The 212,316-nt window shown below is 48.6% G+C and overlaps 1 protein-coding gene across 2 annotated transcripts; it reads right to left on the reverse strand.

Moving 5' to 3' along the window:
- Positions 1–37,475: 37,475 nt before the first annotated feature.
- zgc:123010 (uncharacterized protein LOC641500 homolog) lies at positions 37,476–202,789 on the reverse strand. Of its 2 annotated transcripts, XM_038822346.1 has the most exons (16): positions 202,644–202,789; positions 168,061–168,155; positions 152,767–152,850; positions 146,926–146,982; positions 145,602–145,754; positions 131,833–131,958; positions 129,208–129,253; positions 126,901–126,991; positions 93,397–93,538; positions 88,134–88,238; positions 84,281–84,371; positions 78,915–79,005; positions 62,849–62,926; positions 46,986–47,088; positions 42,303–42,439; positions 37,476–39,133 (listed from the first exon to the last, which is right to left on the reverse strand). In XM_038822346.1, the coding sequence occupies exons 1-16, from the start codon at positions 202,699–202,701 to the stop codon at positions 38,998–39,000; spliced, it is 1,593 nt and encodes a 530-aa protein (XP_038678274.1). In that variant the 5' UTR covers positions 202,702–202,789; the 3' UTR covers positions 37,476–38,997. The 2 variants fall into 2 exon arrangements, with proteins under 2 accessions (XP_038678274.1, XP_038678275.1); XM_038822347.1 differs by lacking the exon at positions 42,303–42,439.
- Between the last annotated feature and the right edge of the window lie 9,527 nt (positions 202,790–212,316).

Below are 212,316 nucleotides of genomic sequence, written 5' to 3' on the forward strand. Positions count from 1 at the left end.
AGTTACTGTGAAAAGCCGCTAGTCACCACATTCCGGCGCCTGTTCAGGGAGGCTGGTACCGGAATTGAACAGTGCTGCTGGCCTGCCTTTGTCTGCTTTAAAAGCCAGCTATCTAGCCCTGTGCTAAACCAGCCCCTCTATGTGAAATAAAAAAACACGGGGAGATCCACACAGGCAGTGACCCAGAGCCGGGATCGATGCTGGGACCTCGGTGCCGTGAGTCAACAGAGCTAATGCACTGCACCACCATGCTGCCCTAGATTGTAAGCATATGGTAGGGCAGCACGGTGGCGCAGTGGTTAGCACTGCTATCTCACGGCGCCAAGATCCCAGGTTCGATCCCAGCTCTGGGTCACTGTCCGTGTGGAGTTTGCACATTCCCCACGTGTTTGCGTGGGTTTTTCCCCACAACCCAAAGATGTGCAGGGTAGGAGGATTGAACACACTAAATTGCCCCTTAATTGGAAAAAATGAATCGGGTACTCTAAATATTTTTTAAAAACATATATAACCTATAAGAAAGTTAATCGTCATCAATCAGGCCCGCAAACTGTCAGAACAATCACCTTAGGTAATTTGGACATTCTGAATTCTCCCTCTGTGTACCCGAACAGGTGCCGGAATGTGGCGACTAGGGGCTTTCCACAGTAACTTCATTGCAGTGTGAATGTAAGCCTACTCGTGACAATAATAAAGATTATTATTCTGCTTCTCCTTGCCTGGGATCACGTTCACAGTTAAAAAGAAACAGCCGTTTGATGTCTTCAGACCAATCCTCGACCCTTGGTCAAATAGGTCCAGTTTCCCAATGATATGTATTTCCAATGACGTTTTAAATAATTCCGACTCTTGCTGGAACTTCTGTACTTCCTCAACTGTTCCGTCCTCCCCCGCAACCCCCCCTCCCCAATTCACGATGACTGCCAGCTGCGATTGAAAACTTTTACCTCATCCCCAACGTGATGGTTTGAGACATAAACTGGAGGCTTCCATTACTTAGCAAAGGGGTTATTGCTGAAAGGCAAAGACAATTAAGTAGCAGGCGCAGAACGCAGTCCAACAGGTCCGACCGGCCTGTGATGTAAATTGTTAATGCGGATGCATTAAGTTGCCTGCCAGGGTACTCTGCCACCACCGGTAACCCAGGAGATCATCCCAGGCTTAAACTTCCTCGACACCCTGCGCGGGATTCTCCCATCCCGGGGCCGGGCCGGAGAATCCCTGCAACCGGGCCACACTGCCCCAACGCTGGCACGCGATTCTCTGTTTTGCGGAGAATCGGCGCCATTGGCGCAGCGCCAGTCGCGGGCTGCTGTACGCGGCCTGGCCGCGCGATTCTCCGGCCCGGATGGGCCGAGCGGCCGCTCTAAAAAGGCAGAGTCCCGCCGGCTCCGTCCACACCTGGTCACAGCCGGCGGGAACTCTGCGTGCAGGGTCAGGGCGGGTGGCCTATAGGTGGGGGAGGGGTGCTCCGATAGGGCCTGGCCCGCAATCGGGGCCCACCGATCGGCGGACCGGCCTCTCTCTCCCCGGGCCTATTTTCTCCCTCGCCGGCCCCTGAACTCCCGCGCCATGTTGCTTCAGGGCCGGCACGTTGAGGGAGGCCGCCGCGCATGAGCGGGTTGCCGCCGGCGCCACTGCGCATGTGCGATCCCGCGGCACACAGTTCGTGCCGGGATCGGAGGCTGGAGCAGCGTGAACCGCTCAAGCGCCGTGCTGGCCCCTGTAGAATCGGTACTCCCAGCAGCCTGTACGATGGCGTTTCTGACGCCGTGGACACTCTGCTGCCGAATGGGAGAATCACGGCCCCTATCTGCATCTGTGGGGCACATCCGCTGCTGGATCTAAACAAATGATGCTGTCCGGCTGGCATTTCGAGAAGCCTGAACAGCTGAAGGCCCAACATCACTTGTCAAGGTGAGTTGACATGTGAAAACGATGTGATTCCGTGGGGATCACGGGTGGTCGTCCCGCCTCAGGCTGGTGGGCCCCTCCCTCAAGAGTTACACAGGGGCCACCCAGGGTAGACAAAGATGAAGACACTGGCTACGTCTGGGGGAAAGGCATAGATAAAGCCCTTGAAGAACTAGTAACAGCCTTGCCAAATGCAGAAATCTTTGCCGCCTTCCACCACCCTTAACCTTTAGGAATGGCCATGTCCAAGCTCCATGTTGATTAAACGGGCCTGTTTATTGGCAAGGTATTTTTGCTGCCTGTGAATGCCTCCTCTAAGAGGCTATTGGTTCAAGAGATGGGGACCACTACCTTTATGGCCGCGGTAGATGTCTTGCCTTGGGAGCTCAGTTGGTAGAGCATCAGACTCTTAATCTGAGGGTCCAGGGTTCGTGGCCATGTCAGGGCTCTTATTTAAGGGTAGCACAGTAGTTAGCACTGTGGCTTCACAGCGCCTATGGTCCCAGGTTCAATTCCCCGTCGGGTCACTGTCTGTGTGGAGTCTGCACGTTCTCCTCGTGTGTGCGTGGGTTTCCTCCGGGTGCTCCAGTTTCCTCCCACAGTCCAAAGACGTGCAGGTTAGGTGGATTGGACATGCTAAAATTGTCCTTTGGTTAGGAGGGTGTGATAGTCGGTATTAGAGGTATTACGATACCCAGGATGAGGCTGTAAGTCCATTGGTGTGGGAGGTACCTGAGACAGCAAGATCATTGGTGAACCCTGCCTGCTGGTTCCGCCCAGTAAGGTGGAGTATAAGAGTCTGTGCCTCCCTAGCAGCTGCATTCTGTACCTGCGCTGCTGGGGGGAAACATCTAGTCCAATAAAGCCTTCAATTGTCATCCAATCTCACTTCTGGAGTCATTGCTCGAGCATCAGAGGGGTTATTAGGTTACGGAGATAAGGTGGAAGTGAGGGCTTAAGTGGGTCGGTGCAGACTCGATGGGTCGAATGGCGTCCTTCTGCATTGTATCTTCTATGTCCATGCATCAAGTGTCTGCCATTTATGGGCTTCCCGAGTCAATTCTTTCGGACAATGCAATCCCCTTCACTGGTGATAATTTCCATTATTTTGTGAGAGCAAACAGCACATGGCACACGAGAACAAGGCCTATGACCCAACGTTGAATGGTCGGGCTGAGAGCGCCAGCCAAACTTTCAAGAATGCCTTGATGAAACAGTCTGGTAAACCTCTTTCAGCCACGGGGGTCGCACCGGCTCAGCTCCTCATGAGCCTTCGGTTGAGAACCTGATTGGACCTTGTGTTCCCAAACTTGGCAGGGAGGGTGGAAGCACGTCAGGCGTCCCAGAGAGGAGGGGGGGGGGGGGGCAGCGACAAGTCGTTCCAGGTAGGAGAACAGGTTTTGGTCCGCCATTTTGCTTCACATCTGCCTTGGTTAGCGGAACAGTTGTGGCACAGTCACGGCCGGTGTCTTGTGTGACCACCATAATCGGGAAGTCCGTCAGGAAACACGTCGACCACCTGAGGAGTCGAGGGTTGGCAATGCTCAACTAGGAGTCCACAAGTCCAGCTGGCATTGTAAACACTCCTGTTGCCCTGTTCGGCCAAGGACTCCTGTTTCTGTTGAACCAGCTGTGCTCGTAGAGGCCGGTGACCTGTCATTGAAGGCGGTGCCTCCTGAGGTGGCACCGACTGTTGACCACTCGATTGCCCAAAAGAGTGCCGAGCCTGTGGCTGGGCTACGGAGGACAGGGAAAACCCAGAGGCTTCCAGACCGATTGATGTTTTGATGGCTTCTCTTTCCCTTGCTGTGTCTGTCAACATCTGTTCTTCTGACGATAGTTTTTGGGATAGTTTTAATAAAGAACTTAAGGGTGGGGTGTAGCACAGCCCCTTTAAGGAGGGGGCACGCTCCATGGACCACATGACCAACTCAGAGCCAAACATGAAGGTGAGTTCAAACCCCAGCCAATAGGAAGTTTGCGTGGGGCTTTGGGAGCAAGACCCGTGTACTGCAATTATATTGAGTTCTGTGCCTGTTACTAAACTGCATTTGCCGTTCATCAATAAACCCCTTTGTTGACTGTTGGAAGACTTCAGTGTCTGTCTCTAGCTGTCACAAGAGTCTACCTGCCGTCTGATCGGAGCAACTTTCAGCTCGCTGGTCAAAGTTCAACTTTAAACCTTAACAGTTGGGAAAATTAAAAAAGTCAGGGGGGCGGGATTCTCCGAAATGGAGGCAGAGTGTCTGCGTTTCATGATGGCGCAAAACGGGCACGGGCACTACCGATTCTGGCCCCCACAGGAGGCCAGCACAGCGCTGAAGCGGTTCACGCCTCTCCAGCCTCCCTTCCCGGCGACAACTGGGCACCGTGCCAACCTGCGCACGTGCAGTGGCATCGCGCCAACCCGCGCATACGCAGGGGTTCAGGAGCCACCGTGTAACAAAATAGGGCCGGGGCTGGAGAGGCCGGCCTGCCAGACCCCCCATTGGAGGTCCCCCCTCCCGGTGAAGGAGCCCCCCCTCCCCTGCCCCCCCCCCCCCCCCCAACAGGCCATCCCCCGACCCTGCGCGCAGAGTACCCGCCGGCTGCGAGCAGGTGTGGACGGCGCCGGCAGGACGTTTCAACGTGGCCCCTCGGCCCATCAAGAATCGGCGGCCCGGCCGTGGAGTGCGGCCCGTGACCGCTGCCGCGCCAACATGCCGCCGCAAATGGCGCCAATTCTCCGCTCCTCGGAGAATCGCGTGCCGGCATCGGGACGGAGTGGCGCGGTTGCGGCAATTCCCAGCCCGGCGCAGGGCTTGTGAATCCCGCCCAGGGAGTAGTTATTGTTTAGTCACTTGGATGCTTCAGTCAGTGGCCCACGTTGGCCTATCCACAATAGTCTTGCCATGATTCATGGTCTTCGTGGGTCTGGAATGCGAGTGGAAACAAATGATCAAATATTTCTTTCCATTCTCATCATTAGTTTGAACGCCTCAGTCAGATGGCGTCTCAACCACCACAAAATAACCCACCCAAAAGGCAGGTAGAGAGTCTCAAAAACCAGCACCCTCAAGACTGAGTCAGTGACGGATTTCGGATCTAGTCGATCGTCAGAGAAAAAAAATCAGAACCTTAATTAAAAAGAGACACGTGAAATCAAATGAATAAGTTTCTTTTCATTGAAACCTGGAAAGGAAGAATCTATACTAGTGAGGAGATAACCTTCGGGGAAAAATATTGGGCGGAATTCTCCGTTCCTGAGGCTAAGTGCTGGCGCCAATGGAGAATCCGCGGGTGATTCATGACGGGGAAATTGGCGGGAACCCCTCACCAATTCACCGATTCTGGTACAAGTGAGGGGGCGAGCACTGGCGCTGCGTGGAACACCCGCGGATCGCACGGAAAACGGCCAGCATGCGCCAATCACGCCGCAGAAAATAACGCCGGCCGTGCTGGAACCCTGACCTGCCCACCCCCGACCCCACCGCCTACCCCCTGGTCACCCCCCCCCCCCCCCCCCCCCCCCCCCCCCCCCCCACCATTCCCCCCAGCTCTGGCAGCAGCTCCCCCGGCCAGCAGCGTGGATCTCGGTCCAGTGTGACGGCGCTGGACACTGTCCTCAGCCGGCACACCAGGTCCCCGACCACTGGGGCCACATCATCAGGAACTCGGCCCATCGGGGGGGGGCGGAGCATCGAGGGTGGGCCGGCTGATGACACGGCAACTGCGCGCACCACGAGGCCCGATGACGCCAATTTGGAGGGGGCGGAGCATCGCGCACCGGGGCCAAACCGCCGCCTGCCTCGAACCTGGCGTCAGAAGCCATTCCCCGCCCGATCTCCAATCCCGATTTCAGTCCCGGTTTACGGAGAATTCCGCCCTGTATATTATAAAGTACAGTTAACTTGCAACTTGGGATTGCTCAGGCTAGTCGGCACACATGGAAAGTCCACGGAGAAGACGGGTATGTGAAGTTTTTGACTCGTTCAGCTCACTAATGAAGCACCTCTTTAATCATTTAACAGCAATTAAAATTGATGCAAGGCAACTTATAAAAATGCCTGATGTTCGGACAACTCTGGTTTTGATAGCCGTATTTCATACAGTGTAAAGTCAGTTCACCATAGCCCCAAATGGGGATAGGCTGGAGGTGGGGATTTAATCTGAGGACCACCAGGCCTCAGGTAAATTAGAAAGCTACATGAATAACATCAGCTGGTACAGGGATTGAACCCACACTGTTGGCCTCCCCCTGCATTGCACCTGTTCCAGCCGACTGTACCTGTAAGAGCAACAAACTCCAAATAACACCAGCAATCAAAGCAAATGCAAAACATGCAGACCAGGAATTCCAGGCCCTCGTTTGCAGAGAATTTATTGACAAATTGGAACACCCTTTCTTGGTTTAATCACTTGCATCTAGAAATGCTCCTTATTTTAGGGCAGGTTGACAGTCAGTTAGAATACTGTGTGCTCTCACCTCTTCATGCTTCATTCAACCCAGAGTCATGGCAAATTGTCATCGCCTCAATCCAGTTCCTACTGGAACTAACAGCACCGTGCGGGAAAGAGATCCAGAGTTCAACATGAATTGATATCACTTCGTGGAGCCAGAGAATGTTAACATATTCAACGGTTCAATACACAATTACTTTGCAGTCGGACGAAAGGAGCTTTATTCCGCTTATAACCTGTGCTCCAATTATTTCTGGGATAACCTTAAGTAGGTAGGGAGCAAGCTATAACTGTTTCAAATTTGTTCTGTTTAAACTGTGTTTTAAAATATGTGTAGAACTTTACTTCCTATTCAGGAGGTACTAATTCATGAGGCGTGATTGCCCAAGTGATGCTAACCCTACGGCCTACGCTGTACCGCACACAATCCTTTAGAAGGGATCCCAAAAACAGCCACCTGCTTCCCTGGCGCACACAGGGTGACCACTAGAGAGCAGTAATGGGTGGGGAGCCTGCAGGCTGTCCGCTTTTCCTCGCCCCCCCCCCCCCCCCCCCCCACCCCCCACCCCCTGCACCCCCACTCTGAGAATATGGAAGCTGGTTGCGAAGTCCTTGTTGAAATGCAGGGCTGACATCAGCCGACAGGGCAGGGATTGACCCTAGGACCTGTGCGGTCTCCCTTGGCTCAGTCCCACACTGCACATTTTTCCTCCCACAGCGTAAACATACATTTCAACGGGAGAACCGCAGGAACCCTCCAAGCCTGGGAAAGATGTCATGTTCAGGCCCAGCAGTAAAAGCACGACATGATGAATTCCAATCAACAATCCCAGAAAGGAAAGCGGCAAAAATAAAAATTGCGTGGCTTGCACGTTGTCGAGGGTTGTTTCCTGGTCTGCGCGCTTGGCTGAGCTGCGGGCGACTGAGATATGGGCCACTGTTCCATAAGGTTGGCAAATTCCTGCCAGGGAGACGATGAGATCTTGTGACTTTGGGAGCTTACCTGGAACTGCCCAAGCGTCAACTCAGAAGCAAACTGGGAGCTAAAAAGAAAGACTGGCATTTATGAAACATCCTTCACGACCTCAGGACACCCAAAGTGGTTTACAGCCAGTGAACCACTTTGCTAAAGGGTAGTTGCTGTTGTAACGTAGGAAAATCTAGAAGCCACCTTAGCCATAGCTGACACTGTTTACATGGCGATACATTCCTGACTGGTCCATTTGTCTATATATGTAACTCCTTGTGAGTATCATCTGGAAAAAGCAACCATTCATTTCAGAGTCTGTCTGGGAACTATAAGTGTCCAAGTATAAATAAGGAGGGAAGATTGACGGTGGCTGGAAAAGTAAGACTGGGCGACTGACGCAGAGCTTATGGGACTGGGGGGGGGGGGGGGGGGGGGGGGGGGGGGGGGAGTAAAAGGGGAATGTGAATGATGGAAAAATTGCCTGACAGGAAACGGCATCAGGAGGAGCAGGATGAGAACTCATTTTTTCTTCCCCAGAGAAGGGACAGTGCAAATGTCAATAGCAAACCAACTGGGAGTCAAGTATACAGTGTGGTGTATACTATTGTGTTGTATATTGTATACAATATTAACGTATTGTATTAACCATTCACCATGTATCCCACTGTATCACGCTGTTGCCCATGTGGGCTCCACCTATGGACCATTGTACGATATTACATAGAATGTATCATGTCGATGCCCTTGTGGGCTCCACCCCTGGCTCCGCCCCCTTGAGGGGTGGTATAAAGAGCAGCTGCCCTGTAGGCGGCTCTCAGTAGCAGAACAGTCGCAGGCAGTCACTGTTCTAGTCGATTAAAGTCACAGTTTACACCTACACTCTGTTTCGCGTGAATTGATGGACGCATCAATTTAATCGACTACAACACCACAATGGAATCGGCCCTCAAACCTGACCGACTGGAACTCGACCCACAGGGCACGGAGGCCAAAGGGATTTTTTCGCACTGGCTCTGCTGTTTCGAGGACTACCTCACCTCCTCCTCGCCTTCCGTCTCCAACGATCAGAAGCTGAGCCTCCTCCACGCCCGGGTGAGCCATCGAATCTCTGTGCAACTCGAGGAAGCGACCACATACGCAGACGCCCTCGCGATGCTGAAGCGTCATACGTAAGGCCAGTGAACGAGGTGTATGCACGGCACCTTCTCACCACTCGCCGCCAACGCCCGGGGAATCGCTGGAGGAGTACCTACATGACCTCAAAGTCCTCGCGCACAGTTGCAACTACCAGGCTGTTACGGCCTCTCAACATATGGACCACACCGTCCGGGACGCCTACGTGGCTGGAGTCAGGTCCAACTACATGAGACAGCGCCTACTCGGGAAACGTGCCCTCGACCTGGGAGAGAGCTAACCACCTGGTAAAGCTAGCCACCTCCCTAGAAGTTGCGTTCCAAAGCCTCAACGCGTTCCCGTCTGATCACGCGACCCCCTCGTGGACCCCCGACCAGAGAGTACCCCAGGCCTGTGCCGCGCGGTTTCCCGCCCAACCCGGGGGGGCTACCCTGCTATTTCTGCAGCCAGCACCAGCACCCCAGGCAGTGATGCCCAGCCCGGAACGCGAACTGCAGCGACTGCGGCACAAAGGGACTCTTCCCCAAACTGTGCCTGGCCAGGTCCAAATCCTCAAAGTCACAGGCCCGACTCTCAGACTCACAGGCCCGCAGACCCCGCAGTGTGGCTGCGTGCCTGCCAGCTCAACCCTCTCCGGATGCGTCATCTGCCTCGCCACCCTTAACCAGGCAGGCAGGCCAGTAGCATTTTTTTCTCGTACCCTCAACGCTTCTGAAATTCGACACTCCTCGGTCGAAAAAGAAGCCCAAGCCATCGTGGAAGCTGTGCGGCACTGGAGGCACGACCTCGCTGGTAGGAGGTTTACCCTAGTCACCAACCAACGGTCGGTAGCTTGCATGTTTAATAATGCACAGCGGGGCAAGATCAAGAATGATAAGATCTTGAGGTGGAGGATCGAACTCTCCACCTATAATTACGATATAGTGTATCGAACTGGGAAGCTCAACGAGCCCCCAGATGCCGTGTCCCGCGGCACGTACGCCAGCGCGCAAGATGACCGACTCCGAGCCATCCACGACGACCTCTGCCACCCGGGGGTCACCCGGCTTCTGCACCAAATCAAGGCCCGCAACCTGCCCTACTCCACCAAGGAGGTCAGGGCCATGACCAGGGACTGCCAAATCTGCGCGGAGTGCAAGCCGCACTTTTATCGACCGGAAAAGGCCCACCTGGTAAAGGCATCCCGGCCCTTTGAGCGCCTCAGTATCGACTTCAAAGGGCCCCTCTCCTCCAACAACCGCAACACATATTTCCTCAACGTCATTGACGAGTTCTCCCGCTTCCCCTTTGCAATCACCTGCCCCGACATGACAGCGGCCACCGTCATTAAGGCCCTGCATAGTGTCTTCACCTTGTTCAGTTTCCCCAGTTACGTCCACAGTGACCGGGGCTCCTCGTTTATGAGCGACGAACTGCTTCAGTACCTGCTCGGTCAGGGCATCGCCTCGAGCAGTACTACCAGTTATAACCCCCGGGGAAACGGGCAGGTGGAGAGGGAGAACGCGACGGTCTGGAAGGCCGTCCTCCTGGCCCTACGGTCTAGGAATCTCCCAGTTTCCCACTGGCAGGAAGTCCTCCCCGACGGGCTCCATTCCATTAGATCCCCCCTTTGCATGGCCACGAACGAGACCCCTCATGACCGCCTGTTTGTTTTCCCCAGGAAATCCAACTCCAGGGCCTCGCTTCCCTCCTGGCTGAAGACACCGGGGCCCGTCCTACTCTGCAAACACGTCAGGAGCTATAAGTCCGACCTCCTGGTTGAGAGGGTCCAGCTCCTTCACACCAACCTCCAGTACGCATACATAGAGCACCCCGACGGCCGACAGGATATGGTTTCCCTCCGGGACCTGGCACCCGCAGGTTCCACTACCACCGCCACCCCAACTTACCCCACCCCCAACCTACGCCACCCAGCATCCCCACCCCTACATGGCACCTGCACCTCCTCCTGCCCCTCCTCCCCCCTTCACCGACCCACAGAAATGAAGCTCCAGAAGACACACTTCCAGAGTCCGCGTCTGTGCCCTCACCAGCGACTTCACTACCCAGGCCCGCACGGATGAGTTCAACACCAGGCCAGCTGTGATACCAGAGCTTTGGCGATCACAGCGCATGATAAGGGGGCAGGCAGGCTGAATCTGTGAATCCTTCACCCGCGCCGGACTTCAATTTTTTAACAGGGGGCGAATGTGATGAACGTATTGTACCAACCATTCACGATGTATCCCACTGTATCACGCTGTTGCCCATGTGGGCTGCACCTATGTACGATATTACATAGAATGTATTATGTTGGTGCCCTTGTGGGCTCCGCCCCTGGCTCCGCCCCTTGAGGGGAGGTATAAAGAGCAGCAGCCCTGTAGGCGGCTCTCAGTAGCAGAGCAGTCGCAGGCAGGCGCTGTTCTAGTCGATTAAAACCACAGTTTACATCTACTCTCTGTTTCACGTGAATTGATGGTCGCATCACACAGGTTGCTTTGCGATCGAACGTGACCATTCACTCGAAGGTGCCGACACCAACACTGTCTCGAACACTCGTTTCATGCCCATGATGTCTGTCCGAGTGACAACAGAGAAATGTAGAGCCAAGAATGGTGTTGGAGTCAGAATCATAAAGTGAGGCGCAGACCCCAGAGTAAAAGAGGAATCTGAGCAAAAACAGTGAAAGAACAAGAAGGTAAAGGGTATTTATGTGAGCGACAAAAGTGGGAAGCTGGATGACAATAAAATAGAGGGCGCTAAAGACAAGAGAGAAAGCAGTGCGTGTGTGCGTGCGAGAAAATGAGTGATTGGGAAAGCTGAATGGGAAGAGGTGAAGAGGCTAGAGAACAAGAGAGATTAATCATCAAATCCCTACAGTGCAGAAGGAGGCCATTCGGTCCATCGAGTCTACACCGATGCTCCGAAAGAGCACCCCACCCAGGCTCATTCCCCTGCCCTATCCCCGTAACCCCATCTAACCTTTTGGACACTAAGGGGCAATTTAGCATGGCCAATCCATCTAAACATGCACATCTTTGGGAGGAAACCGGAGCAGACAGGGGGAGAAAGTGCAAACTCCACACCGACAGTCACCTGAGGTCAGAATCGAGCGTGGGTCCCTGGCTGCTGAGAGGCAGCAGTGCTAACCACTGTGCCACCGTGCCGCCCAATAGAACACAGAGAAAATCAGAGGAAAACCAAGAGAGGAGGAATGCCCAAACACTGCCCATGATTCATGGCAGAAGAGAGAAGGTAGTAAGTAAGCCAGCAGCCCTCCCTTTCACATGGGCAGCTTTTACAACAGAGTGTCTGCTCCCGCCCTATATTAAAGGCGGTGTACAAATGCAAACTGTTGATGTTATCCCTAGTGTTGCTATGGTAACACCAATCTTTACTCACCAATCTCAGTGGGAATGGGAGAGAGAGTCAGAGCTCCAGACAGTGAACGTGGGTTAAAGCAGAGTTCAAAGAGTAACCAAAAACCTGGAGAACAAAACAAACACAATCCCAGACGGAATAGCTCATGATTCACTTTGGCCTTTCCCCCATTTTAAAACTGTGTGTAGCTAATTCCATCTGATGAATGAGTCAACCAGACAGCACATACCAATTGGAAGATAGAGAAAACATCTGTTCCCATTGTTGATTCATGGGCGAATTCACCTTTTTTTTTTAATAAACATTTTATTGAGGTATTTCTTTGGCGTTGTAACAGCAACAAATAAACAATGTACATAACAAGGAAAATAGTAACATAGTGCAAATACCACCTCCCTCTCCCACAGGTCCCACCATTACTTACCCCCCCTAATCTACGCTAGCTTAACCCCATCCTCCCCCCCCTTCTGCTGATGATGAATTCTCTGCGAAGAAGTCGAGGAATGGTTGCCACCTCTGGATGAACCCTAACAGTGACCCTCTCAAGGCGAAATTTCTCCAGGCCGAGGAAGCCAGCCATGTCCGATAGCCAGGTCTCTGATCTCGGGGGCCGCCTTTCCCTCCATGCCAGTAATATCCACCTCCGGGCTACCAGGGAAGCAAAGGCCAGAACATTTGCCTCTTCCTCCTCCTGGATTCCCGGATCCTGCGACACCCCGAAAATCGCCACCTCTGGACTCATTGTAACCTTCGTATTTAATACCTTGGACATGACGTCGGCAAACCCCTGCCAGAATCCCCTCAGCCTTGGACATGGCCAGAACATGCGGACATGGTTCACTGGTCCTCCCGCACATTTTGCACACCTGTCTTCCACCCCAAAGAATCTGCTGATCCGGACCACTGTCATGTGAGCCCGGTGAACGACCTTAAATTGTATCAGGCTGAGCCTGGCACATGTTGGGGTGGCAAATTCACCTTTAACCTGCACACCGCCCTTCACAATAATGGAAACAGGGGAGGCCGTTCTGCCCCTCACGCCTATTCTGCCACTGTCATGTCTGTACCTCAACTCCCTTTACTTGCCTTTTCTCCACATTGTTTGATGCCCTTGCCTCAAATTAAAAGTATCAATCTCGGTCTTAAAGACATTAATTGCCCCCCCCCCCCCCCCCCCCCCCCCCCCCCCCCCCCCCCCCCCCCCCCCCCCCCCCCCCCCCTCAGCATCTACGGCCAGCGTAGGGCAGAGGGTTGCAGAGTTCCAATAAACTTTGTGGAAGGAAGTGGTGCTTTTTTAAATGGTCCCCAGCTCCGAATTTTGAGCGTTTTCTCTGAGCCCGTGCCAACTCTTGTGAAATTATTTCCACACCTGTCTGCTCATCCACCCCAGCCCCACAAACATTTCCTTCTGCGGCGCAGATCAAATTCTCTTTCGAAAGTTACGACTGAACGTGCTTCCACCACCCCTTCAGGCAGCACATCCCAGACCATCACAAGACCTCTCTCTCGCCTTCAATACTTCTTTAGGAGCGCAACGACAAATGTGGCACAGGTTTGGCAAACGCAGTTTGGGCAGGGAGACAGGGTATTCCCTGTGGCATTGCCCACAGCGTATCTGAGACTATGTGTTTCTGTTATCACAATAGCGACGTGACAAGAGTAAGGACGATGCTTATAATTGTGTGCCTTCTCAAAGAATTTTGAGATACAAACAAATTAATTACAAGGTCGCAGAATTCATCAGATCAAATCGCTAAAATTAGTAAGATGGAAGTTTTGCTGAAGCTGCCAAACATTTGTTAAATTACAAGGTTTAACTTGGTCGACTAAACCCTCGTATTAGTGATGACCACAGTTGTGTAATGGAAAGTACAGCAGACTCAGGCTGTTCTGGAGTAGCATGATTTAATGTTTCCCTTTAAGCTCTCACGCTTGCATTAATTTAACTTGACTATTGCTGCTCTGGTCCATGTGTGCAATGCAGTCACTCACTGGCACTGCACAAAGCACCAACCACCTGACGGCAAAGGTTCAATGGAGGACACATTGCAACTCTCCCTGCACGATTTCAGCAGCCCACACAGAGCTGAATTCAGGTCCGAGCTGGATGTGCCCCTGATTCCATATTATTATTTACATAGGGAATCATAGACTTCCTACAGTGCAGAAGGAGGCCATTCGGCCCATCGGGTCTGCACCCTACCCAAGTCCACCAGGAATGTCATTTCCTAAGCTTGTTGGACGGCAACAAGCAGGAATGGGTTTAAAGGGTTAAAAATAGAAAACGTTGAGGTCAGCTGCTTCTGTGGCGAGAAATAGAGTTAACATTTCAGGTCACTGACCCTTTCGAGGACGGTAAGTCAGCGGTTAGTTGTTCTGGATTCCAAGGTACTTTCAGGCAACGTTATCAAGTGCCTCGTTGCTGAGATACTTGTGCAGAATGCGCTTGCTGAGGGCATGAATGAACCCTTTTGCAGATCTGCATGTTCCGAATTGCTGCATAAGTGCTCTCCAATCAGGGAAATCAGCAGCAGCTGCGAGAGAGAATGCGGAAGCTGCAAAGAGGAGTTTGCAGAGAAGGGAGGGCACAGGAGGAATGACAGAATACCAGCCTTCACAAACCCATCATCAGAACCAACCACGGTGGCTGCATTTCAACAGGGAGGTAGTCCGGTACCCATGCCACCTACTGGAGCAGGGATTGGCGTCCAACACTGCCTGTATTTATAAATCACATGGGCTGGATTTTCCATTCCTGCGTCTAAGTGCCAATGCCGATGGAGGATCCGTGGTGTTCAACGACAGGAAAATCGGTGCCCCCCCCCCCCCCACCGTCCCGATTCTGGTACCGGTGAGGGGCTAGCACCGGCACCGCATGAAATACCCACGGAATGTGTGGAAAACGGTGGGAGAATCGGCAGGTCCATGTTGGACATGCGCAGGGCTGACAAGCCTACACACACACACACACACACACACACCGATCGCACCGGTTGTGCTGGACCACGTACACGTCCACCCCGACCCCATAGCCCACCTCCTGTTCCTCCCCCCCCCCCCCCCCCCCCCCCCCCCCCCCCCCCCCCCACTACTTCCCCAGCCCTGGCAGAATCCCCTTCCCGGCCAGCGGCTCGGCTCTTGGCGGAGTATGGCGGTGCTGGACATTGTCCGTACGCCCTCTCTCTCTCTCCGCAGCCGCAGCCGCCTCGCCAGGCTCAAAACCGCTGAGACCACACGTGGCCCGTGCCATGGGGAACTTGGCTGATCGGAGGCGGAGCATTGTGGGTGCGTCTGATAATTATATGTGAACAGGATTGCGACTGCGCACGGCGCGCACCTCGATGACGCCGATTTGGAGGTGGTGGAGCAACGTGACCCGCCGTCACGATTTCGGCAGCGGGAGCCATTCTCTTCCCGATCGCCGTTCCCGATTTCAGCATCAGGCAACGGAGAATCCCGCCCCATGCCTCTGGGCGCCTTTCAGCCCGGGGACACGGGCTGCGTCAGTCGGTGTTCTATGTGGCCTGGCAGTGAGCTGCCCCGTTGGTCAGGTGCCAGTTGTTGCCCCCTCTTCCCTTGGTCTCGGCCGACGTTAGGTTTCAACCTGGGAAATGTCTCGGTCTGTTCAGCTCATTTCCAGATCAGGTGGTGCTGTTGCTTACTCGGACACAGGGAGTGTCGGGAGATGAAGAGTGGGGTGTTTTAGAACTAACCACTGTGCCACCCTACCATGGCCAATATTTGACTCCTCAAACAACATCAAAAGATCAGATTGCTTAGTCATAATGGCACTGCTGTTTATGGGAGCTTGCCAGGTACAAATGAACCACTCTGTTTCCTCCATTGCAACAGTGACTACACTTAATAACCATCTGGGCGTGTCTCCAATTGCTGCCTACCCAATTTGATTTCCAGATTTGAAATGAATGTTTAAGATTTTGCTGCAAAGATCAACCAAATCTTTGAAACTGTCTGAGGGGATTTGTTGAAGTATTACTGTCAGAAGCAGGCTGACATTAACACTGCAATGAAGTTACTCTGAAAAGCCCCTAGTCGCCACACTCCGGCGCCTGTTCGGGTACACTGAGGGAGAATTCAGAATGTCCAAATTACCTAACAAGCACGTCTTTCGGGACTTGTGGGAGGAAACCAGAGCACCCGGAGGAAACTCAAGAAGACACGGGGAGAACGTGCAGACTCCGCACAGACAGTGACCCAAGCTGGGAATCGAACCCAGGTCCCTAGCACAGTGAAGCAACAGTGCTAACGACTTAATTGGCCATAAAGTGCCTGGAGATGTCCGGTGGTTGCGAAAAGTGCTATATAAACGCAAACCTTTCCTGTTTCCCAAATTTGTAGGTCCACAGAACCCAAACAGGAGGAACTGCGTGAGAAATACAAACCTGCATTAGAACGGAGATTCTCTGTGGGCCGCAGTTGGGGCGCTCTTAGCCAAGGTGACACCCTCAAGTCCTTTGGCGGGGCTCAAACCTGCTACTGTTTGACCGAAAAGGAGAGTTTAACTAACTGAGTTAATCTGTCAGCAGCCTCCAAGGGTCACGGATCATTCAGAGTGTTCACCAAAAAAAAAAGCATTGACAGGGAGCTTCAAAATCGTGTTGAACTTTTATTTTAAAAGTGACTTTGAAGGTCCTCTGTCTACAAAGGACATCTTCTCCCTCCCTCCCTCCCTCCCTCCCTCCCTCCCTCCCTCCCCACCCCCATGCCCTGATCGCTGGTGCAATCCCCAGGAGGGGGTGAGAGTAATTCGAGAAAACGAGTAACTGTTTCATTGGAAGGATTCAAATCGCTCCCAGGAGATGCGAACTGTGTGTCTGGTTTCTGTTTGCAAGAACATTGCTGCTTCCAGGAATTAGCACATTCTGAGAAATGGCACAAGCTGCACGATGGGATGCTGCTGGAATTTATATCCTCAACCCAGGCCAAGTCCTCATGGAGTGCCCGAAGATCCCCTAATTTAGCCTCAGAGATGGTTGCAAAATTGATGGTGTTTAGCTTCAGAACATGACCCCGTTCATAAGGGGCGGCCCACATTTTTACACAGAAAGAAAATACAAATTTCTATTCATTCGTGGAATGTGGGTAATTGTCGACGCCTAGTTAAACGGCCAAGTGGCTTAATTGCTGGGCCATTTCAGAGGACAGTGAGTCACCCGCATTGCTGTGGGTCTGGAGTCACATGCAGGCCAGACCACAATAAGGACGGCAGATTTCATTCCCGACAGGGCATTGTGAGCCTGACGGGTGTTTAACGACGATCCAGTCATTTCACAATCGCAATTGCCCGCTCGCCGCTTTTCCTATTTTATTGAGCAATTTCTCCAGCAAATTTACCTTGAAGTTCATTAAAAACATACAGCAGGATCCTTCGCTGGCAGCAGATTTCCCGACGGCATGAGGGCGCCCAAATTGGGACACCCCATTGGCCGGCTGCCGGGACGGAGAATCCCGCTGCCGTTGGGGGGGGGGGGGCGCACCGCCCCAGGAAACAGGTGCGGCTGGACGGAGAACCTTGCCCATAGTTTTCATTGCCTTTGATCCATTTTGCAGGTAACATTTCAGGATGGATGGAACCTAACTAATTGACTCCCGTTGCAAAGTACCTTCGTCATTCACGATCTCGCCATTTGTGAGGTTTCGCAGGAATGTAACCTGGGCGAACAGCAGAATTTTACTATAATCCCTTAAAGGCATATTACAACCCCTCTGTGGCGTTGCCGTGACTTCTCCATAGTTCCTACACTGTTGCGGGAGCTTGCTGTGCACAAGTAGGCAATGCGCATTTCTGAGAGTGCAACATTTCAGAAGTTTCTGATTGGCTAGAAAGTACTTTGAGATGCCCTGAGGGACAATGGTGAATAGCGCTGTATAAATTACATTTCTTTGAGGCTCCCAAGATGGGTCTCTCGTTTCCGTTATCAGCCATTCCATGTCAAAGCAAATGTCACAAAGCACTTTCAGATGTTCTGGATGAAATTGATGAAACAGGGGGCAGCACGGTAGCACAAGTGGATAGCACTGTTGCTTCACAGCACCAGGGTCCTGGGTTCGATTCCCGGCTGGGTCACTGTCTGTGTGGAGTCTGCACGTTCTCCCCGTGTCTGCGTGGGTTTCCTCCGGGTGCTCCGGTTTCCTCCCACAGTCAAAAGACGTGCAAGTTAGTTGGATTGGTCATGATAAAGTGGCCTTAATGACCAAAAAAAAAAGGTTAGGAGGGGTCATTGCGTTACAAGGATAAGAAGAAAAAGAAGAAGAAAGAAAATCGCTTACTGTCACAAGTAGGCTTCAACTGAAGTTACTGTGAAAAGCCCCTAGTCGCCACATTCCGGCGCCTGTTCGGGGAGGCTGGTACGGGAATAGAACCCTGCTGCTGGCCTGCCTTGGTCTGCTTTCAAAGTCCGCGATTTAGCCCTGTGCTAAACAGCCCCTGATAGGGTGGAAGTGAGGCCTTAAGTGGGTCGGTGCAGACTCAATGGGCCGAATGGTCTCCTTCTGCACTGTATGTTCTATGTTCTATATGTTCTAAACGCGATGTAAACATGAGTCTTTTTCTAATGTGTCACGGGAAGTTCTTCATATTTCTTGAGGCTAGGTCCGGCTGTTGATTCGAACGATAACCCTTTACTGGTGCTCAGCATGGCTCCACTTAACACTCCATTTATTAGGAAAGAAAATCCTCCCACAGTCATGCTCCCTTGCACAGCGATCTCAAAGGAGCAGCGGGGGAATTGTACTTTTTGAGGCTTGCGAAATGTTTTGTTGACTTCCCAGAACCTTTGAACGGTCCCAGCTGGTCCTCAAGGCTTGGCCGGATTGGAGTCTCTGCCGCGCACTGTTGTCGGGATTTCCTTTCACCAAAGTCCACTGTTATGGGAGAGGTGTTTTCGGAACCCCAAAATGTATCATGGAGTTCAACCAACCCCCACCTTTAATGGATTGTTGCTTTTGAAGCACGCAGCTTGTTCCCCAGGTGTAGTATTACAATTATGGACACATGGTTTTTAAAACAAAACAATGTTTATTCCATGAACTCAAATTAACCTTTTAAATAAACATTGGATCTCTTAACACCCCTTACTTCAAAGATAACCCTGAAAATAACACAACACTACCCAATCCTGCAAACTGTTCCTTTGCACGTCCAAAAGACTTAACAAATCCTTCAAACAGAAGCACATTAGATTTATATTCAAATGATAATATTTGGGGCAGCACGGTAGCATTGTGGATAGCACAATCGCTTCACAGCTCCAGGGTCCCAGTTTCGATTCCGGCTTGGGTCACTGTCTGTGCGGAGTCTGCACTTCCTCCCCGTGTGTGCGTGGGTTTCCTCCGGGTGCTCCGGTTTCCTCCCACAGTCCAAAGATGTGCAAGTTAGGTGTATTGGACATGATAAATTGCCCTTAGTGTCCAAAATTGCCCTTGGTGTTGGGTGGGGTTACTGGGTTATGGGGATAGGGTGGAGGTGTTGACCTTGGGTAGGGTGCTCTTTCCAGGAGCCGGTGCAGACTCGATGGGCCGAATGGCCTCTTTCTGCACTGTAAATTCTATGATTTATGATATTTGATACTGAGACCTTTTTACAATTCCGATTTCACCAAAGAATTAAGAGATAGTCCTTCATGGTAGAGATCACCAGCAATGCAGCTCACAACCACACCCAAGCTTTCTTCAAACTGAAACTAAAACTCCCAAAAGCAGAAGTGAGCTCCCAAAAGCAGAAGGAGGTCTTGTGGCACAATGGGTAGTGTGCCTGCCTCTGAGCCGGGAGCTCCAGGTTCAAGTCCCACTCCGGAGCTCGATGACCAAGGAAGAGGAGCTCATAATGTGGCCAAACTGGTCGAGCACCAACGTGGCAATCCTTCCGGCACGTCAACAGCAAGTCCAACGAGCTGAGAGAGATTGCTCAGCCATGCTTCATGAAGAGTGGCACCCATCAGGCCTATTCCCCAGCTGGCAACCTGTTTCAAGAAAAAAACAAGCTTTGGGAAATGGACATAAGCATGTGTTTAATTCGCCTCATCCATCTCTGGATGCTAGCTCTAGTCTCAAGATGGACATTTTCGATTGCTGCTTGTGCGGGAGACAAGGGGAAACACCCAGGCCCATCCTTCTCAGGGGAGTTCGTTTGGTGTCTCACAAGGAAACCTGGAGGTTGTGTAGTTGAACACAAACTTTTCATTGGTAACCCATGCCAATATATATATATCTCCAAGTCATAGCCTTCGCTATCATCTTGCTGACTTCTCTCTGACTCTCTGTCCACAACTCTGTCCCCATCTACTGTCATGTGACCCTCCACATTATACTGTGGGTCTTACTGTTCCCCAGCATCACATTAACCCTTGCTATGCTGAACACTCTATAGTACAGCCCATACAATGCGTCTTTTTGTTTTTACTTTTGTCAATTTTCTCTTCCCAACCTATAAACATTGATTCGTCTCTCTGCTACTTGACCCAAATTGTAATTTGTCAGAGGTGAGTTTTGACAAGTCATTCAATCCATAAGACCATAAGGGCAGCACGGTAGCATGGTGGTTAGCATAAATGCTTCACAGCTCCAGGGTCCCAGGTTCGATTCCCGGCTGGGTCACTGTCTGTGTGGAGTCTGCACGTCCTCCCGGTGTGTGCGTGGGTTTCCTCTGGGTGCTCCGGTTTCCTCCCACAGTCCAAAGATGTGCGGGGTAGGTGGATTGGCCATGCTAAATTGCCCGTAGTGTCCTAAAAAGTAAGGTTAAGGGGGGGTTGTTGGGTTACGGGCATAGGGTGGATACGTGGGTTTGAGTAGGGTGATCATTGCTCGGCACAACATTGAGGGCCGAAGGGCCTGTTCTGTGCTGTACTGTTCTATGTTCTATGTTCTATGAATAGGAACAGGATTAGGCCATTCAGCCCGTCGAGCCTGCTCCACCATTTAATAAGATCATGGCTGATTTAGACACTCGTCAAGTCCACTTTCCTGCCTTCTCTCCATAAACCTCGATTCCCCAACTGATTAAAAACCTATCGATCTCAGACCATAAGACCATAAGACATAGGAGCAGAATTAGGCCACTCGGCCCATCGAGTCTACTCCACCATTCAATCATGGCTGAAATGTTCAAGCACTCAGCCTCCACAGCTCCCTATGCTGGAAAACGGAGCTGGTGGGACAGGAATCCTGCCCCTTATATGTTTCAATCATTTCATCGCTCATCCTTCTGAACTCCAGGGAGTGCAGACTCGACCTGACCAACATGTCCTCATGTGGCAGGCCCGCCATACCCAGGATCATCCTAATAAGCCTCCGCTGTACTGCCACCAATGATAATATATCGTTACTTAAATAAGGGGAGCAAAACTGTACACAGTATTCGAAACGTGGCCTCTCTAGTACCTTGTTCAGTTGAGGCAACGTCTCTCTACTCTTATACTCCAGCCCCACTTGAAATAAAAGCCAGCATTCCATTTGGAGACTGGTTTCAATCCTCACAGTTTAGGCCTATACTCTCTCGAGTTTAGAAGAGTGAGAGGAGGCCGAAATGAGGTCTATAAGATAATAAAAGGTACCGGCAAAGTAGACATAGAGCAGTTGCTTCATCTTGTGGAACAATCGAGAACGAGAGGGCATAGTATTAGGATAAGGGGGAGCAGATTTAAAACAGAGATGAGGAGAAATTGCTTCTCCCAAAGAGTTGTGAAACTGTGGAATTCGCTACTCCAGAGTGCGGTGGATGCCGGGACTTTGAGTAAATTTAAGGAGGAGTTAGACAGATTTTTAATTAGTAATGGGTCGAAGGGTTACGGAGAACAGGCAGGAAGGTGGAGTCGACGTCAGGATGAGATCAGCCATGATCGTCTCGAACGGTGGAGCAGGATCGAGGGGCTGAATTGCCTAATCCTGCTCCTAGTTCTTATGTTCTAATAACTGAGATACATAACGTTCATAGCCAAAAATGACCATGAGAGTAACTAAAATGCATTGATTTACGTTTCAGCTGCAGTGTGTTCAGAGGTGACTAAGCTGTCCAGTTTAGGCACTGTTGCATGTTGGATGCATGACTGGTGCAGACTGTATCTTTGCAGCTCTGGACCAGGGAGGCCCATGTCACCTGTTGGCCGGTGTGAGCCTGTTCTGTACCTTGGCAGTGACATGTTTGCTGATGGGACACACCATATGGAGCAATCCTGTGTGAGGCTCCCCCATATCTCAGGGGCGATAGCTGAAGGTCTGTAGTGACATTCACCTTGTACTTCCACCACCTTTTCTGGGCTCCGTGTAAACGGTTTCCATTCAGTTCGTTGACTGTAGAAGAAGGTTTTTGGCAAGTGCTCGTCGGGCCTGCCCATGTGAGCAGCACGGTAGCGCAGTGGTTAGCACAGTTGCTTCACAGCTCCGGGGTCCCAAGTTCGATTCCCGGCTTGGGTCACTGTCTGTGCGGAGTTTGCACGTCCTACCCGTGTCTGCGTGGGTTTCCTCCGGGTGCTCCGGCTTCCTCCCACAGTCCAAAGATGTGCAGGTCAGGTGGATTGGCCAGGCTAAATTGCCCCTTAGTGTCCAAAAAAAATGGTTGGGTGGGGTTACTGGTCTACGGGGGAGGCGTGGGCTTGGGAAGGGTGCTCTTTCCAAGGGCCGGTGCAGACTCGATGGGCCGATTGGCCTCCTTCAGCAGTGTAAATTCTATGAAATCTTATCTCAGCTCTCCTCAGCAGGGTGCGGCTGTTCTGAATGTTAATCAGAGAGAAAATCTCAGTGTGTGGAACCTCAGTGTGAGTTGTCTTGCCATCTGATCTTTAGTCTTTTTCACAAGCAGGTTATATAAGTGTGCTGTGGCTTGTTTGAATGCCTGGAGTAAACTGCCCACATCTCACAAAGGTGCCAAAGAATTGGAAGCGCCAACCCTCCGTATGCGTGTTAAGAGACTTATTCCTCATAGTTCTTGGATAGTTTATCCTAGCGCTCGGGTCAGTTACATCATTAAAAACAGACAATCTGGTCATTACGTTGTGTGGGATCTTGCTGTAGGCAGATTAGTTTCCTGTAGTACAACACTTCAAACAGTGCTTTATTGGCTGGAATGCAATTTGAGACCCCCTAAGGTCACAAAAGGTGCTATATGAAAGCAAACTCCTCCTTTTCCTGGTGAATCTGAACTTTTACTCACCTGATGCTCCTGCCTCTCCAACCCATTCTTTGCTCCCCTACTGAAGCCCAAAGATACAGTAGCATGGCCCCTGACAGAGACTCAAGGTGTGTTCGGCGCTTTCCCAATAAACCTTCTCCATTTCAGTCTGTCACAAGCAAAGCGTCTCCCATGAGTCGGTGGACTTGTTTGACCTCCTCAGGCATGTTTGAGGACATCCCTGAAGTGCTTCCACTATCCTCCTGGGAGACTCCTGCCGTGAGCGAGTTTCCATCAACGCAGTTGCTTTGGTTGTCTTGTGTCAGGCATATGGATGGCCTGTCCCGCCCAGCAGAACTGGGATTCTACGCCGGCAGGAATATTTGGGAGGGCGGAAAAGATTGAGAGAGGGGAAGATCTTCACCAGAAAAAAAACAGCTAAAAATCAGCGGCAGCGTAACCAACAGCTGAATTTCATCGAAAACAAGTCAATCTAGCCTCAGGGCTTTAACACTCCAAACTTCTCCCTGTGGTAGATCTATTCATTATCTTTACAGGGATTCACAAAGGACATTCTTTGCAGAATGAAATCTCAAACGCTGGGTACGTGGTGCATCTTTCATCAAGGTTAAAACTCACAATCTGGCATCACCAGTTTAAAGGTACACAGCAAAGGTGCTGTGTTGCATTTTATATGATGTAAAAAAAATGCAATAGGGGGCAACGATTCGCCGCGTTAAATTGTTACTAATCTAATTAAACGTACCAGGTATCCCTGTCTTTGAAATGTAATATTTAATGCATTCTGATGCATGGCCCAATGAAGGGTTTCAGTGTCAACAGTGCCCTCTGTTGGACGCTGATGCCATTGCGTGTTACTGATTCAAATTCTTCTTTGCACCTTTTTAGGAATAGGCCATTGAGCCTGACAGGCCCCTGATGGTGTTCATGGTCCATGTGATTCTCCTCGCACCTAATTTCATCGTACAGGATCCTTCTATTCCTTTCTGTCTCCTGTGTCCACCTACCTTCCCCTTGAACGCATCGATTAATGAACACTTTGGCCTTGCCCTGGAGTAACGGACTCCACATTCCCACCACTCTTTGGGTTTCGAGGTTACTCCCGAATCCTATATTGGATTTATTAACGGCCCCTTATATTCGTGGCCCCTAATCCTGGACTCTCCCACAAGTGGGAACATCTGCTCCTCAACTACCTTATCAAACATCTTCCTCATTTTTAAAGGCTCCTCCCAGGTCGACTCTAACATCCACCCCCCCCTCCCTTTTTTAGGGAAAAGGTGGCCCAGCCCCTCTAACCTTCCGTGATAATGGTAGCTCTATTCTGATTTGGATGGGTTTAATTTTAATTCTCTGAATGCTGCTCTTTCCATGATTTCTACTGCTTGCCGATTTGCTACAAGGCAGCAGGATTGGACGTGTAAAATGGAAGTTGGATGAATTATCTGTCTGCGGCAGGTAAAGATTCATTAGGATATTGAATACATGACCACAATGACTGAAATGGAATCCATTTAAAGACCAAATTAGACCGACGCAAAGAAAAATAAGAAAACGTGGGGGGAACCCAAGGTTATCGGGGGTAGGTGGAATGTGGAGTTGAGCCCACAATCCGATCAGCTTTGATCTTATTGAATGGCACAGCAGGCTCGAGGGGCCGAATGGCCTACTCCCGCTCCTAATCTGCTTGCCCATGTGTATGTTTGTGTGGAAGGAACAGCGTACAACATTGTGCCAACACAAAGCTTGTACTGGCTGAATACTCACCTACTTTGCTGCCATTTCTACGAAACTGTTGCGCAGTCGAAGTCAATATAGAAATTGTCTCTTTAAGACATTTAATGCCATGTACGTCACATTTTCCTTTTGCTCATTCACAGGATGTGGGTGACACTGGAAGGAGGTGGTGCATAGGAGTTTAAGAGTTAGCCACATTGCTGTGGGTCTGCAGTCACATGCACGGTAAGGATGGCAGTTCCCTTCCCTAGACGTTGGGTCTTTATGATGTGGGGGGGGCTGAGACCTCACCCTGTATATTTTTTAAATGAAAATTATTTCTAAAAAATTTAAAACTCGACAAAGGCCTTTTAAAAATGGCTAAATCTGTGTCTGCCTGTGACCCCTGTCCGGCAAAAAATATATACCTCGTTACCTCTGCAGAGATATTAATGCCAAATTGTGGGCTGCACAAACCAAATTCAAAGATAGTCGTAACAAGGTCATCTACATTTCATAACCCAGCTTGACCAACAGTCTAACGTTCTGCTTAACCATCTCAGGGACCCAGGCAGGGGGATACATAAATACGGTTGACTCTTAAATGTCATCGGGGATGGGCAATAAATGTTTGGCCCGGCCACAACACCCACGTCCCATGGACAAATTAAAACAAAAAGTACCCACACAGGCCCAATCGCCACCACACAAAAAATGTCAGTCTGGCACCTCAACAGTGCCAACACCACCTGGGCACCTTGGTGGTACTGCCATGGCCCAAGGCAGGCAGTGCCAGGGTGCTTGTGTGGCACCAGCAGTGCCAGAGCACCGTCCTGCCCAAGGGACATGCACCTGAGGGCCTCCAATGCCCTGGGAGATTCCCACAGGTGCCATTCTTCTGGTCCCCATTTGCGGAGGCCAGTACTGAATGGTGCTCACCTGCGGTCTCTGAGGCAAAGGGAGTAGATCCCAAAGTCTCAGGTGTGCTGGGAAGCTGCACATTAGAGTGGGACTAGCTGTCTCGCTGTAATATGCAGATTTTCCAAAAAGTGATCCCGCCCACAATGGGCAAGATTTACATTACAACCTCCCGCGTTAGATCTCATGGGGCGTTGCGAGCCGGGTAGATCCCGGGAGCGGGGTCTCCCGGTTTCTATCGGCCACACTGAGCTGAGGCGAGCTGCCTTTTGGGCGCAGCGTGGCCGTAAAATCAGGCTCGGGAGGTGAGAGGAGAAATCAGGGCAGTTTAATTTTACCCCCACCCTTGTTTTCTGTCTGTGACAATGATCATCCAATAATCTCACGCTCACCATTACTGCTACTAGTTTCTCAACCCAAGTTTATTTCATTAATTGAAGATGCTGAGGTGCGATTTGAACCCATGTCTCTGAAAGGTTCAGTGCGATAACTGTCTTGTTGCCGTACCTGGTCATCTGATTTCCCTGTTGTATATGACAATGGGGCCTTAAATTTTTACATTTAAGCCTAATGAAACAACATCAAAGCACCAATTACAAAAATCAGTACAAACTCTGTCAGGGTTGGTCAACCAACTTTGAGCTGAGTGCATATAGGCGTTAACAATGGAAAAGAATAAGTATCACAGGGGGGAAATTTATTAGCCTCTCTCCTCTTTGCTGCACCTATTACTGCCTGGACCAACCATTATTCACTCAGCATTAACCTTCAGCTTTCCCCCGAGGCAGCCATTAACAATTCAAAACAATGGCTGTTATCTGAACCTCACTCAACCCCACCAGTAAACTTCAAATTTGCACCAATTTCAGTTGCTGAACTTGAAATTGTCTGGTTCCCCGGGTCCCGGATTTCCTGGGGTATTAGTGGGAGGAAAGAGGAGCCGTGAAAAACGAACGTATAAAGCAGACAGTGGGTCAAGAAAAGACACAACTTATCACATTGTTGTCCAAAGTGCAGGAATCCAATTGGGCCAGCTATACATTTGCACTGTATTCATTCCCAATGGGCCAATGCATTAACGCACTTTTCATTTATAGAAGACAAACCAGACCTTATTGTAAATATTACCGGTGGGACCAACTATTTTGCATTGAATAAACTTTCAAGTATTGACATCCTATCAATCAAACCTTATGCACTCCTACTGTACAGAATTCTCCATACAAGCATGCCGCTAGGATTACTGAAGAGTGTTAAGTATTCAGAGTATTAAGATGGACCAAGTAAAGGCAGAAGGTGTTTTTTTTCCAGTTGGGGCAGCATGGTCGGCAGTGGCTTGGAAGGCCGAAGGGCCTGTTCCTGTGCTGTATCTTTCTGTTCTTTGTAATCTGAACACTTGATGCCTCACAATTACGCAAGCTCTTAAACACCCAGCACACAATATGTAGAAGCATAAAGCACAGCGGGAGACCATTCAGCCCATCAGGTCTAAACTAGCTCGTTGAAGAAGCTATCCAATTAATCCCACTGCCCCAGCTCTTTGCCCATAGCTATGCAAATACTCTATCGAGTATTACCCAAATCACTTTTGAAAGTTACTCGTCAATTGGCTGCACCATCCCTTCATGACAGTGCGTTCCAGATTAAAGCAACTTTGTGTCAAATAAGCTCTTCTCAGGAGTGGGCCGAGCCTGCTCCGCCTCTCAACAGGATCATGGCTGATCCGACATTCCTCACATCCTCTTTCCTGCCCTTTCCCCGTAACCCTGGATTCCCTTGCTGATCAATAATCCATCTATCACAGCCTTAAATATACACAGGGACTCTGACCCCGCAGCTGTGGCAAGGAGTTCCAAAGACTCTCAACCCTCTGGGAGAAGAAATTCCTCCTCATCTCAGTCTTAAATGGACACTCCATTATTCTGAGACTATGCCCTATGTTCCAAGACTATTCCATGGTGGGAAACATCCTCTCAGCATTTATTCTGGCACACCCCCCCCCCCTTCAGAATCCTGCATGCTTCAATTAGATCACCTCTCATTCTTCTAAATGCCAATGAGTAGAGTCCCAACCTGTTTAACTTTAGTTCATAAGACAATCTCTCCATACCTGGGATCATCCCAACGGGCCTTCTCTGAATCGCTTTAAATAAGGGGACCAAAACTGTTCACAGTGCTCCAGCTGTGGTCCCTCCAGTACCTTGTACAGTTGCAGCAAGACTTCCAGACACTTGTCCTCCAACTCCCTTGAAATAAGGGCCGACATTCCATTAGCCTTCGTTAATACCTGCTGCACCTCTGCGCTAGCTTTCTGGGTCTTGTGTACAAGTACCCCCAAGTCCCTTTGCGTTGCAGCTTTCTGCAGATTTTCTCCATTTAAATAATACTCTGTTCTTTCGTTCTCCCTTCCAAAATGAAAAGCTTCACATTTTGTCACAGTGCGCTCCCATTTGCCAACTTTCTCCCCACTTACTTAACCAGACAGCTCTTTGCAAACTGTCTGTATCCCTCTCACAACTTGTCTTTTAATCTATTTCTGTGTAATCTGCCAATTTAGCTACAATGCTTTCGCTTCCTTCCTCCAAGTCATTCAGAAAATTTGTAAACAGTTGCGGTCCCAGCACTGCTCCCTGTAGAACCCCTCTGGTTAGAGGCCTGAAAAACAATTCCTTATCCCCACTCGCTGCTTCCTGACCATTAACCAATTCTTTATCCACGTCGATATACTACCTCCAACACCGTGGGCTCTCATTTTAGGACAACCTTTTATGAGGTACCTTGACAAACGCCTTCTGGAAGTCCAAATACATCACATCTACTGGTTCCCCTCTATCCACTCTGATTGAGACTTCCTCGAAAAACTCTAATAAATTAGTCAGACACGATTTCACTTTAATCAAGCCATGTTGATTCTGCTTGATTAGATCGTGATTTTCCAAATATGCTGCTATTACCTCCTTAATAATTGATTCCATCATTTTTCCAACAATAGCTGTTAAGCTAATCGACCTATAATTCCCTGATTTTTGCCTCCCTACCTTTTTGAATAGGGGTGCCTCATTGACATGATCCATTATCTCTGTAGCTACTTCTTTTAGAATCCCCGGATGCAAACCATCAGGGGCAGGGGACGTGTCTGCCTTTAATCCCATTAGTTTGTCTAATGCTACTTTTCTAGTGATGATACTTAATTGCTCCCCCGTATTCTTTAGTATTAATAGGATATTTGCAGTATCTTCCACCATAAAGACTGATGCAAAGTATCTATTTAACTCATCTGCCATTTCCTTGTTCCCCATCAGGCAGCACGGTAACATAGTGGTTAGCACAATTGCTTCACAGCTCCAGGGTCCCAGGTTCGATTCCCGGCTTGGGTCACTTTCTGTGCGGTGTCTGCACGTTCTCCCCATGCGTGCGTGGGTTTCCTCCGGGTGCTCCGGTTTCCTCCCACAGTCCAAAGATGTGCAGGTTAGGTGGATTGGCCATACTAAATTGCCCTTGGTGTCCAAAATTGCCCTTAGTGTTGGGTGGGGTTACTGGGTTATGGGGATAGGGTGGAGGTGTGCGGTTGGGAAAGGTGCTCTTTCCAAGAGCCGGTGCAGACTCGATGGGCCGAATGGCCTCCTTCTGCACTGCAAATTCTATGAAAAAATAACTATCTCCCCAGGTACATTTTCTAAGGGGCCTATGTTCACTTTGACCTCTCTTTTCCTTTTTACATATGTAAATAAACGCGTATTGTCAGTTTCGTTTGCTCGCTAGTTAGCCCTCATAGTTTATTTTCTCTCTCTTTATTATCATTTTCGTCCCCCTCTGCTAGATTCTGAATTTATCCTAGTCTTCGGGGCTATCACTGACTTTTGCCTCCTATTCTTTTTCTTTCAACTTAATATTGTCCTCAACTTCCTTGGTTAGCCATGGTTGGTTTAACCTTCTCTTAGAACTTAGTGAATTTTCTTGTATGGTTGGCAAGCTGAGTCACCTTACTGCAGTAAATGTAGAAGATTTAGATTTATATCAGTTGAAGAACTTTTTTTGTAAGCCTCCAGAGATACCAAAGGGCAAAGTTGGTCAAGCGATTGTTCTTTTTTCAGAAGTGAGTATCTGACGCAAACACATAGGAGATATATTATTACTTCTAAAGGATTTTAACCCAAGCTTCTGAGAACTATACACAGGGGAGAACATTCCTCCGACTCATAAGCAATGTTCTGTACTCTTCTGTTAGAAACACGCTCCACGCACTTACCAAGGTCAGCAAGCTTCAGAACAAACTGAAGGAAGACAAAAGCAAGGGACCCCACGACTCTTGGCGTCAGGGGTGTAAGCAGTTAATCGTGTACACCTCTCTCAGCCTCACCAAATCCATCCATCAAGCAGCCAGCAAAATACATTCAGCCCACTCAGTGAGAGCTGGTGATTTAACCTGAGGATCACCACACCTCAGGCGAGTGGCGAGGTTGAGAAGGTGGAGCCTTTCTGAATAACTTCAGCTCATTCGGGAATTGAACCCACGCTGTTGGCCTCACTCTGCATCATGAACCAACCGTTGCTTCACAGCGCCAGGGTCCCGGGTTCGATGCCCGGCTTGGGTCACTGTCTGTGCGGAGTCTGCACGTTCTCCCCGTGCCTGCGTGGGTTTCCTCCGGATGCTCCGGTTTCCTCCCACAGTCCAAAGATGTGCAGGTTAGGTGGATTGGCCATGCTAAAATTGTTCTTAGTGTCCAAAAAGATTAGGTGGTGTTACTGGGTTATGGGATGGGGTGGAGACGTGGGGCTTAAGTAGGGTGCTCTTTCCAAGAGCCGGTGCAGATTCGATGGGCCGAATGGCCTCCTTCTTCACTGTAAATTCTATGATTCTATGACAGCACTGTTACCTACACCAGGGGGACTGTGGAGGTTTCAAGAAGGCAGCTCACTACCACCTTGTCAAGGGCCAACAGGGATGCCGACGCATCCCATGAATGAATTACTAAACCAGCAAAAGCAGGATTAGTACTATTTATTTTCACCCGTGACCCATTTCCACCCCTCACCTCACTGGGAAGCATTGACTCAGTGTGGTCATGATCCGATTAGACAGAATTGCCTTGTGCGAATTGTTCTCGAAACTGTGGTTTAGCAACAGCAGCAACATGAGTAATAGCGAGTTAAATTATTATGGGTCTCCAGGTTACACAGCTAATTTTTGCCAGCCTCTATTCGAGAAACAGAGTTAGCAAGCCTCGTGCTCCCAAACCATAAGTACAGCACAAACAAATGACATGGGTTGAATGAAAGGTGCTGCCTGGAGCAATAATTATATTTCAATAGCCAAAGTTCTTGGGAAACTCCTTTACCCACAGAGTGATGAAAAGATGGAACTTGCTCCCACGGGGAGTGGTTAAGATAAATAGCAAAGGTACATTTAAGGGAAAGCTAAATAATCACACGGTGGAGAAAACAAAGAAGGATTTACTGATAGTGCGAGGTGAAGTATTGTGCAGAGGCTTTTATGGAACATAAACACCACCAGTTGGGTGATGCCTTGTTTCTGTGCTGTAAATTCTATATCATTTCAATGCTCTCATCAGTTCCAGTTTGAGTGTTTCCCATGAATCAGCTTTTAGTTCAAGAGCATGTAACAACTTTCTTTTTCAAAATCTGTACACCTTTACAACAACCCAATGGCTGTTGATTTGATACACAAATAAAACACTTCCTGCGAGCAGAACTGATCAACCATTGCCCAAACAGGTCATATAAAGGTTGGGACTGTACCAAGACAGACTATTGTGGTCCATCTGATCGGCCCTGGGAATGTAGCCAATTCCAGATCCAGCAGCTCCATGCTCCAATAACTGGGCCGTGGGGAGTTGAGGCCATAGCTCCATCCATGACTGAGTCTACGGAGAGGTTTCCCGTACAGCCAGATGGCATCACCAGTTGCCATTCTCTTCAATTTATCACTTCTGTGTCGGCAGCCTAATGCACCTCCATATGGAGGAGAAAAACAGCTGAGGCGGACACTCCAGTGCAGCACTGAAATAGTCCGGCAATGTTGGAGGTTCTGCCTTTCAAACGAGAAATTAAAGTTGGGGGGGGGCATCTTCCACATCAGAAGGACGTCAAAGATCCCATGGCACTGTTTTACAGAACAGTGAGGTCCCCTGGATGTCCTGGTCAACATTTATCCCTCAATGACTCAATGAATAGCACAAAAATAAAACATATTATCTAGTCATTCTCACATTGCTGTTGGTGGGATCTTGCTGAGCACCATTTAGCTGCTGCATTTCATGCATTACAGCAATGACTACACTTTAAATCATTTCATTGACTGGGATGTTTTGGAATGTCCCGAGGTTGTGGCAGACTCCACGGAATGATTTTGAACGCTTGAATCAAATATCCTTTCAATCTTCTTTAGTCTTAGGAGAGCGGGCGAAGCGGGACTGGAGGCAGTCACCTAGAGGCACATGGCAGTACGTCTTGATTTACGGAGGCAACGTCAATACCATTGCACCATGTGACGTTCTTTGGCCTCCCGGAGACCTGCTGATCTACAGCGCAAAGAATTGTCCCCAATTGAGTGTTGCCGACTGGCACATTCCACGTGCTGAGGGACGCACCTGAGCTTGGGGCAGCCACCAAGGCGCAATGGGAGAAGGCGTTTTAGCCAATGTACACAGTGGGGCCTGTAACCCCTTGGGATTGGAAACTTAATGTAACTGTGTTGAAGTACCACAGAGTGCCATACGTCCGATGTATATAATTTGAACAGCATTGTAGTCTGTAATATTGGGCTGTTTGTAATGTTCTCCTCATTATCATAGAATCCTATAGTGCAGCAGGAGGCCATTCAGCCCATCTAGTCAACACCGACCTCCAAAAGAACACCATACCTCAGCCCACGGCCCCATCCAATCCCCATAACTCCGTCTAATCATTTGGACACTGAGGGGTAATTTTTTTTGCATGGAGTTATAACCTGCCTGCTGACCATTGGCTGGGGACTAATGGCAATCCCACAATCCTTAGGGAGTATGAGCTTCCCCAATGAGGGAGGCGGAGAAATCATTAGCAGAGTCCTTGCATCAATAAAGCTGGCCTGTTTGGGACCAGCTAGAGAGGATTGCTGCTGCTGTATATATATATATATATATATATGTTATTGTAAATAAATGTTATTTCTTTCTATTCTACAACTCGTGCTGGATTCTTCGTAGACTTCACAAAACATGGCCAATCTCACTCAACCTTTATGGAAGAGACTAGACTAGGTGCCACAGTTTAAAAATAAGGGGGTCTGTCTCCCATTTAAGACAGAGTTGAGAAGAATCCCCCCCCCCAGGGCTGTGAATCTTTGGAACTCTCTTCACCGCGAGAGCTCCAGGAAGGATTATTGAATATTTTTAAGGCATAGTTGGCTAGATTATGGATTAACAAGGGGTTCAAAGGTTTTTGGGGTAGGCAGAAGGTGGATTTGAGGCCATAATTGATCAGCCATGATTTGATTGAATGGTGGAGCAGGCTCGAAGGGCTGAATGGCCTCCTCCTAATCCATAAGTACATATGTACGTTCATATGAGATCCACCCTCTGGGGAAACACAATTGGTTCAAAATATGCATACAAGGGGCACATTCATCAGCTTGCTGAAGATCAATAGATTATGATTGGAAATATACTTGATCCTCTTCAAGTTCTAATGGCATACTCTCATCACGCCACCATAGATTGGTTCTGGTGGGCCCCTATACTGGTTTTTCAATACTGTCGTGACACTGCAGAGAATGCTGCAAGCTATCTCCCACCTGCACAGGAGACGGAATATCTCATTCAATTATTCACCCCCTTCCAAATGCTTACAGAATGTCTGGGGATGACTGTTTGGGACAATGGACAGTGCACCTTATTTGAAGAACAAAGATAATCCTAACAGATAGGTTCTTGATTCTACATCTTCCACGTACAAAAGTAGCACATAATTAGGAGACTTGAGCCCACACAGGATTGACACAGAACCAGGAGCTCCATTTCATCTTCTGTTGAGGACTTGTGGAGATTTTTCCATCTGGCAGCCTTGCAAAGTGTGGAAGAGCTGGGTTCCAATGACTGGCCCCCATGAACCTATAACAAACAATAGTTCAGTCACTAGTTTGAGAAGTACTATATGCTTGTGCTCTGCCTGTGCTCTGGGGAGAACTCGCGTGCTCCCATCTCATGACCTTTTAAGTAGCTGCATCATCACATGACCACTTGGTCCGCATCTTCCCCGTTCAAACTGGAACCGGTGGTACTGAGATGTAACGGTGTTCGTGAACAGGAACTGTGTACAAATCATTTCGTAGCATGCAGATCGAACAGACTGATAATACATAACTGTTTACATCGTAGGAAACACAAATTAAGCTGTTGCAGTTGGTGCATAGCCCATCGTGTCCCGCACACTTTTTGTTGTTGTCTAAAGGTGAAAGATGAAGACCGTTTGTGGACTAGTTCATTACATAATCCTGGAGCCTTGTGTTTGATTTGGTCACACATCCTGAGCAGGTGATTGTGTCACTTGGTCGTGCTCTAGATGCTCTCAGAGGTGTCCGCAGTGTGGACAACCTGGGGCGCTCCATTGGTGAGTGCAGGGCTCGCTGCCGAAGCCTCTGGTGTAGCCTCCATTTGCACTGATGCAGGGGACCTGTATTGTACTTTGGATGGCTCGGGCACTGTGGCATCTGGCGGTGATAGTTCCCATACCCGTTGTAGGTGACAACAGTTTTGCACACATTGGGACCATCTGAGGCTACCATAAAACTATTTGACTGCGGGGATTGACCATATACCACCTCCACCTTGTCATGACCATGTGTGGTCTGGATCCTGATTGTTTGACCAGGTGTTAAGAGGGCCAAGTCTGTGGGCATTTTGATCATAGTGCGTTTTGCTTCCTAATCGTTGCTCCATGAGGGCACCACTCACATTGGGCTGTTTGGGCTGCAAAAGAGCCTGGACAGTAGGAATCGTGACCCCGGTGAATAGTCGTTGTGTTGACAAGGGCAGACCCTGTTGTGGAATGTTTCTCAGGTTGAGGAGTGCAGCATAGTATCAGTGCGATCCCGCGCACATTGCTCTAGAAGGTGCATGGCTGAGCAAACCGGCCACACCATCGAACCGTTTTGACAGTGGGTAGCGGGAGCTGCTGGTGCTGAATTGGAACCTTTCACATTGTCCTCGACAGCGACACCCCTCACCGTAACAAGCACAGATTCACAAGGAACCAAAAATAAAATAAATCGGATTGCATCGTTCAATAGACTAAATTCATCATGTTCTCCCAGGTAACAACATGTAGTAGCCATAAAAACGTATGCTTTATTATCATATCGTGAAAATGAGTGATTCTAGAGAGTACGGTTCATAAAACAGTTGGTGCAAGAGGACAGATGTCCAAATCTTCCCCATAGTTGAAACTAGTAGTCAATGTCCAACAATCAGCAGACAGTACAAAGTAACTCTGGAGTCCATGCTTACAGCATTTTCACACAGGCTAAAAACAACCTGCTCAGAGATGAACAATGGTTCAGAGACCCTATATACATATTGCAATACTTTACTGCTTGGCAGCTGTGCATAGTTAAGAGTACGTACATTTTATATATTAATAAAAAGAGCAAGTCAGCAACATTAATAAATATTTGGCATTTCAACTTCCTTGACCTTCAGTTTAAAATCTCGGAGTTTGTTCCAAGACCAGCAATGTTTAAGTCTCAAGAGATACAAAAACAAATGATAGGCTATATCTCTGTCATGGAGCATTTTGGAAACATAGCGCTCTTTTGAATTCCTAAGATTGGCACCATTGTGTATTCTGACTTAGCAGGTTTGAACAGGTCCAATCGTTTGATCCTTCACTTTGTGTGTGTCTAACCCAACAGCAACGATTGCAAATAAAACAAAAACTGAAAATGTTGGAAAAGCTCTGCCGATCTGGCAGCGTCTGTGGAGCAGGAAAAACAAGAGTTACCGCTTCGGGTCGACCCGTCAGTTCCAATGAGAGGTTAACCCTCTGTTTCTCCCTCCACCGACCGCTGAGTGTTTCCAGCATTTTCTGTTTCTATTTCGGAGAATCCGGGGGATTTTGCTTTTATATCGGGGAAAATTATTGACCAAGTGAAAAGAAAACTGACTGCCCAATATTCCAGTCAGTTGGACAAGTCAATCCAATTTTGGATGAGGCGTTTTGAAAACTGGATTTGTTAAATTGCCAGTGCTTTTATATCTTTTGGAAGCCTAAGTATGAGTACTGATCTGTTTCACGAATTGAACGTTTCAAGTTGGTATATTCGGTTGGGTCCACTCAATGCCGATGCACAATGCGTTTTCCTAAATACCCAGAGTTTTGGACTGGGCAAGATGTGCTCAATCCTAGTGGTGCCTGAACAAGCAGAATAATTTGTTGGCGATGGCACATTTGCAAATTCAAAAAGGTTTCCCTTCCTCCCTTCAATCACCATTCCAATGGTAAGAGAGTTGGGCAGATCGACTTAATCCAAGGTGCTGCCTCCATCCCTCACCACTCTGAAAGCCTGGAAACAGTCTCCACGCTCCCTGTCTGCAACTTGCTCAAGGTTCCTCCGCCCATTCATTCGGAAGGAAACGAAAAACAAATTCTGCCCAGCCTCCCAAGTCACCCAACTCTAAAATAGCATTGGAACCATTCTCACGTCCTTTTAGTGAGTGTTGCGTTATGCCCGTCCCTTTGAACTAATTAAATGCATACTTTTGATATTCTTCATTCGTTCACAGTCCACTCCACATTGTGGGTAGGCTGCAGAACGCAGCAACTAATAAAATCCGGCATGATGGACTAATACTTGGGTTAAGAAGGTGTCTTGAATCTTTTGGTGGTGGGAGTCATCTTTCTTTCTATTGTGTAAAGGGATACCTCAAAATGTTAACGTCGATTAGAGCCATTATTATCCAAATAATTTTGTTGAACATTCTGCCAACTTTCACAGATAGTTGACTCTCCTTCAGTGAGGTCCTGGGTTATCTCCAAAAGTATTTAATTGGCTGTGAAATGCTGAAAGTGATCGTGAAGGATGCTAGGGGAGCGCAATTTCTAATCTTACTCTTAGTTGAGTATGCTGCGTCAGTAATGCCATCAGATCAGGAATTCTAATAAAATCAGGAAGAAGGATAGAAGAAAATATAACAAAGAAAATAAATCATCCCAATTTCAAATTCACACCTCGTGTCATATAATTTCAGGGCAAACGCAATGAAACTCAAAGCCCTGACATCCTGAAGCAACAGGCCCGTTGTGATGTAAAATGATTGGTCGGGGAGGGAATACAAAGAGAGGAAAATATATTGCACATGTTTTCTGATGGAAGTTTGGAATAAATAGCTTATTCAATATTCAGTACTTCATTCCCGGTAGAACTCTCTTCCGCGATATCAGATTATACTTCTTCACCAACTTCTCATGGACAATAAATGTTGGCCTCGTCAGTGACGCTGACAGCCAAGAAAAGAACAGAACCTCAAACTGTTAGCAAGTGAAAGTATTGAACTGTTACTGGACAAGGCACCAGGTAAATGGTCCCAATGGCCAATGAGCAATTAAGACTAATCAATATTTGCATCGTCTCCAACCACAAATTCTTACTTTACTCATCAGGCTGAAAATGGGCGAAGCTGTAATAAATTAATAGTTGTTCCTGCATGAAGATTTTCACCCTTCTTACTTCACTGTCAACACATGTGAGAAAATTCAGCAAACCTGCCTTCCACTGGCAAAACAAAATACGTACCGGAATGCGGGCAGTTCTCCCACAGAGTGTTGGGGATTGAGAGGAGAAAGAGCTCATATCGCATCCCCCCCGCCCCTCCCCCTCTTCTCAGCACCACCACCCAATTCATGTCAAGCAGAGGCTGTGACACCTCCCAGTAGAGGAGAAAGGTGTGCAGGAATTGGTGTACTGGGACTGTACCGCAAGCTTTCCAGCAGCTGCTGAAAGATTACAGGGTTCTGACAGAAGGTCACTGCCCTAAAAAACTAACCCCACTTTCCCCCTTCTCCATAGGGGCGGCCTGACCCATGTGAGGGTTTTCCAGCATTTTACCTCAGAAGTGTCAGCGCCTGTAGGACTTTGTTTCTTGTTTTGAGATATATTATATCCAGATGTGCAAATTCCTGGTGGGAGCACACGTGGGTGCACTGTGTTCAGTGATGGGCACCATATCTTAGGAAGGATATATTGGTCTTGGAGGGAGTGCAGCCTAGATTTACTAAAATAATACCAGAATGTCATGGGTTAACTTATAAGGTTAGATTTAACAAATTAGGATTGTACTTCCTGGAATTTAGTAGGTGAAGGGACATGTTGATCAAAACTTTCAAGACATTAAGCGTAACAGAGAGGGGAGATAGAGAGAAGCTATTTCTGCTTGTTGGGAGTCTAGAAATAGGGAGTCTAGAAATAGGGGGCATGGTTGAAAACTTCGATCCAGACCCTTTTAGGGGTGAATTTAAGAAACACGTCTAGACACACAAAGGCTGCTAGAAGTTTGTAACCCTCTTCAGAGAGCAACCATTGATGCTAGGTCAATCGTCAATTTTAAATCTGAGATCAATCACTTCTTATTAATCAAAGGGATTGAGGGACATGGGACAAAGGTGGGCATATGGAGTTAGGTCGCAGGTCAGCCATACCACTGAATGGTGGAACAGACTCTGAAAGATAAACATGATGTGGAGATGCCGGCGTTGGACTGGGGTGAGCACAGTAAGAAGTCTTACAACACCAGAGGAAAGAGCAGTGCTCCGAAAGCTCGTGTTTGAAACAAACCTGTTGGACTTTAACCTGGTGTTGTAAGACTTCTTACTGAAAGATAAAGGCTTCCTCCAACAAGCCTATGATTCAAATTCAGCACCTAAGGGAGGCACGAGGTAAGGAGTCATGACACCCTGGAAATATTTAAACAAAATCACTGAACATATTTGAAAATGGATGAAGCTAAGAGTTCGAAAAGGGCATGAGGTAAGGGTGAAGGAGATTCATAGCCGCTCCCCAGACCCCTGTTTTCAGCTGCAACATTCCACACAAAATGGAGTTTTGAAATACCACACAAATATAGGCAGCACACTTTAGAGTATACGATAGATATGTCCCAAAAGACTGGAATTAAGAGTGTCAAAAATCAAGCCTTCCTCAAGCCTACAAGTGCTGGCAATTGATCCAACAGGTTAGATTTGGAGTGCAAATGTCCGATTCCAACCATTTTCAAAGAGAGAACGATGGGTCTAGTGAGTCGACTGAGGGCCATCAGAACAGCTCTGAGATTTGGAAAGTCATGCTGGGGTTAGCGCATCCTTAATACTTGGCTTTATTGGGTCTCCGGTGTGGAGCGGGTCTCTTTCAGCGCTGCCAGGGCTTTTTGTCAACTCCTCTGTGGTCGGGAATGTGCTTGTAGCGGCACTTGTCTCCAAAATGACAGCCGGTTGTTCGCCAAAAATAGCATTCATCATCGTCGACAGGTCCTCGACGCTTCAACCTGGGCAAAGTGGAAAGTTTTTGAAAGTCAAAAAAAAGAGTCCCTTGCTTCTCTTTGTCCAATTCTAAACTCCAAACCAATCACCCAAACTAAACCAAAATGGACATTTAATTCAGAGATTTTTTTTTTTTAAATGAAGCACCTCAAATGTCAGAGAGTAGTAATGACATTTTAATTCAAGAATCAGCCCAAAGGCGGAACTGCAGTATGCCTTAAATTCAAATAGCGATCAAGTTGAAAATATGGAAAGGTGTGACAATCGCAAAGTAACAAAAATACACAAAATAATTCAGCAGGGAACAGGGAAGTGGTGTGTGGGATAAAAGAAAGAATATTGAATTAAAATTACATTCAGATTGCAAACTAATAGACTATTCCCACATTACAAGATCTACAGAGATGTAATCATTCAAGTACTTCATTGAGGACCTGAATCATATAAGGAAAAGCGCTTGTACATCTCACAGTGTTGAATTCAGTCAAATCTCTGTGTTGACTTGGTTGCTCTAGGCTTGGTGTGGGTAAACAGTTCTGAAAATGGGTAGATTGCACAAGCGTTCTTCCAAACTTCGAACAAATACGAACTCTTCGTTCATATGAGCTTGATGCTTTGCAACATGACCACTGTTATAGGCCTGATACCCAGGGCCTATCATTATTCTCAGTGCGCACTTCTCTATTCTTCCGAGCTGAGCGGTTTACGTGTGTGTGTGTATGTGGCGACAGGATGATTCGCAGACACAGTGTACCCGACCAAGGGATGGATGTAGCCAGTGAGGTTCAGGAGGGTCAGGGAAGGACAGGGATTCTGAAGAAGGATTTTGACATCGTCCTGAAGTACAATTCCCCATGCACCCGGCACCCTCTTTATCTTGTCCAAGCAGGTACTCATCATGTGATCTGACACCTCAACTGTCATTGGGCTAGTCAATATTTAGTGTATGGGGAGGAGGGCATGGGGGGGGAGGGGGGGGGGCAGGTCAAGGCAGGGTGGGTGTGGATGAGGGGTCATCATTGACAAATCTGATCCCTCCGTTGTTGACCAAAGTTCAAAGTTCCTTCAGCAGCTACTGGGTCTAATCTCCTCTCTCCAGCCCAATTGGGGAACTGAGGTACACTTCTCCCAGAGGTCAATGCAAACGCAGGGCGGAATTCTCCGCTCCCCGCCATGAAGGTCATGCAGAGAATTCTGTATCGGTGGGATCGGCGCCAGGCGCCGGACCTGTCCCCAGTCTTCGGTCCCACCCCACAGGCCAAAGTGGACTTCCTGCCCTGTGCTGGCAAGAACTTGCAAACAGCTGAAATGATTTCATTTGAATGTGTTTAATTGGCTGAAAGTCTGAATCCCCCCCCCCCCCCCACTCTTTACAATCTCCCAGCCCAACAGGAACACCAGGTGGGCTTTGGTGTAAGTATTTCCAAGCGCTTTACTGGCCCTGGGGGGTGGGGGTCAAGGACAATAGCCCATTTCTCATGTGCCTTCTGCAGAATGGGGAGGGAGGGTGTCCCCCAAGAGCCCTGGGTGTTGGGAGTGCCAAGTGTGATCTTCAGGTTGCTCAGGGCTGGGTGGGGCAGTCCAGACATAGGACCCCCATCCCGGGGAAGGTCCCGGCGTCAACTCCTTAACCACAATCCAGGCCCACCCAACCCCAGAACCTTTGCCGGGATCCTCCCTCTGCAGCTTGGCAGCGACACAAGGGATTAGCAATGGGCTAACCTCGCTGACCCTCCTCAGGGTTGTGTGCAGCAGGCTAGGGGGTGACTGAAAAGGTGTCAGTGCCATGGGGGCAGTGCACCATTGAGAATGCCAGGGAACGGGGCCTGATAGGGAGCGCCTGGGTCACCCTAATGCATGTGTGGGGGGTGACCCATTATTCCTGTAGTGGGCGGGACGATGCCCCACCTTGATGCGGGGTTGGGGGTGCTCCCCTCATCAGCAGAGTGGGGGGTGGGGCGTCCGAGACCAGTAAGCCCAGGGAAACCAGCGTGTTGACCACTTTGCATAATTTGCTACAGTAAAGATATGAGAATACCCCCTCAACGACACTCCTAGCTCCAACGGGACTCACTCTGGATTATCTGCTGGTGGGAGCACTTAGTCCCTCCTTGCTACAACATAGTATGCTCAAGAGGTAGCACGGTAGCATTGTGGATAGCACAATTGCTTCACAGCTCCAGGGTCCTAGGTTTGATTCCGGCTTGGGTCACTGTCTGTGCGGAGTCTGCACATCCTCCCCGTGTGTGCATGGGTTTCCTCCGGGTGCTCCAGTTTCCTCCCACAGTCCAAAGATGTGCAGGTTAGGTGGATTGGCCATGATAAATTGCCCTTAGTGTCCAAAATTGCCCTTAGTATTGGGTGGGGTTACTGGGTTATGGGGATAGGGTGGAGGTGTTGACCTTGGGTAGGGTGCTCTTTCCAAGAGCCGGTGCAGATTCAATGGGCCGAATGGCCTCCTTCTGCACTGTAAATTCTATGATAATAGTTCAGCAGGCAAATCCTTCACATGGTAAAAGTTTCCATGTGCGTTCGGTACCAATAGTACATGGGTGCCCAGGAGATGCTCAGCCCCAGTGTGCCAGGTAACAACACATCAAACGTCAAAGCAAGGCCATCTCGGGTATCTCTAAGCTTCGAGTCTGCATTTCTTCTATCTAAATGATCAGAACTTCTTCCAGGAGACTGGCACAGATCCAGAGCTTTGCCCTTCCTGATTAGATTTGAGGAAACTTTCCCTCCCTTTATAACTTCAAGGTAAGGAAACTGGGGCAATATCAACAATAACTTCCTTCACTTAACGCCTTTGACGTAGTCCCAAGGTGCCTCAGAGGGGTGATTATTAAATAAAATTCCACACCAAGCCACATAAGGAAATGTTAGGACAGGTGACCAAAAACCTGGCCAATGAAATAGGGTTTAAGGAGGTTGAGAGACTGATGGATGGAACTTAGGCGCCGAGGACCCAGCCATCAATGCAGGGAGCAAGGAAAATAGAGGATGCATAAGAGGCCAAAATTAGAGGAGTGTAGAGATCTCGGAGGGTCATAGGGCTCAAGGAGGTTTAGAGATAGGGAGGGGCAATGCGGTAAAGTCAAATGACACTGAGCCCTCACGGACAAAGATCGTGTGACTATAAATGTCCATCTAAGTCCCCGCACCTCCTGAACTCACCCGCACTCGGCCGTCACGATTTCCGGCTGGACCGACACTCCCATCGGGACAGGGGGTTTCTGCAGTGGGGAACTCCGTTTAGTCAGATGTCTGTCAGGGTACCTAATTAGCAGCTTTGTGTTTTCTATTTCTTTACCCTGTGAATGAGAGGGAGAGAATTACTGGCCCAATGTCACAATGTGATACTGGGGGGCCCTAAGGTATAAAAGATCAGGAGGATTCAGCCCTTCAGTTAGTCAACCTCGTCGGGAGCAGCCAGTGGCGTTATAGAACATAGAACGATACAGCGCAGTACAGGCCCTTCGGCCCTCGATGTTGCACCGACATGGAAAAAAACTAAAGGCCATCTAACCTACACTATGCCCTTATCATCCATATGCTTATCCAATAAATTTTTTAATGCCCTCAATGTTGGCGAGTTCACTACTGTTGCAGGTAGGGCATTCCACGGCCTCACCACTCTTTGCGTAAAAAACCCACCTCTACCTCTGTCCTATATCTATTACCCCTCAATTTAAGGCTATGTCCCCTCGTGCTAGCCACCTCCATCCGCGGGAGAAGGCTCTCGCTGTCCACCCTATCTAACCCTCTGATCATTTTGTATGCCTCTATTAAGTCACCTCTTAACCTTCTTCTCTCTAACGAAAACAACCTCAAGTCCATCAGCCTTTCCTCATAAGATTTTCCCTCCATACCAGGCAACATCCTGGTAAATCTCCTCTGCACCCGTTCCAAGGCTTCCACTTCCTTCCTATAATGAGGCGACCAGAACTGTACGCAATACTCCAAATGCGGCCGTACTAGAGTTTTGTACAACTGCAACATGACCTCATGGCTCCGGAACTCAATCCCTCTACCAATAAAGGCCAACACACCATAGGCCTTCTTCACAACCCTATCAACCTGGGTGGCAACTTTCAGGGATCTATGTACATGGACACCGAGATCCCTCTGCTCATCCACACTACCAAGAATTTTACCATTAGCCAAATATTCCGCATTCCTGTCATTCTTTCAAAAGTGAATCACCTCACACTTCTCCACATTAAACTACATTTGCCACCTCTCAGCCCAGCTTTGCAGCTTATCTATGTCCCTCTGTAACCTGCAACATCCTTCCGCACTGTCTACAACTCCACCGACTTTAGTGTCGTCTGCAAATTTACTCACCCATCCTTCTGCGCCCTCCTCTAGGTCATTTATAAAAATGACAAACAGCAACGGCCCCAGAACAGATCCTTGTGGTACGCCACTCGTAACTGAACTCCATTCTGAACATTTCCCATCAACTACCACTCTCTGTCTTCTTTCAACTAGCCAATTTCTGATCCACATCTCTAAATCACCCTCAATCCCCAGCCTTCGTATTTTCTGCAATAGCCGACCGTGGGGAACCTTATCAAACGCTTATTAAACTTACAACACAGAAACGGAATGTTCCCTGCACCCTGTGGGTGCCCGTGCCCCACGGGAACTCAGAATGCACTGTGCCACCCATTCACTGTGCCACCCATTCACCCTGCCACCCATTCACCCTGCCACCCATTCACCCTGCCAATCATTCCCTGCGCCACCCATTTGCCCTGCCACCCATTCGCCCTGCCACCCATTCGCCCTGCCACCCATTCGCCCTGCCACCCATTCACCCTGCCACCCATTCACCCTGCCACCCATTCACCCTGCCACCCATTCACCCTGCCACCCATTCACCCTGCCACCCATTCACCCTGCCACCCATTCACCGTGCCACCCATTCACCCTGCCACCCATTCACCCTGCCACCCATTCACCCTGCCACCCATTCACCCTGCCACCCATCACCCATTCACCCTGCCACCTATTCGCCGTGCCACCCATTCACTCTGCCACCCATTCACCGTGCACCCATTCACCGTGCCACCCATTCACCGTGCCACCCATTCACCGTGCCACCCATTCACCCTGCCACCCATTCACCCTGCCACCCATTCGCCGTGCCACCCATTCACCCTGCCACCCATTCACCCTGCCACCCATTCACCCTGCCACTCATCACCCATTCGCCGTGCCACCCATTCACCCTGCCACCCATTCACCCTGCCACCCATTCGCCCTGCCACCCATTCACCGTGCCATCCATTCGCCCTGCCACCCATTCGCCCTGCCACCCATTCGCCCTGCCACCCATTCGCCCTGCCACCCATCACCCATTTGCCCTGCCACCCATTTGCCCTGCCACCCATTCACCGTGCCATCCATTCGCCCTGCCACCCATTCGCCCTGCCACCAATTCGCCGTGCCACCCATTCACCCTGCCACCCATTCACCGTGCCACCCATTCACCGTGCCACCCATTCTCCGTGCCACCCATTCACCGTGCCACCCATTCACCCTGACACCCATTCACCGTGCCACCCATTCACCCTGACACCCATTCACCGTGCCACCCATTCACCGTGCCACCCATTCGCCGTGCCACCCATTCACCGTGCCATCCATTCACCCTGCCACCAATTCGCCGTGCCACCCATTCACCCTGCCACCCATTCACCGTGCCACCCATTCACCGTGCCACCCATTCGCCGTGCCACCCATTCACCCTGCCACCCATTCGCCGTGCCACCCATTCACCCTGCCACCCATTCACCGTGCCATCCATTCACCCTGCCACCCATTCACCCTGCCACCCATTCACCCTGCCACCCATTCACCGTGCCACCCATTCACCGTGCCACCCATTCACCATGCCACCCATTCACCGTGCCACCCATTCACCATGCCACCCATTCACCGTGCCACCCATTCACCGTGCCACCCATTCACCCTGCCACCCATTCACCATGCCACCCATTCACCCTGCCACCCATTCACCGTGCCACCCATTCACCCTGCCACCCATTCACCGTGCCACCCATTCACCCTGCCACCCATTCTCCGTGCCACCCATTCACCCTGCCACCCATTCACCCTGCCACCCATTCACCCTGCCACCCATTCACCCTGCCATCCATTCACCCTGCCACCCATTCGCCGTGCCACCCATTCGCCGTGCCACCCATTCACTCTGCCACCCATCCACCGTGCCACCCATTCGCCCTGCCACCCATTCACCGTGCCACCCATTCACCGTGCCACCCATTCACCCTGCCACCCATTTGCCCTGCCACCCATCACCCATTCACCGTGCCACCCATTCACCCTGCCACCCATCACCCATTCGCCCTGCCACCCATTCACCCTGCCACCCATTCACCCTGCCACCCATTCACCGTCCCATCCATTCACCGTGCCACCCATTCACCCTGCCACCCATTCACCGTGCCACCCATTCACCCTGCCACCCATTCACCGTGCCACCCATTCACTGTGCCACCCATTCGCTGTGCCACCCATTCACCCTGCCACCCATTCACCCTGACACCCATTCACCCTGCCACCCATTCACCGTGCCACCCACTCACCCTGCCACTCATCACCCATTCACCATGCCACCCATTCACCCTGCCACCCATTCACCCTGCCACCCATTCGCCGTGCCACCCATTTGCTGTGCCATCCATTCACCATGCCACCCATCACCCATTCGCCCTGCCACCCATTCGCCGTGCCACCCATTCACCGTGCCACCCATTCACTCTGCCACCCATTCACCGTGCCATCCATTCGCTGTGCCATCCATTCACCGTGCCAGCATTCACCCTGACACCCATTCACTATGCCACCCATTCACTATGCCACCCATTCACTATGCCACCCATTCACCCTGCCACCCATTCGCCGTGCCAGCATTCACCCTGACACCCATTCACCGTGCCAGCATTCGCCCTACCATCCATTCGCCCTGCCACCCATTCACCGTGCCACCCATTCACCCTGTCACCCATTCACCCTGCCACCCATTCGCCGTGCCAGCATTCACCCTGACACCCATTCACCCTGTCACCCATTCACCCTGCCACCCATTCACCCTGTCACCCATTCACCCTGCCACCCATTCGCCGTGCCACCCATTCACCCTGACACCCATTCACCCTGCCACCCATTCGCCGTGCCATCCATTCACCGTGCCACCCATTCGCCGTGCCACCCATTCACCCTGCCACCCATTCGCCCTGCCACCCATTCACCCTGCCACCCATTCGCCCTGCCACCCATTCTCCGTGCCACCCATTCGCCCTGCCACCCATTCGCCCTGCCACCCATTCACAAATGGTCTCTTTCAAGGTTACGCTCATGTACGACTGTGCACAACAATTTTATAGGTCCTGCAAATTTAAATAAACTGGTTGCGCACAGCAATGTAATATTAGAGGGCAAATTTCAATTCCCCAACTGTTGTGTGTCGATGCATATGATGCAGCCGAACCTTCTCCCAGTCTAGCCAGTGATGATTACATAGCAAGAGTGATTTTTTTAAAATCCTATTCCCCACCTTAGTTTTAATATCCTTACCAAATAACAGCCCACTTTGAAATATTCTCTTGAACCCCAGCCTTGACCACTTTTTGTTTAGAAAAAAAAGTCGATATTACACTATTATAGAAAACCGTGAGGAGCCATTTATAAATGCTGTTTCAGAGCAGGTTGCCCCATTTACTAGCAAAGCCTCCGATGCTTCCCGCATTGATAAATCGGGGGACTTTGATTTGCAAACAGGGTAGATGACAACGTCATGCTCAAACGGTGAAATCTTTCTGAACTCACCTGTAACGCTTCCAATGCTTTAGCAGCTGCCATGTGGCACTTAAAGTTGACAAATGCACAGAAGCGTTCATGTAGTACCCGGATACTTTCGATCTCCCCATAACTGGAAGGAAGCAGTGAGAAATAATTAAAATATGAATTAGCTGCGCCCCATCAGTTCTGTCCAACGTATGTTTTCATCAAGCAGGAATGATATTGGCAGAACAGAGTTACCTCATCCACAGGAGAGTATTTTAAGACATCAGGGCTCAAGTCAACAACTTATATTTGCACTTGGTGCCACTTAAAAATAATGGTTGGGGGAGGAAGGGGTTGGGGGGTTGCGGGGAGTATGTTTGATAACTTTCCCGGAAAGAATTTGGAGGCAGCCAGATGTGGGCTGTGAGAAAGTCTCTAGCCCACACCTCCTTAACACCCCCCCCCCCCCCACCCACTTTCCATTGCTCCTCACACCATCCAGGCTAACTCATCCAGAATTGGCTATGGGCAAATCTCAGGAGCCATGCTGAGATGAAATAAAATGAAGTTCCTTAGCGTCTATTGATGAATTCATTATTAAAAAAGACACTCTCATCGATAAGAACACATTTACTAGGTTTAATTTGCTTCAATTGCTCAATCCATTATGAAAAAAAAATTTGTATTCAACTTTATAAGTCTGTGCTGTCAATCAAACGGTGAACCGACAGGTATCCCACTGTGATAATGATAGGTTGTGAAATCAGTCACTCAGCGCAAGTCCTACAATGATAACCCTAAGGTTTATGTCAACAGACAGATTGAAATAGCAAGCATGATTTTTGTTTTGTTAAATTCCAGGTCATTTTTCCAAAACAAATTATAAGCCCGGGGATTATAAACCTTGACAGTTCCCATGAATTTATCCACTTTTTACACAACATTTTGCCTAATTTTAGCAATCTCAAAAGGTACTTGACCTCTTTCAAAGGTTGCCCTGGTCCTATCCAAATGAGTACCTGATCTCTTTGAAGGGGTGCAATATGTCTCCAAAATGGTACCCTACCACTCCAAAGAACTCAAGAAACTTTAAACCTTTTTCCTGCAAGCTCCAAAGCCCACAACCCATGTTTTGTACATCTTAGTTACAAGAATTGGATCGGTTTGAAGGCAGCTGCACTTTGCAGCTTCTGTGAGGGTCCCTCCGGTTTGTTTCCTATTGATTCCCTTATTTCCCCTTTGTTTTATTTTTGCTATTACAATTTTGATCCACAGATGAGTAATGGACCTGTGACTTTAATGCAGCCTGTCTCTTTAAGGCAAAGCATCTTACACACAGCCGTTGCCTTTAACTCAGGCAGGAGAGATCAATGATGACTCAGTTTAACTGACTTGGCTGGCAGTCAATGAACTGGCTGGAAATGCTGGGCTTTGCCAGTAACCAGTGGCAACTGGTTCTGATTTCTCTGGAATGTTTCTCAAGTGCCGTAAGGCTGGGTGGTTTTTAGTTTTGCTTTCTGTTCTGAAGCCGGAAGAGGCACCTCTGATTTTCTCTCCCCGACACGATGGGATCTCTCTCCAAATCCAGCGTAAGGACTCTTCTCTCACCCCCAGTAAGGGTGGATGTCATTTCATTGAAACTAAAAAGGACTGAGATTAAAAGTCGGGCTGGAAACTGGGTTTGATGCGAGTCAAAGAATCTTGAGCAAAGAAGATTCAAAACTGGACCTTTTGAGTTGAAGGCCCTGTTTAGTAAAGGCTAAGGCGCCTCTCCAGAAGAAACCCTACTGCCTGTGAATACTGAATGAATGTTTGTGTGAGAAGAATATCACACCGGTGCCGTTGATCAATCAATGTGCTGGCATGAAAGCATGTTGCAAAGAATTACCATCAAAAGCAAGGACCTCTTTATGTTAATCCTTCTTATTTTTACCCCTTTCCAACCTTCTGTGTTTGTTTGTCTTGTGTGTGTGTGGGATAATTAAGGGGATAGTAGGTTCGCTTGCCGTTATTCCATTGTAATTACCCCATATTTTCTGTTATAAATAAACAGTAACTGTGTTTCAACTGACCAGCCTGGTGACTGTAAATTATTGGGCAGCAAAGGGCCAACGATTTCAGGATTTTTCTGCAAATTATTGGTTAATTCACGGGTGTTGGGATTCCGGGGTCTGTGGGGCTGGAATTGACCGCGCATTGGCCCAGGGTATCGTAACATTACCTCCATGTACCATGGATGTGCAAAATACAACTGCCCCTGTGCCCCCACCCCCCCTGGGAACTTAGCTCAGGGGCGACACTTCCAAATCCGGGCCTCCAGCACCATTGTGGATAAGTCGGAGGCCCTCTCTGTCACGCCGTAAATTCAGGCCCTGGAATCGATATGTTTCCTGATCAAGATCTCCTAATCATCACCAAGTTCTTCCCGCGTATCTGATTTATTTTGAACTCTCATCGCTGTTGCGAAGTGGGCATATTGAAACGGAGAGAAAACCGGTACTGCAGACCATGAAATGTGTTGCGAGGTACGGCACAGCCTTTGACAAAGTGCAGAGATGCATCAAAGCAAAATGTTTTGGATAGTGGCTACCACACAGAGTGGCTGAAGGAATTACATCGGATTCCTCCAGCAAAGGAGGCCCTTCTGCTCACCATGCCTGTGTGAACACTTTGAAAGATCAATCCAATTAGTCCCACTCCTTGCTTTTTTTCTTTTTAAATATGATACATTTTTGAAAGTTACTATTAAATCTGCTCACACAAGCCTTTCAAATCATAGCAACGCGCTGCTTGAAGAGAAAAATCTTACCTGTGTGACATTATGATAAATGTACAGAACTGTAAGGGTTAATGGTATGGACAAATCAACCACTAGAGGGAGCTAGATGTAGAATTATATAAGGCACCGATGCAAAGCCTGGTGGGTGAGAGGTTGAGGAGAAAGCTAGAAGCCAGACTGTAGGAAAGATAGTGTGAGTGAGAGCAAATCATAGTTATTGTATTAGTGTAGAGATTAGGAGTAGGTTAGTGTAGATTGTATATTTATTATCAACTGTTTGTTATCTAGGAGTAAGTGTCGTATCCAATTTAGTGTAAATAAATCTTTAGCTTTGTTCAATATAAAACCTATTTGTGGTTTTTGTGAACACTATGCAATCTATCCTTGGATTAGAACCACAAAGGACACCACAACCTTTTTTTTGACCAATTAAATCCGTTTCCCTAATCACTTGACCACCCGACGGTGGAACCAGTTTCTCCAGATTGCACCTAAACCCTTCATGAATTTGAACACATCAGTCGAGTTTCACCTTAACCTTCACTGCTCTAATGACAATGATCCCAAAGTCCCTACTTTCTCCACATAAAATTGCAACATGTAAACGAGGCGTCCAACTCATACACTCTGCCCTGGTGCTTATTCTCTACATTAACAATAGTCCCAATACCATGTTCCCGTATCCCTTTCATCTCTTTTCCTGCAAACACCTACCTCAACTATTCTTAAATGTTGATGCGGTTTCTGCCTCCATCACTCCTTCCCCATATGTCATCAATAAATAATGCGATGGTGATGGTGATAGGCGGGGTGGAGGTCACTCAGTTCAATAGCTCACACAGTTGTCCAAATACCGAACACTGAACATTTATTTATTTAAAGGTCTTCACATACTCAGCAGAACAGAAAAGAAAGAAATGAACACCTCGCTCTCCTTTGAGACTAACGTCACACACAGTGTATCCCTATTTATACAGGGCTGGTTTAGCTCAGTGGGCTAGACAGCTGGTTTGTGATGCAGACAAGGCCAGCAGCGCGGGTTCAATTCCCGTACCTGCTGCGAATTCTGAATTCTCCCTCGGGTACCCGGAAAGGTGCCGGAATGTGGCGACTATCACAGTAACTTCATTCCAGTAAGCCTACTTGTGACACTAAAAGATTATTTATTATTTATTTAAACATGGGCGGCAAATCTGTTTCCCAGCGGAAAAAAGACTGAACACGATCTATAATAGCAAACCAGATTAACAGTACGGGTCCTCATACAGGCCATGTTCAATCCAAATCAGGGTTTTGGTCAATATTGAGATCAGCCAGAAACACCCAGTATGCACACAAGTTCTTCACTCTCCAAGGCGCTTCCTTGCGTTCACCAAGTTGGTTTCCCTCCCTAGCAGGAGTCAGTGCCCAGCTTATATAGTCTAGCAAGGCTACACAGCCGATTCTCGTCACACTCGTTCCTGATAGGGGTTTCCCGTCAATCTGCCATGTGACATCCGGGTTGACCTCCTGTGGCCATCTTGGTTAAGAGTAACTCAGTCAAGAAACTGGAGAATCTTCTGAGAAAAGTATCGTCCTTCCAGCACGCAGCCTCTGGTGATACCACACTAAGAACACGATAAATATCAGGAGTAGACCACTCGGCCCTTCAAACCTTCTATACATTCCTGGCTGATCTTCAGCCTCAAGCAAGCATTCCCACCCACTCCCCATGTACCTCAGTCTCTGGGAGCACCAAAACCAAGTACGTTCCATATCCTCACAGCCCTGTGCATAAAACAATCTCTTCTGCTCATTGCCCGAAATCTTTTAGCATTTAATCTCAGATCTCCTTTTGCTCGGTCCCTCGGCCACAGGAAACAGTTTCTCTCTGCTCTCTCTCATCCTTCGTAATTCTTTTTTTTTAAAATTAAATTTAGAGTACTCAATTATTTTTTTCCAATTAAGGGGCAATTTTAGCATGGCTAATCCACCAAATTACGCCCCCCAAATGTGGGGGCGAAACCCACGCAAACACAGGGAGAATGTACAAATTCCACATGGACAGTGACCCAGAGCCAGGATTGAACCTGGGACCTCGGCGCCATGAGGCTGCAGGGCTAACCCACTGCGCCACCGTGCTGCCCATCCTTTGTAATTCTAACCACATCCATCAAATCAACAACAGTCTGATATTTATACACTGCAAATATTTCTTTTAATCGCCTCTTTTCCGACAAAAGCAGCTTGAATTTTTCATGTTTTCCATTATATTTGCAATTCCTCTGCATGGCAATAATCTAGTGAATCTGTGCTGAATGCACCCTATTGAGAGGCCATTCGGCCCATCTAGTATGTACCGATGCTCCGGAAAGAGCACTCTACCTCGGCCCACTCCCCCACCCTATCCCCGTGACCCCGCATTGATCATGGCCAATCCGCCTAACCTGCACACCGTTGGGCTGTGGGAGGAAACCGGAGCACCCGGAGGAAACCCACGCACACACGGGGAGAAGACGCAAACTCCACACGAACAGTCACCTGAGGCTGGAATTGAACCCGGGCCCTTGGCACTGCGCGGCAGCACTGTGCCACCATGCCGCCCAAACGCTTCATGTGATACAGCTGTGGTCCTATTCGCCAGATTCGCTATTTAATCCTGAGTTGTGCATTCTATTCTGAAATCCTGTATTCTGTTAATTGTTACAGCATTATCCACTTGATGCCGTTACAACGGCCTTTAATGTCAAATCTGGGAATGACCTTTAATCCAGAGGTTATACGATCAAAGGGTGCCGACTGGGAACAAGGAAATGCAACTGATACAAATCTGACACATCTGGATCAATAATTTTGACGCACATCGAAGAACATTCGAGACATCTGCATGTTTGTAACTGGACCTGTCAGAGAGGGTAGAGCTTGCTGCTGTAATCGCAGATACCTGAGCAGTAATTAGCAGGCATTAATCTACCGCATTAGTTCAGCTAGTGCTAAACTATGAAAGCCCAGCTGGAACCATTTAGTGAACTCCACGGTGAGATCACTTGCTTGACATCACTGAACTTTCCCTCTTTGTTCATATTGCTAAACAATGTCATTTTATACTAAAGGATAGTCATTACAGCAAAAGAAACAATCATTACTGGGAATGCTATGTAAACACTAGAATTAGCCTATCTCTCATTACAAAGTCATCATTTTACTTTACTCATATAGGGTTGCAAGTCGCTTGAACTTGCTCTGCCTATTAGATCACAGCTACTGTACACCTCAACTTCATTTACTTGCTTTTGCTCTATGTCACTTGATACCCTCATACTATTGGCCAAAGTTTAAATCACCCTCTTTAATGCTTTAACACTTGGTGTTCTAGGAGTGACGTATTGAATCAGAAACCTGGCTAATTGTTCCCATCCCCTATATTTGTGTCACTTATAAACTCCCCCCCACGTTCCCCCAACCCCCCCCTCCCCCCCTCCTCCTTCATTATATTCACAGTCACATTCAGACCAGTGCCTCAATTCAGGAATTAAACCTGGGGACTTTCCATTACAGGTTGGAATGAAGCTGACTGGTCAGTGGGAAGCTGGAATCAAGCCTTCTGCCAGCTCTTTGAAGGTGGCGCTGGGTTTACAAGGCACAACCCAGAGGTTTTGCACATGGTTAATTGTAAATTAATCGAGTGTTTAATTGAACTCAGGTGGTGGGCAGTATCTGGGGATTCACTCGAGTTCCTATATAGAGGTGCACACTGAAACTAGGCTTTTTGGGTTTTGGAGGTGCATGTTTGTAATATGTCTCCCTGCAAATGAAATCTTCTAAATAAGTAGATTCCAGTTCTCCCCTTCAGCCGGTCTACTGAGCTGGATCTAAAAGCTAAATGACGTTCCAGATCCTGACTTGCATCATTGTTATTATTTACCACGAGCCACACCCTTTCTATTTCTAGACAGAAGTCTGCATTTTGACTAGACAAAATAGAAGGTACTGTTATCTGGTGTTTACGTGGATCTTCCCAACAGACAGTCCATGTACCACTGAGACATTAAGGGTGCTTACTCATGCAGAGGCACTTCTGGAGGACGTTACTGCCAGGAGCACAGTTCTGTTCAAGTTGAATCGCCGAGAGATGAAAACGGTTTGCAAAAAGAAAACTGGCTGTTTGTTGGCAGCCAATTGAATCCTAATCCGGACAGAACGCTTCTCAGCAAACACCGTGCATTTTCAGCTGTGTAATGTATTCGGCACTGTGCCCTTCAAAGAGAGTAGGGTAGAGTACAAGAACAAACAATTGAACTTTGGCAAACGTAGCAGACTGTGACTGTAGGGAGAACTCTGAAAATTCTTTAGGCATGAAATTCCCTCGCTTCGCGCCGCATTTGTGCGGCGTGCTGGGCCGCCTGTCACTTCCCGCACGGTGCTGTGGGAAGGACACACACGTAGCCTGTGCCAGAAGAGCTTGAATTGACACTTTCCTGATGTCACACCACCCAATGGATGATATGGTGCCAAGGTACCAAATATGGACCCCACACAGCTTCGTAGATTGCTCTGTGTTCCACTGCAAGTTGGGCCCTACATTAGTGCAGGATTAGATTTTACATTTAGATTTATTGTCACGCGTATCGAGGTACAGTGAAAATTATTGTTCTGCGTGCAGTCCAGGCCCATCAGTCCATACATGAAACATAGAACATATGATAAATACATGAGGATACATAATAAAAATACGTAAATATTGACAGCGGGCAAGTATATAGTATATAATGTTACAACTGTAGAGAAGATAGAACATAGAACATAGAACAGTACAGCACAGAACAGGCCCTTCGGCCCTCGATGTTGTGCCGAGCAATGATCACCCTACTTAAACCCACGTAACCCGTATACCCATAACCCAACAACCCCCCCATTAACCTTACACTACGGGCAATTTAGCATGGCCAATCCACCTAACCCGCACATCTTTGGACTGTGGGAGGAAACCGGAGCACCCGGAGGAAACCCACGCACACACGGGGAGGACGTGCAGACTCCACACAGACAGTGACCCAGCCGGGAATCGAACCTGGGACCCTGGAGCTGTGAAGCATTGATGCTAACCACCATGCTACCGTGAAAAGATCAGTTCTGTCCATAAGATCAGTTCTGTCCATAAGAGGGTCATTCAGGAGTCTGGTAACAGGGGGAAGAAGCTGGTTTTGAATCTATTAGTGCGTGCTCTCAGTTTTTCGTATCTCCTGCCTGATGGGAGAGGTTGGAAGAGAGAATAACCCGGGTGGGAGGAGTCTTTGGTTATGTTTCCCAAGGCAGCGGGAGTTGTAAGCAGAGTCAATGGATGGGAGGCGGGTTTGTGTGATGGACCGCGCTGTGTTCACGACTCTCTGTAGTTTCTTACGGTCTTGGGCCGAGCAGTTGCCATACCAGGCTGTGATGCAGCCAAATAAGATGCTTTCTATGGTACATCTATAGAATTTTCTTGAAGGGCCAGAAGCCTAAATTACAGGTGAGATCATTTTAGAGAATTTATTTTCTGTTGCAAGTGTCTGAATGTCTGAAGTCTATTTGGAGCGTGCTGTGGTGGGCTGCTGCATCCTACTGGGATGGCAGACAGTCAGTCACTGCAACAAGCTGCAATGGGTCTGAACCAATCGTGGCAGTGCCTCTGGATCTGCTGGATAACAGGGAGATGAGGCAAAGGTTGCAGAGAGGTTCAGCATCTTGTTAACTATTCTGCCACATCAAATGTTTAGATACATGCAGTTTCGAGATTTTGCCAGAAAGGAGATACAGAGCTTCCACATTGCTGGAGCAGGTGCTGATGACAGGGGGACTGGAGAAGGGGGTAGTATCGGCGGTTTGCGGGGCTATTTTGGAGGAGGAGAAGGCGCCGCTGGAAGGGATCGAGGCAAAGTGGGAGGAAGAGTTGGGAGAGGATATGGAGGAGGGGTTCTGGGTGTGAGGTGCTCCGGAGATTGAACGCCTCCACCTTGTGTGTGAGGTTGGGGCTGATACAGCTGAAGGTGGTATACAGAGCACATCTCACAAGGGCGAGGATGAACCGGCTCTTTGAGGGGGTAGAAGATGTGTGTGAACATTGCGGGGCGGGGCCCACAAATCACGTTCATACTTTTTGGTCTTGTCCAAAGCTAGGGGAGTACTGGAAGGAGGTTTTTAGGGTAATCTCTAAAGTGGTGCATGTGAAACTGAACCCGGGCCCTCAGGAGGCCATATTCGGGGTGTCGGACCAGCCGGGGTTGGAAACGGGTGCGGAGGCAGATGTTGTAGCCTTCGATTCATTGATTGCCTGAAGGAGAAAGTTAAGTTTGAACTGAGGGGAAGGATGGAGGGGTTCTACAATTCATGGGCATTACTCATTATGCACTTTTGAGAACTGGATAACATCGAACATTAGTTGGGGGGGATGGGTGGGCGGATTGGGGGGAGGGGGGCTGTGTGTGTTAATGGGGACTATGGGAGATTCCTGATTCCTTTTTGTCATTTGTTTATGTGAACATGCGGGCTAATGTTTAGGGTTTGGTGGGGGGATGGGATCGTTGTTATTGATATGGGGATTGACATATTCATTACTGATTATTGTTTGTTGTTGGTGGGTGGAAATTTGGCAGAAAATGTGAAAAAGGAGGAGAATAAAAATATATATATTTTTTTAACTATTCTGCCAAGTCAGAGCTGGACTCCTGCAAGTGAGGGGTCCCCTCTAGTCGATCTCCTTGGTTGATCCCAACGAAGGGTTAAGCAGAGGATTGAGTTACTTTTTAAAGTACACGCCTTTTCCAAATCAGAACGCATTTAACTATTTCAGTTCTGAGCATTTAAAATGCCATCAAACAAGGTTTTGCTGAGCTAAAGAAAAGAGCAAATGTATTAACTACTAAATGAAAGAAAAATAATGAAACACAGCATCAAGCATTCGGTCCTCGTGCAGTCCTTCATGCGGTGCGCGCACACACCGAGGGGAGTTAGAGTCCAATAAAAGGGTGGAAAGAAAAAACAATGAAGTGTGTAATTGTCCTTGAGGCTTAGATTTCAAATGCTGTGACCAATTTGGGTTAGCTGGTTTTATGGAAGCAGTCAGATGTAGAAGATATTGCAACTATTGCGAGGTGTCGGCTTGCTGGTAGATATCTGGTGGAGTTGGCTTCTCAAACTGGGCAGCAGTCCTATTCCAAGAGAGGGAGAGAGAGAAGCCCTCAAGCTTGTTTCCTCTACTGAAGATTTTTTGACACCGTTATCTAATGAATAAAACCTTGCCTTGCAATACTTCACCCATTGTGTATTTGCTTGACATTTTCTCGGTGGCAGCCATTGTTTCAATATCCAGTGCCTTTCACTTTTCGTGTCTCTTCCTTAAGACAGTTACGAGTTTCAATAGGTGTCTGGATTGTCTCTCTCTCCACTTTCGCCGGAGGGCGATTTGTTTATTTCTCACCTTCAACTTGGAACGTGGCCGTCTGTTTTTAAGGAGCTTTCTCTGTCTCAGTTCAAATTCCAAAATTTCCAGTTGGTTGGAAGTTGAAAAGTCGCATTTTCAGGAATAAAGGCGTATAGCCTGGTAAGGCTTGTTTCCTGGCAGTGTTAGTATATAGCGGTGTTGGATGTTTCAGATTGAATATGGTTCACACAACTTGCCTTCATAGGGCACCTTTAACAGAGTAAAACATTCACTCCCTCCTTGCGAGAACGGAGTTGTGGTTTGTACTATGCGTTACTTGCTTTTCCTTTTGTACAGTACTATACAATGTCATTGTTTTATTTGTTAAAAATATCTCAATAAAATTGTCTTTAAGAAAAACATTCACTCCCTCCACCACTGATGCACAGTAGCTGCCGCGTGTACTGCCTACAAGATGCACTGCAGCAATTCGCCAAGGCTCCTTAGGTAGCACCTTCCAAGTCCAGCGATCTCGATCACCTGGAGCAGACACGTGGGAACGTCATCACCAAGCAACAGACCATCCTGACTTGGAAATATATCCTTGTTCCTTTACTGTCACTGGGTCAAAATCCAGGAATTCCCTCCCTATCAGCATCTACACCGCACGGACTGCTGCTGTTCAAGAAAGCAGCTCACAATCCCCTCCTCAATTGGGCAATTGGGGATGGACAATAAATGCTGGCCTAGCCAATGTTGCTCAAAATCATGAAAGGATTAGGATAGAAACTAATCGCAAAGACTTCACTGAAACATTAATAAAACGTTTAACACTGAAACACATAAAGAGGTGATTCAAAGCTTGGGAGCCAGATTCTTCCTTTCTGAGGCTAAGTGCGGGGGATCTGTGGCGACGTTGACAAAAAACAGTGGTGCCCCCTCACCGATCCTGTGAACGGTGAGGGGTGAGAAGCCACGGCGCGTAAAACCTCCGGCCTCCACGAAATAAACGGCCGGAGAATGGCCGGATCCGTGGACCCGCATGCGCACGCCGACGACCTGCAGCGGCCGCGCTGTAAAACACGGACTCGACCCCTGGCCACCCCCACCAGTCCTCCCAGCCCCCGCGGAAACCCACCTCCCCCCGCCGCCAACCAGCAGCCCGGCTTCCGCCCGACTGTGGACACAGTCTTCATAAAAGAGGACAAGAGCGGCAGCTAATGGCATGACTGCCTTTGATGGAGTGAAGGAGATGCGGGATGCTCAAGAGGCCAGCATCGAAGGAGCACCGAGTTGTGGAACCGGAGGTAGCTGTAGAGTTAGGGAGGGGTGGCTGACTCCATGGAGTGATTTGAAAACAAGCATGTGCATGCAACCTAAATCTCAACACCGAAGCTAAGCACTCCAGCCAATAGCTATTCACAAGTGTAAACGAGCTGACACTACGCAACCAACCGTGAACACACTTTAAATGGAGAACCTTTCACTCATCATAATATGGAACGTCGCTGTTTTTATGTTGGGTTCTGTGCTACCACTAATGCAGCTGCTTCCCAGGCAGTGAGCATCAGGCTGCCAATAGCAAATCTTGGATTTAACGTGACTGTCAAGTGAGACAACATTTTGCTTGTTAATCTTTTGGGTGCAGGCAGCATTAACACAGGCACTGAGCAACTTTAAAAGCAGTTTTTGTTCCCGAGACATGGCATACATCTATCACGTCCCCTTTAACTAAATAGCAGCATATGATTTAAATTACTATTTCAAAGACTCCGTGAGCAAAGCGTCTCGACAGAACCAGTCTGACTCTCATACCCCTTAAAACATTAAATTATACAATGTCAATATTTAATTTACCTTACCCTATTTCAGGCAGCATATTTCCGTGCTGGTATCATTATCCAGAGAACTGACATAGGCGAGTTTCTGAAGCACAATGAGAAAGTCTCTCGATGTGTGGTGACTGTCTTGTAAATGCCTTTTATAAAGGACAGTTTTATAATACCGGTGTAGCGAGTGCGCAGAGGGAATAGTTTTGCTGTCGCTGTACAGATTGCATTTTTAAGGGGAAGGATACGACAATGCATTGTTAGTGGTAAGGATAGCAAAAGTGCAAATACAACAAAATAAGACCAGGGTTTGCTAATCGTGGCGAAAATTATTCGGCAAGACATTTCCCCGCCCCAGAAATCTTTATAGTGCTGCTGCTTTTTGAAATCAGATTCAAGGCATTCTCTGAGTGAAAGAAGAAAAAGCTTTGCATTCATATAGCACCTTCCCCACTCAGTACGTCACAAAGGACCTTACAGCCAATTAAGTCATTTTTATTTTGAAGTGTAGTCACTGGGTGTAATGCAGGAAGCCCAGCAGCCAGTCTGCGCACAGCAAGATCCCATAAACAGCAATGGGCAGATCATCTGGTTTTTTTTTTTGGGTGATGCCGATTGAGGATTAAATAATTGCCAGGACGCTGGTGATGTTATCCTTGCCGTTCTTCAAAATACTGCCACGGGAGATCTTTTACGTCCAGCTGAGAGAGAGCAGACTCTGTAATCGTCAAGGCAGCCCTTCCGACAGTGTGGCGCTTCCTCGCGGCTACACTGGAGTGCCAACCCTGATTTGTGTGCTGGAATCCCTGGAGTGGGACTTGAACCGTCTGACTCAGAGGCGAGAGCGTGGCCCACTGAACCACAGCTATTTGGCCTCGCTGTGAATTAGGCGAGCGAACTATCACCCCGGACCAGTAGAAAGGCTCTTCTGAAGTCAGAAGTATTGTTTGAGCAGAGAAGAAAGGCAGGTCCCCTGACCAGAGAGATGAACACCAATGCCCAAGGTGAGAAATTAATCGCATCCAACATCACTAATGAGAAAGAAAAACTGCAGAGTGTGACAGTCCTGTAACTTTTTAAAAATCAATCTGCGGAAAAGTTTATTCATAATTAATAAATATTGATTTCTGCTTATTCTGCTGTTTGGCCTGTGACATCTCACACACAGGATATGACCACTCCCTTACACTGACACGGTGTTGTTTTTCTCTCTGCTTCTCCTCTGTCGTCATGTTCCGTGTCTGAGTTTTGCCCGTGTGAACTTCTCTTTTTGCATCTCTCTGTCCTTTCTACTTTGCTCTCATGAATCTTGGTAGAGAAAGTTTGGCACTCAACTCCTTTCTCACCTACTCCTCTCCTAATGACTCTTAGTTTGCCTTATGTCCCCTCGTTACCATGGCCTTGTAAACCCCTGGAACCGTTCCACCATTCCGCCGCTTCCCACCACCTCCACACAGAAACTATCAGCTGGATTCTCCGTTCCCGACACTGAAATTGTGATCGGCGATCGGGGGGGGGGGGGGAGAATCAATTCCGACAGCGGATTGGGGGCTGGCGCCGGTTTGATGCCGGTCCGCCATGGTCCGGCCCCTCCCAACCGGCATCATCGTGATGCGCTCCGCGCGCAGTTGCAAGGCCGTTGGCGCCTCATCGGCCGGCTAACCCATGATGTTCTGCCCCCAATGGGTCGGGTTCCCGACGGCACAGTGTGGTCCCAGCGGTCGGGAACCTGGCGTGCCGGCTGTGGACAGTGTCTAGCACCGCCACACTCATCCGGGATCTGTGCCGCTGGCCGGGGGGGGGGGGGGGGGGCTTCAGCTATCGCTGGGGGGGGGGGGGGACTGGTGGGGGATGGCCAGGGCGTGGGTTGTGGGGTTGCGGTTGGCGAGTTAGGGTTCTAGCACGGCGCGGCTGGTGCAGGTTGTCAGCCCTGCGCATGCGTGGCCCGGGACCTGGCCATTCTCCGGCCGTTTCCGGTGCAATCCGCGGCTGTTCCTCTCACTGGTACCGGGATCAGTGAGGGATCTGCGGCGATTTTCCTGTCGGAAACTTCCTGCGGACTCTCCATTCGCGCCAGCATGTAGCCTCAGGAACGGATAATCCAGCCCTATATGTTTTCCTTCAAACTAACTGATCAAATTTGCCTCCTCCCCGATCCCTGCAATCCTGTCATTCAGCTCGCTGGCGAACCCTCCCAGCCACTCCCTCCACACTCCCATCCACAGGATTAACATAAAATCAGCCCAAGTTAAAGAGATCAGGTCCACGTACACTTAGGCTTTAGGGAGAAACTGAGACTTTCAAGTAAAGACTTTAATGAAGGCCTTGAGAGACAATTTAATTTAGAATGTAATTATACCACTGCGCATGATGTAATTATATATATTTTTTTAATGTGTTTAAACCCTTATTTTTGGACGGTTTAAATGTCAGTAACAGAGAGATTGCAATGACAACTTAAAAACATTTTCAGAAAGAATTCTGAATGAATTTTGGAAACCAGGCAGCCAGATTAGACAATCTCAAAATAATATACTCAACCTGCCTTTTGTGCTACACCATGTGGCAGCTTTAACATTACACATCAGACTGCCACCTAGGGGACTAAGAGGTACTGCAGGTACCCAGAATAAGCACTTCCAATGAAACGCGTGCCCCAGATACCAAGGCCGCGACTTTTTGGCCCTTTCCCGGCAGTGGGATCTTCCAGTCTCACCAAAGGTGACCCACCCCCTCCCCACTGTTCGGGGGGAATCTTGCTGTGTGCAAATTGGCTGCCACGTTTTCTACAGCAGTCACTACACCTCGTTGGCTTCAAAATACGTTGGCATTCCCCGAGATTGTGAAAGGCGCTACTGAAATGCAACTCTTTCTTTCCTTTTTGGTTCTGCGCTGACACTAAAAGAGAGTTAGCCTTTCCTCTTGTCCTTGTAAATATTCCAAAGGGAAAGTGTTAAAGGTTTTGCATTGTGAAGATGCATTCACTTGGAAAGTAGCTTGCAAGGGGCTGGTTTAGCACAGTGAGCTGAACAGCTGGCCTGTAATGCAGAACAAGGCCAGCAGCACGTGTTCAATTCCCGTACCGGCCTCCCCGAACAGGCGCCGGAATGTGGCGACTAGGGGCTTTTCACATTAACTTAATTGAAGCCTACTTATGACAATAAACGATTATTATTACAATTTCCCCAACATATTTCACTGAGATTGGGGTCAGCGTAGAGAGACTGTAAACCCATTCGTTGGATATACATTTGGACCCAGACTTGGGAGCTAAAAGAATAAGTGGTCAAGACAATGAAATGAAAATCACCTGTTCGGGGAGGCTGGTACGGGAATGGATTCATTTGGGGGGGGAAAACACCCGATGCTCAGGTAGGGTTGGGTACTATGGAAGTTTGTGTGAATATGGGGCCAAGAGAGCCACTTTCATCCAAAACTATACTCTTACCACTTAGTTCTTCGGCACTCACTTGCTCATTGCAACAACTTTAGTCCAAAACATTCCAAAATGGCTTTGGAGGACATTGGGATTTGTCGCGGGATCTGGAGTTGTGCTTAATATCATTTCTGATTGGGGAGTAACGACACAGGATGTCCCATCACATCGTTAAATACGCAGAGTCCACAACGGGTGGACGCACATGGGGCTGGATTCTCCATCCCACTGCGACAGATTTCTGGTTCAGCACACGGGCGGGATGCTCCATTTCCCTGGCCAGTCAATGGGGTTCCCATTGTGAGGCAGCCCCACACTGTCGGGAAACCCCCGGGTTGCCAGCAAAATGGAGAATCCCGACAACGGAGAATCCAGCCCATGGTCTCCAAAAGGAGATGGATGTTTGAATGCCTTGCTCCAGGTAATGACAGTAAAATCAATGCAGTTTGACAAATGCAAATACTGGGCACGTTTGATACTTACATTCTAAACAGATCTTTAAGCTGCTTCTCTTTGACGTGAACAGTAACATTTCCAATCCACAACGATGCACAAGGCAGCCTGAGGGGGGGGAAATATAATGACAAGATAATTGGACAAGGCAACACTCCTCCCTCAACCACCGGCACCAAATACAGATGAACTGGTCACTCATCTGAATTGCGGAGTCTTGCCATGCACAAAATGGCTGCCACACTCGCCTGCACAAAACTGCTGTTTCACTTCAAAGTGCTTAGCGATGCAGGAACATTTTGAGTAAATACTAGTTTTTAAAAACATATATATATATTTCCCACTACCTCTTGCACAGTGCAATGAAACACAATCTGCAAAATCTCACTTGTCAATCTTTTAACCGACAAAGTTTCTAGAAAAAAAAAATCATTCTGCTGTAACAGGACCGACAATGAGGGAAGAGGTTGGTTTTTCCATATATGAGTCATGCCTTTGAACATGTATCCCATTGATGATGCTTGTTTACCATAATCTAACCCAAACACAGACTAATTCCTGAGTGTTAGAAATCGCTTGCAACATCCCCATTACTTTGAATAGCAGAAATGAAAGATGTGGAACCTGACTGTTGTGTGATATACTCTGGGACAACACAGGCTGCAACTCGATGCAGCTTTGACCAAAAGATACTCCAGACGTTGAAGTAAGTTCAATGTGATTTATTGAACCATTAGCACAGTTCTCTATGAGTTCGACTCTCCTGCTAATCTTGCTATAGTAACTCAGTCTAACTAACCAGTCTGCTCTAAGCCACGTGGTGAGTGTGATGCTTCTGATCTGCCCCTGTCCTACTCTCTAAGTGTCGCCTGTGGAAAGAGACAGAACATGTGTGCCCTGTCCTTATATATGGGTTTAGTAATGCCCCCTTGTGGTAGTGTCACTACTGGGTGTCTTGGCTGCCCATTGGTTGTGTCCTATTCTATGTGTTCATTAGCTGTATGTCTGCATGTCATGACGTCTCTGGTGCTCCCTCTAGTGTTTACTTAGTCAAACTGTATTTACATTAACCCCGTCTGTATTTACAGTGATGCATATCACCACACTGACCTCACCCATTGAACAGTTGCGTCTCAGAGACTGGGACAACTGGAATCTCTTCCATGGTCCTTCGCTTGGTTAGCTGATCTGAGCCAGAACTGCAACAATAAGGGTGATATCCTTCTCAAACCCCCAGTTGTCTTCACTACCTCTTCCTTCTTCGTCCTCAATAATACTTTTGTCACCTGCAGACTTGAACATTCCAACAGTCCCCCCCACATTCTAAACTGGAAGTCAACCCAAACTCTGCTGCCCTTGTCCTAACTTGCACCAAGTCTCATTTACCCATCACCCTTGTGCTTGCTGACCCGCACTGGTTACCGTTTAAGCAACGCCTGGGTCTTAAAATGGTCATCCAGCTGTGCAAACTCCTCCATAGCTTCTCCCACTCCCTCTTTCCATAACCACCTCCATCCCGAGGACCCTCCGAGATATCTGCGCTCATCCAACTCTGAACTCTCCAGCACCCCCAATTTTAAAAGCTCCGCCATTGGGTGGCCATGCCTTCAGCTGCCTGGTCCCGAAGCTCTGATATTCCCTCCCTAAACCTCCCCTCCATTCTGTCCTCATTAAAAACCCTCCTTAAAACCTACCTCTTTGACGAAATAAGCTTCTGGTCTCTTGCCCGAATATTGGGTTACGGGTTACGTGGGTTTAAGTAGGGTGATCATTGCTCGGCACAACATCGAGGGCCGAAGGGCCTGTTCTGTGCTGTACTGTTCTATGTTCTATGTTCTAACTCAAGACTGCACCACCACCTCCTCAAGGGCAATTAGGGATGGGCAACAAATGCTGGCAGAGCCAGCGACGCCCACATCTCATGAAAATTAATTTTTTTAAATCCCAAGCCAGTTCTTGAAATATGAAACTAGACACAAACACTGTTCTTAATAATGGGTTTATTTACAGAATGCAGCACCATATGTGCCTACATCCTGTTATATTACAATTAGTAATATCATTTGCTTACTGCCAGAATGGTCATATGCTTGATGTTCAGTAACACTCAAAGTCTTCAAATAAAGCAAATACTCTTTATTGAGTAACGATTATAAATTAACTGCGTTTGTTGACTCTTCTATAACTATAACTGTAGATTAGTTAAATAAGATTAAAAATAAAATATATAAAACGATGATTAACTGCACCTACACACTAAGCTATCTCTCTCTAACTCTGTTCAGTCGTCACTCCTAACACGAAGAGGCAGGAATTCTCTCTGAGTTTACCTTGTATACATCTATCTGGTGCTGCCATCTTGTGGTTATCTAGCACTTACTTGTAGATGTTAACCCTTTACACACCTTCAGATATGAATCATAGAATTTACAGTGTAGAAGGAGGCCATTCAGCCCATCGAGTCTGCACTGGCTCTTTGAAAGAGCACCCTACCCAAGAACATACCTCCACCCTATCCCCATCACCCAGTAACCCACCCAACACTAAGGGCGATTCTGGACACTAAGGGGCAATTTAGCATGGCAAATCCACCTAACCCGCACATCTTTGGACTGTGGGAGGAAACCGGAGCACCCGGAGGAAACCCACGCACACACGGGGAGAACGTACAGACTCCACACAGACAGTGACCCAAGGCGGGAATCGAACCTGGGACCCTGGAGCTGTGAAGCAATTGTGCTAACCACTATGCTACCGTGCTGCATATACAGATGACTACACATTCGACCTACCGGCCCTGTGACTCAGCAGCTCCTTTTCTCGGTGCTCTAGGTACTTAATCAAACAATGCCCTCCGCCTGCATATCTTAACAATATAACTAACATACCAATATGAAATTTAGACTTGAAAACACATTTAGATAAACTGGGGTCATTCTCCTCTGAGCAGAGAGTCTTCAGGGAAGGTTTAATGGAGGTGTACAGAACCTTGAAGGATTTTGATAGCATAAATACGGAGCAACTGTTTTCAGTGGCACCAGGATCAGTTACCACAAGAGACGGATTTAAATTGATCGGCAAAACCACCAGAGACACCAAGAAGAAAACAAAATTGTGCAGTGAGTTGTGAACTGGAATCAGCGAATGAAGAGGTGGTGGGAGCAGATTCAATAGGAACTTTCAGAAAAGGAACTGAATCTTTTTTTAAATTTATTTACGGGATGTGGGCGTCGCTGATTAGGCCAGCATTTATTGCCCATCCTTAGTTACCCTTGAGAAGGTGGCGGCGAGCTGGCTTCTTGAACCGCTGCAGTCCCTGCATCCAGGATTTTGACCCAGCAACAGCGAAGGAGCGGCCGATATATTTCCAAGTCAGAATGGTGAGCGACTTGGAGGGGAACCTCCAGGTGGTGGGGTTCCCAGGTATCTGCTGCCCTTGTCCTTCTAGATGGAATTGGTCGTAGGTTTGGAAGGTGTTGACGAAGGAGCCTCGACTTCCTGCAATGTTGTTGTCGAAGTTACACACGGCTGCCACTGTTCATCATTGGTGCAGGGATTGAATGTTTGTGGAAGGAGGAGCAATCAAGCGGGCTGTTTTGTCCTGGATGGTGTCGAGCTTCTTGAGCTGCACTCATCCAGGCAAGTGGAGAGCATTCCATTACACTCCTGACTTGTGTCTTGTAGATAGTGGACAGGCTTGGCTGGAAGGTGAGTTACTCACAGCAGGATTCCTCGCCTTTGACCTGCTCTGGTAGCCACATAACTTATATGGCTAGTCCAGTTGCTGGTCAATGGTAAGCCTAAAGAGTTGATAGTGGGGTATTCAGTGATGGTAATGCCATTGGATTTCAAGGGGAGATGGTTAGATCCCTTCTTATTGGAGATGGTCATTGCCTGGCACTAGTGTTGAGCAAATGTGACATGACATTTTTCAGCCCAAGTCTGGGTATTGTCCCTGTCTTGCTGCATTTGAACTGCTGCAGTATCTGCAGAGTCCTGATAGTGCTGAACATTGTGCAGTCATCAGCGAACATCAACACTTCTGACCTTATGATGGTATCATTGATGGGTTATCATGGTATCATTATGATGGGTCATTGATGAAGCAGCTGAAGATGGTTGGTCCGAGGACACTACCCTGAGGAACTCCTGCAGTGATATCCTGGAGGTGAGATGATTAACCTTCACAAAACACAACCATCTTCCTTTGTGCCAAGTATGACTCCAACCAGTGGAGAGCTTTACCCCTGATTCTTACTGACTCCAGTTTTGCGAGGACTCCTTGATGCAATAACCAGTCAAATGCTGCCTTGATATCAGCATTAAATACAAATAAATGTGTGCATAGTATTTGAAAAAGTATTTGAATGTGTTGTCACCAACTGCTGTTGTCCAAAAGAAATTTCATGACCTGAAATTGTTGAACTCAAGCGTTGAGACTATAATAATAATAATAATAATAATAATAATAATAATCACTTATTGTGGCGAGTAGGCTTCAATGAAGTTACTGTGAAAAGCCCCCTAGTCACCACATTCCGGCGCCCGTCCGGGGAGGCCGGTACGGGAATTGAACCCTTGTTCTGCATTACAAGCCAGCTGTTTAGCCCACAGTGCTAAACCAGCCCATGGCTGCCAAGTATCTCATTGGAAGATGAGGTGCTGTTCCTCAAGCTTAACTTGAGCTTCAGTGGAGCAGTGCTGGAGGCGGAGGATAGGGGGCGGTCAGGGTGAGAGTCGGGGGTGAGTTTTAAAATGGCAGACAGCTGGAAGCTTGGGGTCACATTGGCAGACCGAAGGGAAGGGTTGGAAACAAATCCAGTTGTAACTTGCAAAAGGAAATTCAATAACTACTGAAAAAGGAAATGTTTATTTATTTACTTAATACATTTAGAGCACCCAAATTCTTCTTTTTTCCCCAATTAGGAGGCATTTTGGCATCGCCAATCCACCTACCCAGCACATTTCTGGATTATAGAACATAGAACATAGAACAGTACAGCACAGAACAGGCCCTTCGGCCCTCGATGTTGTGCCGAGCAATGATCACCCTACTTAAACCCACGTAACCCGTATACCCGTAACCCAACAATCCCCCCATTAACCTTACACTACGGGCAATTTAGCATGGCCAATCCACCTAACCCGCACATCTTTGGACTGTGGGAGGAAACCGGAGCACCGGAGCACCCGGAGGAAACCTACGCACACACGGGGAGGACATGCAGACTCCACACAGACAGTGACCCAGCCGGGAATCGAACCTGGGACCCTGGAGCTGTGAAGCATTGATGCTAACCACCATGCTACCGTGAGGCCCCTAAATTGTGGGGATGAGACCCACGCAGACACGGGGAGAATGTGCAAACTCCACACGGACAGTGACCCGGGCCTGGGATCGAACCCGGGTCCTCGGCGCCGCGAGGCAGCAGTGCTAACCACTGCGCGCCCTGAGGAAATATTGATGGGGTTATCGGGCAAGAGCAGGGCAGTACATGGTAGCGCACTGGGAGGCACTGTTGCTTCACAGCTCCAGAGTCCCAGGTTCGATTCCTGGCTTGGGTCCCTGTCTGTGCGGAGTCTGCACGTTCACCCCGTGTCTGCGTGGGTTTCCTCCGGGTGCTCCGGTTTCCTCCCACAAGTCTCGAAAGGCGTGCTTGTTAGGCGAATTGGACATTCTGAATTCTCCCTCAGTGTACCCAAACAGGCGCCAGAATGTGGCGACCAGGGGATTTTCACAGTAACTTCATTGCAGTGTTAATGTCAGCCTACTTGTGACAATAAAGATTATTATATTGTAATAATATATATGGAACTGAGCTAAGTTCTTTCAGACAGACATCCCAGAAATCATGGGCCAGTCTATGTATATGCTCTTTTAGTCTTATTGTATCATATTTGCTTCAAAAGGTTGGTGTTCCACTGAAGGGACATTATAATTGGGCACTGAAATGAGAGGAACACCCAATTAATACTCCAATTCCTCACTGTTACCCAGCTCCCTCTAGGTGTGTGAACCAAATTGTTGAGGAAACATCGTGTGATGAATAAACCCATATTCTCGCACCAGAAAGAGCCACTCGGCAGGCATCTGTGGACCCAGCAGTAGCTTCAATAGACACATTCTGGGAGGGAAGGTTGGAGGGGTTGGGAGAGAAAAGAGCCTCAAAATTGACAAGCAGATTAAAAAGATTACTTTTTAAATTGCTGAGGTTTAATACCTGTGATCCTGTCTGCAGTCTAAATTCTCCCTACTGAACACCTAGTAATTGCTTGCAAGTGAGAGAAACGTGAGTATTTAAAGGTGAGTGTTGGCATAATTACACGCTTCTTTTAAATACTGACTAATCAGGACCCGTGCTTAAAAGCCAACACGTGTAGACTAAACAAGTGCTGTTCGCTACACTATTGTGATCAGGAAGGGGATAATTTATACAGTGTCATGAGAATGTCGCTTTAAGAAATGTTTGGCTGCTCATATTACTGCAGTGATGTCAGAGTGTAGGTGCAGCTGGGCTGTCTGTCAGCTTTTTACTTTCACTTTAGGCCGTTTGCTGCAGGGTGTGTTTTAGTTTCATTTTCAGTGTTGGAGCTGAAGCCAGACAGAGCAGGGGTACTGCTGTTCTCTCTGCCATGAAAAGACTATCTCTTGATCATTTGGTGAATTCAGAATTATAAATGTTCTCAGTAGTGAATGTAAACCTGATGTGCTTCTGTTAAAAAGGTGTTTCTTCTGTCTTCTGGATGTTGTTTGGGAAGTTATTAAGGATTACTTAGTGTTGTAGTCTTTGGGGGTTGTATTTGAATTCATAGTTGCTAAGATGTTCACTGTATTTTTTAAAAAGGTTAACTTGAGCTCATAGAATAAACATTGTTTTGCTTTAAAAAATACTTTTCCATTTCTGCTGTACCACACCTGTGGAGTGGGCTGTGTGCTCCCCATACCACAATCTAGTAAAAGTTGTGGGTCAGGTGAACTCCATGATACACTTTGGGGTTCTCTAAACCCTGGCCCATAACAACAGCCTCGATTTCTCCCCCCCAGCTCCTCAGTTTGGAGTGCTCTAATCCTCCATGAATAACCCAATAGCAAACCAGTGATAAGGCAAAATAAGAGGGGTGATTTATTTTATACACACACTCACACACACGCACACAGGTGTTTTGCAACATCCTCCCCTTTTGCACTCATCCAATAAAATAGGGGTAAGGGAAGGAAATGGATACACAGCAAGACCACAATAAAAATAAAAGTGTTATGGTTTTACATGAGTCCGGAATCAACAGTCCAATGATGCTAACTTCTGCAATCTGATCCATCTTTCCAGAAGCAAAACTCCCACAATGGAAGAAGGCACGTAGAGATGAATTAATCTTAATGGCATAGATCGAGAAATTCCAATGTTCTCAGTAGTTCAGAGTGTAGACAAGGGCCAAGCAATTTTAAACCCTGGACAGAGCTCTTTCTGCTGCTTCCTGTTAGATTGTAAATGGTAGACAGAGACGCATCGCTTGTCCAATACCCTGTTTCTCTTCTGAGGTAAAACAGTGACTGAAGTGAATAATCAACAGCTGCAGAATTAAAGGACATTCTTCTTTTTGCAACATTTATTTTACACCTCTGGCAGAGTGTGATGTTTGAAGTGAAACATTTGGGGCACGGTCTATTGGCTGCTTTGCGCCGGAACACCATCGTGGCGCGGCACAGCGTGACCTGTGGATGCCGAGAGATCCCACTTCCGAGATCGACCCAGCTCGGCAGGCCTCGCACAATCGAATGCAGGGTGGCACCCTGGCAGTGTGAGTCTGACACCCTGGCAGTGCCACCTGGGTGCCAACCTAGCACTGCCAAGGTGCACAGAACTTTAGACAGGGTTCATTGAAAGCAAGCGTGCAGGTACAACAAACAGTTAGGAAGGCAAATATTACGTTGGCTTTCATTGCAAGAGGACTTGAGTACAGGAGCAAGGCTTGTTTTTGTTGGAAAGACGGAGGTTGTGGGGGGACCTGACTGAGGTCTACAAAATTATGAGAGGTATGGACAGGGTGGATAGCAACAAGCTTTTTCCAGGATTGGGGGTGTCAATTACAAGGGGTCATGATTTCAACGTGAGAGGGGGAAAGTTTAAGGGAGATGTGCGTGGAAAGTTTTTTACGCAGAGGGTGGTGGGTGCCTGGAACGCTTTGCCAGCGGAGGTGGTAGAGGTGGGCGCGATAGCATCATTTAAGATGCATCTAGACAGATATATGAACGGGCGGGGAACAGAGGGAAGTAGACCTTGGAAAATAGGAGACAGGTTTAGATAAAGGATCTGGATCGGCGCAGGCTGGGAGGGCCGAAGGGCCTGTTCCTGTGCTGTAATTTTCTTTGTTCTTTGTCTTACTGTACAAGGCACTGGTGAGACCACACCTGGTGTATTGTATGTAGTGTTGGTCTCCTTATCCAAGAAAGGATACACTTCCCACAGAGGGAGTGCAGACTGATTCCTGGGATGACACGGTTGTTGTGTGAGGAGAGATTGGGTCGACTGGGCCTGTATTTTCTGGAATATAGAAGTAGAGGGGATCTCATTGAAAAGTATAACATTCTAGCAGGGTTGGACAGACAAGGGAGCAGGGATACTGCTGCCCTCTGGTCGGGAGGGTTCTAGAATAAGGGGTCACAGTCTCAGACTGTGGAGGCCAAGCCACTGAATGTAAGCAAATTACTGCGGATGCTGGAATCGCAAATGAAAGAGAAAACGCTGGAAAATCGCAGCAGGTCTGGCTGCATCTTTAGGGAGCGAAAGGAACTAACGTTTCGAGTCCAATGACAAGACCTTTAACAAAGAGTCATCGGACTCGAAACGTTAGCTATTTTCTCTCCCTCCAGATGCTGCCAGACTTGCTGAGATTTTCCAGCATTTTCTCTTTCCAGCCACTGAATGTATTTATCACAGAAACAGGAAATGGGAGCAGGAGGAGGTCATTCAGCCCATCAAGCCTGCTCCGCCATTCATTATGCAGCACGGTAGCACAGCGGGTAGCCCTGTTGCTTCACGGCGCCAGGGTCTCGGGTTCGATTCCCGCTTGGGTCACTGTCCGTGCGGAGCCTGCACGTTCTCCCCGTGTCTGCGTGGGTTTCCTCCGGATGATCCGGTTTCCTCCCACAAGTCCCGAAAGACGTGCTGTTAGGTGAACTGGATATTCTGAATTCTCCCTCTGTGTACCTGAACAGGTGCCGGAGTGTGGAGACTAGGAGCTTTTCACAGTAACTTCATTGCAGTGTTAATGTAAGCCTACTCGTGACAATAATAAAGATTATTATTATGATGATGATCATGGCTGATCATCCAACTCAATAGCCTAATCCCGCTTTTCCCCCCTATCCTTCGATCCCCTTCGCCCCAAGTGCTATATTTAGCTGTTTCTCGAATACATGCAATGTTCTGACCTCAGCTACCTCCTGTGATAACAAATTCCACAGGCCGACCACTCTCCGGGTGACAAAATATCTCCTCATCTCTGTCCGAAATGTTCTACCCCGTATCCTCAGCCTGTGACTCCCTGATTCTGGGCTCCCCCACCATTGGGAACATCCTTCCTGCATCAACCCTGTCTAGTCCTGTTAGAATTTTATAAATCTCTACGAGATGCCCTCTCATTCTTCTGAACTCCAGCGAATACAATCCTAACCTAGGATGAGATCATGCAGAAGAGTCACCAAGTGGTGTCAGCTCTTGATTGCTATCTAGGACACATAACAGGAGCAGGAGGAGGCCATTCGGCCCTTCTCTCCTCATATGACAGTCCCGCCATCCCTGGAATCACTCCTGTAAATCTTTGCTACACTCCCTCCAGAGCAAGTACATCCTTCCTCAGATAAGGAGACCAAAACTGCACACAATATTCCAGGTGTGTCCTCACCAAGGCCCTGTATAATTGCAGCAAGACATCCCTATTCTATACTCAAATCCTCTCACTATGAAGGCTAACATACCATTTCCCTTCTTCACCGCCTGCTGAACCTGCATGCTTACCTTCAGTGACTGTTGTACGAGGACACTCAGGTCTCCTCTCCTAATTTCTGGCCACTGAGATTAATAAGGAAATGGATAGATTTCTAGACTCTGAACCCGTCAATGGATATGGGGAGAGCACAGGATGTTGAGATAGAGGATCAGCCGTGATCATATTGAATGGTGGAGCAGACTCGAAGGGCCGAGTGGCCTCCTCCTGCTCCTATTATGTGTCCTAGATAGCAATCAAGAGCTGACACCACTTGGTGACTCTTCCGCATGATCTCATGCAGTCGAGTTGTAGCCAGTTATATTGGCCTCTACTGTGGTCCCAGCTGAGATGAACTAATTCAGTCCAAAGTTGACCTGGACCCAAGGCCTTTCCTTATCTTTGTGGTCTCTTCAGCTGTCAGCAAATGTGTACCGTTTGAAGCTTCCCCATCTAAGCAAGATTGTTGTCCCTCAGCTTACCAGGACCAGGCATCATCATTTTCGTGCTAGACAATTCATTTCATAGTTATCATAGAATTTACAGTGCAGAAGGAGGCCATTCGGCCCATCGAGTCTGCACCGGCTCTTGGAAAGAGCACCCCTACCCAAGGTCAACACCTCCACCCTATCCCCATAATCCCACCCAACACTAAGGGCAATTTTGGACACTAAGGGCAATTTATCACGGCCAATCCACCTAACCCGCACATCTTTGGACTGTGGGAGGAAACCGGAGCACCCGGAGGAAACCCACGCACACACGGGGAGGACGTGCAGACTCCGCACAGACAGTGACCCAAGCTGGAATCGAACCTGGGACCCTGGAGCCGTGAAGCAATTATGCTATCCACAATGCTACCGTGCTGCCCCTTTGACAGCTGAAGGAGCTGGCGAGGTGCTTCTATAGGTTCCTTGTAAAATAAACAACTCTCCCATTCCCAGCATGCTTCAGAGCGGTTAGTTGCAGCTCAGTGGGTGATATTTTCAATTAGCTTCGGGCCATCCGGAGGTCATAAAGGCGCTAAATAAAACCAAGACTATTTATCATTTTTCTCTCTGTGTGCAGTTAGATTGCTTTTAATTTTTTTTAAAAATAGTGCAGATTGTGTTCTTTCAGAGGCTGTGAGAGTTAGTCTCCAGGGTATGAGTGAATTATAATGGCTTTTGCTGCCACTTCAGATCCCATTACGTGAGAATCCACTACACAAACTAGCAAGATTCTTTTTTATTATTAAAGTGTCATTTCTTTGTCTGAGAAAATGAGGAAACAAGTGTAGTAGAAGGTTGAAACGTCCACTATAAACAAAGAATAATATAAAAGTCACTCAGTAATGCAGAACTTGATTATTACTGAAAAGAGAGAAAAACTGTGTTGCGGAAGCTTTTCATCTTGCACTCACCTGGAGAAATGCAAGAATACCAAATTTTGAATAATCACAACAGGTCGTATTACAGGAGAAGAGTGTGCTGATTGGTTGGCAAGACGACTCTGGCCAAAGCTTTGCCATGAAGAAAGCAATAGGAACTCTATAGGTTCCCCAAGCGCCCGGGTAATTCAAAAATGATGCTAGGCTTGAACCTGTTCCTTTTGTTTGCAGAGAATGGGTCCCTGTTATATAAACATTTAATCCTTACCTGTCATATCCACGAATGGGGACAGAGTCCCGTAGTGTGTGCGATTAGCCGGGGTTTCCTGCCGCTCGAAGCGCTGAGAAATACCACGCTATCTAATGCCCACGCTATCTAACGCCCACGCTATCTAACGCCCACGCTATCTAATGCCCACGCTATCTAACGCCCATTCAGGTAGATCGATGACCTCAGCAGGGAATTCATGGCTGAGGCCGCACTTACTCCCGATTTCTACACTGAGGAGCTTGCCATTTTAAAATGTGGTGTTTAGGAAAAAGTTCCCTCCCGATCCCATCGCAACAAGGCTGGGGACACATGTGGGTAATTGGCGAGGTACTGGAGGGGGCTGTTTCCTCCCTGGGACACTCCCACTATTCAAGTCGTACCATAGAATCATACAACACAGAAGTAGGCCATTCGGCCCGCTGTGCCCGCGCTAGGCCTTTGAGCATGAGCGAGTTGCCCTTTGCTCTTTTCCCATAGATCTACATTTTGTTTCGCAGAAGTATTTACCCAGTTCCTTTTTGGAAATCTGCTTCTGCCGCCCTTTCAGACAGGGCATTCCCAACCACAACAACTCTCCGTATGAAGAAAGTCCTCATCGCCACTCTGCCTCTTTTGCCAATGATCCTAAATCGGTTGCCTCTGGCTATGGACCCTCCTGCCACTGAAAACAGTTTCCCCTAATACATTCCTTCATCATTTTTAGCATTTCTATTACATCTCCCCTGACCTCCTTCTTGATGAACAACCTCCACTTCTCTAGTTTCTCAATTGGTCCCTTCCCCGTGATCTTACCCCAGTAAATCTCCACTGCACCCTCTCCCAAAATCTCGACAACAAATATCGTCGGTAAGCACTCAACCTTTACACTACTATAGAATCACAGAATTGTTACAACATAGAGGGCCATTTGGCCCATTTTATCTCTCTGCTAGTCCCAATCCTTGCCTGCTTCCTTTTACGTCTATGTTAATAATATAAAGGAGATCGTTCGTGCAAAATTGCCACGACACCCTCCTGCCAGTGGTGGGGCTATAGTGCGGGTTAATTACAGTGTGACGGGTTTACTTAGGCAGTTTCCATTATAAATGTGGAGATAGGAATTTATAATGGGAAATAAAAGGCAGGAATGCATGACTTCAAAACTGGTTAAGTTAATTATTCCACTGCACCTTGGGCCAGTTAAAGGCAGGACTTGACACAACACTTTTTGTGCACGATAACACAGGAGTACATATATTGTTGAAAATGAGAAGGGCAGAAAATAGGTGAGAGAGTCAGCACTTGCTAATGAGAACAATTGCTGGTCTTCATCAATTCCGTTAGGCCGCATTTTCTGCCACTGCAGTGCATGCACAGCTGCGCTGCGTGACGTTATTGTCAGTGACAGAGTAGGCAGCGGCCACGAGAGGAGATGCTTATCGAACAGTTTTCCCATGAATTTTAAAAGTATTTTAAGCAAATACAGACGGAGTACACCAGGCAAGATCCTGCCTCCAAACCAGTCAAGAAAAAGCTCACAAACAACACTCACCCCGCACTCCCAACACCGTCAGCCCTGGCATCGATACTGAACTTCAGCACCGTCCCCGCGGGCTTTTCCGTCACTGTGACGTGGTTCGTTTTCTGCTCGTTCATGTGCAGACGTGTCCCGGCGGCCATCTTGTATTGGCAGCAGCCACAGAGAGTGGGATTTTCAGGCTACCTTCCCCACCCCCCTCCCTGCAAAATGTTTTCCAGCGACAGAGGCAGCTCACCATTGGCCGCCGCTGAGATCTTCCAGTCCCGCCCACGTCTACGCGGGAAAGGACTGGAAAATCCTTCTTAAAAATAAATTTAGAACACCCAATTCTTTCCCCCCCCCAATTAGCATGGGCCAATCCACCTACCCTGGACATCTTTGGGTTGTGGGGGTGAGACCCAGGCAGACACCGGGAGAACGCGCAAAGACTGAAAAATCCCGCCCAGTGTTTCTGTTAGGCGAGAGAAAAACAAGTTGCCGTGCAAAAGAAAACACAGGAAAATATCGTGGAGATTCTCAAGATCATTCTGTGGGTTGCGGCAAGGAATTCCTCAGCTAGGGTCACCCTACTCTGAGACAGAAACTTTACAGAGAACAAAATACAGTGTAAAAAAAAACAATTTGAGTCGCAGGATCTCCAATAGCTCCAATCATAGTTATCTTGCCACAAAGTGACATTTTCTCGAGGTGGAATTTTCGTTGCTGATTTGAAGAGCATGAATGCTGTTTTATTATTTTTCCCTAACTTGTTTATGAATATTAATTTCACAAAGCGCTGCCAGGGTTTTAACATTCAATATTCACTGCTAAAAACTCACGCTCTCCCACTTGCAGAATGGAAATGCTCCTTCATTAATTTCTGGTAAGATGTAACTTACGGCTGGCTCAGTGTTCTGCCACAGAACTGTCGGATTGGTAAATGCAAAAGGGAGGCACAGCCGTGGCACTAAATGCCGAGATCAAACATCTCCCTTCTCCAAATATTCCTCGACAGTATTTGGGGTCAAGCCAGCTTCGTACGCATGATACCGCTTTCCCTCCACCCCCCCCAACAGGTCTCACTATGACACGACTACATGAGTCGGGAGGACTTGTATCCGCTGCGCTCCCCACCTCCCGCACCGCCACCTGGGGGTAGGTGGGAAGAGAGGAGGGGAGGTGCCATTCTGCAACCACCTTCAGCACGTCACCAACAACACCAGCCTGCATTTATATGGCACCTTTAACAGAGTAAAATACCCCCAAGGTGCTTCTCAGTAGTGTAAATCGGACAGAACTTGGCAATCGAGCCACCTGAGGAGATATTGGGACTAGTAGCCAAATACTTGGACAAAGAGATAGGTTTTAAGGAGCATCTTACGAAGGCCAAAGAGAGGCAGGGGGTCGGCGAAGAGAATTCCAGAGCAAAGTGCCTCAAAACGTGTTGGCAGAAGAAGACAGAGTCAGAGGAATGGAAGGAACTCGAGTGGTTATAGGGCTGGAGGAGATTAGAGAGATAGGGAGGGGCAAGATCACGGAGGGATTTGAAACCAAGAATGAGAATTTTAAGAATCAAGGCATAACTGGACTGGGGGCCAATGTAGATCAGGGAGAACAGGGGTGATAGTTGAATGGAACTTGGTATTTGTTAGGACTGGGACAGCAGAGCATTGGGCATTAATTGCCCACTTAAGGGCCCTCCGACTGGCATCTGGGCAGGAAGGCCACCCACAAGCCTTTGCACCTAGTGGTAATTTGGGGGCGCGTGAGCAGGTGGCGCTGGGAGGCAGGGATCAGCAGGGTGCCCTTCTAGCATCCTCCCACCTGACCAAATTGGTCCAGCTGCATTGGAACCCATCTCCAGGGGAGGGGCATTAAGTTCCACCCAAAGTGCTTCCACATCAGTGTAGTCTTCATGTAATTAGGTTTTTTTAAATTTCCTTATGGTACGTGGGCAGTAGTGACTGGACCAACATTCATTGGCCATCCCTAATTGCCCTTGAACTGGGCAACAATTTGCTAGGTCATTTCGGAGGGCATTTAAGAGTGAACCACAATGCTGTGGGTCTGGAGTCACATGTAGGCCAGACCGGGTAAAGACGGCAGATTTCCTTCCCTAAAGGACATTCGTGAACCAGATGGTTTCTTGGTCACTGTTAAGACTTTGTTTTTGTTTTATTGAATTCAAATCTGTTATGATGGGATGCCCAGAGCATTAATTACCCTGGGTTTCTGGATGACCAGTCCAGTGCTAGTACCACTAAGACATTGCCTCCCAGAAAGATCCCTCAGAGGGCAGGGTGCTCAGCTGTGACCCAGTTGGTAGCAGACTCGTCCCTAAATCACAAAGTTCTTGGTTCAACTTGCACTCCGGGGCTTGAGCAGAATAAAATCAAGTCTGACGTTTCAGTGCAGTACTCCCAGTGTCTGCGTGGGTCTCACCCCCACCACCCTAAAAGATGCGCAGGGTGGGTGAATCGGCCACGTTAAATTGCCCCTTAATTGGAAAAGAAAAAGAATTGGCTACTCTACATTAAAACAAATTCCATTGCAGCACTGAGGGAGTGTTTCACCCACAGAAGAAATGCTCGCGGTTTATAGATGTTGATCTGTGACCCCCGACACAGACAATGTTGGAAGCGAGGAGCTGGACTGCCAGTCAGCCTGGCCTGGGCATTGGGAAAAAGTTCCAGCTCTTCTTCAAATATTTCCGCAGCATCTTTGACATACTCCTGAATTAGTCAGCAGGCCTCAATTTGGCCTTTTCACCACAGGTTCAGCATTTCTGACAATGTGGCGCTCCCTCGGTACTGCCCCCTGCAGTGTCAGCCTAGATAGTCCGCTCAAATCTTAAGACCGAGGTTTACACTCGCAACCCTCCAATCTCAGGTGAGAACTCGGCTGACGTTGTGACCCGTCTACCCACCCTCCACACACACAGCAGACACGCAAGAGTACACAAGGTACCTACTCAGTCTGATCCTCGATGATAGGAAAATTGATTAAAAATAAATGGTCCTCTTCCTCCGGCATCTCCAAGGTCCCCAGATGTGACTCCTGAACTGTGGAAATGGAAAGGATACAGATTATGAATGAATAGCCCATGTCCACCATCGCTCAGTAAAATCACAAATGGAGCAACAACAGACTCAAAAATCAATCCGAGATTACAGAAGGAGATCAAAGTGGTTTTTTTTTCTTATATTCATTCTTTGAGTGTTGTTATGTCCTTGCATTAATTCCTATTCGCTCTAGAGAAGCTCTGATCTATTAAAGTATTCACCGAAAGTAACGTCATAGACCATAGAACACACCGTGCAGAAGGAGGCCATTCGGCCCATCAAGTTTGCACCGACCCACTTAAGCCCTCACTTCCACCCTATCCCCGTAACCCAATAACCCCTCCTAACCTTTTTAGACACTAAGGGGCAATTTAGCATGGCCAATCCACCTAACCTGCACGTCTTTGGATGTCATAAGTCCTCGCGTGTGAAACAGTGAAGGAGGAACACAGAATCGTAGAATTTACAGTGCAGAAGGAGACCATTCAGCCTATCGAGTCTGCACCGGTACTTGGAAAGAGCACCCGACTTGAGCCCACATCTCCACCCTATACTCGTAACCCAGTAACCCCACCTAACCTTTTGGACACTAAGGGGCAATTTAGCACGGCCAATCCACCAAACTTGCACACCTTTGGACTGTGGGAGGAAACCAGAGGACCCGGAGGAAACCCACACAGACACGGGGGGAACGTGGACACTCCACACAGACAGTCACCCGAGGCCAGGATTGAACCCAGCGGCCCTGGAGCTGTGAGGCAGCAGTGCTAACCACTGTGCCATATAAGAGATCACACAATGTAAATAAAGCTCCATTGTTTTAAACCATCATACTCCCGTGTATCACATCTCCAAATACAACAGATGTGAACGGCAAGGGGGGTAATGTAGGTCAGCTTTAACATATCCTCCAGAAGGGGATGGTAAACTGCCTTCTTGAACCGCTACAGTACGTGTGGTATGGCCACATCCCCAGTGCTGTTAGGATAGGGAGTTTAATCCAGCAACACTGTTTTATGTTAAAGGCAGAAAGGTGGGTTCCTTGGGAAGGAACTCACAGACAATGGTGCTCCCGTGAACCCAATTTCTTTGGCCCTTCTCGGTGGTGAGAGTTTGGAGTTGGGAGATACTACCAAAGAAATGACGATCCAATTTAATTTCACCTGCATGACTGTCATGAGAATGTCACTTTAAGAAATGTTTGAATGCTCATGTTCCTGCAGTGATGTCAGAGTGTGGGTGGGGCTGAGCTCTGGCTCTGCTTTTTAGTTTCACTTTGAGAAAAGCTTGGGTGTGTGTGTGTTTTTTGGTTTCATTTTCAATGTTGGGGCTGAAGCCAGACAAAGCAGGTGTACTGCTGTTCTCTCTGCCATGAAAAGACTATCTCTTGATCATTTGGGGAATTCAGAATTATAAATGTTTTCAGTAGTGAATATAAACCTGATGTGCTTCTGTTAAAAGGTGTTTCTTTTGTCTTCTGGATGTTGTTTGGGAAGTTATTAAGGATTACTTAGTGTTGTATTCTTTGGGGGTTGTATTTGAATTGATGGTTGCTGAGATAGTCACTGTATGTTTTAAAAAGGTTAACTTCAGTTCATAGAATAAGCATTGTTTTGCTTTAAAAAATACTTTTCCATTTCTGCTGTACCACACCTGTAGAGTGGGCCTTGTGCTCCCCATACCACAATCTATTAAAAGTTGTGGGTCAGGTGAACTATGATACACTTTGGGGTTCTGTAAACCCTGGCCCATAACAATGACATAGTGTTAGATTTTGATTTATTGTCATATATACCGAAGTACAGTGAAAAGTATTTTTCTGCGGCCAAGGGAACATACACAGTAGTTTCATGGGAATGCCACTTTAAGAAATGTTTGTCTTCTCAAGTGGCTGCAGTGATATCATTGCGTGGGTGGAGCTGGGCTCTGGCTCTGCTTTTTACTTTCACTTCGAGCTGGAAGCTGTTTTTGGCTATGAGTTTTAGTTTTGTTTTCAGTTGGAGAGCTGCATTCAAACCAAGGAGGTGTATTTTGGTCTCTCTCTGCATGCTAAAGAATGTCTCCAAATCACTTGATGATTTCAAAGTAATACCTGTTTCTGTAAGGAATACAAACCTACTGTCTTTGTTAAAGACGATCTTTGACTTATGGATGTTGTTAGGAAAGTCACAAAGGGTTACCTATAGAGTATTATATCTTTGGGGGGGAGTATCAGTGTTGGTAGTTGATAAGATGTTTACTGTGTGTTTACAAAATCTTAAATGGATTCATAGAATAAACATTGTTTTTGTTTAAAATACTTTAGTTCTTTGTTACATCACACCTGTAGAGTGGGCCCTTGTGCTCCCCATACCAAAATCTATTAAATGTTGTGGGTCAGGTGAACTCCATGATATACTTTGGTATTCTCTAAACCCTGGCCCATAATAGTAGACAAGAAGAATAATTGACAGAGTACATTGACAACTGGTACATCGACAATAGTGATTGGTTACAGTGCAGAACAAGAGCCAAACAAAGCAAATACATAAGAGCAGCAGAGGGCGTCGTAAATAGTGTTCTTACAGGGAACAGATCAGTCTGAGGGAGAGTCGTTGAGGAGTCTAGTAGCTGTGGGGAAGAAGCTGCTCCTATGTCTGGATGTGCGGTCTTCAGACTTCTGTATCTTCTGCCTGATGGAAGGGTCTGGAAGAAGGCAAAGCCTGGGTGGGAGGGGTCTCTGACAATGCTGTCTGTCTTCACGAGGCAGCTGGAGGTGTATACAGAATCAATGGGAGGGTGGCAAGCTTGTGTGAAGCGTTGGGCTGAGTTCAACACACTCTGCGGTTTCTTGCGATCTTGGGCCGAGCAGTTGCCATACCAAGCTGGATTGCAGCTGGATAGGATGCTCTCTATCGCACATCAAGTTTGAGAGAGTTGATGCAGACATGCTGAATTGCATTAGTTTCCGTAGGAAGTAGAGACGTTGTTGGGCTTTCTTGACTGTTGCATCAACGTGAGTGGACCAGGACAGACTGTTGGTGATGGTGACCCCCAGGAACTTAAAGCTATCGGCCATCTCCACTTTGGAGCCATTGATGCAGACGGGAGTGTGTGTCGTGCTACACTTCCTGAAGTCGGTGATCAGTTCCTTGGTCTTTCGGACATTTAGAGAGAGGTTGTTTTCGGTACACCATGCAACCAAGTGATCTATCTCCCTTCTGTAGTCTGATTCGCCGTTGAAGGAGTGCCTCCACTTTCTCGAGCACTGGCTTTGTTTTGTTGCGAACTCTTTTGCATTTCAAACTTGCAGTAAACAAACGTTAGGGTCTGGTGGACCTGCGCGGCTCCAATGGAATGGGGACCTTCTGATCTGCATGTTTTATGATTGATTTTCCACCCCCTGTTTCCTGGTGGCAGGAAATATAAACAAGGCAAAGTGGCACCAACTGGTTAGTTACAGTGACTGCTGCCTGAAACTGCCACACTGGTGGGAAAGTGCCCCGTAACTTGATCTCAAAAGCGATATGAAAGGAGCCGCAGCAAGATTGAAAGGTGCAAGGGCAATGAGAGATGAATCGAGTGGTTAGATGATGCTGCAACTTGGCTTTTCAAAGCCTGAGAATTGAACCAGGAAGAGCAAACTGAGTGAGATATAGAGTAGTTATTGGTCTTGGTAAAGGAGGGGTCACAGTCTCAAGTCATTGCGCTTTAATCTAGGAGCATCAGACTGCACCATGCTGGACAGGTACAGTGTGACGAGCACCCACTTCTCCTCAGGGAGCTCCACAGCAGAAGTCAACAGCACTGACTCACCAGCTTTGAGCCACCTTATTATCTGTTAATTGCCAGCTGCCGCGATTGAAGATGGACAGCAGGTCAACTTAGCATCAAGGCTACCAATTCTAGTTTGGCGTATTTTGGGATATTTCATCATGCGACCTCCAGCCTCCTCCTTCTCAGGCAGTCCCTCGGGATTGAGGATGACTCTAGTTCAATGGGCTCCGCGATGGCTGATAAGTCCAATTCACGATCCTCGGACGCTTTCACATACGGGGCAAGCAGTGCTTGAAGGATTGGGTAGCTGCACTCCCTCCAATGCACTCTCTCCAATGCCTCAACTTCACCTCCACACGCTCCAAAGTCTCTCGATGTGTTCAGTACTTTACCAAATGAATCTTCTCCAATTTGGGCGGTCACCATGGATGTTTGACCTCTTCAGGAACGCTTTGAGGACATCCTGTTGTCCTCCTGGGAATCTCCTGCCAGAATCATGTTCCGAGGGGAGTAATTGCTTCAGGAATCTGCTGCCGGGCACACGAATACCCAACGGAGCTGGATTTCAGCGATTAGCGGCTCGATGCTGAGCATGTTGGCTTGGGAGAGGACGCTGCTTTTGAACCAACTTTCTTGCCCACTGGATTTGGAGGATCTTGCAACGTCATCACCAGTGGGACTTTTGAGACGCCAGATGTAGGTTCTATAAATCTCCAGCTTCCAAACGCCCTAACATTCAAGGGGCAGCACGGTAGCATTGTGGATAGCACAATCGCTTCACAGCTCCAGGGTCCCAGGTTCGATTCCGGCTTGGGTCACTGTCTGTGCGGTATCCTCCCCGTGTTTGCGTGGGTTTCCTCCGGGTGCTCCGGTTTCCTCCCACAGTCCAAAGATGTGCAGGTTAGGTGGATTGGCCATGATAAATTGCCCTTAGTGTCCAAAATTGCCCTTAGGTGTTGGGTGGGGTTACTGGGTTATGGGGATAGGGTGGAGGTGTTGACCTTGGGTAGGGTGCTCTTTCCAGGAGCCGGTGCAGACTCGATGGGCCGAATGGCCTCCTTCTGCACTGTAAATTCTATGTAATTCCCACCATTGCGTTCCCGACTTATCCACCCTAGCAACACATTGCCTTCCCAATGGGAAAGAAAAGAGACTCATCGTTTCCAGGTTTGATGGTTCTTGGCTGATAAGTCCAATAAATGTGCTTTCCTCCGTCTCCAATATTATTATATAACTGATAAACAAGTATTCCAAAAAATCATCCGCACAGGTGATTAATCTTTAATGCCTGCAGACTCCAAAATAACTCTGCAGGATTGACAACTCTTAAATAGCAACCACTCAACCAAGAGCAGGGGAGAAGGAGAGGGAAAAGGTGACAGAGAAATGGAGAATAAAACAGCCATTGCCATTTTGAGAATGTTACTATTGCATTTCGGAAGCCCTTCCTCAGCTTGTTCTCTGGCCTAATAATTTAGAACCGGCTGGACAAAACTATTGGCAAGTCAGGAACACTTACAATTTAATACTATGCGAGAGTCCAGTGCAGCCTCGACAGTTTGATGTTGCTGTAATGCCATTAAGCTTTGTTGCTGGGTAAAACCCATGTTCTGAAACAAATGTTAAAAGAGCTTCCCTTAAACAGAGGCAACTTCACACAGTTCAATCAACATTTCTCTGTTTGTTACTGTTGTTAAATTTGGAAAGGAATACTTGGGACTGGCTTGCACATTTAGTTAACAAATCAGGGCAAGATAGATGGGAATAAAATAGGCATACTGTGCAGAAGATGTTATCACCTTCAGGCATGATAGGGGCAGCACGGTAGCATTGTGGATAGCACAATCGCTTCTCAGCTCCAGGGTCCCCGGTTCGATTCCAGCTTGGGTCACTGTCTGTGCGGAGTCTGCACATCCTCCCCGTGTGTGCGTGGGTTTCCTCCGGGTACTCCGGTTTCCTCCCACAGTCCAAAGATGTGCGAGTTAGGTGGATTGGCCATGATAAATTGCCCTTAGTGTCCAAAATTGCCCTTAGTGTTGGGTGGGGTTACTGGGTTATGGGGATAGGGTGGAGTTGTTGACCTTGGGTAGGGTGCTCTTTCCGAGACCCGGTGCAGACTCGATGGGCTGAATGGCCTCATTCTGCACTGTAAATTCTATGATTCTATGAACCAGGGGCCATGAATAAGGAATTCAAGAAAAGGCACTCGTGAGAATATAAAACTCACTACCACATGGAGCTGAATAGTATAGACGCATTCCAGGGGAAGTTAAATAAACATGAGGGAGACAGGAACAGAAGGTTACGCTGATAGGGGGAGGTAAAAAGGGAGGGGCCTCAGGTGCAATATAAACATCGGCCTGCATCTTTATTGGCTGTTCCCATGATGTAAGTTTGTAAAGTCCTTTTCATTCCCCTGGTTGCAAACATCCTACAGTGACTTCACTTGGGGAGGTTTCAAATCTATATCCCAATGTGCCATACAGCAATAAACTGCCCTAACATCAGTGTGAAGTAGCCAGTGTCGCCCTGGGAGGGTAGAGGATGGCCAACATGGGAAACAGGGAAATTGGTGTAAGTGTAGCACAGGGACTCTCCAAAGGTTTGTGCTGAGGTACACTTGGGTCAGAGAAATGCAGGTGTGTCCTACGGAACTATTAGCCTGGAATCAGTCAAGGAGTTGCCCTGGGACTATTTGTGTCTGGTGGTATTGGGTGATATCCAATTATCAATATTCACTCAGCACATAGATTACCGGAAAATAATAAACTAAAACTGGATTTTTTTTTAAAATACACCATTCCACAAAAGGGAGAAATGACCAGTTAGTGTGCAGCTGTCACACGGTAAGAAATAAATAACCAATCAAAGCACAACTCAACAGGAAAACCCTGAATTCTGGTACTTGGCCACAGAACTACCTTCACCATGAAATGTTCTGCCCAGTATTTTGTACAATCAATCATTCCGGTTAATTTGTGCTCGAAGTTGACAATAAGCTATTCGTTCCAGTCACTGAACTGAGAAAATTGCCTGTCTCACATTTTTGTTTTTTTAAATATATTTGATTCTCCTCCTTTTTCACATTTTCTCCCAAATTTACACCCAACAATAAACAATAATCAGTAACGAATGTAATGTCAATCCCCATATCAATAACAACGATCCCATCCCAAACCCCAGACATTAGGCCTGCATGTTAACATAAACAAATGACAAAAAGGAATCAGGAATCACCCATAGTCGCCATTAACACACACCGCCCCCCCTCCCCCCCAACTCTCCCAGCCCCCAACCCCCCCCAATGTTCGATGTGATCCAATTCTCGAAAATGCATAATGAATAACGCACATGAATTGTAGAACCCCTCCATCCTTCCCCTCAGTTCAAATTTGACCTTCTCAAGCGTTAAGAATTCCAGCAGGTCCCCCCGCCACACCAGGGCACAGGGTGGAGAGGTTGATCTCCAACCTAACAGGATCCGCCTTCGGGCGATCAACGAGGCGAAGGCTACAACATCTGCCTCCGCGCGCGTTTCCAATTCCAGCTGGTCCGACACCCTGAATATGGCCTCCCGAGGGCCCGGGTCCAGTATCACGTACACCACATCAGAGATTACCCTAAACTCCTCCTTCCAGTAATCCTCCAGCTTTGGACAGGACCAAAATATATGAATGTGGTTTGCGGGGCCTCCTCCGCAACGTTCACGCACATCTCTACCCCCTCAAAGCGCCGGCTCATCCTTGCCCTTGTAAGGTGTGCTCTATACACCACCTTCAGCTGCATCAGCCCCAACCTCGCACTCAAGTTCACCCTTTGGAGCACCTCACATCAGAACCCATCCTCCATACCCTCTCCCAACTCTTCCTCCCACTTTGCCTTGATCCCTTCTGGCGGCGCCTTCTCCTCCTCCAAAATAGCCCCGCAAACCGCCGATACTACCCCCTTCTCCAGTCTACCTGTTGTCAGCACCTCCTCCAGCAATGTGCAAGCCGGCTCTACTGGGAAGCTCTGTATTCTGCAACCACATTTTAGCATGGCCATTCCATCTAATATTTTTCTTATTTGTGCAAGGTCATGGCTGTGGCCATAGGTACTCCATAAATGCTCTCCAAGGAGCTATCTGGTGTCCAGAGTTTTGAACTATTGACGTAACAACATTAAATGGGGAATGTTGATACTTTAAGAAGGATACGCAGACTTTCCAGAGAAAATACTGAGGAGAATGGTGGCGAGGAGGAGGAACCTCAGCCTCGTGGACAGATTGGAAAAGTTGGCCCTGTGCTCCTTATAGAAGGTTGCGGGGAGATTTCAGGGAGGTGTTCAAAGTCATGAGTGGTCTGAATAGAGAGAAACTGCTCCCATTGATGGAAGGGTTAAGTACCAGAGGACAACAATTGAAGGTGGCTATCAAAAGAAGCAGTGGTAACACAAGGGGATAAACTGTTTTATGCAGTGAATGATTGGGATCTGGAATGCACGGCCTGAGTGGGGGTGGAGGCAGCTTCTATTGTGGCTTTGCAGAAGGAACTGGATTAGCACCCCGAGAGAAGTATTTGCAGGGTTACGGGGAAAGAGCGAGTGGAGCAGAAATTCCACTTGCTGTAAATGTCATGTAATTATTATTGGGCGGCACAGTAGCACAGTGGGTAGCACTGTTGCTTCACAGCGCCAGGGCCCTGGGCTCGATTCCGGGTTTGGGTCACTGTCTGTGCGGAGTCTGCACGTTTTCCCCATGTCTGCGTGGGTTTCCTCTGGGTGCTCCGACTTCCTCCCACAAGTCCAGAAAGACGTGCTTGTTAGGTGAATTGGATATTCTGAATTCTCCCTCAGTGTAACCCGAACAGGCGCCAGGGTGTAGCGACTATGGGGTTCTCATTGCAGTGTTAATGTAAGCTTATTTGTGACACTGATAAGGATTATTATTATTGTAGTTTTTTGCTTGAAGGGAGACTGGTTATTGAGGCTTTTTTGTCTTACGCTCATCAGAATGTCAAATTTCAAATGTTCACATCAATTTTGCGATTGTTTGAAGTTTGGCATTCTTGCATTTGACCTGGTGAGTGCAAGACAAAAAGCTTCAGTAACATGTCTCTTTTCAGCAAGGTTCGAGTTCTGTACTACCAAGCCACCAGTTTTTCAGTTCTTTCTCTATTTGTGAAAGTGAACCACAAGAGGAAACTTTAACTGTAAACCGTACAATTAAGTAAGTAAGGTTAAGGAAGAACACTTGAGAATGTGCTCATCCCAGACACACATCCAACGTATCGACTTTATAACACATCAAAGATACGATAAAGGCATTGCATGAGCAAAACTCCAATCATTCTTTCTAAAGTTAGCAAAGATGTGAATAAAAATATCTCCTTTACCATCAGCCTCAACATACGGACTTTGAAAAGCTCGTTAACAGCATCATCGCAGTCTTTGTCCAACCGCAACACCATTTCAAGTGCGGATTCTGCCTCAGCGTACCTCTGCGGAAAGACGTGTTCAACGTTAACTTTCTCCGTTTTTTCTCTCAAATAAACCAAGTTTATTCTAAACATTTCTGCCCCTTTTACTTCCGTTCTTGATCTCTAGCATCAAATGTGATGTCAAAGCCAGGCTTTTTTGACAGATCGAAACGACAACAGGCATTTATACAGCACCTTTAACGTAGTAAGAACACTTCGCGAGTGCATTATCAAACACCATTTGACACGATTGCCAATTTCCTGAATTCACTTCACTGGTACTTTGTCTAAATGGCTGTCCCTCGTCAGCCAGCGAACGCAGACAGATTATTCCGTCGACGGAGAGACATTCCACCTCAGGCAGATGTCTCAATTTGTGTAGTCGGAGAGATCACTATGTAGCGAGCTGATTAAGGAAGCCTACCTGATATCCTCCAATCTATTCTGGCAACCCTGTGGACAATTGTAGTCTTCCTCTGACCCACCACCATCCTTGCTGTGAATGGACACCGAGGACGAAGGGGAGTGATCATGGAACTCCAGCACAGGAGGCCATTCCTCCCATCGATTCCATGTCAGCTCTCTCGAAGAGCAAGTCAGTTTGTCTCACTCCCCTGCTCTTTCCATGTCTCCCTGCAATTTTTGCTCCTTCAAGTGTTTACCCGATTCATTTTTTAAGGATATTACTGAATTGGCATCCACCACACTACCAGACAGTACATTCCAGAAGATCATAAGACATAGGAGCAGAATTAGGCCACTCGGCCCATCGAGTCTGCTCCGCCATTCAATCATGGCTGATATTTTCTCATCCCTATTCTCCTGCCTTCTCCCCATAACCCCTGATCCCCTTATTGATAAAAAAAAACCTATCTATCTCTGTCTTAAAGACACTCAGTGATTTGGCCTCCACAGCCTTCTTCTGCAAAGAGTTCCACAGATTCACCACCCTCTGGCTGAAGAAATTCCTCCTCATCTCTGTTTTAAAGGATCGCCCATTTAGTCTGAGATGGTGTCCTCTGGTTCTAGTTTTTCCTACAAGTGGAAACATCCTCTCCATGTCCACTCTATCCAGTCCTCATAGTGTGCTGTAAGTTTCAATACCCTCTCATCCTTCTAAACTCCAATGAGTACAGACCCAGGGTCCTCAAACATTCCTCATACGACAAGTTCTTCATTCCAGGGATCATTCTTATGAACCTCATCTGGATCCTTTCCAAGGCCAGCACATCCTTCCTTAGATACGGGGTCCAAAACTGCTCACAATACTCCAAATGGGACCTTATACAGCCTCAGAAGTACATCCCTGGTCTTGTATTCTAGCCCTCTTGACATGAATGCGAACATTGCATTTGCCTTCTTAACTGCCGACTGACCTGCACATTAACCTTAAGAGAATCGTGAACAAGGACTCCCAAGTCCCTTTGTGCTTCTGATTTCCGAAGCATTCCCCCATTTAGAAAATAGTCCATGCCTAAATTCCTCCTTCCAAAATGCATAACCTCACACTTTTCCACATTGTATTCCATTTGCCACTTCATTGCCCACTCTCCTAGCTTCTCCAAATCATTCTGCAGCCCCCTTGCTTCCTCAATTCTACCTGTCCCTCTACAGATCTTTGTATCATCTGCAAACTTAGCAACAGTGCCTTCAGTACCTTCTTCCAGAGCATTAATGAATATTGTGAAAAGTTGTGGTCCCAGCACAGAGCCCTGAGGCACACCACTAGTCACCGGCTGCCATCCTGAAAAAGACCAATTTATCCCCACTCTCTGCCTTCTGCCAGTCAGCCAATCCTCTATTCATGCCAGGACCTTACCCTGAACACCATGAGCTCTTAACTTATTTAACAGTCTCCTATGTGGCACCTTGTCAAAGGCCTTCTAGAAATCTAAATAAATCACGTCCACTGGTTCTCCTTTGTCTAACTTCCTTGTTACCTCCTCAAAGAACTCTAACAGATTTATCAGACACGACCTCCCTTTGACAAAGCCGTGCTGACTCCGTTCTATTTTACCATGCACTTCCAAGTGCTTCGCGATCTCATAAGACCATAAGACATAGGAGCGGAAGTAAGGCCATTCGGCCCATCGAGTCCACTCCACCATTCAATCATGGTTGATTTCAACTCCATTTACCCGCTCTCTCCCCATAGCCCTTAATTCCTCGAGAAATCAAGAATTTATCAATTTCTGTCTTAAAGACATTCAATGTCCCGGCCTCCACCGCCCTCTTTAATAACTGACTCTAAAACATTACCAATGACCAAAGTCAGGCTAACCGGCCTATAATTTCCCATCTTCTGCCTCCCTCCCTTCTTAAACAGTGGTGTTACATTAGCCACATTCCAGTCCTCTGGGATCCGGAAAGATCATCACTAATGCCTCCACAATTTCATCAGCTACCTCTTTTAGGACTCAGGGGTGTAGTCCATCCGGTCCAGGTGACTGCAGTGGATCAATACTGCCAAAACCTGCAGTGGATCAATACACTGCCAAAACCTGCAGTGGATCAATACACTGCCAATACCTGCAGGGGATCAATACACTGCCGATACCTGCAGGGGATCAATACACTGCCAAAACCTGCAGTGGATCAATACACTGCCGAAACCTGCAGTGGATCAATACACTACCGATACCTGCAGGGGATCAATACACTACCGATATCTACAGTGGATCAATACACTGCCAAAACCTGCAGTGGATCAATACACTGCCGAAACCTGCAGTGGATCAATACACTGCCGATACCTGCACTGGATCAATACACTGCCGATACCTGCGGTGGATCAATACACTGCCAAAACCTGCAGTGGATCAATAAAATGCCAGAACCTGCAGGGGATCAATACACTGCCAAAACCTGCAGGGGATCCATACACTGCCGAAACCTGCAGGGGATCAATACACTGCCAAAACCTGCAGTGGATCAATACACTGTCGATACCTGCAGGGGATCAATACACTGCCGATACCTGCAGGGGATCAATACACTGCCAAAACCTGCAGTGGATCAATACACTGCCGAAACCTGCAGTGGATCAATACACTGCGAAACCTGCAGTGGATCAATACACTGCCAGAACCTGCAGTGTATCAATACACTGCCAATACCTGCAGGGGATCAATACACTGCCGATACCTGCAGGGGATCAATACACTGCCAAAACCTGCAGTGGATCAATACACTGCCGAAACCTGCAGTGGATCAATACACTGCCGAAACCTGCAGTGGATCAATACACTACCGATACCTGCAGGGGATCAATACACTACCGATATCTACAGTGGATCAATACACTGCCAAAACCTGCAGTGGATCAATACACTGCCAAAACCTGCAGTGGATCAATACACTGCCGAAACCTGCAGTGGATCAATACACTGCCGATACCTGCAGTGGATCAATACACTGCCGATACCTGCAGTGGATCAATACACTGCCAAAACCTGCAGTGGATCAATACACTGCCGATACCTGCAGTGGATCAATCCACTGCCAAAACCTGCAGTGGATCAATACACTGCCGAAACCTGCAGCGGATCAATACACTGCGAAACCTGCAGTGGATCAATGCACTGCCAATATCTGCAGTGGATCAATACACTGCCAGAACCTGCAGTTGATCAAAACACTGCCGATACCTGCAGTGGATCAATACACTGCCGAAACCTGCAGGGGATCAATACACTGGCAAAATCTGCAGTGGATCAATACACTGCCAAAACCTGCAGTGGATCAATACACTACAGATACCTGCAGGGGATCAATACACTGGCAAAACCTGCAGTGGATCAATACACTGCCAAAACCTGCAGTGGATCAATACACTACCGATACCTGCAGGGGATCAATACACTGCCAAAACCTGCAGTGGATCAATACACTACCGATACCTGCAGGGGATCAATACACTGCCAAAACCTGCAGGGGATCTATACACTGCGAAACCTGCAGTGGATCAATACACTGCCGATACCTGCAGGGGATCAATACACTGCCAAAACCTGCAGTGGATCAATACACTGCCAAAACCTGCAGTGGATCAATAAAATGCCAAAACCTGCAGGGGATCAATACACTGCCAGAACCTGCAGTGGATCAAAACACTGCCGATACCTGCAGTGGATCAATACACTGCCGAAACCTGCAGGGGATCAATACACTGGCAAAATCTGCAGTGGATCAATACACTGCCAAAACCTGCAGTGGATCAATACACTGCCAAAACCTGCAGTGGATCAATACACTGCCAAAACCTGCAGTGGATCAATACACTGCCAAAACCTGCAGTGGATCAATAAAATGCCAAAACCTGCAGTGGATCAATAAAATGCCAGAACCTGCAGGGGATCAATACACTGCCAAAACCTGCAGGGCATCTATACACTGCGAAACCTGCAGTGGATCAATAAAATGCCAGAACCTGCAGTGGATCAATAAAATGCCAGACCCTGCAGGGGATCAATACACTGCCAAAACCTGCAGGGGATCAATACACTGCCAAAACCTGCAGTGGATCAATAAAATGCCAAAACCTGCAGGGGATCAATACACTGCCAGAACCTGCAGTGGATCAAAACACTGCCGATACCTGCAGTGGATCAATACACTGCCGAAACCTGCAGGGGATCAATACACTGGCAAAATCTGCAGTGGATCAATACACTGCCAAAACCTGCAGTGGATCAATACACTGCCAAAACCTGCAGTGGATCAATACACTGCCAAAACCTGCAGTGGATCAATACACTGCCAAAACCTGCAGTGGATCAATAAAATGCCAAAACCTGCAGTGGATCAATAAAATGCCAGAACCTGCAGGGGATCAATACACTGCCAAAACCTGCAGGGCATCTATACACTGCGAAACCTGCAGTGGATCAATAAAATGCCAGAACCTGCAGTGGATCAATACACTGCCGAAACCTGCACTGGATCAATGCACTGCCAAAACCCGCAGTGGATCAATGCACTGCCAAAACCTGCAGTGGATCAATACACTGCCGATACCTGCAGTGGATCAATACACTGCCAAAACCTGCAGTGGATCAATACACTGCCAATACGTGTAGTGGATCAATACACTGCCGAAACCTGCAGTGGATCAATACACTGCCAATACGTGTAGTGGATCAATACACTGCCAATACGTGTAGTGGATCAATACACTCACCTTTATTCCTAGTAGCGCTCTTCCCTTTCTGAAGTAGCCTTTCGGCCAGTCAGCAGCAAGCCTGATGGAGGTTTCAGCATCTTCTAGTGCAAGGCTATACTTCCGAAGTCTGTCATAGCAATAGGATCGATTTCCAAAATACCTGCACACACAAGAAGATTGTTTTAAAAATTAGTTCATAGAGAAATCTTTAGCATTGGAAATTTAGGTTGGCAACTGAGAAAAGGTGCCTCAGAAGACACCTTTCTGGAGAATTCAAGATTCCAAGGTGTGCTGATATTTGAAAATATTTTTGGCCTGATCTCACACGATAACAGGGTTACAACAACGGGAGACAATGCTGGAAATACTCAGTAGGTCAGCCGGTGGTGTAGTGGCAATGTCACTTGACTAGAAATCCAGAGCCCCAGGCTAATGTTCTGGCGACACAGGTTCTAATCCCACCTCTGCAGATAAATAATCTGGAATTATAAACTAGTTTCGGTAATGTGGACCATGAAATTGTCATGGGCCAGGGTTTAGAAACTACAAAGTGTATTCTGGAGGTCACCTGACCTATAACTTTTATGTTGAATTTAGCTAGGATGAGCACAAGAACCTTTCACTTCAGGTGTGATTCAACAGACTCCCTGTGCACTTTAAATCGACATAAACTTTATTCTAAGAATTTACCATTTATATAAACACGCAGCTAGAATTTCTATCAATTACAAACATAAAGACACCACCCAGCTACAGTAAGCTATGTATAACACTTAATGAATTCCCTCTTAACTGTTCCAATTCAAAAACAAAATCCCAAAACCCCTTTTATCAAGTGCGTGGCCCAGCTTTCTGCATTCTCACTTGAATGAGACCGGCTTTCCCTGAATATATCTTCAAAGCCACCAACAAGGTGATTTTTACTGGAACAGATATTTAATTTGACTGGGCAAAACACTTCTTTCTCCTGTTTGTAGTCCACAACAGCCAAAACTCAAAGTGAAATCAAAAACCTCACAGCCAGTGCTCAGCTCCACCCACACAATGACATAATTGAAGTCATGTGATAAGACAAAAACTTTTCTCAAAAGGTAAACTCACATGATAGTTATAAAAACCCATCTGGGTCACTAACGCCCTTCAGGGAAGGAAATCTGCCTTCTTTACACTCATCTGGCCTACATGTGACTCCAAATCCACCACATTGCGTTTGACCCGAACTGCCCCCTGAAATGGCTGAGGAGGACAATTGGTTCAGGGACAATTAGGGATGGGCGGCAAATGCCATGAAAGAATTTTTAAAATGATATTATCCATTGACCGGTGTTAGCAGAACCTATGGACAGTTGGCGCTCACATCAAATACATACACATGCAAAATCAAATTAAAATGATATGTCACAGGCCCAGGTGAGATGCATCCAAAAAAGAGTGGAAATTCCAGACACCCCTTCCAATCCTCCTTAGGTACAGGGGGGATGGACTTTTGCACTTACGACCAAAATAGGGGTGGAATGATAAACTCAGCAAGCACAGGCCTGCCAGGTTAACACTGGTGGGGGGGAAAAGATTGAGAAAAGATAACCTTTAACCAAACAGTCACTTGGAAATGTGCGAGTTCACTAAGGAAAAGATAGTTAAACGCAAATTGTGTTTAACTAATTTGATTGACGTTTTTGCTGAGGCGGCAGGATTGATGATAGTCACGCAGTGACTCTGGTGTATACAGACTTCCAAAAGGCATTTGACAAAGTGCCACATGGGGGGCTTGCGAGCAAAGCTGAAGTCCACGGAATGAGAGAGACTTGGCAACACGTATACGAGTAGGCTGCGTAACAGGCAACAAAGGTGAACAGGTGTTTCTCAGGCTGGAGGAAGGCGGGGTTTCCCAGGAGTTGGTAAGAGGGCCTCCCCTTTTCTCGATCAATATCAATGGCCTAGACTATAGGGCAGAACTTCAACATTTCCAGATGGCTCACAATTTAAAAGTATCATGAACCTAGAGGAGGCTAGTGATAGACTTCAAGAGGACATAGACAGGCTGGTGGAATGGACAGACATGTACGTGACAGATGGAATTCAAATCAGAGGATGACGAAGTGATACATTTTGGTAGGAGGAATGAAGAGAGGCAATATAAAACAAGACCTCCCTTTCACTTCAAACTAAAGATTAAGAGCATAAATTAAGCTCGAACGCATTAGGATCTGGTCAGATCCTGCCGACACCTGCTTCAATTTGGAGTCGGGTGGGTCTCAATACCAGATTTACACAAGTTCCTCATCAGAACAGAGTGGAAACAGACATGTCGAGACTAAACCTGGAGTCTGGCTGCTCCCCATGCGAGTTCTTCCCCATCTGGAGGTTTTAAAAGAGTCTCTCAAACTATCCCCACAAGTAGAGAGACCTCAGAAATCACATCTGCAAATAATTTCTACAATTCTACAGCCAGCAGCAGAATTATTTATTGGTAGTAATGGGAATTACAGTAGCACCAGTCTATTCATCCCTATAACATGCCATTAACCACTGGAAGAGCACCATATCTCACACTTTATATCTGCCTCTATCACCCCACAGCAAACACGGCAACTTCAAACGATTGACCCTCCACAGTGATCAGCCTCCGATGCGGAATGTTCAGAGAATAACCAGCAAGAGCAGGAAACATGAAGTTTCTTGGAAAGCTCTTGATTTATTCACTTGCATTCCTCAAAGGTTATGTCATGAGGACCGAAGAGGAGTTAATTAAACAGAAGCCTCACTACGGATGACAGGTGGCCATTTATTTCAAAGCCCAAAGCGGTGTAAATACACTGCGATATCCTTGCGACAGCTGTTTCTCTCAGCCTCCTCCTTTTCTCTTGCTCCGTCTATCTCCAGTTTTTTCTTCTCTGTCGCTCTATCAAATAATGCTTTAGCCAGTGTTCCTCTCAGCTTTGCTCTCTTGTTCCTCTACTCTGATGTGGCACCATCCCGCACGTTCTTCTTCAAGATTCATCATGCCATCGCCAAACCAAACTCATTCACTCCCCGGAGCTCGGAAGTGCAGAATCCCTTACCTCCCTCAGTTGCCCCTTCGGGTCCTACAAGCATTTAAACCCCAAGCTCGGTCGTCTCCCGCCCTGCTAATTTTCTATTGATCCTACCAACAATTTCAACTGCAAGGTTTTCCTGTAGTCCAGACAAGGTCCTTCCCCCGACTTTCTCAAATAGAATGGAGAGCACCCAAGTCTGTACATGGGGAACCTCATTTATATTTATGGGGCTGGTTTAGCACAGTGGGCTAAACAGCTGGCTTGTAATGCAGAACAAGGCCAGCGGCGCGGGTTCAATTATCGTACCGGCCTCCCCGAACAGGCGGCGGAATGTGGTGACTCGGCGCTTTTCACAGTAACTTCATTGAAGCCTACTTGTGACAATAAGCCATTTTTATTATATTTCATCATCGTAGGAAATAACATAGTGATATTCCCCATTGGCCTGGTCACTCCCATTAGCAAAGTGTGGAAGGAAAATATACAACAGTTCATAACTATCATGAGTCACTGGACTAGGATCAGCAGAAGGCTGTGATCGGGACTGTATGAGAATCCCAACAATTTACAATTTATAAGACTGAGGACAGACTAAACACGGGCCAATACGTATCTTTTATGGTGAAACAAACTTTAATTTAATCGCAACATTAACCATATTAACAACAATTAAGTAGCTTTACAATTAACAGTTAAACAGCTCTCAAATAAAAGGGGAAAACCCTTTAACTCACTATCTACACCTGCCACTGTATATCCCAATTAAGCAACGCAATACAGTTCAATTGCCACTTATCAATAAAGTTACCAATCAGGATTTCTTGCTTCTTTATGCAGACTTTTGGAGAGACCCCCTTTCAGGAGCAACCTGAAAATCCTTCTGTCTTGTCAGACATTTCTGTTAACTTGAAATCCTATAGTAGACTGCCAAACTACAGACAGACCTGGCTCCTCCCTGCATCCCAAGCATTAGGCATCCTCCAGTCTCCACCCACTAAGATGTCCCATGACCTACTTAGCTAGGACCAAACACAATGAGGCTCCAGAAAAATGACAAGTTATTTATTTAACCTTTACTACTGAACTAGTTTATTTTAAGCTACAAACTGTGTCACTGTGCATCAGTGGTGGAGGGAGTAAATGTTTACGGTGATGGGTGGGGTGCTGCTCAAGCTCTGTTCAGGATGCTGTTGAACCTAAGTGTTGTTGGAGTTCCACTCATCCAGGCAAACAGAGAGTTTTCCATCACACTCTATTTGTATCTTGCAGATGGTGGACAGTTTTGGGGGAGTCAGGAGGTTGGTTGCATGCTCTAGAATTCCTAACCACTGATCTGCTCTTGTAGCCATAGTAAAAGTTAAAGTCACCAGAGTCCCTGATGACCATAGGCTGCTTTCCCCTTTGAGGGGGGAGAGCTGACTGGTGATGATTTAACTTGACGATCACCTAGCATTGCTGCCTCAGGGCGCCGAGTTCGATCCCCGCTCTGGGTCACTGTCCGTGTGGAGTTTGCACATTCTCCCCGTGTTTGCATGGGTTTCGCCCCCACAACCCAAAAGATGTGTAGGCTAGATGGACTCGCCACACTAAATTGCCCCTTAATTCGGAAAAAAAAGAATTGGGTACTCTAAACTTATTTTTAGAAAGACAACAACAACGGAGGGAGGGAGGGAGCGGTCGAAGGTGACAGAAAGGGAGAAAGAGGGGGAGAGAAGTGGACGGAAAGGAGAGAAGACGAAAATGTGAAGGAAGGGGTGAAAAGAGAGAGTGGGAAAGAGAAATGGAGAGATGAGTAGGGGAGAGACCTTCACCTGAGGAAGGAGCTGCGCTCCGAAAGCTAGTGATTGGAAACAAACCTGTTGGACTTTAACCTGGTGTTGGAAGACTTCTTACTGGGGGAGAGAGGAATGGGGAGAAAGACCCAAAGGAAGAGGGTGAGAAAGGGAAATGAAAGAGAGAGAGACAGTGAGATTGAAAGAACTCGGATTGGGCAAGTGCAGGAGAGGATGCAGCAAGCGGAAAAGCAACTTGGAACCAAAAGAAGCCTCACTGATCCTTAAATAGCTAAACCCCCAAACCCAGACAGGGGGAAACAGGGCAGACAGCATAGGAGCCAACCCGTAAAAATAAATTGGGTACTCTAAATTTATTTTTTAACATTTTTTAAAACTTGAGGATCACCAGGTCATCTACCTGGGGGTTGATCGGAAATTATTCACTCTTACCTCGATTTAATTTACAGCCAGAGAAGGAGCTGAAATTATTAAGTGTCTTCACTATGCCGTTGATGGAGGGAAATGGATCTGTTATGTACAAAGACAGGTAATCTGCATAAAGAGATACCTGATGTTCCACACTCTCCCGATTAATACTCCTTCATTGATCAGAAACTCTCAAAGCCACAGAGAGGCTCAGGGTGAATAAAAGTGGAGAGGGTGGGCAGCCCTATATAGTGCCCCTATTCATAAGAACATAAGAACTAGGAGGAGGAGTCAGCCATCTGGCCCCTCGAGCCTGCTCCGCCACTCAATGAGATCGTGGCTGATCTTTTTTGGACTCAGCTCCACTTTCCGGCCCGAACACCATAACCCTTAATCCCTTTATTCTTCAAAAAACTACCTATCTTTAACTTGAAAACATTTAATGACAGAGCCTCAACTGCTTCACTGGGCAAGGAATTCCATACATTCACAACCCTTTGGGTGAAGAAGTTCCTCCTAAACTCATTCCTAAATCTTATTTTGAGGCTATGCCCCCTAGTTCTGCTTTCACCTGCCAGTGGAAACAACCTGCCTGCAACTAACCTATCTATTCCCTTCATAATTTTATATGTTTCTATAAGATCCCCCCCTCATCCTTCTAAATTCAAGGGGAAGTAATCTGAATATGAGGTATTCACATGAATGTTGGCAGTAGGGGATTGTATAACAAACTAATCCATGAGACAAATGTTTGACCAAAGCTAAATCTTCTCAGTATCTCAAACAAATGGTCTCACTTCTACCCTGTTGAAAGCTTTCTCTGTGTGTCGAGATACTGTCACCTCTGCCTCGGGTGCAGGAGAGAGAGAGTATAACATTCAAAAAATGACGTCTGGTAGCTGATAACTGACGGTCCTTTACAAAGCCTGTTTGGTCCTCTGGAATTATGCTTGGAAGGCAAGGTTCCAACCAGGGCGCCAGAAGCTTAGCAAGCAGCTTAACATCTGCGTTCAAGAGCGAGATGGGTCTGTTTGAACCACACTGGGTCGGATCTTTGTCCCTCTTAAGGAGCAATGAAATAGAGTAAAGGTTGGAGACAATGAACCATGGGATAGGACGTCATTAAAAGTGTCCAATAACACAGTTGTGGGTTGTTCCGAATATTTGTTATAAAACTCGACCGGAGTTACCAGCCTGCATAAGACCAATGCATATTCAAATCTCGCCAGGACGTATCGGGGAGTCCAACTCACCACTCTCGACTGTTACGACCGATGGGATGAGCAGGCTATCCAGGAAAGCAGCCATTGATTGATTGGTCTTCCGGAGGCTCAGATTTATACAGGTCCCAGTTGAAGGATAAAAAAACCGCATTGACCTGGAGTGGGGTGGAATCGAGGTTACACCCCCCCCCCCCCCCCCCCCAGATTGAGTATCTAGGGCAGGGGTGGGCAAACTTTTCCATGCAAGGGCCACATTCAGAAATTCACAATTTTAAAGGGCCGCATAGTATATTAAGTAAAATAATTACTGCACCCGGTTATGATTCTGGACGCCTCATATAGAACATAGAACAGTACAGCACAGACCAGGCCCTTCGGCCCTCGATGTTGTGCCGAGCAATGATCACCCTACTCAAGTCAACGTATCCACCCTATACCAGTAAGTAACCCAACAGCACCACCCCCCCCATTAACCTTAAAAAAAATGTTTTAATTTTTTTTTTTTTAATTTTTTTTTTAATGACTTGGTGGGCCGCATAAAGACCTTTGGCGGGCCGCATGCGGCCCGCGGGCCGTAGTTTGCCCACCCCTGATCTAGGGGATCTCACGGGAGGTTGTTTGGGTTTATGTTAATGTGCTAAAAGATGACTGGCCTTCTCCCCATATTAAGACCATAAGACATAGGGGTGGAAGTAAGGCCATTCGGCCCATCAAGTCCACTCCACAGTGGACACATACTTTCGTAGAAAGTATCCCTGGAGCTCTGCAGCAAACGCACAGCTTTATTGGTGATCAGTAGTTCAAACTGGGTCCGCAACTTTTGTCCGCTTGCATATAATTCCAGAGTGAATCAAGAGAGTATTGGTGATCTATCTCTGAAATAGTGCCCACCAGCCTCTGCTGTTCTAATTTCTTCATCTTTAGCACATGTGCGCAACAGGGAATAATATCCCCCCTGAGGACAGCCAATGTGGAAGGGGAGATGGGGTCAGACCTATTTACTACTGGCCGACAAAGTAGAGTTCAACCTTCAGGGTGGATGTTGAGTGGGGCCGGACTCCAGCAACAGGTTGACAAAGTATGGTCAGAGATTACAATTGCTGAGTGCTCAGCCGCCGCCCCCGACGGGAGGGGACCCTTACCCAGAATTCAAAAATCAATGCGAGAGTACACGTGGTGAATAGGAGAGAAAAAGGAGAAAAGGATGTAAAAAACGCCAGGGGTCCCTACCCCTCCTATCTGAGCCATGACGTATGTAACTTAGAGCGCCACGAGAGCGCCTGAAAGTCGCGGCAAATGGTAATGATGCAATGAAAAAGCATAGGCATTGATGAGGAGCGAACAGAAGAAATTCTTCATATATAACTACGGTCAACAAGGGTACATCTGTACAACAGACATGAAAAGTTCCACACAATGAGCCATAGATTAAATTAAATGGAGCCCAAATTGTGCTTCTAAACAAATGAGCTTACCTCATACAGCAAGCCGAACAAAAAGTATTTTTCACAGAATCTTCCACGAAGGTGGGCTGGATAGATAGTCACAGAATTGACTCCACTCCTATACAGGGATGGTTTCACCTTGTTAAAGGGGCCCTTTTCTTCGCCAGGTCTGCACTCATGTCCTGGTATAATCTGATAGACTGGCCCCTCCCATGTAAAATCCCGGTGCACACTTGGCCATCGGAGTATCAGCTCTTTAAAGCTGTGAAACCTTGCGATTATTGCACGAGTAGGAGCATCAGAGCGAGGCTTGGGTCGAAGCGAACGGCAAGCCTGGTCCAATTCCGGGGTTGGGGAGGCGGAAGAGTAGATTCTCACCCATCCTTTTGTGAGACGGGCCTGAGAAATACTGAGTAAGGGTGCAGCCTTCAATCCCCACCGCCAACCCCACAAGACAAACATTTTGCCTCCTGGATCTGTTCTCCGGATCGTTCAGCTTGGATGTTGTAAGACTCTAAGACATAGGAGAAGAATTAGGCCATTCGGCCCATCGAGTCTGCTCTGCCATTCAATCATGGCTGATATGTTTTCTCATCCCCATTCTCCTGCCTTCTCCCCATAACCCCCGATCCCCTTATTAATCCAATGAGAACAGACCCAGGGTCCTCAACCACTCGTCATAAGAGGAGGCTCGAAGGGCTGAATGGCCTCCTCCTGCTTCAATTTTCTATATTTCTTAACTGTTTCCACTGGGAGGAAAGAAGAGGATTTAATGGATTGGAGAGAATTGCCGAGAAAAGCCATTGGCACCATGTTGCAATCTGCCTTAAGGGTGAGGGGAGCAGATTCAATAGAAACTGTCAGAAGGGGAATTGGGGAAATACTTGAAAATGAGGAGTGCAGGGCGACAAAGGACAATCAGGGAGAGTGAGACTAATTGGGCCAGAACAAGCACCAGGGGTCGAGGGGTTCCTTCCTGTCCTATGCGGTTCTATCTTCAGAGATTGTCAGACTGTGCGAGTAATCACTCCAGAAAAAATATAAACACATTTCTGCTGTGCAGACAAAGTGAGAATCAATCACGTTTATCCCGAAGATTAGTTATTGGAAGAATGCTCCCTGCATTAAAAACATTTCAGTCTTTATTTCAGGTGGGACGAATTTGGCCTTCACTCTTGGCTGATGAATGGCGATGTTATGACAAAAGAGAGCAGACACGATCAAAAAGAATTCCATCAGTTGTACACTTGGCGGGCGGTGGGGGGGCAATGTTTACGCTTTGTGGTCCGTGATTTAAATTCCATTTTGTCACATTGCATAAATTTAGCAGCTCATCCTCTGCAATACATTTAATTCTTGGTGTGTTGGCGTTGCAAAGGGGAGGAACTCTTTGGCTTGGCATCTCCACCTCGCGGTCGGAAGGTTACGGGTTCAAACCCTGCTTCGGACAGTCCCAGCGAGCAAAGGACGGAGGGTCCCAGGCCCTCCCCCAAAAAAAAGAGATACCAAGAGTTGGAAGAAGGACATTCGGAAATGTGTGCCCTACCCACAAGGTGTGGCCAGTTTGCAGGCAGGGACAAACGGACAGGTGACACGTCTCTCACAGGCGCATGGCCGGTTACACGGGGAAGAAGAGCAGGTGACACAAGATCGAAGATTTTCTTTACCGAATGCGGGAAGGGAGAAGCAGTTTAGGTGTGTTGGTAGAATTACCAATTGTGTGAAAGAATATTTTGAAGACTTGCTGCAAATATAAATACAACTTGCAATTTCAGTGTGATCGAATCTTTCAGCCTGCATGTTCTCCCCATGTCTACGTGGGTTTCCTCCCACAGTCCAAAGACGTGCAGGTTGGGTGGATTTGCCATGCTAAATTGCCCCTTAGTGTCCAAAAAGGTTAGGAGGGGTTAATGGGTTACAGGGATAGGGTGGAAGCGAGGGCTTAAGTGGATTGGTGCAGACTCAATGGGCCGAATTGCCTCCTTCTGTACTGTATGTTCTATGTTCTTCTGTATTGTTGAAAAAAAGAGACATGCTGTTGAAGCTTTCAGCATTGCACTCATCAGGTCAGCTGCACTAGTGCCAAATTTCAAAGGGAGCGACAATTTATCCGGCATGAGGAAATGGGGCCGATTGGCCTGCAGATAGGACGCACATTGCACTGGCTGGTTGCAACTCATTGGCCAGCAATGATGCAGCAAGCAGCACAGCTGCAGCACCGAGACCCCACACACTGTCCATTCCAGTATTGCACCCATAGTCTGCACCATTAAGATAGGGGTTGGTCATTCGTATGTTTACCGTTTGTGGGTCATTGCTGTGTGTAAAGCTGACGTTACATTTGTGTATAGAACTGTGACTGCACATCAGGAGAAAGTCACTGAGTGCAAAAGCAATTTGGATGTTCCTGAAGACACGAGAAAGGGCAATATAAATTGCGATGGTACATTATTACATGTACCCAATTTAGTACTGCACAGAGCAAAAGCAATTTAATGACAAAAGATAATAAATTTTACACAAAATTTACCCAAGGCTAATGAAATGTTTGAGGTTAAAAATTCAATGCATCAACCATTTTTTCCAAGATATTAAACTGTACCCACACACACCACCTACACAGAATAAGTGAAAGCTTCTGGCCTCAGTCATTTGAAATGAAATGAAATGAAACGAAAAATGAAATGAAAATCGCTTATTGTCACGAGTAGGCTTCAATGAAGTTACTGTGAAAAGCCCCTAGTCGCCACATTCTGGCGCCTGTTCGGGGAGGCTGTTACGGGAATCGAACCGTGCTGCTGGCCTGCTTGGTCTGCTTTCAAAGCCAGCGATTTAGCCCAGTGTGCTAAACCAGCCCCTGTGTTGCTGTGTTCTGTGCGTCAGAAGACTGGCTGTTCAACAATTTCACTGGCATAAGTGTGACAATCATTAAAGGGGAGTCAAAGATGAGGCAGGCCATTCAGCAGGGTCTGGTGGCAACATCTTTAAGTTGGAAGGTCTCTGGTTCATGTTCCCACTCCAGCGGCTCGACAACACAATCCAAGGCAACATTGTGTTGTGTACCAAGGGAGTGCTGCACCGTCGGAAACGTTGTGAAATGTGGAGCTTTTTCAAGGAACAGCTACTGCGTGTCCTTGATAAGTATGTACCTGTCAGGCAAGGAGGAAGTTGTCGAACAAGGGAACCGTGGTTTACTAAGGAAGTTGAAGCACTTGTCAAGAGGAAGAAGAAGGCTTATGTTAGGGTGAGACATGAAGGCTCAGTTAGGGCACTTGAGAGTTACAAGTTAGCCAGGAAGGACCTAAAGGGAGAGTTAAGAAGAGCGAGGAGAAGACACGAAAAGTCGTTGGTGGATAGGATCAAGGAAAACCCTAAGGCTTTCTATAGGTATATCAGGAACAAAAGAATGACTAGAGTAAGATTAGGGCCAATCAAGATAGTAATGGAAAGTCGTGTGTGGAATCAGAGGAGATAGGGGAAGCGTTAAATGGATATTTTTCGTCAGTGTTTACACTGGAGAAAGACAATGTTGTCGCGGAGAATACTCAGGTTCAGTCAACCAGGCTAGATGGAATTGAGGTTCACAAGGAGGCGGTGTTAGCAATTTTGGAAAGTGTAAAAATAGACAAGTCCCCTGGGCCAGATAGGATTTATCCTAGGATTCTCTGGGAAGCCAGGGAGGAGATTGCAGAGCCTTTGTCCTTGATCTTTATGTCGTCTTTGTCGACAGGAATAGTGCCAGAAGACTGGAGGATAGCAAATGTTGTCCCCTTGTTCAAGAAGGGGAGTAGAGACAACCCTGGTAATTATAGACCTGTGAGCCTTACTTCGTTTGTGGGGTAAAATGTTGGAAAAGGTTATAAGAGATAGGGTTTATAATCATCTTGAAAAGAACAAGTTGATTAGCGATAGTCAACACGGTTTTGTGAAGGGTAGGTCATGCCTCACAAACCTTATTGAGTTTTTTGAGAAGGTGACCAAACAAGTGGATGAGGGTAAAGCAGTTGATGTGGTGTATATGGATTTCAGTAAGGCGTTTGATAAGGTTCCCCACGGTAGGCTATTGCAGAAAATATGGAAGTATGGGATTGTAGGTGATTTAGCGGTTTGAATCAGTAATTGGCTAGCTGAAAGAAGACAGAGGGTGGTGGTTGATGGCAAATGTTCATCCTGGAGTTCAGTTACTAGTGGTGTACCGTAAGGATCTGTTTTGGGGCCACTGCTGTTTGTCATTTTTATAAATGACCTGGAAGAGGTGTAACAGGAATGCAGAGTACTGGGTTTATGGCAAGATTCTTGGTAGTGTAGATGAACAGAGAGATCTCGGCATCCAGGTACATAAATCCCTGAAAGTTGCCACCCAGATTAATAGGGCTGTTAAGAAGGCATATGGTGTGCTAGCCTTTATCAGTAGGGGGATTGAGTTTCGGAGCCACAAGGTCATGCTGCAGCTGTACATAACTCTGGTGCGGCCGCTCCTTGAGTACTGCGTGCAGTTCTGGTCACCACATTATAGGAAGGATGTGGAAGCTTTGGAAAGGGTTCAGAGGAGATTTACTAGGATGTTGCCTGGTATGGAGGGAAGGTCTTACGAGGAAAGGCTCAGGGACTTGAGGTTGTTTTCATTAGAGAGGAGAAGGCTGAGACGTAACTTAATAGAGACATATAGGATAGTCAGAGGGTTAGATAGGGTGGACAGTGAGAGTCTCTTTCCTCGGATGGTGATCACCAACACGAGGGGACATAGCTTTAAATTGAGGGGTGGTAGATATAGGACAGGTGTCAGAGGCAGTTTCTTTACTCAGAGAGTAGTAGGGGTGTGGAATGCCCTGCCTGCAACAGTAGTAGACTCGCCAACTTTAAGGGCATTTAAGTGGTCACTGGATAGACATATGGATGAAAATGGAATAGTGTAGGTCAGATAGGCTTCAGATGGTTTCACAGGTCGGCGCAACATCGAGGGCCGAAGGGCCCGTACTGCGCTGTAATGTTCTATGTTGTTTTTGGAGTGAGGCAGAAAATGGAGATTGGCTTCCTCGGGCTCATGTGAAAGGTCCCAAGGGGGGGGGGGGGGGGGGGGTGCCACAAGACTATTAATCCAGTGATCCCAAGTAACGCTCTGGGGACTCTGGTTCGATTCCCACCTAGGCAGATGGGTGGGATTTGAATTCAAAAAAGATCTGGAATTAAGCCTATTGATGGCCACCAAATTGTTGCCGATTGTTCTAAAACAACACCCAGCTGGTTTTGCTAATGCCCTTTCGGGGAGGAAATCTGCCAAGCTTACTTGGTCTAACCTACATGTGACTCTAGACACACAGCAATTGGTTGACTCACAAATGCCATCAGTTCAAGGGCAATTAAGGGTGGGTAATAAATGCCGGCCTCTAGTCAGTGATGCCCACATTCCGTGAAGTAATTTAAAAAAAAATTGATTTCTCAAACAACAGCGAACAAATGGATGAAACCTTTATTCACACCTCGTCTGGACGTATCTTTTGGTTTCTTGACATGATCCATGACCATCCCTTTTACCTTCCACCCCTTTAATCTTTCACCTCCTCCATCCCGTCACAGACCTTCTCTTGTGTTTTTAATACAATAACCTTCATTGTCACAAGTAGGCCTACATTAACACTGCAATGAAGTTACTGTGAAAATCCCCCTGTCGCACATTCCGGCGCCTATTCGGGTACACAGAGGGAGAATTCAGAATGTCCAATTTACCTCAGAGCACTTCTTTCGGGACTTGTCGGAGGAAACCGGAGCACCCGGAGGAAACCCACGCAGAAACGGGGAGAACGTGCAGACTCCGCACAGACAGCGACCCAAGCCGGGAATCGAACCTGGGACACAGGCACTGGTGCGAACCACAGTGCTAAAGTGTGTTTTTTTCCTCTCCCTTCCATCTTTCCAGCCTCTATATTTGCTTAAAACTCTATTACGTCTCAATAGCTTTTTTTTGACAGTCCTGATGAAAGATCACCAGCCGGAAACGTCAACTCCATCTTGCCCTCCACAGGTGATGCCTGATCCGCTGCGTGTATCCGGCAGTTTCTGTTCAGAATTCTGATTTGCAGCACATGCAGTGTTTTGCTCTCGGATATTAGCTGTGGCTCATTCTGAGCCAGCTCGGAGATAGAAGGCTGTGAGTTCAGGTCCCATTCCACAGACTGAGCACACAATCCAGGCGGACACTCGTGATCTCGACCATCACAAACACAAATCCTCCGGTTATCACATTGCTCTCTGTGGGAGCTTGCTGTGCGTAAGCTAGCTGTTACATTATTGCAGCAGCAACTACATTTCTAAAGTACTTCATTGGCTGCGAAATGTTCTGGAACGCCCTGGGTGTTGTGGACATGCTCCAAGTTTTAGGTCTTGGTGCTTGCTGCTCTCAGCAGCTCACTGACTATAAACCACCAGAGGTGTCAAGTTAATCATCTGGAAATCAAGCAAGTCAGCCAGCAACTAGTGCTGATAAGATTTTAAACATTTGGTAAAAGGCCTATTGGGGAAATGAGCAGAAATGTCTTCAGAGGATTGCCAAGATCTGGGATGCACTTCCTGAACATGTGGGGAGGTCAGACTCCACGGGAATTTCCAAAAGATCATTGGAAAGGTACTTGTAGCAGATTAATTTACAGGATGATGGGTGGGTGGTGTGGTGTTATGCAGGTGTATGGCTGGAAGCGTCGTCCGCAGGTCCCTGTGCATTAGCAGTTCAGCTAGCGACATGCCAGTGGACAAGGAAGTCGCCCGGTACACAAGTAGTGCAAGGTGTATGTTGAAAGCGGAGTCTGAGGCCTTGCGGAAGAGCTGTCTAATGATGTGCAACCCTTTTTCGACTTTGCCATTGGACTGCGGATAGTGTGGACTGGATGTGGCATGCCTGAAATTGTAGCTCTTGGCAAACGTGGACCATTCGTGACTGTGGAAGCACGGGGCCATTGTCGCTCATGACGGTGTTCGGGATGCCATGCCGTGAGAATGTCGCTTTACACACTTTAATGACCACCTTGGACCATGGAGAGGTCTCTAGATCATGTGGTTGGAGCGTCTCCTTGCTCTGCACTGGTTGGAACCTCTGACAGGTTTCGCAGTTCCGGACCATGTCCGTGATGTCCTGGTTGATGCCGGGCCAGTAGACAGCTTGCCGAACCCTGCGTCTGCACTTTTCTACGCCCAGGTGTCCCTCATGAATCTGCCGCAGCACCATGCTCTGGAGACGTAGCGGGATGACTATCCTGTCCAGCTTGAGCAGGATGCCGTCGATCAGCGTCAGGTCGTCCTTGGCATTGTAGAATTGAGGGCATTGCCCTTTCTGCCAGCCACTGCTGAGGTTGTGGGTGACTCGCTGCAACAGGGGGTCTTTGGCTCATCTCGGATGAGAACGATCTTCTCATCTGTTGCCGGGAGAATGCTTGCACACAGCTGTACCTGCAATTCAATATGCTGGATGATCTCCAGTGGTTCACTGGGTGAGGTGACGGAGTGGGACAATGCATCGGCGATGATTAGCTCCTTGCCAGGTGTGTACACCAAATTGAAATCATACCTCCGGAGTTTGGGCAGAATTCTCTGCACACGAGGCGTCATGTCGTTCAGGTCCTTTTGGATGATGTGGACCAGAGGCCTATGATCCGTCTCAACAGTAAATGTTGGCAAGCTGTAGACATATTCATGAAATTTGAGGATGCCGGTGAGAAGACCTAAACACTCCTTCTCAATCTGCGCATATCTGGTCTCAGTGGGTGTCATTGCTCGTGACGCGTCTACTACTAGTACCCAGGATGACGTGCCGTCTCTTTGAAGCAACAGCGCCCCAATGCCATCCTGACTCGCATCTGTGGATATCTTGGTCTCTCGGTCTGGGTCAAGGAATGCAAGGACGGGTGCAGTGGTGAGCTTGGCCTCCAGCTCCAACCACTCTGTTCGATGCACCGCCTTCCACTCAAAGATTTTTTTCACCAGGTTGCGTAGGGCTGTGGTGTGTGTTGCCAAGTTCTGGATGAACTTGCCAAGGACATTGACCATTCCCAGGAAGCGCAGTGCTGCCTGTTTGTCCTCGGGGACTTTCATTGCCTCGATGGCTTAAATTTTGTCTGTGTCCGGGCGCACACCGTGTTGCGAAATCTGATCGCCCAGGAACTTCAGCGTGGATGTCCCAAAACAGCACTTGGACCTGTTTAGCTTGAGGCCATGTTCATGTATGCATCGGAATACTTTCTTGAGTCGCGACACATGTTCCTCTGGGGTTGTGGACCAGATTATGATATCGACAACAGACATACGAACCCCTTCTATTCCCTCCATCATCTGTTCCATGTTGCGATGGAAAATCTCTGATGCCGAGATGATGCCAAATGGCATTCGGTTGTAGCAGAATCTGCCAAAAGGCGTGTTGAAGATGCGGAGCCTTCTGCTGGATTCTTCAAGTTGGATTTGCCAAAATCCTTGAGATGCGTCCAATTTTTTGAAGAAGCGTGCGTGTGCCGTCTGACTCATGATTTCTTCCCTCTTCGGGATGGGGTAATGTTCCCGCATAATGTTTTTGTTTAGATCCTTGGGGTCAATGCAGATGTGTAGGTCCCCTGAAGGCTTCTTTATGGTCGGTTCAGTGACCTTGGAGATGATGCCTTTTTGTTGTAGAATCGTGAGCTCTGCCTTCAGTCAGCCTCTCTCAGTGGAGCAGGGACACGTCATGGTGCGTGGACCACTGGCTTGGCATCAGGCCGCAGTAGAATCTTGTACTCGTACCGCAGCGTGCCCATCCCGCTAAATACATCTGGGTACTGGGTTAGGATGTCGTCGATGCTGGCCTGAAGATCCGAATGGGACGGCGTTGTGGTGTAGACCCTTTGAATGAGGTTCAGTTGCTTTGCAGGCGTGTGCACCTAGCAGGGACACTCTGTCTGGTTTAACAATCTCGAAGCGTAAGCATGGTGGTTACGGTAGCATGGTGGTTAGCATCAATGCTTCACAGCTCCAGGGTCCCAGGTTCGATTCCCGGCTGGGTCACTGTCTGTGTGGAGTCTGCACGTCCTCCCCGTGTGTGCGTGGGTTTCCTCCGGGTGCTCCGGTTTCCTCCCACAGTCCAAAGATGTGCGGGTTAGGTGGATTGGCCATGCTAAATTGCCCGTAGTGTAAGGTTAATGGGGGGATTGTTGGGTTACGGGTATACGGGTTACGTGGGTTTAAGTAGGGTGATCATTGCTCGGCACAACATCGAGGGCCGAAGGGCCTGTTCTGTGCTGTACTGTTCTATGTTCTTGCTTATGTCGGCTGGATGCCTGCAGATGGCAGGACCCCCAGTGCCTTGATTGCGTTTCCATTGTAGTCCAGGAGTTTGCAGGCAGCTGGAAGGATTGTGGGGCGGCTTCTTGATTCTCTTGAAGTCCCCCTGCAAAATCAGGTTGGTGGAGGCACCTGTGTCCAGTTTGAACTGGATGGGGCAGTGGTTGACCTTCATCACTGTATGCCATTCGTCCTCGGAATCCACGGCCAGGATTGATTGGACTCGCGATGTGTCCGGTGTGGCGTATTCGCACTTCGTAATAATGCCCACTCGGTAAGTGTTGTCCAGATATTCATCATCTGGATCCGTCACGCTGCCTGGATTAGAGTTGTGCATTCGGTGTTGCACACTTCTGATGCACAGCTGTCGAAATTGGGAGCGCTCGCTCCTGACTGGTGGTGCAGATCTGCACAGGGCTGCATAGTGGTTCGGTTTCCCACATTTTAAACAGCGTTTGCATCTTGCAGGGCAGTTTTTTAAAAAGTGGGCGGTGCTGCAGTTCGCACACGTCATGACGTCGGCGTCATGATGATCAGTGCGTCGTTGCGCATGCGCAGTGCGGTTCTTAGACATCTGCACCTGCGCAGTGCAGTTTTCAGCCGCTTCAGGTTCCCGATCGCATTGCGCATGCGTAGGGCCCCGGGAAGAGCACGGAAAATGACCGCGTTCATCAATGTGGACGCGCTGCATCCGGGAGATGGCCTGATCACTCTCCACCTCGTGGGAGGCTTGTTTTTCACTTTCTGCCGTTTTGTACTGTGAATAGCGATTTTTAGAGTGCTCATGCACAGTACACGTTTCAATCGCGACTGGCAGGGTCATGTGCTTGATTTTCCAACAATTGCTCTCTCAGAGGATCAGAGTGGACTCCAAAAACGATTTGGTCTCTGATCATGGATTCAGTGATTGCGCTAGCAGTCTAAGGTTAGTTAGATAGGAGTTGAAGGGTTCGTCTTTACCTTGCATTCTCTGCTTGAAGATGTAGCGCTCAAAGATTTTGTTGGTGTCCCCCTCTCAGTGGCTGTCGAATTTGTCCAGGATGGTTTGGTACATCGTTTTGTCCTGCCCTTCGGAAAAGTGAAAGGAGTTGAAGATCTCTATCGCATGGTCACCCGCAGTGGTGAGTGGAAGAGCTATCTTCCGAGCATCTGTCGCGCCATTGAGGTCGGATGCTTCCACGTATAGCTGAAATTTCTGCTTGAAAGATCGGCAGTTGGCACTAAGATTGCCGGTGGTCCTGAGCTGATGAGGAGCCAAAATCTTGTCCATTGTACCTGTATTAAGTAGCTGGTTGTCACGGATCTTGCTGAGTTGAACTAAATAGATTGAACAGTCACTCCTGGTATCATGTTGTGTTCTGCTGTTTCGGATAACACAGGCTGCTACTTGATGCAGTCTTAACTAAAGGATGTTTCAGACTCTGAAATGAGTTCAACGTGTTTATTGAACTATTAACACAGTTCTCAAATGAGTTTGATTCTCTGCTAATCTAACTGTAGTAACTCAGTGTAACTGTACCAGCTTGCTCTAAGCCACGTGCTGGGGTTTGATGTTTCTGATCAACCCTGTCTAACTCTCTAGATGTCGGTCTGTGGAAAGAGGCAGGGTGTGAGTGCCTCATCCCTTTTACAGAGTTTGTGTCATGCCCCCTTGTGGTGATGCCACCTCTGAGTGTCCTGACTGTCCATTGGTTGTGTCTATTCTGAGTGTTCATTGGTTGTATGTTTGCATATCATGACAGGTGGGGAGAGGAGCTGCGTAACATGAAATTGGGCAGCTCTTTCAGAAGTCTGCAATGGCATGATGGTCCAATATCCTCTCCCTGTAATGGAAGATCCTCCAATTCTATAAGCTGTATTGTTCTGCTGGTAAGTGTACCTTTGACTCTGTGGCCACCTAAAATGGTGTCCAGCAAGGGATGCTGGGAAAAGCGGTCAAGGGTATGGGCAAGCAGGCTGCAGGGCAGATCAAATAAAGCTACAGAAAAAGGCTTTGCAGACTTTAAACGATTTCACAGCTTGATGTGAATAACATAAGTAAAAGTTCCAGGTCATCCCAGGAACAAGAGAACTGTCCTGTTAATCACAATTGTTTACCAGACACAGGGGCACCTAACTTCCTTATTTGGAAAGCTTACATGCATTCAACACCTTCAAGCATGGCCACTGAATGCCCACCCCAAAATTGATGTGGCAGCCCCTGATTGGACTTGATCGTTCAGGCTGATCGAGCCCTGATCAATTGATTGTCAAAGGACCCAGAGACCGCCCACCAAAAGAGTCACGAAAGTCAAACAGCCTAACAGTTACCGCTGTTATGGGCCAGGGTTTAGAGAATCCCAAAGAGTTCACGTGACCCACAACTTTTACTAGATTGTGGTATGGGGAGCACACGGCCCAATCTACAGGTGTGGTACAGCAGAAATAGAAATGTTTTTTTTTTAAAAGCAAAACAATGTATATTCTATGAACTCAAGTTAACCTTTTTAAAAAATACAGTGAACATTTTAGCAACCATCAATTCAAATACAATCCCCAAAGAATTCAACACTAATTAATGCTTAATAACTTCCCAAACAACATCCAGAAGACAGAAGAAACACCTTTTAACAGAAGCACATCAGGTTTGCATTCACTACTGAGAACATTTTTAATTCTGAATTCCCCAAATGATCAAGAGATAGTCTTTTCATGGCAGAGAGAACAGCAGTACACCCGCTCTGTCTGGCTTCAGCTCCAATACTGAAAACAAAACTAAAACACACCCTGCAGCAAACTGCCTAAAACGAAATTAAAAAGCTGACAGATAGCCCAGCTCCACCCACACTCTGACATCACTGGTGAACACCCATTTCTTAAAGGTACATTTCTTGAACACTTATTTCTTAAAGGTACTCTCACATGACACTGCACGGATTCATTCTTTCCCTGGAGCAGCAGCAACTAACAACGGTGACTTCCAACGGCCAACAAAGGGGACCATCCACACTACCAACAGAAGAAGGACCAGAGCTGGTTTAGCTCACTCGGCTAAATCGCTGGCTTTTAAAGCAGACCAAGGCAGGCCAGCAGCACGGTTCGATTCCCGTACCAGCCTCCCCGAACAGGCGCCGGAATGTGGCGATTAGGGGCTTTTCACAGTAACTTCATTGAAGCCTACTCGTGACAATAAGCCATTTTCATTTCATAGAAGAGAACCAGGTTGATGAAATGAAAATGAAAATGAAATGAAAATCGCTTATTGTCACGAGTAGGCTTCAATGAAGTTGCTGTGAAAAGCCCCTAGTCGCCACATTCCGGCGCCTGTTCGGGGAGGCCAATACGGGAATTGAACCCGCGCTGCTGGCCTGCCTTGGTCTGCTTTAAAAGCCAGCGATTTAGCCCAGTGTGCTAAACCAGCCCCTGATAACCAGCTAACAGAGGACTACAAGACCGGAATTACAGATAACAGGCCTGTATCTGCCTAGCACTTGTCAGTCACTGCCATGTTAAGTTAAGATCTTGGAACTATTGGTGTATAGTGTAACCTATGATTGGGAGTGTGCGATTGAATAACCAAAACCATGGTGTGCGCCTGAATAAATACTGTTCTGTTCTATAAACTGAGTCTCGCAGTCATTTGTCCACCGTACATGGGTTAAGACACACCATGGTTTAGAAAGGGCAACAACACGGACCAACTCATTGCTCAATCACTGACCAGAGAAGATAATCCATGATGATTTATAATGGTACAATCCTTAAAACCTGCATCCAGAACACACAATGTGGGTTTTATCCAGACTGAGCTCGACCACTACAAGACTAAACACTGCTATCCCCTCCAGAGTAAAACTGCGTGGCAACGCATATGTCTGCTCCCTTATCAAATTGATCCCTATGTAGGCAGGTCAGAGTGCAACTGTGCTGACAGTCAGACCAGGCTGTGTGGGTAGTAAGCAGTTGGATGATGGAATAGAGCTGGTGTCCCGCATGTACCCCCCCCCCCCCTCCAGTAAGAACTTGAGCCCCTTCTCACCCTTCATCACTAAAAATATATACAAGCCTCGATAAAAATGAGCTGCCCTCTCAAAATCTCCAATCAATTTGATCTCACATATATAGAAACAGACATTGCTAAATTAAACAGGGCTGGCGTCTGTCCCTGGTTCACCCTCTGGACTGCGTATCACAAGAAACTTCAACCAGTCACCTTACAATAAAACAAAGATTGATCCGTACATCGATGGAGCATGTTGATATACTCTATGATACAGGAGGGGAAAAAAAAACTGCAGCCAGAATTAAATAGCTACAGGGCAACTTCACAGAGCAGGAAGCGATGCTTTGAAGGAATACTGAAATTGTGATGGTCCAATGATTATTTTAGAGCGGTAAGTTGGGAGTTTCACTGCTTGACAGCGCAGGCTGGGCCTGCGGCTGAAACACCTGCTGAGATTTAACAACTCCCAAGTGGTCAATTAACTTCCAGTTGTGGCACGACAGAATAAACCTGTGCAGCAACACGTGCTACGCAAGGGCCACTGATGTAGCACCTGCGCTATTTATAGGCCGACTCCCAATAACAGCAATTGTGTTGCACGCGGGTGCAGCAAACGTTTTATTCCATAAAGGGAGAAGAAACAATGCAGAACCACAGAAAGCTGAGCGCAGAACAGGAGGCCATTCAGCCCAATGCATCTTTGCTGGTTCTTAGGGCGGCACAGTGGCGCAGTGGTTAACACCGCTGCCTCACAGCTCCAGGGACCCAGGTTCAATTCCCACCTCTGGTGACTGCCGATGCGGAGTCTGAACGTTCTCCCCGTGTCTGCGTGGGTTTCCTTTGGGTGCTCCGGTTTCCTCCCACAGTTCAAAGATGTGCAGGTGAGGTGGATTGGCCACGCTAAACTGCCCTTTCCAAGGGCCGGTGCAGACCCGATGGGCCGAATGGCCTCCTTCTGCACTGTAAATTCTACGATTCTATGCTAAAGTACTTCAAACACTAATCTCAGTTGCTTTCTCCCTCCCTTATAAATGTCTAGTCATGATTATAAGATTCCCGTGCTTGTTTTACAAGTCGCCCAAATGCCTTGCCGCTCCCTGTAACCTCCTCCAGCCCACCAACTCTCTTGAGATAGGGCGGCACAGTAGCGCTGTGTTGCTTCACAGCGCCAGGGTCCCAGGGTCGATTGCCGGCTTGGGTCACTGTCTGTACGTACTCCCTGTGCCTGCGTGGGTTTCCTCTGGGTGCTCCGGTTTCCTCCCACAAGTCCAGAAAGGCGTGCTGTTAGGTAATTTGGACATTCTGAATGCTCCCTCCGTGTACCCGAGCAGGCGCCGGAATGTGGCGACTAGGGGATTTTCACAGTAACTCTGTTGCAGAGTGGATGTAAGCCTACTTGTGACTTATTTATAATCCCCTCCAGCCCACAACTCCCTGAGATAGCTGCATTTCTAATTCTGGCCCATTGATTATAACCACCAGGCCACCATTGGTGACCGTTCTCCAAGCTCTGGAATTCCAACCTTACCTCTCTCCGTCTCTCTCTCTCGCTCTCTCTCTCTCCGTCTCTCTTTCTCTCTCCCCACCTTTAAGACTGGTTAAAAACCTACCTTTTCACCAAGCTTTTATTCAGCTGACCTAATATCTTTGTATGCCTCGATGTGATTGATGTACCATCGATTGTACGCGAGGCGAGTGATTTACCAAAGTCTGGCTTTAATTGACTAGAACACAGCTCTGCGATCGTCAACAGTGGAAAGGGACGATCGTCAGGCGTCTGAGCATTTATACCTCGTTAATAGAGGCGTGGTTAACTCAGCCTCTCGGCCAATCGGTTGAGAGGCACATGACCGACCAGGGCCAATGGTAAGCCGACGTTCTGGCCCAATGGCAGACGAGTATGCAGATCATATCACCACAGTGATATTTTGTTTTAGAATCACTCTGTGAAGCACCTTGGGATGTTACTATGTTAAAGGCGCTATATAAGTTGTTGTCGCTCAGCTGTTAAAACGTCTCAGCTCACGTCTCTGAAACTTCTCCTGTCCAATTAAACTCCTCCTTAAAGCCCGTCTCTTTAAACAAACGTTCAGACATCTCTCTAAACCCCCCCCCCCCCCCAGGAGCTAACGTTGACAGATTGCGTGGGGCAGACATGGGCACAGTGCCCGAAATACGGTTACGGTTTTAATTGGTTACTTTTCATCATTTTCATGAGTGAGGGCGATGCAGGGTGATCAACGCTGCAGTGATGTCAAAACAGAACTCTCTGCAATACAGAGAAAGAGAAGGTGGCAGCAACGGGGGGGGGGGGGGGGGGGGGGGAGGCCAAAGAGAGGGACTGAGTCAGAGAGAGAAATAGAAAAAGGGAGTGAAAGAAAGAGAAAAGTAAAGCAAGAAGGAAAAAGAGGAAGGAACAGAAAAGAGATAAAAAGGGAAATAACGACAGGGAGAGAGACAGCGAGAGAGGGGGAAGAGAGAGAGAGAGAGAGGGGGAAGAGAGAGGGGGAAGCGACAGAGAGAGAGAGAGGGGGACAGAGAGAGAGAGAGAGAGAGAGAGAGAGGGGGCAGAGAGAGGGGGAAGCAACAGAGAGAGGTGGAGGTGACAGAGGGACGGGGAGATAGAGAGAGGGACAGAGACACACGGACAGATGAAGACGGAGAAGGAGAGAGAAAGACGGAGACAGAGAGAGCAAGGGGGGCAGAGAGAGAGAGAGGGCAGAGCAAGAAAGACAGAGAGAGAGAGAGGGAGAGACAGAGAGATGGAGAGAGAGGGACAGAGAGACACAGACAGATGAAGACGGAGAAGGAGAGAGAGAGACGGAGACAGAGAGGGCGAGGGGGACAGAGAGAGAGAGAGAGAGAGAGAGAGAGGGACACAGTAAGAGGGACAGAGAGAGGGAGAGACAGAGAGAGGGAGAGTCAGAGAGACAGAGACGAAGACAGAGAGAGAGAGAGAGAGAGAAAGAGAGAGAGACACACAGAACGAGACAGAGAGAGAGAGAGAGAGACAGAGAGAGAGAGAGGGGGACAGAGGGAGAGGGGGAGAGAGAGAGAGAGAAAGAGAGAGAGAGACAGAGAGAGAGAGAGGGGGGGGGACAGAGAGAGTGGGAGAGAGAGGGGGGACAGAGGGAGAGGGGGAGAGAGAGAGAGAGAGAGAGAGAGAGGGGGGGGGGGACAGAGAGAGTGGGAGAGAGAGAGGGGGACAGAGGGAAAGGGGGAGAGAGAGAGAGAGAGGGACACAGTAAGAGGGACACAGAGGGAGAGACAGAGAGAGGGAGAGTCAGAGAGACAGAGACGGAGAAAGAGAGAGACACAGAGAGAGAGAGACAGACAGACAGAGACACAGAGAGAGATCCCCCCCCCCCATACCAGAGTGACAGGTGTGAGAATTAACCGAGTTAATGGTGTGTGTGAGAAAGCAGCGAGGGGTTACGTTTCTTTCTCTGAACACCGTCAATGCCCCAGCCTGAAGATATTGTAAATACAGCCCGTGTAATGATAAAATCAACCAATAGTTAAACAACAGCACCCTCAGGTGACCAGACTGCTAACATCAATCCAATAACAACACTGCACTAAAAGGGTTTTATTCACCACAAATCGCACCATCAAATTCTTGCCCACAGCTGGTTTTGGAATTCCATCACTAGCTTGCCAGCTCTCCCAAAGCTTCACGCACCATCTTCCCCAAATAAGAACAGGCCCGTCACCCTTTTGTTAACAACTTGCATTTACATATCGTCTTTCACTTAAACATCCGAAGCTGCCACACAGCAACAATCCCAACAAACCGCACTGAGCCGCAGGAGATATTCGGACAGGTGACTGAAATTTCATGGTGGAACAATCAAAATCGGGGGGGGGGTGCACAAGAGACCAGAGATAGAGAAGCACGGATATCTCGGTGGGTGGTGGGGCTGGGGGAGATCACAGGGAGAGCAGGAAGGACGAGTATTTGAAAATCGGGGCGCTGCTTAACCAGCAGCCAATGTAGATCAGCGAGCCGTGGGGAGGTATTGGGGAAAAGGACGTGCCCCGAGTTACCTCCACTTTCATTCGTCTCTTCAGTTTTCACAGCTCAATGTCCATTCTTGTCAAGTGGCTTTGGGCACCTTTCACATCACAAAGTTCAGGATAATTACAAAGTTATATTTAGAGCGTTTGATCCAATGACGCCCAGTCATTTATTATTAATTGGGCGCTCAGCTAATCAATGACAATTTAATAAAAGTTGAATCTTCCAATCTTCCCATAATGGAGCCTGTGTGACAGCGCGGTAGGCACAGGCAAAGTGGGCAGCACGGTAGAACAGTGGTTAGCACAGCTGCTTCACAGCTCCAGGGTCCCAGGTTCGATTCCCGGCTTGGGTCACTGTCTGTGCAGAGTTTGCACGTTCTCCCCATGTCTGCGTGGGTTTCCTCCGGGTGCTCCGGTTTCCTCCCACAGTCCAAAGATGTGCGGGTTAGGTGGATTGGCCATGCTGAATTGCCCCTTAATGTCCAAAAAGGTTAGGTGGGGTTACTGGGATAGGTTGGAAGTCTGGGCTTTAAGTGTGGTGCTCTTTCAAGGGCGGGTGCAGACTCGATGGGCCGAAAGGCCTCCTTCTGCACTGTAAAGGCTATTATTGAATTCTATGAGACTGGCATTGCTCCCAGTCAGATAGGAAAATGCTCCAGTGGGGGTTTCAAGTAACCAGAACACTCCGGTAGGTCTGATCCCTCGCGTGTTCTCCTTTCAGACATCGCAGACGCGATTTCTCACACCCGTTTAACGTGCGTGCGAATCCTGTTACAGCGGCTATATTCACAGGAGGGCCAGAACGGGATTTGGGCTGGCAAGATCTCGGTTTGAGAAGCTTGGGAGGGGGGATTCCCTCCAAGGCTGTGGAGGGGGTTTGGTTATCTTGCTGATCAGGGCGCCCTGATCTCTGTGTAGCCGGGCTTGCCGGCCCTTTGAGGTCCCGCCCCGAGGCGACATTTCTCTGGCAAAGGGTAGGATTCCCCCCCCCCCCCCCCCCCCCCCGCAGCGTGTTCTGCAGCGGTGGGAGATGGCCAGTCAATGGCTGGCAGCAGGATATTCTGGTCCCGGCCTTGTCCAGGGGATTTCCCGTTGATCACACCCCTCACCGCCTGCGCCATCGGCGAGCCCTCGAGATCCCACTAATGTGGACGGCCAGAAAATCCTGCCCAAATTGTCAGAAGGTCTGGGCCGAAAGCCTGGCCGTGTTTCTGGGGAGAAAGACACCAATTTCCAGCAGAACCTGATTGCCATTTTTTCAAAAAATTCCACGATTAGAATTTAGAACAGTACAGCACAGAACAGGCCCTTCGGCCCTCGATGTTGTGCCGAGCAATGATCACCCTACTCAAACCCACGTATCCACCCTAGACCAGTAACCCAACAACCCCCATTAACCTTATTTTTTAGGACACTACGGGCAATTTAGCATGGCCAATCCACCTAACCCGCACATCTTTGGACTGTGGGAGGAAACCGGAGCACCCGGAGGAAACCCACGCAGACACCGGGAGAACGTGCAGACTCCACACAGACAGTGACCCAGCCGGGAATCGAACCTGGGACCCTGGAGCTGTGAAGCCGACGAAAATAATTGAATTACAACGATATGGTCCCAGAGAGGGCATTAACTCCACCAACGAGTTAAACTCACATAGCAGCTTAAATCTATGGCATTCACCTCTTTATTTTTTCAGGTGATGTGACCATCATGGACACGACCAGCATTTATCCCTAACGACCCTCGAACTGAGTGTCTCGCTCGCCCATTTCAGGGGACAAGAGTCAACCACATTGCTGTGGGTCTGGAGTCACATGTAGGCCAGACCAGGTAAGGACGGCAGATTTCATTCCCTAAAGGACATTAATGAACCCGGCGGGGTTTTTACAACAGTTGATGCTGGTTGCCGTGGTCGCCATTCCCGAGATTAGTTTACTAATCCAGGTTTTTTTTTTCATTAATTATTTCACAGGATGTGGACGTTGCTGGCTAGGCCGGCGTTTGTTGCTCATCCATAACTGGCCTCGAGTAGCCGATGGTGAGCTGCCTTCTTGAACCGCTGCAGTCCATGTCAGGCAGGTACACCCACAGTGCCGTTAGGGAGGGAGTTCCAGGGTTTTGATCCAATGACAGTGAAGGTAAGGCGATATATTTCCAAGTCAGGATAGCATGTGACCTGTGGGGGAACCTGCAGCTGGTGGCGCATCCCTTGTCCTTCTCGGTGGTGGAGGTCGCGGGTTTGCAAGGTGCTCTTGAAGGAGCCTTGGCGGGTTGCTGCAGTTCCTCCTGCTGCCACTGTGTGGCGATTGGGGAGGGTGGGTAGGTCTTGTGGTGCAGAGGATTAGCATCCCTGCCTCTGAGCCACAAGCTCCAGGTTCAAATCCCATCCCAGGACTTGATGGCCAAGGAAGGTGCGTTTATAACGCGGTCAAACAGGCTGAGTGTGCAGAGGTAGACTTACACTTTGGGGACCCCGCGCTCTTCCACTTTGTGGGGGCCCCTCGTCGTGACCCACCCCCTGGTGATGTGGCAGCCCGCCCCGATGACATCGAGCCCTGTCCCCAAATGAGGTGACAGATGGATAAGGCAAGCTGGGTATCATAAAATACACCACAATCGATCAGGGAGAGAAATGTCTGACACTGCGAAAGGCGGGAAATTCAACATGCAAAATCAGCAGAAGGAAGATGATTTGGTTGCTGCCCAGCCCTCACTCTCAGCCCTGCCTGCCTGGCCCCTGGTCGAGTCTCCCCCCACCCGCAGGCCCCTGATTCCCCGAGATGTAACTCTGCCACTTGCCTGGCCTGCTTCACACTCCCACTGCACTGCTCATCTCTGAGTCCTCGCTCAGGTAGCCGGGACTCAGGCCTCGATCCTCTACCACCATTCTGCTGGCTACCACCATGTGCTCCTGGCTACCACCGTGTGCTCCTGGCTACCACCGTGTGCTCCTGGCTACCACCGTGTGCTCCTGGCTACCACCGTGTGCTCCTGGCTACCACCGTGTGCTCCAGGCTACCACCGTGTGCTCCTGGCTGCTGGCTACCACCGTGTGCTCCTGGCTACCACCGTGTGCTCCTGGCTACCACCGTGTGCTACTGGCTACCACCGTGTGCTCCTGGCTACCACCGTGTGCTCCTGGCTGCTGGCTACCACCGTGTGCTCCTGGCTACCACCGTGTGCTCCTGGCTACCACCGTGTGCTCCTGGCTGCTGGCTACCACCGTGTGCTCCTGGCTACCACCGTGTGCTCCTGGCTACCACCGTGTGCTCCTGGCTGCTGGCTACCACCGTGTGCTGCTGGCTACCACCGTGTGCTCCTGGCTGCCACCGTGTGCTCCTGGCTGCCGGCTACCACAGTGTGCTCCTGGCTACCACCGTGTGTTCCTGGCTGCTGGCTACCACTGTGTGCTCCTGGCTACCACCGTGTGCTCCTGGCTGCTGGCTACCACCGTGTGCTCCTGGCTGCCGGCTACCACAGTGTGCTCCTGGCTACCACCGTGTGTTCCTGGCTGCTGGCTACCACTGTGTGCTCCTGGCTACCACCGTGTGCTCCTGGCTGCTGGCTACCACCGTGTGCTCCTGGCTGCCACCGTGTGCTCCTGGCTACCACCGTGTGCTCCTGGCTGCTGGCTACCACCGTGTGTTCCTGGCTGCTGGCTACCACCGTGTGCTCCTGGCTAGTACCGTGTGCTCCTGGCTGCTGGCTATCGGGCCTGGTGGCCTCTGTCCCTTTTGGTTGGTTTCCCATCTTGCTCAGCCCAGATTAAGTCACCTCACTGCTCCCCTCGACAGCCCTTGACCAGCACCTCCTCCTCCTCCTCGCCTCACTGCTCCCCTCGACAGCCACTGACCAGCACCTCCTCCTCCTCGCCTCGCTGCCCCCCTCGACAGCCATTGACCAGCACCTCCTCCTCGCCTCGCCTCGCTGCTCCACTCGACAGCCACTGACCAGCACCTCCTCCTCCTCGCCTCGCTGCTCCACTCGACAGCCACTGACCAGCACCTCCTCCTCCTCGCCTCGCTGCCCCCCTCGACAGCCATTGACCAGCACCTCCTCCTCGCCTCGCCTCGCTGCTCCACTCGACAGCCACTGACCAGCACCTCCTCCTCCTCGCCTCGCTGCTCCACTCGACAGCCACTGACCAGCACCTCCTCCTCCTCGCCTCGCCTCACTGCTCCCCTCGACAGCCATTGACCAGCACCTCCTCCTCCTCCTCGCCTCACTGCTCCCCTCGACAGCCATTGACCAGCACCTCCTCCTCCTCCTCGCCTCACTGCTCCCCTCAACAGTCATTGACCAGCACCTCCTCCTCCTCCTCCTCGCCTCGCTGCTCCCCTCGACAGTCATTGACCAGCACCTCCTCCTCCTCGCCTCGCTGCTCCCCTCGACAGCCACTGACCAGCACCTCCTCCTCGCCTCGCTGCTCCCCTCGACAGTCATTGACCAGCACCTCCTCCTCCTCGCCTCGCCGCTCCCCTCGACAGCCATTGACCAGCACCTCCTCCTCGCCTCACTGCTCCCCTCGACAGCCACTGACCAGCACCTCCTCCTCCTCCTCCTCGCCTCGCTGCTCCCCTCGACAGTCATTGACCAGCACCTCCTCCTCCTCGCCTCACTGCTCCCCTCGACAGCCACTGACCAGCACCTCCTCCTCGCCTCGCTGCTCCCCTCGACAGTCATTGACCAGCACCTCCTCCTCCTCGCCTCGCCGCTCCCCTCGACAGCCATTGACCAGCACCTCCTCCTCCTCGCCTCGCTGCCCCCCTCGACAGCCATTGACCAGCACCTCCTCCTCGCCTCGCCTCGCTGCTCCACTCGACAGCCACTGACCAGCACCTCCTCCTCCTCGCCTCGCTGCTCCACTCGACAGCCACTGACCAGCACCTCCTCCTCCTCGCCTCGCCTCACTGCTCCCCTCGACAGCCATTGACCAGCACCTCCTCCTCCTCCTCGCCTCACTGCTCCCCTCGACAGCCATTGACCAGCACCTCCTCCTCCTCCTCGCCTCACTGCTCCCCTCAACAGTCATTGACCAGCACCTCCTCCTCCTCCTCCTCGCCTCGCTGCTCCCCTCGACAGTCATTGACCAGCACCTCCTCCTCCTCGCCTCGCTGCTCCCCTCGACAGCCACTGACCAGCACCTCCTCCTCGCCTCGCTGCTCCCCTCGACAGTCATTGACCAGCACCTCCTCCTCCTCGCCTCGCCGCTCCCCTCGACAGCCATTGACCAGCACCTCCTCCTCGCCTCACTGCTCCCCTCGACAGCCACTGACCAGCACCTCCTCCTCCTCCTCCTCGCCTCGCTGCTCCCCTCGACAGTCATTGACCAGCACCTCCTCCTCCTCGCCTCGCTGCTCCCCTCGACAGCCACTGACCAGCACCTCCTCCTCGCCTCGCTGCTCCCCTCGACAGTCATTGACCAGCACCTCCTCCTCCTCGCCTCGCCGCTCCCCTCGACAGCCATTGACCAGCACCTCCTCCTCCTCCTCGCCTCGCTGCTCCCCTCGACAGTCATTGACCAGCACCTCCTCCTCCTCGCCTCGCCGCTCCCCTCGACAGCCATTGACCAGCACCTCCTCCTCCTCCTCGCCTCGCTGCTCCCCTCGACAGTCATTGACCAGCACCTCCTCCTCCTCGCCTCACTGCTCCCCTCAACAGCCACTGACCAGCACCTCCTCCTCGCCTCGCTGCTCCCCTCGACAGCCACTGACCAGCACCTCCTCCTCGCCTCGCTGCTCCCCTCGACAGCCACTGACCAGCACCTCCTCCTCGCCTCGCTGCTCCCCTCGACAGCCACTGACCAGCACCTCCTCCTCGCCTCGCTGCTCCCCTCAACAGCCACTAACCAGCACCTCCTCCTCCTCCTCGCCTCGCTGCTCCCCTCGACAGTCATTGGCCAGCACCTCCTCCTCCTCGCCTCGTTGCTCCCCTCAACAGTCACTAACCAGCACCTCCTCCTCCTCCTCGCCTCGCCTCGCTGCTCCCCTCAACAGCCACTAACCAGCACCTCCTCCTCCTCCTCTTCCTCGCCTCTCTGCTCCCCTCGACAGCCATTGACCAGCACCTCCTCCTCCTCCTCTTCCTCGCCTCTCTGCTCCCCTCGACAGCCATTGACCAGCACCTCCTCCTCCTCCTCTTCCTCGCCTCTCTGCTCCCCTCGACAGCCATTGACCAGCACCTCCTCCTCCTCCTCTTCCTCGCCTCACTGCTCCCCTCGACAGCCACTGACCAGCACCTCCTCCTCGCCTTGCTGCTCCCCTCAACAGCCCTTGACCAGCACCTCCTCCTCCTCGCCTCGCCTCGCTGCTCCCCTCAACAGCCCTTGACCAGCACCTCCTCCTCCTCGCCTCGCCGCTCCCCTCGACAGCCATTGACCAGCACCTCCTCCTCACCTCACTGCTCCCCTCAACAGCCCTTGACCAGCACCTCCTCCTCCTCGCCTCGCTGCTGCCCTCGACAGCCACTGACCAGCACCTCCTCCTCCTCCTCGCCTCGCTGCTGCCCTCGACAGCCACTAACCAGCACCTCCTCCTCCTCGCCTCACTGCTCCCCTCAGCAGCCCTTGAACAGCACCTTCTCTCCGTCTAGCCAGAAGCTTTGCAGGCTCCCACCCTGAGGTTCGGGTGGTGACCTCACTTTGGCCTCAGGCTTTCCACCAGACTGATTACCAGAACCTTGGCTGCTGTTTTGCACCTTTATTCAATGAAAGTTCAGAAGCTTCACACCAATTCAGGAGATCCGTGTGAGCTGTTCGGAGCCTCCACCACCTCGCAACGTCCGGCAAACGGTTTTCCCCACTCGATGTGGCTTTGTATTGCTTGCTGAATTCCGACTTTCCGATGGGTGTTCCCACCCACAACAGTCACCTCTTTGAATGGTGCTCCTGATTGGCTGGGGCCCCACGCTGTGGCGTTGTGTGTTTGATCGAAAGTTCGCCTATGTGAGTGCATCAACCTGCAAAATCCTTCCAACGTGCCTGTGGGCGGTGGTAAGAGTGGGAGACGCTTGGTCAGCCATGCTTGATGTGGAGCGACGCCCCTCAAGGTTCTGCTGACAGACCTGGCGACCGGGAATTACTAGCAATTAGAACAGACAAAAGTCTGCCTTAGTTTACCGCGAAGGGTGGGAGGAGAACTGGAAAACGCTGATGGTGGTGGAAAGGGTGAATGTTTGTGATGCCCACCAAGCTGTCCTGGATTGTGTTCAGCTTCTTGAAGGTTGTTGGAGCTGCACTAATAGAGGCAAGTGGAGAGTATTCCTTTACAATGTTGACATGTGCCTTGTACATTTTGGAGTGGCTTTGGGGGGGCGGTCAGGGGGTGAGTTACTCACCACGGAACGCACAGTCGCTGACCTGCTATTGTAGCAACAATATTTATATGGCTTGTCCAGGTCAATGGTAGCCCCCTCAGGATCTGAGAGTTTCGGCGATGGCAATGCCATTAAATGCCACATTGAGATGGTAATTACCTGGCACTTGTGCGGCACGAACATTACTTGCCACTTATCAGCCCATGCCTGAATATTCCCCAGGTCTTGCTGCATATGGACATGGACTGCTTCAGTATCTGAGGAGTCGTGAATGGTGCTGAACAAAGGGCAGCACGGTGGCGCAGTGGGTTAGCCCTGCTGCCTCACGGCACCGAGGACCCGGGTTCAATCCCGGCGCTGGGTCACTGTCCGTGTGGAGTTTGCACATTCTCCCCGTGTCTGCGTGGGTTTCGCCCCCACAACCCAAAGATGTGCACGTTAGGTGGATTGGCCACGCTAAATTGCCCCTTAATTGGAAAAAATGAATTGGGTACTCTAAATTTATTTTAAGAAATGAATGGTGCTGAACATTGAGCAATGATCAGCGGCCTCATGATGGAGGAAGGAAGTGGGTATGTTTGCTATTAATCCCATTTAAATTCCATCAGCTGCTACAGTGGGATTTGAACCCATGTCCCCAGCGTGAAACGTGGGCTTCTCGACTATTAGACCAGCGACATTACCACTGCATCCGGCCCTCATTAACATATCGAAAATAACAATCCACCCACCTGCACATTAGCTGGTTGTAGGTCATTGCCCTATTTCAGTAATACTCGGATTGGTGAATTGGAGGAGGTTTCCCCACGTACTTTGACCATAAGGCTTAGGAGCAGAATTAGGCCATTCAGCCCATCGAGTTTGCTCCGCCATTCAATCATGGCTGATATTTTTCTCAACCCATCTTCTCATCCCTATTCTCCTGCCTTCTCCCCGTAACCCCTGATCCCCTTCTGCCCTTTTAACTTCCCACCCGCACCCAAGGTCGGTAATTTGGTTACCTGTGATCCTTAGGATCAAACTGAACAGCTTCCGTAAAGAGCTCGACGGCCTTCAAATAGTTGCCTTGTTTAGCCAGGTCAATCCCTTGTTCTGTGGAGCACAACAGATAGCGTGTGACGTCAGGATTTATAACAATAACCAGATGTTCACTGCCTCAATGGCGATAAGGCTGTGCTCTTTGAATCGCTCAAACATTAATCCCCTCCCATCACCTCTTCCTTCCAAACTCTGTGACTCAATGGGTGGCATTCACCCCCGAGGAAAGGGGTTCCAGATGGTTGCCAAACTAACCAGAGGCAACGTGAAGAGTAACTTGATTTCACGATGAGTAGCCAGGCTTTGGAATGCACTGCCTGACAGGGTGATGGGTAGAGATTCAATAGGAACTTTCCAAAGGGAATTGGAGAATAGTTAAAGGAGAAATAATTTGCTGAGTTATAGGGAAAGTGTGACATCATTGGGTCTCTCTCCCTCTCTGAAAGAGCTGACAGACTCGATGGGCCGAACGGCCTCCTTTCGTGCTGTACTATTCCATGAACCTAACACCGAGCAGCAATAGATAAAGCTCTTGCTTATCAGCAGGATCCTAGTCAGTGGATGGAGCAGGAACCAAAACTCAGAGCTTTTCTTTATTGAGTTTATTGACTGAGGTCAGTTCCACAGCTGTCCTCTCCCTCAACCCAGTGCCCCAGCCATCCCCTATTTATTTGTCCTCAAAGACAATTAAGACCCATCCCCTGCTTCTCCTAACCTTAACAACGTAATTGACATTGACAAACCTTAACAATGTAATTGATAAGACAGTGACACCGCTCCTGCATCCTCGACCGCCATCATCTACATCAATCTGGCCATCGTGAGCGAGCTTAAGAACAAGAGTTGACGGCGAACTTGGTGCAAGAGATCATTTCCACCAGGACTTGCAACCAAGCTGCAAAGCCACCAATGCAGCAAACCCCTTCCCTTTGGCCTTAAGGCAAATGAGTTTCATTTTCACATGCCAACTATGTTTGGAAAATATGAAAAAGAGAAGGGAGAGAGAAATTCCATTTACAGTAACACTATTTTTTTTTTCCTCTGACTTATACACTACATCAAAGTTGTCAACTGTGGCTGACGGGGTAGCAGTCTGGCCTCCGGGTCAGAAGGCAGCAGGGTCAAATCCCAAACCAGTGACTTGGGCTTCATAACCAAGGGTGTAATACCATAACCAGCGCTGAGGGAGTGCTGAGGGAGTGCTGAGGGAGTGCTGAGGGAGTGCTGAGGGAGTGCTGAGGGAGTGCTGCACTGTCAGAGGTGCCTTCCTTTGGTTGAGATATTAAACGAAGGTCCTCTTCCCCCTCTTCCCCCTCAGGTGGGCAGAGAAATATCCCACAGCCACTATCTGGAAGGGGAGCAGGGGCTTGTGGGAGTTAGCGGTGTGCAATGGGCGGCCACATTCCCTCCGTTCCAGCAGTAACAACACTTTCAAAAGTATTTCAGTGGCTGTGAAGTTCTTTGGAACATCCCAACTTTTTGACACCGGGACACACAAGGAGTCATTAAATCCGATCAGTTAAAACCTGGTCAATGGGGTAGGTCAATTTGAAGGAGCGTCTTAATGGTGGAAAGGGCGGCCCCCCCTTTCTCTGGGCAGAGAGGCTTAGGGAGGACCGAGGCAGCTCAACGCATGGCCAACAACGGTGGAGCGATTAAAATTGGGATTTCTCCTGAGAATTGGGGGTGTGCCGGTACCCGATTACAGGAGAAAGCTAACCGAGATTGGTAGGGAAGGAGGCGAAAGAGGAATTCAAAAACAAAAATGAAAATCGTAAGCGACACCAAACTGGGAGGTCAACGGACGCAGCGGTGGTGGGCGAATGGGGCTTGCTGCAAGTTAGGACATGGATAGCACAGTGTTGGGTGAGTGGTGGGGAAGAGCATCGGAATGGTCAAGTCCAGAGGTAACAAAGGCGTGGGTAAGGGTTGCAGCAGCAGATGATCAGAGGTAAGGGGTTGGGAAGGGGCAACGTTATGGGGGGGGGGGGGGGGGGGGGGGGGGTCAGCGGGCCTGCTAATAAATCAGACGCAGAGTCAGAAGCTCGACCTGGCTTTAAATGGCACAAAAAGTCGACAAACGGCCTGGTTCGGCGTCAGACAGCAGCCAGGGAGAGGGATGCCGTAACGTCAAAAGGATCAGAGGCAGAAATTAAGAATTGCGTTTCCTATAAAGAATGTTTTTCAAGAGGCCAAGAGTTGACGCTTATGCGGCGAGGAAAACACAAGATTGTTAAAATACTGTAAACGTTCATGTGCGATGACCTTACCAGCCAGCTGCCGCCCTTTCAATATTAATGGATCCAAATCAGTGAGCTGAAATGGGAATTAAAAAGCCACTGATCAACAACTGAATCAAACAAAAAGAAAAGCATTCTTTATCCAAAAGAAACAAACTTAACTCCGACGAGATCAACCAAAAGGCTGCCAGAGCGTTGAGGTGGTATTTGGCATTTCATTCACCAACGTAAACCCCCCCCCCATGCCATCAGCCTCCCAGTGTATCTGCTTCACACAGAGAGAGCAGCGCGGGCTACTCCACTAAGGTGGGGGTTGCATTCTGGCTCAGACAACCCCTACCCCCTTATCCTCGCAGCCACAGGAACCGTCTATCCTTCAAGGGGAGCTCGGGTCTGACTACAATCAGTAGCAGAGGAAATCGAACATACTACGCATCGGTGATGGGAGTCAATGTTTGATTCAATAGTCACTGTGAATGGCCAGCCTAATTATTATAAGCTTACTGTGCCATTGGTGGCTATACAAGTGATGCATGGCGGTAATGTTTCGTTGCTAGTCTAGCCAGTTTTTTTTTTAAGGTACTCTCTATGATGAAAATATCAAAACGGTTCACAAGGTCAATCAGCAACAACTCATTGTCCCAATGTTCTCAAAGTTGGCAGCTGCTTTTTAACACAATGCAACTGTCTAAGTCTTTAAGAAAAAAACAGAAACAATTTATCCCTCTATTATAGTGCACAAAACGCGGGGAAATTCCAACTAGAGGAAGTGTAATGGGCCACATTTTCCAAAATCTGGAACACCCTGGGTTCACGCATGAGACACGGATGTAATTCATCGCAAAGAATGACACTGGCAAGGTTCCACGGTGGGTGCATTCAGAGTGCCCGATGGATGCTGGGATAACCACCGAGTTCCACACAGGACTCAGCGACACGTCAACAGACGATAATCCCGTTTTCATCGTCTCCCCCACGGGGTGAATTGACAGGGATCGGGAAAAGAAAATCTGCTTCCAAATAGCGAAGGAAGTGAGAGAAGCGAGATGAAAACGCAAAAGGGGCAAGAGGGAAAAGACAACTCTACAACTCTTTAATACCCTTTCCTGACAAAGATCTGTCAATTCCGAATGTTCTAAATTGATCTGTCCACATTGGCCATAGGTTTTACTGCAGGGTGAACGGGTAATTAACAGGTATTTACATCAGATAAGCAGGTTATCGGAAAGAAAGAGCATTTAGGAGAATATTTTGATTTTAGTACGAGTGGAAATCAGCACGGATAGACACAGACACTCACCAGCTCTCATACAGACACGGACAAGGACTCTCATACAGCAGACAAAATACAAACTCTCACACGCGCACAAACTCACACACAGGCACACACAAGATGATTGTTTATTTTTTTTTATATTTTGGGGGAATATGTTATTCTATAAAGAAGGTTGTGTGCCTCTCTCCATGTGTAAACGATTTCATTCGGCTGGGGAAAGGTTAATAGAAACATTGGACGGGATTCCCCCCCCCCCCCCCCCCCACCCACCCCCACCCCCACCCCCCAACTGGGTCAGAGAATCGCCGTGGGGCAGCGTGAATCCCGTCCCGCCGCTCCAACGCCGGCTGCCAAATTCTCCGGTTTTCGGACGAGGACTGGGATCGCGCCGCGCCGGTCGGGGGCCGTTGGCAGCGTCCGCCCCCCCGGCAATTCTCCGGACCCCGATGGGCCGGCGGCTGCCCGTTTTCGGCCAGTCCCGCCGGCGTGGATTAGACATGGTCCATCACGGCGGGACCTGGCTCGGAGGGCGGTTAGCGGGGTGCTCAGGGGGGCGCAGGGGGGTCCGGCCCCGGGGGGGGGGGGGGGGCCCACAGTGGCCCGGCACGCGATCGGGGCCCACCAATCTGCGGGCAAGCCTCTTTCCCGCCGCGCCGGCCTCTGTAAGGCTCCGCCATAGCATGCGCCAGAACACACTGGCGGTGCTGCGCATGCGCCAACTCGAGCCGGCCGGCGGCAGCCCGTCGGCACCGGTTGGCGCGGCGCAACCCCTCCAGCGCCGGCCTAGCCCCCGGAAACACGGAGGATTCCGCAACTTCCGGGCAGCCAGACGCCAAAGTGGTTCACGCCGCACTTTGTCGCCGGTACATGCCGCCCTGCTGATTCCGGGACAATTCCAGACAACTTGTCTGGGAGAGTTGAGAGATAAAAGGGGTAAAAGTGCTAAATGCACAAGTTTGTCATAAGGCCACAGTGAAGTACATTTATAAGTAAATAAGTTAGATTTAAAATTTTGCATCAGGAGATGGATAGGGGTTGCACACACACACACACACACACACACACACACACACACAGGGACCGTCACACACTGTAGGGACGCACAAAATCTCACATGCACACAAACACGTCAGCTGTCCCTCACACACACAAATACATACACACATACAGACACAAACATGGACAGTCAGACATGGACAGATGGACACACATAGACATGAACACATGCACACGGCAGACACATGCACAAGGACAGACACACAGACTGGGACAGGCACACGCACACAGACACGGGCAGACACACTCACACGGGCAGACACACACAGACACGGGTAGGCACACGCAGTCAGGCAGGCACAGACTAACCTCATCACACTCACCCCATGGCCTTTATCCTCGTTCTCTTTGTTTTCCTTGGACCTTTTGTCAGGTTTGGCTTTGCTTTTGGGTTTTATGTGACTGGCAGCATTGGCAACGAAAGCACTGCTCACATCCCATTCAGGCTCCTAGTGAAGTAAAATTGAATGATTGAAACATAACCATAAATGCAACATCTCGGCCTTTACGTCCATCTTGAAAATAGACACATATTGAAGGAGAGGAAGAAATGAAGAGGAAGGAATGGAAACTTCAAGGCTGAACCTACACTCTCTCATTTCATGGACGCAGGGGATTGAAGATTCAGGAGGGCCATGAAGATTGCTTCTTTAATCTATTCCCACTCCAATCTTCATGCTGAGGGTCTCCAAGTACTGTGCCCGCCAGCCTTATCTTCCTCTTTCCAAAGGTTTCATATTTATAATAAGACTTCATAATCATAATAGTCCTCCATCAAGATCCCCTCATTTTCCTCTTCTCCAAATCATAGATCATTCCCTCAGAATGAAACAGGATAGAAACCTGCCTATTGCTTCATTGTGCCTGTAGCAGCCTACTGAAAAAGCGAAGCAATTAGTCCCAGACCCCCATCCAATCCACAAAAATTCATTGTCTACTCGTTGATGGAACCATCAATTCACCAGACACGTGTTTCCGATATGAATCTAGGCTTTAATCGACTTACTTCAGAGCCAGCCTGTTACCCGTTGATGAACTCTTAGTGAACTCAGGCTGGCTCTGGACAAGGGTATTTATACAGCTGCACTAGGGGGAGGAGTCATGGGCGGAGCCAAGGGTGGAGCCCAGTACAAGTTCCTGAGTACTCCCAGATCTACTCCCCCTAGTGGTAAGATAGCGCTACTGCGCTTACAAAGACAGTGTGAATTATCATATATATATATATATATATATATATATTACATTCACCACACTCGTTCAATGAACACCTGTATTAAGTCACCCCTTAACCTTGCAGAGTAAAGTGAATCTTCATAATTCACACCTTTGTTCTGATTTCAGCCCTGTTACTTTCTCTCCAGTAATCCTAAAACTTGCCCCAAATATTGAGGCAAAAATTGAACACAATCGTAGAATCGCTACAGTGCACGAGGAGGCCCTTTGGCCCATCTGGTCTGCACCGACCCATTGAAAGAGCATCCTACCTAGGCCCAACAACCCTCCCTATCCCTGTAACCCCACCTAACATTTGGACACTAGGGCAGCACGGTGGGGCAGTGGGTTAGTTCTGTTGCCTCACGGCGCCAAGGTCCCAGGTTTGATCCCGGCTCTGGGTCACTGTCCGTGTGGAGTTTGTACATTCTCCCCATGTTTGTGTAGGTTTTGCCTCCACAACCCAAAGATGTGCAGGGTAGGTGGATTGAACACGCTAAAATTGCCCCTTAATTGGAAAAAAATGAATTGGGTGACTAAATGTTTTTTAAAAATTTGGACATTAAGGGGCAATTTAGCATGGCCAATCCATCTAACCTGTGGGAGGAAACCGGAGCACCCAGAGGAAACCCACGCAGACACGGGAAGAATGTGCAAACGCCAGACAGGCAGTGACCCAAGGCTGGAATTGAACTCAAGTCCGTGACGTTGTGAGGCAGCAGTGCTAACCACTTTGCCACCCTATCCTCTAGATGCAGCCTCACAAGGCTCAATACAACTTCAAAATCACCTCAAGAATTCTACTTACACAAAGGCAAAGTAGCGGCTAATATATTCGCCATAGTCCCAGGTGACCTATGGGGGGGGGGGGGGGGGGGGGGGGGCTTAGTGGTGGTGATTTAACCCGAGGATCACCACACCTCAGGATAGGGGCACGGTTGAGAAGGGGAGGGGGGCTTGATGGATAACCTCAGCTGGAACGGGAATTGAACCCGTGCTGTTGGCCTTGCACAAACCAGCCAACTGAGCTCATACACATAGACTAGTGAACACCAGGCCATTCATTTTTTAAAAGCAATAAGACACCATGGAGAGTTCCCCCGATCATCTTCAAATAAATCGAGACATTTGCACATTGCCGTTTGTGGGAGCTTGAGATATGCAAAATGGCTGCCACATTTCGAAATGTCGTCAATAAAGTACTTCATTGGCTGCAAAGTTCATTCAGATATTTGGTGGATGTGAAGACTAGTCTTTCTTTAACCGCCTCTTCTATCCAACCTCAGTGCTTAAACTGATTTAGATTGAACTGTACCTGAAACCTCTCTTGTCTATGTCTCTACCTTGTAGGATTGCACAACGGACAGTGTCACAAGTTGTTATGTCGTGTTATGGGGCCGTTTGGTGTCTCATTCATGAGGTCTTGAGACTTGTATGTTTAAACATGAGCTACTTATTACCAAACTTTCACTATCTACAGATCCCAGTTACTGCAGGGTGCTGCTGCCATGCAGGTTCTTCCTAGACTGTTCTCTGAATCTATCGCCATGTGACTCCATACATCATACTTTGGGAGGTACTGTACTCCAGTCCTCACATTCGCCCTTGCTCCGCTGAGCACCTTTACATTACAATGGCATGTAGGCACAAACAACATCCTTCCTTCTCAAAAGAGGACATTCCTCCCTTCAAACACAGTACATCTATTGATAGCACAATCTTTACTTGCTATCCCTTCTCCCCCACCTCAAGTCTCGGGCTTTGGAAATTCAGACGGTCTTTTTTTAAAAATAAATTTAGAGTACCCAATTCATTTTTCCCAATTAAGGGGCAATGTAGCATGGCCAATCCACCTACCCTGCACATCTTTGGGTTGTGGGGGCGAAACCCACGCAAACACGGGGAGAATGTGCAAACTCCACACGGACAGTAACCCAGAGCCGGGATAGAACCTGGGACCTCGGCGCCGTGAGGCAGCAGTGCTAACCCACTGCGCCACCGTGCTGCCCGCTGAAATTCAGACGGTCTTGAGGCTTGACAGTTCTTCCAGACTTCAGTCTGTTCATGTTGGGCAGAATGTTAGTTGTAACCTGTGCTTCTGATGCTTGGTTCTCTCTCCATTTGCTTCGTTCTTGGCGGTCCTTCAAGATGTGCTTCTCTTTATAAACAACACCCGCATTTTTGTTTTGAAAGTATTTTTATTCAAGGTTTTTTTACATATATACAGAATATCAGAAGGACAACATATCAATCCAACAAACAACCATAGATCTCCAACCTCCCCCCTCCCCCCCCGATACCAACACCCACCACATCCCGCCTTCCCCATTTTATCCCCTTTACCCACACCCTCCTATCCCATGTTGGCCCCTCAATTCACCTTGAAGAAATCAGTGAACGGTTTCCATCTCTGGGTGAACCCTCCTACCGACCCCCAGAGAGCGAGCTTGGCCTTCTCCAACCACAGGAATTCTGCCTGGTTATTCACCCACACCCCTGGCTTTGGCGGCTCCGAGTCCCACCAACACAACAAAATCAGTCTCCGAGCTATCAGGGAGGCAAAGGCCAATCCATCAGCCTCTCTCCTCCTCCCCCCCCCCCCCCCCCCCGGACTACTGGGTCTTCCGACATGCCGAATATCACCACCTCCGCACTCGGAACCACACCCAACACCTCGGACATCACGTCCGAGGACCTCTGCCCAGAACCCCCTCAGTCCTGGACACGCCCAGAAGATGTGGAAGTGGTTCACGCTCCCCACTCCTGCGCACCACCCACACCTATCCTCCGCCCCAGCAGAAAACTTGCCCATCCTCACTGAAGTGTCGGCTAGTGTAGACCTGAGAGATGAACAGACACTTCCAACGCCGATGAAGGTTCAACTCAATTTTATTAACTATTTCTAACTAACTAACACACGATGACTGTGGGTCTAAATGATGCTAACTTAAACTAGAGACCTAAGCCTTGTCCGAACCAGTTGATTCTCTCAGCACGTGGTGTGAGTCTGTGCTGGGCTGGATGAGTTCTTGTTACACTGAGAGGCAGCACCCAGAATGAGCGGGAACCGTGGTGCCCTCTGCCTTTATAGTGTGTGTATTCTAACTGGTGATTGGCTGCGGTGTTTGTACATGTTGATTGGTCCCTGTGTGTGTCCATCAGTGTGTGTCTGCACCATGATATACTGGTGTATATTATGACACTCACTTCCGTCAGGTGGGCCCCTTTGCATCACTTTAAACTGGATGAGGCTTAACCTCACGCAGGAGAACCCACCGACATGTTGTGCAGACTTTGGGTTTTTCAGATTCCTTCCACAACCTTTGACCCGAGGGATCCTTGCAGTGTGTGATGGCCCTTCAACAGGCCACCCTCTTCCTCGCGAGTCCCACTTGCTTCATCTCGAGCTGTCCTGAAATCCAGCGGCGTCTGCTCGCGTTTCTTCCGCTGGCCTTCCATTTTGCTGATTAAGACAGTTTTTGTTCCATGTTGCTGAATGGTCACGCATTCCTGTTGCATTTAACATTGAAGGACAATCAGCTGTTTATTTTCTTGCTGACCCTTTGTCAACTCAGTCTGAGTTGCAGTTCTTCATCTTGTTGCTACTGCTCGTTCTATTTTAACTTTTTCTGAAGTAATATTCAAATGTTCTTTCTCGTTCACATTTTTCGATGGCTACATATTGATTCGTCAAGGAGTCCTTTAGGGTCGCAACTTCTTTGCGTGTCTTTCCTGCCTGCTGTTTTGCCTGGCTTTACATCTGGCTGAGTTTTCCCAACTCCTGCTTTGAGTTGCCAACAGTGGAATTGAGGACCGTTATTTCCTGCTACATCGTCTCCAAGATTTGTTTCTGCAGATATCGAACAGCTTCGTTCATCGAAGTCTTCAGTTTATTGTGTGTTTTCAAACGTATACACTCAGCTTGAATCTTGCCCTTCAAATCTTCTCGTTCAGCTCTGATGCGATCAGTTTCCTACAGAACAGCTTCAATTACTTTTTTCATGCTTTGCTGGTTTTGAGTTACCTCAGATAGCTTTCCTTCATTCACAGCCATCTGTTCACTCTGCAGTTTGAGTACTGTGTCAGCATTTTCAAAAATGCTCAAATTTTAATCTAATTATTTTTCCAATTAAGTGGCAGTGTAGCGTGGCCAATCCACCTACTCTGCACATCTTTGGGTTGTGGGGGTGAGACCTACACAAACAGGGAGTATGTAAAAATGCTCTTTTTTACATCTTTCAGCTGCTTTTCAGCCATTTATTTCTTCTGTGCTAAACTCTTTGGCTTGTGCATTTCATTGTACTGACAAGGTGGGCAACCATCCTGTGATTTACTTGAATAACGTCTCCCTTGTTCGGGGGGGTCTTTTGTCTTAATAATAATAGCTTACTTTCACAAGTAGGCTTCAATGTAGTTACTGTGAAAAGCCCCCAGTCGCCACATTCCGGTGCCTGTTCGGAGAGGCCGGTATGGGAATTGAACCTGTGCTGCTGGCCTTGTTCTGCATTAGAAGCCAGCTGTTTAGTCCACTGTGCTAAACCAGTTCCATCTTCCTCACTCTGACATCTTTCGGCTCCCTCTCTCAGGGTCTTTTGTTGCTGACGGTATTTTATTGAACGTGTGCTAGATCTTCTTCTAGGATCTTGCCCTCCACAACTTAAAAGTTTAAAATATCTTCCAAAGCTTTTTAATATCTTATCAAATGCTGTCCAGTATTGATCTCGACCTTGGCTGTGAATTACTTCACCTGCAAATGAACCAAACACGAATAGAAATTGTGCTGATGATTGAAGGGCAGCACGGTAGCATTGTGGATAGCGCAATTGTTTCACAGCTCCAGGGTCCCAGGTTCGATTCCGGCTTGGGTCACTGTCTGTGCGGAGTCTGCACATCCTCCCCGTGTGTGTGTGGGTTTCCTCCGGGTGCTCCGGTTTCCTCCCACAGTCCAAAGATGTGCAGGTTAGGTGGATTGGCCAGGATAAATTGCCCTTAGTGTCCAAAATTGCCTTTAGTGTTGGGTGGGTTACTGGGTTATGGAGATAGGGTGGAGGTGTGGACCTTGGGTAGGGTGCTCTTTCCAAGAGCCGGTGCAGACTCGATGGGCCGAATGGCCTCCTTCTGCACTGTAAATTCTATGATTCATTATGTAATCCTGTAATTCTCCCAAAGTTAAGTCTCTTCTCCAGGACTCCCACTCTTCGAGCTGGTTTTGCCATTTCCTTAACCATGGACGGGATTCTCCAATAATGAAGCTATTGTCCCCAGGCCAGCATCCGTAAGAAAGTCCAGAGTGATTCTCCTACCTGCAGGGGGCTGGCAGGGCCCCGGAGCGCTCCTCGCAGCTCTGGATGCGGATACAGGGCCCCTGCACTTCCGGTCAGGAGTACACGCATGTGCATGGCGGCGGCTGGCCCGTGCGACATGGTGGCCCGAGATTGTGCCGCCCGATCGCTTGCCTGCCCGTCTGTGAGGCCCCCACCCCCACCCCAGGGTGGCCGTTCCCGACAGGCAAAACGTGGTTAGAATCACGCCGTCGGTACTCAGCCAGTTGTCCTCACAGAATCGCCGCGGGGATCTCTGTCAATGGCCCCCCGACCGCGTAGACCACGTGCGGGCGATTCGCGGCGATTCTCCGGGCACGCTTGCTCTGTCGAGCATCTTTTCAATACACTGGCATGCAGGCTCACACAACAGGTTTACACAGAATATTTCCCCGTTGTCTCTGTCTGCTGTAACCTCAGCAGAACTTGGGCAAAATCCCCCATTTACACACGTGCATGAGATGTTTTCACTGAAGTTTCAACAGCAGAGCTGGAAATATTTGGAGCAAAGTTTCATGATTGGCCTGATCTGCAACCTTGGCCAAGGCTCCAAACAGCAGCGGCAGTGACACCTTGTGGTGGCTTTTAGTATGACGCACCTCCAGGTGCTACTGTTCTATGAAATACTTCCCCATCTATCCAAATCGAACACACCCGGAAAACCTGTCATTGTGTGGGAATGTGGTAAAACCCTTCCTGAATTACATGCAGCCACCCCCACCGCCTTGTATTTCGAGACCAGTTCAGCAACCTTCTTAAAGAATCGAATAAATTGCTCCGGCGTTAATCAGTGCCCTCTCCATAGATTTTGTCTCTCTCTCTGATCAGACCCGGTCTTTTCAGATAATCGGCTCAATCTCTGGAACAGAATTCCTCATAATTCAAATAAGGTTCACGCAATTATAATCTCTCCTTTTCAAAATAAATTGAGGCCAACCTTGCTATTTACTAATCTATTAAAGCATTCGGCACGGGATCAGGGGGTTGCATTATTGACTCCAAGTCAATCATCTATGAATTGAAGCTCCAGTCCATGGCTTGAACACAATACATAGGCTGGCATAACCTGTGCGGTACCGAGGGTGCGCTGCACTGTGGGTGTTGCTGCCATTTTGATGAGATGCAAAGCTGAGGCCCCTCCTCCCAGGTTGGAGGTAAAAGATCACATGGCGATATCTCAAAGAAGCGCACGAGAGTTATACCCAGTATCCTGGCTAACCAATATCAGATGTTCTGGTCACTGACGCATTGCTGTTTATAGAACATAGAACAGTACAGCACAGAACAGGCCCTTCGGCCCTCGATGTTGTGCCGAGCCATGATCACGCTTTCTCAAACCCACGTATCCACACTATACCCGTAACCCAACAACCTCCCACTTAACCTTACTTTTTAGGACACTACGGGCAATTTAGCATGGCCAATCCACCTAACCCGCACATCTTTGGACTGTGGGAGGAAACCGGAGCACCTGGAGGAAACCCACGCACACACGGGGAGGACGTGCAGACTCCGCACAGACAGTGACCCAGCCGGGAATCGAACCTGGGACCCTGGAGCTGTGAAGCATTTATGCTAACCACCATGCTACCATGTGCACTCTGTGCACACACCAGTTGCCATGTTTCCCACATCACAACAGCCGTTTAGAAGTACTTGATTAGCTGTACAGTGTTTGGAGACATTGTGAAAAGTGCTAAATGAATGCAATCAAGCCACGGGCAACACGGTCCATGTTAAATTGCCCTTAGGTGTCCAAAATTGCCCTTAGTGTTGGGTGGGGTTACTGGGTTATGGGGATAGGGTGGAAGTGAGGTGGATTAGGTGCTCTTTCCAAGAGCCGGTGCAGACTCGCTGGGCCGAATGGCCTCCTTCTGCACTGTAAATTCTATCTATCTAAAAAAGACACAATTCTAACAAATTTTGAAAGATATCGGTGTGGGGATTCCCAATGCTTTATTTTCAAAAGTTCGTAAGTTCATAAGATATAGGAGCAGAATTAGGCCATTCGTCCCATCGAGTCTGCTCCACCGTTCTATCATGGCTGATATGTTCCCTCATCTGGGGCGGGATTCTCCCGCAAACAGAGGGAAGGCCAGACGCCGGCGCCCTGAGCGGTGTGAACCACTCCGGCATCGGGCCAACCAGAAGCTGCGGAATCCTCCGCACTTCCGGGGGCTAGGCTGCGCCGGAAGGGTTGGCGAAGGGCCGGCGCGAGTTGGCGCATGCACAGAACCGCCAGCGTGGGTTTCCAGCCGGCATGTTTCCTGCGCATGCGCAGGGCGGTTCTTCTCCACGTCAGCCATGGCGGAGCCGTACAGAGGCCGGCGCGGAAGGGAGGAGTGCCCCCATGGCACAGGCCCGCCCGCCCGCAGATCGATGGGCCCCGATCGCGGGCCAGGCCATCGTGGGGGCCCCCTGGGTCACCTCCCATCCCCCCCCCCGAGGTCTCACCTAGCCAGCCTACAAGCAAGGTCTCGCCGTGATGGACCATGTCCATTTCATGCCGGCGGGACTGGCCGAAAATGGGCGGCTGCTCGGCCCATCAGGGCGCGGGGGGGAGGGGAGGGGCACTGCCAACGGCCCCCGACCGGCACGGCGTGTTCCCCGCCCCCGCCCGAAAACTGCCGGCGGAGAATTCGGTAGCCGGCGTTGGAGCACGATTCACGCCGTCCCCCGGCGATTCTCCGACCCGGCGGGGGATCGGAGAATCCCGCCCTTGCTACCTACAATGTTACAGAGCCAAGAGCTGGATTGTGAAATCAGCCAGAGCCTCTCCTCCCTAGAACACATGACCCGAGGAGCGGGAGTCGGCACTTTAGCCTCCCGAGCCTAACTCCCTCAGTGTGATCCTGGCTGATCCCATCCTGGCCTCACTACCATCCTGCCCGGTCTCCATAACCCTTCAACCCATCACCAATTAAACATCTGTCTACCTCCTCCTTAAATTTACTCACTGTCCCAGCATACACCGCACTCTGGGGTAGCGAATCCCACAGATTCACAACCCTTTGGGAGAAGGAGTTTCTCCTCAAATCAGTTCTAAATTTGCTACCTCTTATTCTGAACTTTGACGAGAGGTAATCGGGGCGACGCATTAACTCTGCATTTTACTATTCCTCCTGCCACAGGTGCTACCTGAGCAGTGGAGGGTTTTCCAGCATTTTCAGTTTTCATTGCTGGCTTTGATGACTATCAGAGCGCTGAGCGGGAATAGGTGTCAATCAATAGGTGGGCGATCTGAACCTATCAGCAGGAAGCAAGGGCGTCCAATCAGCAGTTTCAACAGGATCACAAATTAAAGTTCTCAATGGCCAGTGTGTCTGAGAATGGTGTACACCGAATTAGACCTTATCGGGAATATTACACGAATTAATGCCAAAAATCCCTCCCGGATCAGAAAAGGTAAAAGTCCCCAAAATGGTTTCTGACTTTTCATCCTGCTGTGAACTGAAATAGACGAAATGGGAAATGAATAAAGGCCACTGTTTACGATTGAACAAACCCATCAGTCACACTGACACGCATTGTCCAGCCTGATATACCTGCCAACAGCTTGTGCATCGCCTGAGGGGTTCACCGTTCTCTCTGGTTTTCAAAATAAGACAATGGCAACTACTTGATCCAAGTGAGTGCCAGAGGTGATTGACGTCATCCGATGACACACATGTATGTTACCATTCATCGTTATGTTTGTACAGATTGAGCCTGCCAACTTTCAAAAACTTGAGGTCAAATCCAGGCTGGCACTCCCAGGAGAGTACCGAAGGAGTGCCACACTATCAGAGATGCCATCTTTCAAATGAGGCATTAAAATGACACCACACCTGCCCTCTCAAGTGGATACAGATAAAGACCTTGGGATCCTTTCTGAGAAAAGAAGGGAGCTCCCTCAACTCCCCAACAAGTGTCCCTACCAACATTATTAAAACGCATTATTTGGTCATTATCTAGTCCTGACTCACCAAAGCCTGTCCACCATCATCTGTAAGGCACAAGTCAGGAGTGTGATGGCATACTCTCCGCTTGCCTGGATGAGTGCAGCTCCAACAACACTCCATTCGACACCATCCAGGACAAAGTGGCCCGTTTGATTGGCGCTCCTTCCATCACCTTCAACGCTCACTTCCTCCAACACAGACGCACAGTGGCAGCCATGTAGTATACCATCTACAGGAGGCACTACAGGAGGAACTCACCAAGGTTCCTTCAACAACATCTTCTAAACCTTTGGCTTCAACCATCTGGATGGAAAAGGACAGGAGACCCACGGGAACGCTACCGCAGTTTCCCCTCCAACGCACTCATTATCCCGACTTTGAAACTGTATCCCCATTCCTACCTGGGTCAACACACTGGAACTCCCTCCCTAACAGCACTGTGGGTGGACCTACACCGCAAGGACTACAGTGGTTCCAGAAGGCAGCTCCCCATCACCTTTAAAGAGGGAAATTAGTAGGGCAGCATGGTGGCGCAGTGGTTGGCACTGCAGTCTCACGGCGCCGAGGTCTCAGGTTCGATTCTGGGTCACTGTCCGTGTGGAGTTTGCACATTCTCCCCGTGTCTGCGTGGGTTTCGCCCCCACAACCCAAAAGATGTGCAGGGTAGGCGGATTGGCCATGCTAAATTGCCCCTGAATTGGAAAAAATGAATTGGGTACTCTAAATATATATTTTTTTAAAAGAGGGACATTAGTGAAGGGCAATGAACACTGGTCTCGCCAATGTTGCCCACAAACAGAAAATGCTGGAAAAATCTCAGCAGGTCTGACAGGATCTCTGCGGAGAGAGAAAGAAGCTAATGTTTCACGGCTGGATGACTCTTTGTCAAAGTAATGCCCACGCCCTAGTCTGACAACAGCTTCTCACCCAATCAAGAACTTTGTGTGCAAAGGGCTGAAAATTAGAAAAAGATATTTTTCGAACCCTGAAGTTAAGCTACCTTACAATTCATTGCGAGGTTCCAGCGGAGAGAAACCTACCATTCTTTTTTAATTTTTCCAATTGTGGAGCAATTTAGCGAGGCCAATCCACCTACCCTGCACATCTTTGGGTTGTGGGGGTGAGACCCACGCAGACACGGGGAGAATGTGGCAAACTCCACGCGGACAGTGACCCGGGGCCAGGATAGCACCCGGGTCCTCGGCGCCGTGAGGCAGCAATGCTAACCACAGCGCCGCCCCTACTGTTTCATTTTTAAGTGGTAGAATTTGATGTATTACGAAGGTTGAAATTAGTACAGTAATTGGTGACACGGAGGGGCACCAATTAAAACAACAGGGCAGCACGGTAGCATTCTGGATAGCACAATCGCTTCACAGCTCCAGGGTCCCAGGTTCGATTCCGGCTTGGGTCACTGTCTGTGCGGAGTCTGCACATCCTCCCCGTGTGTGCGTGGGTTTCCTCCGGGTGCTCCGGTTTCCTCCCACAGTCCAAAGATGTGCAGGTTAGGTGGATTGGCCATGATAAATTGCCCTTAGTGTCCAAAATTGCCCTTAGTGTTGGGTGCGGTTACTGGGTTATGGGGATAGGGTGGAGGTGTTGACCTCGGGTAGGGTGCTCTTTCCAAGAGCCGGTGCAGACTCAATGGGCCGAATGGCCTCCTTCTGCACTGTAAATTCTATGATAATCTATGATAATTAGATAAATCATTAACAAGTTAATCAAGATGTGGCGATGCCGGCGTTGGACTGGGGTGAGCACAGTAAAAAGTCTTACAGCACCAGGTTAATGTCCAACAGGTTTGTTTCAAACACTAGCTTTCGGAGCACTGCTCCTTCCTCAGGTGAACCTGTTGGACTTTAACCTGGTGTTGTAAAACTTCTTACCAAGTTAATCAAAACCCAAGATGAATGGCAGCGCAGACGATGTGTCGCGGCTGCAGCCTGTGGGGCCTCATGGACACCATGTAATCCAATGTAACCCAGCCACATCTGCAAGTAATGTCTGCAGCTCAGGGAGCCTTGGTTCTGAGTTAATGAGCTGGAGGCCGAGGTACCGATACTGCAATGCATCAGGGAGGGAGCAGTTGCTTGCTGCGTCAGTTATTTGATTTGGTCAGTGGTCAGCGACAGGAGGGGTGTGACTTTGAGTGAGGCCGATATGGGGACTGTCCCATCCAGCAGAAAGGACTAAAAATAAATATCTGCTTTATAAAATTATTGTAGGATTTAACAAATGGACAAAGGCTTTACCCAGAAATGCCTGAGCAGATCGGACTCTTACCAAAGGAATATCTCGCTTTCAGAAAACCAGCAGGCACTTTGTTATCTTTAAAGAAGCACGGACGCCTCCTGAGACTGCAGCAAGTCAAATTCCAAAGAATTGTACCAACACCCTTTACATTTCTAAGACGGAGCTCTGGCCACACGTCGCTATGTCTTTGAGGGGCGAAAGGGTATCCGACTCCTCTATTAAACCTCTCAACATTCCAAATCTGGAAACCCAGGAGAAGGAGCGGGAGGGGTGTCACAGGACCCCCTCCAAGCTGCTGGAACCTGTAATATTGCTGCCTGGAACTGAACCCAGCAGAAAGACACGTGTCCAGATTAATTGCCTGGTCCTCATCTACAGGGTGTACTCCTGAAGCGTTGAAACCCCTGTCTCGGTGCCTAAATCCATCTCGGCGTGCCTTCTCCCATTGGGGGAGTCCTCACGCCTGGAAAGGCAGACGGAACACCCTGAAGCACTTTCGCTCTGTTAACAAGCTGCCACTGCCCTATTTCAGTCACCAGAACGAAAAAGAAAACTAGCAATCACGATGAGGAAATATCAACTTATTTACTGGATGCAATGCATTACCAAGCCTAGAAAAGGTTAAGCACAAATAGATTAATTTATTCGTCTGATTTTTTTTTTTTTAAAGTGAATTTCAATTCGCTTTCACAAATGCAGTGAAAACATTGATTCATTTCAGAAGCTGCAACCAGCTGAGAGATTCTAGCAAAGGAAGAGAAGTGAGAAGAGTGCGCTCGTTAGTTGGTAGTGGACTCTGATTGGTAGAGCTGTTGCCACTGATAATGCACCAGGGAATAGTTAACTGCCAAGCTTTTGTTCAAATTCAAGCCAGGCAAGTCTACTCTGATTGGTCAAGGCATTTGAACCAGGGAATGGCGCCCCCCCCCCCCCCCCCCCCCCCCCCCCACCCCTTCCCTTGGTTGAATAAGGTGCAATGCAGGCAGAAGGAGCTTTGTTTGAGAAAAAGTGTGAAAATACTTGGCTTTAAACAGGCACTTTCCTCCCCACCCCCTCCGTCCAAAGGTCAAAACAAGTTTAAATGGGCGGCACGGTGGCACAGTGGTGTTAGCACTGCTGCCTCACGGCACCAAGGACCCGGGATTGATCCCGGCCCCGGGTCACTGTCCGTGTGGAGTTTGCACATTCACCCCATGTCTCAACCCAAAGATGTGCAGGATAGGTGGATTGGCCACGCTAAATTGCCCCTTAATTGGAAAAACAAAATTAAACACTGACAAGTCATCAAGTATTCCGGATTGTAAACGGTGTCACCTTTTAAAACAGACCAAATGGTAAAGTAGCTGAAATTCTTTGTGGCCTAACCTCATCCATCGTCGCTGCCACAGATATATTATTCCCATTCCCAAAGATGCCCAGAGGCTGTGATGTCTCCTTCGCTCCTTCTGTACACTCCGGAATGTTCTGTATTCGAACAGTTTCTTCAATCTCTTCAGTACTATAGCTGTCTTCATTTTCCTACAGACGTAAAAGATTCTGCCGCTCAATTTTTGAAACTATTAAAATGAAACAAGACCGGCGCATCACATCTCACAGAGTGTCACTAAAAGTGATGAGTATATATAGGGAATTATTTTAAGGTGAAGGTGATTTGCACAGATCCCAGCAACAGCCTGGGGTGGATTCTCCGTTTTGGTAGTCTTTTCCGCCAGGAAAACCGATTGAGAGGATACCGGACTGGAACCTCAAACACTTTCTTTTTATTTTTAAAACGGTGAGGAAAAGATGTTTTGCTGCAGGAGTGATTTCATTGACTAACAGGTATCTTTCACATTAATCAAACTTTATTAACACAGAATTAAACACATTATCACAGAAAATACCTTTTCAATTAACAGTTGAATTCTTAAAATTAAAGAAAACCCTTTTTACTACTAACTTCTCTATCTCCAATTAAGCAAAGCCCATTACAGGTCAAAAAATATTTGTAAATAAAGTTAGCAAACGCAGGGGCTGCCGTCATAAACACCGCCGCCTTTCCCGACGGCATCAACATGGCCTCAGGATCAGCAATTCTGGCCCCGACGGGACCCACGCCACTACAGCTGCTGATCCCAGCGTCGACTAAGTGCTGCGGGGTCCGCGCATGTGCAGTGGTGGCGGCGCCATCGCGCGCATACGTAGTTGCTCCCTTCTCCGCGCCGGCCCCGACGCAACATGGCGTAGGGCTACAGGGGCCGGCGCGGAAGAAAGGAGACCCCCAGCCCGAGAGACCGGCTCGCCGATTTGTGGGCCCCTTTCGCAGGCCAGACCACAGTGGAGGCCCCCTCCCCGGGGTTGGACCCCCTCCCCTCCTTAAGCAGCCTGCAGATCCTTCTGTCTTTGTCACATGCCTGCTTAAGCTGGCAGCATTTGGCAAAAGCTTCTGCGCAGTTTAAAGCTTCTAGCCGACTGCCAAGCCTAGATCAAACTGCAAAACTACAGACAGACCTGGCTCCTCCCATTAATTACATCATCTTTATCCCACTCAGATCCCATGACTAGCTTACCTAAATCTAACCACAATGTCTCAAATTATCTGCTCTCCAGGGAATCTCCAGCAATCATAGCAAAATTCCATTCGGCCTCTTCTTTCCAAACACCTGGTTGGAATGAAGAGAATATCTAATGGTACTACTTCTTTCCTTACCTGTCTGTTCACTTCATTGCTTTTTCCTTTTTCGAGTTTCTTTCTTTCCTTCTGACGCTATAAGGAAAAAGCATTTTCAAAGGATCAGTACAAAGTTTCCGTCTTCCTCTCAACATCTACAGAACAAGTTGTTTCAGGACAAGGTCTCACATGCAGCTAAAATTGAAAGAAATATTAATCATCGCATTAACTTTCAAAGTTGTTCTCTCTCCTTCTGCCATTTGTTCCAGATAAAGCTATGTTTGCTGGAGTTGATCTCGTGGAGTCTGCCCTTGCCTGCTTGTGGCAACTGAGGGGGCCAGACACCGAAGACAGCAGCAACGCCAACACTCGCTGGAGGCGACATATCGTGTGCAAGGTGCCGCCGCCCATCAGGCTGTGGCGGGAACGAGAAGGGGAGGCCAGCGGCGACCCAAGGTGTACAGGCCTCGTTGGCCATTCAATGAGCTGACGGACACCATGTGCCACAGAAGATTGTGTCTCAGCAGAGAGACAGTGCAGCACCTGCAACACGTCCTCATGGAGGAGGACACCTGCTCCCGGTGGCCATGAAGATCACTGCAGCCCTCAACCTTTCTGCCACCGGGTCATTCCAGGGCAGGAGCGGAGACTTGTGGCATATCATAATCTTCCACCCACAGGTGACGCATATTCTGTATGCCCGGGCATCGAACTACATCACCTTCGAGTTGGTCCAGGCCCACCAAGATGCCCAAGCTGCAGGATTGGCTACCATCGCTGGGTGCAATCGATGGCAAGCATGTCAGCCTGCGGGCAATGGGGCAACAGAGAGTGCCCAATATTAACAGGAAGGGGTTCCACTCCCTGAATGTTCAGATCATGTGCCACCACCGCTTCCGAATCATGAGCATGTTTCCCTTCTACCGAGAGTGTGCATGACGCAGCGTACATCCTGGGCACTCGCAGATCCTCGGTGTCTTCGAGGGCATGGTGAAGGGTTGGCTCTTGTTGGACAGGCGATACTCAGGAAGGTCACGGCTGATGACACCGGTGTGGAGGCCTGAGGCCAAGGCCAAGACTGGTTATAATGAGGCCCACATTGCCAGCTGTGCTGTCGGCGAGCGGTGCATCGACCTGCTGAAATGGCGGTTTCAATGCCTTGATTGCCCTTATGGTGCCCTGCAATACACCGTCCAGAGGGTCTCATGCTATATGGTGGTCCGCTATGTCCACCACAATCTGGCACAGCGGCGGCGCGATATGCTGGAGGAGCTGAGGGGGCATGCGGCCTCGTCTGAGGATGAGGGGGGTCCAGGAGGAGGAACCAGAGAACGGAGGATGGACGGCGGTAAGGACCCAACATACCAGGAGGACCAGTTCATCTCCAGATTTTCCTAGGACGAACATGTGTCCATCATCTCAACCTCCCCCATTCCCCCCCCCCCATTACCCCCAACCCCCATTTCCCTCCCATCCCCCATTTTCCCAGAACTCGCTGTGAGGAAAGCTCTGGTGCTCCTCACTTTCTGAGATCTGACTCCTGCCTTTCTGCTGGCAGCGTGCTCACACCCATCCTCTGAACGGGGGCTGTATCGGGGAGGGAGGGCCGGGGGGAGGGGGGGGGGGGGCACGCAGGGGAATGGGCATACCCACTGTGAAGATTAATGTGACAGAGGCTTCACATGTATGAGGTGTGACATGTTTTAATAGTGAACACTTTACTGTGATAGATTTCCATGAAATGAAAATCGCTTATTGTCACGAGTGGGCTTCAAATGAAGTTACTGTGAAAAGCCCCTAGTCGCCACATTCCGGCGCCTGTTCGAGGAGGCTGGTACGGGAATTGAACCCGCGCTGCTGGCTTGCCTTGGTCTGCTTTAAAAGCCAGCCCTGTGCTAAACCAGCCCAATTACCCCGAGCTACAGATTGCTACCCCCACCCCCATGTCCATTCACTGCTCCTCAATCTCCTTGGTCCTCTGTGATCTATAGCAATGTCTAGTTGGGTCCCCAGGATGCACATCAGGAGGTGGAGAGAGCCTTCCACGCCCTGTGGCCCTTGATGCGTTTGGCAGACGGCCTCTGAAGGGTCTGGGGCCCAGAGGGCCCCGCCCAAGTTACCGGTGTCACAGGCATCGTCATGCCACCCTGATCTGCCCGCGGTCCTCGAGGTGCGGCAGTGTCGGGGAGGGGGGAGGGGGGGGGGACCCAGCTTGGGTCACTGTCTGTGCGGAGTCTGCACGTTTTCCCCGTGTCTGCGTGGGTTTCCTCCGGGTGCTCCGGTTTCCTCCCACAAGTCCCGAAAGACGTGCTATTGGGTAATTTGGACATTCTGAATTCTCCCTCTGTGTACCCGAACAGGCGCTGGAATGTGGCGACTAGGGGCTTTTCACAGTAACTTCATTGCAGTGTTAATGTCAGCCTACTTATGACAATAATAACAAAGATTATTATTATTAAAAAGTGAAGGTTGTGTGTCAAAAAGTACAGCGACAAACTAAACAGGGCCTTTGGAAAAATGCAGCCAGGTCGGAAAAAGAGGATCAGGTTACCAGTCACCTCTAAGCAAACGACAAAGGAATTCAATGCTGCACATGCATCTATTTGATGAATTCAGGATAACAGAGATCTAAAGAAAAACACATAATTTCAAACAGATCATTTGGGGTAAAGTGTACACTATGACTGGAAGTATGACTAGATGAGTGCAGTTTATATGTTAACAATCAACTGCGTCTTATTTAGGAGTACGTGTACTGCTGGATATTGTCCAGGTCCTGCTGGATTTGGGCATGGGCTACTGGATTTGGACATGGGCTGCTGGATATTGTCCAGGTCCAGCTGGATTTGGACATGGGCTGCTGGATATTGTCCAGGTCCAGCTGGATTTGGACATGGGCTGCTGGATATTGTCCAGGTCCAGCTGGATTTGGACATGGGCTGCTGGATATTGTCCAGGTCCAGCTGGATTTGGACATGGGCTGCTGGATTTGGACATGGGCTGCTGGATATTGTCCAGGTCCAGCTGGATTTGGACATGGGCTGCTGGATATTTTCCCGGTCCAGCTGGATTTGGACATGGGCTACTAGATTTGGACATGGGCTGCTGGATATTGTCCAGGTCCAGCTGGATATTGTCCAGGTCCAGCTGGATTTGGACATGGGCTACTAGATTTGGACATGGGCTGCTGGATATTGTCCAGGTCCTGCTGGATATTGTCCAGGTCCAACTGAATTTGGACATGGGCTACTAGATTTGGACATGGGCTGCTGGATATTGTCCAGGTCCAGCTGGATTTGGACATGGGCTGCTGGATATTTTCCCGGTCCAGCTGGATTTGGACATGGGCTACTAGATTTGGACATGGGCTGCTGGATATTGTCCAGGTCCAGCTGGATATTGTCCAGGTCCAGCTGGATTTGGACATGGGCTACTAGATTTGGACATGGGCTGCTGGATATTGTCCAGGTCCTGCTGGATATTGTCCAGGTCCAACTGAATTTGGACATGGGCTACTAGATTTGGACATGGGCTGCTGGATATTGTCCAGGTCCAGCTGGATTTGGACATGGGCTACTGGATTTGGACATGGGCTGCTGGATATTGTCCAGGTCCAGCTGGATATTGTCCAGGTCCAACTGGATTTGGACATGGGCTGCTGGATATTGTCCAGGTCCTGCTGGATTTGGACATGGGCTACTGGATTTGGACATGGGCTGCTGGATATTGTCCAGGTCCTGCTGGATTTGGGCATGGGCTACTGGATTTGGACATGGGCTGCTGGATATTGTCCAGGTGCAGCTGGATTTGGACATGGGCTACTGGATTTGGACATGGGCTGCTGTATATTGTCCAGGTCCAGCTGGATTTGGACTAGGGCTTCTGGATATTGTCCAGGTCTAGCTGGATATTGTCCAGGTCCTGCTGGGTTTGGACATGGGCTGCTTCAACCCTTGCTGCTGGTGCAGCAACTTCATTGCAGTGTTAATGTCAGCCTACTTATGACAATAATAACAAAGATTATTATTATTAAAAAGTGAAGGTTGTGTGTCAAAAAGTACAGCGACAAACTAAACAGGGCCTTTGGAAAAATGCAGCCAGGTCGGAAAAAGAGGATCAGGTTACCAGTCACCTCTAAGCAAACGACAAAGGAATTCAATGCTGCACATGCATCTATTTGATGAATTCAGGATAACAGAGATCTAAAGAAAAACACATAATTTCAAACAGATCATTTGGGGTAAAGTGTACACTATGACTGGAAGTATGACTAGATGAGTGCAGTTTATATGTTAACAATCAACTGCGTCTTATTTAGGAGTACGTGTACTGCTGGATATTGTCCAGGTCCTGCTGGATTTGGGCATGGGCTACTGGATTTGGACATGGGCTGCTGGATATTGTCCAGGTCCAGCTGGATTTGGACATGGGCTGCTGGATATTGTCCAGGTCCAGCTGGATTTGGACATGGGCTGCTGGATATTGTCCAGGTCCAGCTGGATTTGGACATGGGCTGCTGGATATTGTCCAGGTCCAGCTGGATTTGGACATGGGCTGCTGGATATTTTCCCGGTCCAGCTGGATTTGGACATGGGCTACTAGATTTGGACATGGGCTGCTGGATATTGTCCAGGTCCAGCTGGATATTGTCCAGGTCCAGCTGGATTTGGACATGGGCTACTAGATTTGGACATGGGCTGCTGGATATTGTCCAGGTCCTGCTGGATATTGTCCAGGTCCTGCTGGATATTGTCCAGGTCCAACTGAATTTGGACATGGGCTACTAGATTTGGACATGGGCTGCTGGATATTGTCCAGGTCCAGCTGGATTTGGACATGGGCTACTGGATTTGGACATGGGCTGCTGGATATTGTCCAGGTCCAGCTGGATATTGTCCAGGTCCAACTGGATTTGGACATGGGCTGCTGGATATTGTCCAGGTCCTGCTGGATTTGGACATGGGCTACTGGATTTGGACATGGGCTGCTGGATATTGTCCAGGTCCTGCTGGATTTGGGCATGGGCTACTGGATTTGGACATGGGCTGCTGGATATTGTCCAGGTGCAGCTGGATTTGGACATGGGCTACTGGATTTGGACATGGGCTGCTGTATATTGTCCAGGTCCAGCTGGATTTGGACATGGGCTGCTGTATATTGTCCAGGTCCAGCTGGATTTGGACTAGGGCTTCTGGATATTGTCCAGGTCTAGCTGGATATTGTCCAGGTCCTGCTGGGTTTGGACATGGGCTGCTTCAACCCTTGCTGCTGGTGCTTCTCACCTCGCACTCTTGGAAGAAATGCAAGAATGCCAAATTTCTAACAATCACGCCAATTTGTACTAAAGGAGAAACGGGTGCTGACTGGTTGGCGAGTCGACTCTGATTGGCAGAGGCATCGCCTTGAAGCAGCAGAGAACTGTTGGCTTCTAAACCCCCCAAAAAAGGCGCTAGACTTGGAACATATTCCTTTAGTTTGAAGAGAACAGTTCCCTGTGTATATCGTTTCCAACATGGGTTAACGAGCCATTTTACTAGCCCAACTGATTATCTTACATCGGTTACGAGTGTAGCTGTTAACGCACTCAGGATTGTTCGTCAAGTGCTGCCCAATCGCAGAACAGTGGACATTTTGGTTTGGGATTTGGAAATGTGGGCTGGTTGAGTGTGGTCTGTACTCTCCCCATTACGAACAACTGAAGGAACGTACCCTTTGATTCGACAATCGCTGGGAAGTACGGCCAACCTATCTGGCATCGCACCCGGCATCCAAATTCATACACGACATTACCAATCTACCGGGGCTTACTGGGATTAACCCATTCTTTCCTCCGGCAGGAATGTTACTCGCCACTGGAAAGCCAACAAGCAAAACAAAAACCTTTTTCTTGGCCCTCCGCCTTGCTGCTTTCTTTTTCGCTCTTTCCTGGTCGGGTACATGTTTGTCCAACTTGATCCCATTGTCCTGTTAGCGAAGAAAGGCAAGTCATGGTTAACATGGCAACCACACCATAATGAATTCAAAAGTCAGAAACCACAATATTTACTTTTCTGAATGCAGTGACGTAAAAACGCAGCCCAACAGCATCAATGAATTTTACAATGCAAAGCTCAGTAACTGCCGGCTCAATGCTCATTGTGACAGACATTCATCCTGTTATACACCCTCCCCAGTATTCACTTCCCAGAGCCCTGGCAGATAAAGGGAGGCCCATCTAACAGTGAGAGCTGACAAGCCTCCAAATAATCCTTTACAGTGCCAATGAGCCCAGAGGCCCAGCTAGACCACCGTACGTTCCAGAACAGATGGCACAATCAAGACAGTCAAGGAAGCCCAACAACGTCTCCACTTCCTGCGGAAGCTAAAGAAATTCGGCATGTCTGCATCGACTCTCACAAACTTCTACATCTGTGCAACAGAGAGCATCCTATCAGACTGCATCACAGCTTGGTACGGCAATTGCTCAGTCCAGCACGGTAGCATGGTGGTTAGCATAAATGCTTCACAGCTCCAGGGTCCCAGGTTCGATTCCCGACTGGGTCACTGTCTATGCGGAGTCTGCACGTCCTCCCCGTGTGTGCGTGGGTTTCCTCCGGGTGCTCCGGTTTCCTCCGACAGTCCAAAGATGTGTGGGTTAGGTGGATTGGCCATGCTAAATTGCCCGTAGTGTCCTAAAAAGTAAGGGGGGGGGGGGGTTGTTGGGTTACGGATATAGGGTGGATTCGTGGGTTTGAGTAGGGTGATCATTGCTCGGCACAACATCGAGGGCCGAAGGGCCTGTTCTGTGCTGTACTGTTCTATGTTCTATGTTCTATAAGTGTGGTGAACTCAACCAAATGCATCACACAAGCCTGCCACCCTCCCATTGATTCTGTTTACACCTCCCGCTGCCTCAGGAAGGCAGACAGCACTGTCAGAGACCCCTCCCACCCAGGCTTTGCCTTCTTCCAGACCCTTCCATCAGGCAGAAGGTACAGAAGTACGAAGACTCGCACATCCAGACATAGGAACAGCTTCTTCCCCACAGCTACGAGACTCCTCAACGACTCTCCCTCAGACTGATCTGTTCCCTGTAAGAACACTATTCACGATGCCCTATGCTACTCTTGCTCATGTATTCGCTTTGTTTGGCCCCTTGTTCCGCACTGTAACCAATCACTGTTTGTCGATGTACCATTTGTCAATGTTCTCTGTTGATTATTCTTATGCCTACTATGTACGTACTGTGTACATTCCCTCGGCCGCAGAAAAATACTTTTCACTGTACTTCGGTACACGTGGCAATAAATCAAATCAAATCATAATCTTATATTTAGAATTAGGTCATTTAGGAGTGAATCAGGGAGCACTTAGTGTTATTCTGAAATTCGCTCCACCCAAAAAAGGCTGTAAATGTAGGGAGGTCAACAGGGAGGCATTTTTTGTGGTGTAAGAATATGGAAGAATAAATCAGCCATGATCTAACCATGTGGTAGAATAGGCTCGAAGGACCACGGCAGCCTAGTCATTTACCATGAGGAATTTAGGACTTCCTTTCATGTTGAAGAACGCACCAACTGAATTCAGAATGTCTTCGGACTGGTCCTGGCATAGCCAATGGTGACGTAACCATATTTAGCTAGAATAGGATAAAGATCTCACAAAATATGAAAGAAAATATTGCCTTTCTGTCTCTTCATTCACAACCATTTACTGTCCCAAAGCCATTTTATAGCCAATGGCGTACATTTGAAGTGTAAGCAAGGTTGTGATGGAGGAGACGTGGGGCAAAATTCTCCCCTACCCGGTGGGGTGGGGGGGTCTCGGCGTAGCGGAGTGGCGCCAACCACTCCGGCGTTGGGCCTCCCCAAAGGTGCGGAGAAGGCTAGGCCTGCGCTGGACTGACTCCCGCTACACCGACTGGCGCCAACGGCCATTGACACTACGCCGCACGGCATCGGGGCTGGCCGAAAGGCCTTCGCCGGTCCGCGCATGCGCCGGTGCATCAGCAGCCGCTGACGTCACCACCGGCGCATGCGCGGTAGGGGGGTTCTCTTCCGCCTCCGCCATGGTGGAGGACGTGGCAGCGGCGGGAGAAAAAGAGTGCCCCCACGGCACAGGCCCGCCCGCCGATTGGTGGGCCCTGATCGCGGGCCAGGCCACCGTGGGGGCACCCCCCGGGGTCCGATCGCCCCGCGCCCCCCCCCCAGGACCCGGGGCCCCGCTCGCGCCGCCATTCCCGCCGGCACAGAGGTGGTTCAAACCACGTTGGCGGGATTGGCTTCGTCAGCGGCGGGACTTCGGCCCTTTGCGGGCCGGAGAAACGTCACGGGGGGCACGCCGATCGGCGGGGCGTGATTCCCGCTCCCGTCGATTCCCGGGTGGTGGAGAATTCCGGCCACGGCTGTGGCGGGATTTACGCCGGCCCCGGGCGATTCCCCGACCCTGCGGGGGGTCGGGGAATTCCGCCCATGGTAACCGATTTGCATTCAGCAAGCTCCCACAAACAGCAATGAGATGTGGAGATGATCAATGTTTTGTGACATTGACTGTGGGATAAGTATTGACCCGGGCCCCAGGGATAGACCTCCTGATCTGCTTTGAAGGTGAGCGATGGAATGCATTATGTCCACTTAAGTGTGCAAATGTGCCCTTAATTTGACACTCCCTCGGTACCGCAGCACTCCCTCGGTACCGCAGCACTCCCTCGGCACCGCAGCGCTCCCTCGGTACCGCAGCACTCCCTCGGCACCGCAGCGCTCCCTCGGCACCGCAGCACTCCCTCGGTACAGCAGCGCTCCCTCGGCACTGCAGCACTCCCTCGGTACCGCAGTGCTCCCTCGGTACAGCAGCGCTCCCTCGGTACCGCAGCGCTCCCTCGGTACTGCAGCACTCCCTCGGTACCGCAGTGCTCCCTCGGTACAGCAGCGCTCCCTCGGCACTGCAGCACTCCCTCGGTACCGCAGCGCTCCCTGGGTACCGCAGCGCTCCCTCGGTGCCGCAGCACTCCCTCGTAAGCACAGCACTCCCTCGGTACCGCAGCACTCCCTCGGTGCCGCAGCACTCCCTCAGTACTGCAGCACTCCCTCAGTACTGCAGCACTCCCTCGGTACCGCAGCGCTCCCTCGGTGCCGCAGCACTCCCTCGGTGCCGCAGCGCTCCCTCGGTGCCGCAGCACTCCCTCGTAAGCACAGCACTCCCTCGGCACCGTAGCGCTCCCTCGGTACCGCAGCACTCCCTCGGTGCCGCAGCACTCCCTCGTAAGCACAGCACTCCCTCGGCACCGCAGCACTCCCTCGGTGCCGCAGCGCTCCCTCGGTACCGCAGCGCTCCCTCGGTACCGCAGCACTCCCTCGGCACCGCAGCACTCCCTCGGCACCGCAGCACTCCCTCGGTGCCGCAGCACTCCCTCGGTACCTCAGCACTCCCTCGGTACCGCAGCACTCCCTCGGTACCGCAGCACTCCCTCGGCACCGCAGCACTCCCTCGGCACCGCAGCACTCCCTCGGTGCCGCAGCACTCCCTCGGTACCTCAGCACTCCCTCGGTACCGCAGCACTCCCTCGGTACCGCAGCACTCCCTCGCTACCGCAGCACTCCCTCGGCACTGCAGCACTCCCTCGCTACCGCAGCACTCCCTCGATACCGCAGCACTCCCTCGGTACCGCAGCACTCCCTCGCTACCGCAGCACTCCCTCGATACCGCAGCACTCCCTCGGTGCCGCAGCGCTCCCTCGGCACCGCAGCGCTCCCTCGGTACCGCAGCACTCCCTCGGCACTGCAGCACTCCCTCGGCACCGCAGCACTCCCTCGGTACCGCAGCGCTCCCTCGGTACCGCAGCACTCCCTCGGTACCGCAGCACTCCCTCGGTACCGCAGCACTCCCTCGGTGCCGCAGCACTCCCTCGGCACCGCAGCACTCCCTCGGTACTGCAGCACTCCCTCGCTACCGCAGCACTCCCTCGGCACTGCAGCACTCCCTCGCTACCGCAGCACTCCCTCGGCACCGCAGCACTCCCTCGGTGCCGCAGCACTCCCTCGGTATCGCAGCGCTCCCTCGGTATCGCAGCGCTCCCTCGGTATCGCAGCTCTCCCTCGGTACCGCAGCGCTCCCTCGGTGCCTCGGTACCGCAGCACTCCCTCGGTACCGCAGCACCCCCTCGGTGCCGCAGCGCTCCCTCGGTGCCGCAGCACTCCCTCGGTACCGCAGCACCCCCTCGCTGCCGCAGCACTCCCTCGGTACAGCAACACTCCCTCGCTACCGCAGCACTCCCTCGGTACCGCAGCGCTCCCTCGGTATCGCAGCGCTCCCTCGGTACCGCAGCACTCCCTCGGTGCCGCAGCGCTCCCTCGGTACCGCAGCACTCCCTCGGCGCCGCAGCACTCCCTCGGTGCCGCAGCGCTCCCTCGGTACCGCAGCACTCCCTCGGCACCGCAGCACTCCCTCGATACCGCAGCACTCCCTCGGCACCGCAGCACTCCCTCGATACCGCAGCACTCCCTCGGTACCGCAGCACTCCCTCGGTACCGCAGCACTCCCTCGGCACCGCAGCGCTCCCTCGGTACCGCAGCACTCCCTCGATACCGCAGCGCTCCCACGGTACCGCAGCGCTCCCTCGGCGCCGCAGCACTCCCTCGGTGCCGCAGCGCTCCCTCGGTACCGCAGCACTCCCTCGGTATCGCAGCACTCCCTCGGCACTGCAGCACTCCCTCGGTGCCGCAGCACTCCCTCGGCACCGCAGCACTCCCTCGGTACTGCAGCACTCCCTCGGTGCCGCAGCACTCCCTCGGTGCCGCAGCACTCCCTCGGTATCGCAGCGCTCCCTCGGTATCGCAGCGCTCCCTCGGTATCGCAGCTCTCCCTCGGTACCGCAGCGCTCCCTCGGTGCCTCGGTACCGCAGCACCCCCTCGCTGCCGCAGCACTCCCTCGGTGCCGCAGCACTCCCTCGGTACCGCAGCACCCCCTCGCTGCCGCAGCACTCCCTCGCTGCCGCAGCACTCCCTCGGTACCGCAGCACTCCCTCGGTACCGCAGCACTCCCTCGGTACCGCAGCACTCCCTCGCTGCCGCAGCACTCCCTCGCTGCCGCAGCACTCCCTCGGTACTGCAGCACTCCCTCGGTACCGCAGCACTCCCTCGGTGCCGCAGCGCTCCCTCGGTACCGCAGCGCTCCCTCGGTACCGCAGCACTCCCTCGGTACCGCAGCACTCCCTCGGTACCGCAGCACTCCCTCGGTACCGCAGCACTCCCTCGGTACCGCAGCACTCCCTCGGTACTGCAGGACTCCCTCGGTACTGCAGCACTCCCTGGGTACTGCAGCACTCCCTCGGTACCTCAGCACTCCCTCGGTACTGCAGCACTCCCTCGGTACTGCAGCACTCCCTCGGTACCTCAGCACTCCCTCGGCACTGCAGTACTCCCTCGGTACCGCAGCGCTCCCTCGATACCGCAGCACTCCCTCGGTACCGCAGCACTCCCTCGGTACTGCAGCACTCCCTCGCTGCCGCAGCACTCCCTCGGCACCGCAGCACTCCCTCGGCACTGCAGTGCTCCCTCGGTACCGCAGCACTCTCTCGGTACCGCAGCGCTCCCTCGGTACCGCAGCACTCCCTCGGTACCGCAGTGCTCCCTGGGTACCGCAGCACTCCCTCGGTACCTCAGCACTCCCTCGGCACTGCAGCACTCCCTCGGCACCGCAGCGCTCCCTCGGTACCGCAGCACTCCCTCGGTACCTCAGCGCTCCCTCGGTATCGCAGCACTCCCTCGGTACCGCAGCACTCCCTCGGTACCGCAGCACTCCCTCGGTACCGCAACACTCCCTCGGTACCGCAGCACTCCCTCGGCACCGCAGCACTCCCTCGGCACTGCAGCACTCCCTCGGTACCTCAGCACTCCCTCGCTACCGCAGCACTCCCTCGGCACCGCAGCACTCCCTCGGCACCGCAGCACTCCCTCGGCACTGCAGTACTCCCTCGGCACCGCAGCACTCCCTCGGTACCGCAGCACTCCCTCGGCGCTGCAGCACTCCCTCGGTACCTCAGCACTCCCTCGGTACCGCAGCACTCCCTCGGTACCGCAGCACTCCCTCGGCACCGCAGCACTCCCTCGGTACCGCAGCACTCCCTCGGTGCCGCAGCACTCCCTCGGTACCGCAGCACTCCCTCGGTACCGCAGCACTCCCTCGGTACTGCAGCACTCCCTCGGTACAGCAACACTCCCTCGGTACTGCAGCACTCCCTCGGCACCGCAGCACTCCCTCGGTACCGCAGCACTCCCTCGGCACCGCAGCGCTCCCTCGGTACCGCAGCACTCCCTCGGTACTGCAGCACTCCCTCGGTACAGCAACACTCCCTCGGTACTGCAGCACTCCCTCGGCACCGCAGCACTCCCTCGGTACCGCAGCACTCCCTCGGCACCGCAGCGCTCCCTCGGTACTGCAGCACTCCCTCGGCACTGCAGCACTCCCTCGGCACTGCAACACTCCCTCGGCACTGCAGCACTCCCTCGGCACTGCAGCACTCCCTCGGTACTGCAGCACTCCCTGGGTACTGCAGCAAGGGTGGTATTGTCCACGCTGCCCGCAGTGTCTTTCACGGCAGCAGGGGCGGCTGACTACTGAGTAGAGGGATCTTCTGATCCCATCACTGTCAACGGGGCTTCACGTTCTCTGCATTTCCCCCCCCACTCCTTCCCACTCACCTACACCGCCCGGAAACCCACAGCAGCGGTTCACCGTCAGCATGACTGGAAGATGTGAAAACATCCGGAACATTCTGGCTCAAGGAACAAATCCAGGCGTTCCACAAGCTGACGAGGGGCGGCAGGGGCCATCATACAAGCATAGGCTTCAGGCCCAGTGTGAGTGGGCCAAATGGCCGACTCTAGTGCCGTAAATTCAAATACCTTCAAACAGAAACAGTCTAGACACAGTCCAAGATATATTCCCTCAAAAAGGAAAGGTGCAACAAATAAATCCGGAGCTCCCTGGATGAAAAAGGGGATATAAATCTAGATAAAGAAGCAAAAACTTGTACTTACAACTGGCATCTGAGAACCAAGCTGAATACAGAAGGTTCAGACGGGAGGTGAAATAGCAGATTAGAGAAGTGAAGAGGGATTGTGTGAAAAGACTGGCAGACAACATAAAGGGAATCCCAAAGTCTCCTCCAGGCATATAAATAATAAAAGGAGAAGTAGATCCAAATAGAACATTGCCATTCGAGTCTGCACCGACCCACTTAAACCCCCACTTCCACCCTATCCCCGTAACCCAACAACCCCTCCCAACCTTTTTGGACACTAAGGGCAATTTAGCATGGCCAATCCACCTAACCTGCACGTCTTTGGACTGTGGGAGGAAACCGTAGCACCTGGAGGAAACCCACGCAGACACAGGGGAGAACATGCAAACTCCGCACAGACAGTGACCCAGCGGGGAATTGAACCTGGGACCCTGGCGTTGTGAAGCCACAGTGCTAGCCACTTGTGCTACCGTGCTGCCCTAAAAGTGGATTTATACATTGGGACAGGGTGCACGACTAAGGTATTAAATGAATGCTCTGCATCCATCCTTACCAAGGAGGCAGGAGGAGGTGGAACCCGTCTCCCATCCATCGACTCCATCTACACCTCCCGCTGCCTGGGGAAAGTGGGCAGCATAATCAAAGACCCCCTCCCAATTACGGCTTACTCACTCTTCCAACTTCTTCCATCGGGCAGGAGCTACAAAAGTCTGAGAACACGCACAGACTCAAAAACAGCTTCTTCCCCGCTGTTACCAGACTCCTAAACGACCCTCTTTTGGACTGATCGGATTAATACTACACTCCGGTATGCTTCACCCGATGCCGGTGTCTCTGTATTTATATTGTGGACCTTGTGTTGCCCTATTATGTATTTTCTTTTCATGTGCTGAATGATCTGTTTGAACTGCTCACAGAAAAATACTTTTCACTATCCCTTGGTACACGTGACAATAAACAAATCCAATCCAATCCAATACTACACAGGGCATGGTGACAAAGTAGGAAACTCTGCATCTAGAAGGGTTCAAGATTGATAAGGAGGAAGTGTCGAATAGACTGTCGGTACTGAAAGTTGGCAAGGCATCAGGATGGGATGAGATGCATCCAAGGACAATGAAGGAGGTGAGAATGGAAATTGCAGGGACGCGGGCCATCATCTTCCAGTCTTCCCAAGATCCAGGGAAGGTACCAGAGGACTGAAGAATTGCACATGTTACGTCCTTGTTCAAAGGTTGTTAGGATAAGCCCCAGCAATTACAGAGCAGACAGTTTAACATCAATAGTGGGCAAGCTTCTAGAAACAATTATTTGGGATAGAATTAGTGGTCACATGGAATATTGTAGGTTGATTAGAAATAGCCAACATGGATTTCTAAGGGCGATATCATGTTTACCTAACTTGATTTTGAAGAGGTAACAGCAAGGGTCGACAAGGGTAATGCTGTTGATGTGGTGTACATGGACTTTCAGAAGGCATTCGATACAGTGCCACACAACAGACTTGTCAGAAAGCTCATGGAATAAAAGGGACAATCGCAATCTGCGTACCCAATTGCATGAGTAATAGGAAGGAGAGCAATGGTCAACGGATAATTTTCAGACTAGAGGAAGGTTTGCTGTTGTGATCCCTAGCAGCTAGTATTAGGACAACTGATAGTCCTGATGCATATTAATGATCCCGATCTCGGTATGTAGGGGACAAATTCACCGTTTGAAGATGATACGAAACTTGGAAGTACTGTAAACTGTGAAGAGGACAGTGTCAAAATTCAAAAGGACATTGGTGGAATGGGCAGAGAGGTGGCAAGTCAAGTTCTGTGCAGAGAAGTTTGAAGTTAGTAGGAAGAACATGGAGCAACAACATGAAATAAGGGATAACATTTTTAAGGGGGTGCAGGAGCAAGCGTATATCATTGAAGGTGGCAGGATAGGCAGAGAGAGAGCAATAAACAAAGCACACAGCATTCTGAGCTTTATTAATAGGGGCATAGAGTACATGAGCAGGGAGATTATGTTGAATTTTTACAAGACACTAGTTAAACCTCAGCTGGAATATTGTGCACAGTTTGGAAGGATAAGAATGTATTGGTGAGAGTGCAGAAGAGGTTTACAAGAATGGTTTCAGAGATGAGCAACTTCAGTTATTCGGATGGATTGGAGAGATTGGGACTGTCCACCTTGGAGAGAAGGCGGCGGAGAAGATATTTGATCGCGATGTTCAAAACCATGAACAGATTGGGAGAAACCGTTCCTGCTCAGCAAGGGTGAGGGGGCACAGGTTTAAGGTGATTTGCAAAAGAAGCAAATGTAATTTGTCAAAGGAAGCAAGGCAAGGGTTTGGAGAATCAAGGACAAAAAGAAAAGTTTGAGAGGCTGAAAACTGCGGCATTTGCAGACTCTGCCGGGATTTCCCAGCCTTCCCACTGGCGGGATCTTCCGGTCCCGCAGAGGGCAACGGGGATTTGAATGGGATCGGTGCATCCACCTCAGGAAAACCCACAACGATGGTGCCGGAAATTCAGGGCTTCTGTTTTCCCTTGGGCAAACTATTTTCAAACTTCCAGAGTCCACATCAGTGCCGATCAAAATGCCTCGGCATTTGTCTAAATTGCAAATTACCCCAACAATCTCCAGTGAGAGCAAATATTTAAGTGCATCATTTGGCTGCTGGGAACTATAACAGTGCTTACACTAAACTGACATGATGCTCTGTACAGACGACAGATCTGTAGTGTGGTTACCTGTGGCTCAGGCGAACAATGTAAGCATTAGTACATCGTCCTGCAAGGGTACAGTATGAATACTAACAGGGCTGGGGTTTCTGCAACTTGAACATGGACACACTGCCATTCAAGGGAGAATGTAAATAGTTCAGCAGTGCTCAAAAACGTGAAACTCAAAATTTGATGGAAATAGGATGTGCCGTTTGCCAATATTTGACTGGTTAGCTATTCCTCCGCATCCAGAAATGAATCATGAGCATTTTTTTTTTATAAATTTAGATTACCCAATTATTTTTTCCAATTAAGGGGCAATTTAGTGTGGCCAATCCACCTACTCTGCACATTTTTGGGTTGTGGGGGCGAAACCCACGCAGACACGGGGAGAATGTGCAAACTCCACACGGACAGTGACCCAGAGCCGGGATCGAACCTGGGACCTCAGCGCCGTGAGGCGGTTGTGCTAACCACTAGGCCACCGTGCTGCCCATCATGAGCATTTTAAGTTAATTTTTAAAACTGGGTGCCGTTCAGAACCTTGTAGTGAACGTAGTTGGGTACAAAGTCACAAGTTTCATCGGTTAGAGGCAGCGAGCACGAAACGGAGCAGGCGCGAGGACGCACGGGAATGAAAGAGAAAGCGAGAGCAAATCGGAGAGGCAGACGGCGACAAGAGAGCGCACGGGCTCGAGTGACGGCAGGATAGCAAGACAGAGAGCAAGACGGAGGGAGAAAGCAAGATGCAGGGAGCGAGGCGGATGCGGGGGGGGGGGGGGCAGTCTCTGAGCCAAAAGGGTGCGAGGCAGAACGAGTGAGATAGAATGCAAAAGAGAACAAGACAGAGAATGGACTGAATTTTCAACTAAGTATATATTAATGAAGTTCCTACAGAAATAAATTAAATTAAAGAAAAGTGCGCTCTTCAATCATTATATTCAATGATCTCACTTAATATTTACAATTTAGACGCTATTGTGTCCTCTTGAGGAGTTAGGTAGGAGTAGGTCCAAGCAAACACAGAGAGGTGATACAATTTTTACCTCTGCTTCCTCATTTTTCATGTAATAAATTATTTTACAGTTAACCCCAGCACGGATGAGATAAGCCACGGCTTTCGAAGTCCTGCATCTTAAGGCACAAGTCAAGTCTGGTGGATCAAAACAAATAGAAGGCAGGGTTTGCTGTCCAAGTAACGAGAAGCTTAGCCAGATCTCACAGCAAGGAAAGACAGTGTGAAGTGGTGCACGGGAGCTGGAACAGCACTCACTCGGCGACCGCGGAGAGATACAAAGAACAGCAGCGCTTGCCAAAAAAATAAAGTATGAAAAGCAGCTGGTCACGGATCCCAAAATGATCACGAGGTTTTTCGAAGCAAGGCAGAGAGGGCGGTCATGGAGCAATGTGGCCCTGTTAAAAACTGGGAATAGTGCTTTGCCAATGAAAATAAGGAAATAACAAACATGTTGAATAGTTACTTTGCCTCAGTATTTACAGTAGAGGAAGAGGTCAGCATGCCAGACATCCTAAGGAAGCTGAAACTAAATCGAGGACAGGGACTTTTCAAAAATTAACATAAGTGAAGTAGCAATAATGATGAAAAGATACAGCACAGAAGAGTGAGAAATCCGCAGGAGCTCTACCCCACCTCGACCCAATTGTTTTCATTTCATTTTAACTGTCTTTTACCATTTCTTTCTTTCTTAATATATATTCAATCCCCCCCCCAATCTCATCCACCTTTCCTTCGTCTTTCTCCTCTTTGCTTCCCCCTTCCCCTCCCCCCACATCTACAGTTTACCCTCTGATATTAGTTTCCCTGCTGTTTGGCCTTTCACGTCTTTTGTTCTCTCTGGGGACTGCCATTAACACTCTTACCCCATGGTTTCTGTGGCTATGACTCATCTTTCATTCTCACTCCACAGTATAAATATTCCCCACTTTCTCTGTCTGTTAGCTTTGACAAAGAGTCATTGGACTCGAAACGTTAGCTCATTTCTCTCCCTACCAGACTTGCTGAGATTTTCCAGCATTTTCGCTTTCGAGCAGATGGTTTCCATCCCAGAGTTTTAAAGAAAGTGAGTGCGAACATTGGAGATTCCCCAAAGTTCTCTCGGTTCAGGAACTTTGATTGGACAATGACACATGTAACTCTGCTATTTCAGAAGGGCGCGAGGGAAAAATTAGGGAATGGGTTAGATACTACCCCGACAATACAGAATTGTCGTCAATTTGGTGTAAATTTTCAGCAACCGAATGATACAGTATTTTGTTTTCACGGTAAATTAAGCTTCCTTGCGGCAGTAATTTGCAATTGTCTACGTGTTTGTCCCCAGAGTCACTGAGTTAGTCCAATGTCTGTTGTCAGCAAATCATTTGACACTATGATTAAGGAGAGTGCAATTGAACAAAATTTCCACCTGATCAGGGGGAGTGAGCTATGATTTGTAAAGGGTAGACCATGTACGACAAAGCTGAGGAGGCAATTGAGTCATGTACCGGGAAATATCTGTGAATGGTATTTACATGGACTTCCAGAAGGCATATGATAAAGTCCCTCAGAAGTGAGCATTAACTAAAGTTGGAGGTGGAAGAATTGAAGACATATTATTTACTTGGTAGGATATTAGTGGACAGACAGGAGACAGAGAGAAGGAAGTCATGTCCAAAAGGAATCTGCGTTGGGGCCTCAAATATTCACTGTATTTATTATTTATCCAAAGTTTCTAATGACATAACTTAGGAATTGTGAGCTGGAAGCATTACATTACAAAGACATATTGTTAGTTTAAGTGAGCATGCAAAATTGTGGTAAATGGATTTCAATAGAGGCAACTGTGCGGTCATCCACTTTTCACATTAAGGGATAGAACGAAGGTACTTTCTAAATGATGAAAAGCTAGAAACAGACCATTAAAATATCACAAACAGCTGCGGAAAATCATCAAGAAGCGTAAAGGAATACTGGCTTTCATATCCAGGGCAGGGGTACAAGTCAAGCTGTAGCTATACAAAGCCTTGGTTGGACCACATCTGGAGTTCCTGTGAGCAGCTCTGGGTGTCGCAGGGAGGAAGGACATATTTGCCTTGGAGCGAATGTACCGTAAATGTTTCAGAATGATACTTGGACACCAAGGGTTAAATTACAAGGAGATATTCCATAAACTAAGGTTGTGTATTCTGGAATTTAGGTTAAGAGTGGATTTGATCAAAGTTTTCAAATTATTAAGAGGAACAGATAGAGAGAACCCATTTTCACTGGCTTGACTGGGAACAGGAGTGAAATTAGGAAATGTTGCCACTCTAGAAGGGCAGAAGTTTGGAACTTTCTTCTGCAAAATGGTCAAGACCAACCCTCCAATGTATGTTAGAAACTGGACTAGAAAGCCTAGCAATTTTGTAATTTGGAAACGGCGAGGGAAGGATTCTTCACCCCCAGGAGTTATTCCACTGACAAACTGTTATCCTTTATATTAAAACAAACGTTATTCTTAACACAGGAACAATCCTATTAGCTTCACAGAAAATAGCTTATAATTAACGGCTAAGCAATTCTTACTAATAAAAGGAAACACTTTAACTTCTAATTTATACCTTCTCTATCTCCAAAGCCCATCACAGGTCAAAAGCCACTTGTAAATAAGGTTAGAGAAAACAGATACTTGCTGTCCTCTTGTGTAGAGTTGCTTTCAGCAAAGGAGGGACCCTTTCATACAGAAGCTGCAGGCCCTTCTGTCTTTGGCAGACTAAAAGCTAAACTGCTTGCTACAGACCTAGCTCCTCCCATTAATTGCACCATCTCTATCCTATTAATTATCTTATGACCACCGTATTAAGGTTAACTGCAACCCTCAATTATCTGAACCCCAGGGAACCTTCTTTCTATATACGAACGTCCGTTAGTCCGACATAGGTAAACAATTAAATTATTAGAATCAATCATAATCGCACATTTACGACATCTTAATTGCATCTTTTTGCACGCGCACACCACCTGCCTGTATATTAAACTAGGATTTATAAAATTATTATTACACCAGATATATATACAATATATATAACAATTTCCTCCATTCATCACAATGGGATTAGATAAGAGATCAGCCAGTATCTCATTGGGAACAGGTTCAAGGGACTAAATGGCCTCTTCCTCTTCCTGTGTATCTATGTAGCTATTAAGAGCGATCTAAGATTCAAGCGTCAAAACAGTCGACAGCATGAACATTAAAGAGATCCAAAAGTCAACCACGATATTTCGGCATATCAATTTCAAACTTTTTCTCCTCAAATCCCTCCATTCCATTCCATCCTTCCAATCCAGCTTTCCCACTGTTAGTTCCTCCTTCCTTCTTTCAGATTTGCGACAATGTAAAAGCTAGCGTCACCCTGCACGATGGAACTTTCCTCCTAAATGCCCCTGCCTTAAATCTCTTTGATAGAGTCTTTGAGTATCTCCACTGGTCACATTTCAGCTCCTGATCACATCAGACCCTCAACTGCGAAGCCCCTGGAAAGGTCTTTTTCCTAAATTTCCTACATTGGATGTGCTATCTAAATGGTATTACATGGGACATGTCAACAGTTTTCACAATTTCAGTTTTATTTGTTCGTGCATATCATTAATTCACTCTCAACGTAGCAATACGTCAATATTTAAAATTTCAACTTCTGCAGAATATTCTGATTACATTGATTACAATCAAAGAGATAGCCCATCACAAATCGATACATGAAGGGAAAAAAATATATTCCAACTAAGTTATCCAGGTAAAACTTTAAACAGAGATCTTGTCTGCTCTCCAAAGTGGATATAAAAGATCCTGTGACACTATTTCAAAGACACACAGAGGAATTTCACACACACACACACCCCGCCCTCGCCATGCCCCAGCCAATATTTATCCCTCAATCAATTTCATTAAAACTGATTATCGCAACATTATCACACTTCTGTTTGTGGGAGCTTGCTGTGCACAAATTGGTTGCTGTCTTTCTAACATTATAAAAGCAACTACACGTCAAAAGTATTTGATTGGCTGTCAGGCACTTCAGGTACCCAAGGTCACGGAAGGCTAGTATTTTTCCTTTCTGTTACTTTCATTCCCGACCAACAAAATATTTCACCCTCAGCACAATTAGAGACTAAGTCAAATTTCAAAAACTGCTCATCTAATGGGGTACAGAGATTGGCTGTCCACCTCCATATAGAAACTGAGGAAGTCTCAGTGGCAGACCGCGTCACGGCCCTGGTGATTTCTTTCCTCCTCGGTTCTCTCTCCGACCTCCCTTACTCAGGCCAGGTGTCCCCTGGACTCACCACAACCTCCCATCAAGCTCACTCCGGGTGTGAAGCCTATTTTCCCGATCAGCTATGCCAACCCCAGATGGCGCAATCCTTTGATATAAAACCCCACTAAGTGGGTGTTTCCGGGGTTCGGGCTGCGGTTGATCACCTGGACGCAGGAGAGTTTGATTTGAGTCCTTTCTCCATTCGTTTGAGGAGCTTCACCACATTCCATGGCACTTTCGTCCATCTTCTCAAAGTTATCTGCAAAACCAAGGGAGCAGAAAAAGAAATGAAGGAGTCACAAGGGGAAAAAAAACATCCAATAAAGAACAAGATAGTCGGGCGGGCTGTGCGGTGGTGGAGAAGTGTGCTTGCTATAACTAACTGGACCAGACTAGCTCTGAGCCACATGTAGAAGGTGCTAACTGATATATACACCCTGACTGTCACTACAGTTGTCACCAGTGGAAAGAGGCAGCGTGCTGATGGTTTGTGTGTTTTATAGTGGGAAACCACCTTCTAGTGTTCGGCCTGGTGATTGGTTGTGTTCTATCCTGTGTGTTGATTGGCTGTACTGGGTGTCTGTCACTGTCTGTCTGTATCTCATTATGTGCATAAGTGCACATCATGACAAGGAGGTGCTGTCTTTTTGAAAGGGACTTTAAACCCTGGTCCCACCTGCCCTTTCTGATGGGGGCAAAATACGTAACAATTTCAATGAAGGGCAAGGGAGATCACCCTAATGTACTGGTCAATATTTCTCCCTCAATCAACATCACTAAAAATACATGTCCTGGTCATTATAACACTGCAGATGGTGGGGAATGGCGGTGTTTAACTTGACTGCCGCACTTCCTGCATTACAAATTAAGATACTTGTAATGGATACTTGTAATGGGGTTTGAGACATCCTAAAGTCATGAAAATGCTATATAAATGAAAGACTATCATTCGCTGATCCAAAATGTTGTCGTTATTAAATAGCATCAAGAAGGTACTACTTTACACAGGCAAGTGAATTGGTGAGACAACACCCTGACACATTTCTACACTGTACCCATGCAGCATAGTTCACTGTCCGAGTATGTTAATTATCGTATCAATAGTCCTTGAGGCACTGCGCAATAACAGATGGATTGTTCTAAATATCTAAAAGTAGCAGCTATTAGGATACCTGGCCCCAACATTAGGGGCGGCATTAGGGGTTAGCACAGCTGCCTCACAGCGTCAAAGACCCGGGTTCGATCCCCAGTTTGGGTGACCGACTGTGGGGAGTTTGCACTTTCTCCCCGTGTCTGCGTGGGTTTCCTCCGACAGTCCAAAGATGAAATGAATGAAATGAAAATCGCTTATTGTCACGAGTAGGCTTCAATGAAGTTACTGTGAAAAGCCCCTAGTCACCACATTCCGGCGCCTGTCCGGGGAGGCTGGTACGGGAATCGAACCGTGCTGCTGGCCTGCGTTGGTCTGCTTTAAAAGCCAGCGATTTAGCCGAGTGAGCTAAACCAGCCCCTGATGTCCAGGTCAGGTGGACTGGCCATGCTAAATTGCCCCTTAGTGTCCTGGGATGTGCGGGTTAGGTGGGTTATGGGGTTGCAGAGATAGGGTGGGAGCCTGGTTAGGGCCCTCTTTCAGAGTGTCGGTATAGACTTCATGGTCCAAATGGCCTCCTTCTGCATTGTCGTGGTTCTATAATTCTGTGATTTTTTAGGATTCCAGGCAAGAACCCCAGACAATATTGAAATTTGTAAAACTGTGACACTTCACTACAGGAGTGATGCCTCTGACCAATAGGTATCTCTTATGTTAGAAAAATTTTCCACAGCAGCATGTGTAGGTATTCTAACAGAGCGGCTAAGTTCAGGATAAATTTCCTATAATAGTTCACAAGCCCCCAAAACAACCTCGGTTCTGGTATCGGGACTCCCTTTATGGCCTGGACCTGTCCCTCTACCGGGGTGGGAGCCACCCTTATCCTCACAGTATCTCAGGTACGTGACTGCCGTGGCCTGAAACACACACTTGCCTCTCTTCAGGCAGTCGCCCGCTTGGGAACAACGGCTGAGGACCTCTCCCAAGTTTTCCAAGTGTTCCTACTCAGTAGTACCCGAAATGAGGACACCATCCAGGTTTACCGCCACTTTTGGCAGCCCCTGGAGGATGCTTTCCATTATGATTTGAGAGATCGCTCAGGCGGAAGATCCGCACAGGCAGAAGATCCGCACAGGCGGAAGATCCGCACAGGCGGAAGATCCGCACAGGCGGAAGATCCGCACAGGCAGAAGTTCCGCACAAGCGTAAGATCGCTCAGGCGGAAGAGCCGCACAGGAGGAAAATCGTACAGGCGGAAGATCGCTCTGGCGGAAGATCGCACAGGCAGAAGATCGCTCAGGTGGAAGTTCCACACAGGCGGAAGATCGCTCAGGTGGAAGTTCCACACAGGCGGAAGATCGCTCAGGCAGAAGATCGCTCAGGTGGAAGTTCCACACAGGCGGAAGATCGCTCAGGCAGAAGATCGCTCAGGTGGAAGTTCTGCACAGGCGGAAGATCCGCACAGGAGGAAGATCGTACAGGCGGAAGATCCGCACAGGCGGAAGATCCGCACAGGCGGAAGATCGTACAGGCGGAAGATCGCACAGGCGGAAGATCGCACAGGCGGAAGATCGCACAGGCGGAAGATCGCACAGGCGGAAGATCCGCACAGGAGGAAGATCGTACAGGCGGAAGATCCGCACAGGCGGAAGATCCGCACAGGCAGAAGATCACACAGGCGGAAGATCCGCACAGGCGGAAGATCGCACGGCAGGAAGATCGCACGGCAGGAAGATCGCACGGCAGGAAGATCGCACGGCAGGAAGATCGCACGGCAGGAAGATCGTATGGCGGAGGATCGCTCAGGTGGAAAATCGCACAGGCGGAAGATCGCTCAGGCGGAAGATCGCACAGGCAGAAGATCACACATGCAGAAGATCACACATGCGGAAGATCACACATGCAGAAGATCACACATGCAGAAGATCACACATGCAGAAGATCACACATGCAGAAGATCACACATGCGGAAGATCACACATGCGGAAGATCGTACAAGCGGAAGACCACACAGACGGAAGATCACTCAGGCGGGAAGATCGCACAGGCGGAAGATCGCACAGGCGGAAGATCCGCACAGGCGGAAGATCGCACGGCAGGAAGATCGCACGGCAGGAAGATCGCACGGCAGGAAGATCGCACGGCAGGAAGATGGTATGGCGGAGGATCGCTCAGGTGGAAAATCGCACAGGCAGAAGATCACACATGCGGAAGATCACACATGCAGATCACACATGCGGAAGATCACACATGTGGAAGATCACACATGCGGAAGATCACTCATGCAGAAGATCACACATGCGGAAGATCACACATGCAGATCACACATGCGGAAGATCACACATGTGGAAGATCACACATGCGGAAGATCACACATGCGGAAGATCACACATGCAGAAGATCACACATGCAGAAGATCACACATGCAGAAGATCACACATGCAGAAGATCACACATGCAGAAGATCACACATGCAGAAGATCACACATGCAGAAGATCACACATGCAGAAGATCACACATGCGGAAGATCACACATGCGGAAGATCACACATGCGGAAGATCGCACATGCGGAAGATCGCACATGCAGAAGATCACACATGCAGAAGATCACACATGCGGAAGATCACACATGCGGAAGATCACACATGCAGAAGATCACACATGCAGAAGATCACACATGCAGAAGATCACACATGCGGAAGATCACACATGCAGAAGATCACACATGCGGAAGATCACACATGCAGAAGATCACACATGCAGAAGATTGCACATGCGGAAGATCACACATGCAGATCACACATGCGGAAGATCACACATGCAGATCACACATGCGGAAGATCACACATGCGGAAGATCACACAGGTGGAAGATCACACATGCGGAAGATCACACATGCAGAAGATCACACATGCGGAAGATCACACATGCGGAAGATCACACATGCAGAAGATCACACATGCGGAAGATCACACATGCAGATCACACATGCAGAAGATCACACATGCGGAAGATCACACATGCGGAAGATCACACATGCGGAAGATCACACATGCGGAAGATCACACATGCGGAAGATCACACATGCAGAAGATCACACATGCGGAAGATCACACAGGTGGAAGATCACACAGGTGGAAGATCACACATGCGGAAGATCACACATGCAGATGATCACACAGGTGGAAGATCACTCATGCGGAAGATCACTCATGCGGAAGACCGTGCATGCAGATGAAACCCCAAAGGGGAGCCAAGTATATTCGCACAGATCCCTGTGGGTATTGGCTACATAATTCCGGTATGCTGCGTCAAGCTCTAGTTGGAGATACACGTGGCTCATGTCCATCCCAAACATCCCAAATTTTAGATCAAAAATTTATCACTGATCATTCAGCCCTTTTATGGGATCTTGCAGTGCCGGTATGCTTGCCTCAAAAGTTGCCACCGTACTTCACAAGAAATGCATAGCACGTAAAGCACTTTCACGAGATGTTGAGACATGTGTTATATACATGCAAGTTTCATTCTCTTCTCCAAAAAAGTTAATGGGTTTTCATATAAAGGTCCATTCCATTTACTGTATAACTTGGGCTTTTGTTAAGTTTATAATTCAAACTTTATTAAGTTCGGGGCAGCAGGGTAGCATAGTGGTTAGCATAAATGCTTCACAGCTCCAGGGTCCCAGGTTCGATTCCCGGCTGGGTCACTGTCTGTGTGGAGTCTGCACGTCCTCCCCCTGTGTGCGTGGGTTTCCTCCGGGTGCTCCGGTTTCCTCCCACAGTCCAAAGATGTGCTGGTTAGGTGGATTGGCCATGCTAAATTGCCCGTAGTGTCCTAATAAAAGTAAGGTTAAGGGGGGGGGGTTGTTGGGTTACGGGTATAGGGTGGATACGTGGGTTTGAGTAGGGCGATCATGGCTCGGCACAACATTGAGGGCCGAAGGGCCTGTTCTGTGCTGTACTGTTCTAATAATTCTGCGGCTGCCGCTCCGTCTCTGTTATCATTATGCTTCTTCCACCAAAGTCTAGCCAGAGAGTCATGTCAAAATATTCCAAAAACTAGTAGAAACAATTCTTTCAAATTAGCTTGTTTGTATATATGTTTTTGTCCAGGATGTTAATATAAACTCAACTGAAAATCATTTAAGTGTGAAGCAACAACTTGGCATTCATATTGTTCATCAGAAGTGCAGGGTGGATAGATAAGGCCTCAAAAACAACAGGCCAAAGGCATTGCGTATCTCCTAACTGAGGCAATATAGTACAAGAGAAAAGACATAACTCTCATTAGGCCACAGTTGAAGTATTTCATGCAGCTTTGAATGCCCCTTATCGAAAGGACATGAATATTATTGGGTACAGGTCTGTAGGATGATAATCAGGATTGGAAACAATAGTTGTAATGAGAGCTTTGAGATTTTCACAGGAGGAAAGGTGGCCACAAGGAGGTTCATTCCAGTTTTAGTCAAATGATGAAATGATTGTCCTAATCCATACTGAGCTGCTGGAACAGGAAATGCTTTGACGTGGAGTGGTTGAACAGACAGCAAAGTGAGCTTGAAAGGATAAGGTGGAGACACACGTGAAGCAGACAAAGTTGCTGGTTAATCGGGAAAGAGCTGAGTTCTGGATTGCTCTAGTGAAGAAGTTCATGTCGGTATAATGGCCAGAATGGTAGAAAAATTCAGTAACTCAATAACTGGTGAGCAGCACGGTAGCATTGTGGATAGCACAATCGCTTCACAGCTCCAGGGTCTCAGGTTCGATTCCGGCTTGGGTCACTGTCTGTGCGGAGTCTGCACATCCTCCCCGTGTGTGCGTGGGTTTCCTCCGGGTGCTCCGGTTTCCTCCCACAGTCCAAAGATGTGCAGGTTAGGTGGATTGGGCATGATAAATTGCCCTTAGTGTCCAAAATTGCCCTTAGGGTTGGGTGGGGTTACTGGGTTATGGGATTATGGGGATAGGGTGGAGGTGTTAACCTTGGGTAGGGTGCTCTTTCCAAGAGCCGGTGCAGACTTGATGGGCCGAATGGCCTCCTTCTGCACTGTAAATTCTATGAAAAACAAACTGTGTTCTGATGCAAAAATAAACACACAGCCCCTTTATAATGATGCACTTTCACAGACTTCATTAGAAACACAAAAGTGTGTATTAATAAGAAGAATTTACAGCAGCCACATGTCTGCATCTAGTTCCCTACATGTCTCCTGCCTGAGGGGAGACTCCCCTCTCTGGGCGTCCCACCCACCCAACATCTCAGGTGACCCTTGCTCTGCTGTGTTGCCCCTAAAGCCACAGATAACCACACCTTTCCACAGTAAAACAAAGAAACCATGTACTTGGACTTCGAAATGGTCCAAAGGGAGTGCATTAAAACTACAATTTAATCAAGTGGTTCAGATTAATTCATGAAACACAAGAGCTAAATTCAAGATTAAGCTACGGCCATTCAAGGACATATCATTAAATATGTGCGTGAAGACCTCAATTAAATCATTTTGACAACTAGAAGGCAGGAGAGAAGAGGATGCTGCTATTAGTTGGGGTTATCATAATTATCTGCTTAGTAGCAAAGTGGTAGATGGCAACTGTTTTTCTGAAATTAAGTTTGACTTTCTCACAAACACTGGAGGCTACATTCAATTTCTCAACATCTACATACGGGCTTTCAGCTGGGAGGATACCATTGAGTAGGAAGCTTATTTTTGTAACTGCCTGCACCATTACTTTGAGCTCCCTGAAGATCTATCCACACCACTCAGCCCTTCTGGTTCTCATCTAAATCCTGCCCCTGGTTTTTGATTTGATTTGATTTATTATTGTCACATGTATTAGTATACAGTGAAAAGTATTGTTTCTTGCATGCTGTACAAATAATGTATACCGTACATAGGGAAGGAGGGAGAGACTACAGAATATAATGTTACAGTCATAACTAGGGTGTAGAGAAAAGATCAACTGAATATGAGATACTTCCATTCAAAAGTCTGATGGCAGCAGGGAAGAAGCTGTTCGTACATGACCTCAAACTTTTGTATCTTTTCCTGACGGAAGAAGGTGGAAGAGAGCATGTCCGGGGCGCGGAGGGTCCTTAATTATGCTGGCTGCCTTTCCGAGGCAGCGGGAATTATAGATAGAGTCGATGGATGAGAGGCTGGTTTGCGTGATGGACTGGGCTACATTCACAACCTTTTGTAGTTTCCTGCGGTCTTGGGCAGAGCAGGCTCCATACCAAGCTGTGATACAACCAGAAAGAATGCTTTCTATGGTGCATTTGTATAAGTTGGTGAAGCTCGTCGCTGACATGCCAAATTTCCTTAGTCTGCGAAAGTAGTCGTTGTTGGGTTTTCTTAACTAAAGTGTGGGCATGGGGGGCCAGAGAGGATGTTGGTAATCTGGGCATCTACAAACTTGAAGCTCTCGACCCTTTATACTTGGTTCCCATTGATGTAGACAGGGGCATGCTCTCCACTACGCTTCCTGAAGTCGATGACAATCTCCTTCGTTTTGTTGACATTGGGCTGCATGAGGCCGTTTCCATCCGCTCCCAAGCTGCCCCCCCCCCCCCCCAATCCCCACCACCCACTTCCTTATCATCGCAATATTGGCCGCCCAGTAATAACTCAAATTTGGCAGAGCGGAGAATCGGCACCATTGGCGCCGGCGTGTTTGGCACGGCGCTGGTCGCGGGCCACTCTACGCAGCCGGCAATGGCGTTTACGACGGCGTGGACACTCTGGGAGAATCCCACCCATGGAGTTAGAATGGGAGCAGAATGGGAACAGTTGAGGTAAACAGCATGGGTACATTTAAGGGGGGGCTGGACAAGCACATGAGAGAGAAAGTTACAGAAGAATATGTTGATAAGAGTGACTGGAGTAAGGTGGTGAAGAATGAAGACAATCAAAGCCCAGTTTAGCTGAACAGCCAGTTTCTGTGCTGCAAGTTCAATGCTATTCTCTGCACAAATTGTCAGTCAGTTCTTGGCCTGTAATCACTTGCTGAGTAAATTATTTCCCAGAGTGAGCGGGTCGGGGCTATATTACTTGTAGTCCAAAAGGATGAGAGGTGATCTCATGGAAACATAAAATTCTTCAGTGTCTTGACTTAGGGTAGATGCTGAGAGATTGTTTCCCCCTGGTGGGGGAATCATAAACTAAGAGCGACAGGATAAGGCGTGAGCTATTTAGGGCTCAGATGAAGAGGAATTTCTTCAGCGGATGGTAAATCTTTGACATTCTCTGCCACAGAAGATTGTGGAAGCTCAGTCATTGAATGCATTCAAGAATGAGATTGATAGATTTTTGGACCCGATAGGAGTCAAGGGATATCGTGATAGGGCTGAAAAAGTGGAGTTAGATAATCTCATTGCACAGAGAAGGCCCAAGGGGCATGTGGCCTACTCCACAGCTCCTATTTTTTTATGTTCTCCTGATAGGAATAAATGATTTCTACAGCCAGTAATCTGATCAAGCTGTAATACTGTTTGGCAGGCTATGATGTTATTTGAGCCACTTGTTTCTATAAATTCCTTACAGCTTACTCATAATAATCTATTGCATCCTTAGCGAGCCCAAACTTGAAACATGCAAGCAAAAATATTCAACCAAGCTTTACAACCAAGCTAATCCTTCTGTTATGAATCTCAGAGAGCCAAGTCTTTCTTAAACAAATGCACACACAAAGCGACGAGAACAACAGCATGTTTTCTTTTAAGAATGAGCTAGAGAGAAAGAGGGAGAGGCAGAGAGAGAGAGAGAGAAAGAGGGAGAGGCAGAGAGAGAGAGAGAGAAAGAGGGAGAGGCAGAGAGAGAGAGAGAGAAAGAGGGAGAGGCAGGGAGATGGAAAGAGGGAAAGGCAAAGAAAAGGAAAGAGGGAGAGGCGGAGAGAGGGAAAGGCGGAGAGGGAAAGAGGGAGAGGCGGAGAGGGAAAGAGGGAGAGGGAAAGAGGGAGAGGCAGAGAGGGAAAGGCAGAGAGGGAAAGAGGGAGAGGGAAAGAGGGAGAGGGAAAGAGGGAGAGGGAAAGAGGGAGAGGGAAAGAGGGAGAGGGAAAGAGGGAGAGGGAAAGAGGGAGAGGGAAAGAGGGAGAGGGAAAGAGGGAGAGGGAAAGAAGGAGAGGGAAAGAGGGAGAGGGAAAGAGGGAGAGGGAAAGAGGGAGAGGGAAAGAGGGAGAGGGAAAGAGGGAGAGGGAAAGAGGGAGAGGCAGAGAGAGAGAAAGAGGGAAAGAGGGAGACGGAAAGAGGGAGAGGGAAAGAGGGAGACGGAAAGAGGGAGAGGCAGAGTGAGACGGAAAGAGGGAGAGGCAGAGAGGGAGAGGCGGAGAGGGAAAGAGGGAGATGCGGAGAGGGAGAGGCGGAGAGGGAAAGGGGGAGATGCGGAGAGGGAGAGGCGGAGAGGGAAAGTGTGCGACACAGAGAGAGAGACGCATAGGGAAAGATGAAGACACATAAAGAGGGAAAGGGGAGAGGCAGAGAGAGAAAGAGGGAGAGGCAGAGAGAAAAAGAGGGAGAGGAAGAGAGAGAAAAACTGAGCCATAATATAGGACTGGAGTAGTTCATAAGTCAGACTAGAATTTCTTCCCTAAAGGACTCTGCATGAACCAGTTGACAGGTATTTGGCAGTCCAAACATAGTGTGTCACACACCGAGACATCTTTAACAGTGGGACTACCTATCGGAATGCCACTGTTAACAGGTACGACTGGTACCTGAAAGAGCTTTCAATGAATTGTGTGAATCAGGTACGAAATGTATAACAAATAGATTTTGAGGAGGATTGAATAGACTTGAGCATTTCAACCTAGGCCTACACTCAGGCTAAGTATTGAGTGAATGCTGCACTGTCAGAGGTGCACTTAACAAAAAGGAAACCGAGACTCCATCTGCTCTCTCAGGCAGGAATGGTCCTGTGCCATTAGTTTAATAATGAGCGGGGAAGGCACAGCGCCCAATGGTGGAGTGATTGCAATCGAGGATTCAGAGGAGAAGCTGTAAATGTTTGGAATGCACGATTTGACATTCAGGCAAAAGGAGGGAGTGGCAGATTTTTGTTACAAGATCTCACCGCTTACTCTCGAGGCATCCTAATAATACGGAAACATTCCTTGAGAACTTATTCTCCGCACGATTGCAGTCACTCCTGGCCCGGGGCCCACTTTCTCTCTCTCTTTGTGAATCGCGGAGGAGAGGGCACGTCTGCCATTGTTGAATCTCCTTTCACAACTTCAGCACACCGCAAAGCACTTAACGGCCACTTTGAAGCGTAGTTGTGGTGAATGTAATATATATATGTATATATATATATATATATATATATATATGATAATTCACACTGTCTTTGTAAGCGCAGTAGCGATATCCTACCACTAGGGGGAGTAGCTCTGGGAGTACTCAGGAACTCGTACTGGGCTCCACCCTTGGCTCTGCCCACGACTCCTCCTCCTAGTGCAGCTGTATAAATACCCTTGTCCAGAGTCAGCCTGAGTTCACTCTGAGTTCATCAACGGGTAACAGGCTGGCTCTGAAGTAAGTCGATTAAAGCCTAGATTCATATCGGAAACACGCTTCTGGTGAATTGATGGTTCCATCAGTAGTCACTGTTGAAACGTAGGAAATACAGCGACTAATGCTGTTTAGCACAGGGCTAAATCGCTGGCTTTGAAAGCAGGCCAGCAGCACGGTTCGATTCCCGTAACAGCCTCCCCGAACAGGCGCCGGAATGTGGCGACTAGGGGCTTTTCACAGTAACTTCATTTGAAGCCAACTCGTGACAATAAGCGATTTTCATTTCATTTTTCATAATGTGTGGGCAGTTAGGTCCCACAGACAGCAACAATACCAGATCAACTGTTTTAGTGATGTCGGTGGAGGGACGAACATTGGTACCAAAGGTTTCTCCGCCCTCTCCCCGCCCCCTCCACGCCCCAAACCAGTTTTGACGAATGCCATGGGGACTTTCACATCAAATTGAGAGAACAGACAGGGTCTCGTTTCAACGCCTCATCCGACCGATAGCGCGTCCCTCAGTAGCGAACTGAAATATCAGCAATCGAAGAAGATTGCAGAAGATTGAGTAAGGTTTATCCCCTGCTCATTCCATCCAAGGTTCAGTAGAGCGTGTTCAATTAGGTGAATTAGACATTCAGAATTCTCCCTCTGTGTACCCAAGCAGGCGCCGGAGTGTGGCGACTGGGGGCTTTACACAGTAACTTCATTGCAGTGTTAATGTCAGCCTACTTGTGACACTAATAAAGATTAGTATTATTATTTCTCATCAGATAGGTGCTCACAAGCCAAAAACAGACACCGGGACAAGGAAACAAAGGCTGGGAATTTAGAGAACTGTTCTGTAAGTGACATTGTCATGAGGAATGAAGAAAGTAACTCAATTTCACAGCAAACGTATATAAGGATCTGACTTTTGCAAAGATGCATGGCCCACCCTCCAGGATAAAGAAATTAGAACTTGTTTTGGGGGCGGTGGGGGAGACAGGAACAGACCAGAGGGCTCAATCAGCCTGTCTCTTTCCTGACTGCAAGTAGTTGTCAAACTTTAGTACATAGTGAAGACTTGCATTGACGATCCCCCATCGGTGTTGGTCCTTATTCTACATTGTCCATTATGGCGAGTTTCCGCTAAGCTACACTGCCTGTAGGATATAGTTTAGTGTGTGGTTTGTGTTCTGCAAGCCATTCGAGCCATGTCTGGTCAACTACATAGGGAATTCTTGATGAAGGTCAGTTCTGATCATTGTACGCCATGACTCACACTGCAAATAAACAATAAACTTCCATTTATACAGTGGCACGGTGGCACAGTGGTTAGCACTGCTACCTCACAGCGGCAGAGTGCCCGTGTTTGATTCCCGGCTTGGGCCACTGTCTGTGTGGAGTTTGCCCGTTGTCCCCGTGTCTGCGTGGGTTTCCTCCAAGTGCTCCGGTTTCCTCCCACGGTCCAATGATGTGCAGGTTGGGGGGTTTGGCTGTGCTAAATTGCTCCTTAGTGTCCAAAGATTAGGTGGGGTTAAGGGGATAGGGTGGGCGAGTGGGCATAGGTAAGATGCTCTTTCGGATGATCGATGCAGACTCGATGGGCTGAATGGCCTCGTTCTACACTGTAGGGATTCTACACTATCGCCCTTTCTACAAGCTCAGTATACTAAAATGCACTCGAGGATGCTAAACTATAGCCAGCGGCTCTCAACATATTGGGCGGGAGAATCGCCGGGGGGGGGCGACGTGAATGCCCCCCCCCCCCCCCCCGCTGCCCATTTTCAGCCAGTCCCAGCGGCGTATAATACACCAGGTCTGTACCAGCAATCACCACCGATCAGCGGGCGGTCCTGTGCACCGTGGGGGCACTATTTCCCTCCGTGCCGGCCGCTGTAAAGCTCCGCCATGGCTGGCACGGAGACGAAACCCCCTGCGCATGCGCAGGAAATACATCAGCGGTTCTGCGCATGTGCCAAACCGCGCCGGCCGGCGGAGGCCCTTCGGCTCCGGTTGGCGTGGTGCCAACCCCTCCAGCGCCGGCCTAGCCCCTGAAGGTGCGGAGGATTCCGGGCGGTCCGACGCCGGAGTGGTTCACGCCGCTCCTTGGTGCCGGTACGGCCCACCCTGCCAGTTAGCGGCGAATCCCGGCCATTAAAGGAAAGGGCTTGTTTCTGGCAACTGAAACTTAACTGAGAAAAATAGGGTCGAGGTACATTCAAGTGCAGGTCGAATGTTAAATATTCATGCACACCCTATCAGGAATTACTAGAATTCTCTTCTCCAGAGACCAGTGGCGACTAGGTCATTGAATATATTGTAAGAAACCTCTTGAAAATCCGTGTCTGACCCTTGTTTCCCTATTTAATTCCTGTCTTGCTGGCTGCTTCAATGCTGTAGATTTTGGTATTAAACTGAAACACCTCTGGTTTAATATGATATTTGAACTGGCCAAGGCACGCCCCTCAATGCCGTGTGCTATGTGGCAGGGCCCGGTGAAGTCATTTTGATGGACTTGGAAAGCAGCCAAATGAACTCTTCTGTAATTCCGAGCCTTCAGAAGATTTCATAGAATTTACAGTGCAGAAGGAGGCCATTCGGCACATCAAGCCTGCACCAGCTCTTGGAAAGAGCACCCTACCCAAGCCCACACCTCCACCCTTTCCCCGTAACCCAATAACCCCACCCAACACTCAGGGCAATTTTGGACACGGAGGTCAATTTATCATGGCCAATCCACCCTAACCTGCACATCATTGGACTGTGGGAGGAAACCGGAGCACCCGGAGGAAACCCACGCAGACATGGGGCGAACGTACAGACTCCGCACAGACAATGACCCAAGCCGGGAATCGAACCTGGGACCCTGGAGCTGTGAAGCAATTGTGCTAACCACTATGCTACCATGAAGAAGCAGCTCAGATTCGATTTAATTGAGTTCTAATCAGACCTCACGCACAGCCAGAAGCAGTTTGAAACACCCTCGCTATCAGCTAAGGCTGGCGAGGTAAAGCTCTCACTCTAACCAGCCAGGCCTGTGAAATTTCAACCTCTGACTAAAAGTCTGCAAGCTGTCTGCAGCCAAGTCGGGGAAAGCCTGGCCTCTGTTTGGAAGGCTGGGGAAAGTTCTCTCCTGCGATCTCTCGAGGTCCGGAAGAAGGATCCCTTTCCTCCTTCACTTTACTACAGTTAATCTTGTTCTGCAGAAAGAGCAGACAAAGAGCTTTCAGAGGCAGAGTGGATGGAAAACCCTCTTTTAAATTCTCAAGCAGAGTTCTAAGATAGTCTCGGTGAGACTGAGGTCAGTCAAGTGCAAGTGACTCCCCAGAGGAAATTCTACAGCCTGCGTTTTTTAATTGAAGGCACAGACTTGAGTCCAACTGGTACATTTCCACTCTTCGTGTCCCGAAGAGATCACTGCCTACTCAACAGCAAAGAAACTCAAATCTTGCATTCCCAGTTGAATCCCCGTCCTGTTAATCCTTCCCTACCCACACTTTGTGTTTGTCTTGTGTGTGTGTGTGTGTGTGTGGGGCGGGTGGAACGGAGTTAGGGTAATAATTAGATGAGCAGACCGTTGTTCTATTCTTGCCATTGCATATTTAGCTCTTCTCTTGCTATAAAAAGTTTTTTAATGATTTACTTACAAACCTGGTACCTGAAAGTCATTGTAGTGCTGCAGGGTCAAAGATATCAGCAAACTATATGAATTATTGTTCAATTCACATGTGGTGGGACTCCAGGACCTGTGGGGTTGGTATTGATCGCGCACTAACCCAGTGTGTTGTAACAATATTCAATGCTGCGTTAGATAGAGTTTTGATCAGCAAGGGATTCAAGGGTTATTTGGGGGGGGGGGGGGGGGGGGGAGAGAGAGAGAGAGACAGGAAAGTGGATTTGAGGCCACAATAAGATTGGCCATGATCTTGTCAAATGGTGGAGCAGGCTCAAGGGGCCGAATGGCCTACAGCTTCTCCTAATTCCTGCGTTGTGTGTTCTTGTGGAAGAGAACTGAAGTTAATGAAAGAGACCGGGATGGTGTCGTTTTTCAAGGTTCATGACCAATGGTGCGAAGCTATAACAAAACACTCCAAAGGGTTGTGGAACTTTGGAATGATCTCGTCCAGAAGGGTGTAGATTCTCCATTGTTGAACAGGGACAGATAGATTTTTGATCTCTCAAGGAATCCAGGGATATGGGGAGCAGGACAGGGGGGGGAAAGGGAGTTGAGCTCAAGATCAGCCATGATCGTATTGATTGGCAGAATATAGGCCGGACAGGTCGAATCATCTACTCCTGCTCCTATCTCTCGTCTTCTAGTGGGCACCAGGTTTTAGTCACAGGATAATTCCCCACAAAATAAAACACACCATTTTTCCCTTGTACAAGGCCTTGGTTAGATCGCAATTAGCCATTTTTATTTCCCCCACATTATGGGAGATATTGATGCTCTGGTAAGGGTGAACAGGAGGGTCACAGGATTAATGCCCAGTTTACAAGATCTTAGTTCCCCAGCCAAGGCTGAAACCTCAGAGGAGACCCGATTGAGGTTTCGGGGATTAGATTGTGTTTACGTGGACCAATTATTTCAACTGGATCTGTTGGGGAAGACCAGGGTTTATGCTTATAAGTTGCACATAGTAGATCTAGATTAGATATGCAGCTCTCACCCCCCCCCCCCCCCCTCCACCCCACAGAGGCATGGGGAACTGGCTGCCATCTGTACAGTGAACAATAATGCTTTGTTGTAGATCAGTGAAAGCGAGGCCTCTTCCTGGCTTGGGTGAAGCTTTGTGTAAGGTGAGGGTATCCTATTGTTATGGGCTGAAGTTTAGAAAACTCCAAAGTACATCATGGCGTTCACCTGACCTACAACTGTTTATAGATTTTGGTTACGAGGAGCACAAGGACCTGCCTTTCAGGTGTTATTCAACAGAGTTTTAATCAAAAACAAAGTTTATTCTACAAATTTAGTTAACATTTTATAAACACACACAGTAAGAATTTTTATCAACTACAAACATAAAGACCCCACACAGCCACAGTACTCTATGTATAACCCTGAATAAACTCCCCCTTTAGCTGTTCCAATTTAATAACAAGATCCCATAAATCAGTAACCCCTTTTCAAAGGTGTGGCCCAGCACACAGAGCTCAAGACCTGGTTTGGATGCTCTTGTTGCCTTTCCAAAACAGCAGGTTTGAATTTCTTCTAGAAAACAAGTTATCAAGCAGTTTGGAAACAGCTTTTAAAATGCAGAGAGAGAAAAAAAACCTCCTTTCAACCTGTGCAGAACAAAACCAGTTCAAGCTCAAAGCAAAAGTAAAACTCCGAGCCACAGCCAACTCCCAACACAAAAACAAAAGTAAAAACCCAGAGCCACAGCCCAGCTCCGCCCATGCCATGACATCACTGAAACCACGTGATACGGTCAAAATATTTCTGAAGGCGACACTCCCATGACACTATATATTTACACTAGGATCAACGCGGCACCCTGGACTAGTTTTTATTATTGAAATAATTTTTATTCAAATTTTCACAAAATATCAATAACAAAAAAAATCAAGAAAAGTCAGAACAACCCCCCCCCCCCCCCCCAATATATACAAAAAAGAGAAATAAATTAGTGCCCGTCACTAGCAATGAACAACTGGCATCCTGGACTAGTGTTGATCGGCAGAAGGGATCACCTTGGTGTTCTGTGCCTAATTAGCCTGGGTTTGCATCATGGCTTGACCATCCCTCTTTCTGTAATCTCCTCCAACCCTATATTCCTCCAATCCTGGCCTTTTGCATAACCCAAATTTAATCATACCCTCATTGGTGGTTGAGCTTTCAGCTGTCTAGGCCCAATTCCCTCTGAAAACCTCAAACTCAAAGATTACTTCAACCAAACTTACTCTCACCTCTCCTGTCAACATTTTAATATCTTAAAAAGGTGCAAAATAGAAGCAAGTTGTGGTTGTTTTTGCACCTCTTCCCAGCTATTCCATGTCTCCAGGATGGCAGAGAGAGCTCATGTAAGGCAGTCATTTTCAAAGTCAGAGTCACGACCCACAGGTGGGCAGGTGTCATCCATTGCGGCGTTCCAGATCACGGGAATTAATGTGCGATGGCCGCAGCAGCAGCGCTTAAAAATGCCGGCTGCGACCGGTTTTAAAAATGCAGTGAGCTTGCCCGGAGCCCAGAGAAAAGCACCGCCTCCTCCTGACGTCAGCGCGCTGACCTAGCAGAACATTCAATCAGTCTTCCTGCCTGAAGTGACAGCAGAGAACAGGTCACGCACCCCGAAGACGGACGTCACATGCTCTGTGCACGATTGCGATTCCTCCATTTTATTAGCAGCAAACAAGGAACAGGACGATAAAATTTTAAATGGATTGTTCTGTAATAAGGAAGAGAGGGCCAGAGACACAAACAGGCCAGGATCTCACAACTAAACTTGCTGGAGAGAGGGACTCAGGAGAGTCCACAGCAGGACAGGGCAGTGGTGGTGTGAGCTATGCAGGAGAGTCCACAGCAGAACAAAGCAGTGGTGGTGTGAGCTGCACAGGAGAGTCCACAGCAGGACAAATCAGTGTTGGTGTGAGCTGCCCAGGAGAGTCCACAGCAGAACAGGGCAGTGATGGTGTGAGCTGCACAGGAGAGTCTATGGTAGGACAAAGCAATGTTGGTGTGAGCTGCTCAGGAGAGTCTATGGCAGGACAAAGCAGTGTTGGTGTGAGCTGCTCAGGAGAGTCTATGGCAGGACAAAGCAGTGCTGGTGTGAGCTCCAGGACATGTATGAACAACCCACACAGAAATGTAACATTGAATGACAAAGCAAGTGAGATCATGAGGACCAAGCAGGCTCACTTGTTGCTTTAAAGGTAAGCGAGATTGGTGGGTCATGAAGGACGGCCGGCATGGGCCCCTCCCTATCTTTTTGTTTGTTTGCTAAATGCCTACTCATGTTAGTTCAGCACAATAATCCATAGCTACCCCAGTTACATTACCTACATCCAAATGTACCACAACATCAAAGCATCATCATGTAGCTGGAAACCACAAAAAGGAATGCCAAGTAGAAGCATTGAAGGTTCAAAGGAGCAGCTTCGTCTATTGATCATGTAATGTTAGATCCCGAAGTAGAATGAAGTCAGCTGCTGTTAATTTGTGGAGCCTAACAAACAGCTGGGAAAAAAGCACTTCTAGCCAGTGCACTTCCTTCATTAGCAGCTCTGGCTCAGATGGTAGTTCACTCGTATCCACGTTAGGCCGCTGTGGGTTTAACTCCGAGACTCACTGTAGGACTGGGGCACAAAATTCAAAACTGGTACTCCAGCACTTTTCAGATGAGATATAAAACCAAGACCCCCATCTGTCCTCCCTGTCTGATGTAAAAGATCCTCTGGCACCACTTTGAAGAGAAGCAGACGTGCTCTTCCTGGTGTCTTAGTTAATATTTATCCCACTAAAAAATTATCTGGCCATTGTCCCATTTTCATAATTTCTTTGAATATTCGTTCTTGAGATGTGAGCATCACGTGCGAGGCCATCGTACATCCCTAATTGCCCTCAAGAAAGTGTTAATGAGCTGCCTTCTTGAACCGCTGCAGTCCATGTGTTGTAGGAACACCAAGAGTGCCATTAGAGAGGGAATTTGAGAGGATTTTGACCCAACGACAGTGAAGAAACAGCGGGATGCTTCCAAGTCAGGATGGTGAGTGGCTTGGGGGGGGATATTTGTAGCTGGTGTTCCCTGGCAGCTGCTGGCCTGTCCTTCTAAGTGGTAGAGGTTGCAGGTCTGGAAGCTGCTTTCGAAGGAGCCTGGGTTAATTGCTGCTGTGCCTCTTGTAGACGGGACACATTGATGCTCCTGTGCGTTAGTGTTCAAAGCAGTGAATGTTTATTGTGGTGGATATGGTACCAATCACATGCGCTGCTTTGTCCTGGGTGATGTCAAGCTTCTCGAGTGTTCTTCAAGTTTTACTCATCCAGGGAAGAAGGGTATTCCATCATACTCCTGATTTATGCCTTACAGATTGTGGATAGGCTTTGGGGAGCTGCTCTCCACATTATTCTCACCCTCACACCCGATCTTGTAGCCACAGTATTTATGCGGTTGGTTCAGATCAGTTTCTATTCAATAGGAACCACCAGGAGTTTGATAGTAGGGGATTCAGTGATGATAATGCCACTAATGCCATGGGGAGATGGTCATTACCTGGCACTTGTGATATAAATGGTTTCTGTTACTTATCAGCCCAAGCCTGGATATTGTCCAGGTCTTGTTGCATTCACCTGAGGAAGGAGCAGTGCTCCGAAAGCTAGTGTATAAAACAAACATGTTGGACTTTAACCTGGTGTTGTAAGACTTCTTATTGTTGCATCAGGACATGGACCTGCTTCAGTACCCGAGGAGTTGCAAATGGTACTGTACGTTAATCATCAGCAAACACCCTAATATCTGACCTTCTGATGAAGGGAAGGTCATTGACGAAGCAGTTGAAGATGATTGGTCCGAGGACACTATCCTGAGGAACTCCTGCAGTGATGTCCTGGAGCTGAGATGATTGATCTCCAACCACCACAACCATCTTCCTTTGTGCCGGGTATGACTCCAACCAGCAGAGAGTTTTCCCCTAATTCCCACTGACTCCACTTTCGATAGAGCTCCTTGATACCACGCTCAATCAAATGCTGCCTTGATGTCAGGGACAGCCAACCTCACCTCTGGAATTCAGTCCTTTGGGCCATGGGGTGTAATAAGGTCAGGAGCCGGGTGATGCCGATAGAACCCAAACTGACTATCAGTGAGCAAGTTATTGCTGAGTAAGTGCCGATTGATTACATTGTTGATTACCCTGTCCATCGTTTTATTGATGATTGACAGTAGCCCCTTTAGATGGTACTTGGCCGGTTAGCATGTGTCGTGCTTTCTGTGTACAGGACACACCTGGGCAATCTTCCACATTGCTGGGTAGATGCCAGTGTTGTAGCTGTACTGGAACAGCTTGGCTAGGGGCGCGGCACGTTCTGGAGCAAAAGTCTTCAGGACTAATGCTAGAATGTTGTCAAGGCCCGTAGCCTTTGCAGTGTCCAATGCCTTCAGCCACTTCTTGATACCAGGTGGGGCGAAATTGGAGAAAGATTCACATCTCTGTGATGCTGGGGACCGCCGGAGGAGGCCTCGACAGATCATTCACTCGGAACTTCTGCGTGAAGATGACTGCAAATGTTTCAGCCTTGTCTTCTGCGCTGATGTGCTGGGATCCCACTCCACTAGGTTTGAGATATTTGTAGAGCCTCCTCCTCCAGTTTGTTTAATTGCCCACCCACATTCATAACTGGATATGGCGCGATTGATCTGACCCATTAGTTGTGGGATCACTTGGCTTAATCACTTGCTGCTTATGATGTTTGGCAATAAGTAGTCCAGTGTTATAGCTTCACCAAGCTGACACCTCATTTTTCGGTATACTTAGTGCTGATCCTGCCATGCTCTCCTGCACTCTTCACTGAACCAGGGTTGATCCCCTGGCTTGCCGATAATGGTAGAGTGGGGGATATGCTGGGCCATGAGGTTACAGGTGCAGATGGCCCGCAGTGCCTCATGGATACCCAGTCTTGAGGTGCTAGATCTGTTTGAAGTCTACCTCAATTAGCAGGGTGGTAGTGCCACACAACATGATGGAGGGTACCCTCAATGTGAAGACGCAACTTTGTCTCCACAAGGTCTATACGGTGGTCACTCCTATCGATACCATCATCGACAGATGCATCAGCGGAAGATAGGTTGATGAGGATGAGGTCAAGTATGTTTCCCTATTTTGTTGGTTCCCTCGCTACCGGTCGTAGACCCAGCTCTGTCCTTTAGGGCTCGACTAGCTTGGTCAGTAGTGGTCAAGCTGCTCTCGGTGATGTACTTTGATGTACATTCAGTGCCCTTGCGATCTTCAGTGCTTCCTCCAAATGGTGATCAAAGTGAAGAATTACTAATTCACCGCGAAGGCTGGGGGTAGAGAGTGACTGACATTGGGCGCAAAGTGTCATTTGTGGCGGGTTTATCAGGCAGTTTCCCAACAGCTCTGCCTGCGAGTTCCCCACCGTTATTCAATGACATTTAGTCCCTTTTTTGGTCCCTGGGGAGTTTCTCACTCGTTTAGGCCACACTTAGAATTTTGTTCATCACTGGGGTGCTGAACTCAGAGATTGGGCCGCCATTTTGAAAGGGTGACCTGATCTCCAAGTGAGCTTAGGAATCCCCCACACCCATGGGCATTATCCCACAACCCCCCCCCCCCCTCTCCAAATGAGGACACTTGAGGGGCCCCTGCCCTCCCCTCTGGAGACCCCCCCCACTCCCCCTTACAGAGCCCTCCCTTCCTGGACTCCCACCCATCTTCCCCCAACCTCCCAGAGATCGTTCTTGCCTGTCCTGCACCCCCCATCCTTCATAAACCCCCTCCAACTTCCTTTCATGGACATGCTACCCCTCAGACCCTGACCCTTGGCAGTGCCACCGGGGCATGCTTGCATAGCCACCCTGGCAGCGCTCGTCCCACGGTGGTAGCGCCAAGATGCCAGCCAGGAAGTGCCCACTTTCCAGGCGGCCACCCTGCACTGTCCCTGACCACCCAGGGGCCTCCGATGGCCTGGGAGAGCACCCACCGCCTCCCCCCACCCCCCTTTCTGTGGGAGCTTACTGTGCACATTTTAGCCACCATGTATCCTACATCACAACACTCATTACACCTCAAAAGTACTTCTTTGGCTGACAGTACTGTGGTTATGAATGGTGCTATAGAAAGGCAATCTTCCTTTCCATTAAGTTTGTTTCGAATGGCAGCGTCATGCATGGTGGGTTGGACAACATGGAAGAGGGTCCAAGACCAGGAGATGAAAGTCGCAGTCACGACGTTCATTCCAACTCCTGACCTTACGGTCCTTTAGCTGGTGGTTCTCAAAGAACAGTCAGGCTGAACGAGAACGTAGGCCACTGACACGAAACGGGCTGGCGAAGGGCATACAAGAGACCAGAATCCTGACCTCCGCCACTGGCAGAACCTCACACAGAAGCTCCCACATGCACGGCACCAATCACCATAAGCACGAGCAACAACGACATTTTCTAAGCATGATTTATGCTACTGTTAATTTTGTTTGGTTAATATAGAAGTTAGCTTCTTGGCGTATTATTGCGATGATTTTATAATATATTAACAGAATGTTTCAAATGAACGTGCACTCAGGTCATATTAATGCTTAAAATATGAAAATGTCTTTTTTGTTTCTGATATGAAGTAATTTAATTACGATTTTCAATTTAAAAACTACCCGTAAATTACATTTCAATTAAAAAATTCAATGAGGTCCCATTGTTCTCACGAGTGATTTTTTTTTGCCGTGTAGGTGATTCACGAGATTGTCTGTCCCACTGGAACATTGGAGCAAAATGTAAAGACATCCACGGCCAAAACAGGAAAAGGAGAGCAAAAGACAGACAGGAAGGCGGAAATGAAAAAATGCATCCATTAAACAATTTTCCCAACCACAGGACATACCAAGGCACTTTGCAATCAACAACGTACTTTTGAAGTGTAGTCACAACTGGTAAAATGGTTCTGGAGCATAATCTGGCCATCCAGACGTGCTTTACACAAACGGCAATTCCATTTTATTGCATGCCAAGGATGTTTGTGAGGTATTTCTGGGACCTCTCCAGTGTTGTGAAAGGATTTCTAAGAGCCAGAGCCTGGATGCCAATGATGTGAAATGCATCCTAACATTTCCATGTGTTTCAACACCGTAATTATCAGCATCCCTCACTTTAGTCAACATGGGCGGAATTCTCCACTCCCGCGATAAATCGGGAAGGCCGTCGTGAACTCGGCCGAGTTTCACGATGGCCTCGGAGGCCGCTCCTCTCACCTTATTCACCCCCTCCCGGCTAGGAGCGGCACTCCGTAACTCTCAGCCGCCGAGCCTTGACTCTTTCCCGGCTTGGGCGGCTCAAACCCCCGCATGCGCGGCTGACGTCACAATGGCTGACGGCTCAAACCCGCGCATGCGCGGTTGCCGTCTTCCCCTCTGCTGCCCCGCAAGACGTGGCGGTTTGATCATGCGGGGCGGCGGAGGGGAAAGAGTGCGTCGCTTGAGACGCCGGCCCGACGATCGGTGGGCACCGATCGCGGGCCAGTCCCCTCCCGAGCACAGCCGTGGTGCTCACTCCCTTCTCCGCCTCCCACAAGCCTCAAACCAGGATTTGGCGGCCATGTTCACGACGGCAGCGCCCAGGTGTGGTTGCCGCCGTCGTGAACCGGTCGAGAACGGCAGGCCATTCAGCCCATCCAGGCCGGAGAATCACCGGTCACCATGAAAAACGGCGAGCGCCGATTCTTCCGAGCCGGGGGGGGGAGGGGGGGGGGGGGGGGAGAATCACGGGGGGCGCCAGGGGGGCGTGTCGTGAGTCACCTGGCCCTCCCGCGATTCTCCCACCCGGCGTGGGGAGCGGAGAATTCCGCCCCATATCTCCCACTCTCACCCCACTCTCACCCCAAACCCGGGTCAGTGGAGTGGCTTCATGACAGTATTTGAAACATAATCCAAACTGGCCCCTATCGAAAACCTTCCGAACTTGTCGTGTTCTTTGTGATTCTTGTTCTCAGGATGGAGGTTGTCGTGTTCACAAAGACACAGAAGCTAAGTTCATTAACAAAACATTTATTTGCACTACTTATTAAAGCTCAACCACTTACTCCTATAATAAACAATAATCTAGTAATCTACACTCTACTAATACTAGTCTCTACGCTCTATCTATATCTGTACTCTGATCCCTCTCACTACTCCCATGCTCTGCTCTCCACCCTTCTCCCAGAAGCCTGTGAGTCAGTGCTTTATATTGTTCTGCATCTAGCTCCATCTAGTGGTTAATTATGATATGACATTAACCCTTAGTATTCTGAACATTTTCCATAATGCCACAGAACACTCCACCCCTCTCCTCCTGCAAGATGCTCGTTAAAAATTGTTATAACCTGCCTGCTTACCACCGGCTGGGGACTAATGACAATCCCACAATCCTTTGGGAGTATGAGCTTCCCCAATGAGGGGGGCGGAGAAATCATTAGCAGATTCCTTACATAAATAGAGCTGGCCAGTTTGGAACCAGCAGAGAGAGAGGAGTGAGCAGCAAGGGAAGTTGCAGCTGCTGCTGTATATATATGTTATTGTAAATAAATGTTATTTCTTTATATCCTGAAAACTCGAGCTGGATTCTTCGTGGCCCTCAAAACAAAAACCTACCTCGTTGACCAAGCTATTGCCCTCTGTTTTAATACATCCTACGGTAGCATTGTGGATAGCACAATCGCTTCACAGCTCCAGGGTCCCAGGTTCGATTCCGGCTTGGGTCACTGTCTGTGGCGGAGTCTGCACATCCTCCCCGTGTGTGCGTGGGTTTCCTCCGGGTGCTCCGGTTTCCTCCCACTGTCCAAAGATGTGCAGGTTAGGTGGATTGGACATGATAAATTGCCCTTAGTGTCCAAAATTGCCCTTAGTGTTGGGTGGGGTTACTGGGTTATGGGGATAGGGTGGAGGTGTTAACCTTGGGAAGGGTGCTCTTTCCAGGAGCCGGTGCAGACGCGATGGGTCGAATGGCCTCCTTCTGCACTGTAAATTCTATGATCTATCTCATGGTGCAGTACCTCATCTTTTGATTCAGTGCGCTACAACCTTCTGACCTCAATATCGAGATCAACAACTTCAGGTCACAACCAGCAGCGGCTGGTAATGATTCTGTCGTCGCCACTTAACCTACCTCTAGGAGACCCATTCATTGTTTCTTTATCGCCCCATTGCCACTCCCCTTATTGTTTTGCATTTAATCGCTTCTGACCGCCACCCTTTCACAGTCCCTCAGGAGCCTACTCTGTGGGTAGCATCCTTGTGTCTCAGTCAGCAGTTCCACATTCAGGATCCCACTCCGGACACTTGAAGCACAGGAAACGTCAAGGCTGGCGCTCCAGGGCAGTACTGAGAAGTTCTGTCCTGTCATAGAATTTACAGTGCAGAAGAAGGCCATTCAGCCCTTGGAAAGTGCGCCCTAATTCAGCCTCCACCCTATCCCCATAACCCAGTAACCCCACCTAATCTTTTCAACACTAAGGGGCAATTTAGCGCGACCAATCCACCCAACCTGCACATCTTTGGACTGTGGGAGGAAACCGGAGCAGCCGGAGGAAACCCACGTAGACGCGGGGAGAATGTGCAGACTCCGCACAGACAGTCACCCAAGTCCCGAATTGAGGGACCCTGGAGTTGTAAGGCAGCAGTGCTAACCACTGTGCCGCCCCACCTTAAAACTAAATGGGACAGTAATTATCCCCAACCATGAACACCTGACACCATTGCCACGGTTTTCCCTGGACCTTCCCTTAATCTATAACAACCACAGGCCAGGTGTCAATCAGACTTCAGAATGGCTCACAAGGCCCCCTTCCTTTTACCTTAGACTTTAAGTCACAGTCCCAAAACAATCTTGTAAACCTCATAATTGTAACATATTCCTTCAGTGCTACACTGGAGTGATTTCTGGGGCGGCACGGAGGCGCACTGGTTAGCACTGCTGCCTATGGCTCGGAGGACCTAGGTTCGATCCTGGCCCCAGATCACTGTCCATGTGGAGTTTACACATTCTCCCCGTGTCTGCGTGGGTCTCACCCCACAATCCAAAAATGTGCAGATCAGGTGGATTGGCCACGCTAAATAGCCCCTTAAATGGAATATGTTTTTCAAATGCCTTGATTTCTGCGCTCAAGTCCTGGGGGTCAGACTTGAACACACAACCATCCAACTCAGGAGGCAAGAATGTTACCAACTGAGCCATGACCAATGTGCTGTCTTTCCAACATCACAAAACTGGGCAGCACGGTAGCATTGTGGATAGCGCAATGGTCCATGGTCCCAGGTTCGATTCCCCGCTGGGTCACTGTCTGTGCGGAGTCTGCACATCCTCCCCGTGTGTGCGTGGGTTTCCTCCGGGTGCTCCGGTTTCCTCCCACAGTCCAAAGATGTGCAGGTTAGGTGGACTGGCCATGATAAATTGCCCTTAGTGTCCAAAAATTGCCCTTAGTGCTGGGTGGGGTTACTGGGTTATTGGGATAGGGTGGAAGTGTTGACCTTGGGTAGGGTGCTCTTTCCAAGAGCTGGTGCAGACTCAATGGGCCGAATGGCCTCCTTCTGCACTGTAAATTCTATGATACTATGAAACCAGATTATCTGGTCTTTATCACTTCGTTGTTTTGCAGGAGCTTGCTGTCTTTTCTACATTACAACAGCTTCAAAAAGTGCTTCATTGGTTGTAAAAGGCTTTGGGATCGCCTGTGATATTGAAAGACGCTATATAAATGCAGGCCTTTCTTCTTTCCTTTCCCTTTTCCCCCCTGGTCCCTGCACCTGCCATAAAATCTTATAGCCAAGTTCCGCACACGAGTATGGCCTCAACCTTGGATTCATGTCGCGTTACATTCACCCCCCACCATCTGGCCTGGGTTTGCAAAATCCTACCAACTGTCCCGTCTCGAGACAATTCACACCTCTTTAGCCTGGGGTTACCCCTCTCTCTCTGGCTCTGTAAAGACTTAATTACCTGCAAATGCTCGCATTCAAACTATCGTCTTGCATCTTTGACTTTGTCTTTATAAATGTTTCTGGAACCTACCTCTCCATTCACCCGCGGAAGGAGCAGTGCTCCGAAAGCTAGAGATTTGAAACAAACTGGTTGGACTTTAACCTGGTGTTGTAAGACTTCTTACCCTGCCATAAAAGTAATAAATCTCTAACTTCTGCCAGTTCGAATGGAAGGTCATCGGTCTGAAATGTTAACTCTTGGGCGGAATTTACCCGCTGTTCACATCGGCGGGATATTGCTGTCCCACCGATGGCGCACAGGTTTCTGGCGACGAGGGTGCAGTCAACGGGAAATCCCATCGACAACGGCGGGACCGGTAAATCCCGCTGGCCGGCTGCCACCACCACCGAAAAACAGGCGGCGGGTTGGTCGGTAAATCCCACCCCACGTTTCATCAACCAAAGTTGTTTTGCAAGGGCATCTGAAACTGTTCCAGTCCATAGCTACGTATCCAAAGTGTACAGCAACTCTTGCTTCAATGAACGACACAAAGGCGTTCGTGTAAATGCAGGCCGAATAAACTTAGCAATAACACAGGAGTAAAACATTTGTACACAATGTAACAGCACATTTTAAAAACACTCCCAGCCCAGTTGTAACAATGGCCAATGTCTTCAAAAGAGATACTATCTTGGTTGATAGTACGTTTATTGAACAGTCTCAATGTTCGCCAAATGCACCGTCAACAAATTTAGATGCATGCAATCGGCTCAAGCTAAAAGAAATTAGTAATAGCACAGGTCTCACTGAATCTTATTTTCACTCTATGACCCATTCCCACATTACACAACTCCCATTCTAACTTAACCAGGAGGCAGATAGTCATCGTTAAAGTCAGTTTACTTCCCAAACTTCATTCCCTCTCCTCCTTAAAAATCAAGTTCTTGATCAACTGACCTCATATCTTCTCATGTGGGTCAATGTGGTACTGTTTTATTGTGACATTTTGTTGTGTTAAAGGTACTCTATAAATACAAGTTATCGTCTCAGTAACTTCCCATGACGGCATCCATTACAACATAGAATATTCACCTCGAAAGACTTCTAAACGTCATTTTCCATCTGCATTTCAGTTAGATACAATATAGATTCTCCTCCCGAGAAGAGTTCTACAATATCCATTGTGGTAAACCAGTGTTACACCTGTATTAGGTGATGTAAGGTAGGGCCTGTACTACAGGTTCGCCGGTAGCCCCTGCCTGCTGGCGCCGCCCAGTAGGAGGAACGTGTCCTCTATTCAGCAGCCATTTCGCCAGCTGCTGTGGGAGGCCATACATCTTACTGCAATAAAGCCACTGTTGTATCCAACCTTAAGTCTTTGTACAATTGATCGTGCATCAACCATCCTGAACCAATGTGTCTGAACCTCTGTCATATTTAAGCGGCCAGTGAGTGGTGAAGCAACTTTCTTACTCTGTTTGGGAGACAGAGTGGTCTGTCTAATGCCATGTTTATGACATGGCATTAGAGAGCAATTTGTTTGGTGGCATCGTAGCTTTGTAGTAGGAACCATAATATTAAAGTGGAGCTGTGTCACAAAAAGTGCCTCCAGGGCAATGGGTGAGACATACCGAATTTTGGAGAACGAGGGTGAATAAACAGACAAAGCTAAAGTGACCTGGTGAAAACCCCCTCCTATAAACAATCGACTTCACGTGAAATGAGCTTGGGAGTAAATTTCAAACTAGTTCCTTAGATGGGAATGACGTGCCCATTGGGCACCACGGGACCGTGATGTTTTATCAACCCCTCGGGTCACATTGTGTTTTTGTACTTTAAGTTTCCATTGTGATTTGTATTTTGTTTGATGGGGTATCCCTTTAAGGGGAAACGCCCTTCATTGGTCCCTCAGTTTACTTGATTTAATTCAATTGGTTCACCATTTTGCTTCAAAAAGGAGATGGGAATCAGTTCAACTTGGCACATCCCTGGGCAAGAATGGTTTCACATCAGCGAGTGCGAAGTTTCAGGCGTTAAGGAACGGCCAAGGCAGTTTCAGTGACTTCCCTAAAAACAACTTGCATTTAGAGAGAGTTAGCATATAAAATGTCCCCAGTTGTATTACAGGGGGAGAGAAGGGGAGAAGAGAAAGACAAAGTAAATAGGTAAAAGAAAGAAGTGTCAAACTATAGGGATACTGTTTGGATGGATGACTGTCTTGTTTTTTGCGGGAGACAGACAAAGAAGTTTAGAAGTGGATGGGTCTGGAGCGTGTGTCCCATGCAGAACAGCCGAAGACTCTTTCACCAATAATAGAATGAAAGAATGGGGAACACACTGAATCCAGAGTCAGAGGATTGACAGGGGATTACAAGGAGTTTGCCGTGGCCTGGCTAAAGACTGAAGACTATGGGAGAGATCTGAAGATAAGGATTCACTGGACCAGTAATCCAGAGGCCCAGGAGAATGCTCTGGGGACATGGGTTCAAATCCCACCACAGCAGCTGGTGGAATGCAAATTCAATTGAAAGCTAGACTCAGTAACGGTGCCCGTAAATCTATCGATTGTCGTAAAACCCATCGGGTTCACTCATGCCCTTTAGGGAAGGAAATCTGCCCATCTGACCTGGTCTGGCCTACATGTGGCTCCAGACTCACAGCGATGTTGTTGACTCTGAACTGCCCTCTGAAATAGCCTAGCCCAGGGGTGGGCAAACTTTTCCGTGCAAGGGCCACATTCAGAAATTCACAATTTTAAAGGGCCGCATAGTATATCAAGTAAAATAATTACTTCACCCGATTATGATTCTGGGCGCCTCATATAGAACATATCGGCCCTCGACGTTGTGCCAAGAAATGATCACCCTACTCAAGTCAACAAATCCACCCTATACCAGTAAGTAACCCAACAGCCCCCCCCCCCCCCATTAACCTTAAAAAAATAATTAAAAATTAAAAAAAAAAAAAAAATTTGTTTAATTAAAAAAAAAATTAATTTTTTTTTTAATGACTTGGTGGGCCGCATAAAGACCTTTGGCGGGCCGCATGCGGCCCGCGGGCCGTAGTTTGCCCACCCCTGGCCTAGCCACTCAGTTCAAGGGCAATTAGGGATGGTCAATAAATGCTGGCCTTACCAATTCACATCCTGTGAATTATACTTTTTTATTGAAATCTTATGCATTGGAAAACTGATAGACAGAGTGGGCCAGAGAGTGATGGGTGAGCAGGACCTACTATTGAGCTTAGAACAACCTGAGTTTTATGTAAATTGAGGATTTGAGGTTGGGATTATACCAGCACTGGAGCGTCTCCACATCATGACGAGCACTGGAGTTCAGCATCAATGATATCTCCAATAAATAGACCAGGCATCCTCTACAAAACAGGCTGCAGCTTTACCTAGCCAGTAGGGGCAAAGGTAGCATGATTTCCAAGATTCAATTGAGTTTCTATCACTGCATTCCAGTTCACCCCAAAATATTGCTTGTTAACGCACAACTTCATCATTGGTAAGTTAAGGAATATACACTTTGAGAAAGTGGCTTAGGATATAAACCAGTACTTTTTTATTGAACAATCAGCAGCTAAATAGAGTGCACAGCACAATCTACAGCAGTCACAATTTTTTAGAATAATAATCTTTATTATTGTCACAAGTAGGCTTACATTAACACTGCAATGAAGCTAATGTGAAAATCCCCTAGTCGCCACACTCGGGCGCCTGTTTGGGTACACAGAGGGAGGATTCAGAATGTCCAAATTACCTAACAAGCACGTCTTTCGGGACTTGTGAAGGAAACCGGAGCACCCGGACCGAGCCCACGCAGACACGGGGAGAACGTGCAGACTCCGCACAGTGACCCAAGCAGAAATCGAACCCAGGTTCCTGCTGCTGTGAAGCAACAGTGCTAACTACTGTGCTACCGTGATTTTATGATTCCCAGTGAAATATCAAAACAACAAAGATGTTGATTGGACATTAAGTCTCAACATTACGTTGTTCCTTGGAACACAGTCACTTTTCACATAGGTATACACTGCCAAGGACATAGATCAATCTTTGATCAGGACGTCCGATGTTCAGGACGTCAAAGTGTGCAGTGATGCAGTGGGGAAGGTAACACTGACAAAGGAGAGTACTTGCAGGCACGGAGATCGGTTGAAGTGTGTATACTTCAACGCAAGAAGCATCAGGAATAAGGTGGGTGAACTTGAGGCATGGATCGGTACTTGGGACTACGATGTGGTGGCCATCACGAATACTTGGATAGAAGAGGGGCAGAAGTGGTTGTTGAAGGTTCCTGGTTATAGATGTTTCAATAAGATTAGGGAAGGTGGTAAAAGAGGTGGGGGGGGGTTGCATTGTTAATTAGAGATAGTATAACAGCTGCAGAAAGGCAGTTCGAGGGGGATCTGCCTACTGAGGTAATATGGGTTGAACTCAGAAATAGGAAAAGAGCAGTCACCTTGTTGGGAGTTTTCTATAGGCCCCCCAATAGCAGCAGAGATGCAGAGGAAACAGATTTTGGGAAGGTGCAAGTCACAGGGTTGTCGTCATGGGTGACTTCATCTTCCAAATATTGAGTGGAAACTCTTTCGATCAAATAGTTTGGATGGGGTGGTGTTTGTGCAGTGTGTCCAGCAAGCTTTTCTAACACAGTATGTAGATTGTCCGACCAGAGGGGAGGCCATATTGGATTTGGTACTTGGTAATGAACCAGGGCAAGTGATAGATTTGTTAGTGGGGGAGCATTTTGAAGATAGTGAACACAATTCTGTGACTTTCACTTTAGTAATGGAGAGGGATAGGTGCGTGCAACAGGGCAAGGTTTACAATTGGGGGAAGGGTAAATGCGATGCTGTCAGACAAGAACTGAAGTGCATAAGTTGGGAACATAGGCTGTCAGGGAAGGACACAATTGAAATGTGGAACTTGTTCAAGGAAGAGATACTACGTGTCCTTGATATGTATGTCCCTGTCAGGCAGGGAAGAGAGGATCGAGTGAGAGAACCATGGTTGACAAGAGAGGTTGAATGTCTTGTTAAGAGGAAGGAGACTTATGTAAGGCTGAGGAAACAAGGTTCAGACAGGGCGCTGGAGGGATACAAGATAGCCAGGAGGGAACTGAATAAAGGGATTAGGAGAGCTAAGAGAGGGCATGAAAAATCTTTGGCGGGTAGCATCAAGGAAAACCCCAAGGCCTTTTACACATATGAGAGAAATAGGAGAATGACTAGAGCGAGGGTGGGTCCGATTAAGGACAGTAGCGGGAGATTGTGTATTGAGTCTGATGGGATAGGGGAGGTCTTGAACGAGTACTTTTCTTCAGTATTTAGAATGAGAGGGGCCATATTGTTGGAGAGGACAGTGTGAAACAGACTGGTAAGCTCGAGGAGATACTTGTTAGGAAGGAAGATGTGTTGGGCATTTTGAAAAATTTGAGGATAGACAAGTCCCCCGGGCCTGACGGGATATATCCGAGGATTCTATGGGAAGCAAGAGATGAAATTGCAGAGCCGTTGGCAATGATTTTTCATCCTCCCTGTCAACAGGGGTGGTACCAGGGTATTGGAGAGTGGCTAATGTCGTGTTCCTGTTCAAAAAAGGGAATAGGGAGAACCCTGGGAATTACAGGCCAGTTAGTCTTACTTCGGTGGTAAGCAAAGTAATGGAAAGGGTACTGAGGGATAGGATTTCTGAGCATCTGGAAAGACACTGCTTGATTAGGGATAGTCAGCACAGATTTGTGAGGGGTAGGTCTTGCCTCACAAGTCTTATTGAATTCTTTGAGGAGGTGACCAAGCACGTGGATGAAGGTAAAGCAGTGGATGTGGTGTAGATAGATTTTAGTAAGGCATTTAATAAGGTTCCCCATGGTAGGCTTATGCAGAAAGTAAGGAGGCATGGGGTAGTGGGAAATTTGGCCAGTTGGATAACGAACTGGCTAACTGATAGAAGTCAGAGAGTGGTGGTGAATGGCAAATATTCAGCCTGGCACTCAGTTATCAGTTGCGTACCACAGGGATCAGTTCTGGGTCCTCTGCTGGTTGTGATTTTCATTAATGACTTGGATTAGGGAGTTGAAGGGTGGGTCAGTAAATTTGCAGACGATACGAAGATTGGTGGAGTTGTGGATAATGAGGAGGGCTGTTGTCGGCTGCAAAGAGACATAGATAGGATGCAGAGCTGGGCTGAGAAGTGGCAGATGGAGTTTAACCCTGAAAAGTGTGAGGTTGTCCATTTTGGAAGGGCAAATATGAATGCGGAATACAGGGTTAACGGTAGGGTTCTTGGCAATGTGGAGGAGCAGAGAGATCTTGGGGTCTACGTTCATAGACCTTTGAATGTTGCCACTCAAGTGGATAGAGCTGTGAAGAAGGCTATGGTGTGCTAGCGTTCATTAGCAGAGGGATTAAATTTAAGAGCCGTGAGGTGATGATGCAGCTGTACAAAACCTCGGTAATGCCATATTTGGAGTACTGTGTGCAGTTCTGGTCACCTCATTTTAGGAAGGATGTGGAAGCTTTGGAAAAGGTGCAAAGGAGATTTACCAGGATGTTGCCTGGAATGGAGAGTAGGTCTTACCAGGAAAGGTTGAGGGTGCTAGGCCTTTTCTCATTGGAACGGAGAAGGATGAGGGGCGACTTGATAGAGGTTTATAAGATGATCAGGGAAATAGATAGAGTAGACAGTCAGAGACTTTTTCCCCGGGTGGAACAAACCATTACAAGGGGACATAAATTTAAGGTGAATGGTGGAAGATATAGGGGGGATGTCAGAGGTAGGTTCTTTACCCAGAGAGTAGTGGGGGCATGGAATGCACTGCCTGTGGAAGTAGTTGAGTCGGAAACATTAGGGACCTTCAAGCGGCTATTGGATAGGTACATGGAATATGGTAGAATGATGGGGTGTAGATTAATTTGTTCTTAATCTGGGACAAACGTTCGGCACAACATCGTGGGCCCGAAGGGCCTGTTCTGTGCTATATTTTACTATGTTCTATTTGACCTCAGACTGTGAGACAGCCAGTCACAAATATACCATCGCCAATCGTTTTGAGGTTTAATCAGAACAAAGCTCCGTTAAAAACTCAATGCCTCAGAGCCACACTGTATCGGCCACGTGGGGCAGACACAAAACACACAATACTTCAATTTCAAGACCAAGCCTCCCGTGACTCCACACACTTACACTGAATCGCTGAACTACTTAAAGATATCAATCGAGTGAGCTGTGCAACAGTTACTTGAACAGCGTATTCTCCATCTGATACAACAGCAACTTCCATTTATACAGCACCTCGCAGAGTAAAATAACCTCCACGGGAACGTTAACAAAAGATGGCACTCAGCCACATGAAGGGATGTCAGAACAAATGACCCTGAGCTTGGCAAGAGCAGTAGGTTCCAAGGAGTTTCTTAGAATGAAGCAAGAGAGGTGCGTGGGGGGGGGGGGGGGGGGGGGGTTAGGGAGGAAGTTCCACAGCCAAGAGCCCAGGTAGCTGAAGCTAAAGAAGAGGAAACAGCTCCACTAGCGGAGGGAACGGTCATGGCCCAAGCTTCAGTTTGCAACGAGAACAGTGTTTGGCATCCCCTCCCTCTCCAGGGCAATGCAATATCTGAAGTGCAATTTTTTTTTTTGCAATATTATGCAACGTAATGGGGCACCACCTGTAAAATGACATAACACTTCAAAGCTCCCTGCAAGATAATAATGGAAAAGGGCAATCCAATGCCCTCGATTTCCTCCATGAGGCCCATCACGCGAAGACTGCTCCACAAGACTTCCCTGCCACCTTCCTCGGAAGGTTGGAGATGATATAAACTGACTTTCCAATGTGAGAATGTCAGAGCCAGCACCTTGCAAAGCTGATCCTCCATATGTACCAGGACACAGTATAGATTTCAGAGCCACAAGGTGAAGATCAGGGGAGTGTCCGGGTCAAGGCAGCCCCCCTTAACCAACATAGCTCATCACAGATCAAGTCAGCCAGCCATCCTATCCCATCCCATCCCTGGGATCTTGCTGCTCATAGAGCAGCTAGCATCGTTTCCTAACGGCCAATCGTCATTGCAGGGCAAAATAGTTCACTAGACTTGGAGAGCTTTTACTGAGATTAGTATCAATGCCCTTTGAACACACCCTGCTGCCTTAAACTAATTTGGAGAGGAAACACACATTGCTGTTCAGAAGACATTGCATTTTATATATATACACATACATACATTTTTTAAACCTCAACAATGGCGCTGGTTAACTGACAGCACAGTTAGTTAAAAAAAAGGGGGTTAGATCAAAATAAATCCTTTAGTTCACATAACTTCCTTCAACGTTCGCTCGGTCGCTCATTGGGCATTTCAAAGTAATTTCAAGAATTCGGAGTGCGAGGAGTTGGGGGACTTCCAAAACTTTTAAACAAAGTTAACTTTTATGATCAATGGCCAGGCCCTCAGTTGCCAATTGCTAACTGATGGGAGGTTCCTCAGTGGGGGTGAGCACAGCCGCTTGGAGACAGTGTCCGGGGTGCGAGTGGTGGGGCACTCACCTCCGGGGAAGCCCAGCAGTCTGCAGAGGTCTCTGACTGACAGCATGTCGCCCCTCATTCCGCATCCTCGCAGCGCTCGCTGTCCCGGGGCTCAGCCTCCCTCGGTGCCCCGGCACTGCCCCTGCCCCACTGCACAGCCTGCCCGACTAGCGGAGGGAATGGGTCGTTGCAGAAGCTGCAGTTTGCAAAGAAATCAGTGTTTGGCGATCCCCTCCCTCTCCAGGGGCGATGCAATACCCACTGCCAGTTTTATGCAATGTAATGTGGCAACTCCTGACAAACGACTTTTTTTTTGCAATACTTAAAGCTCCCTGCAGAATAATAATGTAAAAGACTGGCCTTCCAAATATTATCCAATGCAGAAGGAGGCCATTCGGCCCATCGTGTCTGCACCGACCCACTTAAGCCCTCATTTCCACCCTATCCCCGTAACCCAATAACCCTTTTGGTCACTAAGGGCAATTTATCATGGCCAATTAACCTGCATGTCTTTGGAAGGAAACCCACACAGACACAGGGAGAACGTGCAGACTCTGCACAGACAGTGACACAGCAGGGAATCGAACCTGGGACCCTGGCACTGTGAAGCCACAGTGTTAATCACTTGTGCTACCCTGCTGCAAATAAAGCAACTTGATTCTATTCATATAGGAAATTACCTTATTCTGAAAACCATAGGGGATACGAATAATGGAATCTTTATTATTGTCACAAGTAGGCTTACATTGTCACTGCAATGAAGTGACTGTGAAAAGCCCCTAGTTGCCACATTCCGGCGCCTGTTCGGGTACACTGAGGGAGAATTCAGAATGTCCAATTCACCTAACAAGCATGTTTTTTGGGACTCGTGGGAGGAAACCGGAGCACCCAAAGGAAACCCAGTTAGGACCAGTATTCTGATTTTGGTATTCCATTTTAATGTATGCAAGACATACATTAGGGCAGCACGGTAGCACAAGTGGAAAGCACTGTGGCTTCACAGCGCCAGGGTCCCACCAGGTTCGATTCCCTGCTGGGTCACTGTCTGTGCAGAGTCTGCACATTCTCCCCGTGTCTGTGTGGGTTTCCTCCCACAGTCCAAAGACATGGAGGTTAATTGGCCATGATAAATTGCCCTTAGTGACCAAAAGGGTTATTGGGATAGGGTGGAAGTGAGGGCTTAAGTGGGTCGATGCAGACTTGATGGGTCAAATGGCCTCCTTCTGCACTGTATGTTCTAGGTCCAGTATTCTGATTTTGGTGTTCCATTTTAATGTATACAAGACCAGTTCAGACCAGCATTCTGATTTCCCTATTTTTACTGTTTTTTTTCCTTCTATGATAACTGAATGCTGACAACACCCAGCTCTACCTCGACATAATAGAACATAGAACAGTACAGCACAGAACAGGCCCTTCGGCCCTCAATGTTGTGCCGAGCCATGATCACCCTACTCAAACCCACGTAATACCCGTAACCCAACAACCCCCCCCCCCCCCAAACCAACCTTACTTTTTAGGACACTACGGGCAATTTAGCATGGCCAATCCACCTAACCCGCACATCTTTGGACTGTGGGAGGAAACCGGAGCACCCGGAGGAAACCCACGCACACATGGGGAGAACATGCAAACTCCACACAGACAGTGACCCAGCCGGGAATCGAACCTGGGACTCTGGAGCTGTGAAGCATTTATGCTAACCACCATGCTACCGTGCTCCCCTCGGCCACTACCCCGATGTGCTGTCGGTCCAGGCAACTAACAGCGAGTAGAATTTTCCTTTTGGGAAGATTGAAATCATCGTCGCCGGCCCCCGTGTCAAACTCTGTTCCCTAGTCGCCTACTCCATCCCTTTACTGGGCCACTGGCTGAGGCTGGACAAGACATTTTGCAACCCTGGCCTTTGCTACCTTTCTGATTCTGAGCTGACGTTCCTGTCCCATATTCACACCATCATCTTTCTAGACCACCCACTCACACTTCCGTAACATTAGCCATCCAGCCCAGCCCACCTGCTGCCGAAACCCTCACCCATGTCTTTGTCACCTCTCGACTCCGCCATTCCAAACCTCTCCGGGCCACCTTGCAGCCTCAATGAACTTGAACTTGAGTTCACCTGGAGCACCTCTGTCCCTTCTCCTCGTTCATGCCAAATTCCGTTCACTCAACACCCCCTGAGCTCGCTCCAGGTTCAACAATGCTCGATTTTAAAATTCTCATCTCTCTTTTCAAACCCTTCCGTTGCCTCACCTCTCCCACATTCTGTAGCCTTCCTCAGCGCTGCAACCCACTGAGATTTCCACACTCCTCCAATTACGGCCTTCAGCAAGTTTAATCGCTCAACCATTGGCAGATTTGTCACCTGTTGAAAGGGGCCCGCTGGTCTGGAATTCCTTCCCTCAACCTCTCCTCTTTTCTCTCCAAATGTGTTTGTTAAAACCTACCTTTATGACCAAGTTTTTGACCACTTGTCACTGATTTCTCCTTATTTGGCTGTGTCAAATGCCTGTGATGTACCTTGGGACAATTATCATGAAGTTGTTGTCTCAATTCAACACTTCATAAGTGCCAGAAATAACAGAAAGTGTTTAAACAATGAGCAGGTCAGGCAGTATTGTGGAAAAAGGAAGTTACGTTTAATATTTCAGGTCGATGATCTTTTGCCAGATCTATCCAAAGTGTTTCCAGCACTTTATATGTTTTTTTACAAGATTTCCAGTATCTGTGGTAATTTACTTTTCGTTAACACGCAGCACACTTCCAAATCCAACAAATCACAAAAGAAAAAATATATAATTCCAAATGCAAATATATTTACCGATGATGAAATCAAGGGACCATATCTCCAAATGTGTCACATTGCAAGGATAAACAGTACTGCTAAGTGGACCGAAACACAACAAGAAAAAAAAGGATTTAATTTAATCTCACATGATTAAAGTTTTTGGATTCTTTTTGCATGGTAAAATGGTTAAAAGCTGTTCAGTTCCTTATGCTTTAGCGTTTGATTTGTCAGGGTGCAGTTTTAGCTGTCGAGTTATCAGGATGTATAAGCTTTGTAACTTTGGATTTGTTTATATGTACCCATTGAGAAACAGTGAGCCAAGGTAGTTTTGTGATAAAGAAATGGAGCAATGGAAGAACAGGATGAAAACATTTAATTTAATTTTAATAGTGGTCAGCACTATGGCTTCACAGCGCCAGGGTCCCAGGTTCAATTCCCGGCTTGGGTCACTGTCTGTGTGGAGTTTGCACTTTCTCCCCGTGTCTGCGTGGGTTTCCTCCAGGTGCCCTGGTTTCCTCCCACAAGTCCCGAAAGCCATGCTTGTTAGGTGAATTGGACATTCTGAATTCTCCTGCAGTGTACCTGAACGGGTGCCGGAATGTAGTGACGAGGGGGATTTTCACAGTAACTTCATTGCAGTGTTAACGTAAGCCTACTTGTGACAATAAAGATTATTATATTATAGAGACCGTGAGAAATAAATTTGAAAGATCTTAAACTCTTCTTGATAAGTCACAGAGCGAGTCGTGATTGGAAAAGAACAATAAAAAGCTTGCGACTACACCCGGGGCTCATCACAGTACTATACCTGTACTGATGTTCACCTCTCTCAATGTCTACTGTTTGAATGATTGCATATCTCTAGATTTGGTCTCACAAATGAACACGAGGAATTGTATGCATTCATTTGGTGCTCAGAGTCAACCAGAAAGGACGACAAGAAAACCTCTAAGTTGCTTAATATATATTTACCTTAGCATTACTGTTCTCAAAAAGCACATTGTAAACGAATGCACAAAAAAGCAGAACTAGAAACAGAAAATGTTTGAATTGCACACCAGGTCCTCTAGTTTAAAAAAGCCAATATTTCAGATGGAGTCTCTTTGGTCTGCATTTCGTCTAAAAGATGCCACTTGCTGGAAATTCAACAATCCCATGTAATGTCCCTGTATCAGCATAAATTGGGTGCTCAAGTCTTTGGCGTCGGGCTTGAAACCAAAATTGTTTGTCTCCAAGAGGAGCATGCTATAGCTTATCGAGCAAAGCTACTTTGAGTATTGACAGGACTGCCATGCATTTTCTGTTTGGGTTTCACTGCCTTCCACGGTCTAATACGTCTGACACACCAGCATGAGCTAAATAGTGCGAATAGCTTCCTTCCATGTTGTATGGTTCTATGTGTATTTTTGGTGGATAATATTAATTCCCTAAATAAAGAGATATTTGTCCATCTCATTATGATTTATGTGCCACTAATGTGTGGTTCTAACCACAGACCAAAATACAGATATGTTTTACTGTTATGAGGTCAAAAAAATTTTTTTTAAATCCAAGCTATGACTATTTTTGAAGAACTGCCTGTTTTCTACAGAACTATCCTCACCACTGTGAAATTTCCCTAGGTTCAATACAGACTTTATAGGAACCAATTTCCCAAGCGGAACCTGTCTGTTTTCCACACGGCCGACAGCCCTGGCATTGTGGAGGGTCAGAGTCGCCAACAACATCTTCCATGGTCGCACGAGAGGCAAGACCGGATTTATTGTCCAAACCAAACTGCCCCAAGCAGACGATGGTTGGCCTTCTTCTTGAACCGTTGCTGACTATGTGGTCACTCACTTTTCTTCATGATGACGGTGGGTGGGGAAAGGACAGCTGGGGGCAACATTATGTTATTTTGTTGGTGAAACCCTGACCTCTGTCCCCGTTCCCCTCCCCCCCCTCCCCACCCAAATGGGCACCCTCCACCTGAACCTCTGTCCTCCCCTGCATTGCAAGTGCGAAAGATGAGCTCTCACAAGTGTGGCCGCCCATCAATAGAATTCAACTTAGAGAGTTTCTCTCTGATTCTGGATTGGTTCCCTGGGAAATGTGATCCTGGTCTAGTTCAATGACCCGTGGACCTTCAAGGCAAGGCTCGGCCTGTGTATGTACACTGACAACACCCAGCTTGAGCACTCTGCTATTTGCACAATCCTATGGCCCAGTTCGCGCTGTCGGTCTGCCTACCTGATATTTAAGTTGCGATTGAGCTGGAATTTCTGAAATCGGTCACTGTGAGGGACCAAAGCCATTATTTCTAGTTACTGACGAAAGTTGCATGTTAACATCATGTCCCTCCCTGATCTCTTGCTCAGGTTGAACTTGAGTGCTCAAGGTCTTGACGTTCTGTTTGACCCTGAAGTGACCTTCAAATCTCACATTTTGACCAACACCCAGACCACTTCCACCTCAGCAATGTTGATCACCGCTGCCCGATCTTGCCTTTCCCTAATATCTACCTTCATCAAACGCATCTGCATCTCCATCTTCCATGAGGTTCAAATTATCCAACACCCTGTCAAAGATATCCTCTCCGCTATTAAATTCCATTTATTTCCTCCCTAATACCTCCAGCTGCATAACTACTACCCCGGGCCATTTGAACACATCTCTTTCAGCAAAGTTTCCTAACCCTCATACAAAAGGAGATTTGCCCTTTTCTTCCCCCTCCCCCCACCCAATGAAGCATTTGAAATGTTTTTCCCAATTACAGATACAGCGTAACTGATGCTGCCATAATTATTGAGTGTGGGGATGTGCTCAGCTAGTTTAGACGGGGGATGTATTTGGTATTAGTGCATATTTTCCCATAGTGATTTACATAGTATTTATATCCCAACAAGTCCATTTGATATTTCTCCTTCGCACGAGTCTCCTCCAGCCCTTCCCTATTCAACCCCATCAGCAAAGCCAAGTTTGATTTCATTCATTCATGGGTGTGGGCGCCACTGGCTGGGCCAGCATTTGTTGCCCATCCCTAATTGCCCTTGTTGGGCCTTTGCAAGAGGTCAGCTAAAAGTCAACCCCATCACTGTGGGTCTGCAGTCAAATGTAAGCCAGATCCGATAAGGATGGCAGATTTCCTTCCCTAAAGGACATTATTGAACCCAGATGCATTTTTATGACAATCGACATGGTCATCAGTAACTTTCAATTTATTAATTTCAATATATTAATTGAATTCAAATTTCACTACCTGCTGTGGTAGGATTTGAACCCAAGTCTCCCTGTGTTTCTGGATTACTATTCCAGTAGATTATTAGTCCATTGATATTACCACTATGCCATAGCCTCCCTCCCCCTTCTATATATTTTTTTTAAAATTTAGATTAGCCAATTATTTTTTCTAATTAAGGGGCAATTTTAGCGTGGCCAATCCACCTACTCTGCACATTTTTGGGTTGTGGGGGCGAAACCCACGCAGACACGGGGAGAATGTGCAAACTCCACACGGACAGTGACCCAGAGCCGGGATCAAACCTGGGACCACAGCGCCGTGAGGCGGTTGTGCTAACCACTAGGCCACCGTGCTGCCCTAGTCCCCTTCTATATTTTAACCATTCTCTGGCTGAAGACGTTTCCCTTGAATTTCCTGTTGGATTTTGTAATGACTATCTTATATTATTGAATGACTATCTTATATTATTGTGCTGATTCCTACGCAAACATCTTCTCTGTGCCTATTGTATCAAATAATTTCATAATATTAAAGATCTCCTAGGTCGCATAATCGTCTTCACTTTTCTAGAGACAAGAGCCCCAGCTCATTCAACAATCTCTCTGTTCCAGCCATCAGGGCAGAACACAAATGAATACTGACGCCCACTATCTACACCCGCACATGAAGAATTAAAACATGGGTGAAGGACTGGAGGGTAGCAATGGAAATATATTCCAGTGGTAATCAAGAACTTCAGAAGAGAGGAGAAAACTTTGACAAATCCATTGCACTCATTGCCAAGAAATGAGTTGCCAAATTTGTCCACAAAGAGTTTTTCATTGGATGGCAGCTTCATATAAGTGGGGGGGCGGGGGGGGATAATTGACACTCAGAATCGTGGATCTCCTTATAGCCATTCTCAAATGCAAGATAAAAGTTTGTGATATCCAAAAAGACTCTCGATCGTTTCTGTTGAAATGAATTCAAATGAAAATCGCTTATTGTCACGAGTAGGCTTCAATGAAGTTACTGTGAAAAGCCCCTAGTCGCCACATTCCGGCGCCTGTTTGGGGAGGCTGGTACAGGAATTGAACCGTGCTGCTGGCCTGCCTTGGTCTGCTTTCAAAGCCAGCGATTTAGCCCAGTGTGCTAAACCAGCCCTCAACTGTTCAGGTATGGGGCAGGAGCTCTGTGACTGGAAGATCAACACTCTCCTGTTACAGCCATTGGCTCTTCTCACGCCCCATTTCAACTTCTCATGTTGAAAACAACAGCATTACACATAGTTTCAGTGAAAAATGTGTCGAACAACAAATTGCGCAGGATAACAAAGCAGACAGAATAACAAAAGACGTTCCCTGACCTGCATTTTCTATGTTTCAGTACTGATCAATGGTTGGGTCAGAGAATGTTATAAGGCTTTTAACTCTGATCGAGGGCTCACAGACCATGAGAAGGAAGCTTGATGAGCCTGTGAACATTATTTGAGCTCTGGGATCATGTTGCAGTCAATTACTCACCGTACCTCAGCCATGATAAGTCAGATGAGTAACGGCACCTTGAAACATTTTCTCCTGACACCCTGGATTCCCATTGTTGGCTGAAATATAACTTCAATATCTTTATCTTTCTTGTACTGCTTTAGTGGTTATTCTAAACGCCTTAATCTTTAATGGTTATCTTCTGCTGAAAGACCCTTTGAGGAACATTTGAAGAATTTTTTAGCACATTCTTCGCTAATTTTGCACGACATCACTTCTGTTCATTCCAGTAATTATGATTTTCCTGACATCTGTATTCAATTTACCTGGCACTCATCGTCATTTAGTGGTAAAGCTATTGCTGTTACGATAAGTGACAGTGCGTGTATGAAGTAGTCACAGTGTCTTCGATGGTAGCCTTCTGACTCTTGTAGTGGCCATTTTACTGCGTGACAGTAAGGACAACAATGCACTGTAGCTCTACATTCATTCACGTCAATCCAATGTTTACTCTGCATCCAGTAGCTACAAGGTCAAAATGCACTTTGAGGAAGGTCGGAATGTTTGTGTATTTGCGTCTGAGGCACACGCAAAGTGGCCCAAAAGACCACGCATGACCGAGTTACCCAGGTAAGTACAACAGCTCGTATTTATGTAGCCCCGTTAATGTCGGAAAACATCCCAAGGTACTTCGCAAGAACAAGAACATCATCAGACAAGATTTGACACTGAAATCAAAAACAGAGAATGCAGAGAAACTCAGCAGGTCAGATAGTTTCTGAGGCGAGAGCAACAGAGTTAACGTTTTGACTTCTTCAGAGTCACAGTACTTTTCACTTAAGGTATGACACTGAGCTGCGTCAGAAGATATTCATAGAATTTACAGTGCAGAAGGAGGCCATCCGGCCCATCGAGTCTGCACCGGCTCCTGGAAAGAGCACCCTACCCAAGGTCAACACCTCCACCCTATCCCCATAACCCAGTAACCCCACCCAACACTAAGGGCAATTTTGGACACTATGGGCAATTTATCATGGCCAATCCACCTAACCTGCACATCTTTAGACTGTGGGAGGAAACCGGAGCACCCGGGGAGGATGTGCAGACTCCGCACAGACAGTGACCCATCGGAATCGAACCTGGGACCCTGGAGCTGTGAAGCAATTGTGCTATCCACAATGCTACCGTGCTGCCCATATTAGGACAGTTGACCAAAAGCTTGATCAAGGAGGTAGGTTTTTGGGAGGTCATAACATTGGAGAGAGAGGTAGAGAGGTGGACAGGTTTAGGGATGGAATTTCAGATCTTCGAGCCCAGGCAGCTGAAGGCATGACCACCAATGGGGGAGCAATTGAAATCAGGAATGCTCAATAGGCTGAAATTAAAGGATATCCTGGAAATGTGGGCCTAGTTACAGAGATAGAGATGAGGGAATTGAAACTAAGGGTGAGAATTTTTAAATTGACTGCCCAAATCTCTTTCTATTGCTCCTTGTCGTCATTTAGTGATCCTTCTTCCCAGTACCATCAATCAGCCCATAATTCTTTCCTGCCTCCAAGTTACAGCTGCGAGATCCTTGCATTTGCTCCGGCTATGAGGCTGTCTTCAAACAAGACTTTCGGGTTCACAGAGACCTGTAGTTACCTGAGGCAGGCACAAGTCCATTACTGCAGGAAGCACTGAAGCCATTGTTAGTCTGAGCACAGATACCCATCGATCAGTGAAATAAAAAATGGCTCTTTTGTTAGCTGTACCCCGAGCAAGCTATTATAATGGGGAGACGGTGTCGCAATGGTAATGTTACTGGACTAGCAATCCAGAGGCCCGGCTTCCAGGGATGTGTGTTCAAATCCCACCACTGCAGCTGGTGGAAATGAATTCAATTAATAAATCTGGAATTGATATTGCTGGTAATGATCGCCATGACAACTATCATCGATTGTCGTAAAAAACACCTGGCTCTTGAGGGAGGGAAATCTGCCAGCCTTCCGGGTCTGGCCTACATGTGACTCTGGACCAACAGCAATATGGTTGATTCTGAACTGCCCCGTGAAAAGGCCCAATGAGCCAATCAGTTCCAGAGCAATTAAGTGTCTTAAAGGTGGAGGAAGAGAACCACAGACAGGAGGCCCAGAGAGTGAAGCACCTCTGGCAGTTCCAGAGCAGGGGAGGAGGAAAATGAGTTATATTTATCCCCTGCACCTTTAGAACCTCGGGACACCT

The sequence above is a fragment of the Scyliorhinus canicula genome, chromosome 16, assembly GCF_902713615.1.
Source record: "Scyliorhinus canicula chromosome 16, sScyCan1.1, whole genome shotgun sequence".
Taxonomy (NCBI): Eukaryota; Metazoa; Chordata; class Chondrichthyes; order Carcharhiniformes; family Scyliorhinidae; genus Scyliorhinus; species Scyliorhinus canicula.

What these genes read in the sequence shown, in the direction of transcription:
- zgc:123010 (XM_038822346.1), bottom strand. Translation starts at nt 202,701, where the DNA reads ATGAGGGGCGACATGCTGTCAGTCAGAGACCTCTGCAGACTGCTGGGC. An exon ending in CTTAAAGATCTGTTTAGAAT is followed by an intron (nt 47,089 to 62,848) that starts GTAAGTATCAAA and finishes GCTTCCTTCCAG; the next exon opens with TTATGGGGAGATCGAAAGTA. An exon ending in ATCGTGACGGCCGAGTGCGG is followed by an intron (nt 39,134 to 42,302) that starts GTGAGTTCAGGA and finishes CACTTTGCCCAG; the next exon opens with GTTGAAGCGTCGAGGACCTG.